Source organism: Chelmon rostratus, chromosome 8, assembly GCF_017976325.1.
Source record: "Chelmon rostratus isolate fCheRos1 chromosome 8, fCheRos1.pri, whole genome shotgun sequence".
NCBI classification, from domain to species: Eukaryota; Metazoa; Chordata; class Actinopteri; order Chaetodontiformes; family Chaetodontidae; genus Chelmon; species Chelmon rostratus.
Window position 1 is genome coordinate 16,609,697 of NC_055665.1, and position 288,358 is coordinate 16,898,054.

Sequence of the window (288,358 nt, forward strand, 5' to 3'; positions counted from 1 at the left end):
AAAAGTGAGAAATGTGGAATTCACTGTTGTCCCTGACCTGATCCAGGAGATCAGCCACTTAATAAGAATTTAGGCGAGTTGATTAATGTTGACCTACACTGCACAGTTTTGTCATTTTGTAGTGATTTTTGCTCACAGCCCCCCCCCCCCATCTATCTATGTATCAATCTATCTGTCTCCCTCTTTTCCCTCCATCCTTTTATCCTCCAGAAAGACAAACAGAAACACTAACTAGAATAGGCCTTATCAGATGAGACCGTCGCCATCTTTCCTCCGCCTATCCATCCATTTATTCACCTGTCCTTGCATTCATGCATTCATTGATTGGCTCAGCAACCAACCTTCACATTGCCTCCATCCCATTCATCCATCTGTCTGTGTGTGTTTCAGCTCAGTATACAGAGTGACACACACACACACACACACACACACACAGAAACCTGATGGCGACAGCATGTTGGACACTTTTACTAGAGGCCAAGATCAACAGCATATAACATCTAAAACAATGATTCAGCTGAGAGGATTCAACTGATAGGAAATATGCTTATTTCACAGAATAAGTGCAAAGCAGCAGATAGTGCTTTGATGTGCATTTTGTTCTGAGTGTAGAAAAAACTTATATTTTTAATTCAGTTGTTCAAAGTTGTTGGCGTTGGAACAAATTTGTGTCAAACAGTACTGATGTTTTGGAGGAGTGGTGAGCATTTTTATGGCCGAATCCTGCTCTATTCATGGGCCCTTAGAGGGAAACGTGTTGATACAACGTGATGTAGCTCCGTGCATACATCACAGTCACACTGCCAACGTTACTGTAGGGTCCAATTCCAACTGGGGCCAACGCAGTGAAAATGTACACGCTCAGAGAAGCCTGGGATGAAAGCATTCACCAAGAAGCATATTTCATAAGATCATATTAAGGTTTGAAAAGCCCAGTTGGTCCAATTAAAGCAACACCAATGCAGGCAGCACAAGCCAAGCTCAAGTAATTAATACACATTAAAAAAAAAATCCTCTCATCGCAGTGACAGAAGGCCAAATAAGTGAGGGAAGGAGAAATATGAGGTACATTGGGAGCAGGTGGGTTTGGTTTCATTCGGAGTGTTAGAGAAGGACAAAGAAGACACAATTTCTCACTCATTTCTCTCCCGAACATCACATCACTGTTTCCCTGATTATGATTAAATGTGATGGAAACTCTCTCAGGACCAAACCAGATTTAAATAAGTGTGAATGTTATCAAGCTTTCAAACCTGCTTTGAAGTTTGACGAATGGCACGCAAATTCTAAAAAAAAAAAAAAAAAAAAAAAAAAAAAGGTGTTTTTTAATCTCCAGTGTGGTATTTTTTGTTGCAAAGCTCAGCTTTCTTCCAGGAGATTTTGATACAGATGTGAAATACAGCATGCTCTGCTTACATGCTTTGCTGCAAAGTGAACAGCACTTTATGGAGCCTTTATCCATCATTTTCCCAATGTACAGGGTGTCTACAGTCGTAGGGTACTTAAAGGTTATTACATGCAAATTAGTATAAAAAAATCTGCTGGGAAAAAATCTGTCAACATACACCTTACTTATCTCAATGCCAAGTGATATTAAATACATGGTTTCAGGCTATTATTGTATTTTATATCCTTTCTTTAATCATGTCATACATTACATTGCGGCAGAGCCAATAATGTACCAGAAGAATGAAATAAAATTCACTAGAACACAATATTCTTTAGAGTTTAATTAGCTTTTTGACACAAAGTGCCAATACGCGTGACTACTGCCTTGATTAAATAAAGGTTATCAGTGTTATCACATGTGGGAAATGTGGAGCTTTCTGAATATTACCCGGAAAAGAAAAGAAAAGGAAAGAAAAGAAAAGAAAAGAAACTTGTGTATCTGAAGAAAAGAAACCTTCCAGTGCCTACTCAGGCTGATGGACGGAGTGCCTTTGAGGCATGATTACAGTGTTTTCAAGTGAATTGTCTCCTGTCCTCTACTTCCCTCCCTACAGGCGAGGAGCTCAGGACAAGTCACAGCAAGCAGAAATGCTAGCCACCTGCCAAATGCTTCTCGGACTGTGGCTGCCAGCTCTGTGAATTTGGCTGGCTACTATGTCACCTTTTGTTCGACTACCATTTCCTTTTCAAAACTTTTTTTTTTTTTTTTTTTTTTTTTTTTTTTTTTTTTTAAAAAATAATTGGTGGATGTGCCAATCACAAAAAAAGAAAAAAAAATAAAGCCATGAAAGTCTGCACCAAATTTCAAGGCAATCCATCTGATAGTTGTTGAGATATGTCAGTCTGGACCAATTTGGTGGGCACAAACCGACGCGGGGCTAAAAATGGCAGATTAAAAAAAAAAACCGAAGTGTGTGCAACCTAGATGACTCAAAAGAACACGCTGTGCATGTTAAAGATACCTTTTGTCAGAAGTACTAAAACATCTTCCTGTGGCCTTGAATGAGTTTTTAAATAAATAAGAGTATATTCTTGAATAAATCACCTCTGTCCCTGTGCCCCACTGAAAAAAGTTGCATAATGTATTGTGACCTTAAGAGCTGTCAGGTTAACAGTGGTCTGGGAACAGCAGGCCTAGGACGAGATCACACGCCGACTAATAACTGTGACTACTTTGACTAATCAGTAGGCTGTGGTCACTTCAGTCTGCGGCTGCCTTCATATTAACCTTCTGCTTGTTATTAACACAGCCCTCAAGAGCAGTGTGTGTGTGTGTGTCTGTGTGTGTGTGTGTGTGAGTGTGTGTGTGTGTGTGTGTGCATGCGCGTGGCAAAAAAAAGGTTGAAAATTTACAACATGAGGTGTGAGGAGTTCATGTGTATGCATGTGTGTGCACACCCTTGAATGTGCCAACTCTATTTGAACTTGTCCAGCTCTTTTGCTTGAGCTTGCAAGACAAACATACCATGTTTCTTCTGCTGGTTTAAATACAGCTCTTTGTGTGTGTGTGCGTGTGTGTGTGTGTGTGTGTGTGTGTGTGTGTGTGAATGACACAGTGATCCTGGTTGTCTGTCACCGTGGTAGAGTGCTAAGCCCCGTGCCCTGAGTTATCTCTGCGTCTTAAAAATGTAGGGCAGGGGGCTGCAGGGGTGTGTGTGTGTTTGTGTGAAAGAGAAACAGCAAAAAGCATCAGCGTTTTTTGTTTAAAGGTAAAATTGATGCAGGCTCACTGTGCGTGTGTGACTGACTGGACAAACAGAATCAAATAAAAAGGTAAAATATGACTTTATTGAATGCTGCAGCTTCTGAACTGCAAGATGCTGCACTTGCAAGATACACAGCCTTTTCAAACTAATAACAGTAGCATGAGGGAATCTACTGCCCTCTTACTCTTGCTGATTGATACCTTGCAATCAATATTCATCTTTCACCCAGCTCCAGCTTAAACGTGTGCTTGTATAAACACAAATGAAGGGGTTCCTGTTTCCTGGGAGAAATCCTCTGCTGCTCAGGAAGTGATGCTCTCTGTGTTTGACCAAGCAACAATGGTGGCTTGTTTGTAATAATTACAGGAAGGTGGAGGAAATAAGAGAGACTGTGGTGGTTTTTATTATTACAATATGTCGGTGCGGTGCAAACACCAACGCTGCTTATCACAGACAAGACACCAAAATCAAGGAAACAGCTGTTTCGTGGATTATCATTTCAAAGGTTCCTGACTGAGGTGCTGCACAAAAACTGGAAAAAAGTTGCATCATGGTGGAAAGAGTATGTCTGAAAACTTCTGTGCATACAGTTTCATTTAAAAAAAGAAAGAATTTGTGTTTCCTCCCTAAACCTTCTCAGTGTCAGACTGAGTATAATTGGCTGTCAAAGTTTTAACTTTTTATCCATTACTGTCACTGTCACAGAGTCGTCCTGTGGTGAACCATCCAGGTTTTACAAATGTGAGATCTGCCACATTTCACCTGAATGCACACGCTGGGAGACAGCTGATCTAAACCGCACACATTTCTCTAATTCCTGAGGTTTACTGTATGTACCGTCGTCAAAGCTGAAAACGATGATCCTGAACGATGATATGGAATTCTGTCTGCACCAGTTCAGCATTAAATAGAAACAGGAATGCCGACAATTTCAGTCTAATCTGACCCCTTGGAAGGAAGAGCGCCCGCACTAAACAGATATTTGCTGCAGTGCAAGGACTTTGAAAACTTTATGAAGCTTCACAGTTGGACCATATGGCGCTGAGCTAAATGACCTGTGGATCAACCCTACCATGTGACTGATGCATTTATTCAACAGAGCCACAGCCGGGATGGACAGCGACGGCGGAAAGGTAGACAGAAGGAGGATGAACAGATTAGGAGTAGGGTGAAAAAGAGAGAGAGAGGGAGAGAACAAGAGGGAAAGTCAAGAAAAATGGAAGAGGAAAAGGCAGCAGATGAAGATGGGAACAGAGGGAAGACATCAAGAGAAATGATTAGATGCCAAAGGGGACATGCAGCGAGGACAGCAGCGCGGTTCACCCATCGGGCAGGTCTTTAGGTCTGTCGGCCTGTTTGTCCATAGAGACAAGCTGTCAATCAGAAACCACCTGGGACTGCCGCACCTGAGAATACAAAGTTAAACCAAAACTCATTACACATGATCTGAGATATAACTTGCAGGTTCAGAAAAGCACTTTCTAACTTGACTTTTTTTTTTTTCAAAAAGCACAAGGAGCTAAATTTAAATGATTTGAATCTAGTCTATTAAAGTCTATTTTAGTGAGTGAAACAGGTTTGTCATCTTTCTTCAGTGTCATATTATGCACAACAAATTTAAAACAGTTGTTCAGTCATTTTCCACACATTGTGCCATTGACTTGTCTCCAGAATGACACATCATCATGCTCTTTTATTTAATAATTTATTTCTTCATTTGTTCTAACAGACCTGAGAACACAGTCAACAGCATTACTCTGGAATCTTAAATGTGATGCATATAAAAACATTAGGACCCCATAGTTCTTTCCACCTGTTTTCAACAGGTGAACTGGAGCCATGACGTTTGCTTTAATCTATTAACATGCTGTTGGTGTGGCTGTATAAGAGTCTCCAGCCGTGCAGGTGGTTCTGTGAGGCTGTGTTATTAAACATTCGAAATTTAAATTCAGTTAAGGGATCACTAAAGTTATTACAATTAATCCTGAGGGGGGCTGAATGCATCAAATTTCATTTCACATATGTATTAATTGGTCCCGACGTGTCACTTGAAACCAGAGCTAGAGATCACCACACAGTTCTGCACCAATCCATATCGTATATGTGGACATTTTACAGCAGCCATGTCCAAACTATTCCATAAAGAGCCTTGTGGCTGCAGGTTTTCATTCCAACCAAGGAGGAGCACACCAGGCCAGCCAATCAACATTAAGGGATTAGCAGTTAGTTATCAGCTGAAGACTGAGATCAGCTGATTAATTGATTCCAGGGGTGTGCTCCTCCTTGGTTGGAATGAAAACCTGCAGCCACATGGCCCTTTATAGAATCAGTCTGACATGCCTGTTTTGCAGGATGAGTGAAAACTATGACCTTCTGGTTGCGCTGAAAGAAAAGACAGGCTTTCACAAAGTCACCAGGATTCATCCTCTGGGTGCCATGATTGTCTGTAACAAATTTCATGACAATCCGTCCTACAATTTTTAAAATATTTCACTAAAAAATGCCCAAATGTCTATAAACTGACAATAGCTGCACAACCAATGACAGATCTAATTAAACAGGATAAACATAATGAGAGAAGCCAAAAAGAAAGGAAATACATGAACTGATGTTTAGAAATATAATTCTATATCATTACCTCGCTATTGAGGCAGATGTAATGATCTATCTTGATATAGATTTTAGGTCATAACGTCTCGGTCTGATTGCACACGCGGTGCATTAGCATCTGCTGCGTTTGTTTGGCGTGTGGTCTGCTGCAAACGGGGCAACAGATGATCGGACGACAGACGGACAGGAAGGGAGGAAGAGGCCGGGGGAAGAAAGAGGAGGGAGGAGGACAGAATCCTTATCCACTTGATTATAGTGTTTATGGCATCTGGACAGTTGTTTGGCTAAGACGTGCGTGTGCGTGTGTTAAGAGCGGTTTTGAGTGTGTGTGTGTGTGTGTGTGTGTGTGTGTGTGTGTGTGTGTGTGTGTATGTGAGTGTGTGTAGTGCCCCAGGGACACACCTGGAGTGCAGCTATTCGGCGTTTCAACTCAGCCAGCCACTGGCACATTTCGCCAGCCTCTGTTTCCCATGACTCCCATTCTTCCCCCCTCAGGGCAAGTCACAAAGTCTCTTCAACAGCAGAGAGGCTGAATGTATAAAAGGATTATAAAGTGCACTCAAGTCTCTTTTCTCAGCCTGATAGAAAAAAGCACTGGTGTCGACCAATCCGCCGTAATGCCCGTGTTAACTAAGATAAGAAGAAAGAGTTTGGCATTTTGGGAAATGAGCTTACCGGCTTTCTTGTCGAGGGTTGCACGAGAAGATTGACACCATGCACATACTGGTCCACTGAATATGAAGCTACAGCCGGTTAGCTTAGCTTAGCATAAATACTGCAAAGGGGGAAACAAGTAGCTGACCTGGCTCACATCACCGATCTTGAAAACTTGTCACAATATTTCAATACAGATTAAACAAACAAGATAAAGATTTTGTGTTTAGAGGTTTTAGGTATATTTTTATTACTTTTGGACAGAGCCTGGCTAACTGTTTCCCCATTTTCAGTCTAAATGCTAAGCTAGTAGCATCGTGGCTGTAGCTTCAAATTAAAGGAACAGACACAGGAGTAGTATCAGTCTTCTCATCTAACGCTCAGCAAGAAAGCAAATAGAGTTTCCCAAAAATGTCAAACTATTCATTCCAAAATGTCAGCTGACTGATTTTATCTCTCCATGTGATTTGCTGCTTTAAAAGATAGAGTCACAGAAGCCCTGGTTTGAGCCATCTAGAATCTGAAAGTTTTTGGAAATATTTAATACATCCCAAGTTGCTGAAAATGCACTTTGAGGTGATGGCTGACCTGCGCTGCAGCAGCCATACTGATGGACAAACATCAGCCAGCAAACACAAGTTTAACTTCTGTCATGATAACATCTGCTAAATCGAAATGTTTGGTATTGGATCAGATTTCAAAGCTACAGTCCGACAGTTTCTATTGTAAATCTAACTTGGGAGCAGAGGTGAAAACCTGTGTCATTGTGCCTTTAACGGCAGAGCGGCATCGCAGCAGGGCATGGCCAGGCACCTGCTCCGAGCGCACCGAGCCATTTTCATACCGACTTTCTTTCCCCAAGTCAAACACACACACATACACGCAAAACGAGTTTGAGCAGTGATCGTGTGCTTGTCTAAAGCCCCTGAATCCGGACATGTCCCCACGACAAGTCCCGTCGTGACCGCGGAGGCGCGCATAAAGGGCCCCGAGGGGCTGGAGCCGGATGGAAACCTGCAGGTTGGCAGCGGAGGTTTTTGCGCAGCGGCACTGGGTCGCGTTATCTCTCTCTCTCTCTCTCTCTCTCTCTCTCTCTCTCTCTCTCTCTCTCTCTCTCTCAGATGAACCGGGGCGAAAAGGGTTGGGACAGGGAGGAATAACTGGAGGGGGGGATGGCTGAATAACGAGGAGAGAAACACCCACTCCGGACTGACCGAACTGTATCTGGAGAGACGGAGTGAGAGAAAGAGAGAGAAGGAGGGAAAGAGTAAGAAGAAAGAGGAACCCACAGGGAGGCAGCGGGCTTTGGTATTCAGAGGATTTTTTCCCTTTGGGGATAAAAGGACGCTTTGAATTGATGACTGGAGAGGTATGAAAGGCGATTTCATTCATTGTGCGCGCGTGTGTACTTCTCAGGTGTGCGGCGCTGGAGCGTTTGGACGCAGATTAGAATAAAATTAGAATAAATCTGATAGTTTGATGCAAATCCGGCCGAGAAACTCAATTTCAACCAGTCGGCAGCACTTTGAAATTATCATTGAAGACAAATCTTGGTTATAAGGTCGCTGATTCAAACTTGTGCAGTCTCGCAGGCAGGTGGAAAGATGGTTCAAAAAATTTAAAAAGACATTTCATTTTTTATGCCTTAAGACGGTTTTCTTAAAATAAAATACATTGCAGTTATTTCTTAGTCGCTAAAAATGTTTTGCGCTTTCACAACAGTCGTGGTTGATGCGCGCGCGGGGCTCGTCCACGGTCCTCTGCTGTGATGAATTTCGTTTGAGTGTGTGTGCAAACTGTCTTCCACACACAGCTTGAATGCACATTAAGCATATAGACTGCTTATATCTAACGAGGGCGACGCATTCCCCCTGCTTTTCATTGACCAATTAACCAGTTGCAAAGTTGCCCTTTGGATTGGAGAGAAGAAATTACGCAACCTGAAGAGAAGAGAAAAGTTTTTGGCTTATTGTGCTTCAGGTTCGGCTGTAATGTCCGTTTATGTTTCATTATTAGGACCGCATGAGTAAAGAGGGAGACATTGTTAATTGAACCTCACTCTGAGATGGTCTAATCTCAATTTAGTGTGATTAACACTCATTTGTGTTTGTGTGTGCGTGTGTGTGCGCGTGTGTTAGAGCGAGACTAACAGTGAATAATTTTCTGTCCTTTTCATTTCCCTCTTTGTGTTCTGAGGCTGATCTATGAAAAATCAATCCTATTTCCTGGAGTATTTTATGCCTATTAATATGCGCTGTCATTATTCTGGCCTTTTGACACTGTCTGAATTGAAGGAGCTGGCTGTTCTTCCAACACACGGGGCCACCTCCACATCAGAGAACGACTCCATCATGAAGCCACTTTCGTTGCATGTGCTGTTTAATTCATTCGACTGTCAGTGAGTTTCCCCCTAGGATGAGATACCTATCTGTGTCCATCCTCAGTGTGTAATAATGAGTGGCAGACTGGAGCGGTGGTGGAGGCGAAAGAGGAGAGGAGAGGAGGGGCAGGAGGAGAGAGAGGGGGGAGAATGTGGAGGAGACGGTGCAGTGAACAAAAAGTGAGGGGTGAGAGGAGGAGATGAGATGGGGAGGAAAGGAGCTGTTGTGTTTGCTCTTGTGGTCGGCCAACGGCGCTCATGACATGTTCCCTCTCTGGACTGTCAGTCAAGCTGCTCTCTCCCTGTCTGTCTGTCACTCAGTCTGTCCTCCATCCCTCTTCTGTCACTTCTTTTGTTCACGTCTTCTCTCCTCCTCTCTTCCCTCGAACAAAGTCCTCCACTGTCTCGCCCTCGGCCTGCTCTACGTGGGCGGGAGGCTCGACCGCTGCTCTGCGGTCAGTCTAGACTGTTAGACTACTGCTCTGTAATTGTATCAAAGTGGATATTAGGCTTGAGTAACTGATTCCAGATCAGCGACTTGGGGCTGCGTGGGCAAGGTGGGTCCTCTTGACCCTCACAGGCTCTCTGCAGCTGAATGGCATTCATGATGCTTCTGTCACTGAAATCCCCCTTTCTTTCTGTCTGTGGCTGCCTTTCTCTCGTGCTTTCTCCCTCTTTGCTTTCGCCTTTCCTCATCATAATCTTCCTCCTCTCTGTGCAGGTCTAGACTGCTGTTTATGAGGATGTTGTCAACGGGGCAGATTAGGTGGTGTCTGTGGGCTCCACTGGTGTTGCTGGCCATGGTTTCCCAAGTTCCCAGTAACGCACAGAGTCAAGGTAAGTACTTTTTCGTCTTCTCCAGTCATCTCTCCCACATCCATCCCCTCCATCTCTCTTCCCCTGCCTTCCAAGCAACAACCCCTCCCCCTTCAACTTCTTCTTTGCTTTTAAATCTTCATCCACTTCCCACCTTGACCACCCAAACTCTCCCCATCTGTTCCCTTCACTCAACTCTCCTTCCTTCTCTCAAGCCTCCCCTCACCTCTCTTCCCTCCTCTATCTCTCTTTGTGTCTTCTCCTCCCCATTCTCCACATCAGACCTCCCTCTGCCGTCTCTCTGTTCGATGTGCAGGCTCAGTCCACTCAGATTACATCAAGCTCATGATCATATCACCTTCATATTATCATGCCATTTCACTCCGGCAGCACGGCATGCTTGCAACCCTGCTGCTGATGCTGCCACGCTTCAGAGGGGTTTAATAAACGTGTTGTAACGGGGCGCTTCAAGCTGTGATGATTTGCTGCGCAATGTGCCGCACAGTATACGACGCTCCAGCGTGCTTCCCAATCAACCTCAACTCAGTAAACCTGATTTAATCAAGCTGAGTCTCATCAAAACGTGGGCTGTTGTCTGTTCTGTGCAATGTTGGTCATGGATGTTAAAAATCTGGATGCGCCCTTAACAAGAAACACACATCTGAGCTCCAGCTGAACATACTGTATGTTAATATGTCATTATGTGGCGTTATTAGCATGTCATGTGTTAAACAGATGTGTGTTTCTCTGGATGAGACTCAGATATTCTGACACACTTTCCAAGTCATTTTATTGGCGTTAGAACTAAAGCCAAGTTACCCTGCGATCTTTTCTTGTCATGTGATCAGGACCAGGAGGTCAGGTGATTCAGTGACAGATGTTGAATGTTATTATTACAACTGTAGGATGGAGAAATTTCAGTTCATTCCAGCAAACAGACCCAAGAGCTCTTTTCTAAGTCTTCTGACTGCGGTGTGTGTGTGTGGGCGTGTGTGTGTGTGCATGTGTGTGTAAAACTACAAGTGTGAGTGTGTGTTGTGCATAGTTTATGGGAGTCTGTATTTGCAACTGGCAGACTATGGAGTGCAGAGGGTCAGACCTACTGTAGTTATCTGGATAGAGATCATATGAAAATGACCCCAAGGGACACTTAAACATTCAGCTGACCCTGCTTTGTGTGTGTGTGTGTGTGTGTGTGTGTGTGGCTCACATTCCTTCCAAGACGTAGAGTTAGAGGAGCAGGGAAGCAGCAGCTCCTGTTTACAATAACACCACACACAGAAATCAAATAAAGATTTATTTTTCTCTCTGAAATTGTTTAAAATCAATAATCCACATGTGACACAAACCTTTTATTGATCTGCTTTTGTAGCTAAATATAAAAAAAAAGGATTTTCACCCTAAAAACGAATTATTTTATCACATTGGTCTTCTAGAGGTTAGTTTTTGTTTGGGTTCTGAATGGATCAGTGCGGGGCTGCTTTGTGTTTATGTACCAGAGGAAGTCCTCACTGAATAGTGATTGCTTTGAAATGAAAGTACCGATTTTCTGTTTTCTTCCGTCTTTCTCCTACACTCACTGAGTTCTCACTTTCCTTTCCTTTTCTTTTGTTTTCGCTCCCTCCATCCTTCTCGCTCTGTTTCCCTGCTTCACATTTTACACCAATTTTCATCAACAGTTCTGTAGGTCATGTTTTTCATTGCAGACACAGAAATGAGAGGTGAGGCACAAGTGTGACAGCATAAATTAGGCTCGGATTTAATCCCAGTGAATCGCAGCAGTGCATGGACGACCTCCCAGACACTGTGGGAGGGTGTCCTGCTCAATCCCTTCATTAGGGAGCATGTGATAGCCATTAATGTTTGCCTGGTCTGTCCCCTGTGAGCTGCAACATCTGGTCAGAGGGGATTTGAGCTTGAGGATTAGTGTGTGTTCTACCCATGGAGGATGTTTGTATATACAACACACATGTCTGGATATCATCAGGAACTCCCTCTATATCAAAGAGTGGGTCAGCCCATGCAGGGTTTTTCCTCTATAAGAGGACTAATGTAGCAAAACATCTTGCATTTACACCTAATTAGTCAGATTTGAGACAACATAAAGGTAAGGATTCACTGAATTGGTGCATAATTTCATCCTAATCAAGAAATCACACATTTTACTGAATTAAGCATTTGCTTTTTATATTAGTGAAGGAGTTACACTGTAATATTTGAAGAGAATTTTTGTAAAACCACTGAATTATTTGGCAGTGCTGAAATGGAAATAACATAAACTTAAGATGATAGTTTGCAACAGTTTCTCTCACAAAAAATATATTCATATAGTACAAATTACAAATTTACTTTGCATATTACTTTGAGAGGGAAATGTAATTAATACTTAAGTTTCCTTAATATCCAATTTATTTATTTATTTATTTTATTTTATTTTTTTACAATTTTCTGCTGGAAGTGTGACTTCCTGAAGTCAAAGTTTCACATCTCGTGCTTCAGGTCATAGATTAATTTTTCAATATTTGCATCTTTTCTTTATATGAACCATGTGCTTTGAGTTTTCTTCAACACGATCATAATTCATATGTTAATCTTGCATTAGGAGCAGATATTGGGGGAAAATAAATCCAATTTGTTGACAGTGAACATTTTACAGATATGCATGAACATTTACATGTACAAGAGCTGAGGGCGTTCTCAGACTGTACTTAGGCACTTTGTACTTTGAGCTAAATGCTAACATGTTTACAGTGACGTTGCTAACAGACTGTGACACTATTTTGCAGCTGAGACTGAGGGGAATGCATTTAGTTTTGTGGGTATTTGGTTTAAAAAAAACAAAATATCTTGAAGAGAAACTGTTCTGCATATATGTAGATACACATATACATCAATATGCATTTACATTAGAGAAAAGAAAAAACGAGTGAATGAATCAAATCTGTGTGATCCATCCATAAATCCTCCTCCCTCTCATGCCCTGTCCTTCTCCCATACAAAAATAAACACAAAGAGTTTTAAAGCAGTCTCATGTCAAGTACCCTGCTGTCATAAGAAACAGCCTCTTAACACAAATTCTTTCAGGTAAAAGTCTAAGAATGGAGGCCACATCCTAGTGCAGGACCTCTCATTAAGAAGCACTAATTTTCTCATGAGGGAGAGCCCTGAAGCTCTGCCTGTACCACTGTGTGGCTGTGGGTGGTTTGTCTTTAATCCAGTTGAGCAATATACATTTTCTGGCCAACAGTAGCAGTTTGTCACAGAGTGTGAAGTGTAGATGTGGTAATAATAGCTCCTTTGAAGGGAGACCAAGAATAAACAGACCAAGAGCCTCATTAATAAAGTTCTTCTTACATTTATACTTGAACTTAGTCTTACCATCATTTCCAACGGCGTTAATGGCACCTGCCTTGCGAGCTCCCCTTATATAATGGCAACTCAAACAAGGGTTTAGTCAGGAATAGCCATGGACCAAAAGACAAGATCAGGGTGTTGGTAGAGGAGATTAATGCCAAGCAACACACATTCAGTGGACTAGTGGGCTGTCAGAAAAGCCAAACACGCAGCTTGGCAGTGTGTTGCTGCTGCAGTGAACGAGGTGGGGTAGAGAGACAGAAATGGTATGTACTAAAAGTTCAAAACCTTGAAATAAATTGATATTATTTTGCAGGTATTTCTATTGGACAAACAGAAATTTTGATCTGTTGGTGCTAGAAGACAAGCCATATGATCAGCAAACTCATTTGAATTTATCTATCTCAAACTTAAATATCTGCAGAAAATTTGATGGCAGTCCATCAAATTGTCTTATTTCACTTAAGACCGAAAAAGTCAACCTCCTGGTGGCGCTACAGGAAATGTCAGGAGGTGAACAGTGAATGCGATTTGAAATGTCTGTACAAAATGTCATGGAAATACATCCAATTAGAAGTAGACAGACAGACATTGCATCCATAGCGCCTGGCTGCTAGCGTGGCAAAAACAAAAGTAAATCTCTGCAGCATTATATTTTGTACACATTGTCTGTGCTAATGCATATTCATTGTAGGACACAGCATGCAGCCTGTACTGCACATGAGGCTTCAGCTACACTAGATCTGTGCTCCTCTACCTGACCTGTGGGAACGGCTCTGATACTGTTCTTACAGCACAAATTGAGCAGCGTGCAACACAGTGCACTGTTGTTTGTTGTTGCTGTTCTCTGGCTCTTACTTTGGCCTTGAAAAGTAGCGAAGAGGGAAATGTAAATTCTGTTCTCTTCTCAGTCCTCAGAGGATGCAAGGAGTGACCTGGCACTTTGTCTTGCTGTTTCCAAAGCAGCAGTGACAGAAGCAGGAGAGATGGAGGAAAGATGCCTGATGGTGGAAGTCTGCCACTGTTACATCTGAACCCGAACAAACTGTAGTTTCATGCCTTATTGTTAATTAAGCATTTATTTTCATAGTCAGTCCTGTTCCCTGTGTAAGTCAGTCATTTGTAAAGATGCTGAATGTGTGTGGTGCCCGCGCTTGTGTGTGTGTGTGTGTGTGCTTACTGTGTGCATAGTTAATTACTGTAATTGATTTTGTTGATTGCCTGACAGCCCGGGTCAATACTGTGTTTCAGGACACATCACAACAGATTATGTGCTTGAGAACACATTTACGAAGATATTGCACTTCTGTTTTTGTGTGTGTGTGTGTGTGTGTGTGGTTAGAGGGCAGCCTCGTGAATTAGTATGAATGAAAGTGTTGGCCAGTAATTTCAGTTATAATGAACAGGGAGAGAAGCCAATGATGAGAAATCATTTATTCATAAACAAAAGAGAGGATGAGATGAAACAACCTGTTCTGAATTTAAAAACTGCTAAATTATCCGAACCCAGGCTGCTGTCACCTCACCACTCTGCTGCTGTTGATGGTAATCTAGCTTGTCATAGTCATCAGCCACTTTGGACTAAATGATGCATTGAATCATTGGAGCAATGAAGTGCAGGAGGCTCTCTAATTTTGCCCTGTTGTTATTGTCAGAGCGTGTAGAAAGTGCTCTTTGATTGCAAATAAACAAAATTTACAAAACTTTAATTAATGGGAACATGAGCTAACAATGATCTTGTGGGCTTTTTAGCAAGGACTGATACGGGGACAAACGGACTGCACAATGTATAATATCACTCAGGATGTCCAGTTCACTCTGCATTCAATATGCATGCATATTCCAAATGACACAGTATGGCTACCACAGTGTTGGAAGGAATAGTGTGTGCCAGGTGAAGTAGTTGCAGTCTGAAAAGCATGAAATAAGCTACAAGCATTTTGGAACGTAGACGTGCTTCCCAAAATCACAGAGTGGAATAGTGTGCAGGGCCTGAAGTGACTCAGGGCTGAGCAGATATTGTGGTAGTACAAGGGTATGAATCGGCTTCTTGGGGTTCTGGGTTTCTTGAAATAAATGAGAAAAGCTGTTACAGTGGTAAGAAAATGGCACTTTTTTCAAATGGAATTAAATCTTATGGCTGCAGTTTTCTATCAAGTAACCTGAGTTTATAACATATGTGGCGACCTACATGTCTTTCATATATGATCCAATATTTAAAGAAAACCCCTAATATGAGTGAAAGAAATAGAAAATAAATGAATGTTGACCCTGTTGGCTGTTTTGTCACTTTCAACAAGATCAGGATTTAAAGAATCCTTTTTTTCCCAACTGGGCAATAGTTTGTAGCTCTGGCCATCATTTCTATTGGTAATGATAAAATTGTCATGACCAAATGAATTGCTGAGGTCTGGTCAAGAAAGTCAGGAAGTCAAGAAACTAGGAGTGAGATGATCAGAGGTTAGATGAAAACCTCAGTGGAAACAAGCTGTAAAAACAACACTCTCATATTATCACCTTTTACGTTGATATGGCGAACATGTTAGCAAGCAGTTGTCTGTTTACACGTCCAGCAGTCACACAGCAACATCACTGTAAAAAACATAAATAAAACAGAATGTGATCATTTGCTAATCCTTTTTGACTTATGCTAAATTGAAAACAGCACTATATATATATATATATACATACATATATATGTATATATATATATAAACACACACACACACACACACATATATATATATATATTTAATGTTTTACTTCCTCAGCTTCATTGATTTTGCTTATTCTGAATGTGATGCAGCAACATGTTTCAAACAAGTCAGGACAGGAGCAACAAAACACTGGGAAAGTAACAGGTGATAGTATCATGATTGGGTATGAAAGGAGCATCCTGGAAACATCCTTGTGAAACTGTTGTTGGTTAACACTGTTTGCAAATGACCGCATTCTGTTTTCACTCATGATTTACAGAGCATCTCCTTTTTTTTTGGAATAGGGGCTGTATTAGTGTTCATCTGCTGAGTGAGAGTTCAGTATTAACTCTTAGCTCTGCTTTTGGTCTCCACCAACTCCTGAGGGAAATATTTGCTTATTTTGCTGCTAAATGTTGTACTATATTAACCAGCTCACTAACTGTGAACCAGAGTGAACCACAACAGTAACACTGCAGATAGTCATGTGCTTTGGACTTAACAAACAAATATTAATTATAGCAGATTTAAAGACTTTATTTGAAGGTAAAACCAAAAGTGAGCACAACTGAAATGTAATAATCCATCATTGCACAGCAAAACTGTGCGAGCAAGTAAATATAGACGGTCAAATTTAAACCAGGACGTCATCTGTAAACTATCATGGATTTTTAAGGACCGTTTGGGTTATAATTGTACTGTTTGATTTGTTTTCATTTAAAATGGATGGTTTAAAACTTGCAGAACTGTCTGACTGCTCGTGTTTCTTGCTAAAACGGATTTCATTGAAGCAATCTTGCAGCTGAATGCAAATATTGTATTTCATTTTGTTGCATAAAATATTGATAATCATAATAATGACCACAGTTATAATACATTATCCTTTTAATGATCCCGTAAAGACTAAATGGAACACTTAATTGCTTGTCAGTGTATGATTTGTATTATACTCAGTAGTGACCTAGACCTGGAAATGCTCTTAGAATAGCAGGCTCTTGAATTTAGTATTTCATTCTTGCTTTGTGTCAATCATCTCCTGCAGAATTAACCCAGTTGAGTAATTTGTGGTGACATTTATTTCACCATTTGTTGGTAGGCATATGGAGTATTATTGCTTCCTTCACCAGACTGCACATGGGGACGGATCATCCAACAGACTCTCAATATTCAGTCAGTCCTTCAGAGAGATTTCAAACACACTGTGCACACACATACTCTGCACAGACATTGCAGCACAGAGATAAGTGTTGAGGGAAAAAGGCATCACTTACACAGGTGAAGCGATGAAAGAGAGAAAAAGGGCGTTAAGCCACTAAAGGAGTGGCGTGCAGGTGGCGCAGAGGAGGAGAAGATCGGATAAAAGAGCAGAGGAGAAGACAAGGGGAAGAGGAGGAGAGGCAGAAGAGAGTTTAAACCCCAGGATGAGAAGAAGAGATGAGATAAAAGAGTGAAGTGTTCCATGAGAGCAGCAGAGGAGATAAAAAGAGCGAAGAGGAGGAAAGAAAAAGCCAGAGTGGATTTGAGTTAAGTGCTATCTCGGTGAGCAGAGTAGTTCTTGTACCGACAAGATGCCGGCCACATCAAACGACGTGTGCTGCAGCTGGATTGACACTAAACACACACACTCATACACACACTTCCCTCATCTCCCTCGCGTACAGTACAGTAGCTATCTTGTGGTGACAGTGCAAGCCAGCAGTTGTCATCCATAAATCCTGCGTATTAGTGAAGCTACTGTAGCCTGAATACTCACTGTGGAGTCGGTAGGAGGCTAATCTGGAGAGAGGAGGAGGAAAACAGGGAATTAAAGGATGGGAAAATGAAGGGGTAGGAGAGAAGATGAGGGAAAGAGAAGAGGAGAGAGAGGAAGAATCAATGGTATGGTGACAGTGGAGGAGAAAAAATGGAAAAGGAATGACGAAAAAAGACAATCAGACAGAAAAAAGAGGATGTGGAGATGAGGAGGATAGAGAGAAATAAGAAGGGGGGGGGGGGGGGGGGGGGGGGCAACTGAAAGGAGGGATTGAGAAAAGCCAGGGAAGACAATGGAAGGACATGAGGCGCAACAGAGCAAAAAAAGAGAGTTGAGTGGAAGTTGGATTGAGTGAGGAAAGTGAGAGGAAGGGAGGAAGGAGAAGAGAAGGGATAAGCGAGCATGGCAGGATGAAAAGAAGCCAACACAGAGCAGGATGCTGAGCCAAATCAGGAGATGGGAAGAAACTTGCAGAAGAAGTCGAAACAGAGACAAGGAAGGAGGGGAGGCACGAGGAGAGGAGAAGAAGTGAAGCAGAGGATTGGACGGCGAACATTTACTCATCTACCAGGAGTCCCTGCTAGCTTTCACCGCTGCTAATCCTGGGAAGAGTCATCCCTTCTCAAACTGGGGCGTCAAGCTGCGCCTGTATCGCTGTAACCCAGATAATTCCAGTTCATACTGGGCCTCCAGTTAAAAGACTTTTCTCGTTCACGCTCCCTGCAGAGTCGGGAGATTACACAAATTCATACTTCAAATTAGACCCTTTTTAAAGCATCTTTGAGTTAAGCAGCATGAGGTGAGAACATGTTAGATATCATTTTTGCAGGGATTTCTATAATTTTCTGGCACTGGCGCTTTTTTTTTTCACTGAGGCTTCAGTGACTCAGACTATTTTCCGCGGCTAAATTTCGTTGCTAAGTTGTAGTCGCCAAAGTTCTGCCAAATGGCTGGACTTGCATTTACTACCTGGCAAGAAGCTTATGCGAGGAGCTGTTGGGGGCTTGCTGACTCCTGTGGTGTAACTCTCCTAGATGAATGGCTCTGGTTTGTGTGATATACAGTCGCACTATATGTGGATATATGCTGTGTAAGTTTGGGGGGAGAGTTAAAGCCAGGGTTTCTACAATATTTATGGAAAGTATCTTATTGTGAGATCTAGAGAGGACGTCTAATGCGTTTCACAAAAGCATGTTGGCACTTAGATTCAGAGAGAGAGTGTGAAATGTTGTGCTCTTGGATGATATTTATGGCGGTATGGTGGTAAACAAGAACAGACGTGGCGGTTCGTGAAGGGTAATTTATATCAGAGACCCTCATGTTCTGTCAGCATCCACAGCTATTGGAGCTATTATGTCCATATTCATTAATCATAGTTGCTGTCTCTGGAATAGCCTCCAATTTGTAGACCTTGACATGCATTCACAGGAGGAAAGAGGGTCATAGCTGGCTCATTCATTTTTTACATAAGTTTTTTGTTGTAATTCAGGTGTGTGTGTGTGTGTGTGTGTGTGTGTGTATGCTCATTAACATGCAAAGCAAAGATCAAGGTATTCAAGGCAATTTTCACCCAGTTATTAGTACCCCGTCTGCCAACTCAATTCGCCTACTATCAAGCACACATGAAATGACACCAGAGTAATAATCTACCAGCTCTGTCACAGACTTAAATTATTCATAGATTCGTATTGTGTGGTGTAATTATAGCGTTTCATCCTATGCATTCTGAGTATCTGATTGGTGGCGTGGTGATTACTTTAGGAGTGAGCAAAATGTAAAACTGTGAAGTGCTGAATGGTGCCTCTCTGCAGAATGATCAAACAGCATCATAAGATCTGGTGATGAAAAGTTCAAGAAGTTGTCCTTTTTTAACAAGTTGAGACTGGATTCTGTAATTTTGGCCTCTGGGACTTGACATTAACTTGTGAGGTAATAACACAACTAAAATCTTAAGGGTGTGTATCAAGAAAGTGACTGAATTTATTCTTTTTTAAAACTTTCTCTTTTACCTCACCCTACCTTTAGATAGTTTAAAAAGTATAAAATCTGTATTCTGTACACTATATATATATACTGTATGTCTCAGATCATAAACATACCAGCATATTCAACATAGTAAAAGAAAACTAAATCTACAATCTATTGCTATTTTCTTTACCCGACTTGATCCATTTTGTCCCACCTTTCATGAAAAGGTAAAGTTGACCAACTCTAACTTTTCTGCCTACAACATAACAATACAATAATGCAATTTGGGAAACACAATGCTCTCTGATATATGGCCTGAATGGGATTTTCCAATTGAGAAAGATGGAGGTCTGTTCTCATCATGGAGTGAAAATCCTGCACAGTACTGCTCAAGGTTTGTCTTCATCATATCACCCATTTTTTTTCTCTACACAGTTTCCTCTGAATGGCTGATGTACTGTCTTTACATGCCAGCACTCTATAAACGTTCATCACCTGCCAGCAATTAGCACATCAGCATCAATTTCAGGTTGTCAGATCACTAATGTGGGTCAGCAGTTAAGGTGAGGGGTCCTTCCACGTTCATCAAAGCTCAAAGGGATTCTTTGACATTTGAAATTGTAGTTCATTAATATTACTCCCTGGATGCCTCCAGGCACAGAGTGGTTAGAGATTGTGCTCTGGTTCTTTATTCATATAGACTGCTGCAAAGTTAGCTAGCTGACGGACATGCATGCAGAGAAAACTGTCTCTGTGTCACAAAATTCTCCTGACATTACAAGACTGTCACGTTGAATTTGAGTCAGAAATACTCTACATTTTCATTTTTAAAAACATGGATTGGACTCTAAATGATTACAAAGAACTTGTGATTTACTATTTTAAACCCTTTTCAGTTTATTTTCTGTTATCAAAGTGCTAAAAAAAATCATGTATCAGTCTCATTAATTAAGTTATCCTGATCTCACAGTTAGTTCACTGGTCTAGAAGTCTGGACACACTGGACAACATGTTTAGCTTTCATCCTTTTAAAGAGAGCTGGCAGGTAAAGTGGCTTTACATTAGCAGTGTCATCTGGTTCATGGATGACTGTCTACTCATTTATAGAAACTTTGTAGAAGCACATTAAAAATCTGTGTTTTTTGGTGAAAGCTTTGTATGGAAACATGCTGTTTCCATACAAACACTGAATAATCGTTGAAATGGTGATATGTGTCGTGGACATAAAGGTCATGTCAGCGACTTGTGTTTTCATCTGAGGTGAATTTCTAGTATTTCATAATACTACATTACTGTGTCGCTGCTCTCTGGTCGTTTCTTTAGCTGTCTGTCTCTGTGTCTGTAGATCAAAACCAGTCAAATTCTCTTCTGCTTCACTTCTCTTCCACCTTTTGATTGTAGAAAATATGCTGTCTAAGTGGAAGAAGCCACAGACTGCACACGCACACACACACACACACACACACACACACACACACACACACACACACTCACACACACACACATACACACACAGAGAATGGCTGCTGTCACCATTTTTAACAGGCCACTGCAGTTTTCATTGACAGAGGGCTGCAAAGTACAGCGAGCTGCTGAGGATGCTGCTGTGAACCATCATTTCCCCGTGTTATTGTATAGATGACAAATGAACACTGGTTCACTGACACAGGACAGACATCAGTTTGTTTGTTTGTTTGTTAATCTCTCTTTAGCGGTCTGTAGCAGAAATTGAAACCATCCCTCCTCATATCACTTTTTCATGGAATGTATCTTATATGGAGAACTTGACTGGAAATAGTTTCCTCTAAATCTATCTTTTTAAACCTTTTTCATGCTGTTTTAGGCTGAAGCAAACTGAAGCTTAGCTGTATGCCATGCTGACTCGCTTTATGTGTTGCTCTCATGGATACAGGAACTTCAAAATTGAAATTCACTCAGCCCTTTCTCAGCCCTTCGGTCCATCCATTTATTCACTTCCTCTTTGAGTCCTTTTCATTTGTGGGTTTTTTGGACAGATTTTGTGGTGTTTCTGGGTTTAACCACTGACTTATTGTCATGTTAACACATGTTGATTGGTGGCTGGGAGCTCTTTAATTAACATCAAAAACATTCCTCAACATATTGTTTATTTCCAATCATTCTCTCGCTTTAGTGAAGCTGATTTTAATGTGGTTTATTGTTTTTCAGTTCCAGCTCCGAGGAGGCTGCGTTTCAAAGTGCTGAGCTCAAGCAACCTTCTTGTTTCATGGAAGGAACCCAAAGGAGACTTTGACAGCTATCTGTTCCTCTACAACAGTATACCAGGTAGGATCATTTGGCTGAATAGACACATGTAGAGAAAACACTTCTGTGCCAAAGATCAGTGGGACACTGACTTTGAAATTTTGGGGGAAGGATAACATTATGACTTGGATTTTCTGTCTGTCAGGACGGATTATGTAATTTCCTTCTTATCAAAGCTCCTTTGAAGGGGTCACACTCTTCAGAGATGTGGAGGACACAAAGATTGTCCTGCGCCTCGGCCAAGTTTGAGACAAAGGAGTGTTTTCGCTGCGTACATGGTGCCTGTCAGCAGTTTTGAAAATGGGACACAATACAGTATAACCTACACAACTCATGATGGAGTTCAGCCCAGGACAGATGAAGAACAGCGACAGCCATAAGCAGCCATTCATTCAGCATTAAAGTGCATTATCACTGTGCGGCTGTGTGGGCATGATGGACGTCTGACATCCTGCTTTTATCCTGCGTCTGTCAGTGGTCGATCATTGTACCGACACGGGGCATGACCTCGTCTCTTTCTGGGCATGCAGAGTGTACTCAGTAATCACCCTAATTCCCACTGACGTCTCCTTCATCATGTAATCACAGTACACCTACTTTCACAGCCATACTTCTCCTTCACATCAATTCCTTATCTACTGCTGCTCCACTGCCTGCATTTGGTCCGTATTAATGCTGTGCTGAACACTGCAGACAATTCTTTCACAGCCGTTGTAAAAATGAATAAGTAGGACTGAATAAGTGCTCTGTAACATAAAACTTCCTCACAAACAACCCATCCCGAGAAACGCCTCGTCTGACAATTTCTTGCTGCGTCCGACAGCTGAAAACAGAACAAAAACTGAAATTTATGGCCGCTTCCTCTCAGGGAGGAGTGCGGCAGTTGCTCCCTGCATTCAACAAAAGCAGTAAAAAAAAATTGTCCTGTATACTATGCGGTGAGCAAAGCCTTCTTTGATAATAGGAAGGCATGAGGATGCAGATACCTGTCCTGTGTCCCGATGTCCAGTCTCTTCTGCCTGTTAGTCCGTGTGAGTCAGATGAGGTGAACAACACCCACGGTGAAGCTTGTTAACACTGGCTGAAGTCCTTTTGTTGAGAATAAAACACCATTTTAGATCACAAAAGGAGCTGTCAGAGTGGCAGCTAAGCTATCAGCTCAACACAATATCCTTCTTTTTTCTTGAGAGCTTTTCTAAAAGGGAACAACTGAAGTGCAACTGGATAAGGATTCAGGTTTTTAGGTCAAAGCAGATGACTCATTTTTGCCAACAGAAATGACAAACTGTTTTTTTTCTCAGTGCTTATATTCTTTCAAACATTGTCCCATGTCATTTCCCCCCATTATTAGCTTGTATCCTCGTGGATAATATAACCTATGTCTTAATGCATAAAAAAGTGTTTCACTTCAGCCTGTAATTCTCTGTCCAGCGGCTTTATTCCCTGTTCTATGACAGTGCATGAATTACACTAAAACAAGCACTTATTGGAAATCTGTTCAATAGCCTGCCAACAAATCTGAATTTCAAATAGTGTGGGCTGTGTCTGTGTGTACTTGCATATCTGTGTTATTTATCAGTGCCAGATGTCTATATTTACTCTCTCAAATCTCAGCGGAGATGAAGCCAAACCCTGCAGAAAAAAGTTCAGTTTTTACTGTATGCGACTGCAACTTATTGTTACACTGCTGCTGCAGCCAATTAGAGGAATAAACTGGGTATTGGAAAGTGCGTTCGCTTTTCAAGCACTGGAAGGTACAAGAAGTGATGCAGAACCCAGCTTAGGTTTAAAATAGGTTGTGGTATTTATGGCAGCAGTACAGAAGAATGTACATATTTACTGCGGTGCTGATGCATTACACTGTGGAAGCACATTGATGTAGTTTTGCGCAGTCTCGATCAGTTGCTCCTCATCCTTCAGGTCTCTCTGCTTATAGAATCAAAAATACTGTTTGAAAACACTTCATAGAAAGGATAAATATCACCTTTCTGTGGCCTGTCCAATTAAGTTTTATAATATCGCGTCTTCTTCGCCTCACTGTGGTGCGCTAAACCGGAATGAGCTCTTCACTGCCCCCTGATGCCGGAGAGCTGAAGCACCCACAGGTACTTGGCAGTAGGTGTTTTTCCCCAAACAGCCACAAGGGGCGACAACGAGCCCATTCCACTCTAGAAAACAAAGTTGGGACAAGCAATGCGAAGGTGAGGCTTATGTTTTGCTTGAAGTGTTTTCAAAAAGCATTGTTTGGTTCCACAAGAGAAAAGACCTCAGGGATGAAGACTGTCAGGTTGTTTTGGCAAATGTACATCTGCCCCTCACAACCGCCCCACCTCCACTGAGGAGCAGCACGACAGGTGCTTCACTCTCAGATGCTAATGCTACCTGTAAATCGATGCTAAAAATGCTAATGCTACAGTTGAATTGGCCCCCTGCGAGGACGCTTTAGGAGCATTTAGAGATTATGCTAGCAAAGTATATCACATTTTGAAACGTTTCATGAGGGCAAAGCTGATGTCATTAAATATCAGTTAGTGTTTGACTCCAAAGAGTGAAAGTAAACAGGGACCGATTGAGGAGTGTAACTTAAACCATGATATTTGACAGACATTTTCATCAAGACAAAAAGGCGGAGACTGGGTAGTGTTATGATGGGGTTGACAGACAGGTTTTTATCATTACTCTTTGTCTTTGTATTCTAGTATTTGTTGTGTAATTGAACAGACTAGTGAAACCACACTGTTCTTGTGTGTGTTATAGCTTAATGTCTTTGTCTCGTTTTAACTTGTGGTGCTTTTATATACAGTATCTTTTGCTGTTGCCTTAAATGCATTTCTGGGCCACTACAAAGAAAATCAACATGACTGCATGCGCTTTATTATAATTGTACTGGGCCTGTTTTGCATTTGTGATTAAGCATTCTTATTAAGTAGAATGCAATGAAATTCCAGCCAAAGTTTTATATTTATTCTGGTTTAAAATGAATGTGAAAACAAGTCAGGCATCAGTTGTTTGCCATCTTTTTCCAAAATCTTGTTAATTAAACTTAATATGGAGAGATGATGATTTTTAATGAGTTTTCCACAGTTGAGTCATCCCACAAACGGCAAGCTGTTTTGGATATCATGGATCAACTTTTGACTTTCACAAACTTAAAGGAACAGTTCAGCATGTTGGGAAATATGCTAATTTGTTTTCTTGTCAATAGTAAGTTAGAGTCGATAACTCTGACTCTGTCCAAAGCTTACCTCTGAAGCTCACCAACTAACATATTGTATCTCATTTATTTCATCTGTATGCAAACAGAAATGTAAAAATGGCAATTTGTGGTTTTATGGGGAGTTTTTTTAACAGCCTCTTGGCCCGGTGCAGTGACATCTCAGCATTTTGTTGTCACTGCAAGTTCTCCTGGCAACCAGTGATGCTGCGTGTGTGTGCTGAACTAATAAGTCCTTCTAAAATGACAAATAGCCATTTTTGCATTTTTTGCAAGTTTTATAAGGAATAACTTTTAATACTTACCTTTTTAAGGGTGCTGGTAGGGGTGTTTTTGATCTTTGGAGACAGTGAAGAAGTGTTCATTTTGACAAGAATTTAAATTTAGTTTTTAGTCGCTTGCTGAAAATTGCAGTTGGTTTAAAGTCACATTTTAGTCTTTGTATTTTGTTTTGTTTAGTCAAGAGTTAGTAAGTGGAACTCAGTTTTAATTTTAGTCTAATTTTAATCAACGTTTTTGTCATAATTTTCTCAGACAGTTTACTGATACTGTAATGGATTTTGCTGGAGGATATTTCTCCTGGCTTCTCCGGGCAAAACAATCTCATCCGACATTATTGATGTTACAGATAATCAAATTATCAACCTGTGAAGGGCCCCTCTGTCACCTCACTGTGTGATGAATTCTGTGAATTCAAAGGTCTTGCCCCGCACACTTTTTTTTGTATATTACTACAAAAATCATCCATTGAGAAAGTTACAGAGAGCCAGTGAGAATATGAACGTGCAGATAATAACCAATGCTCTGAGATGGCAACTGTGATCTGACTTTGGGTGTCTGTCCAATCAGAGTCAACTACATTGTTTCGTCTGTACTCATTGGTGCATAATGAACACAGATTTCACTATAATTTGTGTTGCCAATATTGTTTTCATTTACGTTGTCGTTAAAATTTAGTCACGAATAAAAGGGCATGGAAAATTAACACTGGAGTGAAGCTAGCTGTTTCCCCTTGTTTCCACTCTTTATGCTAAGCTAAGCAAATTGCCTGCTGGCTGTAGCTTCATATCTAGCATACAGACGTTAAGAGTGGTATTGATCTTCTCATCTAACTCTTGGCAAGGAAGTGAATAAACGTGTTCTCCAAAATGTCAAACTATTTCTTTAAGTCTGAACATACTGTTTGTCAGCACTTTGAGCCTGAGACGGAAATGAGAGAGGAGGATTCATGCACCAAGTGCTGAAAATAATTAGACCCAGTTCTTTCCATTAAAAAGACTAAACAGGTAATTCCAGGTAAATCCCCTGCTGTTGTCACCTAATAAATCCATTTCAGTCATGAAGAAGAGATTTGTGTAGGCAAGAAAAGGCAATATGTAAGAATTTTAGTTTAAAACATTCAAAAAAATAACTTGGAGTATGAATAGGAAAGGTGGTCAGTTTATATATATTGCACATTTTAAAGTAGGTTGTTTAGCCCTGAGAAAACAGACATGTACTCTCAGTGCAGCAGTTGTCATATGGTGTCACAGTGAATGCCTACCCTTCAACTCAAGCCCAGATATTTGTTTGGTCGACAGTAGTTTGGTTCCACTGCACAGACTAAGGTTCCTGTTTTGGTGCGAACACTGATTCATGCAGTCACCTCAACTGACCTGCCGTCCTCTTTAGTAGGATTTATCTTCCTTCCCCTAAAGGCGTCATTAGTCATCACTGCAGGCACAGGAGACAGAAGAGCTGAGGAAGCACACACACAGACACACATACCTTTATTGATGGCCGAATTGATTGCAGGGTCAAAATTGAAATGGGGTGATAATGTGACCTGTTGGCCTGATGGGGATTAACTGCTAAGGAGAGGACAGAAGCGCACACGCACTTGTTTCTTGGTGAGGAGTTGACAATTTATTTCAGGGACAAATTGTTTTTTCCTAAGCTCAAACCTAAAATTGACTCTTATTCTTTTCTAAGCTAAAAATTGAAATAACTATGGACCCACAATGTCTAGGTTTTGGATTTTTTTGTTATTTTTTTTGTGATTTCAGTATGTTTGTGAAGGTATATACTCCGCTATCAAATCCTCGATAAAATAAAATATTTCAACCTTGATCATAATGTTTGCCTGCCTTCAGAATGGAGAATGTTAATCAGCTCCTCTGCTGAATTAACTTCATATTGGCTCGGTCATGAGAATACTAATATTTTGCTTCCAAGCAACTGACTGTAGCAACAACTAATGAAAAACACTGAATCAAAACCTCCTTGAGTGTAACCTTTGCCCCTCGGCCTGTTATTCTTCTCTCTCTCTCTCTCTCTCTCTCTCTGTCAGGTGGTCAGCAGAGGGAGATCATAGTGTCTAAATCTGACACTAACGTGATGATAACAGACTACAACCCCGTGAAGGCCTACACTGTCAGTGTCATCGCTGTTAGTGGCATTGAGCAGAGCAGACCACTTCAGGGCAGACATAAAGGTGTGTTCATGCGTTTTTTTTTGCTTCTATTCTGTTCTATTGATGGCCTCTAATGTGTTGTTTCCACATACCCTGGTCTGCACCACTGTTTTATATTCTTCTTCTCTATTGGCATGTACATTGATGGGCTCTTCATCACTCTACTCTACCCCTCTGTTTTACTTGATACTACACCAAATCTTACCTCTTGTTCTCTGTTTTCTCCCATTTCCTTTCCTTTCCCCCTGTTTCCTCTTGCTTTCTCCTATTTCCTCTCCTCTTTTCCCCCGTCCCCCATCTCGTAGCCTATTATCTGCTTTTTCTCCTCCTTTCTACTCTCATTGCCTTTCCTTTCCATCTCCTGTCATATCCTCTTCTCTCATCTGTGGTTCTGTACTCAAATCTGTTCTGACGTACTCTACTCCACCTCAGTCATTTCCACTCAGTTCTCTACTGTAATCTCTCAATATCAATATATGTGCTTTCCTTATCGGCATATGTACAGTATGTAGAGAAGGGACTCTGAATTAGCATTTTATTTTAATGTATTCTGCTAATTTGTGATTAATCTGTTTCCTGTGCTGCAGCTGAAAGAGGTGAGGGTGATGGAGGAGACAAGACTGAGCCCAAAAGGCTGACTGATTCAGTTGTATCTCCCGAGGATGCCAACGAGATCTCTGGAGGTAGGACAAACGCACACAGACACTGTTTCCTGGAGAGGAGGCCGTATACAAACGCCGTGCTCGCATGAACGTATAAATAAAACGAATTGCTCTGAATAGGACTCTGCTTTAAGAGTCCTCCAGTCAGTTGCTATAGTGATGTTTGGAGGTAGGAAAAACAGCCATTTGTGTGGTCTTTCACACCAGCTCCATAGATTGGAAAGCCAAAAATATGAATCCATGTCCAGTTGGATCCGCTTGTGAAGCGTTTCCCCCCATGCAGAGTTTGTGTGCAACTGGTTACAGCAAAATCCAGACATCGGGTCCACTTACCCACCGAGTGAGCAAAGATGCCAAAACGGTCTATGCTTCAATGGGGAATCATTCACAGTGGTGCTTTGTGGAAACTCTTCAGCATGTGCAATGCTGAGTGATATTAGGTGACTGTGACTCCTGATATTAGGTGATGAGTGACCCCACAATGTTCACTTGTGTCTGTGCGGTTGCCTGTTAATTCGAGCTCTTCTCCCCAACAAGACCGTCTGGCTCTCTGTTTGTTATTGTAACCAAGATGTTCTTTCAGTTGGCAGCATTAATGTCCTCATATTTAAATGCCCAATATTTCACCCTCGACTGAAATGCGAGAGAAGACAAGAATGCATTCATTTTAGTGTATGTCTCTGCTTACATAGAAACTGTCCTCTGCTGATTTCTTTACCATAACTGTGAGTTCAGCAGGAAATCTTTATGAGTATAGAACCACTGATCGTTTATAATATGGTTTTTTGAGCATTCTTATGTGCATATTAGAAAAAGATGAAGCCGGTAACTTGCAGGGACGGGCATTTCAAGCAAAAATAGCATTTCATATACTCTGGGAATATGAAATGCTATGCTACGCGCACACACACACACACACACACACACAGAAAGAGAGAGTGACAGAGCTTTACTCTCAAATGACTGTACATAGTTATTGTAGACATGTGATATACTAGCAGCTAGCTTTACCTGTCTCCTTGACCAGTCTTACCGTAGTTGGGGGGTGCCCTGGTTTCTTCATCCTCGCTGATGACTAGTAACTAGTTGGAGTAGAGAGTGGAGCTAGTAACTAGCAGAGTAGAGTGGTCCAGACCAGACCGAACCGCTCTGCTGACGATAGCAAGGAGTTCTGGTGGCGTTCTTAAACAGGAACTTTATTTCCTTTGCAGCAGAGAACACACAGCCTTCTAACACGATTAGAGCTTATATGGACACACAAGGTTAAAAACAAGGGATTTTTTTATTCATGGCAAGATATTAGTTGCATAAACTATTTATTTCGTCATACTTTAATGACTGTGAAAATTTGAAAATCGTGACCCATCCCTAGTAATTTACAGACTCAGACATGAGCAACGTTTCTGGCTGAATTTGAGTCCCTCCTAACTGCTGCTGATGTGTGATTGTTGTTGCTTATATGTGTTTGTGTGCAGGGTGATCATTTACCAGAGGGCACTACAAGAAAGATATTCAGGAAGTTGCGATTATTGAATATGGTTTGAAAAAGTCTAGCCTCCAATTTACTGTACACTACGTGTCATAATTTTTATCGACTGTAACCCGAGATATTATTTTCGCAATATAATTTTACTCTGGAATGCTATATGTGCACTTGCTATATTTGCTGATGGAGCAAGAGAGGGACATACACACTCACACACTTACACAGAGAGAAAGAGAGAGAGCAATTAACCATGTTATAAAGCTTATTTATGGACACTTTGCATCCGTGAATACGCAATTAATTGGCTCTTGGGTGGTGGAGCACATTGATTGTAAATCAAAACGGTGTATTTTTATGTACTTTATAATGTATTACCCTCCAAGAACTGGATTCACAATAAATGTGTGATTGTCATACCTAGATTCTGTTCTGAAGATACAATATGTTTAGATTCTTCATGTGACCAACTTTTCCTCTCTGGAAAATTCTGTCACCCTTCACGATGCCATCTTAACAGAAAGTGTTAAACAAGAAGTCAAACACACTAAAAACCAAAAAACTTTTTGTGAAATTATAAAATAAGTTTTGTTGTTTTACCATTGATGGGAGTTTGAATGCAATTTTTTCAGCTCCCACTGATTTATTTTAGTGGCTCATCAAGAAAATTAAAATCAGGTCTCATCTCATTTTGTTTTCCGGTTTCAAATTTTCATTTGTGCATGTCTCAACTATAGAGAACAATATGGTGCAGAATCGAGGCTGTGATTGTTCTGGTAAAAATAACAGCCGTTCCCCTGGTCCAAAAATCTTTTATGTGAGCTCATGGGGTGAACCTGCCTGCGGTGCGTTTATTCAGTAAAACAGAAACAGAAATTGCCATTAAACCCACACTGAAACTACAACTTAATAAAAATAAAAACTAATGAAAGTCCATTCAACTGTAATGACTCTCTTGCTCAAACACACACGTGCAGAGGTTTAGATCTTTGATGTTCTTTTCTTGCTCTCCTCTTCCGTTTCTTCCTGTCAGTAGGTAGATTAAAAGCAGGATTTCCTTCAGTCTGCTGTTATCAGAAGCCCTCACCATTCACTGCAGCAGAGGTGACCTTGATTGGTCTTCTGCCTCAAACCTGTTGGGGATTATGATAATATCCTGCTGTGCTTCAATAGAATTTGTGAATTTACTGTATGTGTGTGTGTGTGTGTGTGGTGGGTTTGTGTGTGTGTAGCTTTGTGTGCTGTAGTAATGCTCTTTTATGTTGTACTGTAAGGTGTGACTGCTTCTCTTTCCCACCATCTCTATCATGCCCAGTGTGTGACATTTATGTTCCACAGTAATAATAATAATACCAATATCCCACAGTGCTCCAATGAGAAGGTGTTGTATGAAGTCTTCCTCTGTGCGTGCGTGCGTGCGTGCGTGTGTGTGTGTGTGTGTGTGTGTGTGTGTGTGTATGCGTATTTGTGTGTGTATTATCAATGCTAAGCCAGTCCATCACCGCTTTTGTTCCAGAGTAGTAATCAGCTCGCTTTTATGTCAGGATGGGTTGTTCACAGAACCTTTCATTAACAGCTGGCTCATGGTCTCATCTCCTCTCTGATGTGTGTGTGTCTGTGTGTGTGTATGGGCGCATGTGTGTGTTGCAGACATCAGACAAGTCAGTTATCTTTTTGCGCTCGAGCCAGCCGTGTGCACCTGTTATATGTGTGGGTTCCACCTCTGTCATGAAGTACTTGCAAAGAAATTGCAGTTTTTTTTTTCACTCTCTCAAGCAGATTTATTACAATGACAAATTGCTTTGGATGGATTGTAAATAAAAGCTGATAATAAAACTGTAATATTAAATTGTCCTCCATGAAATAAATTCAAAACTGTTTTGCATGTCAACTTGGCAAGTTAAGATAAAAGAAAATACAGACAACCTAAGAAAGACAGAAAAATATGCAGAAAGCTTGTTATCTTTGGCTGCTTATATCAATAACATCCTGGCTTGTGTGTGTGTGTGTCTCTGTATGTGTGCATGGATGTTTGTAAGCATCTAAGCAGGCTGGTTTGAAGTTGCTTGGATGTGTTGAAAAGGGGTGAAGAGCCATTAGCTGAAGGAAGTGCCTTGAAACTTGCTCCGCTCTCAGTAAAATAACTACCTTAGCCGCCCACTTTTGTTCTAAAGATACCCTACAAATTACTAAACCGTATCTTGCAAAACATAAGCACAGGCTGCTCTGAACTAAATACAGACTCTCCATTCCAGGAGCTTTAAATGAAACTAATTTTCTGTCTGCTCTTGGGGTGTCATTGACTGAGCCTGGCTCTGAACAAACAGGGAGGATTTTAAAGGGATACTTTACCTTGGTAAAAGTTCCCCGTATTGATGTCAGTCATTTGTAGGTCTGCACCCTAAAAGTCGATGATTCGAATCACCGGTCAGGGACTCCTGAGTCGATCTCAGTTTTGAGACGACTGAAGCATTTTTCTGCAGCTTCTAAATCAATCAATGATCTGTGCACCGGATTCAGCTGCTCACTGCTGGAAGATGTGAAGAGAATTCCTTTTCTCCTTGAATATCAGTGTCTGAGTTGAAGCGTCTGACTTTTTTTTCTTTTTGCTGTGTCATTGTCTGCAGAGAAAAGCAGGATAAATACCTAGGCATGCGCCAATGATTCAAAAAACCCAGACTACTGTGCACTGTAGGGGCACCACTCAAACTGTGGAAGACAAAAACTGCAAATCAGAACCATCTTGGAGATGGTCAGATTGAGCCGTAGTCATATATTACTATTACAGTGCTTTATCGTTCTGTCTCTTATCAGACAAAAATCATTACTGGGAAACATAATTGCCTCATCTTTATCCTTTGCTAACCAACCTTTAGTAATTACTATACTACATTTCCTTTTACAAGTTGAATTAAATGATTTTTTTTCTTCCCACGAATCAAAAAGAAGATGAATCTGAAGACAGGAAAAGAGGTGGGAGAGAGAGACATACTGGGTGAATCATAAAGCAACAGAGATGGAGGCAGTTAGAAAATATCAGTGTCCCCTGTGAAATTGTTTATGTGTATGAATCATTCATACAGTAGGTCTATAATGATATCTCAGCAGGTTAGAGACTGAAAAAGACATGTTGCTTCATTGAGAGCACTCTGTGTGTGTGTGTGCAGTAAGGTTTCACTAATCTAGTTTTAAATATTCAGTTTTTGCTGATAAAACTAGTGTATTTGTTATATCTTGAAAGTTGTGGCTGCAGAAATACAGGATTTAACTACTACAACTTTTCTTCTGATAAAACAAAAACAAACTGTAGAGCCACATTTATCTTGGGAATATTACTTCATTTCTGGATGTTTTCATAAATCTCCTCGTGATAAAATCAGGGCAGATCTATTCATCTATTCTAAACTAGAAGAACAAAGACATGTAGAACAAAGACAGAGCCCTGTAATGACTTAATTATGAAAATAAACTAAAAAAATGAGCTTCTTGCCAGCTGGAGTGGCAGAAAAGTTTTTCTTATGTTCATTTTCCACTTGTTGCTGATCTTTGCCAACAAAAGGCTCTCTCTGCGCTCCTTAATCAACTGGCTGCATTGAAACATGGAGGTTTCACTGCTTGGCATCTGTACTTTATTCTCACAGTCTAAAGTGTCAAAACATAAAAATCTACTCTTTCCAGTTTGGACCGAGACAATACTGTGTAATACTATTATATGACGTCAGTTTAGGAGGTTGCAACATTAGTTTGCTTGATTCACTGGTTCCATTTTGGTTAATTGGCTACAGAAAAAAGCATCTTTCCCCTCTCTCTGTCCTCTCCCTCGTTAGTATCTATATATTATTGTTACAAATGGCTTTTAAATGGATATTGATCATAAAATGTTTTTTTGGCCATGCTATCATCATGGCTTTAGAGGTGGTCATGTTGTTTGGTTGGTCCATCCACCACTTTCGTTCAGACTGAAATATCTCTGCAACTGTTGGATGGATTGTCGTGAAATTCTGTACAAATGTTGTCAGCATGCTAGCACGCTAAACAAAGATTGTTGAACTTGGTAAACATTGTCATGTTAGCATTGTCATTGTGAGCCTTTAAGTGTGTTGCCATTAGCATGTAGCTCAAAGCACAGAGTTTCTAGCATGGCTGCAGACTCACTTGCCTTTTCTCGTGTCTCCATGATGAATATAATTTGACTATGATTTCCTGCTATTTTAGTTACATCCAGTATTGTTTTATTGGGCAGCCTTTGACTCAGCTGTCTTAACATGCGTTGGGTACATGTAGATAATTATTAGTGTGTTAATTATTCTAGATAATTCAATGTCTTTGATTCTTGTGGACTGTAAAGTTGATCTTTGGGTCCTTTTAACCATGATGATAATCTTTCTCCAATCACTTGTACTTTTTGTAAAGGGCATTTGGAAGGCAGTGAAAAACAACATGTTTTGTCATTTAGGTCGATGGACTTGTATTTGCACGTCATTCCACTTTCTTTCTCTTTGCTATTCTTCACTATAATGTGTCCAATAAAAACGATATTTGGCAAATTATCTTTTGCCCTTCCCATAATTTGTTTAAAAGCCATTGATTTTTGTTCCATTATCTGCCGTATTAACAGTTATCCACTGCTGCTGGTTTCATCCATGTTTCATCCAAAGTAAAGTCAGTAAGGAATTCTGCAGCCAATAACAATAAATATTTGTGTTTTGCTTATAAAAGCAAGAACAAATCCATTAGTGGTCCCATGTGCAAGACGGCAATATATTTTTATTGGAAATTGGCCCTAAACAATGTTTCCTCAAAAATAATAGCTATTTGGACAGCTGCGTGATATTAGATCAGAGAACATCTGTGTGTGTTAGTGTGTGTGTGTGCGTGTGTGTGTGTGTCCTGTAGGTGTGTCCATGGCTGTATTTATTACAAATGTGGGTCAGTAGCTCCAGTAGTAAAACAGATGCTTGTCGCCCTGCAGACCAGGAAGATCTAACGAATACTGAGAGTCAGCGCTGGTTTCTCTGATCAAAGATTAATGCTGCATTCTTGGGTGAACACACACAGATTGACAAAAAAACGGCTTTGTTATAACAGCAAATTCGTATTTTCCCGCCATTGACAATGAGTTATCACCTGGCCCACTTTTGAAGAAGCTAGGTTTCATCTTAACTTTGCCAGTTTAGCAATTCCACTCTGTTTTCATATTTCATTCCCCTTATTACTTGCCTTCACTTAAATTAAGGTTGGAGATATCGATGAAAAAGCACTGATGCCTTTCAGAACTTTTCTGTTATGTAGCTCGACAGACTTTGATATTGATACGAATTCGCTCATTAAATGGTTGACTTGCTTTGTTTTAGCTTTTGTGCATAGAAGCATTCAGGCCAGCAGCATACCCAAACAAGTGGAAGTCATCAAGCAATAAAGGGTAAAAGCCCCTCCTTCCCTCCATGCTATGGTGCCTTTTTCTATACATATTACCTAACAGGATGTGAGGGGAGCGTTGCCTTCCACACTCCCTGACTGAAGCTTCAAACCAGCGCTCACACAGACAGACACACACACAGGTTGAACCCAAGGGGACAGACGTAGTTAAAGTTGAACTGGAGGCCAATGAGATTCTGTTGACATTCACCACTTGGATAGTGAAAGCGAGGGAAAGAGTCCTCTAGTATCCATCACATTTGTAGAGCGTAACAGACACACACCTGGAGAGCGAGGTTTTTTATATTTATAGCCAACCTTAATTCCTAACATTATCATTTACTTCAGCTTTGGCACTCTCTAGCGAGGTGTGTGTATGTGTGTGTGTTCATCTCGCTATATTTATCACCGTGTTAATTCCCAGCTTTAGCATTCATTTAGTCTAAATCTCTCCATCTCTTTATGCCTGTGTGCTATGTGTGCATATCTGTATGAATGCCTATGTGTCTAGCTTAATTTATTGCCCTATTAGTTTCCAGAATTACCAGTTAGGCACTTCCTTTGTCATCATGCATTCTGCCCTGTATTTAATTTCATTCCCTTTTATTCACAAAATGTCAAAGGTCTGTGGTCATGAGATGTGAATAGCTAAAGAAACTGAATGAGGAGGTCAAAACCGATACCACAAATGATAGGAGACGAATACAGTGAATACATGTGATCTGTTTAAATATGTGCATGCTACAACCCAACTGGTGAGCGATGCTATCAGTTCCTTTGAACGCCTCTTAACATTACCTCATTTCTTTCCATTGGAGAGCAAAAGAGCCAAATACGTATGTCATGGCTATGAAAGGCTTCACGAAATTTCAAATGGATGATGTCGATGTGATTCACAAACGACGTGGAAATGCACAGTTTCAGTATGAGCAGCCGTGCAGTGTGAAGGGCAAAATAAGGAGACTGTTCAGGAAAACTATTTAAAGAGAAATTATTAAAATAAGCCAGAATGAAAAGTAAGGGGACAAAGTGTGAAGCCAGGTCAACGTCCTCCAGAAATGCACATTTCGTCTCCATTTGTCTCGTCTCACTTAACACTTTTTCCATCATCGCGAGTTGTGTTTTACATTTTGTTTTGGACATTTGCCAAGGACTGAATTATTCCTGTTGAGAGGAACTAAAGAAGTGTCATCCTCGCACACATTGGATGCGTGCTCAGAGACCTGGGAGTAGATCAGCCATTGCTCACTTGGATGTGTGTCTCTTTGTGGTCTCTGTGGTAGCCATACGTCTGTCCTTGTCCTTGACAAAGTGAGGGGGTTCATGGCTGAGTTGAGCTAAGTGTATGACATTGGTTAACAAGTGCACGAGTGTGTGGATGAGCTAATGGCGTTTTTGCCATCGGTGGCAAGGACTCTTTAAGTGCAGAGGTCTATTGGAAAATTAGAATAATTAGCGTACACTTCCTCCTTGATTTTCCCCAGCTTTAACTTCTTTTCCCTCCCTCTTCATCGGCACAAATAGTGCTGTCCTGCACTCTATTTTCTGCACTCACGTTTTCTAGCTCTGCACTTCCTCCTGCTTTATATGACACATTTATTGCTCTTTGCCTCCTCTCCTTTATACCCCTTCATTCATTTTCCCCCTTCTTCCTTCACCCCCTCTTTATGCCCTTTTACCCCCCCACTTTTTTTTATATCTCTCCACTTTGTTTTATTTCCTGACCTTTCTTAACCTCTCTTGTCCCTTTAAGCTCTCTTTCCTATCCTGTCAGTCCTGTCCTCCATTTTTCCCAAATCTTACCCCTCTTGTGAGCGCAGTGGTTTTCCCTTTGCGGTTGACAAAGCTCATCAGACTATGAACTGTTGTTTGAAATGACACCAAATACTCCTCTAGGTTGATAAGATTAACCACATCCCCCCATTTTGTAGAGAGGCTTATTCATCGCTCAGCAGATCATGGTTGAAAAGCTGATATTGCATCATTTGTGGAATATGGGCAAATCATAGCTCTGTTTTGCATAAATTTTGATTTTTCAGTGGTTCATAATAACTGGTTTAGCTGCAGTAAATTCTCCTTACACAGTTTCATGACTGCGCCACGGAAGTGCTTACAGTTACTGTTCCTTCCCGCGAGTGATGGATATACATCTTTCTAACAAATTGTTTCTTGTGCCTGACTAAGACAAGCTAATGCCTAGTCCACAGGAACACTGGTATTTTTTTAAAACTGAGTTTTTCTTCTTTCATTCTCTAAAAAAAATCCCATCCACAAAAGCTCTGTTTTAGACAAAGTCTCCGCCCAGTCAAGCTGACAGACAGCGACCCTAACTCTAAAGCTATGCTGACTAATCAGAAGCCTGAAAGGAGCCAGTAGGCAACCTGCAACTAGAGCTCTGACTGTGTGTCATCCAATGACTGTATGTAAAGATGGCTGAAGCCAAAGCATCTCTATCGCCACCTCGTAGCTGGCTGCACTATAAATTATAAACCCCACCCCCTCCAATTTAAGGGATGGCACATTGGCCAAACTGAAAATCTGAGTTTCCCAAAGATGGTTTGTGGCATATTAGGTTGTTCTTACCATGATGTTGTGAGTTAAAAATGTCAGTTCTCTAATAAGTTTGCTTTTAATCATTTATTTATTTATTTAAATTATCATGATTGACAGCTAACCCTAACCCGTAATATGGAATATTTCGGCTTCATTTTTGTACAGTGGGAGGAGGTAGAGACGCATTGTCTATCAATAATTTATGTCACTGGTCTCATCCAAAACCAGTGATGCTGGTGGCGGTGTCTGTCTGGTGGGATTAGCAGTGATCTCTGTAGCACATTCTGAGGCCTCTGTTCCCTTGTAAAAGTGAAAGGGCAACAAACCATTTTTGTGTAAACATGCAGAAAGTCCTGTTAGCAGGGTGGAAACCAGCACTATTTTGACCACGTCCACAACTGCACGAAATGTCACCTGATGTAAACACAGGGAAAACCTCTGTTTTTCCTGTCTGTACCTTAACACTGAAAACAGAGTTTCTGGACATCTTCAGACTGCAAGGACTTTTACAAAAGGTCTGTTTTCATTGACCCAAAACGTAGTTTGTATCTGGATGAAAGGCCAAAACACAACACAAAAAATCTACAAAAACCTGTGTATGTAGAGACTAAGCATAAAAGAGGAGTAGAAGGATAAAAGGGGGTAGGCTGGCAGGCAAACTGCAGAATTAATAAGTAAGCCAGTATTGTATTGTGACACATACACAAAAAAAACGTGTTTGTGAGCTGCACCCATCTCTAAGGTTCGTACAATGTATGCATGGGGCTAAAAAATAACTAGTCAGACTGATAAGATGGACTTAACGCTCGCAACAGAAACCCACACAGTTCAACAAGTGTGTGTGTGTGAGTGTGTACTAGATGGAGAGATTAGAGGAAGACAAACAGAAGGAAAAGAGCAAGGCAGAGATGGAGCGACAGACTCCTAGAGATAGGCCATGTGTTGATTTCAGCATACGCACAGTGTCTGTTTTGTCAGTTTGTCTGTACATTCAGCGATGTGGAACAGAACAAGACAACGGATTAAAGATCAGGAGGCCAAGTAGAGAAAGGTCTCTGTTGGAACGACACAAATGTCTAAAAACAGCTGTCGGATTACACCTCAAAGCCCACTGGATCACACACTACTCACACACACATACACACTCTCTTTCTCTCTCACACACGCGCTCACGCAGGCCCACAGGTCTCACCGATGAATATGAATGTTTGTGCCTGGCTGAGTTTGTCTGTTGCTCTGAGGGCTGCTGAGCAAACGACAGGTGTATCAATCTGCTGCCTGTCTCACTTGATTGAATAAACAAGCCAATAAAACAAAGAAAATCTTGTTTTTTGAGCTTTTCTGCACCACCAGTGCTTTTTGGAAGAAACAAGCTGCTGTAGGCAGGTTAGAAGAGCTCCCTGGGCTGATGCTCAGGCAGTTTCTTTTTTTTTTGTAACCACTGCAGATACTACAGTTTTATTTCTTTAAAAATGTTTGTTTCCAAGCAGTATGCAGCAGTGGGGTCTTTGTTTTCCTGCCTGGTGTTTTGATTCTTTTCAATGTCATGCTTTTAGCTGATGAGCTGGTAAACAACTAACACGATTTAGACAAAGGCAGTCTTCCCTTGAGGATAGTTTAGTAGCTGTTCTTGAAATTTCATTCATATCACATGAACATCATCAACAGCTAGGCAACAGCTTTTCCTTGCTGTCATGGAATTGTTGATTAAATTTCCATTCTACTTCGTCTTTTTGTCGATTTGACTTTATGATTGAGCCTTGACGTTCATTCTTGCCTTTGGAAACTGTATTTGAGAAACCACCTGACCTCTTGCAATCTCAAGGTCCATTAAGTAGCTAATTTGGAGTTTTGGATCATATCACATTACCTCCATCAACAGTGATGACTCACAAGTTGATAATAATCGTCCAAACTTGACGTCATGGCGGCATGAGGTAATGTTCTTACTCAAAGGAACCATAACCAAACCAATTTATTGAGAAAAATAATGAAAATAAAAAATACAGATGTGAATGGACTGTCGTAGCACAAAGACAGCCAGTGGGTGCAAAAGGAAAAAGCTAGTCTTCAACTAGTCCTCCAGATGACTTCAAAGCTAATAATAACTAACTAATAACCTGTTAGTGAGGCATCAATGTATACAAACCTAATTCCAAAAATGTTGGACTGTTGTGTAAATGTAAATAAAAAACAGAATGCAGTCATTTGCAAGCAAACTGTGTTCACTGACAACAATTTTACAAAGTTTTCCTGAATCCATGTAGTAACATCCTCTATGCAATCATGTGTTTTACAAAGTGGTGAACCTCGCTTCATCCCTGCTTCAGGATGCTCCTTTCCTACCCAATGACACTATCACCTGTTACCAATCAACCTGTTTACCTGTGGAATGTTCCAAACAGGTGTTTTTTGGAGCGTTCCACAACTTTCCCAGTGTTTTGTTGCTCCTTTGTTGCTCCCCAACTTGTTTGAAACGTGTTGCTGCATCAAATTCAGAATAAACGTGTAAAGTTATGAGTAACACCTGTGCTTTCCTACTATGACCAGTCAAAAGTTCTGCTGTGAAGAAGGTAAATGTACAGATAGTGTCCAATTAAAGTAGCATATTCATGGTGTTTTGTTTCTATAATTTGATGTAAGTCATGTGACTTGTCTAATTTTTTTAATTAATTTTTTTGGGGAGGGGATAAATGCCCCACCACTGTATCATTGATGTGATTTTTCCATTGGTTGTAATTTTTAACCAAAAGCAACCTCTGCAGGTGAAGAACATCTTTGGCACAAGTGGTTAAACAGGTGTACAGGCTGTGATATGGAAAACTGGCCAATAAGGCTAGTTTTTCATTGCATTATGCCTTCATTGTGGCTGTCTCTTTAAATTCTATCCACATTTTCATCTCTGTTTGGTAGAGCGCTTAGCAAGCACACCTACACATACACAGATGAGGTGGGAAGGACCAGACTGTATTGATTTAAAGTGAGCATTTTCTCCACAACATACAGGGAGCTGCTTATATTGAAACATTAGGTTCTACATGATAAACAGCAGGCAGGAGAAGTGGCTCTTATTACTATTCATCCTGAAATGATATATTGAGAAAACATCTCTCAGGGGTGACTATAAAAGAGGAAGTTCACCAATTGTACAATATTATTTCCATTTCAGCATTTCACTGAACTGTATTTTAACACCTAGTGGATTAACACATCAAAATCAAACATATTAACCTGTGTGAAACTCTTTTGGAATCAACGTCTAATTGTTTTTGTAATCAGTTAGCTGTATCTTGGAGCTGAAGTGCCCTTCTAAAAGCAGGTTCAGAGAATGAGGGAAATGTTCTCACTGATGTGGAGACTGCCGCTGCTGCTCTCCATCTATCTGCATGTCTGTCACTGTTCTCAATGTTAATTCCAGACACTGAAACACAATCACAGTGGCAGGGGAAATAAAACTTAACTAGAGAGAGATTGAAATGACAGCACACTCCACTGATCCCTGGCTAAATAGAGGTCAGCAATAAATCAAGGCCGGCTGGGAAGAGCTACTGTTAATGAGAACAGAGAGAGCGACAAAGAGAAGGAAGAAACGGAGGGTGGAAAGTTTTCTGAACTAGATAAGTGTGTGTTTTTGAAGATGTGCTGTGTGAGTCTCTGTGGTTACTTGTTTGCGTATCGTGCATACATTACTCTCCAAACTACATCCTTATGTTTGAGTGTGTGTGTTAGCTCCTGGGAGTAGGAGATTACAAAGCAATCTGCTTTGCTTTAATTACTCTGGTCTGCTTTGCGGATAACATGTAGCCTATACGTGTATGTGTTTAAACCTCTATGCGCTTTATTTGTGTGTTTGTGTACTACTACCACTACTAACTGCTATTTATACTACTTGTCTATCACATTTCTCGCTTCTAGTTCCCGGCTCTGTTCCCCATCTTCGTTGCTGTCTTCATCGCAAGTCTGTCTTTGCCCTGCTAGAAGTTGCAGCCAGTCAACAGTGGCTTCCATTGTTGCACTCACATTTTTAATACCCATTTCTCCACCCCCACACAAGTTAATTCAATTGTCAAGGAGCCACATAATTTTTCCCACAGCACTGCAGACTGCACTGTGGGCTGAGTTGTAAATTGTGGTCGCTCGCTCTCTGTCATGGACACCAGGTGGACGGTATGTTAATCACATGCTCGCATGCCAGTTACAATTGGTGTTTGTCCAATTTTGCGGTTGCATGTAAATAGGTTCAGTGATGGCAGCGCCTTTGCTAATCATGTCCTTCTATGCAAATGAGGTTCAGCCATAGTTCAGCCAACCTCTTGGTTCACAGTCAGTGAATGTAGAGATAGGGACACAAATTCAGCTTTATGACATAAAATGTTTGAGCAGTTGCTGCTTTGGTTTCACACTCCTGGTATTCTACATGTTGGCTCACTTTTACACTGTCATAGCTTACTGACCCTAAATCTCTTATGTCTGCAACTTACATACCTGTATATACTATATGTACAAAGACGATTGCACATATGAAAAATGGCTGCATTTGTAAAACAGCTCTTGAAATATAAAGAGCATATTTACTGTGCTACTGTCACAAGCTACGGTTAGCAAGCATTTTAACATTTCAGGCCATATACCAGCACACGTTTTGACACACAAACATTTGCTCAATAGACATCTGCTCGTGTTAGTGCTGGTTGTATTATTGCTTGATGTTTGAACAGTGGCTGAATGAAGCCACTGAAACGTTTCCCATGACTTTCTTAAATAAACTCTTCGTTTACTTGAAAGTGAAACTCAATGTGATATGGTAGGCAAGAAAAGCTCAAATACTTGGTTCCTGTCATGCATACCAAGAAGTTATTTTGGTGGGCTGAAATGTGGATTTCGGCTCCAATAGCTGCCACTCTCCAGCAGACAGAAGAAAACTAGCCAAACTCTACCGCAGTAGTACTTCTGCCATACATGACGTTACAGACTGTCAGTGGACTTTGGATCTAAAAGGGTTGTTTAATATAATACAGATACAGAGATTTGGCGAATTATTCAGGCACAGATATGTCATCCCTTGACTAATACGTAACGTGCAAATAGGTTTAAACTTTGGCAACTCCTCACTTCATCCTAGCATCAAATCTGACCGTAACTGTGACTCATACCAGTAAAGGACCTGTTCAGAAATTGTGTCAAACTATGAATGTATCAGCTCTTGAAAAGATTTGCCAAATTTTCCTACCCGCATATGAACATTTGGTCCCCATGCGAATAGAAATGCAAGAACACACGCATATTATAAGGAGAGATTGACGTGTCTTGTGCTCTGCCATAGCAGTTTGTTTTAGTTACGGAGTGTTTAAGAAAGGTTTTGGTGCCAGACAAAGCCTGTCTCTTATTAGGGTAGCCACAGAGATGGACAGAGTGAGATAGGAGAGGAGAGAGGCAGAGAAGATCAGGAGTGACCGTGGACTTGCACAATGGAAGACTTGGCACCGCACAATCTGTCAGTATATCTGCGGAAGTTCATCAAACCAAAACACAGCGTTTTGCCTTCTCGCCATTTTTCTCTCTTCCTGCTTCACTCCCTTTCACACTCCTTTCTCCCTCATGCAAGCACACAGACACAGTCCCCCACTGTTCCCCAGTACTCTGACCTGCAGCAAAGGCGTTAGATGGAGAGAGAAAGGGGGGGAAAGAGGTAGAGAAGGGGAGAAGAAGAAGAAGGGCAGATGGAGCTTAGAAGAAGCAGAGGGGCCTCTGACAAGCCTGCTATTGTCTGGCACTCAGGCAGAGAGGGATTCAATAGCAACTGCAGTATTAAGATACTGGAAGCATTCTGTCTGACACCCATTGTTGGGAGGACTGTATTGTTCATATTTATGTGTATGACCATGTATTGTATGCATGCATTTTTATTTCCTATTCCTCTGTCTCCCTTAGCTGTGTTCTTTGTGTATACGTGTCTGTTTAATGCACAACTTGATTGCGGAAGTAATTCTGACATGATTGTGGATTGTTTCCCAAATTGCTGAGGAAATTTCATTCAAAAATTGCTGGTTGATTACATATTAGCTTGTAGTCTGTACCCCCATAAAGTGTGCAAACAAGAGCCTGATTGGGTTGCATCAGCTGTTTGTATGCTGGGTGTGGCTTTGCTTTATTCATGTAACGTGTGAATACCTAGAGAACTCTACGTTACAAGAGTTACAGTAGGAGGAACTGCTCAGATTAAGATAATCTAACTCAGGCTGTGTTTATTGGTGAAGTGTTAGTGGCACAACTTTTTGTAATTTGAGCTGTTTTGTTTTTCTTGTGAAATGCAGCTTAAAGTGTTTACAGTTTACTCCCTTTCACACATCATTAATAAATGGCATTTTTTAGCACATCAGATGAGTTGAATTCATATTCCAGATGAATATAAAGCTTTTATTAGTTCTGTCAGTGAGTAAGTGCATTTAGCTAACAGTATGTAAAACCTGGCATTTAATGTGTGTAAATTTTAGTCACAATTAATCTGTAAACAGTACCTACTTTGTGTGGAGCAGCTTGTTATAATTTAGTCATGTATAAATTTCCACTTTGTAAAATATATAAGAAAAATATGTGTAATATATGTCAAATATATTTTATTAGATGACTTAAATGAAAACATGTACAGTAAAGTCCTCCTGTTTTCAGGAATTCAGGTCTTGATTAAGAATACTGTACTTCAGTGGAACAGTTGCCTGCTCTTGGAGCATTTAGACTCACATCCCCTCGACAGCAGGCAACACTACCCGATAAAGTTAGCAAAGCATGCAATCTGAATGTAATTAGATTTGTTTGTCTTTCATTACTTAACACAAACCTCCATTAAAGCTACTGTTGCTTGAAATCAACTGCTACCCAGTTAACAAAGACCTGCAAAAAACACAGTCAACTTTGTAAGGTTTGCAGAGACTTCTATTCCCCCGTCCTGTCGGATGACTGACAGAAAAGTGAGCACAGTATAATGCACACGCTGATATGAAAACACAGGTTTCAATCAAGTTTTCATGTTTACTGAGATGGATTATCCAACTTTGACAATTATGGAAGCTGTTTCTCAAAATATATTATAATGAATGGCAGCAAATTATTTATTCTAGGAAAAAAATGTGCCTTTATGTTCAGCTAAACTGTTTACAGCCGGGATAATGTGAAGGAGAGGGGCGACCTTGATTATTGGTTCAGATGTAAAACACTGGTGTCATGCCTAGTTGAAGGACATTCTCACCACCCTGCCAACAGTAGGCTAGGGAATGGTCAGCGAGCTGTAATTAACTATAATTACGACCCTCTAATCCTCTGTTTACCATCTCCTTCGTCTGTCTTGATGGTGTTTCACATTGCACAGTACCCCGCTCTCCCTCTCTGACTCGTTCTTTCTTAAACAAGAAGTCCCTCATCTCTCTATTTATCCACAGTGTCAACAGCAGTTACTATAGACACTAACACCCCTCTAAATGTCTCTCACTTTTATTATAGAATAGCTCCTCAGTTGATCTGTGTCTTTGTGTGAATCTTCTATCTTTAAAGAAGCCTCTCTGGTGCTTAGTTATGGTTCCTTCCTTCCTTTCCTTCCTTTAACCTTAGATTTTCTTTAAAGGCCATGCTTGTTTGTTTTCTAAGTAGGGAAACTCTATAAAGAACCATCTTTTCACTCTTTGGCCTCTCAGCCTATTGCCATTTTGTGACTTCTCTTTTCAACAGGGTAGTAGAATAGTTCAAATTATACGCTAGGCCACTCTATAAGGTATCATATACAGTAGGTTGTTTAAAACAGCCCCTTTAAAAATTGGGACATTTGGCAAAATGAACGTGAAAACTGAGGATATTTATAATCTTCTTGGCTTTTTCAAAACACTACCTGAAGATTTTTTATAATGGCACCTCAGACTTATACTGTATGTCATTCATTTGCAAACCAAAGATTGTCATAAGCTGTTTCTCGACCTTGTTGTCCTCTCTTCTCTCCTCCGTCTGCCGTCTGCAGCAGATGGACGGTTCAAACAGTCAGACAGACACAGACAGCAGACAGAAGGCTCTGTCTGAAAAATCACTTCTTGAAACGAATACCTGCGTGTCTTATCGTTACACAATGTCTTTTACGAATTTCGATCTTGAGATTGTGTTTGCCTGAGATCGAAGCACAAATAGCACAGGTGCTACAGTAAATGCTACATATATTGTATATATTGCAGATTTTAGTAAATCACTTCCCAAAATACAGGAAAATTTCCTTTTGCTGGCAAATAGCAACTTATCTTATTTTGCGTTATTTTATCGTAGATAGTTGACTGTGTACAGCGAGGGAAACACAAGGAAACACAATTATAACAAAGGTCTTGGAACAAACCCAGATCATTGCAATTAGCCAGTCTCCACCTGAGCCACCAAACTAGCATCTGTTCTTAGAGCCTAGTGAGTGATTTAACCCTTTACTCTGCTGTCTAATGGAGATGTCAAAAAAACAGTCCCTGTTGTGCTTAGTTTGGATTGATTGATGTACATATTAACCAGCAGTGGTTGAATTATGTATCTTCATTGACTTGTGGACTCACTCCACTCTGCAATCTTTATCTGAACCTTTTAAATGTACAAAAATGCAAAGTAATAATTCACATTTCCTGTAGTCAGCACTCTCTTTTGCTGCTTTTCTTCATTTAGACACAAACGTCCAACCTTATCAGCATGTATGGGGTTATTCACCATTACTTTTGTAGACACATACAGGATTTATGATGCAACATAAAGTGGATGTACTCATTTATAGGGTATGATTCAGGATAGGATGGCAAGATAAACTGTTATGGTTAAGTGGTAGATGAATGAACTAACAAAATGTGTGTCTGAGTCTGTGCGTGTGTTACTTTTAGGTGGGAGGTTTTATTTGTGAGCTTTTCCTTTAAAACTGTCTTTCAAATGAAGAGTGAGTCAGTTTTTGAATGTTTTGTTTAGAGAGTGATTCCAAGAAGAGAAGCTTCGGAGAGATGCCGGGGAAAAAAATACCACAGAATTCAAAGGAGGCTCTCAAGATACAATTTTTATAACATGTGTTGTACATGCTTGTACTATGTGTACTGAGAAGGCTCTCTGCCTATTTGACACGTTTTCTGATTTTTCTGAGTTTCTGTCTGTTTGTGTGTTTGTGTGTTTGTGTGTGTGTGTGTGTGTGTGTGTGTGTGTGTGTGTGTGTTTTGTACAATAAAGACAACCTGAAAGGTGCAGACTTGAGGTGTGGATTTATTGTGTTTTCTCAGTTTTGGCTGAAAAACCTGCATATCAAAGTAAAAACGTAATGTATTCAGTTATCTTTTCAGTTACCTGTGTATTCTGCGTGGTTGTCCCTGGCTGTGGCTGTGGCTAGTTTGAATTTAAGTCTTTTTGTCTTCTGTCCTCTCCTTCTTTTAGCCGATCAGTTTGTGTGCCACACTGAGGCCATTGCAGATATCGTGATCCTGGTGGACGGGTCCTGGAGTATTGGTCGGCTCAACTTCCGGCTGGTCCGCATGTTCTTGGAAAACCTTGTCAATGCATTTGATGTTGGCATCGATAAGACGAGGATAGGTGGGTCCCTGCATCTTTCCTTCTTGAACAAATGGGAGCACCATAGGACCAATATGGTATTCAGATGTTTGTGTGAATGTTTTAATTGCCTTAATACATATTTTTTTCTCATATCTGTAAGGAAATATTGGCGTGTTTTTTGTGTGTGTGAATAATACAAGCAAATGACAAGTTGTATTTGTGTGTATGTGTTTCTAGGTCTGGCTCAGTACAGTGGTGATCCCAGGATAGAGTGGCATCTAAATGCTTTCTCCACTAAAGATGCCGTCATTGATGCCGTCAAGAACCTGCCCTACAAAGGAGGAAACACTCTCACAGGTGCTGGATTCCGCTGATACTACTTCTCTTTTTTACTGTTAACCTATACTTGATAGCAGTTTGACTTGTTACGTATTTGTAAAATTTACAGTAAATGGCTACTACTTCCCCATTCTTCTCCTATTCCTCTTCTGCAACACTTGCTTTTCATTATCCTTTAATCTACCCTGCTCCCTCTCCCTTTGTCTCCTTTCCCCACCCCACTCCTCATTCTCTCTCCTTTTTCTCCAGGTCTGGCGTTGACTTATATTTTGGAGAATTGTTTCAAGCCTGAATCTGGTTCACGGGTCGGTATACCCAAGATTGGGATCCTTATCACTGATGGGAAGTCCCAAGATGATGTCATACCGCCTGCCGAGAGCCTGCGAAATGCCGGTGTTGAGCTGTTCGCTATTGGTGAGAATGGACACAAACACAGAAGAGAGCAAGTCTTAGGAAGAGTCCCATCTCTACCAGTTGTCCTATTCTGCTAATATATATTGAGAATGTTTTTTAATACTGGTGTTGCCTCTAAATGTTATGCTAACAATCACACATTTGCGTTTACCTTCCCAGGTGTGAAGAATGCTGATGAGAACGAGTTGCTGTCCATCGCCTCAGAGCCGGACAACACTCACGTCTACAACGTGGCTGACTTCAACATCATGAGCTCCATAGTGGAGGGACTGACCAGAACAGTGTGCGAACAAGTGGAGCAGCAAGACAAGGAGATCAAGCAAAGTAAGGAGACAATGGGACAGAGAGTGAGAGAGAGAGACTGTGCTGTGGTCGTGCATACATAATATCTCAGATAAGCATTTTATGTACTTGCATACAAACTAGAGCAGTAACTCCACTCTGCAATATCATCTACCCAAAGCAAGGCAAGCTGGTGGTTGCTAATCCAGTCAACATTGATTAGTTTAGCTGTTCCTGTCCTTAATAGCTGAATAAAAAAAGTCACGTTGAAATGAAAGGTTGAACAGTGGTGTGAATCAAGCTCTATTTATTTAGATAAAGCTTGAGTGGCCAGTGATTTAATTCACAGTTTCTCGGCTGGGTGAGCGGTGTCATGTAGCAGCCAAATAGAAATGATATCCTGCTATAAAATGGTGATGGTTTTCGGACTCGTCTACTTTCTTCATCCTGCTCCTATTTCTCAGTCTTTCCCCTAATAAGTTGGCATGTCTGTGGATATAAAGAGGCAGGATGGAAGGACAAGGAACAGGATATTTGCAAAGGGACACCATAAATCCAGTCAAATGTGTTTTGATTATATTTCAACACTGTCCCCTCTTACTCTCACCCTCTATGCATGTGAGTTTTTCTACTTAAATGTCCCTCTCTGGGAGTAATTTATTGGAATCTGAAGCAATCTGCCTTCCTTTTCTTTCTTCAGAACAGACACCAGAGGTGATGGGGGCTCCACTTGACCTGGTGACATCAGAAGTGACAGCCCGAAGCTTTCGGGTTTCATGGAGCCACGCCCCTGGAAGCATAGAGAAATACAGAGTGGTTTATTACCCTGCTCAGGGAGGAGAACCACAGGAGGTATAATATGTGTTTTTTTTTTTTGCCAAGAACACCACTACATTTAATGAATTGAAAAGGTGTTTTTACCAAGTTTAATTAGAAATAGCTGAGGGAGTAAACAACCACTACAAACAAATTTATCACTGTATAAAATACCCATGTCATTGCAAGCAGTGTCTCTGTGCAGGAGGAGCGCAGCGAGGTGGGTTTACGCCAGGTTATGCTCTCTTTTTCCATCATATTTACTACACCGATGGGAGTCACTATATCCGAGGTCACTGTTCTGAGGGCACGTGTATGGATTGAGCTCAGTTTTTCCCTGACACACTGGTGGTATCATTCATCCATACCTCACGCTCTCATCCCTCCATTCATAACTACCCTGAACATCCATGCAGGTAATGAAGGTTCACTAAAAATGATACTCTGGCTGATCCAGGCACCTGCCTGATTTTTCCAGAACATTTGACCACAGAAACCATTAAATCTTTTGCTTAGCCGGGTTTACAGGGACCAGATGGTCTGGAGCCGCATGTGAGGAGACCTTTCCAGCTGGCTCGGCCCAGACCTAATCTGTATCACAACTGTCATCCATTCAGATCAGAATGAAAAAATATTATTTTGTTTTAGACGTTTGTGCTCTATCCCATTCAATAAATCGATTGTGTTTTTCCCTTTCTCTACCATTCTCTTTCGATCTCTCTTTCCTGCCCTGCGTTCCTCTCTCATTCCACTCTTCCATTTGTCATTTTCATCCTCCCCCATTTATTGCCCCACTTTCCATTTTCCCTGCCATTCTTTGTCCCCCTACCCCTCCCTCCTTCCTCTCCCATCCTTTTCTGCACCCTATTTCTTCTTTTTTTGTCTGTCCCTTCCATCCATCTTTCACATTCTCCCTCCCACTCACGCTCCTGCACCCCAGGCGGTAGTGGACGGTAGTGAGACTTCAGTGGTGTTACAGCATCTCAGCTCTCTCACGGAGTACCAGCTGGCTGTGTTTGCTGTGTACGCAAACGAGGCAAGTGAAGCTCTGAGAGGATCAGAAACAACCCGTAAGTTTATTCTTACACACACACACACAGATATGTACTTACAAAAACCTCACGCCAGTGCTTCAGTCAACATCTGAGATCACAGGTTAATAACAATGGCTTGAGAGTTTGACAGCCATGGAAGCCAGACATATTGAAAATAATTCAGTCATAATACAGAAAGATTAGGTTTTTGACACTTCCAGTCAAGTCCTTGATTGAACTGTGTGTATGTGCGTGCGTGCGTGCGTGCGTGCGTGCGTGTGTTTGTGTGTGTAGTGGCCCTCCCCACTGTGACGGGCCTCGAGCTGTCAGACGTGACTCACAGCACCATGAAAGCAAGATGGGACAGTGTGGATGGAGTCTCTGGCTACATGCTCCTGTATGCACCACTTACAGATGGTGGAGACTTGGATGAGAAGGAGGTATTGAAAGAAAGAAAAAGACAGTAAAAGAGAAAAAAAGCATATATTGAATAGATAAATTCTTATTCAATTCATAGTTTTAAGCAGTGACTTGGCAGCTGAAAGTCCAAAGTTTTGTAATAAATGATGTGTTTGTGCACATTTGTCTCCAGGTCAAGTTGTCAGATTTAGTGACAGAGCTGGAGCTGGATGGGTTGATGCCTCACACTGAGTACACCGTCACTGTTTATGCCATGTATGGTGAGGAAGCTGGTGACCCTATTACAAACCAGCAAACTACATGTGAGTAATGCACATGCACGCACATGCATTTTTTAAACTGCTGTCCTCATTCTGAGCCTTTATTCCAACGTTAGCCCACATTCGATTCTAATTTACACTGTAAAAACAGTGTTAGTCCTCAAACAGCCATTTGGAGAGGTGAGAATCGTCCTCTCTTTCCAAACATTTCCTCACTTGCAAAGTATAACACTCAAGCTGGTTCTGCGAGAGCATACAACAACATCAAACAGTTGTCCTCTCTCTCTCGCCTTAGTACCGCTGAGTGCTCCCAGCAACCTCCAGTTCTCCGACATCACTCACAACTCTGCCCACATCAGCTGGGACCCCGCGCCCAGGGGAGTTAAAGGTTACCGCATCATGTGGGTCAAAACAGACGGACTGGTCACGGAGGAGGTGTGTATGGCAGGCGTGGCTTTTATGTCTTTAAGACTTAATTCTTAAGTGTAATTGTATTTGACGGTATTTTTCATCTGTGAGCATCTGTGTGGGGATCAGAAGAAAAAAAGTGAAAAAAGTAAGAACAAAGAGGAGATTAATTGTGAGGATTGTTCTTCTCAGTATGAAAAGGTCAGACTAGAATGATAATTGAGTCCTGATATAAATCATCTTGGAAAATGAACAGCTATTGCAATTACGCACGAGTGATTTGTGTGAGTGTGTGATAGTTGGATAAACTCCTAAAACTTGCAAATGTGGTAGAAATTAGTTCCTGTGTCCAGTGTGTTCAATGCATGTCACTCCTGAAGTTTAACCTCTGGGAAGGCTGGTCAGCTTCTAATTGTTAACAACAAAAATAGAGAAAATCTTTGCAAATAACACATTTTAGGGGAATTGTGGTCTTTTCAGCTGACTGATTGAACTGTTGTTTTTTATAAAGGCATACTGTAAATGTGGGTTTTTATGTGAGCATGTCATGTGTCTGTCTGTGTTATGCAGGTGGACGTGGGTGTTGGGACCTCCTACGACCTCAGTGATTTGACATCTCTGATGGAGTACTCAGTGGCCATCTTTGCCCTGTACAACGAGGGCCAATCAGAGCCACTCACAGACGGATTCACTACCAGTAAGAAACTGTTGCTTTTTGACTCTAAGGGTACATTAGAAGATACAGTAGTTCATTAGTTAGTTAGCTGGACTCATTACAAACGCTGAACTCAAATATTTTTATCAGGTACTTTATTCGTTGTTTTTTTTTTTTTTTTTATTATAGTCCAGTTTGTCGTCCACATCGGTGTTAATCCATTTCCCTATCACCATATCTGCCTCGGGCATTTATGTCTCAATTTCTCGAAAATAGCTGTATCAATACCATGAGAAGGCAAACTGTTTCTCTCTTCGTGCCAAAGCGTGTTGAATTTTATTACTCCTACTGGTCCTTCTGCTATTTTGGCAGTCTGCCCATCTCATTTACACCTTGGCATAATAGCCCAGTCACATTAAAAGGTCATTTCACTGTCCCATACTATTCTGTCACACTTACAGATATTGATTCGTAGGAATATCCCTTTAAGCAACAAGCAGTTGGGCTCCAGTGCTGAGTCAGCTGAAAGAAATGTATTTTTGGCAAGCAGCTATTAAACCACTCACTCTTAAGGGCTGCTTTGATTTTTATTTATCTCTTGCCAAACTTTGTTCAGTGGAGCAGGTTTAAGTAAGAGAACTTCATGAACGTACACAAATGTGTTAGGACTTCTAAGGTTCTTGAGTGGAGGAGTGGGAAATAGTGGGAACCTGCATGATTAGCATTTACACCACAATGTGTTGTTTGAAGTTAAATAATTTCTCAACTAACAGTTTAAACTTAAAAATAGCTAAGCCTCTGCAGTCAGTAAAGCAGCAGTTTATTTTCAGGTCAGTGATTTTACCGAAACTGTTCCCTAACTGAAACTAATGCAACTAATACCGTGCTACTTGCTGCATAGTGGTGCACAGGGTATTTTAACTGTCACATGCAACCAGAGTGGATGCTCAGCTGTAGGTATTTGGGGAAGCAATTTTTTGCAGAAAATTCACAGTTATGTTTGTATTAGCATTTGAAACAATCAGGATACATGTTGTAACATTACAACATTAAATGTTTTGTGCAACATGTCCATGAAAGTTGCATCATGCAGTGCAGTTGTACTGTCGGCCAAGCGGCTTTTCGTCAGTTCTCTTTCTATTGTCTACTAATCCAGGGTATTTGCTTAGCAAGAGTCATCAAGAGAAAAAAGCAGTGCAGAACACTTTGTAAATATATAAATTTGTGGGAAAGTCAACATTATTTAAAAATGTGCAACATGCAAATGACAATTAAGTTAAAAGAAAGCTAAATAATAAAATGCAAAAGTGTAAACTCTCTCTCTGCTTCTCAGCTCCAGTTCCTGGTCCTTTGAATGTGCGCTCCAGTGATGTCAGCACAGACAGTTTCCAGGTCAGCTGGGATCACTCAGCCAGTGATATTGTCCTCTACAGGCTCTCCTGGGCACCGTTCACAGGTGGCGATACAAAGGAGGTCAGTGCCGATAAAATACGGTGTGTAAAAGTTTTTGTTTTAGACACAGGTTTCTTGAAGATGTTTTTTTCACCAACAAGAAATGAAATATGACAGTGAAGAGAGATCATCATAGATCATGTTGGCTACACTATAGGCATGAAATGAGAAATGTGACAAACAATACAATTTATAACTTGCATCATAAGATGAATAACCTTAGTGGATTCAGATTTTTTTTCATTCAGCCAGGGGCCCACTTATTATCTCTATCTCCAGAAAAAGAAGTGGCTGGACTCCATGTGACCAGATAGACTTGCATATAAGCGTAACTACACTAGTGGTAGCTGGTAAAACCCCTGGCATGGCTGAGTATAAATAAAAGCTGAATAAATCTAGAAATTAATGGCTTGGGTGTTTTATTACCATGATCTGGGGTTTAGAGACAGCTGGGCGGCAGCGATAGAGCCCTGGGGTATGTTAGAGTGTGTGTGTGTGTGTGTGTGTGTGTGTGTGTGGATGTGTATTACTCACATTGTGGGGACATAAATCTGTTCCCACAGTCACATTGCGGGGACTCACTTTACTTATGGGACTAATGCAAGTCTCGATAACATATATCAGGAAAGTTTTGGGTAAAGGTCGGATTTAGGTTAAACTTAAGGTTAGTGCAAGGGTTAGGCAAATAGTGATTATGGTTATGGTAAGTCTGCAGGATGTAAATGTAAGTCTATGCAATGTCCCCAAAGTGATGGAAACGCAACTGTGTGTGTGTGTGTGTGTGTGTGTGTGTGTGTGTGTGTTTGTTTGTGTGTTTTGCTGAGAGTCATCAGAGCTGAAAATAACACTCTGGGGAGTTGGAGAGGTGGGCTGGTTATTCCGCCAGCATAGAAAAAGGGATACATGCAGCTTTTCTCTGTCTTTCACCCACATACTCTACACATATCTACACACACACACACACACACACACACACACACACACACACACACACAACCAACTGCTCTGTGTTGTTATATCTGAGAGGAGATTAAACATAGTACAATCAAACAGCGACGCAGGCACAGATACACAAACAGAGTGAAAGATAGCCCGGATTAAAACTTCATATGATAATGTCGAGATCCATGAGAAGAGTAAATTACATCATTGTTGATCCTTTTGGTGCGTCACGCTGTTTTTTTTGGATTCACTTGTTATACCAGCATCCTGATACCTTTTTTGAAAGCAGGTTTTTGGTCTTTTTGTGCTCTTGGTTAATGACAAAAATACATGACTTTACTCTGTAATCAAGGCAAATACGACGCAGTGCGGTGCTATGAAATATTGAAATTTATCTGACTAAATGCAAGGAAAAGCGCAAAGAAAAGAGAATGAAGCGCTAAAGATGCACTTGCTCCACCGAATGCTCAAATGGTCGGCCCTGCTGGTGAAATTTGCATGTAACTGTGCCTCAAAGGGCTCTGCAAAGAAACAAATTCCTGCACATAATATGGTTATTGAGTCATCTACAGTAAATTCCAATTTCAGTGTTGCTCTCCGCGGATACAAGCTGTACTTTTGATGACCTCTTTGTATTACCTTGGGGTCTGATTTGTTTCTGTGTCGTACAAATTATAGTGGTCGTTTGGAGTTCTGCAGCAGCAGTTGGTCCAACTGGCTTTGCTGTAGTATTCAGGGGAAAGCACACATTTCTGAATTAGCAATGTTGTGATGATCATCTCTGACAATAGCCTTATACAAATAGTATTGTTGTTGTCATCTTGATGATTAAATTAATTTCTACACAGTATTACTACATAGTATTATAACTAATCCTCATACAGTTTGTTTGCATACACTCATGCCACCATTTCCTGCTGTTTTCATGACTCAAATTACGAGCACTGAGGCACTTTCTATTTTATGTTTTTAGCAGCTTTCTCTACTTAAACTCAGTGATGACCTTGGTTTTGAAAGTCTGGTGTTGCACTTAGGGTATAAATAATCTTGTCAGACTGTTGGTTATTGCCCAAAATTTTATCACATCTTGAGGCGAGCTTAGGAAACTCTTCGTGTTTATTTTCTTCGAACGAATATAGTAGGAGAAGAAGGTGACCTAAAATGTTCGGAGAATGTTGTGAAACACAACATGACAAAATCTAAATATGGAAGCCACTTTATACTTTTTCAAGACAGGTACAGTTGGCAATACAAAGACATTTACTTGCAATATTTTCATTGTTCAAAGCTCCAATCCAAAGTCTGGATGCAAGTGTGACATAATAAAGATTAACTGACGACTGTCCCACAAAGTGAACCGTTGGAAATAAGTTATAAAACAGCAGAAGCACATGCTTGACGTCTTTGAAAATATCAGCCAACATTCTTGAGAAGTTTATTTTTTTGGAAAAACAATATTGTTGAAGGTCGTATCAGACTAAGACTGTGTGTGTGTGTTTCTCTTCTGTAGGTGGTCTTGAGTGGAAGTGATAACAGGTACACCTTGATCGGTCTGAGTCCGTCTACTGAGTACGAAGCTATGTTGACGGCCGTATTCAAAGATGATTCAGAGAGCGACACTGTCTCAGTTATAGAGACCACGTGTAAGTGACATTAGACTGTTTTGCTGGGAACAAGCATGGCTGTTGTGTTGTGTGTGTTACTAACTCAGTTGCACTATTTTGATTTATCTTATGAAAAGAAAACTTGAAAAAAGTCAGAATCTGATAACTTTTCCAGAGATCAGATTTAATTTCAGATCCCTTTGGGTGCACTGATGTGAAATTAGCCTGAGACCTAACTAACCCTCTTCACCAAAGTGCCACTGTCTGCTGAGAATAACAGACCAATCACATACGCCTTTTAGGATCATAAAATTAGCATCTCTGAGTTCAAAGCGGAGCTCTGCATGAGTCCATTTGCATTGATTTGTTTGTCACATCTTATCTCAGAAGAACAAAATCTATTTTCCCATCAATTGTTTGTTATGTATTTCTGTCTAATTACCTTAGCTATTGATACAGAGAGTTGTTGATGAGAGTTTCTATCCAATTATCTGATTAATGCATTCTGTATTTCCCCAGTGGCTGAGACAACAACGATTGCTACCACAACCACAGGTAAGAAGTGCTCAAATTGCTTTTGTGTAGCAGCACACTCTCAGTATTGCTATTGCTATTGTTGTTAACAGTTTAATAGCTGAATTTTGTCTTTATGGTAAATGAATGTAAAGCAATCCGTCTCTGTTGTAAAGCAACATTGTCATTGTATAATATAATATAATAGAGAGTCAAACACATGCACACACACACACACACACACACAGGTAATAGCATTCACATGACAACAGGGTTGAGGTTTGTAATTTTTAAAAAACAGAGATCATATTGAATAACCGTAACAGGATTGGTTTGACTATTTTTCAATGAGAAAAAATAGTCAGTGATTTGGGTTTCCAGCCAGTGAAGTCAGGAGAGATCTTAGTGAACAGAAAAAAAGATGTGTTTTCAGCCTGGATTGAAAGTATCAACAGAGCCTGCCTCCTGCATGTGCAGTGATAGATTATTCCAGAGAAGTGGAACTCGATGGGCAAAGGCTCAACCACCAAAAGAGTTCTTTTAAACCGGAGAAATAGTTAATCAACTGGCATCAAGGGAACTTAAAGGACATGATGGAGTATTTTAAAAAATAAGGCAGAGATATACGAGGGAGCCTGACCATTTATAGGTACGATTTTGAAAGATTTTGGAGGATTTTGAAGTCAGCTCTTGTGCAAACCAGTTGCCAATGCAGAGACATCAGTACTAGTGTTATATGATCCAAATGCTTAGATCTTGCAAGGACTCTGACCAGCAAAGCACTAACCTGAAAAGATGTGATACGATTGGATTAAAACTGCCTCATCAAATGTGTTTATTCATAATGTTAAAACCCTTAAGAGTGTTGCTTTTTCTTGCATGTGTCCAGTGGGCCGCAGACTAAGCTGAAGCTGTACTTGCTTTAAAAAACTATCCTGGCGGAAAGACTGGCCAAATTTAGATCATGATTCAAGCCAAAGCATCTGTCTAGAAAGTCTACGGCCATTGAAATGTGAAAAGCTCTACTAGTCGCCAGTGCGTGCTGATGTTGCCAGAGTGCAACCACAGTTCTAGCAAGTTCCTGTTGCAGAGTTTTGGTCTTTGTTGCTCATTTGGTTTCAAGAAGCAAAACCAGATTTATTGAGCATTTAGAAAAGCACCGCAGTCTGCTCTGACTAAGGTTGATGTATGCAAAACTGAAACAGAAGGATGCACCTCATGAAAAATGTTTGGAAGATCTTTTGTGTTTTTATAAGTGTGTTTACCAAGTTGGCTACACCCAGAGACTGTAGTTCAAACTTCATTATCTCAGAGGCGACCCGCAGGCCATCTGGATTGTGTTTTGTATGAGGAGCAGGCTACAGCTAATCGAGTCAGAGCACTTTCCCCACTCACGGCTCTCAAAACTTAAAAAGTAACACGTCTCCTTTGCTTAAGTCCCTGCTCGCTATCCGAGAAACTTTAAAACAGCACATCTGCTTTGCTTAAAACTTTTAAGTGCTCCTGTGAAAATCACAACTCGTGGTTTCACAGGAGTGGCCGAGTGAAAGACAGCAAATTGCCTCTGCTTTTAAAAATCAAGGCTCGTAGTTTAAGGCTGTGTTATGTATGGAGGCCCTCACACTGATTTTCATCCACTTGGGACAGCGTTGACTTTAAAACGTGCCTGCTTGGTTCAACGCCATTATCAAGACTGATGAAATGGAAGACAAACAAAAACACTTTGCTTTGTTTCAAACTCCCAAGTAGTGACCTAGTAGAGAAAAAAATGCTCCAGATTTTACTGCAGCTTTATCATCCAGCACATCACAGCCGTCAGAGCATGTTGGCACTTTGACAGTAGCCGTTATGATTTTATTTCAGCATACTGACATTTTGATTGACGTTCTCCTAATCCAACGTTTACCCAACTCCACTTTAAAAGTGTGAACAAAACGCAGCTTTAGCCAAGATGTTGCGTCAGTTTTTGGTACATAAATCCTACAGTAACTCGGTAACAGTAACTGTTGTCTGTGATGTGGTGTGACAGTGGCGCGTCAGGCTGTGAGGAACCTTCAGCTGAGTGACGAGACCACCCAGAGCTTAGAGGCATCATGGGAGATGGACGACCCCCACGTGCAGAGCTACAGGGTCACATACGCCGGCCTCAGGGGCGACCACAAAGAGGAGTCTGTGAGTTGATCAAGTTGTACAAATTTGTCTTTTCTGAGAGCTATTTTTAGATCCCTATTAGAGGCCTGTAGTGTCGAAAGCCTCCCTCCTTGTAGTCCTCTGCCACTTTGGGCATTATAGCTCTCAAACACACGAGTAGTGAACACTGATTATATTGAATAGACAAAACTCGAGCTGTGTTTGGAGGAAGGTCCTTGTTATTTTATACCTCCAGCCAACTGGATGGCATTGCAGCGGTCAGTGTCGGGTCAACTGCTCCAATCAAAAAACTGATTACACTTTTAGTCCCGGTCCACTCGGCCTCTCCTGCCTGATTCCTCTATCTATGGTAAGAGCCCTTGAGTTCAGTGCCATGTGCTGACCCTGATCGCTGATGCACACAAACAGACACACACACACACACACACACACAGCCCCTCCTTCCCACCCATCTGCCCCTGCGTCTCTCTGTTTTTCTCTGTCTTCCACTCCCTCTTGTCTTCTCTCTCGCCTCCTCCCCTTACTTTCCTCCTCTCTCCCTCCCCTCCTGTTTTAATTTCCCAATGTGGTGTCAGAGCCGTAGAAGATGGAGAGGCCAGGCCAAGCCAGAAGACATTCCATTATCTTTTCAGCAGCCATTTACCTCACTGGGAGCAGAGATGGAGGGCAGCAGAGAAAAGAGCAAAAGAAACAAAGAGAGGTGGAAAAAGAAACAACAGCTAAACAGAATGGGAGAAGGGCTTACGGCTGTCCGCCGGCTGATAGATAAGGGTTGTCTGAGGTCGTGCCTCTTTCTCAAAGTTTGCTGTTTTGATGTGAATGCGTGTAAAAGACAGATAGAGGGCAAGAGAGACACCATGGACGGGTCTGTGTGTTTCATAAGGTGATGTGTAGATGTGTTCATTTATGTACTTAAAAATGTTTGCGCTTGTGTGTGTGTGTGTGTGTGTGTGTGTGTGTGTGTGTGTGTGTGTGTGTGAGAATGTGTGCACCTTCCTGCTCTGACGCTGGCAGGTGTTTCAGCACCACAGTCAGAGCGGACTGCCCCTCCTCCCATCTTATTGGCTGTGACATTACCTGGAGTGCCTGAATGCACCTCTCTCTCTCTCTGTCTATATCTCTTTCTCTCTCTCTCTCTCTAAAACACACACACACGCAGGCTTACATTTGGCTGAGGATCAGTGCTCTTAGCACAGTAAAGACAAGTTAATCTCTTTGCTGTTGTTTATGTTAGTAAACAATAATAAGTCTTGTTTGGCAAGCAGACACTTAAAGAACAGACAGAAGAACATTAGAAGCCTTTCTGGTGTGCGTACCGAGTCATATTTTGGTTTACGAATGAGAAAGTTCAGGAGCAGGAGCTTGTGTGAGAGTTTCTGAAGAAAGTCATCAGTTTCATAGTTATTTTGTCAAGTTTTTACTTAAAACTCTAAATCATAATTTTATTGCAAATATCTTTAGCTAGTTGACAAATCTGCCTCATCTCGAGGTCCACTTGCTCATTGTGGAGCTTTCAGTCGCATCATAAAAGCTTTATCACTTTGCTCAGATGTGACAGAACTTCAGACATTCAAACTTTCCATTGTTCTGAGCACTTTCGGAGGAATGAACTTGTGAAGCTCAGTGTTAGAGCCAAGATGCACTCATTTCTCAAAATTCCCAGAACAATGGACATCTAACGAATAACAAACATCTACAGTTCCCTGGCAAACGAGCCTCATCTGCAAACAGGTGCTTGAAAGCAGCAGAGCGAACTATAAAGTTTTGTCTGTTCTTCCGTTTCCAAGGTTGGGAACGAATTGTAAAGCTCACCTGTTGCAAGTATCCAGTTGGATATCATCTGGATTTATTCATACTATAAAATGGTGACGTCAGGTTTAGCGGTTGTCTTTTTGTTTTGTTTCTTGTTGACGTTTTTGTATGGCAGTTTGATTGATTAATTGATTTGATAAATAAGTTCCTCATTTATACTAATACTAAAAACTTAAACGAAGGTGAAGAGAAAGAGAGAAAGAGAAAGAACAGCACTGATAAATGCAAACATTCTACAGCAGTAATGCGTATTTCTGAGGTCTTTTGTCCCTCTTCATTGGCCTCAACTGACTTTATTGACCAGACTGAAGTGAGCGGAATTCTTGAGCTGTTGTGGTTCAAGTCTCTTTAGGTGTACGTAGCATTTTGCAAGAACTTTCTGTTTTACCAAATTAAGCCTGGCCTAAATGTTTGCCTCCAAATGTCACTATAAGCTAATAGAGAAGAACAACAGATACTGTATGTACCTGCTGTACGATGCATGTGTCCTGTGTGTGTGTGTGTGTGTGTGTGTGTGCGTGTGTGTGTGTGTGTGTGTGTGTGTGTGCGTGCGTGTGCGTGTGCGTGTGTGTATATGTGGGCCTGCATGCGTGCGTGTGTAAGTCTGATTTGCATAATTTTTTTTTTTTTGCAGGTTAGTCCCAAGTAAGCAGAAGTCATTACTGCTTTAAAACTCCCTGCAGTCTCTTACTCCTTCAAATGTGCCCTGAATGTGTGTGTATGTGTGTGTGTGTGTGTGTGTGTGCATGTGTGTGTGCGTGTGTGTCTGTGTAGGTGTTACTTCCTGGTGGTCAGAGGAGAACAGTGATCGAACCTTTGCTGTCAGACACCCAGTACAAAGTGACAGTCACACCGGTGTACACCGACGGACAGGACGGCGTCAGCGTCTCTGCCCTGGGTGCCACATGTAAGCCAACACACACACACATACTTTCCACTGAATTATTCACTATCGGGGTCAACTCTCGGTTTCTCAATTTTCATTATACAAAGATGCAGCTCCCGGTTTAGGAGAACACATCTGACAAAACTGAAAGCTAATGAAAATGGATTTAATTGCAGCGAGCAAAATGTTCATTTGCATTGCATTAACTTCATGTTCATTTATGTTCCTGAAGGAGAATGTAAATTAAAGTGATGACAAATACTGATGTGTTCTTAATTGTCTTAATGAAGGCCGTTCATAATTACAGCGGCTCCTTCATTAATGAGAGGATTAAATTATTTTGGTCGGCTCTAATTGATTTTCCCAACCATTCTCTTGATTACCTCTTATGAGCAGCAGTGATTGCCTCCTTGTTGTACAGAGAATTGAAATGTCAGATGAAATATGTCATCTTTTTAGATGAAGGCTCGCCATATTGAAAATAAAACCTCTTCTCAGCTTGGAAAGCCGCATAGTGATAAATCAGAGCCCTGGCATGCTTGATATGATGACATGATTTTGATTTTTTCAGGCTCTGTAGGAATTTACAGCCTTGTGATGACTCAAATTCAACCAATCCTGCCACTGAAAAACCCTCCAGTTTTGCAGGGTTACCATAATTTATATTTCACTGTTTATTGAAAAGGATATAATTAAGCCGTAACTCAACAAACTATATAGAGTGCTGTGCTTAGTCTTTTTTGGTTTGTGAACAACAACCAAGAACATAATTCATTTTAAGGTTGGGTATCAAAAATCAATACTTTTATTGTACTGCAACGATTAGTTAATAGAAAATTTTGATGATTAATTAATTGTTTAAATAATTTTTACTTTCTGGTTTCAGCTTCTTACTTGTGAGGACTTCCTAAATTTCTTTGTTTTATTACTGTGATGAAATATCTTTTGATCAAACAAAATAAGGAATTTGAAAATATCACCTTGCATGACATTTTATCGACCAAACTATTTATTGATTAATCAAAAAGAATAATCCACTGATTATAAGATAATTCAGTCCTGCTCTTCTTAACTGATACGAGACAGTCTGTTATCTAAAACATCATTTTCCCAATTTTAGACTAGCTTGTTTTAAATGAAAAAAAAAAAAAATCTGTAGAATACCAGTTTTATATTCTTTAAAAACAAGGTGTTGAAAATGGTGTGGATGTGTGCAACTGTGTGCAGTTTGGGTGGCTCTCAGTGAAGCTTGCTTAGTAAAAAAAAAAAGCAGTTTTGCTTTGGTATTGGTACCAAAGCTCAAGTATTGTCTCAACACCAGTATTCGAAACTTACAGTATCCATCCAGTCAGAACACCTGACCTCCATATATAAAGAATTTGATTCATTATACACAACTGTCATTTCCCAATGTTTTGCTGTGCATTTCTTAAAAATAAGTCAAGGTTTCTCTGTGGAGTTTTTGATGTCTGTCTATACCTACTGGGGTATATACAGAAGCACCCACATGCTAACATGTGGCTGTCACAATACACGTAAGACGCAAAGATATGTTGCAATTGGGCAGCAAAGGCAGTGAAGAAGAAGACTGCAAGCTAGTAAACATGGCTGTAAATAATGTAGGATTTACTGAAGGAAATACTTAAAAAATCGGCTTTGCAGTTGTTTGATGAGGAAGGAAATGCGCTCGACATGTTTGTTAGACCTCGAGGATACACACAGTGTGTTTTAGTGAGTAACACTGAATTTCAACATAACTTTTGTTTGTTTACAAGAAAGCTCCACAGGGCCTCTTTCCCCTTGGGGGTAAATTAAATTTTTTCACTCCATTGTTATTATTGTACAACACAAACAGATAGGCCAGAAATACACACATGCACACACAGGACCCATAGACATGCAGTTATTGGGAGAGATGTTAGAGTGATGGGGCTGCTGCAAAGACAGGCACCTTGGTAGCGCCCAGCAAGTGAACTTTTACCTCTCCAGTGCTCCCATTCAAAGTGGACTTCAACTACTCTCGTGTTGAAGTTCTGAAAAGCATTTCTATATACTATGCTTTATTCTGTGTTTTGGCAGTGCCCCTCTTGTCTCCTGGAAACCTACGTGTGTCAGAAGAGTGGTACAACCGCTTCAGGGTCACCTGGGATCCACCTCCATCTCCTACAGTGGGTTACAGGATCGTCTACCAGCCCATCTACGGTACACACGTGCGCGCGCACACACACACACACACACACACACACACACACACACACACACAGAGAGAAAGTAATGCTAATCCTAGCATTATTAGTCCCTTGGAGATGAACTGGAGAAAAAAATGTGAAGATTTGCCTCAGTCTTTTTTGGGTTTTGTAAGTGTAGAGACACAAAAACAGACACATTTATTCAATACTGTGTTTTCACCCCAGTGCACAACTACACCTTCATGAGAACCGTAGCGTACACACACACACACACACACACACACACACACACACACACACACACACACACACACACATATGTTGACACGCTGTTAGACAAATGTTGCCATGTGTTGTCAAGCACAAGCTATTTTTTTTTTTAATTTGGTGTGTGCTTTGCCCTGGGACACAGAATTGTCCAAAAATACTAATCCGCTTGTTATGGGAGGACCCAAAAGTAACAAAAGGCACAGAGTAGCTGAAAAACAAACTGCTCTCAGGTTGTTTTGGCTTTCCTGATAGTGACTTCTTTTTAACAAGCTTGAGGCTTCAAGGAAAGCGTCAGCTATCCAGAGCTGAAATAAAACATTACCCTTTCTCATTTATTTATTTTCTTGAAGCATCATCAAAAGCCCATTTTCGCTGTTCTGCTGCTTCTCTAGTGCTAATTATTTCATCCTTCCAAGACAAGGCTCCAGTCTTTATAGTTTCCATGTCTGTTTTTAGTCATCTAAACACAATTACTGTGTCTCTGAGGATCCAGCTTCAAGCAGACAGGCTACATTAATCTGATTTAAGGAAATAAATTTCATCAGGCTGCTGTTTTCATTGTGAGAATCTTGGTACGTGGATGGAAGAAAAGAGCGGGCAAATGCCTTTACACACACATGCGTGCGCACACGCACGCACACACAGATATAGCTACAGTATGTTTAATGTAAACTTAGAGCCACTTAACGTCGCGAGAAGAGGTGAAATGCATACATAACTCCACACACACACACACACACACACACACACACACAAATATACACTCAGTCTGTTTCCTATTAAGCACTGTTCCAGTGGGTGGTGTGTTGTAAACATAATTGCTGCTCCTCCTTTATTTATCTGTTTTTTATTTTCGTCCCTATACTAGCTTTGTTTCTTTTTTTGATTTATAAAAAAATGAAATTTGTTATTATTGTATTTTTGTTGTATTTTAGTGGCCTAGAGGAGTGTGTGCGCGCGTGTGTGTGTGTGCGTTTGTGTGTGCATACACTCCTTGATCTTTGTTTAGTCCAGCCAGCTCCTGTTTACAGCAGGGGTGAAAACACTGCTATACTGTAGTTCCGTAAGGTTCTGTGTATGAGTGTGTGCATGCATTTGTGCACTTCTGTGTCTGTATGAGAAGATGTAGTTTACAGTGATAATGTTGGCAAATTAACCACTTGAAGTTCTTAGAAATTTTTGAAACAATGGTTCCTTGATTTTAGACAGAGGTAGACAAAAGCTGCTTCTCATTTCTAGCATGGCAACTGTTGATTCTGACGGCTGAAATGAATAGCTAATTAAGCCAGCGTTAATGTTAGCTCTGTGAGTTGGCTGAAAACAGTCTCTGGCTGACTTTTTAATGTTTCCAGCTGACTTGTTAAAACAAAGGTCCTTTAAAAAGGCTTTACAATATGCACTATACAGTATGAAGGGAATGTTTTATACACATTAAGATATATTTAAGCACTCGTCCCATGGGCTACCAAGCCCCTAGATTTGGTGGTACATTTTTTGGTTGCCCAAATGTAAACGGTTAAAGTACAGAAAAGGCAGTGTTACGCATCTTAACACAGTCATACTTAACTGTTACACTTCAATATAGTAGAAGACAGTAAAAGAGTTAAAGTGTATTATTATTTATTTAAACTGAAAAATCAGAGAGACCTGATAAAACTTGGTGGCCACAGAGTGAGATTTGGAGGATCAGACTCTTAAGTCAGACCATCCTTTTTGGCTGAATGGTTTTCATACTTATTATTGTATTTGTGTTTTCACATTCAACTTTAGCTACATGGGAAAAAAAGCTTTTAGGATGATAACGATGTATTTGGAAAACATAAAGCTTGGTGCAGGTTGTAGGAATACAACAACTCTTCTCATCTTCCTCTGTCCTTTCTGTCTCTGTATCTTCCTCAGTTCCAGGACCAGTTTTGGAGACAGCGGTGGGTGAAAATGTGAACTCCATGCTCCTCCTGAATCTACTAAGTGGGACGGAGTACAGTGTTCAAGTGACGGCTTCCTACCCTACTGGACAAAGTGAACCACTGCTATTGACTGCCAAGACAAGTAAGCCTTCTCATCACACCCCTGCAAAGACCCCTCACACTTCCTTGTAAGAGTAGGTATTAAATGGTGGTTGGGATATCTGATTCTTATTGGCATGGCTGTGAACAGAAGAGGATATCTCACTCCTTGTTTGCTGAGACAAATTTACTGAGCTAATGAAAGTTAGGTTTGTGAAAGTATGACATAAACATAATTCAATTCAGCTTCATTGATGATGGTGACCTGGTTTACTTTTGGAGGGTCATGCCAACTTTTCAAAATTTAGTCATTCCAAAGATTTTCTGTCTGTCTGTGGCAAAGGACAGTGAGGCCATTAGAAGGACTAGTTTGTGGAAAGTGGGAAACATGCATGTTAACAGCCTGCTGATATCATAAACTCTTCCACTGAGACTTCAGCAAACAGACAGATAGACAGACAGATATTAACATTTCCCGGTCAGCCAGTGAGAACAATCCTTTTTGCATATAGTGGTATCAGTAGGTGCAGTAAGGTCTAATGCAAATGTTAACGTTCTTTCATCTAAAATAAATAGACAATGTCAGAGAGGGCGGAAGTGAGAGAGAGAGAGAGTGAGAGGAACTGTGGAGAGAGAAAAAAAACTGTATGTACTGTGGCTATATGTGTGCATGCATCTGTTTGCACATTCTTTCTTTAAAGCCGTCCTCGGCATGGTGCTGTGTCACAAACATTTATGTTGTCCTTTTGGCTTACTGCCTTTCTCTGCATGTGTGCGTGCGGTTCGTTCAGAAAACTGCTGCATCATCCCTTGCTTTAAAATCTACTGTTGTCTTTCGGGCTTACTGTCTGATTGGCCAGAAGGGACTCACCAAATGGCGGAGCATTGAATGAGATGAAAACAAACATATTCTCAATTTAATAGCTCATGAATTTCTCGTGCATGTTAACGCACACAGCAAAACGAGATTTTCAGCTATTTGCTTTAACTTTAGAGGAAAATGTAGGGAGATAAAACGTATATGTGGAATGGTTAATGGATTTAAACATGGTCATCAATTAAAGGAGATTGCTTTTGATAAACAGATTATTTATCAATCTGTGCTGCAGTGATGTGCCATCCTTCATCTCTTCTTTAATCATACCCCTGTTGGATGAGTGACAACTCCCTCACGCCTTCCTGTCTCTATAAAGCTCTCATAATGAGAGATGCATTCATAAAATGAGAAAGATTAAATATGAGGCACTGACATGCAGATTTTTCAGCCTTCCATATTTAAACTTTACTCTCTGTCCCTGGTGTGGCACTCGATGATGGTGCCTCTGCTGCCCACATGAACAAATTTAACAGGACTTTCTTTGCTCTTCATAAGCCCCCATTTCTATGCATGCAGTACAAAAGAATATGAAATATTTGATATTTTGGGATTTAGACACTTTTCTAGTCTTATTTGTGCATATTATATGTCACATTTTATGTATATTTATTGGCAAGGGGACCTAAAAAATGACTCATCACAGCAGAGCACTTTCTGTATCAGACACAAGCAATTCACAGTGCACTGATCCATTTTCAGATGTCTCACATTTTCCCATATTACACAGGACATAGTTAGATTCATTGTCCACATTTGTATTCTGCAGTGCAGGAACTATGATTTATTAAGGTGGATACGTTCAGTCATTTGTCATTCTAATAAGGGAGATACAGTAACTTATTTCCCTGGATACACTGCATTCAATGTAGCCTTACCATGGGAGCCAACTGGCGTGTTTGCACCAATAAATTACGCATGCTAGCATGTATCATAAAAAAGTAATTATTGGTACCTTGAGGACCATTGAATGAAATGAAACTGTTTCCCCCCAAATGAAGTTTTATGTAGTTTGTATTGAGTTGCTGGCACTTCAGCTGCACAGTAAAAAATCAGTTATGTTAAAAAGTCAGTCTGGTCTCAAGAAATTTGTAAAATTAGCACATTCTCGTAAAATGTAAATCTGTTTTTTTTTTTAACGGAAAGTGAGAGCAGTTTCAAAGGATTACATGACAAGAGGCAAGCAGAAGTAGGAAGAAGAAGTAGTGTAGTGGAAACTAACTGAGGGTGGAGGAGGTTGGGAAGGCAGATGGCTGCAAATATTTGGCTTCAAGTCTGGCAACCTCAGCTCTCTCACACACACTCTCTCTCTTTCTCTCTCTCTCACACACACAGAAGTATTTTCTGACTAACTGCAGCATCTCCATATGGTGCACCATAGTTTATATCCATAGTGCTCATTTTATTTTGACCTTTGGATGATTAAAATGTCCACCACATCCCTAGGTCCCTCTTCTTTTTTGCACATTTTGTCTTTTACTCTCCCTTCTTTCCACCTTCTTCTTCCTATCTTTACCTGTCTGGTTTTACATATTTCCACGTAAGCCTGGTAGTATAATTCATCACACCAAAAGCCCTCTTAGCCTTGTGCTGATTATTGCTGAAGACAAAAGAGGGCGCGGATGTTTGTCATACGTCCCTCAAAACAACAGCAACAACCACGTTATTCTAAAACAAATAAAACTGTGTGGAATAAAACAAAAACATGCCGCCTGAAACCAACATTGTTGACCAGTTGCAGTCAACAGTATATTTGGGAGCAGTACATGAGGTGCAAACATTTCACCAGTTTGGATGATCACTCTGATTGAGGCCAAATGCAGAGCTTCATGTTGGTCGTGAACCTGCCATTTTCCTGTGCAAACATGCCAATCGATTTTGTTTGGCGTAAACTGCCAGCCTGGCACAGTTTCTTGTTGTATGTACACGTGTACACACACATATGCACCTACACACTATTTCGGATGTCCGTATTCATGCGTTGACCTGTACGTCTGTGCATGTTAGTGTGCATTGTGCACACAGAGTGAGTTTGTGTGCATCTTTGAATGGAATGACGGTTGTCATATGCATTATTCACTAGTATTTAAAATAAGGCACCTGCCATATGGTCCCAGCATAAAATATCCCTTTAGTGGCGTAAGAGCCAAGTTTATTTTATGCCATCAGCAAATTCTGCTGTTAACAAGGGGAGAAAGAGAGAGAGAAAGAGACAGAGAGGCTCCTTGGAGGTTTGCCTATGGTACAGTGAAATCTAACTACCAAACAAGCTTCAGATTTTTTTAATTGCTTCTGGTGTTTTGCATTTTGCTGCATCATGCCTCATTGTTTCTCCACAAGACCGTTTAACAGCAAGGCTGACTAATTTTGTTACTTTATGATTTGCTCAAACATCTACAGAACTAAATCTTGTAAGTGGAACTGACAGTTTAGACACATTACCACCATTTAATCTTTGTATGGGTGGTACACAGTTAATTTTTCAGCTATCAGAAAACAGAAAAGTGCTGTTTTAACCTAAACCCAATCCTAATACTGACTGCTCACTCTGAGGGCTCTGCAGTTACTTTTCACACTATTGCCAGCCAGTCAGTCAAAGTTTTAGTGACACAGAATGTACATGATGGGAAGTATGGGCATTTTACTCTCTGAATAACCAAACTGACCACATTTCTGTCAAAGTATTTTAGTCCAGATTCAACTAAGAGAGACTTGGCAGCACCATGAATAAGATGCAAAATATCCATAATGAATATGGTTTGGTGAAGAGTTAGAAGCCCACATGGTCCATAGCTGGATCCAGCATGTGTGTGTATGTGTGTGTACATGTGTGTGTGTGTGTGTCTGTGTGTCAGAGACAGTTTGGAAAAAGGACAAGTTTATGGGTAGAAAATTTGAAAAGGTGCAACAGTGTGTCAGAAACCATTTTTTTCAATACCGTTAAGCATCAGTTATAACTTACATTATAGTGTGCATCCCTGCAAGCCATTTGAAAGGATAATAAAAAGAGATCAATTCTACAGACTTTAACTTTGATGTTCTGCTTCGTCTTTGATTTGGTTCTGACTACTGTGAAATATCCTCATAAAGTGTGTGACTGTTGATTATAGTGCCACTGACTGAGTGTTCATGTGTCATTTGATGGCTTTAGTAGTTAAATGTACAGTACAGTGATTTGCAACAAACAGACAAGAGCGTGTTTCTTCACTGACTCTTAATTTAAAAAAAAGATGCTAAATTGATCTTTCTGACATTTTCCCATCTGTATGTCTCTCTTATCTCCAGTGTTCCTTGGTGTCTCTGGCTTGTCAACCTACCAGATTCGCCCGAACAGCATGTGTGTCCAGTGGCAGCCTCTTCTACAGGCCACATTGTACAGAGTCTCCATACAGTCTCCACTCAGTAAGTTCATTTGCTGTTAATGAGAGTGTATTTGGGATTATTATTTTTCCTGATTCTGTCAATGAGACAGAACAGAGGCACACTATCCTTGGAATCCTGGGGACGGCGCTTGTTTTAAAGATGTCACCTCAGCCTCAGGCAAAACACATGCCTCGGATTTCAAGCAACACTAAATGTAACAAGGAGAAATATGCATAAACCTATGGGTTCAAATGTGTATTGGAATTGGGAAAAAAATCCTGAGGTTTTAATGTGTAAATTAATATTTGATTGTGGATAAAAGGAGCATCACCATGGCAGCTGCTGTCAATACGCTGAATGACGGACAGGATTAAAAAAAACAGAGCTTTTGTAATTACCGTTTTTTTACCGGGAAATCTGTTTAAGTCGAACATATTTTAATCTCTCCTGTCACAATATCTAGTGAAATAGATTTCAGCAAATGATTCAACAAGAAGATACAGGACATTATTTCATTTTGTAATGTGTAGTTATAAAGATCTTTTAAAAGACTTGTTTGTGTCTCTCGTATTGGTTTTCCCTCTTACGGCCTTAATGCGCAAAAATACATATTTGAATGGTCCAAACCTATGTGTGTATCAAACATAATTTTTACAGGCCTTACGTGCTCCCAACCTAATCACTTTGTATTATTGTATTATTTGGTGTTACTAACAATTATCAAGCCAAAAGAATGCCACTTATGTTAGTCCACATTAGAATGAATAAAATATAAACTTTTCATGCAGCTGAACTTTGTTATAGCTGCGAGGAATATGAAATGACAAGTTCATTGCCTGTGATCTGTCTGCAGAGAACAGCCTCATGGAAGTGATAATTAACAATTCCACATTGTATAAACAAGCGACATTCATTAGAACAAGTAACTTGGCATTTCAGAGTCATTCTATTAAGCTGAGATGGATTCTGTATTCTGGCACGAGGCTTCGGTTGCCAAGCAGTGTTAGACATAATAAAGGTTCTGTTTGTCATTCCTCAGTGCTGCTCTGAGTGCTGCCACTTTTCGCCATATTGTTAAATGTGTTCATGAATTACAATAAGCTTAAAATGTGTTCCACCTGCACACACACATTGTATATATTTTAAGGAAGTTGTAGGACTAAATATTTTCTAAATATATTTTAACATGGTCTAAATGAAGAAAAAAAGAAGATGAAGAAGACGCATTTTGCCTGTGATTGTACTTCCTGGGAAAGGGAAAATTGTTTGGATGGATATTCCCTTGGATCCTGTTTTCTGGGATTAAACCCTAGAGTGTATGACTGTGTATATATTTCTCCGTTTGTATGTGTGTCCTCACCTCTTTCTCAAAGGTGGTGAATAAGTGAGTTCTTTTCTTGATTTATTGCTTTCATTAGTTTTGCTTTTGACACCAGACAAGCATCTCGTTCCAAGCAGCAACTTGATTGACTTATCTGCTCCGAATTTAAATCAAGTGTAACACTGAGCTGTGGTCTAAATCACACATTTTAACAGCAGTTTTAAAAAAAAAGCTAAACATCTCCAGATGAACATTGAATTCAGATAAAGTTTTTGGAAAACCAGCACTAGAGTAGAACACGTGCACAGTATGAACAGTTAACTGTCCTCACCAACATTTCCGTGTGCACCTTCAGTCATCCCAACATGTTTGAGTGTTCCACGTTGTGAGAAACAAGGCTTTTGCCAGCTAAGTGACTGGAATATTGTTCAGTCAGTAAATCAAAAGTTTTACTAGAGTTGTGATATTTGGTGAGGTGGCTGGATTGAACTCCAAATTCTGAATATGTTTCCTTATAGATTTACAGTCTGTCCTTGTGCAAATGTCTCCTCTGCTCATTATGAACACAAAGACAAGTCATCTTAGGACTTTCTCAGCGGGTGTGTGTGATGGTTACATGTGTGTCGGTTACATACACCTTTCACAATCATCTGGTCTCATATCGATACAAGCCTCTGAGGAAATAAGCGTTATATATATCTGTCATTTTCACATGGAAGTGGTTTACTTTGTAAAGGATATTCATAAATCTCTCTGTTTGCAGAAAGGAAGGGAGATATAGCACACTATCTTTCCCCAATAAACAACGTGGGAGGGAGACGCTTCGAGAGTTTCTCATGTCGTCACATCAGAAATAAAATGGATTAAGACAGAGTTTGACTGAAAGAAGCTATTTAATGCACATTTACCAAGTTCGTGAAAGGGAGACAGAGGAGGAAAAGAAGGAGGGAACAAAGGATGAAGAAAGACATTTGCAGAAATATCTACCAAAATCTATTTTAATCAGATCATTCAGCAAAATGAAGACAAATCGATCTCAAGCCCTTTACTTTCCCATTGAAAAATATAAGAACCTTCATTAAACCACTGCACCACTTGTTCTGTTGATTGGAGAGTATTTTGGAGCTGGTCCACTCACAGTGAGCAACTTGAAATTCTAGTTTTATTTGTATTTGTCCTCAGAGGGCTGTTGGTTGTTCAGCACAGGTTCGCATAAAAATTCTACAGTAAAAAAAAGAATAGCGACAGCATTCTTCATTCTTCAGAGAAATAGAGACGTTTTTCTTCACAGCTGTCCTTCACTGTTTGTTTGCGTTATGCAATTGCCCATACTAAGAATGGAGATTCCTGGTTGTCTCTAGCAAACTAAGGTTTTACATTGCAAATGAACCTGTTGACAACTGGACTTTAATTATTTATCTGCCCATGAGAAAACCTGTGTCTGAGTTTACTTTTTAACTGTCAGCATGTGCTAAAAGATCACATATAAAGCAGAGACAGATGCAGTGGTGATGGGTTTTCTCTTACACAAATACCGCAGAGATGATAATGAGAAAAGCAGCATGGTTGTCAATACAGAGTCTTTTGCTGTTAGTTCATATCAAAAATTACACTACTTGCATCGGTGTTTAATGGATGAGGTTTTCACAATCATAGCTCTGTGGCAAAAAATGTGGCCATCCTCATTCATTTCACAGAGGCCAAACAGAGTCATAAAGATGGTTTGGTCCTACTTTTTGTCTGGTATAATAAATTGTTATTCATTGTACTTCTTAATGTGCATATCTGAAAGTTACAAATCGTGGTTAAGATAACCAGCTCCATCTCTCAGTAAAAGAGCTTTCTTGTAATCCTCCTGTTGCCCCCAATTTAAGTGGGGAAAATTAAAGTTTCATGCCGAGAGTACTGGAAGATCAATACCACTCTTATGTCTCTAGGCTAACATAAACTATAAAGCAGGTACAGGTAAGAGTCGATTAGCTTAGCTTACTTTAGGAAGTTTTTGTAGCCAGCCATGAAAAAATTACAGCACTTTACTGCCCATAAAGAAGTTTTCTAAGTAAGATTAAGAGGTAGACGTTCTTGCTCTATTTTCTTTTTGGAGATTGCCAGTCTAGCTATTTCCCATTGCAGTGCCTATGCTAAGCTAAGATAAGAGACTGAGAAGATAATATTCATAATTTGATAACCCGTTCATAATTTAATATCTCTTTTGCTTCTGTCTGTGTAAACTTACTGGACAATAACCAAGACATGAAAGTCTCAGACATTTTGATTTGTCGCTGCAGAAAAAACAGGTGTGAGCAATAACATTAACAATCGCCCTGTTCCACTTAGGCGTGTCAGTGAGGCAGCATGCACAGTATTAGGAAAATGAGAGTGCCACACCTGATTTGAAAGTAGCTTTTAATGGATTTTCGTGACAGGCTTCCAGTAGATGGTTGGAGGTTAGTGTCGATTGAATTAATTGGAAACATTTGCTGGTTAACGTAGAGATTTGAGACGTGAACAGTAAGTGAAGTTGATGCACCTTTTACTGTCAGAACACAGACAGCAGAAAGAAGAAGGAAGATGTCTCTTTTCCATCTTCCTCCCATCCCATACTTCTCTGTTTATCTCTGCCCACCCCTCCCTCCTGCCTAAGCAGCGACTGGATATTCTAGCTGGAGTTTACAGATTTGGTTTAATTCACGCAGAGTCAACCGGGCCGCTTAAACACCTTCTCCGATGGAAAAGTGCAGCCTCTCGGTGACAGCTGTTTCCCTAAGCTTTATTATGTATGGCTGTTTCCTGTGCTGAGGAGGAGCTAATTTGTCACTCTCTGAGATGAGAGACACGTTAGGAAATAGTATTAGACTAATGAAACTGACAAATGGCAGCTATTAGTGAATGTGTATGTGCACCTCCAGTTTCCGGTTCATCCCTTTTCTTGACTGCCAACATAATTTCTCATTCATTTTTTTTCCCTGTGGCGCTTTCCCTCTAAGGCTTTTTAAAATAAACACTAAATAGAAGTGCTTGCAGTCTGCAAAAAAATGAAATTGGAAAGAGATGATAAAGGAAATCAATAGTGTGATTCTTTTCATTTTCTGGTGGATATAATGATGCACAATTGTTTAGTTACCTTACGTTCAGACTCAGTAAGCTAAGCTGCTGAAAAAGGTAATATTTGCCCTAAATACTACTGCCCTAAAGTAAAGCATTAATATTACTATTGTTCATATTGATAATGTTCAATGTAGATGGAAGATCTTCACATCAAATTTAAATTTCCAGATGACCTGAGCTCTTCTGGAGGTTTGTGAAGTGGTGCTGCTTCTGTGCTTCAGCAGCTAACCTTTAATGTGCTCTGGAGCAAGGCACTTTGCTGCCTGACTGCTCCAATAAAACTGATTGGTATCCAACTGTGTGAGAGTGAAGCTCCCAGGCTTGAATGTGGTGCAGAACATGGCTGAAAAACATTAAGTGTGCTGTGCTAAGATGTAAATGCAGTTGATTTGAAACAGCAGCTATTGAGGGATTTGAGCTCGTTTGGGTGATATTACTGATGATCAGAGCATCAGTCATTGTATGTCATTTTTTGTTTTGTCATTCACTCGCAGATGGTCAGAAACAGGAAGTGAGCCTGGGAGGTGGTGCTTCCCGACAGTGCTTCTATGACCTCACTCCCAGCAGCCAATACCAGATCAGCGTTCACACCCAGATGCAGGAAATGGAGGGACCTTCTGTCTCCATCACTGACATGACGCGTATGTTGCAGATGTTTTATTTATTTATATTGTATAAACATGTATGATTATATTCCAATGTGTATGTTTCAGTTTCTTTGAGTTTCATTCCATTTATTTCCCATTTTAGTTTTCATCAACGTGTTTAACTCACACCCAATCCTTTTATCTTCATTTTAGTCTCTCACTTTCTGTCTTCTCTCTCTCTCTCTCTCTCTCTTTCTTTCTCTCTCTCTCTCTCTCTCTCTCTCTCTCTCTCTCTCTCTGACAACTCCTTTCTCTCTGTCTGAGAGGATAGAGGCTGCTGTTGCAGTTCATTGGTCAGCTGAGGAGCTGAGGTGAACTGCACAGCTCCAGGCACCAGGAGGGCTCAGCTCACAACCAGGGTTATAGATAGATGGATAGATATGGTCTCAGACACACACACACACAGGCACACACACACACACACACACACACACACACACACACACACACACACACAGAGTCATTTTCCCATGGTTTTTGGGGACACTACATAGACTTACATTCATTTCCTGGAGACTTAACCAAACCATAACCATTGCCACTACTTGTCTAACCCCAACCCTTACCCTAACCGAAACCTAGCTTTAACCCAAGCCTTCACCCTGAAATGTAATGATTTATGTTATGGGGACTTGTTTTGTCCCAATTGGAAGGCAAGTCCCCACTACGTGACTGTGCAAACATATTTATGTGTCCACAACATGAGAAATACATGGCCACATACACACAGATTCCCAGACTGTTGTTAATGATCCACAGATTTTGAGCAGACAGCTGATTACATTCATCAGGAAGCTCCATGACTCCTCAGACAAGTGAAGAAATGTTAAGATATTTAATCGTAAGGAAAACATACTTACTGTATGTATCAAAAGACAGAGAGAAGGACATCAGCAATTATAATGAGGTGGTTCTCTGACATGAACAACTCCTGAACTCCACAGTCTTGTTCAAGAGCATCTGCCACAATCTCACGCCAACGAAGATGCTCAAGAAGCAAAGTTCATGGTTGAATCATACACACTATTTACCAGTAATCTCTTCTGTCTCCATTAAGTTAATGTGGAAGCTGAAGAAACATATGTTGAGATTGTTTTATCTACTTTCATGAAGTATGATGGGCAGTCCGCTGTGTTTCCAAGATGATTTACTTGCTGTACCCTGGTTTGACAGACTTTCTGCAAAGTAATTGGCTTGCCACTGAGGCATATCTTAACCCCGAGCTGTTTCGACCCTAAAAACAACCTCTGGTCAGAATGATGCTAGACTGATGAAAATAGTACTTTTGCTGTCTCCAACTTAGGAGAGGGAAGAGCGATATAGAAAGAAAGGAGAAAGATAAAGTCTGATGTGATGGAAAGAAAGATAGACACAGCAGAACAGCAGCTGGATTGCTCATGTACACAGTTTGTAAATACAGATTGCACTAGAAATCTTTTCTCTGTAAAGGTCCAGAACTCAGCTGTCGGAGCAAGGAAGAGGATTAGGAAACTTTCATCTTAATAGAAACAGGCTTCTCCTGTCTCTGAATGTGCCAGCTTATTGCTTATGCGCGTGTATGTGCGTGTGCGTGCGGTCGGCAGATAAGCCCGATGACGGTGCCACTTGTCACTGCCATCATGATCGATGAACTTGTCTTGTTTCCCTCTGTGCGTGTTTGTGTCGGTGTGTGTGTCCAGTACCAGCGCCCACTCAAGCTCCAACTGAACCTCCGACCACTGAGCCCCCTCCAACCATCCCACCTGCTAAAGAAGGTGAGCAAGATGCCAACACAAAAAAACAAATACACACTCATATCATTCTTCTAGTCTTCATAGGGCTTTGATGACTTTTTCGTCATTAGTTCAAATTGTACAAAGCCAAGCAGGAAAACTGGTGAACCATTACACTCAGTATACACCTGCTCTCATAAACAGAAATTCTGCACAACGTACAGCAACAGATACATGCAGTGTTTGCAATGTTGGTATTTTATGAGCTTCTTTCCACATGACCACTAAGGCAACACTTATGAGTTACAAAAGTGAAATGTAATAGGATTTATTAACTTTGATGAGCTTGAAGGGTGTATAAAATATGGCTGTTTTTATCTGCAGATACATTCTTTCAGTTGTGACTGTGGATTATGGGATTTTCATCATGGGCCAAAAAAAATCTGATTGAGTTTTCCTTTTAAATGTAAAACAACGATTTAAATTGATGGCAACAGCACTCTTGCCAGGACCGGCCGCCATGCTGCTCTGGCATGATTTCTGAAACAGGAAATGAAAAAGTTAATGGTTTACTTTAAATAGAATAACATTGTTTTGTCACTCTGTACTCTTTACACAACTGTGAGCTGTGTTTAGTTATAAAATATTAGTAGTGACCTGGAAGGACATTTTGGGATTTGTGTTGGGTGGGGGGGGTTTAAGGTAAGAAAAAAGGAAGTCTACAAGACGTTTTCTATATTCCACAATGACTTAATTGTGTGAACTATAGGCAGTCTACTGTGGGCCACAGCCAAAATAAAGAAATGCTACCCTAATCCTGCTTTCTTATCTTATTACCTCAGGCTCAGCTCAACTACCATTCACAAACAGGGCACACTAGCTCCAACATACAGGGTACACCTGTGATTGACTCTTTATAACTAGAGTGTGTGCAAGTAGTCTTCCTAAACCTCAAGGAAGCTATAATGTTAACAAAAACACACTGTTTCCAATGTTTTCCACTAACCTGTAAAATTGTTTTTTCTTATAAATGTTGTGTAAATCACCTCCAAAGTAAAATAGCAAATCCGAACCTTGAGCATGACATCTTCATGCTTTAGGATTAACCTTTACTTTAAACCTTCAGTTCAAGCTGCAAACGGAAAATGTCTTATGAAAAAAGACCAAATAATCTCACTGTAGAGGATTCTTTCAAATGGCCTGACAAAACCAGAAAGTTTAGGGACAAAGGGGTGCAAGTTCACAGTCCGACCCTCCACCTCCCACTCAGACGATCCTCCTCCTCTGTTCCTGTCTGATGGGTTCAGGTAAAAGAGCACCGCAGACTCCACAGACATGAACCGACACACCTGCTGAGCCCATCTGTAAGCATCGCTGTCTAAGTTTCTGACCTTTGTCAGACCGCTGCCTCCATCTGTAATGACAGGCAACCTTTACTCAGGACGGAACCACAAAGACAAGGGAAAGAGAAGGCAAAGGTGCATGTTTGTCTGCAAGTCGAGGAGAGACAGAAAACAACAAGAGGAAGTGAATGAAACAAAGTGATGGGAGGATGCAAAAAACAGACAGAGACAGGGCTGCGGACAGAAAGCAGAGGGGGAGTAGAGACAAATGGGGAGAAAGACACAGTGATAGCAACAGACAGAAAGAAGTGAGGAAAAGACTTGCAGTATAAAAGCCAAGATAGGCAGAAAATGATGCCGATGAGTGTTCAAGACGATAACAAGCAGAGAGAGAATGAAAAGTCTCAGCAGTATTATCACAGCTTTTATCAGAGTCACTCACATAAATCCTTGTAATCAAAACGTTCTCCACCTGACCTTTAACTTGGCATTTCTGACAAGCGTGAGCGCTCCACTTGTGAAGTTTGTCTCTTAAGGAAAACATGAACACCAGTAGAGTAGATTTTTGTAATTTTCATTTCATCTTCTCTTCTCTTGCTTTTAGAATTACAACCACTTTTCCTCATAAACAGTGTAGTTATAGTGAAGGTTTTTCCGCAGCTTTTATGGAGGCTGACATGGTCATGAACGAGGTTTGGAATTTAGCGAAGAACTGCAGTTTGAGAACTTGTTAAAACCACAAAACAACTTAACGGCAGCAAAGATAAGGCTGCTGGGAGTCATTGAGAAACCTGAGAAGAATAAAAGAAGAGGGGAAAGAAAGTCACTGCTGGACCAGGAATATGAATGAGCAGCTTATGGAAGGACACGAATATGCGCAAACCCACTGGAAATAGCACATTTTTCTGTTCAGAAAAATCATTTTTAAAGTTGGAGAGTGTGCACTATACCTTTGATCTTATAAACTCTACAGTGTGAAAATTAATCTGAGGACGCAGCCTTTGCATATTTACCCTTTTGCAGCAGATGTATATTTGCAGTGCTTAATACTATGCATATTTACTCTTGAGTCTGAATATATTAGGTAGCCAGTTAACATTCAAGTTGTGCTTTGTCCTCCACTAACCTTCACTCTGTATGAAATTACTTTTCGCAGTGCAGAGACAGAATGATGTGCTGACTAAATCTATACATCTCTCTTGTCCCTCTCTGTCTTTCTGTCTGTCCGTCTAGTGTGTAAGGAGGCCAAGGCTGACCTGGCATTTCTGGTCGACGGTTCCTGGTCCATCGGAGACGACAACTTCATGAAGATCACACGTTTCCTCTACAGCACCATGGGATCGCTGGATCTGATCGGACCAGACGGCACCCAGGTCAGTCATGTGGCCACACCCACATCTGTGTAAATTTTACCTCAGGGAGTCTGATCTCTAAGGAAGAACTCAAGAACAGAAGAGGAATGAAAAAGTTTTACAGATATGCTTGGAGTGTACCTCAATTTTCCCGAATGCATCATTACAAGGGGGAAAGATTTCTGAATTAACATTTGTAGAATTTAGTCTTGACCGTCTAGGTCTCAATAATGCTGCAGTAAGTCCCCTTGGAGGGCTGGTGTTCACATTTATGACTGCTAGTGGTTCTTGTGTCGAGTCTAAATGTCTGTGTCGAGTGAAAATCACTGTATTGCCAGCTTGTACAGTATCATAAGTTAACCAACAGAAATACAAACGTGCCCAAGGCTTTTAATTTTTGCTCGCTGGCTTTGTAATTTATTGTCTTTGTAATAGCATTTTCCTTCTGAAAAATGCGTGCTCATGGGAGATGGGATGTAAAGCAGATGCTGGGGTTCGAGCCAAGCGTAGCCACACTGAAAACCATAAAAATGATGAAACAAAGGAATTACATATTATAGTGTAATCTGTGGGCAAAGAACCCATTCACAGCAGAGAGAATGTTGTGAAAATTATATATTTGTTCATTTTCAAATATATTTTTGTGGGTTACCTCCCCCAAGAAAAGAATTATTACATACCCCTGCAGACAGAGGTTTGCAGTCTTTCTAGCCATGGTGTTTTGCAAGCACAGCACAGTGACAAATGTACAGTTCAGATATCCAACAAACTATTGCCCTCGACTCATCTACTCCAGCCAGCTACCCCAACCTCTGGCCCCATCTTTTATTTATTTACTGCAGCCTGTTTCATCTGCCACTACTCTGCAAAAGAGGCTTTGATTCAGTAGATAATGGCATAATAGAGACAGGATGCTGTACAGTCAGAATAAAAAGGATGAATGGAGCTTTTACATCATGGCTGACTCTTAAGATCTGCAGCTTGCTTTCTGTAACCTGCTCACTATTCCTTCCTTCTTCCCTTTGTTTCAATCCGATTGTTACATTTCAGACAGAAATGGAAGTAATGGAAATGACAGACATTTGACCAAACAATGAATCTTTAACAGTCCAAGTTTACTCTTCGCCCTTTTGACCCATGTGGGCTTGGCTGGTTGCCGCTGTTGGTATTAATTGATCGTGGGGCTGAATTTTCTTTGGCTGTCCCCTGACAAATCAGCATGGCCACAGCCGTGTGTGTGTATAAAAGTTTGGGAAAGTAAGGAGTGACTTTAAAACCCCTAATGAATCTTTACTTTCTGGAAAAACTTTTTTTTTTTAGTTGCTGTGCAGCACTCGATTAACTCTGCTCATTTGCTGCCTCTGTGTTTTGTGCCAAAAAACATTACTTTTCTGGCAGGAATGGTGGTCTAAGTCTAGATGCATTAAAAGTTGGATCAGATGGTTCAAGCGCAGACTAATACACTATCAACTTGATTCTTCGTAGAAAATCCACCATGAGCAATACTTCTTACTGCAGTGAATGTCAGGCTCTAGCTTGGGGCAGTAGTTGTCTGTTGTGAGCTAATTTCTTTGTGCTTCTTGCCCGCATGGACCCCCCACTATGTCAGCAGAGCTCAGCAGGTTCATTTGTCACACTGTAGAGGTGCTTGCTAAACCTTTTTCTTTCATTTGTGTACTGTCTGCTGTTAAGCAGTGTGCTACCTTCACTGTGCCCCATAACCCTTTGGCAGTGGGCTACTGAGAGCAAAACACTGGCTGTAATGTGAGAGAGTTGGCTGTACAGTAAAGAGAGAGTTGGCTGGTAAATGTAGGCCGCCCTGAGCCAACAACAGCACCATTAGCAGTCTGGAGGTAATGATAGTTGTTCACCCCTCTTAGGGTAAGCCAATTAGATTGATTATAGCTCCGATTTGGGAGTTTGGATAGATATATATTTCAGTGAATTTTCACCTAGAGACTTGCAAAAAATAGGGCTGTAATATTCCAGTTTGACGTCATGAACTTTTACCTCATGTGCTCAGTGTGAAAAATATTAAGACCACCAGCACTTGACCAGGTGATAGAAGGTGAATTCTGTGACCTGTTACTGCTTTCACACATTAAAAGTTACAATTAAACTATAAAAATGTCACATTGTGTCTTTTCGTGAGTCATGTACTGTTCAACTTGTACAGTATTCGCTCTGTGGGGCTGTTTAAGCACACCCAATTTGTATAATTACCGTTTTTCTTTTAGTGGATGAAGGCAGCATCTGTTTGATACTGTTGCTGCTGTTCAGAATAAATGCAGAAATTTGATTTGAACTTATTTCACTTATCTTTCTGTCTGTCGGTCTCTGCCTCTCTACAGGTGGCCATTGCTCAGTTCAGTGATGATGCTCGGACAGAATTCCAGCTGAGTTCCCATGGCAACAAGGAAGCGCTGCTGGAAGCTATTCAGAGGATCAGATACAAAGGAGGAAACACCAAGACAGGTCCGAACAGTGTGTTAGTGGGATTAACGTGCTTAGTTCATGCAGTACAGCAAGAGAGGTAAATTTATATCAGTTAGAGGTGCCATATGTAACCTTCAACATGATTGACAAAAGGTTAAAAGTTTTCGTCCTGTCATGTTAGACTGAGGGCATACCGGATGCTACAGTCACTTACTATTGCCTCTTGAGGTACAAAGTAGTATTACAGGACAGGATGGGCCAGGCTAGTTGGCTAGCATGCTTACTTCAGTAGATATCCCTGCTGGTTTCTTCACATTCTGTTAATAGTTTTGTGAATTTTTTAATGTTCCTAACCCTAATTCTGACATATTGCTCCTTTAACACCTTAGTCAAAATTTACTTTGCCCTGTTGAAAAAACAATCTTATTATTAAGTTGCTGTTGTGGAGCTTTCGATCGTATCACACAATCTTCTTCAGCAGATAGAGTTCACCTATTGGCCATTTTTAGGGTACTTTATGGACTTCTCATTTATGCTGGCTTGAGATTTAAAGATCATCCTTGATTTTGTAAGCTACAGTTGACAAAAAATCTCTCCACAAGGTCCATTTGTAGCTTTTTGACCATTTGTGCAAATTGTCAACATCTAAAATTTTTTAACAACTGGGAAAACCCCATTTGTTGATGAAGATCACATGACACACTATAAACTCCAGGTCAGTTGCTAATGGACCACGTGATGAGATTGTTATGTCAGCTGCTATTTATTTTAGGACAAGAATGAGATTTAAACCTCAACTTGCCAGAACCAGTCTTAATGAGTATGTTATTTAGAGTATCAGTTTCGGGGACTTGTTGAAACTATCACATACTGCAGGGAGGATACATTACAAGCTGTTTGGGATTGTGAAATCTGTTGTGCTAGTACTCACAAGGTGAATGTCAGCCTCAGTGTCTTTATGTAGCTTTACAGGTAATGCTGGTTGCTGGGACTCTCCTCAAGTCTAGCTGGCTAAAGCTCTGTGTGTGGTCAGTGTAATTGTGTCCCTGAGCTTTCCTATCAGCTGCCGGCTGATCGCGCTATCATCTCCACACTTATCCCCTCCTCCCCCGTCTTAACTCCTCTTTCCTCCCCTCTCTCTCCTCTGCTGCCTTGCCTACCCCTCACTGTGCTCTCCTCCCTCACTTTGCTGCTTCTTAAGTTTTGCGTAAAGCTTCCTGTCTTCTTCTCCCTTTCCATTATTTCTCCTCTCTTCTTCTCAGCATTCCTCCTGTTTTGTCCCCAGTTTTTCATCCTCATCCTCTCATTTTCTTCGACATTTTCAGCTTCTTTCCAGCTGTTGCAATACTCTCTCTCTCCCTTCTTTCTTATACCATTTTCCTATGCCCCTTATACACCTACAGTGACTGGACTGTCTCATACTTTAATACAGCACAACAGGTGGCAATTTAGCTGACAGAGCTGTGCGTGCGTGCGTGCATGCGTGCGTGTGTCTGTGTGTCTGTGTCTGTCTGTCTGTCTGTGTGTCTGTCTGTCTGTCTGTCTGTGTGTCTGTCTGTCTGTCTGTGGTTGGTGGGGTCTACAGCAGAACAGAAAATAAACCATGAAATTTCATCTTCTCCACACAAAGAGAAACGGGAGGCAGGCAGCTCTCACAAGGTTAGGCTAATGCTCACAGATGGTTTCTCTGCCTCCCTCTCCCCCTACCTCTTTGTCTCACCCACACACATGCACACAAACAGTATCTCAGCGTAGAATTAATCTTCTTCAGTGGCTCAAACATAATGCCTATTCTTTAGGCAGTCCTTATATCCACCAGAGAAACCCACACAGCTTATTGTATATTTATATTCTAGGATCCTGTTTTAGTTTATGCGATAGTTACTTTCATTTTACATATTTATTACAATAAATAATAAAATGTATATTATTTATTTATATAGAAGTCAGCGCCTTTCACCGATACCTTCTTACAGTTCTCCCTGTTCTGTGCAAAGAGGTTTTCATGCTTTAGTTTTGATATTTTCCCCACTTACCTGCTGAACTGTACAAACATCATACTGTTTAAATCCACATAGACTGAGCTGTATGCTGGAGCTTGTACCTCAACCTCCTTACTTACATCTTACTCCTCTTGTCCATTTACAGATAGATCTGACGTTCAGGACTGAAGCTTGCATTACAACCCCTAAGTTTTGGGGGATTTTTTTGCTCTCCAAACCCACATGCCCTTTTTTCATTGTTAAACCTCAACCTTTCCTCAGAGACCCGATCAGGGCCCCTCGCTGTGTCTAAATCCCCCAAAGCCCTCAAAGAAAAGACTGTAGCTTTCTCCCTCTTTAACCCTGAGCCTCTGGCAGATATCTGTGTTCATGCAAGTGATAGCCAACAAGAAACCCTACAGCTTTAATGCCGCTTTCATGTTTTTACTGTAAATAGCTAGCTCACTTTATATCCTCTGTCCTATAACCCGTAGGTCAAGCAAATACATGAAAATACGTTTTAGAATGTGCTTAAAATGATGCATTGATTCACAGTAAAGTTACAGAGCTTGTGTCCGCTCCAGGATTTTCCCGCCAGTAGATTCAGTTTCTTAACCATGTTCAGCAGTTCTGACAAATTCTGTTTAAACCTGAGTATGTTAGGAAGTTAAGTGCATCACATTTGCTCACCTTGTCTCACCTGGAAACTGCTCACTAACCCCCCACCTCTGTTGGCAGCAGGGTGCTACTTCTGTAGCTACCGGGGATGAGCACTGCGGAGGTTCAAGGAGGGGGAACAGCTACTTATTCAACTTTGTGAGCCAGTTTGTAGTCACAAGCATTTTCTATATATCAATTTTATTAGCAGTGTGTAAATGATGCTGCCTTCTTGAAGACTTAACATTGTGTTTTTTTTTCATCGTTGGTACCCGCTCATATAAGTGTGAAGGAAGAGCATGTTGAGGATTCAGAGTGTTGAAGCTGATATTCTGGGACTTGGCTTTTCACTATGTATTTATTCATTAAGGTATTAGTGAGCCTCTGATTGGCTTGGTGAGTGACTGATTTAATGTAGCTGCAGCTATGATAGTCTTTATCCCTGTACATGTACTGTAGTGTATATATATGTATGTATGAGTGTGTGTGTGTGTGTGTGTGTGTGTCTTATGAGATTGATTTTCATGCTCTACATGAATAATTGTGCTAATCCCTGGCTTGGATTGTACTGTATATTCAGATTGAGCAACTGTGAATAAAAGTGTGTCTGCGTATCTGTGTGTGTGTTGAGATGACTGACTTCCAGTATGTAATGTTACTTTTAATCCTTAATTGTACAGTAACATATTCACACATTCGATTAGTCAAGTTGTGATTGGCCCTTTTCTATTATTTTACTTTAACAGCCTGTCTGACTTCTTTAGCTGTAGTAATGCAATTGTGTGATCCCCTTACTCAATTTTCAGGGTTTATGAGCCTTTAATGAACTCTGGAAGGAATGTATGAATGGCCTATGAATGAGTTTCACTGGCGTTTATAGTTAGTCAGCCCATTCAGAATCCATTGTACATTTTCAATAATGCATGTGATTATCCAATTAAAAAAAGCTCACTGTAACTTTTCAAAGATTAGAGGATTTTATATCACTTGCTGTTCATAATGGCCTAGAGACAGTGTTACCATTTTTTTAGATTTCACCTGCAGCCAAAGAACAGGGAGAAATGTCTCCTTCATTATATTTCACCAGGACTTTGGATGCTAAAACAGGAGAGATGATTTGAACTATTTTTATTCTATCTTATTGTTTCCCTCCGTAAGTCCCAGCAAGAAAACTGGTAAACTTTTGTGAGATGGGAGACCAAATCCAAACTGACATGCATTATTTGACACGCACAAAGCGATGGATCACTGGTTGCCGATGGACTTTTGAACCCAAGATCCACTGACATGTTTTGTTTTCCTTTTTTCCTCTTGTTCTTTTTGTGCCTTCTCTTCCACATCTGACTGTCCCTCTCCCGCCCGTCTCACTGGCCTCTTGCCTGCCCTCCACTGTCATCTTCCACCACCCGCCCGCCCCCTCCTCTATCTCGACCCCCCTCTCTTCTGCTCTGTCTTGTGTCTCACTTCATGCCTGACTAGCTGCTGTAATTCCAGTCTTGCCCAGTGTGATCAGAGGACAGTGTAGAAACAGATGTATCACTGGTAGATATCTGACAACACAACACTTTACAGGCCAAGCACTCTATCGTTTGTCATCACTGACAGCTCAGTGTAAAAAAAAACACAATAAAAACAGGAGGAGGAGACAGGGATGTGGTCTGAGGGTTTATGTTTGGTCAGAAATTGGCAGAGAGAGACACCATACACATATAGAGCTATTTATTCCACACACTCTTTACTTTTTTGGCCAACTTAAAGGACCATTTAGTGCTTCTTATGGTTTTGTTTTAATTGCAAAGTTTCCAGATACCCGATACTCTTTGTATCTCAGACAACTTCTTGAAAACGCTAGAGGAGTGAGCGAAGAAAGTTTAAAAGGACAGGGAGTGTTAAGAGGATTAATGACAGCGATTGTCCATTTAATTATAAAAAGGTCACCTACAGATGAGTGGATGAGATTTATGAAGTATTAATGCGAATCATGATGGACAGTATGCAAAAATTGGCATGAAATACAAATGACCTACCTCTATCAGGGGATTGTGCTCATTGTTTCCTATGGCAAGTCATTGTCTCCTGTTATTTCAGGGACTATACCTTGCACTTTGTTTTTTGGCTGTGAATGACAATAACAACCATCTTTTATATATTCATGTTCATGAGTTCACATTTCAACATTCGTAAAGTTCACTTTACTCCTCAGTGGATAGATCAATAGAAATATAGTACAACTGCAGTATAATAGAGCATAGTGCTGTTGATTTCACCTTGCTGATGATGTGACTGCCTCTTATACCTTCATTTTTTTGATGGGCGTGAAGCATGATGATACAAAGGGCATTCCTAAATTCACTGACACGTATGCATTGCAACCACCTTGGTTGCCTTGTTGTGGGCGGTCTTGAAACCTTTCAAAGCTGTCTAGACAGATTTGATTGACTGATTAAATCCATTAGCAGGTGACCTGCACACTGTCAAATGTTCATCGAATTTTTACTTTTTGACAGACTGGATTGTGACATTTCCATCTTAGTTAGTTTTTTAGTGTTTCTAATTGAAAGACGTGAGACATTGTCTGTTTTCGTTGTACATGCTAATGGAACCACAGCCTGAATCCGGTTTCAGGAGCTTTAAGGTCACTTTTTGTCATGTAATAGTTATTGGCTCAAAAATGAATTTTATTATTGTCAGTGGAAGAATAAAGAATATGTGTTTTTCAAATTAGCAAGTACATTAAAATTGCAGCGAAGGTCGTTCACAGCCATGCCAGAGGTGGGGAAGAGGATTCTTTTAGATTGTTAATGAGGACCGAACTCTTGGTTTTGCATTTTAAGCCTTTTTACTCAGAATGTATATATTATATCACTGCTGGCCATGTTCCCACGTATTCTGTTCTGTTTCATTTTTTTTATTGGCAGCCATAATGGGTTAACATTCATTTCACAGCAACGTGAAAATAATCTTGCACAGACTTGTGCAAATGGTTTGAGTTAGATAATCACAGTAAACATCTCAGCAGCTTTTCTTTTTCTCAGCTGTTGCTGCTGTAGTTCAGTCAGAGACATGTCAAGGAATTGACCATTTATAGCAAATCTTACACAGTAAGAGTTGGCAGAAAAGGCGTTGCTGTCAAGCTCTCAAACAATCTGAGCAGCAAGCAGAATTCTGAACACACATGAACATTAAATATTAGTTAAATCAACTATACGAAACATTGCGTAAGGAGCTGCGTCAGCAAGTGATGTTCGCCTGACCGTATTCAGCAGAGTAACAGTGATAAGTGTCAGGTTTTAATGCCCCTGCTGTGCACCTGCGTGAATATGTTTGGATGTTACTCGGCACACAGTTGTGAATGAGCCAGTTATTGTGAAGTCTATTGGAAACAGATATTAGATGAGACAGATTAGATAATGAAAGTGCAGCTTCAAGCGCTGCTTTGCCTGGACTAACGCTAAGTGGTTTCTTTTTGTCTTCTGTCAGGTCGGGCCATCAAACATGTGAAAGAGTCTATTTTCACCCCAGAGGCTGGAGCTAGAAGGGGTGTTCCTAAGGTCCTGGTTGTTCTCACTGATGGACGTTCACAAGATGATGTCAACAAAGTATCCAAGGAGATGCAGATGGATGGTGGGTGTTTTATAGACCAAAGACAGAAATTAAGTCTCTTGTAGTTGTTAAAGTTCTCATAAAATCATAATTTATTGACTGTGTATGTACAGTATGTGATTCCCTGTCACTGATAAAGTAAGTTGTGTGTGTTGGTACAATGCTGGCACGATGAAAGACTGATCCCCCTCTCATTTCTTGGATGCTTTATGTACTGTATGCCACACTTCACTGTTCTGTTATACCAGACTCCTCAGCCATTGGTTTGAAACCAATAACTCTAACAATGTGTTACGTCACTCTGCTTAATCTTTTCCATCGCCTTTAAAACCTGTAATGAATTGTCTCGTTAAATTCCATTTTCAGGCTACATCATCTTTGCCATTGGCTTTGCGGACGCAGACTACGGGGAGCTGGTGAATATCGCCAGTAAGCCCAGCGACAGACACGTCTTCTTTGTGGACGATTTGGATGCTGTGAAGAAAATAGAAGAGCAGCTCATTACTTTTGTCTGTGAGGCTGCCACTGCTAGTGAGTAACACCACCTTATGTTTAAAACAGAGAGAGGGGAAGAGACCAGGAGGGGAAAGAGTTCAGAAAAGTCAGACAGGGATGGAGGCGGAGTGAAAGAGGCAGAAAGAAGACTGAGAGAGGGCTCTTGATTGTGGAGAGACGCAGAGAGTGAGTGGAGAAAAGATGGTTGAGAATTTCAAATATCAAGGATGAACTAACAGACTCTTTTCTCTCTTTCAGCTTGTCCATCTGTTTTGATGAGTGGTAACACAATGGCAGGTAAGAGCTGCAAATTAATGAATACATACAGTCGCACAAGTCCAACAACTGGTTCAAACCTGCATAGAAAGCTAGTGATGCCGATGGCAAGGATGCTCATCGTGAAGAAGATGAAGGTAGTGATGGTTTGTCTCTCGCAGGTTTCCGCATGATGGAGAAGTTTGGCCTAGTAGAGAAGGAGTACAGCACCATACCTGGAGTTTCTCTGGAGCCTGGTTCATTCAACAGCTTCCCCTGTTACAGATTACACCGTGACGCCCTGGTGTCACAGCCCACCAAGTGAGTAAGAGCATGTCTGCACTAAGGAGGAGACATCTGAAAACACACAGCTTACAGTGTGTGATAAAATGACTTCTGTTTACAAAAGCAAGCAAAAAAAAAACTGTGCATCATACCTGTCGTCTGATAATGACTTGGATTTGCCTGGTTTACTGTGCCTGATTAAACCTCCTACTCTCCATCACTTACGTTGTGTTCTGTTGTAGCTGAACACACAATTTAGCTCTTCTCATTTATGTATTTTTCTCATGAATGCAACCTGTTAACCAGCGCTAACAGGAGGCATTGCCTGACAGCTTGGGCATGAATACACATCAACCTGCACCATGTGATCGACTATATTAGCAAAGACAGCGGTTAGAGGCAGAGGCGACAGTTTGTTCTGTGACCGTTTCATTTGTTCAAGTGCCGCTGAGGTCAAGATCTCTTTCGCAAGACACAAGAGAACAAAATACTAATACAGAGGGTTTGATTTGATTGAGGTTGATTTGGTCTCACAGAAGATTCATAATGACAGACACATTAATTAATAAATCACAAATATAGTCAGCAATATCTGCATGTTGAAACGCTCCTCTGAGGAATGAGCATCGCTCAATTGTGTGTAAATCAGTCCAGTTGTATGAATAGGACCAAAAGCACCTAGTCATCATATTTCTGTTTTAAACACAGCACATGCTGTTGAATCCAGCTCACTCTTATTTAACTGTAGGTTTCTTCTGTGTTTCATCGTTATTTTTATCCTACTCAACTGTTTAGCCATCTATGTTTGCTTGCTGAGTGACTCTCCCTCCCTCTCTCAGATATTGGGAGTGGTGACTGTCAGTGGTCAGCGGGACACAAACATCAGAAGACTTTGAATTGTTTGCCAACAGTTCACTCAGGGTCCTAGAACTATTGAACAGTTCTGCCAATGAAAATGACCCAACTTTCTGGCTAATAGCAAACCACTGGGAACTGAGATGAAAGCCAACATTTGTTTGGATTATCTTTTAGGACACAACGGTGCAAGTCCCACTCCTCACACCTGGCTTCTGTTACACTTTCTATCCCACAATCAGTACTTGACCCCGATGCTAACAGCCACAAATAGTGATCTTGAAGGTTGTTGGGCCCTTTAGTGCTAGAATTATGTTAAAGCAAGACAGATGGCGTAGTTCTGATTAATTAATGTATTCTCACAGAGAATGCAGTTTTGACAAACCGTGGATTTTCTGAGAAATTTGCTGAAAGCGCTGAGCAGAAGCAGATTATTGCAGCAATATATTAAGCATGCAGTTTCCACTAATCCCTGCAATTCCTTCTACCAATTAACACAAACCACAAATTGACATTTTCAGGTGGGTCTGTCTTTGGGCCTCAGAGCTAAATTATAAATGTTTGCTAAATGCTTTTCCAAAATAATCAAAAAATTGCACCTCTCATGTCATGTATGGAAGCTGTCATATTCACGAACAACTAGTGCGGTCTATAGTATATACAAAAGGCAAAACAAATTCTGTAGATATGTACACTAATGAATGCTCACTTACTTATTTACTAATTATTTTCATTAGAGACCAGCATAGCAATGGACAAATATAGTCTATGATCACCACAAGTCTTAGCCAGGCAAAAGAAGTCATCATTATAAAGGAGGATGGGTTAAAAGAAGGTAGAGAAAGTGGTGTGTGACTGTCAAATTAGGGGAGGGTTTTTCATCTTTTAAAGTAGGATATCATATGAGCCCAAATTCAATGAAATGTTTTGAACCGCCAGTGGAATGGATGATCTTTTCCACCTTGAGGAATAATATCAAGTCACTAAGCCAAATAAAGCTTTAGGTGCTTTAGCACAGAAGTTTTCAAACTTTCTGTACCCTGTTATAGTTCAGTTCCAGTCCTATTCATAACTACAAAAAGAAGGACAACACAAATGTCCGCTCCTGGTTTTTACTCTCCAACTGGGAAATTCACACATCCACCAGATTATTCCTCTTCCTGAAACAGACTCAAGAGACAAGGCTTATGTTTTACTACGAGTTGTATATTGCAATAATAGTGTATGGTTGTCACAAGGTCTCACCATTTGGGAAGCACCGGTTTTGCAGATTTCCACTCCAGCGGGATCCTTTTCCTTGCTATGAGGGAAGCAAAAGCAACTCGATCTTTTTTGCTATTTGTCAAAGATATCTTATTACCCGGTACCCCAAAGATGGCTGTCTCGACTTTAGGTCGGAAACCAGTAAACCAGGGTTTCAGACAGGGTTTCAAAAATAGCCCAGAGCCCTGCTAGTTTAGAGCAGTACCAGAACATGTGAGCTGAGTCTGGCTGCTGTGTGACATAAGTCATGTATAGCAGGATAACTTTAGGAGCTATTATCACATCTACTTTGATAAGACCATTCCACATCTGTAATGAATTAACCATCAAAAGATTAAAGGTGTCCAGGTCATGTCATCAGGTTTTATTATTGTGTATTTTAAGTCTGTCTCAAACTGCAGACCATGACCACCAGTACAACATCCATCAAAAGAAATTGGGACACTGTGTAAAACAGCCATAAAGCAGAATGTGACCATTTCATAATCCTTTTGAACACATACTCAGTTGAAAACAGTACAAAGACACCATGTTTAATATTTTGCCTCTTCATTCATTGATTTTTGTAAATATCTGCTTATTCTGAATTTGATGCAAGCAGCACTTTTCAAACAAGTTGGGACAGGAGCAACAAAACACTGGGAAAGTTGTGGAATCCTCCAAAAACTCCTGTGTGGATCATTCCACAGGTAAACAGGTTGATTGGTAACAGGTGATAGTGCCAGGGTTGGATATGAAAGGAGCATCCTGGAAAGGCTCAGTTGTTCACAAGCAAGGATGAAGCGAGGTTCACCACTTTGTGAACACGTGATTGTATAAAGCATGTTACTACATTGGCAACTGAACACTTCATACAGTTAATTTGCAAGTGGTTGCATTCTGTTTTTTATTTGTTTTGCACAGTGTCCCAACTTATTTGGAATTTTGATGTAATTAAGAGGCTTTAGTGCATTAAGACATGCTGAAAACAAATGACAAAATCTCTGAAATGCTTGCAGGCAGAGGTGAGAAGCGTTAAACTTTACCTAGTACAATACCACAGGGAAATATTAAAGTGTAAAACTCATGCATACAAACATTTAACAGGAACATTCAGTGGCTTCAAATGTGCTCCCATTATGCCTGCCTGTCTCTGATGTTGTCATTTTGGAGCTTTTTTCAACCAGCTTTAACTGTAGCTTCTTGTTCTGTGATTGCTCAGTTTGTGAAAAGTGACATTGACGAGCTCTCAAAAAAGTTGAAGCTGAGATAATTTGAACCTGAAGTGCTCGAAGGCAGCTACCCAAAAAAGGCGAGGCTCTGTGATCAAAAAAGAAGCTGGTTCTCAAAGACAGTCTCAGGCAGCCGAAAGCACTCTAAAAGCATTCGCACAAGCTGAAAAGAGACAGTGGCACTTTGAAAAAGACACCTAGTGGATACATGCCTTCAGGGCACAGATAAGCTCACTATCTGCCTCTGTGTGTATGTGTGTGTGTGTGTTTTCCTGTTCTTTCATGTGTGTACCAGGTACCTTCACCCTGAAGGTTTACCCTCTGACTATACCATTTCTATGATGCTCCGCCTACTTCCTGAGACCCCGCAGGAGCCCTTTGCATTGTGGGAAATCCTCAACAAGGACAACGAGCCATTGGTGGGACTGATTCTAGACAGTACGTTTGCTTCTCTAACTTTACTTTGTGCCACTTCCATCATAACACATCACAGTTTGACAGGAGACAGGAGAGAAATCGCTAATTACAGCTTGGGTTCAACTGTGTTTTTGATCCAATGTGATGCATGTTTAAATGAGCAAAGTTTTCATCTTGCCTTGTGCAGAGATAGCTGAGCTCGTTGTGGATGGAAGGCCTCCCTTATTTGCCCCACCCTGAATGAAACACACCATTAGTGTGGGGAAAGCACCGTGAGACTTACAAGTGCTTGATGTTTGTTGCTGGAGATCACAGTTCGATATGTAGCCTTTTTTTAAGCCATAGCAGGTGGGGTGGCGATAATGATTGGCCATCATGCAGTGCTTGTGTTTGTATCAAGCAGTTCAGTAATGTCACATATATACTGCACGCTAGGTGAAGTGTTTTGGACACCACTGACTCGGAGGAGAGCCAAGGCAGACCCCTGACCTGCTGCAGAGATTGTATTACCAGCTGACCTGTCGTTTTGACAGCCATGTCAGAACAATCCGTAACTTCCATAACAATCTGTAAAGGGCTGAAATTAAAAACAAAAGCAAGGACAGAAGTTGATTATGGCAGAGTGATGAAAATAGCCATTACTGTCATCTTGACTACAATACATTGGTCCAGAGGTTTAAAACAAGCTTACAGTTTTTTAGCAAATGAGTTTTCATTGTCATTGTACAAACTCATAGTTCGCACCGCACTCATATCTCATATATTATTAGAATAATGGCAAGGGTGTTTTAATGTTGCCCTCTCTCAGTCCAGTGCTTGGTGAAAGACTTTTCAATAAGGAACTTCATACAAAATGATATTACAGGGTTTTACAAATTTGAAATGACAGGGAGTTCATGCATATATTACAATGAAATTAAATCAGTACGTTTATACCTCAAAATGACATATGATGAGGATAATACTTTTATAATAGTAAAATTGATCTTAATGAATTGTTGTTTGTTGTTAATATTGATGAGCCTGTGTAGGTCACTGTTGTTGCAAACCAGATCTTCGTTGCAGTCAAATAGTGGGAGACAGAGACAATAGTGTGTGCAAGTCAAGTTTGAATCTTCCTTCACCATCAGCTGTGTTCCCCCACAGACTCTGGAAAGACCTTGACATTCTTCAACAATGACTACAAAGGAGACTTCCAGACCGTCACCTTTGAAGGAAATGAAATAAAAAAAATCTTCCATGGCAGCTTCCACAAGGTTAGTCTTTAATATATGTATGCTAAAGTTCATCCTAATGTACTTGTACTTTCTTCTGTTTTGTATCATTGTAATAAGGTGAGAGCTGCTGGTCAGAATATTTAAGCCATTTGAAAGAAATAAAATAGCAGTGTGATGTGTTCACATCCAGTTTGCATTAAATATCAGGTTCTCACTGACAAATCACCATTACAGCTTTTAGGTGGTAGGTTTTCTGATAAATATTCACATCTGCCGCACTGAAACTCTGCAGAGTAGAAAGGGATGGAGGGGGCAAGAGGCTTTGTGGCAAACCTTTGAGAGAGAGAGAGAGAAATAAGGAAAATTGACTGTATTTTGATGGTTTTTAAGTTGTTGAGCTTGTTGGATGGTTTTCCAGTGGCTCTTGGGCTGGATTTTTTTTCTCTTGACCTGTCAACACTGCTTGGGTGAGTGTGTGTGCAGGTGATGATAGCCCTCCTCCCTTTTCTGTCTCTGCCTCCTACTCACCACCGCTTTTTTATACACCCATGTTATTTTTTTAAACTAGTGGAGTGTATGGAGTGGGAGTGACTGGAGGTTTCATCACCCTTTCAGACCTCTGTGTGGTCTCCCACAGTGAACATATGTCATTGTATTTGACATTTATAGACCAAATAGTTAAAAAATCTGTAGATGAATCAATAATCCCACAGCCATTTTGCCAAACGTGTAATCAGTGCCACATATATGACATGAATATAATACCTCCAACAAAGATGTGTACACAATATTGACCAGGTCCTTCTGCAAACACATTGTATAAACATCATCATAAAAAGGAATCTGTGGTTGTTGTACTATTTTCCATGATTTTGTTGCTCTTGCATTTCCCTGGTGAGTTCAGGCGGAACCAGCAGAGACGATATTACTTTGTCCTCCCAAATGATTCTCTGACAAAGACATTTCGTGTGTACCTCAATCACTGGGATTCTTGCCAAATATTTTGATGTAAATTATGTTGTATCAAATTAGCCAGACAGAATGTGAACGAATGCTCACTTTAGAAGAGAAAGTGAAGAGAAAATAAATTGTGGAACAAATAGTAATGCAGATGCCTCCACTGAATAAATAATGGCTGTGGTTTGGCCTCAACAGGCCCAGTTGACCCAAAGACAAATGCACATTGCAAAACACTTTGGCATGAAGTGTCAACGCCATTAGCTGAAGCAAAATAATAATAATAACAGCTTGCTGAATGATCAGCAATTCTTTTGTTCTTTGAATCAACCTCACTGTTCAGGAGGTGTGTTTACTTCAGCAGGCCTGATGGAAATGGACATCTGCATGTATTGTTGTGTTACATTTTAAAAGAGTGGTTAAGTCTTTATAGAAATAATTGTTTTGTGCTATAGAGCTGCTGTTGTGTACTTTCTTTCCTGAGACTCTGTGGATTTGTGCTGAAAGCAAACCTACACCAGCCCACCAACTCTGTCTGTCTTTCTTTATCTCAATGCTCAAAATGTCAGGGAGTTGCTGTCCATCATTCTCTTTCTCCCTTTTGTCTTCTCCATTGTTTCGTGTTTTTCTGTTGGAGAACATGACAGTGTTGAGAGAGGGAACAGATGCAGGAGACTGTCTGGCAAGAGGAAGTGTTCGTCTCCGTTTAGACAGGATGACAAGTGAATAAGAGGAATGTCCGTGTGAGTGTGCATGTTTGTGTGTTGGTTATAGAGGGATTACCATATGAAGACGCCTCATGTGAAAGCAGGCATACCTGGCAGGATCTGTCACTGCTCAGTGATGCACACACACACACCCAGACTGAGGGGAACACAGAAAACAGAAACAGGTGATAGAGGGAGAAAGGAGAGCAGAGGAAGAAAGAGGTATGACAGTGAACTTGACACACAGAGAGAAATAGGGACAGAAAAATAAAGAGACAAACGGAGAGACATGCAGAAAGGAGAAGTGAGTTATCTGTAGGATAACTTACATATTGCTCAGAGCCATATTATACTCCAGAAGTGTATGAACAGTTTTTCTGTAACTCCAAAAATGATTAAATGCCTCACATGAAAAATCTTAGAGAGCACTTAAAGTTGTCCTTGTACGCTGTAAAAATGTACACTCAGGAAATAATTTGCACCAGTGATTTTGGAGCTTTCTAGCATAGAGTAGTCCACAATATTTCACAGAGTGAAATTCAAAATTCACCGTTAATTCATTCGCTCATAAATGATTATTAGAAAACTGTTTCTATAAATGTTCGTATCTTCTTGGCAAGAAGAAGAACTGATAATGGGGAAACAGAAGCAAGCAGCTAGGAAGAAATGCATTGTGTCTGTTGGAAGGACTCATCTGGGATGAGTGAAGCCGTGTTTGTTTGTGGAAAGAAGAGGCAGTGTTACACTAAGTGGCTGACAAAGCAGTGCAGTTGTTGGATCAATTCTCCTGACAATTAACAATCTGATGATTAATCACTATCAGTCACTGTCTCTGCAGCTTTTCAAATGTTCTTTCCCAGAAGTTTGTTTTCAGCTGCAGGCCTACAGTACTTATTTGTTATGATAGAGTAAGAAAGTGTGGGAAACTTGTCCAGTTTGTCTGGAAGTACAGTATTACTACCATATACATATAAACAACAGGCATTTATAAATCAGGAGTGTTACATGGGTACAACTTTCTCTCAAAGCAAGAGAGAGTAACCTGAAGCAACACCTGGAATATTTTAGTCGCTACTATTTAAGATAATTGAGTTTGTGGTCTTGAGCATACTGTACATTTCAATACCAAAAAGAGCAGCCTGTTGTTATTGTCAGCCTAAGATTAGATTAGATTAGCCTTTATTGTCTATTTTTATGTTTTGGGCATCTGAGAGAAGCAGTCGACATAGCAGCACACGTGTGCAGTCAAACTTCAGTCAATCACATCCATTCATATATAAAAGCACACTGTGTGCACGCACACGCACAGACACAAATCAAACATGCACGAGTGAGCACGTGCATTTTAAAGTGCAGGTCAGAGACAGCTGAGTCAGCAGACACACTGACAGCCTCATCTTCTTTAACTCACATTATCTCATGCAGCATGTTTAAAAACTGCCATATCCATTTAGAGAGAAAGAGAGAAGAGGGTGAGGGAAGGGGTGGGTTTGGGTGGGTGTGTTTGTCCGCGCACCAATTTTCCAGCTCCATCATTTTATCAGAGATATATTGCATTTTGTGTTTAGAAGTTACCAAGAGGTGAGATAAAATGAAATTGCTCATGCTGCCTCTCCTCTTTCACCTCTCATCTCTATCCCTCTTTATCCATTTCTTTTCAACTGCTTCTTCTTTCATACTTTTTGTTAAGATGGTAATCCTTCGAATACTCTGGTATAAACTACTGTAAAATATCCTTTCAAAACCTCTAGTTTTCACTTGCTAATGACATGAAGTCATTCTGCATTGAGCGATAAATACACCCAGAGCATAACCCGATTAAAAAAGTCCAAGCTATCTAGAACACTTTTCCCTTCACGTTGAGTTTTCCATGTTGTCCAGTTATATTCAGTTCCAGCTTTTGCTATCAAAGTACAACAGAGTTGTTATTCAATTGGCAAGATTCCTACAAAGTCACATTAGAAATATAATGTAGTGCTGTCAGTGGTTTAGAAAATAAAAGTAATTTTTCTTATGTCTGAAAAATGATAAGGAAAGGAATTCTGATAAAGACAAACATAAAACCATCTGCTGACAGAGACGCAAACAAATGAGCTGCTTCATATTAAAGAAAGATACTGTTGATGTGTAAGACAGCAGTCGCATTAGAAAATACAAGATTGTGTGTGTCTGAGAGGCTCATTCATCTTGTGCCGGCAGTAGCATTAGCTGTGGATCCAGCCCGTCATCTGACCCGCCAGCAGCAGTGCAGACTCAAGAACATTATGCTACTGATATTTTGTTGTATTCTGTGACCTCTATTCTCTTCTATCCTCATTTATCGTGGTCAAGGCATTCTTTTCTATGTTGTGTATTTAAAACTGATCCCAATGCCACAACCTGTAAATGTCCATATAACTGGAAATATGGTGGAAGAATATTTCATGTGATGATTTCAAAATGCAAGTCTTCAACAGTAACGAACATTTATTTTTTTATGTTCCCAAATGTTAGTCATTATATGCCTATTATGTTAACTTTATAACAGAACATAGACCACAAAAAGCAGTTGCTCAAAAATAAGCAGCTCATTTTCTGATGCTTGCTACTGTTGGCCAGGTGTTTCAGATTCCATACGGCTCAAGTCTAAGAACAGAGGAATAGTTCAAGTAGTCAATTTTCAGGAATAAACTTCCTCCAGACTGAAACTGAGCCTGAGTCACTGTAGGAGTAAATATAGGAACCAGCCAGCCTGAAGCACAGTTACACACACATGCGCGTGCGCACACACACGCACAGAAAAACGTATACATTTACATACCTTAGACATTTCAGTGCCCTATATTCATTGCCTAACCACTAAATTTAACCTTAACTGAAACCACTAAATGCCACAAAATACCAGGAAAATGGCTGCACCGTAGAGGGTTTTCTTCGTTTTTATATCACGCTTGCGCGCACACACACGTGGGCACACACATGTGGGCACACACACACACACACACACACACATGCACGCCATGCCCAGTGAAGTGTGCAGAACGGGAGGATGAGAACAGAAAGTCATTATAAAACAGCCGTCCAGATGTCAGTCAAGGATTGGGTTCTGACACTCGAATATGAACTTTGTCTAACTCCACATTAGCTTCACATTGTTACTGTGTGTGTGTGTGCGTGCGTGTATAGAGGTGTATGTGCTGCTCACATGCATTCATGTTCCAATGACTTACAGTGCATTTTTATTGAAGGTGTGAAAGAGAGTAATAGTAAAGCTCCCATAATGGTGGAACATGGAGGTGCTGATAGTGTAGTTTATTAGCAGGTTGCAGCCCTTTTTGCTCATTAACCATGTGACCAATTGAATTTCACAGTTCATGGCACTAGCATTGGTTTCCTCTAAGGAAGCAGTTTGAGCTCACATGCACTCTTGACTGGACGGACCAATTACTGTGCTTAGATGCCTCTAGTCTGCATTTACGAAAACCTCACATAAGCAAAGGAACTCATACACACAGTATGTGCACCACCAACAATTGGCCACCTCTTAGGAGGTAGACTAAAGTTTTGTGTTCTGCCTAATCACAGACGCAAGACCTGTGAAAATGCTGCCCTTAAAATGATTTTATAGCTCTGTTTTATAGACTCAGTCTATTCAGTTGTTTGTGTTTATGACTGGTTATACATTTAAGACAATAATTATGGGTAATGCAGACTAAACAATGATTGAGTATTGAGACAAAATTCTTGCTTAAGTACCACAGACAGCCCATCTGTATCTCCTTAACTGTTGCTGTTTTATCTTAATCTCAAGATATTTGGGTCAGAACACATTTTCACATCTTATCTACTCCACAGCTGTTAGATGTAGCTGTACTATGTGAAATACCCCAAGGTCTGTCTTACGCTCCTTATCCTCTTTCTCCCATACAGCTCCATGTAACCATCAGCAAGACATCTGTGAAGGTGGTGTTAGATTGCTCCGTGGTTGGGGAGAAATCCATCAACGCTGCTGGGAACATTACCACCGATGGAGTGGAGATCCTCGGGAGGATGGTTCGGTCCAGAGGCAGACGGGACGTCTCTGCTCCAGTCAGTATGAATTTCTGTCTGCATCGCTGTTAACTGCACTCTTAGTAGAGGGTGATTGGATACATGTTGGGGTTCCCTCTAGTCATGAACATGTGATGGCTGTCCTTCAGACAGGAAGTATCAGAAGGTTATCAAGGCAGTAGAATATGGCAGGGTCGGTAAAATCAGGATCTGTTTCACATATTCATTCAAATAATGAATGAATATGTGAAACAGATCACACACACACACAACAGGCCTGATTGAATGGTGTTAACCACTGAAAGAATAAAGGGAGTTCTACTTTAATCAAGTGATAATCATTTGGCTGATATAATTGTCCCTTGCACATTGATTGCAATGATCAATCAGCAAGGTGTGTGTGTGTGTGTGTTTGTGCGTGCGTGCGTGCGTGTGTGTGTGTGTGTGTGTGTGTGTGTGTGTGTGTGTGTGTGTGAACAATTATGGCCTATAAAATGGCAACCATTAATATCCAAAACCATCAGTGAGTCACTCAGTGGGAGTTCATTTTATATAGTGCAAGTGAAAATGCACAAAGTGCTTTACATAAAACGTTTGGCACACACAGGCAAGGAAGAAGGTGAGATATCCTGTGCGCTGCTATTAGCAAATGTATACTTCTTAGCTGTTCCAAAGAAAATGATGTGTTAAGAGGTTTTTATGAAGGAAAATTAATAAAATGTGACATTTTCTCCACTTACCACCAGATTGCCATTTACTGTCCATTAAAGAGGATTGTTGTTGATTCAAATATATGTTAGGTCTGTCATGTGCAGAAAGTCATGTGTCCTGCAGGGAAATCGACTGTATGGAGCTCCAGCTCCAGCTTACATTAACTGCGTGAGGCTGGGGCTGGGTTGAATGCTCAGTGAGTTTGGGTCAGGTTCGATTTCTACTGTCTTGGACTCTGATCGGGTTCGGGCAGAAACATGCAGCCCAAGCCACACTGTAGTTTGTGCTTTCAGTAGAGTAGAGAGTTGAGTAAAGCTTTATGTCCCCGTGGAGCAATTTGGCTTGCAGACAGCAGCAAATGGTAGATATAACAGGGCAGACAACAACGATCCACTGAAGGAAACTGAGATGGTTCTCCTATCTCAGAAGGAGACAAACCATTTAGGTGGGGAGCCTGAAATGCCCAACCAGTGCTCCAGGCACTCTTGGTCTGTGGAGTCAAAGGCAGCACTGGGATCTTTAATATTAATGTTGTCCACAATCTTTAGCATCTGCAGACAACAGCAGGTCTATAATTATTTCGATCAGTTAGGTGAGGATTTTTGATGAGTGTCTGCATGAAGGCATGTTTAAAAAAACTTGGTACTTGACTGGAATCAAGAGAGCTACTGATAATGGAGGGACCTACGATGTCAGATCCCTCTTTCAGGACCCAGCAAAGAATAGGGTCGTGGTTAAGAGTTTGAAGTTAGAGGCAACTTGGCTCAGTTGAGAGAGGAAGATGTGTATCATTTATTTAGGGAGGAAATTACTACATGACACCATTGGAACATGCAAGAGCTTGGATAGCAAATATTTTGCTGACAATGAGAAGAAGAGAAAAGAAAAGGGAAAAGGGGCACCGTATCACATCTAGTCACAGGCCAAATCACATTTGTTTAAAAAGCCAACAGCAGAAGGAATGGAAGAACTAGTGTATCTGTTTGCACCTCCAGGGTGGTAGAACCCTAGCAGTTGTCCAAAAGTGAACTCTTAACTCTTACTTTGTTTCAGGCTCCACAACAAGCAGCATTTATTATCTAGAGACTCTTAAATTGGGAGTGTTGTTCCTATTCATAATGACAGCTGAGCCTGTGGATATTCAGGTCATGAGTTCCTTTAGGGACTTACAAAAGTGACAGTATATCAGCATGAATAAATGAAATCACATAATGACAAGTGTGACATTTCTCTCAAAGTTTCAATCAGCCAGCCCAGCATTTTTGTGAATCTGGGTCAAAAGCCCCCCAAACTGATCACAGTAAGGCTGTATCTTTTGAGTCTCAATGTTAGCTCCAGTTTGACTGAGACTGGCCGGCTCTTTTAAGTCCAAGACCTCCTGTGGTGCTGTAATAGAGGCACTATAATTACTAGGATAAGACTGTTCCGCACGAGCTGCAGGGCAGGCCTTACTTTTTAGTAATTAAAAACATTTGAGTCAAATTTAAATTTATTGTCATACCTTCTTCTATTAAATTGGACTATTGATGGTATTTTGCATATGACATTTGACAGAGATGAGTGGTCTGGCTGCTTTAAACCCATCAGGGCTCTCCTGAAATAATACATTGGACACTATGTAAACATTAACCATGTATAAAACCTTTCCAAATTAGGTACAATATTTCCATATAAAAGACTTCTGTTTCGAAAAGTAATGAAGATTGTAATTGTGTGACTATAGCAGAGAGAAAAATGAACAGTTATCGCCCTGTTTTCCATTAAGAATCTCATCCAAGTCTGCACTCTGTGTTTGTGTCTGTATGTGTTTATATTCTGAGATAAAACAGTTTCACGGTCATTAAGTCAAAGTGGGGGTTTTCCATAGTTTAAAGTTGCGTCTGTGATATATATATACATGTAGTTAGTTTGATATAGCTCTTTGTTGAAGCTCAGGGTGATGAAACATAGAAATGTAGATACAAGAAACAGCCCTTCTAATGAAATAAACAGTATATGTCAGCCGGCTGTTTCTTCAGTCCTGATGATAAACTTTAGAAATGACTCAGACACAAGCCCATAACCTAATTTATAGCCTGGGCTATAGTTTAAGGCTAGTAGAGCCTCCAGACGTCAGCCAGACTTCATGAATCTATCTCCCAACACTTTTCAGCTCCTCATTTGAGCTTGTGAGCAGCCAAACTGTCTCTGGTCTTGCTTTTTATCAACACAGAAACACCACAAAACCACACCATTACAAAATACCAGGCTTGATATATTCCATTTGTAATGTTGCCTCTGTTTCACTTCTGCATTTTGAAATGTGTTAACTGATAATATCGTAATTGCAGTACTGATGGAATTGGTTTGTGTGTTTGATTAAGTGTAAGCGTACTCATGCGTGTGTGTGTTTACAGTTCCAGCTCCAGATGTTTGACATCATCTGCAGCACATCCTGGGCCAGCAGAGATAAGTGCTGCGAGCTGCCAGCATTGGTAAGAAACTAACACATGCATATACTCTCTGACACACACATGTTCTCACTCTTTGATACATACTTTTCTTCCTCTCTGGTGTGAATGTGCAGTAGCTAGGGCTCTGACTTTTACAGCCTTGGATAATTAGAGTGATGATTGTAATTACAATGGAATTGAGTTATGATGAAACCAGAACGATAAAATCAGAATTAAAGCACAAATTACTTGGAATCTCTGAATGGCTGTTAGCACTGGCAAAGAATTGCCACTGCTAATAGTTCCTGCAGTCAAGGGGGTGATTTCATTTATGTGATAGACATGCACCTAATGAGCACCTCAAGAATGACCAATTTTGTCTTTGTCGCACGTGCAGCCCTGATTTGTTTTCCAATGATTGCATTCTGTTTTTATTTACACTTTGCACAGCGTCACAACTCTTTTGAAATCGGGGTTGTATACAAGTCAAGTCTGAGCATGCCTGTAAAACCAATCCGATGGAATACAAGAAAGTGATATTTTTTGTGATACTTATAATATTTAGCTTTTGTTTGACAGAAAGGTCAGAAAAAATTAGATTCAACACATACATCAGGGCACAGTATGTGAGAAATAACTGTTGTTTTGATAAAGTAGTGTATCAGTAGTCAAGGGGACCAAGCAAACACAAATTGTTTTGTACCACAAGTTTAATACCTCAAGCAGCTTAGACAGATGGGAGTCAAAGACCTGATCCAGAGACCTGAGACAAGTTGGAGAGCGATGATCATTTTTTACTCTTGTTATCTTGCTTGCTGGCAGGCTCCAGGTATACGTGGGTGAAGTTTTCTTGCCTGAATGCAGACAAAGTGCACTGGACACTCATTGTATTTGTGTGTGTTTTCAGAGGGTTGAGGAGCAGTGCCCTTCCATGCCTCATGCATGTACCTGCTCCCAGGACAGCAAAGGACCTCCAGGACCTTCCGGGCCCCCTGTAAGAGCTCACTGATTCTTACATTCCATCATTTATTCTTTAGTTTAATTGCTTTCCCAGACTTTTGTGCTCAATCCGGTATGAGGAAGCATCTTTTTTACTGTATTTCCGACTTTTACTTATGTGTCTTTTCCACAGACCTGCTTTTTTTGTTTTTCCCCTCTGTCTCTTTTATATACTGTTTATTAACATTATTTATCTTCTCCTCTAAAATCAGTTTTCACTCTTTCACTTGGCTATCTAGACCCTCATTATAAAGTTTGTATTTATTCCCCCAAAAAAGTGTTTGGACCCTTAATAATGGGCACTGCTGGTATATTTCAAGCAGCCACTCTGACAGCTAAGTAAAGAAAGGTAATTTCCTGCTGTGGAATTTACAATTGAGGGTTAAGAAAAGAAATCAGTGTAATCTAGCTCAATTTAATGATTAAATTCTTCCCTCAAGCGGCAAATCGAGGTAAACTGTTCCACAAACATAAAAACTACCATACACACACACAAACACAATGTAAGATACTAAATATGTTAGTGTTATGATTTTTTGCTAAGTTGAAAGACACAAAATTGTGTTTATCACTCTATACACAAAATATTTTGTATCATACACATTTACTCTCTTGATAGTTATATCCAATTACAGTTTTTCTTAAAGTTGATGTTTTTCAAAGAGACCTGTGAAATGCAGACCTACAAATCTTTTCGTTGAAGTCGCAGTGTGTTAGAGAGAGAAGCTTGTGCAGGAACTGTATTCCTGTCACGCAGCAGCAGGTAAAACCTGATAGAGGCTGAGAGATGAGAGCCAGTAAATGAGCTCATTTACAGCCTGAGACTTTTGTCTAAATTCTCTCTGCTTTTTCTCTTTCTTCTTTCTCTCTCTATCTCACGGTACGTTTTTCATTCCCCCTCCGCCCATCTCTGTATCTCTTTCCTTTTCTCTTTCTTTGTCTCCACTCTTTGGTGCTGAGGGCATCAGGGTTGTGTGGATCAACACCGGTATATTTGAGAAAGTAATTATATGGCTATTCCATTTATCACAGCCGATTACAATCCCCCTAGTTTTCATCCCTGTCCGACGAGCCAAATCCACTTCCTCATCTGTGGGGTTATGCCCACAGGCCACAGCCCTCCTTTCCTGTTTTCTACGTCTCTTTGTTTTTGTCTCTGTCCATCTTTAACTTTCAACATTTCATCCTTACACCAGAAACATATACTATAGGCAGATGTCAGCTAAACCATGAAAAATGTTTCAACCAAACCTTCACGTATATCCACTATAAGATTAGAAGATTTTTTCTCTCTCTCTCCATTTACTTTCGCCTCCATCGCTTTTCTCCTTTTTTTTCTTGAATTCTCTCTCTCCAAACCAGAGATCAATAGCAGTGCTGTATAGCTTTCAATCTTTCATTGTCTTTCTGTTTCTTCTTTTCGCCCTTTTCTCGTTTACCTCCACTTCATCCACACGCCTGAGGCTCTTCTTCTCTCTCTTTCTCTCTCTCTTTTTTTTATCACTTAATGCCTCTCCGTGCCTTCGTCTGTCTCTATATCTGTGCCTGTTTCTCTCTCCAGCAATGAATGGGCTTCGTAAATCACATTTTAACTGTGGCATATGGGCATAGATGAATGTTTTAATGGAGAAATCATAGCCACTTTCCTCCTGAAACTGCCACACTACAGTCAGTGGGATTTTGAGGAAGGGAGAAAAGGCAGTGCCTCTCCCCCTGTTAACACAGTTGTTGTTAACACAATGAATGTATTGTATCCCCTGTGGAAGACAAGCATCCTACAGACAGGAAAACTTTTTAAAATCCTAACAGACTGTGAAACATAGAGTTTCACTGCAAACAATGTTTTGTTGTGCTGCTGTGACTCTGCTCAGGAGTGTGAAGAAAGCTAAATGAATACCTGGATCTATGGGGATACCTGATGCATCGTCTAAACACGCAAAAACTGCCAGGAAAAGAGGAAGAGGAAAGACAATGAGCAAACAGCAAAGAATTATTTTAAAAAAAAATCCTGTTAAAACTAATGAAGTAAAATGCTTGGTATTGAACAGAATATACATACTCTTGTCTATAATAAATCTACACAGAGTTAGTATTTTGGCAGTCTGATTTATGATTGCTCTGCACTTGCTGCCATCATTCGACAAACTGTGCTTTTCTTCCTAAAAGTAATTTCCTTGTTTGTGTTCGCTGTCAGACACACGTATGCCTTTTCCTGTCTCGCACAGCAGCAGGCCTCTTCAGCTCTGTAAATCTTTGAGTCATGATTGAAATAATATTGATTGCCCCAACTGAATTCCAATCTTTACTGCCTGATTCGGCAGAGACCCAGCTCAATGCCAAACATCAGTCAGCAATCAATCTGACATTAAGGAAAACATGCGCTGCCTGCCATCTCCGTTTGTTAAAATTGAATTGTGCCCATGCTGTTTGAGATCCAAGTGTTGTTTAAAAAATGTAAATTTGCCGTCGGCATCAAATTGCTCTGTTGATAATAGTGGTGGTGAACTTTTTTCTATCACCATTAAAGGTCCATGAAAAATCCAAACACAATTATTTGCACTGTAGCTGTTGGAAGCTAATTTCAGTTTCTCTGCAGGTTTTTGCTTGACCTCAGACAAGTCATGGGCTCACATTGTTTGCGAAAATCCATTAAGAGACAAATTGCTGAATTAATGAACATAATCAATCATTTTAAATAACACATGTATTTTTTCAAACATGAATTTACAATAGCACAATTGTTTCATTTTAAGTACATTTAAAGTACCGCAGTTGCATTCCTTTGCCAAAGTTAAATGTTGTCTCCTCGCTGCCAAAAGGAGAATTTAAAGGATGAGTTTGACCTTTTATAAGTCTACCTTAGTTCACTTCTCTCATACCGTACATATTTGAGAGAGTTATTGGTTGCTGTAGTCCTTCCTCCTCTCCATGCTGGCCGTTAAACCATCCTTTCCCAGCACCACTCCACTGTTGATGGACGCTGAAGGGGGATAAAATCCACTCTTTGTTTGCGACAATGCATTTCAGTTCAGCTGAAGCTTATATAAGGCTTCAGTATTCTGAGTCCTGGCTGTCACCTGTACGTTTATTGTGGGCAACAAACCTTTGTCCCTCTAACACAAACCATTCCTCCACAGGAAGGAAGCACTGTCCAGGAAAATACGAAGAGGGAATTTTGTACTAAAAAGTCAAAGATACCTTCTTGACTTGCCTGACTCAGACAGCTGAAGCCTCATGATGGCTTTGGCTGAACTTTATAGAACATTGTAGCACAGAAAGAGAAGGGCAGATTTTCCCAACCTCTCCTTTAATAGTATGCGTGGTGGCAGATGTGGAAACAGGCCTCCTATACATAATGTTTAGCTGCCTAACAAATTCATGTTTGTAATAAATACCGATACATGTTCTCTTTAAAGAGATATACATCAGTCAGTGCAGCAGATTCTCTCTGTAAGCTGTTTAAATAGGTCTTGTAAAACAGCAGGATTGAGGTACTCCTGACAAACTTGTCATTGGTTATCTAATAAGATGTAGAACCTAATATAGAGACTGGTAGAAAGAAGCATATGATGATTCCATTAGGACCGACCTCTTGCTTTCACCACATCTGTGTGTCTCCTCTCATATTCCTCCCCTGTCTTGCAACCATCCCTCCTGTTCCCTCTGGCTAATTTCTGTAGGAACTACCTAGTCCCCCCCCCTCGTTCCCAAGGGAGACCTATTTAAGCAAACACAGGAAGAGGATGTATCCCAAATCGGCCAATGATTAGCAGATGTGTGTAGTTTGTCCCCGGATAAACCTTGGGGCTACAGGGGTCAGCCCAAGGTTTATAGCTCCAGACTCCTGCTGTTACTTGCAGATGCAGCGTAATGAAGTGCTGAGCTCAGAGGGACAGTTTACAGCACAGAACAGTATTGGCTTCTGTCCATCAAATTCATAATCCATTCATATCAAAGAACCGTGCACTTCCAGTTTTATTGGATTTTTAAAATTGAACTGAGTCTGATGGATACGTGTTATTGCAGAGGTGTGTTTCTTAGTAATTACTCTCTTTGAAGGCGCGCAGTTTGCAAACACTGATTATGTGCTATTTTTACGGTGTGTGTTTGGTTTGTGTTTCAGGGCGGCCCAGGCATAAGGGGAGCCAGAGGAGACAGAGGAGAGCCAGGAGTGACGGTCCGTAAAATGCACTTGATTTCAGACACCGTTTATTCCTCATCAAAACCTTCAGAGCATAAGAAGTCTCAAACAGTGTCTATCTGGCATCTTTCATGTGGTTGATTCACTTGCTCCCAACTGGGAAAGAAGAAGCACCCCAGTACTTAACAGTCATGAGCTGGTCGGACTGGATGGTGTTTAGCCGGGACCGGAAATATCATGGGCATGGGTGTAAGCATACACTGCAGGAGTTAGCATAATTTCCATAGTTTTATGGATGAATAAATTGACCTTGAACATTGAAAAATCTGTATTTCTTGAATGAGAGCTTAATCCAACCCCCCTCTCTCAAACTGATGATGTCACGTTCAATCTGATTGAACCCTACGTGAGGTGAAAGAGGCGGGGTCAGTTTGCACCTCACCCGCCCTGCCCTAACAAGACGAGGCAAGATTCTAATTTGTAATACATTTTACTCATAATCAGAACAGGCTGGTCCATACCTCTGCCTTCAGGGACTTAACACCTCCCTTCCTGATTAGAAGATAAAGAGAAAGAAATTAAGCATGTGCAGTAATGCCCCCGACTCACAAACTGAGAGCCTGCTCAACAGCAGCCCACTCAATCCTCCAGACGAGATGTGAAGCACCCTTGGGCTGAGTGGTCATTTTGGAAAAGCCTTTATCAGACTTGGCCTTGGTCTTAAAGCAGGCTCTTATCGTCGCTGTTACTATCCTGTCTTTAACAGACACAGTTCCAACAAATTCTGTCCTGGACTATTAATGAATGATTTACTGTAGAGTTTGCATCTGCTTTAGTTTTGCTATGGCATTCTCTTCCAGACTGTTACAAACCATACAGCTGTGGCAGTCAGTACAAGGGCTTACGCTGTTGAAAGTTTCTCAATACCAATACCCAGTCCCCATGATTGTAATTGAAACTCAGATATAGAGAAACGTGTTTTGAAGATTTTGTTCTTTGAAAGAGGCAGCGGGGGTTCTGCCACGCAGGGCTGTCAGTCAGTAAAACAAGGTTGATTATCTCAACCATATGTCTCACTCTGACTTTTTGATTGACAGCGTATCGAGTGCAGTCCGTGCAGTGGCCCACCCAGAACTTGCTAGAAATTCCCAAGAATGAAACCAAGACGGGATCGAACTCATGCGAGTCTTTTTCAATAAAGCCCATGTGTGTTATATTTGATGGATGTAATTGTGTTAGTTTTGGTGTGAGATGTGGTTTCCCGTCCTGCTGGCACACACTTGCTGTACAGTACACAGTTCTATATAAATACATGCCTGGCAGATCACTCTTCAGCAGCATTTTTACCTCTGCAGCTGCAGCCAAGTTTATTTGAATAGCTGGATTATTCTGCTGTATACCAGCTCCTCCATGAATCCTTATTCAGTCTTATTCACCAGTTCGGCACCGATAAATAGGAAAAAAAAATGTGTACTTATTAAAATAAGCCTTCAAGTTATTTAAATATCAGTCATCTACAAATGGATTCATCTCTTCTGGTGTTTTGGCACCACATTTAATTGACATTTATCATTTAGTTAAACATGAAATAACACATTTCAGTACTCCATTTGAGTATATCTGATCCAAAGTTTCTTTTGATTGTTTGCATGGATAGGAAAGACGGGAAGCCGGTAACTGTAAGGTTGAACAGTAAAACGATATATACAGCCAGAGTGAAGATTACTTTGGCTACTGCTGCTACTGAGCCGACAAGCTACGAATGCTGAGAATCAGTGCCGGTTTGCAGGAATTCCACTTTTCTGATTCCTTCTGCAGGAACTCTGACTGCAGCTTGTACACATACATCAAATAAGTCATCACACTGGCACAACCTGATTGTAGAGGGATAGAGGAGTGTCTAAATCTGGTTCCTGTAGTAGATGTCATAATAGAAGCAGCCAATGGTGTCATGTACTGTACATCTAATTTGTGTAGATGTCACATTTTCTAGCTCTCGGTATGTCATTTGAGGTGCTACTTAAGTTCCACGTAGCTGTTACTGAAGAGTAGATGGATTAAGGATTTGTACAGTGGTTAAAATGCATTAGATGCATTTCCAGCAGCTCAAAAGACTCCTCACTAAATGATCTGCCGTGCTGACAAAACCTTCTCACATTCAGGTCCATTTAGTAACTGTTCTGGAGTTTTTGATCCCATCACATGATCCTCATTCTTTTTCAGTTGTCATTGAATTAAAGATGTCATTTCTGGTTCCATGTTGATTAAAGATGTCAGTTCAAATTAACTTTGAAATACTGAATTCCATTGTGTTGTGTTCAAAGGGACCTCAAGGGCCAGTGGGAGAGATTGGCCCTCCTGGACCCTCTGGACCACCTGGTCCTCAGGGACCCAGTGGTCTCTCCATTCAGGGACCCCCGGTAAGACTTTGATTTGTGTGTGTTTGTGTGTGCATATGGAAAGGCAGCATAATGTCATATTTTCAAGAGTGCTGCACCACATCTTGGAAATTTCCATAATTACTTGATAATTTCAACATTAAAATACTGTAAGCATAATTTAGCTCTTTAAGTGCTGTTTAACTCTCCCTCTCAAAATAATCAACTGTGGGTCTAATGTTTAGCTGAAATGTATTGGATAAAATGTTTTAGAAATTAAACTGGTAAGGAGCAAAAATCACTGCTACATTAGATTACAATGGAAGCATAGTCACAAAAAGTGTGCTGTTTGCTATTTCATCCCCGCCTGTCTCCACTAAGGTCACAAACTGCGTGCAATTAGAAACCGACTTAGTATTGAGCTGTCAACCACCTGCTGCTATAAACTGACAAATGTTGACGTATGCCTCAAATAGACTTCCAGACACTTGAAGGATCTTGTCCAAAGCATGCTGAAGCTGTTCCGGGGACTTGTGGTGGCACAGCATCTTATTAAGACAACTGATGTTGTTTTTTCCAGTCCTTTGGTAGCTATTGGTGTGACCCCTGGTCCAACTGAGATCTAATGTCATGGTTTGCTTTACAGGGTGCGGCTGGAGAGAAGGGAGAGAGAGGAGCAATTGGTCCAGCTGGACAAATGGTAAGGCAACATATCCCAACAAATGGACATTACAGGTAGATACAGACGTGAAGTGTGTGTTAGGGGTGTTGATATGATTCCCAGCATCACGAAGGAGAACCCAGAGGGGCAACTATTTTCCAATCTGCCTGATGTGCAGTGATTTCCCCCTGTGTTTTTGTAAGGGAAGTATTTGGTTATAACAAACCCAGCTCTGCGTGCGTGTGTGTGTATGTCTGTGTGCACGTGCACGTACGTGCGTAGGCGGGTGTGTGTGCGTGAGAGCGAGAGATAGACTATGTTTATAAATTGTTCTTCTGTGTATGTGTGTGTGGAGAATACAAATGAGTCTTACAGCCATTATCACTGAGGTGACATAGACCCTGCAGGCTCACAGAAATTAGACTTGTTGCCCTATGAAGGCATATTTCTGTAACTTGAACTCATTTTTCATTGTCATTTGACACTTCTCTAGTGCCTTATATTACACAATACACACACACACACACACACACACACACACACACATATATATTAGATTAGACTAGATGTACTACATTTTGAGGTGGACAAAGTGTGGAAATGTAAAAACGTTGTTATTAAGGCCATATTACATAGTCTTAGTAATTTTTCTTTTATGTATTATTCCATCAACCTGCCCAGGGACTACAGGTGGAAATTAGCAATTTGCTATAACCTGGCACAATGCATATTCTCTTGTTGTACAGGATTAATGTTTTATTGTGCGCTGTCCCTGTTTAAATAAATAAATTGCATTACATTACATTGCAAGGATTAAAACTGCTGCAGCTAGCTGGGCGTCAGACATATACGTTTGTTTGTTGGCTTGTTTATAAATAATGAATATGTGTGGGTGCCGTAGAATGACAGATTCATTCATTTATTCATTTGCACTGTCCTAAAGGCAGAGAGCAGAATCAACAATACAGAAGCAGTACAGTTAAGAATAAAGGTTTGGGCATTTTCAGTATGGCAGACAGAAAGCTGCTTTCAGGCTAATTATTTTGCCCAAAAAAATCCTTTCCATAGCCCCTACATATAATACCTAAAACATGGACAAAACAAACAAAACTGTACTATGACTCTGGGTAATCTTCAGGAAAAGCAAGAGGGAGTATCTACAAACAGAATATGTACTTTCATCTTTCTCTTCCATTTTAAAATTTTATTTATGATAATAAACTTAAATGTTCATAATTTATAGGGATTCAATCTGTCTATCCAATTTTCCTAATTCCTTTAAATATGTGCTTTAAAAGTAACTTAACCAAACCTATTACTATGAATTAAGTCCAAGTGAAAAGCTGGGATGGCAGTTAATGATACTCTATTAAGTCACTCTCATTAGCTTTAGCTGGGGGGGTTGTCCGTTGTAATTGGATTTAGCTACTGCCTCTTGGAAATTAACAAACTGAATTACCAAGATGTCACCTCATCAAAATAATATTTATTCAAAGATGACATCTATGGAAAAATCAGTAAGTAGGCCTAAATTTAGCTACAGTTTAAGCGAGGCTAGGCTGTTATGGCTATCTCAACAGCTCAAGTGCAACAAAGGCTGAAATTCAACATATTAGGGCTTGATAGTTTTTTGTCTGTTAAGAAAGATACTGGATAGTCATAGGCTATTTGAAACCAAATATGTAGTTATTGATTTTGGTTTTGTATTACTGTGCATCACAGTTGTAATTATCCAAAGAAAACAGAAATGTTTTCGACTGCACTTCTTTTTCTTTTTGTTTTCCTGTTTGTCGTCATGGTGAGGTCCTGTGAATTTTTACATGCAGCTAAAATGTTGTATGGGGTCATGTCTGTGTGAACGGTGTTTGCGACAGCTTGGATTTGTTGTACTTTTATGAAAGTGTGAGAATCCAGGGGCGAGTGGAGAAATGGGGAATATGAAGATAAAGCTTTTAGTAGCACTTTGTGTGTGTGTGTGTGTGTGTGTGTGTGTGTGTGTGTGTGTGTGTGTGTGTGTGTGTGTGTGTGTGTGCACGCATGTGTACATACGTGTGTGCGTGGGCTGTTTTGTTGCTGGCACGCACGTGTATGTGGAGACAGACACAGAGCTGTCTTAATGGAATCATCGAGATGTGAATTATCATTACCAGTGTCTCCATTATTGGGCAGTGAACCAATCAGAGGTAATACTGAATTCATTTACTGGTGCTCTACTGGGAGCCCTGGACATCTGCAAGGACAGAGTCAATGTTCTTGTAACTGTGAACCAGGAGAAACATGTGCTTATAATTGTGCTGACAGACATTTAATTCTGCAGGGATTTTTTAATACATATCTGTGAAAACATCTCTCTTGACACGTTGCACTGCTTGCAAAACACACTTTTTCCTGTAACAAACAGTAGCTCTGCTCTGCCTCATGACGCACACCCTCGCATCTGTTAGTTATTCTGCTAAATTACACATCTGCTTGGGCTGAAGTTGGGTAGAGCTAGGAATGCTGGAAATTATGTAACATCAACCCACCAATTTCTGCAAGCTGTCCCACCTTTACAGGTGCAACAAGAGGGTCAGTCAAGCTCAGTCTACACACACACACACACACACACAGAGAGAGAGAGAGAGAGAGAGACCTGATAAGAGATCTAATCAGGCTAATTAAGTGAAAACGCATATGAAGGTGTCCCATGTTTTGGGCCTTGAATCTGTACTGCTCTATGCCCAGTAGGCTGGTGATTTACAAATTAAAGGCATCATTGAGGCAACATAACAAGATGTGATGATGTAAAAAAGCTATAGCAGTTCACAGGGGGCTAGATGACGCACAGCAAAAGTCATTTTACTATGAATTGTTAATGTTCATTATAGTGATTTATTGCGGTGTGGACTAGTAAAGGATAGATCTGTGAAGACTGTATCTCATAGGCAGTCTAGTTTTTAACCGCACTAGCACATGAAATAAGCCTCTGTTTTACTGTCTTGGCCCATTAGCTCATTATCACCACATTTGGTCATCAAAATGTCTTTTAGTGCTTAAATCAAGTGTGCGAAAACACATATTGTGCACACGTTTCTGTTAAGCATACAACTTTGTTGTGAGTTGTTGTAGATGTAGGACATTTATTTCGCTGAATTTACTTTATTCAAATCGTTAGTGGACAATGTGGGAGCCAACATCTCTTGCCGCTCCCTCTCAGTCACTCACTGAGTCAAAATAGATCCTGATGCAGCACTGTCTGACTGTTGCAGAGATGTGCAGGTCTTTCCAGCAAATACACCTGCTTTCATCAAGCTTATGCACCGGGATAGTCTCCTTGGCTAGTTTTGTCTGTGTTGTCTGATGACCAGGATGAATGAAATAAGATGGTGGATTTTGTTATGGCTCTGAGCTCAGATTCAGTAGAGGATGTCACAGAGGTGCAAACCAGTTTGATTTACAGCTCGTGGTCTAAATTATTTAATATGTACTCATTTGGCAGGCAGTGCACATGCGTTGTGTTAAACTCATAGTTTAGAAGGTTCTGATCTTTTTTGTAAGAATTTTGGGCCCTGTTTTGTGTCTGTCCTGTGATAACAACCTGTTAAAAATATGATTTCTGTGTCCTGGGACAAGCTACAACAGTGGTTTGTATAGGGATAACAAGTTTCAGAGGATGAGTGGATAACCACATTTTAAATTCATTACAAGCAAATTTAGCTGCAGTCAAGCTCTCCATGTGGAGCTGACATTGCAAAAGTTTTGATTTTGCGAGACAGCACCCGCAGACAGCTTAAAGGAACGCCATTATTTTCTTTTCCAATCCAGAGCACAAGTTGTTACAGACGCTGCTCCCATCTGCCGATCACAGATCAAGCCAAACTGATACATTGATCAGCTGTCAGAGCACACTGTACTGTGATGGGGAGGTTTCCTTTAATGACCCCCCAATTTCATACTGCAGGATGGTGCTGCAGGATATCTTTATTCATTTTCTTTATGTCTGCCAAGTGTAAGGCTGGAGGGGGATCATGTGTTTCACCGTGTGTGCCCATCTATGTGTATCTGTCCGCAGCTAATCTCACATACTACTGGACCCATCAGCCTGATCCTGTTTGTGCACCTTTATCACTGTATGCTCTAGGGCCTCGCATGGTTATCCGTAGAAACATTTGGTCTTATCTTGGACCACAGCATCTGCAGATTAATTCGATATGTTATGATCCACTAAAGTTAGGCAAGCTAAGAGATGAATAAATCTCTGTGTTTGTTATCTTTGCCGCTATCTTGACTGTAAGCCTGGCGGAGATCTGCACGTTACTGAGTGCACTCTTCTTGTATTTAAGAGTAAATTTAATGGCTGGGTAGCTGATTAATTACTTAAATTGTTCAGGAAGTCTTTGGCATTAACAGAGTTTATAAGGCTAAATTTTACAATAATGATGATGATGATAATTTATACTATATTGAACAGCTGTAGTGCTGATGCAGATAAACATAACAGTTTTTGGCAGAGGCAGCCGTGAAGACAATTTGTTGCTATTTTGATGCTAATAATCATGTGCATGATGATTATTTAGTTCTTTCAGGATTTTTATCTATGTGTATCTTGTGCAGTCTGGCTCATCAAATGGTTTGAATCAGACTCTTGTGTTGAGACTTTTGTGAGTTAACGTTGTTAGTGTGGTTGAAACATGTCAGTCACATCCACGTGAAATAAAAGTTTGTCTTTTGGTTTTGCCGTGTCTCATCAGGCCTCATGAGCTTGACTCGTTAAATGCACACTGCTTGCACACCATTAGCTTGAATATTTACATTACAGCAGAAAGCAGGTGTAGTAGCAGTTTTGAAGCATGACATACTGTTTGTATATGTTGTTAAACTTATTAGCATTAGTACAACAGACATGTCAGCATGGTTCTCTGATGTACTGACTTCAGACCAGCGTTCATAACTGGAGCCCACTGCACTGTGTGCCGTTAATCCATCTATAAATATTTTGTTTGAAAGCCATACACCTGCTGTAACTTCAGCCATTACGCTGCTTTGAAGAGTGCTATGTGGAGAAGTGGCTCCGGCAGGATTACAGCGCACCAGCAAACCTCGGACCAGCTGACCACCCCCTTCTTCACGAATGTGCATGAACACATAAAATAATAAATAAATAAAAGTAGCGCTGCCAGCAGACACTTGAAGAATAGAACAGATGTTTTATCTGAAGTTTCATATATAAAATATATACACAGTAGGATCTGATGTAGAATTACTGAGGTCTGGACTGCCTACAGCCATGCTTCTCATGAGGGGAGAAGGACCAGCTCGCCGAGAGCTGCAACACTTCCTGATGCAGCACTATCTAACTCTCCCTCTGCCTGCATAGTCCTATTAATAAAAGCTGGCAGTGCTGCCCTGTGCCGCACTATGTTACCTGGTAATAATGTGTTTTGTCAGAGAGAGGAATATGAATGGGTGTGAGTGTTTGTGTGTGTGTGTGTGTGTGTGTGTGTGTGTGTGTGTGTGTGTGTGTGTGTGTGTGTGTGTGTGTGTGTGTGTGTGTGCGTGCTTGTGTGTGTGGCTCAGTGGGGGAATATTGTAGCTTCCAGGGCCCTGTTGTAATATACGAGGGACCACAGAGAATATCACAACTCTAAAACATCAATTACCTCTCTTGCTCTCTTTTTCCCTTTTCCTTTCCCCTTTCCCTCTCTCTCTCGCTTTCTCTTTCTCATTTTCTCTCTCTCTCGCTCTCTCTTTCTCTCTCTCTCTCCCTCGCCGTCTCTCACTGCAGTAAATACTGTGTAACCTTGTCATCAGTGTCCCCCCCACCTCTGTTTCAATTTGACAATGAAAAATGCAGCTGCAATGAATAGCAACGAGTGTGTGTTTGTGTTCATGTGTGTTTGTCCATCTTTCTCACCTCTCTCACTTTCATTCTGTTTATCAGTGTGCGTGTGTGGGGGTGTTACCAAGTAATTTTTGTTTCGTCTCAGAGAGGAATATTCTCTGTGTGTGTGTGTGTGGCCATAATTTAAGATTGGTCTCCTTCTAGATCTTCTGCAGATGTGTGTGTGCGTGTGCATGTGTGTGTGTTCTGCGGTAAAGCAATCCTAAAGCTAATGAGTTGAATCAGAGTCACACTTGGGTTCTGTTAAAACGTTAAAATGAAGTGTTACCCAAAAACCTCCTCATCATTTTTATCCAGTCATTTTAGCGTGTTGATTCATTTTAAATGTTTTGGTTAAAGGAAGAAACAACAATTGAAAAATACCCTTCAACTGCAGCTGCACTGGCTTGCTTCCCTGCTCCTTGTTTGTGTGTGTGTTGGAGTTTGTAGATGCGTGTGTGAAAGCGGCAGTGGAGAGATTATTGCCAGTGTCTTGGGAGAATGCACATCAGCCAACATCTAAACAACGGTACATCATTAATCATACCAGGCCTGTCCCCGGCGACCCTGCCCTGTAATTTGTTGTACCTTTAACAGTGTTAACTGTCCTGTTTTATGAGCTCTCCACTAATACTGAAGTGCAGAGATAAATCACCTCAACACTTAATCCATGACTGTATTTTGGAATTGGTCGTGTGCATTGACCTGCGGAGAGGTGGATGAAGGGGAAATGGGGCAGGAGATGGAGCGCAGCAGGGTGGCCTGCTGGTTCTCGACACTGTTCTGTACCCTGAGGGTTCTTTCCACCAATCATATTTATGTCTGCTGCTGTCAAAGCATCACTGAACAAGACAGGAAACCCTTTTCTGATTTGACCTTTGGTTGAAGGTGCATGTGCATTTCAATTATTGTAAGAAAAAAGACATTTATTTAGTTTGACACCCTGATCTGAAGGAATAGCAGCTTGTCATGACTGAAAGACAAATGAAAGTCCACAATAGCAGTTTAAATGCTGATTTTCTTCATTTTATATCTTATATCTTGATAACTAAATGTGCGGTGACATGCTGTATTGTATGTGAACTAGTTGAGATAGTGAATCAAACCTGATCGTTTGCGTTTTGTTTAGGGTGTTCCTGGAAGCCCGGGCTCCAATGGCAGAGACGGCCCCCCAGGAGTAAGGGTAAGATATAGCACTGACATTACCTCCATGGGTTACTGTCACATAGTGTGATTCAGTGGTTCTTGGGATGTACTGTATAGTATGATTTTGCAATGTAGTCTATTACAAAAGGACAATTCAAAAGTTACAAAAAAACACACAATGGTTGTTCAAGTCTCTTGTGAATATATTTGTGGTCCTTTTTCCAGCTGTGTACTGTATCTGAATGTACAGCTGTGTTTGTCTGTTTGGTTTTATGTCTCTTCATAAAACCACACAAGTCTTCCTTGAACTTTTGAACACAACACTCACAATAGATAAGATCCCATTCATAAAGGCTCTGTGATACCAGCTGGCTGCAGTTGATGCTGACAGAGGAATCAGACCTTACAATACCCAACTGGGCTGTAAATACCAGAACAGTAACACAGCCAGAGCGTAATGTGTCAGCAGGCTGAAAGAGGAGGTTTTATCCAAATACGTAATATGATAACAGAGGAGTTTTGTGCTGGCCTGGCTCCTGGTGAGGTGAAAGACTCTACACATAATCCATCTGCTGTCTGTTTGTTGGCTGACAGGAATCCAGAGCTCATCCCCTCAGTGTTCAGAAGAAGTTGTGTAGTTTTCAGGCTTGTCACGCCGTTTCCTTCAGGACACTTGTATGTTGGCTGGAGTTTCTTCTCACAGTGCCTGAGATAGGTTTGAGATAGGAGTTCATGAACTTTAAAAAGCATCAACTCATATTCAGTTTTGGTTTAATTTAGGGTGCCATTAACAGCCAGAACAATGTGAAATTACATCTGTGGCAAATGATTTAATCTGCTTTGTTAGCAACTTTATTTTGTATCTTCCTTTTTCTGGTTTTTTTTTTTTTTTTTTTGTTGCTTTGAGGCAGCAGTGTGCTAGAGATTTCTGACTATAATCATCTTTCACAAACAGATGTATTGGGGTCTCTCCAATGGGCCCAAGGATGTCACTGAACTAGTCACCAGTCGCCATCTTCCATTGTCAGTAATGCACATGCAGTAATTGGCAACAGCATGAATGCTGAAACCAATGCAGTGCACACCTCAGGATGTAGTTTCTCTCATGAATGCTAGAGAGCCTAAAGAACATTGTATTGGATTGTCCAGAAAAGGTCACAGGATCACTCAAATCAGTGGTTTGACCTCTGAATTATGCAAGTGGTTAGTTAGACTCTTTTCTGGCTACATCTTACAGTGATTTGAGGTATGAGATATTACTAAAAGGTGCTGGGTTAACAAGGAAACAGTGTACTGTGTCTAATGTCTTCATCAGACGGCTTATCTTCATTCAGAATATTAATATTTTATTCAAGCATTTCTTTTAATTACTGGGCCCTTTATTATTGAGCTGTTATGTGAGCTTCAGTAGTTGTAAATGGGGTTTTCTAGTTCTAAGACTCTTCAGTTGTATTAGGTAAACACCATCTGTCAATCCCTGCTCATTCAGTCCAGTTAGCCATTGCAAAAAGTGTCCACCAATTGGAAAATGTAAAGACAAAAAAAACTTGATTGTAAATTTAAAACACTTCACAGCTTGAGTCTTTTATGGCACAATTTACAAACCCCTGTTCAGCAGTTTACTGAATCGAGTCCTCAGATTTTCACATTGTAACACACCCACGCTCGCAGAACACAGTGCATGTTTACTAATGTAATTATTGAGTGTAATCATGTTGAATTACTAATCAGGGAGCAATTTTAGCTGCTATAAACTGGGAAAGACATCCCCCTTTGCAGCACTGATTATGACAGGCCTCCCACATCCCTACTGTATTTCATCAGAATGCTACGGATCTGTTGTGTATTTTATATTTGTGCGTGTTGTCAAGAGAACTACAAAGCAAACTCCACAGTGGGTTTGTTTGTGGAATCACAAGGAGCTAATTAGAATTTCGTTTCCATACACGACAGGAAACATCTCGAGTTAGAGCTTTTATTCTGCAGCGTCACACTCTGATGTCTCCAGCAGCGTGCTCAGGCTGAACTCCCTCTAAATGTTTTTTTTTTTCTAGAGGATGCATTGGAAGCAGTAAGAAAGGGGACGAGGTGAATACTAATAAGAATCAATTCATAAGAGGTTATCAGCGAACTCTGCTATCACTGTTCATTTGACAGCGATATAGAAAGTAAAATATACCCAAGTGCACAGTAATTATGAGCAAGAAGCAACTTTAAAATATGAACATTCGTTCACATTGCCTGTGTTTGTGAGTTTTTGGGGTTATTCCAATAACTAAAGTCTGCATCATCCAATGTGTACAAAGCAGAACAGGGAGAGCAGATAGTCCTTTGTTGATTCACAGTATAAAAATTATCAACATCACACCAGTCCACTGGGAACACACACACTGTACAGAACTTTTTGTGAGGTGAATAAAAGCCAAAAAAAACCTGCCTCAGAGTAAAAAAGAAGTCTGGCAGCCAGTTACATCAGTTGAAACAATAGCAACTGTCTCCTGGGTACTTTATTTGTCCGTATCACAGTGAGATGGGTCAAGGAGAGCTATAAATTTTTATTTTGTCATCGATGCTTACATTCCACAACTTTTTTTTCTTTTTTCTATTTTTTAGGCTCTTTTCCCCAAGATACAGGTTCATAAAAACATGCTGGCATTCCAGACTGAAAAAATACATGTCCATCACTGTGGCTCACAGTTTTATTATTTAAGATATACTGATGACTTGTAAACTATCGTGGAGGAGGTGCAGATCTTTTATTTGCGCGTCCCAGCTCACCTCGTAGCCCCTTGCAAAGAAAGTTTCATGAAAATGAAAAGCTTGAGCTTATTGGTAGAGATTGCAAAGAGGAACCTGCACTTTGTTGGGGGTGTTTCAGCAGACATGCAAAAATCTGAATTCGATTAGCCTCACCCCACTTTCTTAGACAATAGGTCAGACCGTAAACCTGTTGCAGCTGGGCTCTGAAAATATAACAGCAGTGATACATTTTCATGAGCTTGACTCCTGTGAAAGAAGGCAGGAGGCTGAATTTCTTATATGGACCTCGGGTAGAAAAAGTTTGATAATATCTGGATTATAGTCAAGCCAGTAATGCGAGTGTTTATAGTGTGACACCAGGCTGACTCTTGTCCCCGTGTCACATCTAATGCTTGTTTGCTCCGCAGCAGGAAATTCTGTAACTTTTTTGTCTTTAGATGGTGATTCTTCTTGTTCCAGTTGTGTTTCTGCTCAATTTGAAAGGATTTCAAAGTCAAAAGTGTGTAACTCTGTGAGACTTGAATACTGGGAGGAACTAAAGCCTCCTCCAGAGTCCCATTAGTGGGTTTGCCAGGGCGAGTGTTTACTGTGTGACACCAGAGTGACTCTCACAGAGGAGCTGCTGATGTCACATTCTGGCTCTGCCTTTTAGAGAAGCAGAACAACACTTGGTTTTGGTATATGTGTTTGGAAATAAAGATCACCATGAGAATTTAACTACGCTCGAAGCTTTAGCTGTTGTAGCGAGCTTTTAGGATTTAACTCCACACGGGAATTTCCTGTTCCAACATGTGCTGTCCCTCTTTGTCTTACCAAATGGGATTCGCAAAACGGTGCACGCAAGTCAAACACATGTCCGGAATACATCTTTAGAAATATTTAGCAAACTGTATTGCTTTTAATTCATGACTTGTACCCTCACACATGTTAAAATGAGTGCTACATGTGTAGAGTGTCCATGTTGAAAGGGCATCAGGCTCAGTGTGTGACCACAAAGTAACTTCAGACTTCCAAGCTAAAATGAGATGATTAGCTGAACTCAGGCTAAGCTTTTTTCCAGGAGTTCAGCTTCCAAAACATGTATTAATAGCACTGAATTTGTTCAATTTGAATGAGCCATAAATACTGAGCTACAACAAAGCACTTGTTGTCATTACATATCAGGTTATTATACGTATGTCATACATTAACAAAAACAGACCCGCAGAATTGTCACTCAGTAGGTATGAACGTGTTCTGTTCAAACCACATGAAGACATTCAGTGAGAAGGCTTTAAACATCTTGAGGCGACAGACACAGATTGTGAATAACCCAGAAGTCAGGAAGAAAGCACCTGTGGTTTGTAGAAGCTGTATGAAAGGAAAACCAAACGTAAAGGTTTGGTTGGAGGCAGTTTCTTGCAGACTATAGGATGAACAGCTGCCAGTAGGAACAGCAGATGCAACAGCTACTGAGTGTGGTTTCCATCAGTAGTTAGTATGTTAATTGCATGAGAAAATAAAAGTGTTACTGTCGGGTTAGTCTTGAGACTTTCAGGAAATTCCTGGTGGCATTTCGAAAGGGCTTGTGCAAAACAAAGTTCAACCCACAATTATGAAAGTGCACTTAATATTTAGTACAGTAAGCGTTCATCTGTGTCTCTCAGGGTCTGCCGGGTAACGTTGGACCACAGGGACGACAAGGACCCCCTGGACCAGTTGTAAGGCTTTTTTCTTATTGTTCTCAGCATTTTGTCTGTCAGATCACTCTGATACATCGGCCGACTGATCCCTCTGCTTCCTGTGACCTTCTTTCTCCATCGTGCTCTCTTATTGCCTGTCTTTCTCTCAGGGGTCCCCGGGAGCACCAGGAGCTCCAGGACCTGGTGGCTCATCAGGGTCCCAAGGAGATCAAGGACTTCCAGTGAGTGAAAACATTTTATTTTGTTAAAACTTGTGTGGAGAAATGGCTGAAGTTCAGTGATACTGAATAGTATTCACTGTGTAGACAGGGGAGATATTTTTCTTTGTGGTTTAGTGACACAGTGATTACGGTACTGTGACCTGACCTGAACCTCATTAACTCTCATAGAAACCCAAGCAAGGTTAAGAAACTTTAAATGCATGTTTGGTTTGCCCAGTTACAGTTGTCAGCTGTTAACTAGTCTCATACATATTATCCCTCTACTCAGGAGAAACAGACACAACTCATCCAATTTAATGAAACAAGGAGGACATGACCTCTCCACTAGGTTCTCCTCCTTTTCCTTCTCCGATTTCTTCTTTGTCAACGCTTTCCTCCCATCATGCCTCCCTGCATTTACCGGGGAACAATAATATCAGAGCTGCAACACATAAAGTTACAGATTTGTTCAAGCATAAATAAACTTGTAGTTCGTTTCCAGCGCTGACAAGGAGCTATGCTTCACAGATTGTTCTCCTTTTTGCCCTGATCCACTTTCTGATCTCTCTTCTGCTAACCGGAAACAGCCTGCTAGTATTGGACACAGGCCTCATTGCAACAAATGTATCATTCAGTTCTCAGCTATCTTTGCTAACACGGTGATCTGTTTATAATATCCAAAAGACAAATCCTGTTACACTAATCTCCTGAGGCGAGTTTTAAGGAATAATAAATATGGAACTGAGACAGATTTTGTTAAGCCCTGCAGAAGAAGAAGAAAGATGTGCAAGTGACACAACACAACCACAGAAAAGGATGCAGAGGAGAAGATACTGGGTTCCAAACTTTGTGTAATGCTAACAGGAACAGATGATACTGTGATGTCGGTGACAGCTAATCTAGTCTCGGGTCAGCTCTGCAGGCCAGCAGCAAAGTTTGGCTCAGAGAGGGAGTGCTATAAATCACTTACTGACACGCTCTCCCCCTCACACACACACACAGATACACACAAACAGTGAGAGATCACATCTGCCTCATCTCGCTCTCGAAGAAGACACAAACACCCAATATGAATGTATGCATGCACGAACGGGGACAGAAAAGAAAATCAGATCTCGATGTCCTGAGCCATAATCTCTTAAACATCTAAAACTTTTAGTTTCAAACTTCAGCTCAACCTTATATTGTGGATTCAGTCCCTGCTCTGCCCCCTGCAACCCTTCACCATGTTTCTCCTGCAAGAGAAAATTCTTCCCCTTAAACAAGTGGCTTTTATCCGAAATAGCAGCCATTTAAATCTGCAGGAAACTTTCTGCTCCGCGTGTCACACCTGACCTTAAGACATGGAAGTCCAACCAGTTTGACTGAGGTGGACACAAAAGTGCAGCACATCTGTCCCACTGCAGTGAGAATTTTGTTGAGGGACAGCGGATTCACACCATTGAAGATGCAGAGTAGCAGGACTTAAAGCTCTTTCTACAATTCCTTGAGTTTATGTCCAAGCATCTAATACGAAACACAAAACTCCTGTTTTAGGAATGATGTGATTCATCTGGAAATGTTTTGCTCCGTCTTTCAAAATCAATATTCATGAAACTTCATAACACGGACCAGAGCAAAGCATATTTGTGGCTTATTGTGAGGCCTTTGCAAAGTGCACGACTATTTGAGAATGCTGATGTGGTCCAAGTTGTCAGTTTCGAGGAGGCAGAAAGTGACAAGTGTCCCTTGTCAGTAAGAGCAGAATCCACCTCGATTAGACATTTGGATTGTTGAAATCTGGTTTACTGTTTCATCACCAGTTTGACATACCTCTGTGTTTGACCTCACAGATCTATCCAGTTGTTTGTGATGATGTCCTGAGTGTGTGTCAGTGAGTCAAAGCGTGTGTGTCTGACCTGTACAAAATACTGTTTCAGAATGTGGTTTCCAGTGACTCAACCACCTGAGGATTTTTTTTAATTTATCTTGCTTGACTTGGTAGCAAGCCGCTTTATGTTTGCCAGTTGCAAAAGAAAAAAACAGCAATCTTCTTGTGACTGTTTTATCAGTCCACATAGAAGTGCTTTGCAAGAGGAAATAAACGCACTTCCCTCTGCGGATGAATTGTAAAACATTTTGAGTGAAAAAACATAGACTGTACTTTGGACAGACTCTGCATATGCAGGGCACTATGGGAAGAAAGTTGTGACAAAATAATTTTTAAAAATCAGATTTTTATGAGACACACTCCGTCGTTTATAAGCTCAGATGCTTGTTTTGGCTCCCACACAGTTTGATTTGGTCTTCCAATGTCACCCTGATAAGACGGTAGACATTTATGTGCCCAGGAAGACTCAGGAGATCCAGAAAGACACACAGAGGTGGTCCAGGACAAGTCTTTATTGTGTTTTTTGTCTTTCAGTGGCTGTCAAATGTTGGCGCAGGCTTTCTATCATGTAATATAATACACATATGATATGCCAGGCTTGCACACCCATTCTTGATCCTTTCTTATCCACCAACCCACTCGCACGCAAGCACACATCCCGCCAGTCAGTTGGTGGTCAAGGACATGTTTCCCCCAAGATAAACAAGCCTTTATTCAAAAGCTGTAACAGCCTCAAACTGATATTCATCATATCAGCACATGGTTCTGTGGCCAGGAAATATTTGTCTTTTATTTGCCTCTGGATTACAATGCGTTAAACTGTGATATGCATTCACAGGCTTTATGTGCTTGGCAGGTTTTTGTGTGCATGTGTGTGTCGTGATCAGATATGCATCTGTGTGCTTCGCAGCGTTGGCAAAAGCAGAAAGCAAGTCCATCCAAGGCACAGAAATAGCTCTCTGTTTGTGGGCAACCAAGCTTCGGGACTTCTGTTTGTGTTGCCTTTAGGACACAAGGAACCTGGACGCACTGTCAGGATTCAAATGCATTTAGTTATACCAGCTGTTAGTGTTTGTGTGCATTGAAGAGGCATAAAGAGAAGGAGAGCGATGGAGAGTAATGGGGTGAGGACATTAAAGGCGAGAGGGAAAAGAGAGATGAGCATGGCTGTTTCTGAGTGCACATCCCGGTCGAATGTTTATTTTCCTCCTGTGCTTTTATGTTCCAGGGTCCTGCTGGTGCCAAAGGCGATAAGGGAGAAAGAGTAAGTCACTACACTCACACACTTCAACCACTGTTTAGAGCGAATCGGGTTTTACTGCGTCATTTTGCAGTGGAAATATTGTTATTTTGCTGAAATAAAACTGGGACAGTCACTCACTAATGCTTCACGGCCTTGTTCCGAAGAAGCAGATTTATTCTCCAGCACACATTCGCTGTTTCATGTTCGTCTTTTGCACAAACATTCACTTTATTTCTCCCTTTCGCTCCCTCAGCCTCGTTTAGAGCAAACCAAATCAAATCAGTGTTCATGGTTCAAATGTGCAGCAGAGCAGGGTCTGTATTTTTGCTGACACAGTTGCCAGGCCATCACTGCCGAGGGCTTGAGAGACACGGGTCTTAGCAACTTGAATCCAACCTGTAATTCCTGTTTCTGCCCCATTTTACCAACTGTTAGGGGCATTTGTACCTCAGTGCAGTTCATTTCCACTCGAGTTACTTTAAAAAAAAAAAAAAAACACTTTCTCCTCTGTGTGGTGCATTTTGTGGGTCGACCCAGTTGTGAATAACGTTGGTTAGAATCATGTTAGAATTTTGTAATGTGCATCTACTCTCTTTCTTCCCTGATGTAGCTTTTAGAGATGCAGTCACATGTCACATCAAATGATTGTATGATAATAATGATGGTTAGTAAACGGCAGCTGTTGAACTCATTATAAACATGAGTTAAGCAGAGACATCATTTTGATTTAAGAGGTATGTATGGCTTTTGAATGTCACTATGCGTTTATATTAGAGTGACTCTGTTGCACTCAGCCTGTAAGGGACCAGTGCCAACTAAACAAATCAAAATCGATATCTTTTGAATAATATTTTGGTAGTGGTATGCCAGTGACTCAAATTCAAAGCCTCAATATCCTGACTTTTCTTCCCTAAATTGGGGTCAAGGTTCTGAAGCACCATTCATTAGACACTCGTCCTGTCTCCTTAGCATCCACTTCCTTCAAGCTTTTTGTACTTTGTCGGTAAATCTCCAGTAAAAATGTGACCACAGACCCACTTCTGTCTCACACACAGTGTAGTCTAAACAAATACAGACACCCATGAAGCCATTTAGGCCACTAGACGGAAAGAGTCTTAACATTGTATCCTAATAAAGACACAGATGGTTCAGTTTCATACAATTCAAGTTGCTAATTCGAGTTATCAGCTGCAATAAAAGCACAAGATTGATGTGACAGTGTATGTTATTCTGCATATTATCAGTTCAGTAGAAGTACAGTCAGGGCCAACAAAGTGATGCCCGAATGTTTTAAAGAATTACATTTTGATGTCTATTTTATAGTGTAATTTACAAACCCTCTCTAGTTTGCTCTTGTGAGTGTGCGATCTGTTCAGGCCAATATCAATATAAAGGGGCTTCAGCGTGTGGAATAAAGGTGGAGTACACTCATTAAAACACCCACAAAACAGCCGCCCACCAATTTATCAACCGCTGGTCTGGGCGTTTGTGTCCCTGTGGTTGCTCAAATAGAAAAGTGGTGTGTCAGTCTACTGTGTGGTCGTGTAATATCAGACCGTAAGAGCTCTGTGTCTGCTCTTCAGGGCGATGTGCAGTCCCAAGCTGCCGTGCGTGCCATCGCACGGCAAGTGTGTGAACAGCTCATCCAGAGTGAGTAGCCAGTGGTATTTACACATTAACACCGGCATGTCATTAAGTGCTAAAAATGTTTTTTCTGACCTCCACTCCCTTCATCTCTCTTTTCTTCTATTCTCTTCTCTTTGATTTGTAGTAAAACATCATGATAATGAAACAAAAACCAATAAAAACATTCAAAAACAAAATGTCAGAAAACTAAACCTGTCTCCTCCACTTCGTCCTGCAGACCACTTGTCTCGCTATAACTCCATACTGAACCAGATCCCCGTCCAGTCTGCGGTGTCAGTCCGAACAGTGCCCGGACCGCCCGGAGAGCCGGGTAGGAGAGGCCCCCCGGGACCTCCGGGAGAGCAAGGCCCATCCGGCAGGCCAGGCTTCCCTGGTACCAATGGCCAGAGTGGGCGACCAGGAGAGAGAGGTGAGAGAGGGAAATGTTTAAAGATGTGTTTAGACTTAAAGACAGCTATTTACATGATGCACAACACATAGACAGACAGACAGACAGACAGACAGAGGAAAAATATAGTCGCCAGTTTTCGTGCATGTGTCTCTTAATCTCTCTGTAAAAAACAGAATGATTTCAATCAATCATCAGTCCTTCGCTGTTTGGGTTGTGTCTAGACACTCTAACTGCGTGCAATTGTTTATAATAGCATCGCAAAAAGTGAACAAACATCTGAGTGTTTATTAGACTGCCCTTGCTGCAGCGAGAAGGTGATAGTCCAAACTGGAAAATCTGACAAAATGTGGAAAAAAAAAAAAAAGATATGCAGAGAAAATAATTGAAAAGTATGCAGGATGGTTTAGAAAAACACTGATGATGTGAAGCCTTCAGGTTTGCTTTTATTTAATGTTCTTTTGGCCATTTGTTAAAGAGCTGGCAGAAAATGAGGGGAGAGACAGAGATGGGGAATGCCCTGCAACAGAAAGGTCCAGAGCTGGACTCGAACCGGTGACATTGTGGCTTAGGGTCAGAGAGACGAGAGCACCCCGACCTTTGTTTTTTCTCTCATAGCTTACAAATAACAAAGGGGTCACTGGTTTGGAAGTAGACATCTTGTTCTATTTGTAGTTATAGAGAAAGTGCAGAAATTTTGCACATCAGAGTCTGTTTACAGGTCATCGAGAGCACTCCTGCACATGAGAACAACGTAGTATAAACCTGTTTGTGGCCCCAGAGGGAGAGCTGCAAAATCTGATACACTGACTCAGGTGATGTCACTTGAGTCGGTGTTAGTTGGGGCTGAAGTCTACCAGTGAGCTTTCTAGACTTCTGTAGCCCACTCCTCATCTATGCTCGAGGCTAGCGACTCGAGGCTACATTAGCTGCTACAAGCAAAACACACGAACCAAACTGTTAGCAGTTGAGTTGAATTGTGGGTAATGTACGTAGGTGCCAGATTTGACGTGGAATAAGAAAGATGATATTTCATGTTCTGCTGCATTCATTTTATAAATGTCAAACATGAGTCCTGCCGCTTTAAAGAAGCTAAATCATAGTACTCATTTATGCATCTGTCTTAATAATTGTAGATAGAGGTGTGCCAATACTTTCAGTATTTAATAGCATACTAAACCTCATGAATTTCTATATCATCTCTATAAATAAACTCAAAAATACTTTTTTTTTCAAATAAATGTGGAGTACGTGAAAGTATGTGTTCTGGTCATTCTAAAAGCTATTTTAATACAATGCAAAGCAAAATAACATGAGGGAGAATAGAAACGTGTCCTTTACAAAAAAGTAGGTCAAGCACGTTGTAGATGAAGTCTGTATTTCATCTTCACTTTCATTTCTGCTTTTCCTGTTGTGTCTTCTGACTGACAGAGCCAGTTATCTGGATAAACATGGCTATTGTGTTGTGACTGTCTAAACCGCTGGTGTTATAATACAGGTTTATGTATAACAGGAGTGTCCAGCTGTTGGGAGCAGTGTGGATGTACAATAATCACACACATTATTGCATGTAAAGTGATGCATTTTGCTTGTCAGCAATGGCCAGGGGCTTTGTCTGTGAGAAGAGCAGAAAAACGAAAGCAGAAAGTCTGGAGTTGGAGCTTCAACCTGCTTGTTTGCTGCTTTCCGTCTGGCCTCTCTCTGACTCACAGCGAGGGTCAGAGCCCCGGCGAGATTCAATCCAGGCCAGAAGACAGTAACTCCAGTATCCATGAGGTCATTCCCCTGCCACGAGCCCTCAGAGGAGAAACAGCCTTTATGAGCCTCCGTCTTCATCACTGAAACACGCAACCCACACCAGAGAGCCACATACCGAATGAGCCCCGTGCACACAGAGGCTTAGGAAAGCTGAGAGCAGTCAGAGAGCTGTCAGGAAATGTCCAGCATGCTTACCTCCTCCTCTGTGGTTCAGACCTTTGATTCTCCCCCATAACATTTATGATCTGCAGCCACTGCTCTACCACACACACGCACACACACACATACTTTTTTTTGTTTTATAGGCTGAAACAAGAGTAGACCAAATATTATAAAAGATGTATGGCTTACTTAAGATCACCAGACGTGTTATTATTTAGTCAGATGCTCCATGTAGGGCTGATACCAGAACGAGGAACAAAGCTGTGCTCAGGCTCAACAGATGAAACCAGTTATATCCCACATACGGTATTGTGCCGAGCACAGAGAGCCAGCGGGTCAGCAAGCCGCCACTATAAAGAGAGAATATCACACGACGAGGCCGCCAGTGTAGGGAATAAATTTTTATTTGAGCTAACGTAAAATGTTTTCTCCTCAGCCTCACTGTGCTGTACTTCCTCTTTACCAATGCAGTTGATTAAGACAGTCGTAAAAGCAGCAGGACAGAAAATCTGCAGATCACCGGTTTTATGTGGTTCTCTAATATTAGAGCGTACGAAAAATATTCCATTAGGTCATTCAGACAGCTGCACCACTGGACAGCAGCGCAGAGCTGACTCTGGGTCGATCATACATTTTATTAGACTGATCATCCAGCCATAATTTATTCTGAACATTTTTGCCAAAAATTTGCAATGTAATACCGACGTGGGAATAGAAAGTGGTGGAAGATTTAATAGAGATAATACTCCATAACAAGTAAACATCCTGCAATCAAATTATGTGCACAAGTATCAAAAGTAAAAGTGCTCATTCTGGCAAAAAAGTAGCCAGTCTGTGGTAAATTGACGTGATTCAATCGTTAATACTGATGCAGCAATGTGTAAGCAGTGTTTGCTGTCGCAGCTGGTGAAGCTCGGGGTTGAGCCCAGTCCAAAGGGTCACAAGATAAATCTGAGGGGTCCAGAGATGATTATTGAGGTCTGGAAACAAGAAAAAACAAAGTTGTGCTTCACAAATCTGTATTCATTCTTTTTGACTTTTCTCTAATCTTTGATTTTGTGCAAAATAATGGCTAAATTGACCTCTTTGAGCCTCAAACCGCTATTTAAATGAAACCATGTGAGACGTTTAGAGGGGAAATCTCTCTGATGGAGCTGCTAATAACTCACGGACATCTGAAGGCTGGGAACCGCTGGTTTAATCTTTAGAAAGGCCTTGTCTTTAATAAGCTTATTATAATCTATAACTATAGCTGTAGCATAAATGTAGCAGAGGAAAAAGTGCATTATTCCCCTCTGAAATGTAGTGGTGTTGAAGTATAAAGTAGTATGTAGTATAAATACACAAAACTGTACTTGTAGCTGTAAACATACTCTGTTGCTTTCCAGTCAATATTTTAAGCCCTTAATAAACCCTGAAGGAGGTGTGTGTGTGTGTGTGTGTGCACCAAACAGGGCAAAAGTGAGGATGTTGAGTTTAATGTGGATTTCTATGAACTGTGTGTTTCCAGGCCTGTCGGGAGAGAAGGGAGAGCGGGGGAGTCCAGGGGTTGGGACTCAGGGACCACGAGGACCACCCGGACCTCCAGGTAAGATACAGACAAACATGCACAGTCCTGAGGGCTCTAGATTAGCCAAAACAACTGAATCCACTCTCTCCAGTCTCAGTGCTCAGATAATATTTGGAGCTGCTGCAGCATTTAGCATTATCCTGTTCCTGAACATTTGTTTTTGGCGTTTTCCTACTGCGACCCGGCTGGATCTATGTATGTGGAATCTTTTCCGTTGCGCTTCCTCTGAACAAAACCAAATAGAATAGCACAGGGACTTAATGTGTTTTGGATCGGCTTTTCTCTCTGTTAAATCTCTCTCTGAGAAAAGCAAGCAGACGTTTTGGACCATGAATATAATTCTCTGTATTGATTTCCCTGCACGCCGTGTGGAGTTTGAGGTTTGTGTTATGAAAATATGTCAGTGCTGGGATTTTCTGTTTACTGTTGCGCGATCAATACCCACAGAACAAGCTGACAAAACTCCTCTGAAACTTCTCTGCGATCAGATAACTTTCAAATAAAATCTGAAAACTTTGGTATTTGCAAAGGGAAGTCTGGTGTGAGAGAAAGGTAAAGGGGAGAGCAGTCTGCCTTCATCCACTGTGCTTTTCTGGAATGTTTGTGGGATGATAATTTTAGCACTTGGCACATGGCATTCCCCCTCAAAATATTGATTTCATATTTCTCCTGACTGCTGAAGTGAGTCCTGATGGGGCTGTTTCTCCTCTGTAAACAGAAAACAGAAGCCTCTGGCTACATTTCAGCTAAGAACTGTGTTATTCCTGCTCCAGCGCTCAGGACATTCTCTATCAGCTCCTTCATCCAGAAATCACAGTCGTCGTGTTGTCACGGCAGCAGAGAGAGGGATTTAGAGACTGATAGCGCGGTGACAGGTGTACCCTGGATCACACACTTTCAGTTTTCCTCCTCTCTCACCAGGCATCGCACTGCTGGACTCCTTTTATCCAATGTTTATTGATGGCTGGCTTTGTGTACTCACCCGCCTTTAACACAGACTCTTCCTCCATCCACAGGCCTGCCGGGTGAAGGGCGGACAGGCAGCCCGGGCTCCCCTGGCCGGCCTGGTAACCCGGGGACATCAGGGAGGCCGGGTAATCCGGGTACCACGGGACCAGCTGGCCCACCAGGATACTGTGACCAGAACTCTTGTATGGGGTACAACGTCGGAGGTAAACATCATTCAGCTGCTGTTTAAGCACTGCTAACACCTTACGCCTTAACGCCTCCTATTTAACTTTTATAAGCCTTAAACGTTCATTTAATAAATTGTTTATAACACACTAGCAGTTGTAAGCAGATATCAAGACATTCAGTGTTAATGTACAGTACGTGTGTGTTATTAATCATTTATTAAATGTTTAAAAACTGCTTATAAATCCAAAATAGGCTGGCTTAAAGTGTTGTTGATACTCAAACACGTGAAACATGAGTGTAGCCACACACACACCCACACACACACACATCACACACTCCCAGGTAAGTGCCAAGAGATTCCTTCATCATACTGGAGACCAGTGGTTCCCAAACTGGGAGGGAACAGAGGCATTACAGAGAGGTTTGCCTTACCGGGAGGGGAGTGAAACAAAGGTTTGGTGATACTAGCAGACAATCATGATACATGTCAAGTACACGATGGACAGGTCAGAAAAAGAGGCGATGGTCATCAAACAACACAGCTCAGAATATCCTGTCAGCAGAGCAGGAGAGCTTACTGTGTTTGTGTCTAAAACTCGGGCAGTTTAGAGGAGCCATCTTTCATTCACACAACAGAAAAGAATGAAAAACATGCTTCTGGTAATCGTTTGTTTTTTTCAGCTCCCAAAAGGGGACATGACCAAAAGAGTGAAGGAACCTCGGCTGTAGACAAATGAGCACACAAGCACACGTGTACAGCAGGTCGGGGTCTGGCAATCGAGACAAAAATAACATTTTGATTGGAATATTTTCCCAACGTAGCCAAAAAGCAAAATATCCAGACTTTACAAAAACATTCTCTGCTGTTTGTTTAGACTTGATTTGCCCTGATTTGTTTGAAACCGAGCATTAACGTTATTCCGCCGTTTCACCCTTTCAGAAGAGCGACCGTCAGTGTTACTGCTCAAGCTTTAATTCAGACATTTGTTTTATTTTTAATACCTGCTAATTTACTGACATAAACATCGTGAACAGTCTAACCGTGCCGAGTCTTTCCACCTTATAAACTATCTTTTTTTTTTTTTTTTAATGTCTGAAGCACTGAAATATTGTTTTCACAGTGACAGCCGGCTCTGAGATAGTTATTGTTCTCATAAAGCTCTCAGAGAATTGGAGAGTAATCTGGCTTTTATGGTTGTTCCACTGTGAAGTTTATACATTCATGTCCACACTGATGGATTAAGAAGTTAACTGTGTCACTGACCAGAGCTGTTTTTCTGTCTTGAGATCTAATAAAAAATGCTGTTACACACACATTCAAACACACACACACACATACACACACACACAGGATGACTTTGAATATCCACACTGATGAGGACTGTACGAGGCTTAATGGCTCCATTGTCCCAGCTCGGACATCCAACACTCACATCTAACAGCTTCTGACGAGTCGCCTTAATGAAATATCATCTGCGAAAAGTCCCTGATGGATGAGACGTTACTTCATCCATCACACCAGATTTATTTTATGTGAAAGGATTCCAGTCAGAAAGTTTTTTTTAATTTTATGACTTAGAAGAGTCTTGCCTGTTATTCTCGACCATGCAAGGATTAAATGCTGCCTCCCTGACCACTGAGAAGGAAAATGATGTTATAAAATACAGTATGTGGAGTTGTATGTCCCTTTCAGAGCAGCTAGTTTTTTTAAAGTTGTGACTTTCAACAGGATAGTTCAGTTTACTACTGTTTTCCTACTAACCCAAACCCATTGTTCCTTTTGTTTTAAATTAATGTTTCTGTATGCAGTTCAAAGCTGTGTGAACAATGAGGGTATCCTGTTGTAGCTCAGTTCCCATTATTCATTTACTCACGAGTTCATACAAAATCTCTGAAAAGTTGAAATATTTTTTTTACAAAAAATATATCTATAATTTCACTTATTCTATAGTTATTTTTTAAGTTGTGTAATTTACTGCATGTACTTCTCAAAGACAGCTGGCAGCTGAGCTAAGCGAGGTTAGACTCAGCATTAAGCACGTCTTGGAACTGTATGCAGATAACAAAGAACTGGCATCTATGATCAGAGATCGTTAGCTGAACTTTAATGTGTCAGGTTTTGCTCTTCAAAGCAGTAGTTTCCATTCTTATGATTCATTCATTAAATATAAGCCTACAGTCAGCAGCCGCTTAGCTTTGCTTAGCATAAAGACGATGGATAAGAGCAGCTGGCCTCGCTCCTGCCAAGAAACAGTCCAGCATGTAACCTCCTCCGAAAAATCATTTTTCACACTTTTCTGTACAGATCAAACAACCAAGATACAGCATGTTGCTTAGAAAGCTCAAGAGATGTTGGTAGGCAGGTTTTTTAATGTTTGGACAGAGTCAGGATAGCTGTTTTCACCTGTTTCCAGTCTTTATGCTAAACTGAGCTAATTGTAGCTTCATGTTAAACAATTAGGCATGATTGACATGTGTTAGTCCTCTATTTGCTAAAGTGTCCAACTTTTAGACATATCATAGAACTGCATGTGTAGGAACATAAAAATGGCCCCTATGAAGTTATCCTTAGAAATCTTATTTCTTAAATATAATTCACTGAAAGTGATACTTCAGTGTAGAGTAATATGTGGTGAAATTCTGCAGTTGTGGTGTGCAGCTGCAGAAACATGTCGGACCTCACAGTGTTGGATTCAGTGTTACTCACACTGCATGTTCTTCTCAGTGCACTTGTGCTGTTCTCCTGATTTCTGTGTTACAGATCTTTATTCGCACTTTCTCGTGTACAGAAAGAGAAATAGAGATCTGACACATTTTCCCTCTTTCCAAACATTTTATATGGATGTCTTAAAATGTATTTGAGGTACATTTATTGTAAGAAGTACTTGGGTTGTGGGTATTTAACATCTCTAAGAGGGAAGAAACAGATACCAGCACTAATTTTTTCTACCTCAAAACCACAACCCAACAGCTGGGCAAGTTGTGTCAGTGGCGTTTTAGAGGTTTAAGTCTTTGGTGTCGTTGGGTTTTCCTGCTGATGAGAGGTAACATCTTCTCTCCTCCCTGTGCTCCCCTCCCTCTGTCTCCTCCTGTTTCTGACTGAAGTTCAACAGGACTATGGGAATGAATACTGAAGAGCATTCTCCAACCGTCCTCCTCTCCTCCTCCTCCTGTGCTCGCCTCCCTCCATCCCTCCCTTTGTGCCCTGTACATAAGACTAGAAACTGAGGAAAAATTGATCAATTATTCCTTCAGCGCCTCCATATTTCTTGGGATGGATAATTACTTCTGACCCCGGTGTTTAACCTCTAATCCCTGCAGCAGCGGTTTTTAAATTCTGTCGTCAGAGACCTTCTTTCTCCAAATTACTCTTGCAACCAACAGTTCATTTTTGCAGGATGTTCGGTAAAGTTATCAGGATTTTTAAGGCAATGAGTCGAACAGCCATTCAAATCTTTATTCACTTTATTTAAATTAAAAGCAAGGTGGCTCCGTAATAGAACGAGGGATTTATGGCAACATTGCGCTCTCATTTTGGCCTGGTTTAAGAACACCAGATTTTCAGTCTTTAAGCACACGATGCTGTGATTCCTTATTACCTAATTTCTATCCGTTAACCCTCTTGATAGAATTGGGTATTTAATCTGGTCATGATTTGACAGCCTCAGAGACAAAAATGGATTAGCTCACCTTCCCACAAGACCAAACAAAACCCGTAACACTGCTGCGATGATCGCCACCACTGATCCTGGCGCCATCTGTCAATAAACACTAGTGTGCACAATGCTTTGCTGCAGCAGCTTCCGCTTCAAGCTCAAATCTCTTCAAAGCTAATCTCATCTTTCAAAGCATGATGAATCAGCTAAACAGTGAGGAATTGTGAACTGTGACTTACTGAACAACCCCTCTATCTGTACATCTCATATCCTGTAAATTGGGCAGAAAATCTTAATTTTACCCCTAATGTGACCCAGATGTGATCTTTTTATTTCTGTAAAAATGATCAGATCTGGGAATGCGGGGTTGAAACTGGATTTTTTTTCTTTCAGTTTTATTAACCCACTTCCTCATTAACTCAGCACACTGCCTCCTTCTTGCCTTTAAGTGGTGGTGGCGGCATTTAAGGTGGTTGTAGTCCCAAAGTCAGCCTTAACTTTGCTCCATATGGTGGTGGTGATGATTTTATGTTAGCTGCGATGATCCCATAACATTCAGACTGACCCTAAATATTCCCACCACCCCAGTCCAACCCCTGCCTCATGGTGGCTACCAGCCCTACAACCAGCCCTACAACCAGCCATACAACCCTGCTGCAGTGGCTTACAACAACGACCAAGGAGGAGAAGACGAGGAGGAGGAGGAGGGAGAGGAAGAGCAGGACCCCTATTATCGTGGTTACCCCCCTCAGTACTACCCCCAACGGCCCTCCCAACTGTCCCACGGTTACCGCTCGAGCCCCACCCACTCTGAGGACATGGAGCTGAGGTCGCCGGGCGTCGCCAGGAGGTTCCCGCGTTACGTCGTCATGGAGGAGAGCGAGGAGGGAGGACCTTAGAGGAAGGACGGACTCACCTAAAGTGCTTGAGCCCTGCAAGCCACAACACACACACACACACACACACACACACACACACATATTCACACGTGGAAACAAATCAGACACAGACACACACACATCTGAAACTGTGGTGAGAACCCCCTCCCCTCCCTCTGTATCCAGTGGTTTTCTCCACCAGTGTAAATAGCTCTGTGGACTCTTGTACGATATCTCTGTAAAAGGGGGTCCGAAAAGTGCCTGATCTATGTTAGCATCGTCCAGTGGTTAATGTAAAGGTAAGACCTGTCTCTCCCCATCTCACAGCTGAGTTCAGGACTCAACCCTTCTGTTTGTGTGAAGCTGCATGTCTCCTTGGAGCCAACCATTGAGTGTGTAACTGGACATGTGCATCTTGTTTTGGTTGTGTGTAACTAGCTAGATTATTTTCCAATTCAAATCGAGGACGATGAGCCGGCAACATTTGTACAGGCTGCTTTTTATAACGATGAGTCACGATTCCCTCGCCCTTATTTTTTACGCTTTTTTTTTTTTTTAAGTCATTTTCCCCCTGCAGTATTGTGTTGACTTTGCTTCTTCTTCTTTTTTTTTTTTTTTATCAACTAGTTTTAGTTATTGACTGTTGAAGGAGATGCATCAGATTGCCGTTCAGTTTAATTTTACCTTAACACTGTGGAAAACAATCAAATTGTTTATATTCAGAGAAAATCTGGCTGCCATGACAGTTTGTCCTGAGATATTTCATTCTGTTGCTCCAAAGGTGGAGCAGGTCTGGTCTGGGTTTCAATACTCAAGACTTCTGGTCAAATCTGTGTCGTTTGCACTTTGTGTTGCTCCCCAAGTTAGCTTCATTTATCGTCCTTATGCAAAGTCGGGCCTGCTCACTGTGGAAGCGGTTTGCTCTCTGGTTGACCTCTGACCTCTTGCTGGAATGAGACCTGGATCCAGTTATTACTCCAGCAAGTCAGTCGCTTCTCGGTGAAACCAGCAAGGACTGAACCACGAGAGCCGACTTCTCCCCTCCTGCACTGCAGTCAGAAAAAAAACAAGCACTAACATAACTACAAGTTAAGCTGTGAGCGGGCCCTGGTTTGACATTTAAACTTGAAGAGTCTTAATAAGGAATGTGTCTCTCCACCACGCCCCTTAGTACAATATGAACTTATTTATTTTATATTTTGTTTGCTTTTATAACCAATAAATCTGTAATGAGACTATAAAATTGTGTTTTAGGTCATTTGTTGAGCTTTTATGACGCAAAAAGGTCAAACTTTGACTTGATTTTACAACAATTATATAAAAAAACACTACTTGACAAGCAGAGGTTTATTAAATTGTTTATTAGCCTATTTTACAATGGAACAGAATTGATTTATACTTTAACAACACTATGGAAATTTGTAGCACTCTGACAAGACAAAGAGGCTCCGGATTTCCTGACCAAAGTTACCATTTTCTACTAAAACCACACGGACGGCCTGAATGTTGTCATAGAAACACATTAATTGGTTTCGCTGTGAACCCACAAACCTTCAAAGGCAGGATCAGCTCTAACAGATGTCACTTTTTATGGGCCAGATCTGATCATTTCATGGTTGTGTAATCAGAGGGAAACCCACAGAACCTGATTTGCTCTGATCAGAGCTGAGCCCCATGGTGATACTCAGGCTGCTTCTGGATAATTCAGGTCTGCTGTCTAGGGTAATACAGCTGACAGGGAGGTGTGTTGTGTGTAGAGTAGCACAGCATTTGTGTTGATGATGTTGGCATCCAGGTTATGACTCCAGTCCAGCCTTGATGCCACTGCTGTTTCCTGGAATCTGATGTTTCATCCGAACAGAGAACATCAGGGTTGTGTGTTTAAGGCCAGCTGACATCCTGGATCAAATCCTACAAAACGCCTCTGATTTTTTTTTTTTTATTTTACAATACTTCTCTGATACTTGTCAGGTATCATAATATAATGGAGGAATATGTTGCTTTCAGTGTAGCGTTGAAGTGAATTTTCTGAATCTTTGGTCACATCGGGCAGCCTTGATTTCATTTCGTCTTGTAGTCTTCAGGTCTGTGGAGAATACACAAAACACATTAGTATGGGGAGGCTTAAAAGTCTGGAAAAAGAACCCATTATAAGGAAAAACGAGCAGGAGACGAGAAAGATGACAGATGAGAAACCAGAAAGATCTTATCTTTCTTTTTTCTTTTCAAAATGAGACCAGACACTGCATCCGCTTTTTGTGTTTTTTCTCTGTTTCATTTTGAGTGGATTGCAGCAGACAGATAGTATCTGGCCGTGCTGTATTGGGTTTGATACAAAATACAAAAAATGTTATCATCAGTTGTAATAGCTCTGCTATCAACTACAGCAATATGTTTATGTTGTTGATTTTCTGTCTGAGCACTGTGTGTGTGTGTGTGTATGGGGGGAGGGAGGAGGGGGCCGCATTTCCAATAATAATCTTTGCCTCTGCTCCAAGGTTTTCTGAGAGAATATTAACTATGTGTTTAATAAAGGGCAATGATTGAATCGCCCTCGATGACCTCAACCCCATCTCCCCTGACAAACACACACACACACACACACGTATATTTGATCAGCAAAATGAGTAAGACAGAGTGTGAGTGCATATTAACTAGGCTAAGGCCCATCGCTTAAGCAAACCAGGCTTGGTTTGACCTTGACGACCACCACATGACGACAGGCCTGAGCACACACGCTGACTGACTGAGGAGATTGGACCAGTAAACAATAAGAAGTGGCTCATTTATCACCATGCGCGCACTCTGACAGCAATGCAGAATGTTATACAGACATGTACGTGTGTGTGTGTGTGTACGAGGCACACACACCCACACACAGCGGACAGTAACTGAATGAAAATGGTCTTTGGATCTGAGCCCTCGATGTAGATTCATGGCTTTCACTTAATATATTCAAACCAAATGTGTCTCAAGTACCAGATGGAGGGTTTGCCACATCAGAGTCACTGAAATGTTTCTGGATTGTTGTTAAGTACTATTTGTAGTTTTAAAGCGTCAGTCCACCCAATTTACAACTAAACATTTTCTCAATTGCCTCTTGAGCTAGTCTCGCAGATTTGGTTTTAGTTGCCCGGGTTGTCTGAGATTTCTGCCGCTCCTCCAATAGAATGGAGGTGAATGGGATTTTGTTGTGCTCCACAGCAGTGAAATATTACTTTAGAAAAGTTCAATAGCAGCTTTTTTTTAAGACTAACTGGTCTAACTGGTTGTATAACTCTAGAGGTTAAAAAACAAGTTAATAGGATGTTTTTTTAGCCATTTGGGTGAACTGACTCTTCATTAGCTTGATTAATAGTGCTGTGATGATCATTTTAAGCCAAGAATTGTTTGCATAACAGTACTCAGCCCTGCACTGCTCGTACATCATGCTATTGACAATGTAAAGAAACTCATAAAAGTTGCATGAATACTTGTCACAGTAGTCTTGTTAACTGTGTGAAATACAAATATTTACAGCAACGTGGGGGAAATATAGTGACTGCAGTAACAACAGTGTTACTGTGTATTAAACTGTGAAGCAGCTAAACGTTGAACCATTGTTCAGGCTCGCCAACTATCACAACAAAGACAACCAGTGAACTTGAGCCACTGCTCCTACAGATGACGAGGAGCAACCCTGGCCCAGTGCTGAGCAGGTGGAAGAGAGGATGCTCTCAGTTAACCTCTCAGAATGATGTTTGCTACAGGCGAAGCCAGAGAAATGCAAAAGGACGGCATTATCATGACGACAAACCACGGGGTCACAGTGTCAGTCTAATCTCCAACCGGAAAATAGTTTACAGAAAAAGCCATGAATATGATTATGCTGAGTAACAGATGCTCCCTCACACACCCCACCGAGAAACCTTGTATGTCCCAAACTGTCAGGAGGTGGTGGAAAACAGCTGACTTTCCACACGTTTGTGATATTTGAACATTTATATTCAAATGTTTTGCACAACACTGAGGCCAGGAAACAAACTGTAATATTTGAAACACAAGGTTTCTGTTCAAAAATACAACTGCCGACACATCTACAGAGTGCGAGCTGAGCGGCCTGTTATACTGCAGTGCCCTTCAGTGTTATGTTGTTTGATAGTAGCATAATTTGCAATGGCCTTAAATTCTAAAGCTTTCCGGGGAAGCTCTGTAGGCACTCTAGCATGTAACCACCAGAGCAAAACACAGCAAACGCCACACTAAACTTTAATATACAGTAAATAAAAATGTCAACTCAGGGAGCTAAAGGCCATATATTTATGTACTGGAGCTGTAAACTAGTTCCTCTAACTGAACCCACAGTGGAGCAGCATCATGTGTTTCTAACCTTAGAGAGTCTGTCTCGATGAGTCGAGCTGCTCGTGCGACAGCCGCTCCTTGTTCTCTGTGCATCACGTCACACACCGACAGCTCTTTGTTGGCTGACAATCATTCACACCACGACCACACGTGTTTGTAGTTACCATGAAAAATGTTACATCTTATTTGTTCCTGCGCGAGTGAAAAGTGTCAGAGTCAAACTGGTCACAAGAAAGAGAGGGGGGTGGTTTGGCAAGCTTTTCAATTGGATCCACCCGTGCATACGTTGCTCAGTGAGAGCATGAAAATAACGCAGAACTGTGGAAAAGCGCCTGCGCTGTTAACTGCGGACACAGGCTGAGCAGCACGAGGCAACATGAGAGTACTCAGTGCCCCGTCCTCCTCAGCATGAAGGCCGTACTGCGCTGTGCTTTTCCTCTAATGTTCACCATCTTATTGGCACCTTCACCATCTACCATAGAGTTTTAAACCTTTTCTCCGGAAATTTCGTATGTGTATCTCCGACAGCTCTCTGCAGACATTTTAGAGATACAACTGCAATATCCCAAACAACCGAAGGACATCACCCTAATGAGACTTCACAACAACTACTGCATCAGGGAGGCAGGGTGGTTGGGTAAAAGAGGGTGTGAGAAGCAGCTATGTGAGGTGGTGCTCAGATCAACATCACCCCCCTCTGGCACTTCCTCATCAGTACAAGACACATAAATACAACTGCGTGTATGTGCGTGCGTGTGCGTATTAGTGTGTTAGTGTTAGTCATTATGGTGAAAAGGTCCTCAAAGGACAAAAAGATGAGGAAATGATTCCCAAGTGAGGTACTTTAAAAGTTTGTCAGGCAATTACAAAGAAGCCATCTGAAGGTAGAAGCTAAGGGGTGGGTCAAATCTGTCATTTTCTGTTGAGTTCAGTCAACTGAATACAGGTCATTTATGTATATTTTCCCTGCATGAGATTCATTACGTTACATGTCGCCTTGTAGCGACTGAACCACAAAATACTGAAAAGTGAAAAAAACGACTGTAAAAAACGCTTTTCCAGCAGAGCTCAGCGCTAAATCTGATCTAATCTGATAACAGCTCCCTTAAACATGAGATGTTACGATTTCTCGTTCCTTTCCAATGACAGTGATTTAATTTAGCTTACAAGCAAGACGATGTTCAGTGAGTTTTGAGACTGAATTAAATGACTGAAGCCATTACTCATTTCCTGCGGAAATCCTTATATGACTGTGTACCAATCCACACAAGCACAAGAAGAATGAATAAGAATAAAGAGTGAGTCAACGATCCTGTTAATCTTGTGAGTACTGAGCTTATTAGACACTGCTTTCATCTCCCGCCTGTATTTGTGTTTATATGCAGTGACTCTGACGTGTGTGCGCTGTGTGTATAGACGGTGTCTATACACACTGACTGTATGTGCTTCTACATACGGTGTCCACAGCTTGGGGAAGGCGTCGATCTCCTCCTGCGTGTACTCGCTGAGTTTTCTGGGGATTTGTCTGGGCTGAGGCAGCTCCTCCGTCAGGTTGGCTCGGATGTCGTCTGGCAGCTCCTAGTGAGGGGTGGACAGAGGAGACATTGAAAGTGAGAGATGTAGGCAGGAGAAGAAATTCAACAAGAAAAGAAAGACATGAGAGCGAAGAGAGAATTGAAAGGATGTGACATGAGAAAGAAGGTGAGAATAAAGAAGAAGGAGCCATTTAGACCACAAAAGCAGTTGAGATATTCTGCTCAAAGACTTCACTCTCCAGCACTGACAATGAGTCTCATTAATATTCATTACAGGTGTGTGTGGACCTACAGATTCATTTAAAACAGCGGGCATACAGTTCAGACTAAGAAAGCAAAGCAGTGATAAAAAAAAAACACCAAACTTTCCAAAATACTCTGTTCTGAATTGCAGATGGGACTGCAGACATTCACAAGGCTCAGGAAGCCCATCTGCTTGTAATTAGAGATGCACACTGCACAGCATCAATTCTGCTGGTGGATGTAAGTCAGGAGCAAAACAAACAACAGGTATCTGACTTTCCTCACACCAAACCCCTCCTGCGTTACTCTACACTTAAAAACTCAAATATCAGGCTTTCTTCCATTGTCACACATTCCTGCAATTAATGATGGTGTTCTGTTGCGTGGATAAAAATTACATCCAGTTAATGTTTGGGCAGGACGCCCGGGTCAATTAACACCCCGTCGAGTACTTTTTTTGTTGTTTCAGTTCATTTCAGAAGCTGTGATGTGTGACGCTGGTGGTTCTCGCCAACATCGTTTTAACACTATCACAATTTAATGCGACCAAATGCCAAATGTGCTCACTGCAACAATAACACGATGCAAGTTTTCTCTGTTGAATCAAGGAGTAAGAGGGGACAGGTTGATACGCTGATTACTAAGTGGAAACATATTAGGCACCCACTGTTACAGTGCAATCAAAGCAATATTCTTTAACTTCTTTAAGCCACCTAGAGGCAACTGAACAAGCTGCATTGTTAAACATAATGCAGAGAACACAGAGCACAACACTGACGTCTCATTTCCACATCCGGCAGACAGAAAGCAAAATATACATTCATTGAGTTGCGTTTCTGGCCAGTGAGTGAATGAAAGTCCTATATTTACTTTCTTTTAGCTGTGTAATTGTTCTCTACCACCTCCAGAGGGAAATATCTGGCTCTTTAGGTGCTTAATGTGACGCTATGCTCACCAGCTGGTTGCAAACCATGTCTGTCTGTTGCTTGGTGCACAACACAGTCATTCGACCTAGTGTTAATACAAAAATACTCACTAATACGGCTTAAAGTTCCGCAAGACTGAGAAGGAGGAAATGTGCTGCTGAAGCAAGCTCACAACCAGTGGGAAATAGTAAGATACCATCTCACTGTCCGGCACGTCAAGCACACAAACCAGCTGAGAGTTAATTTAAATACAAGATACTTGTGCTCAAAAAGAGGATTCATTCTCAGTGAAGAACCTTGGAGCTCAAATCTGCCTCTATACATGCCAAAGAGCGGTGATTCCTAACACGTCTCTGAGGGTCATCAGGTGGCTACCTCCCTTCAACAGTCTTTCGCCTACTTAGTCCCACTACACCTCCAGGAGGCTAGGTGGTGAACTCCGGTGTCCCAGAGTCAGTTTCAAAGTAATTAATTGATGTTAGTTGTAAAAGTGACCTGGATGAAGGATGAGTTAAAAACTCGTTCTTTTGTGTCAGAATCTGCACAATGATATCAGTGCACGCCTTCTAATGATGTGCCCTCTCTTTGCGCCTGTCCTTAATAAGCCTGGATGATTAAGGTGTAAGAGTGTGTGTGACAGATGAGAAGAGGCTTGACTTACGTCATCAGGAAAGATGTGTAATCGCTGCATCATGGTGCGTCTGAGCAGGTTCCTCGGGAGCATGCCGTAAACAGCTAACTTCACGATCTGGTGGGAAGAAGCACATTGAAAAGATGAACTAAATGTTTCTCATTTAAAAAAAAAGCCGGTATCTATAGCAACCTTATGTACTTTTTCCCCATATTTTTAAAACTGTGTTTCTCATTGTGAGGCTGGTTGCACAAATGTGAATTCGACTTGGAGAGAGTTACTGGACTGAGACATTGGACAGAAATATTGGAGAGAGATGTTGGACAGAGGCAGTGCTGACAAATCATTCATCTGGTCAACTCTATTTCTCCCTCTTCGCTCGCCAACCCTCAAAACCTCATTTTAACTACACCACCATCAGGACACACGTCTGTGGTCACCGGCTGGACTAAAGCCTGCATCAGCAACGAGCCAACCGCGGAGTAAATGTCTCTCCTGGTTTTGTAAACTACAGATTAGAAACCAGTGCAGGTCATCCACCTACATGACAAGAGCAGTTTGAGGGTATTTTTATTAGCCTACATGAGCCACACGCGGAAAAAGTCTAATAACCCTCGCTCTATTGCTGTCGTGTTAAATGATTCTGACAAACGCTGTTGCTATTGTGCAACATTGAATTACTCCTGACCCGTAAAGCTCAGTATTCAGGTTAAACACTCCCTGAGTTCCTCTGATTGGTTTGAACAGGATGCTTGCATGTTTAACGGTGTGGAACGAGCTGGGGGAAATAAAGAAATAGACAATAACCTGAAGTAACGATAAACAAATATGATTTCAGCACAATGTGATCATGGTGGCCTTTCCTATGTCCTATCTGTTGGAAAAAGACAAACCAATCACGCTGCTACGCGTTCGTGGATATGAGCCACAAGAGCAGCACCTTGAGTCCACCGCGAGATGTCAATCAAAATATTTAAAGATACAAAAACTGACTGACACCAACACTTACTTGAGTTTAAAGGATGCCGCTGGTGTTCTTTGATATATTTGTCAAGGTCAAGAAATCTCATGAAAAAAGCAAAACCAACAATGTGTTTGTCCAGCAAGTCCTACGCCTAACGTTACTCCAACAGGAGCAAACAGTGCATTTGTTTGGGACCATTTTCACGTGCAGATTAATACTCATCTGGTGTCCTTGTAGTGTTTATGCATGTGGAACTGAGTAAAAAATAAACTACAGTGTCTGTATTCATCATACTGGAGGAACACGATACTGGCCAGTTAACAAACAGTTTGATGACAATAATGAAAGACGATGGCACAGAGCAATAAGATACATCAGGCTTTGGAAAGATGGGTAATACTTGTTAGTGTTATCAGGTGATTGTTGGTTCCAGCCACTTCATGGGACTTTATGACAATAAGCAAAACACACACTATCTCCAGACTTATCACTTAAGCTCACTACTTGTTGTTTCTCTCTTTTGTCTGACGTGTTTTGTGCCACAGAAGTCAATTGCCAGTGGCTTGTCAAGTACAGTATGTAGGTCACATCAAGTTCTGAATGTAATTATCACACTGTGTATGTGTGTGTGTGTGTGTGTGCGAGAGGAGACACACAGTGAAGAGTGTGTAACCCTGAAACGATGAATATGCAACACGACCAATACCCCAGGAATTATCCTTGAACTGACATTCTCATGCTGAGTGTCAGAAGGCAACAAACAGCACCATCACCAGCACAAATCCACCGCTGGTTAATCCCTGCTCTCTGCACTTCACATTAACACGCACTAGCAGCACATATGAAAAGAGGGGATAAATGTCAAAACATGAAACACCTACTCTGTGGCAGACAGAAATTAGACTCATCTCCAAGAGCGTGGTTAAATCATACATATAGTATATAATAATAAGAATCCATGGTGTGAGGTGTGTGGCTGCGGCATATCTGTGGTTTTAGAATTCTCTCTAAATAATGAGAAAAAAACGCACACGGACAGATGACACTCACAGCTTTTGGGTCTTTGTGGTGCAGCTGGGCAGCTGTGACTTGTTTGAATCCACCTGGATACCTTTGGGAGAAAAAACATAAGCCAAGTCAGTCCTCGTGTTGTATTTTGGCCTACTAACATTCTTCAGATGATACGAGACCACACTGAGCTTTAACATGCCTGAAACCTCTCTTTGTATTCCATTTACAGCTATTAAATATATCTAAAAATCAAAGTATGCATATACCAGGCATGACAAAGAGTAATATCTTCTACTAAACACAACTGATGAGTACATTAACCAGTGTTTGGTTTTTGAATCTGCACTTCTAATCTAATATTTTTTTTCTTTTGAACAAAGGAAACACATTAGCTACTTGTAGGAAATGAGGGTACATTTTAAAGGCTTTTCATCAATCATGGGATATTGGCGTATCTAATGCGGACCTATCAGTGTGCCCCTTCAATGTGCTGGATTACAAGCAAACCTTAGAGAAATAAATAGTAAGTCTGCACTTACCCCGTGTGTGATGAGTAGACTTTCTGCTCCCATTTGTTTCCAGAAAAAGCTATGTGTCTGGTGTTTATTACTACTACGTGGTCTCCACAGTCACCTGCAAAGATGTTCAAGATGTTTGTTTTTAGCTTATTGTGATGTTAAAAATTACAAAAAGAAATACTTGATTTTAACAGAGACAGACGAATACAGACACAGCTTGTATGCCAAAGACAATACCAAACACAGCAGCTGGTTCACTTGACTAACAAAGACCATAAGGTATTATTAAAAAAAGAAAGAAGTATATATATAAGGTCATACTGCCACCACATGGCAGTTCCATGCCACAGCAACCTTAAAACTGAGGACAGGTTATGGTTTCATAATGCAACCTCGTTTCTGAAAAAGTTGGAACTCTGTGTAAAACATAAATAAAACAGAGGGTGAAAACTTGCTTATCTTTATTGACAGAAACTCAATTAAAAACAGTACAAAGACAATATATTTAATGTTTTACTTCAATCAACTTCATTGACTTTTCTAAATATATGCTTATTTAAAATATACAACAGCGTGGCCTGGCAGTGAAACAGTGAGGGTACTAGACTGGCCTGCCTGCCTGCAGTCCAGACCATTTTAAAATGTGTGGCGCATTGTGAGGGTCAAAATACAGGAAAGAACTGAATTAGTGTCCTCAATTTCCAAACAGTTACTGAGTGTTGTTAAAAGAAAAGATGATGTAACACTGTAGTAAACATACCCTGTCCCAACTTTTTTGGAATGTGTTGCAGGCATCCAATTCAGAATGAGTGTATATTTATGAAAAAAACAATAAAGCTTATGAGTTTGAGCATTAAATATTTTGTCTTTGTATTGTACTCAATTGAATATAGATCAAAAAGGATTTACAAATCACTGCATTCTGGTCTTTTCTATGTTTTACACAGCGTCCAAACTGTTTTGGACTCAGGGATGTAGAAGAAAATTAAACAGCAATTTCATATGAAGTGTAAGAGTTGTGTTAAAGCTAGAAAGTTAGCCATGACTTCATGTGTGAGTAATGTGACATATTTTACTCACTGAGTGCATGGTAGATAGGCTTGTGTTTCCCCTGTAATCTAACAGAACACATGGTCGCAAGCTTCCCGGGAGGCTGCATCCTGGCATCGATCAGGAACCAGGAACGAGCGAAGGTTGCCCATTGCTGAAAGAGAGAAAGATCGGGTTAAATAATCTTAGTGACAGAAGACTATCACAGGTTCAATGATATGAGAAACCAAAGAGACATACATGTTGTGCGCCAGCGGGCCTTTTTCACAGAAGATACTGTATTTTGACATGTCACAGTTGGAAACACACAAATGGATATACTGAGAATGACAAACGACCAAATTCCACTTAGCTGCCTCAGACTGAGTGGGAATTTGCTTTTAGTTTGAAGCTTTTCATTAGACAGACAGAGCAGTCCCATTAAAAATATAAATAAATTAACTTGTAATTTGTTAATGTTACATATTCTTTGTTTTGTTTTTTTATTTGTTTGTTGTTGTTTTTTTGTTTTTGAAGAAATTGAAGACTCCATGACATTGAAACTATTAATATGCAACTAAATCCAACACCCAACCAAATAAAGCACAAACGCACCAACATCACCATTACCAACAAACATCGCCACCACCAACAAACATCATTACCAGCAGGTAAATCCAAGTTCTCTGCAATTTACTTTAACTACATATTGAAAAAAAGAAATGAGAGCAAACAGTTCCTCTGTGCAGCATGTCGCAGAGATGACGCTCACATAGAGTATAACAGATACAGCAATCCCAACAATATGCTTCACTGTAGCATAATCTGGCAGGCTGATGTTCAGACATTGTGTGAAATTTTCCAGGAGCTGACAAGAACTAACAACGAATTTAAGGTTAGAACAACAACTTTGGCTCGTGTGTATTTCTCTAGTTGCAGCCCACTTGTTATTTTACTTACAAATCATTTAAATAATATCCACAAGCATATCACACACACCGCGGCTAAAATTAGCTCGTTGACAACGCTCGTCCACTAACGTCGACCCTGCATTAATCCAAATCAAATAACCGTCAATTGTGAGATAAAAAAAAAAGACACTGTACGTTACAATGTGTATGGTTACCTGAGCAGATCTAGAGAAACTTGACATTTCGAAGACACTACTAGCACATCATCTAAACATTTGACCCTCAACGTGAGTGACGGTCCGCTTGGTAATTTTACTCGGTTGAAACAAGATTCGACACTTCATTGTTCCTATGTCACAAGTTTGTCTATATTTAGGTGATGTAGCAAAATATACCGTTATTTTATGACTGTGCCCACGTTACTTATAAGCACATCTCAATGACAGCCTTGATAAAAATCGAGGATAATTATTTTAGCAAGTTATCCGTCGAGTATTTTTTTCTACACGGTCATATTTTGACGTTGCACATCAACGTCGTTACCACACTTCCTTCCCTCGGCAGAAAGAGAGCGGGGAAATTTGACAGTCACCGACTGTTGCTATAAAGAAACATTAGTTTGGACTTTTTTTACCCGTTAGAAGAAGAGTAGTGTTTGACAGTTTGTTTCGCCAGTCAACAAGGGCTTATTCATCGAAGCATTATCGACCAAACCTGCCGTCTGACCCAAAATGAGAACTTTAGAAGAGGTTCAGGCCACTCTGCAGATTGCCAAGCTGAAAGAGGAAGATCTACAGAAAACAATCCACTGTCTGTCTTTCGGAGAAAACGTTTCATCTTCGGACTACTGCCTGATGGAGCTGGACGACACACTCTGCAAACACATAGAAGCTGGGCAAAGGTATTGATTATGTGAATGAATGTGTCTACGGAGGCTGCGTATGTGGTGAAACACCTACAATAAGGTGACATCATTGCTTGGTGTGTTTGTGTTCTGCGTTATTCTGTTCTGTCATAAAATCAGTTATCACTAGTTTATAGATTAAAGGTTTAATCTCGTTAAATGTCAAAAATAATGAAAAATGTCAGTCACATCAAAGGTTATTTTGTTAACAGTGATGTAAAACAAGGAAAAACAATTATTTTCATTTGAGAGGATGGAACCAGTGAATCGTTTGTATTTAATTAACTCAAATGAATAAACTTTCAAAATTGTTTATTTTGTGTAGTTTGATGAATCAATTAATAAGCAAGCTCATCATCTAAACCACTGTCTTTCCTTTCTTCGTTTTAATGATCGTTAAAGCTGATCTGCAGTGTAGTGGAACTGGATGCATGATCCGGATGAACGCACATCAGTACAAATGATTTTCTTCTCTTTTTCCAGTCTAGTGATTCGAGGGGATAAGGATGAGCGGGCAGTTCTCTGCAGCGGTGACAAGACGTATGATCTAAAAATAGCCGACACGTCCAACCTGCTGCTGTTTGCACCAGGATGCAGAACATCTGATCAACTCACTAACAGCCAGGACAGCTCTCATGTGGTGCACACTCAGGTATAGAAATCACACACACACACACAGAGATACCTGCTTGCTATAAGCTACATCCACACAAACAGACACATCCTGCTGGGTACATATGTTGCATTTATGACATGCATGCACTAACTACATCCTGCTTGTGTTGTAGATCTGGGGATTTTGTAACAGCTACTGGGAACTGAGGAGACAGCGTCCTAAACTGAAGAAACTGAAGAAGCTTTTAATGGAGAATCCTTATGAAGGACCCGCTTTAGGTGGGCAGGAGGAGAATACAGAGAACAGGGTAAAAGTGAATTAATTGTCATTAATCATAATATCCTATAGGACTGTGTACACAGGTATAGGGCATGTATGGGCTTTACTCTTTCAATAGCATTCATCTGTCACCATGTAGGCTGTCTGCCAGGGAGACAGCCACAGTAGCCTTGGTAAAAGTGATTATCTACCATCCATCCTGTAGTAGCAGCTTCAATGCCTGGTTTTCCCTCAAACACCAGCTTTCCTCAACAATGTCACTGTATATACATGGTTTGTCCTTTCCTTATTGGAAGTGACTTTTAAAGTATAGCTACCTAAGATGACTGCTAGATTTTGAATGTTTCACTGTTAAGTGTTCCCCTCTTTTGAATGTTATTGTAGCTGTTAGTAAGTGATTTGCTGTGTTCCTCTGTTACCAGTACACTATGCAGGATCTGTTGGAGAGGATCCAGGCCAGTGAAGAGGAGACCAAGACCCACTTAAAGACCATACATGCCTGTCAAATAGACGGTAAGCAGTCACATTATTTGAATTGTAGCCACTTGCACATCTCTAATCCTAGTTATACTTAGCATAACAGATACCCACCAGATGCTTACAGAGTATTTTTCCTGTCTTCCAGGCTACTGGCGCATGCTGGACTTTGACTACGAGATGAAGCTGCTGGGCCACGTGACTCAGCTGGTGGACTCTGAGTCATGGTCCTTCAACAAGGTTCCCCTTCAGACCAGTCTAATAGAGTTAGCTCCACTGGAGCCCAAGTAAGCTCATGCGCATGCAACAAGTAAAGCAAAATATTGCCACTTTAAACCAGAGTTTATTTTTAGTGGTGTGGTGGCTTACGCAACAGAAATCTCCCCAAATAACATAATTAATGAGGTTACACTGACTCTCTGAGCATCTATCAAAAGGCTAGATGCTCTGCAAGGATCCATTAACTTATCTTCACTCCTTCACAGGGAGATGATCGAGCACTGTTTGAACTGCTATGGGAAACGCTATACTGAAAACGGTAAGGAAAAACAATCTCTGAAGCCTCAAAACACCCCATTGGTAGTAGAATCCACCACAACCTGAAACTGCAGGGTACTAGCATCTCTGTGTCCTCCTCCTCTATAAAGACGAAGTTTTTTATGCACTACATGAGGATAAAGTGTGTCGGGGCGTGGCGCTACTGCTGCTGCAGAATGCTGTCAAGTTCAACCTGAGGGAGTTTCAGGAAGTCTGGCAGCAGAGCGTCCCAGAGGGCATGAGCACAAGACTGGACCAGCTAAAGGTTAGCCTGTACCTTCTTAATCAAGAGTCCACTACCAGTGTGCATGTCACTGTTTCTGACCTAAGCTGAGTCATTGTGAGCTGTAGCCTCAAACCAGCCTCATGTAATCATGCTCTTGTAATGAAAGCACCACTTGCTGCAGCTGTTTCTCTCTGCTCGTTCCTACTGACTTCTCTTGAGAAACTGAATGCAGTGCTGCTGTGCTGGAAATCTTTCAGAGCGTCGCCCTGGTGGACCGCACCTCCCGTCCAGAGACCATCTCCCTGCTGCGGGTGGAGGATCTCCCAGAGGACACGCTGGAGCGCTTCAACCACCTGTTCACACTCAGAGAGAAGTGGACAGAAGATGACATCACGCCTTACATACAGTAGGTGTCATCCGTTTATGAGATTATTATAATTATCGGAAACTCAAGGTACATGAATTTGTCTTGTTGGCATTAATGCAGAAAGGAATCACAAGTGATTTCTTAATGCTTCCTTGCTCTTCTCCTCGTTCAGGGACCTGTGTGGAGAGAAACAGACCACCGGAGCTCTCCTCACCAAATATGCTCGATCTTCAATGCAAAATGGCATCAAGGTCTTCAACTCCAGAAGGCCTGTGGCTACATGAACATGCCCGATGTCAAGTTATGAATTTAGATTTGAAAAATAATGAGGCTGTGTTTATTCCCAGAGTGACTTTTGGAACTGTCAGAATTATTTTACTCATTAAGTAAAATTGCCTCATTAGCATTGCAGATATTTACCAGTCAAGTATCTTCACTTGCCAGCTTTGTTATTTCAGCCATGATTTTGTCTGTAAAAGAAGCTACAGGTTGATAATTAAATAAGTTTTCATATTGTCAAAATAAACAAATAAACACCTTTTAATTTTCAACAAGAAAATGGACATACAGTACAAACAACTGGAACTTACTAGGTGCTGCACTGGACGTCCTCCACAAGGTGGCAGCCTATGCTGATAAATTCAGTTTAAAAAAATACACTTTCAGCTTCTAAAATGTAAATATTTCCTTGTTTTCTCTGTCTTCTGTGTCCCAAAAAGCTGGGACACTGTGTAAAACGTAGATAAAACAGAATGTAATAACTTGCTGATCATTTGCTAATCCATTTTGACAGACTCAATTGAAACCAGGACAAAGACAATATATTTAATATTTTACCTCATCAACCTCATTGATACTTGTAAATATATACTTTTTCTGAATTTGATGCAGCAAAACATTTCAAACAAGTCGAGACAGGAGCAACAAAACACTGGGAAAGTTGTTGAATCCTCCAAAAACACCTGTTTGGATCATTTCACAGGTAAACAGGTTGATTGGTAACAGGTGATAGTAGCATGATTGGGTATGAAAGGAGCATCCTGGAAAGGCTCAGTCGTTTACAAGCGAGGACGGAGCGAGGCTCACCACTTTGTGAACACATGATTGTATAAAAGATTGTGTTATCCTCCACCTTCTTCCCTCAACTACGCCATTCTCACTCCTGAGCTCTCACACTTGGCCAAACAGGTGGTATACTGCAGACAGTATGAACAAATCAAGGATATTTTTCATGCAACAATTCATTTATTTGCAGAATCTCTACAGTCTGGAGAGTATGAAAGGGATCACCGCAGTGATTGATATAGGGAGCCAATGTGTTCCTGCTATATAATAAAATGTTCAGTTAAATTGTCATACAGCACATTTAGAGATCATCAAAGAAACCTGGTCTCATTTTAACACATTTAAATGTCATTTCAAGCAGTCCTGCCTGTCAGACATCTGTCTAATGCTGATGTGAGCATGTGGTTTTCTACAGATCATGTCAGCGGTGCGTGAGTGTGACTCAGTGAGCGTTAAACATGCATAGACTGTGTTTCTTCCCTAACACAACAGTCTGTGTGTGAATCAGTGTTACTGGCACATCAGGAAGAGTCCAACTGGCTAAAAGCTCCACAGCTTTGTTTCAACACAGACACACACCTACACATCTGAGTTTCCAACATGACTTTATCTGTACTGGCTGGCTGACTAATCCTGACATCACCCCTCAGGAGTGCTGACCCCAGCTGTGTGTGTGTGTGTGTGTGTGTTTTATCTGTTGCAATGGTTGTCACTACGCATGTAAAATGATGAATTCACTTCTCCTCCTCCTCCTCTGTATGATCTCTTCACCCCACGTCACCTCCTGCCTCTCCTTCCTCCGTCCTCTCTTTCTCCTTTCTGTGGACTACTTGTCTCTTTGTTGTCATCGTCACTCATCTTCCTCTTTCTTCTGTCACAGAAACTGCACAATCGGCAAAATTCAGAGGATTACAGCAGAAGTGGGAGTAATGATGTAAAGCCATGATTAACACTTTATCGGTTATATTACAACACTGAATTGATATTTTTGGTGTAAAATCTTACAAAACATCCCATGATTGTGGCCCCAGTTTAGCAGAATGCAGGCAGGAATTATAATGCTTCAAACATTAACCACAATGATCTCAAACAGATTAAAAACATGGAAAATAATAACTTGTAAAGAGAGGTTGTTGTTTTTGATGACACTGGGAAACATTGGGAGTTTGGAAAACTACAGATTCTCAACACACTACCTCTTTTCATGAATTTGAAGTGAATTCCCCCAGTGTGGGATCAATGAAGTCTTATCTTTATTATTCTTAAAAATACTTAAAAAATATTAATATAAATATCAAAAAAACAGTTTACACATTTTCTTTACAAATTTGATTTTCACTTCTTTGTAACGTTTAAGCAGCAGAGTGGCAATGGACACGGACATTTGTATAAATGTTTTAATTAAAGAAATACACATTCAAAATAACTTAATGTTTGCCACAGGGTGCCACAAGCTAGCACAAAATCTTTTTCCAAAAATCTGGAAAAAATAAAATTTTAGCCTTGACAGTGAGTGAAGGGCACATTTGTGTTCCAGTTGATTTTGGATTGATGGCAAAGGGAGACTGAAAACACAAGGTAAGTTTAAAATAGGCCAACAGTTGGTGTATATCAGTAAACTGCTGTGGGAACAGTGGGTGCTGTGTGATGATGCTGCAGGAGTGCTATGTGATGGAGCATCAGTGATGCTGCAGGTCAGGATAAACAAATAAGCCAGTGAAATACAACTGGCTACAATTAATATCAACCCAGTAGTTAAATGGTCTCTTGCTCTTCCTTTGAGTAGTGCAGCGTCTGAGAGGGGATTCTTACATCTCGGCAGAATAAAAGCCAAGTACAGATCTCATCTGTCTTATGTTCGTCTCTCAGCCCTGATGCACATTCACCTGTCAAACTTGAACACAGAGACATTTGACCTAAAGCCAGCTGCTGACCTGTGAATGGAGACAGGTAATCTGTTTCCTGAACTGGACACAGTTTAAAGCTGGATTTTCGTCACGGTTGGTCCTGAGGGACGGGGGCAGTGCCCACCTGTTCAATGTCACCACCTGTAAGTGTGCCTTATTAGTTGTGCATTTTGATCTTGAGCCACAGATGCTAAAGGATAAGTAAGATAATTATTGTCAACAATAATCTTATCAAATGAGGGAATAGTTCCTATATAAGTTGACGATACAAGGATGGTTAGGCATATTGAATAAATCTGGCACAGTTCACCTGTTTCGCTAAACTCACTTCTCTCATGTCATGTGTTCTGTTTAACCATACAGACTAACTGGGTGTTGCAGCTGGTGTGATCCCAAAAAGGGAATCTCAGTACTTTTTTTTCTTCAGGCTAAGGTGAGCTCACTTGTCCACTTACTAGAGTAATTCACTTTACTTTAGATAAAAGCTTAAAACACCCATCCACTTTCTAAACATCTCACAGTTTTGATTGAGATTCATCAGAAATACAGTTATCAGAATCACAGACACACCACTTCCACAAAGGAAGCTTGAGTTTAAGACTCAAATAAAAGGTCATATACACAAAGTGTGGCTGACAAGAATACTGGCAATATAGTAAAACAGGAAGGCATAGGCATGTTTTTACAGGATGAATACTGGTCAGGAACTGGGAGGAAGACATCGTCATTACTCGTTTGAGTCAAGGACATCAATAGATCAATTTATAAAACAGGTGAACACCCAACTGGAGTATGTACACTATAATCAGCCAAAATCCACTGAGCATGTGCAACTAAAGCATCACTTAACAACCCTAAACATTCAAAAATCCTGGGAAGGGATAACAGAAAATATTTCAGAATTTAATTAAACATTTAAAAGAAACATGTTTACTTCTTATGCTTCAACATGTTACCTGACAAGCTGCCTGTTTCATTAGCAATCCCTCCTCACCTGGAAGTAAAGCTTCATTCACACCGATATAATTATCAGGAATAAATCTTTATGTTGTCCTTCATGGTTCTAAAGAGACACTGTCAGTATTTGTCTATTTTTGATTGGAGTGACCTTAAACTATCCTGTAAGCTTTTTATCACAAAACAACTTCCCCATTCCCTTCCAATCATATAGTTATTCAATCAAAGCCATCCCATCTGCACCAATCCAACTTATTAAGAGTCATTTCTTCAATCTTCAAGGCTTTGGCATAAACACACAGTATATCATAAGTAGCTTATGCTTATAGTTGCTTATTAAAAAAACATTACATACACGACTCTATCCTGATAACTCCTGTTCTGTTTTGAAACATGAACCATCGATGCATTTATTATTTGTTACTCACCACTTTATCCTTGAAGATATCTGTGACTATGACAATGTGAGTAAGACGTCTCTAGAACACTTCATTTTTAATTTTCTTAATTAAAGGGTGAAAATTCTATTTACTAAAACAGAAGTTTTTTTTTTTTTAATTCAAATGACTTCAGTCAGTTTACTTAGTGCAGTCTGACTAATTAGCTAATCAGGTATGAAAGCCACACACACATACACACCACGCACATACTAAGGTGCCTGTCTGGTAAACTGTAACTCCCACATAAACAGATACAATCTATTGCATATATATGCACATAAGAACAGACAGACAGGACGGTAAAAACATTATAGAGTGAAGCCAATAATGATAATATCCTGTAGGACTGTGTATACAGTTCGAGGGCATGAATGTTACGTCTTTACTCTTTCAATAGCAGCCCTCGTATAAGTCTGTCACCATGTTGGTTGTCTGCCTGGGAGAAGAACTATAGTGGTAGCCTTGGTAAAAGTGACCATCCACTTTTCCCTCAAATGCTTTGGTTACTAAAATATTTGGCATCCTTAAAACATCTGACTATTACAAATGATGTCTGTCAGATGAAGTATCTCCCCAAATAACATAACTGATAAAGTTATACTGACTCTGAGCATTGATCATATGGCTAGATGACTCTTATAATAGATGCTCAGCCAGGTTTCAATAACTTCTGTCTTTCACAGAGAAGATTGAGCACTGTTTGAACTACGACAGGAAACACTACGAACTTTGTTATTTTGCTTTTATTTTGTCTGTAAAACATGCTACATGTTGGAAATGATAAAACAAACATAAATTAACAAATAAGCACCTTTTTTATTTCTAACTGAAAAGTGAACACCTACAACTGAACTTTCCGGGTGCTGTGCTGGAAGTTGTTCACAAGGTGGCAGCCTATGTTGATAAATTCAGTGTAAGCGCCACACACACACTGTCTGTACAGTTTGCGCGACCTGATATCCAGTGGTTTGTTGTGTGCTGCATTGAAATGACAATATACAAGATATATAACAAAAAATCATAAATGACTTATGGCATTGCTTTGATTTACTGACCTGCTTAATGTCCTGAGTTGTTGAAAACCATCAGGTTTCTGCAGACAGGATCCCACTCTATCACACAAAGACCTGAAATTATGAGTTGATAGACAAAAAAGTAATAGCCAATTATTTTAGACATCGGTTATTGGTTGAAGTAATCTTTTCAGTAAAAATCTACCTTACAACTTCTAAAATGTGAATGTTTTCTTGTGTTGTCTGTCCTGTGTTCTAGTTAACTATCTTTACTTTCATTAGACTTAACAACTGACTGAGGAAATAATCAGTAGATTAATTGATAATAAAAACAATCATTAGTCATATTCAGCTTGTGAGGCCAAAAAGCCAAAAAAACAACAACAAAAAAAATAATCCTCCTTCCTCTTCACTTGACTAACTCAACTAGAGCACTCCTGAGCTCTCACACTAGGCTGAACAGGTGGTATACTGCAGCTATTATGTACAAATCAAGGATATTTTTTTTCAAACTTTCTCACACAACAATTCATTTATTTGCACAATCTCTGCAGTCTAGAGAGTATAAAAGGGATCACCACAGTGGTTGAGCATGTGGTTTTCTACAGATCATGTCGGCGGTGCGTGAGTGTTAAACATCCATAGACTGTGTTTCTTCCCTAACACAACAGTCTGTGTGTGAATCAGTGTTACTGGCACATCAGGAAGAGTCCAACTGGCTAAAAGCTCCACAGCTTTGTTTCAACACAGACACACACCTACACATCTGAGTTTCCAACATGACTTTATCTGTACTGGCTGGCTGACTAATCCTGACATCACCCCTCAGGAGTGCTGACCCGAGCTCTGTGTGTGTGTGTGTGTGTGTGTTTTATCTGTTGCATTGGTTGTCACGGCGCCTGTAAAATGATGAATTTTCTTCACTTCTCCTCCTCTTCACCCCACGTGCCCTCCTGCTTCTCCTTCCTCCGTCCTCTCTTTCTCCTTTTTTAGGACTACTTGTCTCTTTGTCGTCATCTTCACTCATCTTCCTCTTTCTTCTGTCACAGAAACGGCACGATCGGCAAACTTACAGTATTACAGCAGTAGAGCAAATGGGAGTAATGATGTAAAGCCATGATTAACACTTTATTGGTTATATTACAACACTGAAATGATATTTTTGGTGTAAAATCTTACAAAACATCCTGTAATTGTGGCCCCAGTTCAGCAGAATGCAGGCAGGAATTATAATACTTCAAACATCAACCACAATGATCTAAAACAGATTAAATAACATAAAAATAATAACTTGTAAAGAGAGGTTGTTGTTTTTGATGGCACTGGGACTGACAGAAACATTGGGAATTGGGATAACTCTGTACAGTTTCTCAACACACTTTCTTATCAATGAGCTTACTGCTGCTGCTTGTTTGACATGTTTGACTATAGTCCAACATTACAAGAAGCTCTACTTTCTAATGCTTTAATTAACCTAAAAAAAATCCTACTTTCATCATTTCATTTTTTTTGCAGCACATTACATTTAGGCATGAAGACAAGTACAGTACCTGAGAAAGAAATTCTAATTTTCTTGGTCTTGTCTCAGTCAGTAAACCAGCATTTGAAAATCAACTTGGAACTTGGAAAAAGAGGTAATTTCTCCCCTCATTCTTACCATAACATGTTCTTCTCTGCTGAAATGACCACATAAACATCTATTATGTGGCTTTTTCAATAAAACATGTTGTACTGGACTTCAAGTGGTTATTTAATACTTTAACTGATTCACTTATTTATCCAAGGATAATTCACATATAATTCGTAACAAACATTTCTTAACTCAGTCCGATCATTCTCAAGTCTTTTCTAAAAACAAAGCTGGATTTGGCCGCATGCTTTGGAATAAGCCGGAACAGCTGTGGTTCACAGGGGTCAACCTGTCCTCCTGTTCACCGGAGGCTCAGCATCCTGTGTGCCAACTGGCTACCTGGGAAGCATGTCTTCTAGGTCTGCCACGACGTAGGCAACCACGGCCCACAATGCTGAGCAGAGGTTCATGTCTTGAGGGTCCTGAACCGTCATGGTGTCACCTTCACTGTGGTGGAACCAAAAGTATCGACTGTCTGCCACATGGAGGCTAGCACCTGGACGAGAGATAGAGAAGAAGATTGGAAAAAAAACCCCAAAACTATTCAACTAAATGTTACATGTTGAACAGTCAGCTGTTCAAACAATCCTGGAATCAAAGCCATGTTGAACCTGAAAAGAATAATCATGATTGTATCTTGTTTGATGCTCCAGGGACATTTCTGTGAAAGTGGACAATGGATCTGAGGTGTGGTTCAATTTCTTTTAAACATAAGTCATCAAAGCTGCTGGCTTAGTCTGACCCTAGCATGAGGAAACAACTAAGCCACTAAACATTCAGAAATTGGTGGAGAGTGAAGGAAGAAAACCAGTTAGTGGTCGGTATCAAAAAAACAAATTTCAGTTCTCATTGTGGTGACCTTTTGATTTCAACCTGCTATTGACTTGTTGCTGAGACTGTCAGGCCTGCTTTGGTCTTCTGATGTTTTTGAAATGAATCATTCTTTCATAACAATGTGTTGGCAGAAAATGGTCTTTTTATTATTTTAATCTCTGGCATGTGCTTAAATACTGGGAGCTTTAGTTTCTAACCAAATTGAACAATCTATTTGTTTGAGATAGCAAATCACATTGACTACAGTCACTTCATTATACTACCAAGTGGTTGTAGTTCCAATCTACAGTGTTCACAGCAATAGCAATTGTCTTAATATTAACGGTGGAAAGGACAATGGAGATGTGGACACTGACCTTGGACTGTTCCAAAAAACCACTACAATGCCAAGAATGAACCTTCATTTTTAACATTTAAACCAACAGAGAGAAGTCCTAATTGATACAGATGCAATCTCAGCGCTAACTGACAAATAAACCAGAAAAGGCTGGTAAGACAAAGGCTTTTGTCATTATTGCCCGTCAAACACCCTCCAGTGCAGTAGGTGGCGGTAAATTAAAAACAATTCTCTTGCCAGCCGCCAATTAATCGAAAGACAGAAGAAGTAGAAGTTTGTTTTTAGCTTGGTTAGCTATCCTTGAGGACTGGCGTCAAGTCAGCCGTCAACCATGGGACGAAAATGCTCATACCCCGAGTGCAAAAACACAGAGGGACTGCACTCTCTGCCGTCCAACAGAGAGATGGCACACCGGTGGCTGCACGCCTTGGGCCGGGTCGACATGCCTTCAGCCTCTGTTTACGTGTGCAATCTGCACTTTACGCGCGAGTGTTTCTCCAACTATGCAGAGGTGGAAATGGGATTCAGAAAGCAGTTTCAGCTCAATCCTGATGCTGTCCCCACCCCTGTGACAAGGGTGAGTAAGGTCTCCAACCCGGAAAATGTCTCATAAGAACATCCCGGCTTCTGACGGTGGTACTTCCATTTCTTATGATTTACAAGCCACTCTGGTTTGGAGCCCTCTTATAAAAATAATGTTTCCTGTAGTATCAGAACTACCACATTCCCTTAACATAATGTGGTTGCGTGTTTTCCTTCATCCCCCAGTCCTCCAGCCTAAAGTTTTAAGACACAGATGGTAAAGGATAAGTGTGGTGATATTATATATTGTTTCTTATTGTCAACAAACCCCTGAAAAGAGCAAAGCCAGCAATTCATTGTTTGTATTAACTATTGTCTGTGGAGCCAAATGCTTATTTCTCTGTTCCACAGAGCACCATTGTCCAAAAGCTACCAAAAACCCATCAGTTCCTTAATGAAAATGGGCACTGTAGTTTATTTTGAATCAATCCTTCACATACTTTCTTGCTGCTGGAAATATATTCTATGTTTATGGAGCCTATTTTGTGTTTTTTTCTTATTTATACAGACAAAATGTATTTTACTGTTCACCTTCACTGCCCAACAAACACTTAGTCGAACATTCATGTCAGCCCCACAGTTTTTCTTGTGTTCAAAATTTGTCGTTTTAAATGATATTTGTGATGACGGAGGCATAAAGTTTCCCTGTGTTGTTGTTTAGGGCACCGCTCGCAGCGCTTGTGGAATTTTGCCTGCTGTACGACACGTAGCCTCCCAGACTGACCCCCCAGAGAGAAAATCTGTGGGCACACAACTATCCACCAAAAGTCTGCAGAATCACTTCCGAAGTACAGGTTTGTAGTACAAAATCTAAGACTTACTACAATATATGCTTATTGATATTGCAACTGTAGACATCACTGACAGATTACTGATTTCTTTGTGTGTGCATTGAAGCGACCCAGGCGAGAGTGCCCAGCAGAGACTGCGGCGTGTGCACCCTCACCTTCCCCTTGGACAGTCCATTACTGTTCCTACAACCAACAACAGTAAAGAGACCTCGACTCAGCTTTACAGAGGAGGAGGAAGGCCCTTCAGAATGCAGCTTGTCTATGGTGGTTCATGAACCAGAGGATTCAACATGACTCTGTGGACTCTGTGACTGTCGTGGGTTAGCAGCTGTGTCTTTTTGGTTTAACCTTAATATTCCTGAATCACCAGAACAGAGAAAGTACACAAAAAAAGATGTCGAGACAACTGCCTTCAATGTGCCTTTGAGCCAGGCACAGAGCCCTCAGCAGCTCCTGTGGAACAGTTTAGTCATATATACAGTGACTTTCACTGGAAATCTCCAGGCTGCTAGTTTTGCTGTTGGGTTAATTCTTTAAAAAAGGGAGTGTGTTTGTGGTTTGACTGGCTGAAGGTTCAATGTTTTTGTGTTTTTTTTTGTTTTCAGTTCCTCTTCTAGAAGTTATACCACAATGTCTTTCTGAGTAAATGTGATTTCACTACTCCTCAAACTAGACAGAGGCGGAGATGTTCAGGCCATTTAATCTCTACCAAAACTACAAAGACTGAAAGAAAGAAATACCGATTTTCACTCGCAAAAATCCAGTGACTAATTTGACAGTAGAGTTTAAGCTCGACAGGTGTCTCTTCTACAGCACTGAGTTGGTTCAATGACTTTATTTCATGTCAAAGGTGTAAAAGAATTTGTAACACAAAAATGAAAAGAAAGCTCCACACAGACTTTAATGTAGCTTTTGTATGGAGCTATTGGTAATGTGTCAGAATGTTGACTGAATGAAAACTCTGATGTCACTATCAACTGGTAAACTCTCAGCAGCCTTTATAAAGCTGGAACCTGGAATATGGGTTTCATTATATGCACTGAGGACAGCTGCAACAGTGCGGCTGGCATTGTTTTCACCTTGTGAGTCTGTGTGTGTGTCTGTTTGTGATCATGGCAAAATGTGGTCTTGGAGACACATATTGTAGCCGGAACTACCACAGAAGTGGTCTTGAGTTCTTTGCCAGGTGTTTATGTGTTTGTCTGTCAATGAAATAATGTCACAGCTGTGCAAGATGCAGTCACAAAGCTTTACAGGTGTGCAGTTGAGATCAAAATGAAGACCAAGTTTGAAGATGGGTGGTGTGGTCCAAGCTAGGGCGTCGGAAGTGGAGGGTGGGTATATTCATAACTAGCCATTCCTTGTTTATTATTGCACTGTCCTCTTTGCTGCTGGAACACTGCAAATGTCCCCATTGTGGGGATAATAAAGAGCTATCTTATTCGATGAGAAAGTCTCAGGGCTCTTTTTTCTTCAGGCTTAAATGAACTCACTAAGTACAGTAATCCACTTAACTTACAATTTATTAAAAACTTAAAATACCCATCCACTTTCTAAACATCTCACAGTTTTGATTGAGATTTATCAGAAATACTAATCACAGACACACCACTTCCACAAAGGAAGCTTGAGTTTAAGACTCAAATAAAAGGTCATATACACAAAGTGTGGCTGACAAGAATACTGGGATGATAATAAAACAGGAAGGCATAGGCATGTTTTTACAGGATGAATACTGGTCAGGAACTGGGAGGAAGACATCTTCATTACTCGTTTGAGTCAAGGATATCGATAGATCAATTTATAAAACAGGTGAACACCCAACTGGAGTATGTACACTATAATCAGCCAAAATCCCCTGAGCATGTGCAACTAAAGCATCACTTAACAACCCTAAACATTCATTCACACCGATATTACTATCAGGAATAAATCTTTATGTTGTCCTTCATTGTTCTAAAGAGACACTGTCAGTATTTGTCTTTTTTTTTTTTTTGGCGTGACCTTAAACTATCCTGTAAGCTTTTTATCACAAAACGTCCCCATTCCCTTCAAATCATATAGTTATTCACAGCCATCTCATCTGCACCAATTCAACTTATTGAGAGTCACTACGTTTTGGAAGAGGTGAGGCTTTTGGCATAAACACACAGTATAACGACAGTAATGCACTAGTGCATATATTTGTCAATCCTCTAAAGACAAATGGCTTCTTCAGGTAAATTAAATTGAAGCTCACAATTGGAAGAAAAAAATAAGAAATTATCCTTCATTTTGTTTAATTATAAACATTTTTACATTTTCATGTGTAATACGTTGTCATTATCTGTTCATTAGTTTGAATAGCTAAAAAAAAAACAAAACTCCGACCATCCATGAACCAATCACTACTGAGTGACGTACCATCCCCTAACGTCATTTCCAGGCGACGGAGCTGTGCTCGCGGTTGCTAAGGGAAGCAGCTCAAGAAACGTTTGATATGACGGTGGAAGAAACATGTCGGTTATGCCAGAACAATTTGATGGCTAAAGAAGTGAAAACAAACTCAAGAAACCTCTTCTCTGTAAAACACAAAGGAAAACTGTTACACCAGCGGTTCCGAGATGTGGGAGTCATCTTTCAAAAAAGACCCGGGGTGTACTCTTGCAGGATTTGTGTCAAATGTTACCGAAAGTTTGTCAAGGTAGAAGAAGCTTTGAGAATTTTGAAAATATGGCAAGTGTATCAACAGACAACGGAAACACAGAGGGCCAAAGAACTGGACTTACAGACAGCGACACAACCCCGTCTGCCCCCGTCTCATCATCTGTATGAACGATCAAGAAACCCCCCTGACAATTCCATCAATCACACATCAGACTACCACAGTTTTATGTCTTGTTATGTTACATGACAGTCGTGATAATGGATGCATTGCATTAATTGTCACTATCCACTGTGTTTAGGAGCATGAGGGCAGCACATCTCATTTGCCTATTTTAAGACATGTGGCCTCTCAAACCGACCCTGCAGGGAGAAGATCAGTAGGCACACAGCAGAAAAGCGTCAGAAGTACAGTTTTGTAGTCACATATGACTAATTGTGCCAGAATTGTTTTCACTTACTTTATTTGTTGCTGCTCCATTTAATTAAAATTGCTCATTCATACTACCACATGAGACACCACTGACAGATTACTGATTTCTTTGTGTGTGCATTGAAGCGACCCAGGCGAGAGTGCCCAGCAGTGATTGCGGCATGTGCACCCTCACCTTCCCTTGGACAGTCCATTACTGTTCCTACAACCAACAATAGTAAAGAGACCATCCGAGAGACCTCGACTCAGCTTTACAGAGGAGGAGAAAGGCCCAGAATTTAGCTTGTCTATGATGGTTCATGAACCAGAGGATTCAACATGACTCTGTGGACTCTGTGACTGTTGTGGATTGGCAGCTTTGTCTTTTTTTTGTTTACCTATTTGGAAACTTCTTCATGGAGAGAAGTTGGTGACTGACAGATTAGTGAATGAAACAATTAAGACTGCAGAAAACGTGGATTTCTATGGTATAAACTGGTAAGTAAAGGTGTCTGTACGGTAAATTAATCAACTTGTGTAATGGGCTCAACAGTTCTGTACAATTCATATGGTACTATTTGCTGCTGATGTGGGTTTTATTTCACACTCCCTCTGACACGTATTAGAATGCAGACATTCATAACGAACACAATAAAAGCCCTTAAAGATGGAGAAGCAGAACTTCAAAAACATCCCTGAATGGCAGAACAGGCAAGTGCTGCAGAAGCCCTACTAACTGCAAAGTACCCTTGAGCAAGGCATCAAGCCCTCAGCTGCTCCACTGGAACTGTTTAATGTTTATGGAAGACTGCCACTGTAGCCACATAGCACACACTCCTCCTTCAATAAACTCTCATTGCTTTAAAGCAGGAACATTTGTGGTGTATTGTGTGTGGAAGTGGCAGGGGGTCTCAGTTCCTCATCGAACAGTTATACATGTCTTTCTGTGTGCATTGTAATCTCACTTCTACAAAAAACTAGACAGAGGCAGAGAGGATGTTCAGACCACTAAATCTGTAGCAAAGCCACAAAGATAGAAACACACTGTCAGATATAAGATAAGTACAGCATTGTTGAGGATTCAATCTGTTATCAGCATCAGTAATTCAGGAAAGCCAAAATTATTCAAAATGTAACCATGTTCCTGTGGCTTTGTACGGTCTCTCACTCTTACTGGTAAACTAGGGTTTTACAATCAGCTACAGTGAAATCTACTACTCTAAAAATGTGTTATTTAACAGAAAAGGTGACAGAGCAGGTCTGTATGAAAACTGTAAAAATAAACTGTCCGCAGCCTTTGTAAAGCCTGATCTTATCATTTATTCTTTCATTAGGTTTCGTTTTTTATATGCCTTCTGTACCCATCATTCAAAAAATCTTGGTACATTTGGTCACATTAAGTCAGCAGTCTGGCTGAAAGATTTGGCTCGAAACTCTGACTTCACTGACAACTTCCCACTCATACTTAAGACATCACAAGTTTCAATTCAGATTTTTAAGAAATCCCACTGAAGTGAATATCTGTCCCTACTTCCCAGTACTGTATAGAGTACTATGTATATAGTTCATCAATGAGGATGTGATTCTGTATACACAGCACTTTCAGGAGACAAGAGTGGTTATTAATACAGAACTACAGAATTTAGTTAAAGTTTATGGGTTTATCACAGACACATAAAGGCGTGCTACATCATGTTTAGCATATTTTCTTAAATGTTATGATATGAATTTCCTCTGGGCTCAATTATCCCATCATGATCATTCACTGATTGTTGCAGATAGACAGACACATTAATTCAGCTGACCTGGTACTCCTGCCTGCATCCAGGGTGAGATGTCTGTCCCTTCTCCGTGCCTCTCCAGTTTGGTCGTATTAATGGGAGCCAACAGTTTCACCACTTCTTCCATCACCTGTTGATACAGACACAGCAACTCATCACACAGTCTGCTATATGCCAGCACTTTTCAAACATTTTCCAACATTAAAAATCTACTAATGTAAGATTCATTGTCTTGTTTTTACATTACATGGGCACTGTAATTCAGACACAAGGCAATAAACCCATAGTAAATGTTCTGTGAATATGTAACTAGATCTTACTGTGTCACATGCACATAACATGGATTTTTTGCATTTACTACTGTGGTTCCTGCAATTTAGTCTAAACAGACACTACACCGAGGCTAAATGGGAAGTTCAATGTTGGGACTACTAAAGAAGTCCAATTTAGGAAGCAATAGTCTAAAGTGAAGTAGGGAGTTGATGGAGGAATAGATGCTAATTTATGCCACTTTGCAGAATTCAGACTTTTAAGCCTGAATAAATATTGATAATTGTGTAACAGGGTTGTGTTCTCAAGTCTACCTTTCGTGCTGCATCACTGCCAGTAAACTGCAGAGCCAACGGGGTAAATGTCCCCAAGTCAGATTCCATGACCAGGTCAAAGTTGGACATGTTAACCTGGGTGGAGAGAGGAAGAGACAAAGCAGATAGAAGAGGTGAAAGACCGAGAGAAGTCAAGGACATGGACACATCAAAAACATAAAAACAATACAAGCAGTACAGTAGAAATGGCTATAGTAGCTACAGTATAATAGCTACTCAGTAATGTAGATATGAGAATCAGAAGGTGAAGTTATCTTTTAAATCAGCATAAACACTCAACCAACCTCTGGTAGTTGCTAAAACAGCTGTTTACATTATACATTTACATTCTAACTGTATATCAAATGCAAGAACTAGACAGTCCACTGTGGAATTATGGTACACTTTTTCTTAATGAGAGTGTAGTTTATTATGGGTCAAAGCCTGGTCGGCGACCAAAGCTCTAAAGAAGGAAACTGTAAGTCAGTTCCCCGGAAGTCCATTTCTATACTCATAGAGTCTACACTCTATACTTCCACAATGTGGTCCTGAGCCTTCCTGCTTCTTAGTTACTCAAAACAGCATTTGCTTCACTGCTGTTACACTGCAGTAGCAGCAGACAGTACCTTATGTAGATGAAAGTACTGCTGCGCTCCCACCCCGCCCTGCTCCTCGGCTGTCCACAGCACTGTTCGTAGGGTCCTCCTTGGACGCAAACCTGGAAACAGATCAAGACTGGAATAAACACACAAAGCAACAGAAATGCAAATATACAGAGAAAGAAAAAAGCTCAAATTAACAAATGACATAATTGCCACATACAGTGATGAAAATACTGTAGCTTGTCTTTACAACGTGTAATACACACCGAGGTTTACTATATTCCAGACCACAAAGCTTTTCATCGCTGGACGTTATACTCTCTGAACCTGTGCCAGTATAAGCTTATTCAGTTGCATTCTTTTGTCCATAAGAATATGGTACTGTATATCCGAGTCTGTTTCCTAATTATGAGTGTTCTTGTTCCTCTACAAACAGTTGGAGGAAATTACTGTTTACAGTTTGAGAAATTGTTTCATAATTTGTCCCTAAGTTTAGACCTGGATACCCTGCTCGCTCTTCACAGTATTCACTAACTGGCCGTTGGAGTTTATTAAGGAACAATATAGAAAATTTTGTTTTGCTGCCTCGTTCATGGAGCTTTACTATATTTTGCTTTGTACATTGTGCTACCAACTGTTGTTTTAGAGTTGTGCTTTCTTTCATACTGTTGATCTCAACAGGACAAACAGATTGCATAAAGCCAAATAATAAAGTAAATCATTGACTTTACTTTGTTTGCAGCTGTCTATAGATTTTTTGCATCTCTACAGAATGGAAATATGTCTTTCTGTGGAAGTTTATCTGTGTGGCACCATGTACTGTATTTGTATATGTCTATACGATAAGTCAGTCTCTCCTACCTAAATCCTTGATGAGTGACAGGGCCTCCCAGGAAATCATGGCTCCACCTCCATCATCCATGGCGCCTTGGCCCACATCCCAACTGTCCAAATGGCCGCTAAGTAAGACGACCTACCAGATTGGACAGATACAGAGACACAGACGTAAACATGGGAGCAAGAGAGTGAGTGAGCGTAGTGGTACAGTTTTGCCTGGTGCGTATCCATGGCAACTTGACCACTGACCATCTGATCTTAATCAGACAAGTGCGAGAGGATAGGCTCAAATAATCCTATCTGGCCCATATCCTGTCTACATTTTACTGAAGCACACACAAACGATATGGCTCAAATTTGACTCAGTATTTCTAATAAAAAATGTTTTTTATCAGAAAGGACAGGACAGACTCATAAAAACAGGAAATCAAAGACTGAAACACAGTTCAGAGTGATATGCCCATTTCCAGGAATTTTAAGGGGTGGGATTCCTGTCAGTGGGACGCTCCTGACCTGATGTTCCAGGTTACAAAACATTTTCTGGCCTGAGCGAAACTGGTTTGGACAATGACCCAGAGGCCACAAATTCCACCACAATCTTACATAAACAGAAATGCTAATGTGTTTTTTTTAGCCATGCAAGTAGCATGGCCCTAGGCTCGCAATGTTCGTCTGTTGTTCAGTCAGTCCACCACTTTGGTCCAGACTGAAATATCTCAACAACTATTGGATTAATTGCCATGAAATTTTGTGCAGACATTCATGATGACCAGAGGACGAAATCCCAGACTTTTCCATTTGCACCACCATCAGGAACACCACCAAAGTGTTCACTTATCCAGTGAAATATTGCAGCATCTTACTGATGGATTGCCATGACATTTTCAAAAGATGACCCTCTCGGGATGAATTTCATTTTCGTGATCCCTTAATTTTTTCTCTAATACTACCATCAGGTCAAAAATTAAATCCATTTTATGACCAAATACCTGCAAGTGACATTCCCATCAGCCTCAACTGTACTTTGTGTTTAGTGTTAATTGGCCTGTTAGCATGCTAAGACACTAAACTAAGATAGTAAACATGGTAAACATTCTACTTTCTTACAATCAGCTGTTAGCGTGCAGAAATTAGCAATTACTTTAAAGCACTGCTGTACACCATGAAAGAACCGTAGCATGGCTGTAGACTCTTTCCATAAATATTGTTATTTGCTTAGATCTAGCAGCTCTACTAATATACCTAAAAATCATTTTAATGGTATTAACATTGGTGTAAACGTGTAGTCTACACACTTAAATTCTTTTAACATAACATAGGAATATGTCAGACAGGAATATAAGACATACAGAGATGGTGCTGTGTGTAAGATCCATGAATCACTGAAGTGGTTTTTGCAATACAATAACTGTGTACCTCAAAATCCATTTCCTCTAACATGTAAGTTTTCTAAGCAAGGGTGTATCTCAGGTTACAGCACACATCAGGGATTTTACAGTCCCGTCTTTGAGTCTGAACTTGCTCATGAACACACTGAACTAGCTCGGAAACACCAGCAGTGTTAAAATATCAGGACATTCACATATATCTAAACCTAATGTGGACATGTTTTCTGTTAGATTATAATTCTTGCATTGGTTAACCTCAAAAAGAACCTTTGTTGACTTCATATTGTTACATTGTTCCTCTTACCACTGAGGGGTATAGCTTTCTGACTAGTGTTGCTATCAGTCTGTTTATTGCTGCTTTTTACAACATGTTGACAGTGGAGACAACTAAATACATTATAGTTAACATAGTTTAAATCATGAGACACCAACAAAGTATGATAAATATGTTTAGACATAGTTCAGTGACGTGTAGTTTAGGTGGGAATAAAAACTTTTTTCCAACCAAAACACGCTGACATTTATGATCAATACTCATCCCAATCACAGTCCAACAACATGATGTGCATTTTAGGCATAATTACAAGCAGAAAGCATACACATCAGGACATTGTGGGTTTTAAAAGGTCAAACTCTACAAATTAAGCAGATGGAAAAAATTCAAGCAACTCATCACTCTCAGATGACTATGACTGGCACTGAAAGGCTAAACTGTGGAAGCGACTCACTAAACCTCAAATGTACATCTCTCTATGAACGTGTACACACACGTGCACACACACATGCACGCACGCACACACACACCACAACTGCTGCTACTGCCAGCAGGAGCACAAAGTCAGAAAGCCAGAAATGATGTTTACCATGCCATGTGTTTCATTTCCCTTTTCTATAATGAGCAACCATGCGTTGGTTCCCAGATCAAAATAGTAACAGATTACATCAGCGATGTTCCTCTAAACCAAGTCTTCTGACAGATTTTTCAGTTAGCTCCAGAATACTTAAATATTCTGTATATAATAGTGTACAAACTACATTTGAGTTGTCTGTTAGCAATCAAAGTCAGGAATCTTGTGTTTGGGCATCTTGGACTATAATATTAGGATGTGATGTTTTGCAGTTGTTGAATCAGCAGGCTTTGTACATGTAGGCGCAAGAGGCTCTGAGGGCGTAAAGGCCCACAAACATACAGCTCATGGTCAAACTCCTGGGAAATTCCCAGTGCAAACACAATCTATCTTCATTGGCCAAATATCTTTTCAGATATTACATGGTGCAGAGAAGCCTCTAGCCCAAATGCAATACACACTTCTTTAACAATTAAAACACCCATGCTCCAGGCAACCTCCACCTACATATACAAAAACACACCATGATTCACGAATGACACTCTGGAAATGTCACACAAGCCTTAAGTGTGGGATACATAGAAATGGAAAATGTTAATTCAGTGTGGTTAAGTCTTCTCCACCAGTTTCCTGACATGCTGCAGTTCTGTTTTATACAGGTTTTACCACACACCTTCACAAATCAGTGCACTAAAATTTACATAACCTGCTCAGCTAGTTAGGACATGCTAGTTCAACAGAACTGGGGTGTAACTGTCAATGGGAAATGTTGATCCTGATTCTCAACCACTTTTGTTTAGACACAACAACGCTGAGCAGACAGTACAAGAGTTCTGCACAGTTTCTTCCAAGAACTCCAAGTTAAATCTGCCCCACTAGTCCTAGCTGTGTACCCACATTGGGCCACATGTGCCTTGATGCTGAACATGCCACTTCTGGTATCCCGCACCCACAGTGCACCTTCAGCCCTGTCCACTGAATGACAGAAGAATTAGTGGGATTTTTTCCATTGGCTCTCTCTCCTGCAAACACTGTTACTGTATGCATTTGAAGATTTGTATAGCAGCACCTTATCAACTTATCAGGTTATACCTGCTAAACGTGTCTGGGTCCTTACCCACAAACACACTAAGGACCCATAGGCCATTGTGTGATACTGCACTGCATAGCTGCAAGTTGCTTTTGACACAGGGCATTTTTTGCCATGTTAATCGATGATTGAGGAGTCTAATAGTGAAAGAAGTGGTAACTATATGTTGCACCCAGCTGGCTGTCTATGTCTATGTGTTCACCTCGCCCTGCACAGACTAACTACCATGCACAACACCTTTGGCAGAATGCATGCTGGAATCAGATTATTTTATCCTCTTGCCAGGTCAATGTCCATGCTAAGCAACACTGTCCATGCCCACTGACTCAGATGTTTCATACACAGTGTATTAGTCATACTTGACCAAGTTTGTAAATGAAAAGCAAATACTAAGAAGAATAGCAGCCTCCAGTATTACAGTATAGGAAAGTCCACCCAAAAGTAGACTGAAATCATCTTTCTGTGTTTACATTAACATGTTTTCACAAATCACAACTCTGCTCAATCCATAAAGGGATATGTTAATTTCAGCCGGTCTGTAAGTCAAGTTGAGATGTTTAGATTCACCAATAGAAAAAAAAAATGCAGTAAGGTCTGGTTTGTTGTAATTTATAGAAATAACTTCACATGGTCAGAGTTGGAGGATTCATGAAAATAGGACAGCAATGCGGGGACATTTCTAAGGAATTTTCAGAAGAAGTTGAAAGCTTGTAATTCCTATGAAAACCCAAATTTTCAATCCAAAAAAAAAAAACCAAAACATAATTAACAGCTGAATAGTTTGTTTACACTGTGTTCCCATCTGACTGACTCAAAGTGATATTCCTCAGCATTTCCAACTGAGCTGAGCCTCAGCACTTCTCTGGAAAGATTATCTCACACTCACACACACACACACACACACACACACACACACACACAGACACAGACACACACACACACACACACACACACACCAGAGCCAGACTAAACAGCTGTGGGAATATCTGGAGTCAGCAAATGACGTTACACCATTCTTTCCTCGTCCCGCCAAACCAAGGGAAAGACAGAGAGAAAAACTAATTAAGAGAGAGACACCAACATAATAATAGAGAATTTCCTCAGGACAGGCCATCTGTTTCCCATACTGTTAACTTGGAAGGTTCACCCAAATAGATTTTGAATAAGGCCATAGCATGACAAGATACAAGGATAAACAAGTCAGACAGGCTGGTGTCTGTGATTGGAAAGTGAGTTCTACCTGCTCAGGGTGCTGCCAGCCTGTTATCTCCACCACTGTGTTGAAGGAGTCGGCATCCGGCAGAGTTTTTGCTCCCATTGTGAGTCTCACCACGATCCTCTGCCCCCTCTGTGCCATACGCCACATCAGCTCAGCATCCTCCACAGTGATACAGGCAGTGGGGATGCGCTCCACTCCATCTTGATAGTCCTGCCAACCTGTGTGGGGACTAGTGAGGGAGCGACAAAGACAGAGGCATATGACTCTTCTGGTTAAGCTGTAATTACACCTGAGAGGTTGAGGATCAAATGCCAGACTAATCTGCCTTTCAGCAGTATTTCAAAGTAATTTTCATAAATGTTCCTCGTAGATAGATATATGGATAGATACCTGTTAATAGAGAACGGTGTAATTGATCGAATGAGTGTGGCCACAGCTCCCACTTTGGCTGCCTCAGAGGCACCATAAGCACGGTAAGCCACTGTCTCCCCATAGCTGACAAATGGCTGGTTAAAGACCACAATCCTCCCTACGGCCTCACCGGCTCTGCGCTTCAGTTCCTCAAAAGACTCAACCACCAACACCTCTGCCTTGATGCCTGAAGAGATACGAGTGAGACAGTGAGGAGTAAAAGGGAGGTGGATGACAGATGACAGCAATGATTGCATTCACATCAATCTTTACCTTCAGGTGGTGTCCCTACACTGCTACCCAGTCCCAGTATAGCCAGACTTTTGGCCCTGGGCACAATCATTTCTGCACTCTCGCTCCCTCTCACCCAGTGTGGGATTTTGACTGGCTCTGGAGAAGAAAAGGGCGAAATAAAAGTACTGGTGACATTCAAAAGAGGGCAAGCCATTGCTGACAGAAATCTCTTAATTTGTGAAATGTGTGTCTGCAATTTATCCTCACTGCACATTATTCACATCCTTCATCCAACAAGATAGATAACAAGGTACACTCACCTAGATGTACATCCAAGCCGTCTTGTGTCAGTGCATCATACATGTATTTGATACCCATCTCCAGGTTGTGTGAGCCACTGACACGGTTCCCTATGGTGTCGGTGAAGTCGGCCAGCCGTCTGTAAGAGCGGTTCTGTGCAGCTCCAAACAGAGCCAGGTCAATAATCTGTTTGGCCACATCCACATAGCCTGCTACCTCTGCAGCTATGTCTGCAGTCAAATACAAACACAAAAAAAGAAAGTTTTGTATCCAAATCTTTTTAACCTTTCAAAAGAGCTTTTCAGCCAAAAGCTCAAAAGAAGTGAATAGAGTGTCCGTGTCACTTAAGTGAATATATTATTTTTGTAATTCTTTATTCATAGACAATTTAAAGCTTGTACAAAGACCTGCCCCAAAAATTGTATGTATGATAGGTCAAGGTAGCAAAATAAACATACAGTGACTACCTTACACAGTATAAGACAGCTATAATTAAACTGTGTGTCATGTCTATATCTAGTATAAATCTACAACTGGTGGGTACGACTGGTATGTTTACGTTTTCTAATATATCCCAAAAGAGAGAAGTGAGAATCACATGATAGGAATTTAGCATTTATGTGTAACACTGGATTCCTGCAAACGATCTTAAAGCCCCTTCACACACATAGTCCACTTCAACCCTGACCTTCATACACAGGCCTCAATCCTTTACTACATATCTGATGGCAGGAAGGTGTGGGTTACCCCTCCTTGCAGTATGATTGGAGGAAGGTGTGGGTTACCTTTCCTTGCAGTATGATTGGACACCGCCCCAGCTGTAGCCAGTGATCTCATGGACCAAGGAGGATGAGGGTGGCAGTCACACACAGATGACAGCAAGGAAAGAAGCGTGAAGAGGGAGAGGAGGAAGGGCAGCGCACCTTTTCGAGCCATCTGCAGACAGAGAAAAACATCAGAATAAAAATCTGACAGTCACATGGATTAATAGTTGCTTAATCAACCTCTAACAGGGAAATTCCAGACAACCACCAGCACATCACTGATGATCAGTGATTAATCATACTTTGCTTCAAGTTCATACTGACAAGAACAGATAACACAGTATTTGTGAAATCACTTCAATGTTCACCTGTTAGTGTTACCTACAGCACTGGTGTGTAACCCAACAGACATGGTTCCAAACTTTAAGATTTAAGTTAATACGGCAGTTATATGCACATACAACTACATTAGCATTGGTATGTAGGCTATACATAGCTATGCGTGGTTACATGTTAGCTAGTTTCTTGCCGTTCACTGTGTTAAACGTCAGAGGCACTGAGAGCAGGGTAAGGTTAGCTAACATTACAGCTTTTACTTTTGCATTCAGCCGACCTGGCAACGTTAGTGAGTTAGCCATTCAAATACAGCGGCAATATCAAAGCTGTACCGCAACAACAGAGTTAAATTCACTGGGCTTCATCTTTTATCAGCAACCAAACGCTAAACTGGACAGAATCAGATCTTAATACACACGAACTGAGAATGGAGACACGTTACGACAGTTGAAAGTTTTTATAGTAACAGTGAGCATAAAACTTGATTTGAAACCTCCATGAAACAATAACACAAACCCTTCAGGCCAAGTAAGTGACGCTGCAAGACTTCATACAGTTTTAAGAGAACTCTATCAGGCGACATGAACACCGGAATATAAACACTGCTTCCGCGCTCGTGATTTCAGCATGCATATCAACGAAAGTGAACTTCCGGTGCGACAGTTTTCATAATAAAAGCACAATTTCTACAAATCTATACAGCAGTAAAATAATATATTTTTTATTTCCACAGAAATACATCACTGAAAATAAAAAAATATGCAAGAGCTGTAAATTAATATATTCAGCAGTTCAATTCAATAACAGCTTGGTATAAATACTGAAAAGTTTTATATAGTGAAATCAATGCTATTTGATTTGTCTAAATTACCTACAAATAAGTACCAAAGTCTATTCAGAGTTTGCATTTAGCAAAACACACAATGATTTAGGCAGTTTAGGGAAAGGAAAACTAGCACTTCAACACTGACATTAATCATTAAATAGTTAGGATCAGAGTGATCAGTGGATTTATGTTCATACCTGACACTTTGTTCAGCTTCATTGATCGATAGTTCTTACCTTTGACTAAACTGCAGACAAAACCCAATATACCGTTCCAAATGTAATCCACCATAAATCAAGTGCTTGAGTTTTTACTGGCTACTTTGTTTAAAAAGTGACTCTTTTGACACCAGGTCATGCTCCAGTTCGCAAAGATAGTATTCGGTGAAGATGTGATTTGAAGAATGCTCTATCCACTTTTCAAACCCTTTTTTAAGAAAGTGCAGCTGCAGAGCAAGATATATGAACTCTAGTGTTTGCACTTTGACAGTGAAATTGGAGACATTAACTATATACTATTAAGCAGAAACCAAATTCTAAAGTGTTTGATGAGACAGTTATATATGTCGTCTTCTGACACTTCCATTATCTCTTTGTCAACCATGTTAGTTCCCAAAAAGATGTCCAGTGCTTGGAATGTAATGTATCCACACTGCAGGAGACACTTGCCCACATTCCAATCTGCGGTTTTCGTCCTCCATCCTTCTCTACCACTAATCCTCTGTGCTCCTCTGCAGTCATTGGCCTTCACTGTAAACTTAGCGCAGTCTGAGAAAGGTGAGAAAAATACTTAAACTTTTCTTACATTCTAGTATGTAACTGTACTTATAGAATAATGTGAATTTATGTACATTATGAGTTCTACTTCTGCACACTTTTAGAATTTGAAGATAATAGTATAAGACATTCAGCATTCCTGTATTTAAACAGCTTCTTTTCCCACTGTTTTCTCTGCCATTTGACTTTTTTTCTCTGGATCATCAGGTTTTGGAAAACATGTGACCGTTTGGCTCCATTCACATGCTGCTGGCTTGGTTTAACACAGCGGTCTGAAAACCTTTTTTTTTTCCTGGCACTTACATTTGTTAGAGGATGTTTCTTGAGGTTGGGAGGAAATGTTTTTCTGTGCTACTGTGCAAGAGCACAGTGGAACAAAGGCAACAACTCAGTGCATTTACCTACAGCTGACCTCTCAGTGCAAGCACATTTAACATGTCCAGGGTCCAGTCAGAGCTTTCATCTATCGACCCTGTGAATTTCTGTAGAATGATTACAGGACTTGTTAAAAGAATCTGCTCATAGTTTTGCCTTTTTTTTCACATAGTGAATACACAACACTAGCAACAAAACACAAGTTTATGGTAACACAGAGGTTCTAAAATACTATGTGGAAACATAGAATTAATGCCTGAGTGGTCAATAAGCACACAGTGTGTGTGTGTGTGTGTGTGTGTGTGTGTGTCAGAGAAAGACAGAAAAGAGCGATGACAGGAGAAAAAGGTCAGTAAAAGGGTAATGTGGTTGAACATTTGCATGCATGCTGTTGAGTGAATACGTCTGTCTTGTGCTGGCTGTGGATGTGTGTGTATGAGAGTGAAGAAGGAATGTGTGCACTTATATTTAGACCAATCCCAAAAGCCAAAAAATGACAAACAGCCAGTTTTTGAATCGCTTTAAAGCCATATCTTTTATTCAGTAGTGAACCTCATAAGATACACTATTTCAGCAACACAGTTCTCTCTTGGTTACCTTGTGTGCTTATGTCACCATTTTATCACTAATTTGAATTTTGATTGCTCCATTGTGTCTGTGTTTTTTTGTTAAAATAAAGGCTTCAGTCAATTCATATTCAACTTTGATTAACATTAAAAAATTAAAGCTGCAACATATTTACAAAGAACTGACTACTTAATCCTTTATTAAATGCATTCATGTGAAAAAAGGCATTTAAAAAAGCGACAACTGATAATGAAATTGAATTGAACCAAGGCTTGTCAAACACGCTAAAATCATAAATATATAACAAATTGAGCAGTAGGCACAAAGAGGCTTTGACCATGAGTAAATACTGACAATACCAATTTATCACTGACATATTAACCTGGATTATAGTCTAAGCAAGTATAAATTAATGCACATAAATTATTGTATCATCAACATACTGTATAAACTTACAGAGATCCTAGAAGAGAAAGGTTATTGTGTGTCATCACCTGCTGGATTGCCAGCAAGTGCTAACCCGTTGTCTTAACCCTCTATGGGTATGGTTTATGTCAGACAATTCTCAGACATTTCCACTAGTATGGACAACAGAAATGTGAGTTTTTCCCAGTTGCAGTTCTGTACAACATGAAGGTCAATTCATGACACTAATCCTGTAAAAGTGCTGTAAATGAATGTATACCATGTATCGTGAGGCACTGAGGATTTAAGTGTCCAACAAATATCACGTTACCAACAGTAAATCACAGTGGGTTAGAGATAAAATAGTCCTGTTTATTCCAGCCATAGTGAATAGGTAGTTTGCATTTCATTTATTCAGATAAAATAGAAAAGCTTTGAAACAGTCTTTTCCACTTTGGCAAAGGAATTTATATCATGTAAACTCCATTAAGTAGCCTCAACTAAAGGGCAAAGATAAACATCGGCTCATGCATCAGTGACATCATATGGCCTCATGAAGGGAATCAAACTGTTAACAGACACAAAATCTCCTGCTACAAATGTTGCAACAGATACGGGCAGTGACCCATGACACAGGATTATCTAAAAACAAACAAATACAGCCATTTTCAATCCTATGAGTAAAAGTCTATACCAATTTAACATTTGTTGTGTGACATTAAACTCAAAGTCACAAGTCAGAGCAACAGAACTAAATCAGAAACCAATTTCAATAAGAGTGTGTGGGTAGAATGCAGGTCTACTCTCAGTTTAACCACCTCTCTTTGTATATCCACTATTGATCCATCTGCTGGTTTAAAAAAAAAAGTATCTGACCTTTTCATAAAGACTGTAAAGTCAACAATAGAGTTGGTAGAGTTGGTTCAAGACATATCTCCAATTTCAATAAGAGGCTGATGTGAAAAATATTGTTCTTTGACACATAATAAGCATTAGGCAGCTGGTTAAAACTCATCAGAGACTAGACATAGGGCAAATACCCCAAATATTCACTAAAATATATATATATATATATATTTAACAGGGTGTATACAAGTGAAATAATGCACAATCGAAAGGGAATACCAGCCTGTCGTTGTTGCTGTTAACTGCATCCTCTAAAAGTCTCTAAAAAGGTCTAATGCTTCTTTGGTTGGCTGGTTGAGGTAAAGACTGCTTATGAGGAAACATGTTTACAACCTGACATGCTTACACTCAGATGAACATTGTAATTAATTAAAAACAACGTGAGAAAATTCTATATTTGGGATAATCTAGTCAGTAACATGGCTTATCACAGTTGAGACAGTTGCATTTTTAATTCTCTAACCCTGCTGTGTGAATAAGCCCTGACTTTATGAATTGTCAGAAACACGAAATGCTGTCACTGTCCCTTTAAGGTCAAACCTGCTATTGTAGTCGTATACAGTTGACAGTTAGAAAGGAATGTTCTTTGGCTGTCGTCAGAAAGCCTTGGTCACTTCTACGGTTTCTGAATTATAGTCATTAGCCTTGGCTCTACCTTAGCAATCCTGTCCCACATGCTTGCTGCACTCAGTCACCGAATAAAAAAGCCCTGAAAATATTACTAATGTTGGACTGATGCAAGGTTGAGGATGTTTCACCTACTGAAGGCTACCACTGTACGAATACAATGACTGAATTTTCCTTTAAAAAATGGCTTATGGAAATATAATCTCTAAACATCAAAACACAATGAAAATGCTACTAAAATAACTTTTCCAAAAGACAAATAAAGCACATTTATATTTGGTCAGTTCTATAAGTGTAAAATATCTATGAGAAAACAACAAAAAATATGTACCTGCAGAGTTACAAAATCTTTCATATCAATACTGGACAGCATATGAAAATATATTCATTCCTCACAACAACAAAAAAAGTCTTCAATTCAGCAAAGAAAGCGCACAGAAAATGAAATGTAACAATGAAAAACAAACAGATCAAATTTGACCTCAAACAAAGGCAAAAGAGTTAAAATTTTTGTAGGTCTTTTGTAATACTAATCCCATATGTGGTACCGTTTCTATTAACAGCATTCAAAATGTGTGTGAACTTCTCTGATGTTGTTCAGCTGAGCTGGGACAGTTTAGGCAGTAGCTCTGCTAAATGGGACAATCGATTTGTCTGTAACGAAGAACAAAGTCCAGCCCAGTGTGGTTCAGCTTAGATGTGGGTCTAAAGGCACAGTGTTCTTTGAAGCTGACTGCTTTCTAGACTAGTTCTAGACCAGTTGTGATCCATCATAATACTCTAGAAACGATTCCACCCTTAAAACTAAGATGTGTATTTATCGCCCTCACTAGAACAGAATGATAGGAATGTATTCTAATAGTCTTATTTGTTCTCTTATGACCTTGTCTTCAGAACACTGAACATATATAGAGATGTGAGAGGGTGGCAGAGGAAGAAGGTAGGAAAAGGTAAAAGAAAAGCTGGAAGGAGCACTGCAGGAAAACAGAGGTGCTTGACTTCAAACTTCACACTCAAAGAGGAATCGTCTTTAGTTGTTTGTAGATCCATTCTCAATCCTGACTGGGAGGAGACAGATTCCATTTAAAGTCCCTATTGCTCAGTTTAGGCATAGAACTCCTTGGTAGGCGCTTTGTGATAAGCTGTTGTGGAAAGTTTGGTGTCTCCCAGGTCATAGCTACCTTCGTCCTTCTTCTTCATACGGTAGGCGAGGAGGAGGAGGAGGAAAACAGCGCATAGAAATCCAACCACTCCACATGCTATCACGGCTGGAGAGGGCATAAGGAAACATTAAAATGCATATTGTGTCCCACACTTCCTCCAAATGCATTCATCATTAAAAAAATCTAAATCTTGATATTCTAACATTGTAAAACAACCTGTTTGCAAATTGTACAACTCAAAAAATGTATGCCTTATCACAAAAACTGTTTAGTCGTCATGCTGTTAATTGTCAAAATCTCAGTGAATTACCCACTAAATCAGCCACGTGAAGACAATAAAGATGCAGTAAAGCCTAGTGGAAATCTGTCCTTACCTGCCAGCACTTCCGTCCTCTCCCACAAGTTCTCAGAGGTCACCTCTTCGGGAGGGTCGATCTCATATCGTCTGCTGCCTCGGCCATCTTTGGCGAGAATTTCATTTTCAGCCTCCTTCATCTGGACTTCTTCTTCAGGCTGTTTGGGTGTCGACACGTCCCACCTATCCAGACTGTTGTCCTTGTTGGTATCTTTGGTCACGCTGATGTCTACACCGAATGTGGTTGTGGTAGTTTCACTGGGAGGCGCGCTGGTGGAGCTGAGAGTGGTGCTCGGTGTGAACGAATCAGTTTTACCTGGTACCTGGAGGAATAAATGCATTAGTTAAGCTCTTCTCAAAGTTTTATGATCACATGTTGCAGAAGTAAGAACACATATTTCCTTGCAGTCTCACTTTATAACAACTCTCACTTCACTATACGTCGAAATGCATATAACAGATGTTCTTGAGGGTTTTGGTTCATACAGAAGATGCTGGAAATCATAAGTGGAATTGGATGCAAGTCTGTAAATCATGTCCAAAGAAATTTCTTGACAGTATACGAACCGTTATCGTATGCATCATATGTATATATGCATATATATATGCATTTGTAATATGTGCTTGGACAGTATATTACTAGTTGTTTATCTTGGGACCTAAGTCATAAAGATTTTCTTACTCTGAGATCAGGGTTTGTATAAAAGGAAAAGCAATATTCTACCTCCTTATCCCTGCTGTCCCCATCAGAGAATATGAATGGAGTTTTCTTGGTGTCCTTCACTGTGGTTGGTGGAGCCTGGCTGGTTGCTGCTGTGGTTGGTGGGTTGTGAGGAGAGTCTGCTGTTGGCTGTGGTTGATTTGGAACCATTTCTTTGGAGACTGTGGTCCTGGAGAAGTTGAGGAACCTCAGGAGTCTCTCCTCTTGATCTGTCAAGTCGGTGAAAGCTGAGACAGAGGAAACAATCACCACAAGTTTTGACTGATTTCTGACAGAAACGGTTCACAAATGATCAGAAATCGTGATGATTTTGGACACAGTTTTGGCACTGAGTCCTTGTGTGCAAAGAAAACCTACTATCTCCAGTTTTATTGATGTTGATTTTTTTCAGGCAAACTGAAGGATTAAATGTTTACGTGAGTTTATGGGTTAAGGAAATTCTCCTCGTTAAATAAATTATTTAGATATCTATCGTTACAAAGCTAAAAAGTGGGCAGCCTTCTCATCTCACAAAAAGTCAACATTCTTGGGAGATACATGGTTTTTGTAGGACAGTGATGTAATGGTAAATGCGCTCTCGGGGAGTTGCTGTAATTAACAAGTTCTTTTAACATGCAGGAGGAACGCAATCTGTGACTTTTATGACTTACTGGAATTTACAGAACCACATTTGAGTTTATATTGGGATCCCACTCAATGTTCTGACTGAACTAAATGTTTCAACACATTACTCACTGTGGGCATGAGGGTGAGTCACAGAAAATGAAGGCAGGGAGTAATCTGACATCTGTGCGCCTCCAATAAAACCTCACCTGGTTAACTCCATGTCACCTCAGGACAAACATCTGGCACACTGTGAGTGAGTGCTTCTGTGTCTGAACATACGAGCACGTGCGTCGACAGTACGTCTATGACTCATTTGCCTGACATGCATAACTGAGGGGATAGGTAGTAGAGTAGGAAAGAAACCCTGAGGTGAGGACACCGTTCGTAAAACTAACTGCCTTTAAGGGCTGTTGAAGGTATTGATCAGAAAAATAAAAATGAAAAAGTGCAGAAGATTCATTAAAAGTTGTATCCATTTTACTCAACAAAAATCACAATGTATTTGTGAACCCTACATTTATGTATTTTCTAAAACTGCTAAAACAAAGAATGTGAAGTCCAACAAAATGTCTTAATCTGTATTTTTGTCGTTTTCTTTATTATTCATTTACTTTTTCTTTTTATTTCTTTTTAGTTTTACTATAATCTATCTTAATGTATTTACTATATTCAACTTTCAGTGTATAAATGTTTGTGTCTAACAATAACAATATTAATAATAATAATATTAATAATAATAATAATAATAATAATAATGTGACGCTGCAGCCAAAATTATTTCCATTAAATACACATCATAAAGCAAAACAATTACAAAACAAAGACAGCGGTCTCCTTACCATAGTCTCCAGATCCAGAGCCTGAGCCGCCCTCTTCTCCATCTTCATCATCTATAGGGAGGTCACCTGATGTTTGTCCCTCTAGGTACAGGTCATCTGCCATGGAAGAGACAAAAAGCTGGAAGAGAAAAAAACACAGATGATATTATCATTCAAGCAGGAGATAAATGCTAACAAATATAGAAACAGAGGCATATAAATCTCCTTTGTTCACACTTGTAGCATTCCTTCCACTAATCAAAAACATGTGAACATCTCTACAGTTTGGGAGTAAGACAATACCTCTCAACACCAATGACCTACGCTGGCCAAATACGAGTGTTCACTGGTGTCTGTGGGTTTGAGTACAGTGTGTACTGCATCCATACTGTAGCATGAACAGTAAATGGATGCTGATTTCTTGTTCATTCCATATGCTCCACAGAGCCAGACAGCAGCGATCTAGTGTGTTTATGAGGAAGAGGGAGAGATACAGCAGCTTCAAAGACAAGCGGACACACACAAACTGTGTTTCATATTATATAAGATTGTAGCTCAGGAAAACCTCCCACTAACTCAAGACAAAACGCAAGGGAGTGTGATGAAAAGCAAAACCCTACTTTGTCTGATCATCGGAAGCTCAGTCTGACAACAGTAACAAGGCTTCAGCCAAAGAGATGAGGTACTTAAATAGATTCTAATGAATGTTATTCATTAGTTTGTTGAAATATGACTGGCTCTACGGTATGTTCAAAACAGAATAAAACATATTATGGTAATGTAAAAAAAAAAGGCAGACTAGAAAAACAGATGAATCAAAGACAGCGACCTGACAATGAGTCTGAAATTCATAAAGAGAGGAAAAGCTCAGCAGATGTTGGTAGTATGAAAGCGAGACAGACACACACACACAGACATGGATGAATATGGCCCATTGAGACCTGAAGTATGTCTGGTATGTATACTATGCTTCTGCTAACACAGGTGCTGAGAGAGGGAGAAAGGAGAGAGACTGCAGAAAGGAAGGCAAGGAGAGACAGGGACAGTACTGTATGTTTCCCATAAAACAGGTGCTGGTGACATAGGAGAAGATGGGTGAGGAGGTGCATCGCTCGAACTTTTAGTGCAATAATTATTCACGCTTGAAGGAAGTAAAGGTATAAGCCCTTTCTTAAGGCGTGGGTCTTCTCATGCCAATACCAGCCTTTCCTTTGGCAGTATAATGGCAATGATGCAACAAGTCGTGTTGATGGTAACTGCTTCGTATTTGTGTATTCATTCTATAACTGCAGACGAACGCACTCATTTCCTTCGTGACTTCTGAGATATTTGATTTTTATTGGAGCTGACTGAGATGTGACAAGAGGAAAACCAGATGTTGTGTTCGCATTATGGTCAAAATGGCCAAAGAGAAAACCGTTAACATCCATTTCAAAAGACAGCAGAGTCTCATAATGCCAGGGCTGACTAAAATAGCAGAAGGGGCTCTCGCATTCTTGCTGTCTTCAACCAGGGATTACAAAAGCAGATGGTGTGCTTGTCAAAATGGAACACATGGAGACACTTAGCATGCGTACAAATGTGATGTTCATAATATCTTGCCAGTATGTTTTGCTCATACACTGTCTAAACTTTTTTGTGTGGATGACCAGGGAGTTTAAAGCTGAGAGCTCACAGCTCCAGGTTGGACATCACTGATGTTGCTTGTCTGGACTCTTTGATAGCTTTGAAACAGAGCAGCTCGTGCTCATGTCTAGAGCTCCAATGATAAATCCATTATTTGTCAACTATTAAATTCATCGCCAACTATTTGGATAACTGATTAATCGGTTTGAGTTATTTTCTAAGAATAAACCTAAATGTGAATATTTTCTGGTTTCATGCCTCCTCTGTGACGGCAAACTGAATATGTTTGGGTTGTGGATAAAAACAAGACATTTGAGGACGTAATTTTAGGCGCTGTGAAATACTCATTAACATTTCTTACAATTTTCTGACATTAAATAGACCAAACAACTAATCGATGAATAGAGAAAATAATTGACAAATGAGTCATCAATGAAAAGAAGCGTTAGTTGCAACCCTACTCATGACTATACTGATGAAAGTGTCCCAGTGAAGGGGGCACACACAATTTCCATATTGGAAAATGAGCTGGATTCCCTTTTAAGACCACAACAACTACTGTGACCTCCAGAACACACCCAACCTCCCCCATGTATATCTGCTTTAAACAAAATCCCTCACAGTGAGGTCGGGCTTGGCTATATGGTTAAAATCATTATCTCCATCAATAAGGATATTCCGACATCAGTAAATATGACAATATGGCAGACATATGCACAATCGCACAACAGTCACACATAGGTTTTCATGATAGTCTCAAAGTCTATAATGATCATATTGATGCTAATTGGATTACTGCCATAGCCATACTGTGATATAAGCATGCGTAGAAGGGCTGCAGCTAACAATTATTTTTGTATTGATTCATCCTATGATTTTTTTTATTTCTAATTAATCACTTAGTTAATAAAATGACGTGAAATGGTGACAAATACCCAGGTGATGTCTCCAAATTTCTTGCCATGTCTAACAGTCCAGGACTCAAACACATTCAACTGATTATTTGACTGAATGTTTCAACTCAAGCGTTCTCAAAGACATGTTCAGACAATGTAACGTGCAAAATGAAACACAAAGACATTATATGAGAGAGAGATATATCACTTTCTCTGTCCATCCCCCCTGCTGGGAAGAAGTTATGCATTAGTGTTTACTGAAAGACTTGAATTGAGTCACTTAGAGGTTACATACATCTGGAAAACATACATATGTACATAGCTCTCTCACACACACATGCACACAGGCTGTATATAACCATCTGGTATCCTGGTGCTTTGTCCAAGTGAAGACAGTTTTCTGGAAACAGCCCGATCGCAGTGATAAAACACTACAGACATGCGACAGGGAAGCTGCATGAGTGCATTATCAAACCTTGTAATGAACAAACACGTATTTTTTTTTGTGTCCGCTGGATTGAAAGTTATTACAGTGAAATATTTCCCTGATGAGCTGGAAGTCAATGATAATGAGAGAGCAGTTGGGCCAAGAGGAAGGTTGTGTAACAGCCACATGTACACAGCAGAGCTGTCATCACCATCTAAACAGCAGCAGCACACAACGCTGCGTTCGAGGGGGTGTCTGTTTGACCAAGGCTACGAGTCATAAAATGTCTGACCCCTCAATGTCAGATGTGTCCGTTTAGTTGTCTAACAGCAGTTACAGTCTCCAAAGGCTTCACAAAGCCTATATTATTTGACAATAAAAGAAACAGGAAAACTGGGGTACATTGGAGTAGTTTTGAACAGACTTTGGTAGGATTGTATACAAAGATTGTTTTTCCCAAATTCCTAAGTGGGACATCAGGGACACAATACCTTCTTTTGTCCTAGCCATTGATGATGACACCATTAAGTGAGATATGTATCAAAGTTATTTGAAGCTGCTGACCCCAAACTAAAGGCTCACAGCATTTGGCTAAAGATAAGATTTTTATCAGTTAAGAGGCTTAAAATGTTAGAGCTCTGTGGTAGAGCAAAGAGCTGTATGAGAGAGAGTCCCCTCACCACCAATGTGTGGTGAAAACCTCACTGGTATTTCAGAGTGGGAAAAAAAGTTAGCTCTGGTTTTCCAGGTCTAGTTGGACATATTTGACAAAGGTTTAAAAATCCCTCAATGACATGAGAGTCAGATATACAGTCTTTCTTTCATATACAGAACTACTTTGTGACCAATACCACGCTACTGTTAAACTGAGAGCACATGAGACCTCAGGAAGAGCCCACTGTACACCAATTCTCCACAGCTAATGATTTCAAACTACTATTTTTCCATTTATGGATTATCATTTCATATGTTCCTTTTGTTTTATCAATCTTTTTCAGAAGCACTGTGAACATAATCATTAACAATAATGAGAGCAGGTGCCTCAAACTCGTCCTCCTACCTACTCTGGAAAACTGTGTGTATCCCACGCAGTTCCGTGCTTGTCTGGACTGGCCCAGCAGGACTCACTCTGAGTCATCCACCCAGAGAATGACACCACTACCGGCTCACAAAGTGTCACAGGAGAGAGAGCCTGTTTCAACGTTCATTTTCAGATGAACATCACTCACTGACTAACCAGCAATTCTATAGCCACACTCAGAGAAAGAGACAGTTTCGATATAAGTCGTAAACCAATACGCCCAGCAATTTAGGACTGGAGTCTGTAGATTAGTGGCATGAAGTCAAGGGGAATCAAAGCATGTGTAGAGCAGAGTATGACACGCATTACAAGATGATAAAACAGCAAGTTTAGCGGATAAAAAGCAGTTTTCCAGTAATCACATGATGTTCTCAGATTAAAACTCAAGGGGCCTTAAGTGGGAAAGAAATTACATTAAACTGTAATCACTTCCTCTCCATCTCCACAACTCTTCCAATATTTGGCCAATGTTTACTGCCTTGTCAGTTCCTGCTACACATATCCAGAACGATAGTCTCGGGTTTCTGCTCTCTCCCTTTCACAATATACAGTCCATAAATCACGACTATCATGCATTTCTGGAGAGGTGGTGAAGTTCGCTGGCCTAGCGTTTGGGACTATTACAATAAATCATACAACAGGGTTATTTTTGCCCTTGTGACAATGTACAGAGCTCTGCTTAAGCCTGTCATTTCCAGGTGTTTTCCATCTTTACAACACACACACACACACACACACACACACACACACACACACACACACAGTGTGATGTTTAGGGAGAGAGTTGTCAGGTTTGTTACCTGTCAAGTCAGGCAGAAGGACGTTGCCCTTCTGAGCATTTTATCCCACTTAAATGTTCTTCAATTAAATTCTTTAATTTAATTAATTTCTCATTTCTCATGACATTTTGAGACCTGACCTCCAGCCCTGTGTGGGTGAGATACGAAGGTCAATGGTTACATGTCAACGCTGTGAGCTAACGTTGGAGGCTGAACAGACTTCGGCCCTGTGTGAACTTGACACCAAGTGGACGCCTGAACTTGGCTCGAAAACGCAGTCTGTGGGTGAATATCAGTAAAGCAGCATTAGCCAACACAATAACTTATCTCCAAAGTAAATACTGTTGGTTCCGGGAAGATAACGTTGGCTTATGCTAAACAAACAGCCGTGCTTATTTTCATGTTGATAATTTTTAACACAGACTTTACATAAAATGTCCAGGTGGACTAATTGGGGGAAGTGTGCTAACAAAGCAAACATAGTGAAAAGCTGGGACATGACATGTAGGGCATTTAAAACTGGGATTTTAAACGGAGGCTGGATGGGAAACACAAACCGAAAAAAACTGAAGAAAGTCAAACGTTATGGAATGTTGCCTTTTCTAAACGTCTAATCTTAACGGCTAATAAGTACCCTTTCTCGGGGGAAAATAGAGACACAAAAGTCGACATTATCGATTCAAATAAGATTTAGGCTTCATAAACCGTTCGATATTTTACATGAAAGAGCAATTAAAGATACTCACTTTTTCACTGATAATCCCAGTCGCCAGCCCGACGAGGAACAACAACCGCAGATTCCTCATCTTAACTTCCAGAAAGAAACGGCAGTTGTAAAGAAAAATAGAAATGTATTGAGAAAAATAAAGTCAACTCTATGTACTCAAAAGCAAAATTGTGTTGTTCCGCTTATTCCTCGACACGTTTTAGGCTACTTTGTTAAATCTCAGCACTTCTGTGGTCGGCTCCTGGTCGCGTTGTGATGTGGAGTTCCTCTGGAAAAGTTGTTTGGACGGGCTATAGCGTGGCTCCGCCGTGACGCCAGCACGCCGTGACGTTCGCTGACGGAAGTAAATGGCTGGCAGCACGTCTCCATGGAGACACACATACAGTGGCACGCACTGTACAGTGGGAGAGCTGCGTATGAAGAAACAGAGATGGACTAATTTTAGTAATTTAAAGGCACAATTTATTCTTTGGTCAAATCAAATAATGAGCAGGTGAACTAAACCCTTAAAAGCAGCTCTTTACTTGCCTATTACCGTAGGTCGGTAAGTAAGCACATTGGGAATTCCCATCAAGTTGTTGGATTATTGTAGGCTGCATGAAAAATATCAGCCAACACTGCTCTGAAAATGATGGTGTCAATTCTCATTTTGGTGGCTAAACATACTATTTTATGGACACCTCTGTGATGAGGAAACAAAAACTAACCCTGCTGTACCACAAGTTACAACAACTTCTCTAAAAGAAACAATACAGCTTCCCGGAACACCAAAGAAACCTGTTAAACGAGTCCATTTTGATAAAATACGCAAAGTACTGTAATAGCTCAGGTAGACATCATGCCGTTTCTACATACAAACGGCATTTAATTTGTTTTCTTAAATAAAGAGAAATAAATATTTTGGTTTCCTATACTGCTTGTACTGTACTTACGTTATAAGTGACATGAGCTGCCACTAAAGCGTCAGTTAATTAACTGAATTCTTAACTGTAGTTGTGACACCCTCTAGTGGACGAGAATGGTTATGACAGGATGACAGTCAGACCTGACACATGGAACTGAAATATTAAAAACAAGAAATCGTTCAACTTTTTTGATATATTTGCATCAAAATGATTTATCATGAAGACGGCTCCCGCTCTCTTCAAGGACTTTTGGGCACAAAATATTCCACATCTAGCAGATAAATTGGCACTTTGCTTTGCCGTTTTTGCTGTCTTCTCGAAACTTCCATCAAGGCAGTCAGCACAACAGGCCATTTTTAGGAATTTCTCATGATGAATCAATAAGGAAATAATGGCTGCTAGGGCATTACAGTAATCATCATGGTAATATTTCATATTTATCTAGTTAAACCTGGCTCAGCAAAATAAGGCAATTAAGGGTCTTATTCAAAAGATTTCCATACTATGAAACTGTTTTCTACACACTGATGATCTGGAATCTGAAATCCGTCACCATTTAGGCTCTAACAGTCTTGGTTAGTTTTTATTTACAATTTTTCATTGGATGAAATAAGGGATTTTTGACACTTATAATTTCTTTACCTATCAAAATTCTAACAACCGCCAAATGTTCCTTAAATGGGTGTGAAGAGTGGTGGTTCAGTGTCAGAAAAGGCACATTTTATCAAAAAAAAAAAAAAAAAAAAAAATACAGGAAGGCTGAATATCTTTTTATAGGCATTAAATAAGACAGGGATTCAACAGTCAAAAAAATGGAAGGATTTGGAAAAATACAGTTCTGTTAAGGCAGTGTTTTCCAACATGTTTGGCTTGTGACCCCTGAAAATGAAGCCAAATCTAATGGTGATCCCTTGTCACCTGCTGCATATGTCAGTTTTGACCAATTCCGGCAAAGATGTAAAATTATCAAATTGCTGTTAATCACCTCAAGAACCCGCTAAATTATAAGGCCTCTTGAGGCTACCCTGAAACCCAGGTTGGAAACCACTGCTGTAAGGCATGGGTGTGTAATATGTAGCTATACAACACTGACAAAACTTTCCTTTGGTATGAGGTTTTTACATAGTTTCATCAAGGATCCACCTTTAACATGTAGAATACTAATACGCTTCCATGCAAACAGGAACACGACAAAGTCAATAACAGCTTTAAAGGGAAAAGTTCCTCATGTATCATGACCCTTTAATTTTTGGACAAATGTCAATTCCAGACACTCACGGTAACAAAGTGAGACACACTATCAAACCAAACTAAACTGGCAAAACCATTTTTTAACACTGAGGGAAAATGGCAGATGCAGCTCTACCATCGTTCCTTCAGAGTCACTTTAAATCAGTTGTGTTAACAGATTCCACATTGTTTTCTAATAAATGCCTCTTTTTCAGAACAGTTAATGTTTCAGGAATTTAAAAAGGCCTTTTTTGACTAACTAATGGCAACTACTCATCTTAACAAATGCAAAGTCTGACTTACATACAGATGATAAGGGAAATAACACATTTTTAAACCTTAACAATAGACTTTACACATTCATTTGGTTCACATCTATTTAAATTAACAGGATTTAGTCCATTTAACACAGTTTTCACCTATGAAGTGAGGGAACCTACAATTGCATGTAGGTGGCATGTAGATTCAGTTCCAGTACTGCCACTCGCCCACACATCTGTCCGCTGCTCAAAAACCTGTGATGGCAGAGCATAAATGAAGATATCTAGCCAAGTGTCTGGGATAACTCCAACATAGTACGAGAAGTACAATGATGGGGAAACAGAAGCACACATGGAGTCTCTTGACATTTGGATGGAGCCTTAAACTCTGCTGTAGGCACGGGGGAGTAAAACAACGAGGTGTGTCAAGAAATAAAATAATCTCCAGGCTTTAAAGAGAATTCAGGAGGTCCAGGGTGCGAAAAACAATCGCCATTGAAGCTGCAGAGTCTGTGGGAGGTCTGTGGCATTTTACAGAGCGGAGGTAGAACATCATCTGACTCCTGCCTTGATGTCTGATGTTTTCTGATTTCTCTTCCAAACTGGAGGGATCTGTGTCACAAAAAGGAGGATGACAGTCAGGGCGTGATCTTTAACCCCTCTTTCACATGCCATACATACAAAATGATGATGATATTACTAGTGGGGGTATTGAAGGCTCCAGATGTCGCCCCAGAAAAGACAGCAGGCGTCTCCATATCAGCCCACTGCCCAAGAACATGAAGCCTGTTACCAGCCAGAAAATACGAGGGTCCTGGTGATAAACAAGTAAACACGTAAGTATATGTGGGTATAAACATACAAAATGTACAATATGCACATAAAGAAACTTATTTTCAAATAAAACAAACAACTTTTTAAAACAGACAATTTTTGGGCAGGAAGCTGTCTCACTTCTTCGAAGGACGACGTCAAATTCATTCCAAAGGCCACTCCAATCAGACCAAATAAGGAGAGGGAGAAGGAACCCATCGTCAGCTGCAGGTTCAGGCGCATCATCACGTTACGATGGCTGGAATGAAACAGACAGCACATGCAGCTTTTAAGAGGACATAAAATACAAATTTTATCTTAAAGACACTGAAAACATTAAAGGAGGTTTTGACAGCTCCACTTACAGGCCTTACAATCTGCCACAAACACATATTGCATGTATACATGCTGTGTACCCTTTGTGTGTGGGTTTTTGTATGTGTGTTTACCTGTCCAGATTGATGAAGATGACGCTCTCTGAGTCGTCTATGAGTCCTTTCAGCTCTCTGGCCTTGTTCCCCAGCTCCTCAGCCTGTATGAAGCAGTTCACACTCACCGTATGAACACTTGACATTGTGTGCCAGCACTTTTGATGATAAACAAAGTAAGAGGAGCACATGGATAGGGTCGACACCACAATAAAAAGGTACAACTAGGACAAGTGTCGAGATGAACAAGGTGTAACATTAATGTTTTCAGGCTAGTTTGAAATAGTCCTTCAGCTGTAATTCTACTTCAGGAGAGTTAGTGGAAATGTCAATATAAAGTTACATTAATTAAATGTCGAGTATACATTACTTTCAGGAATTTATTTCAATCATTTAAATTATTTCAGAGCAATGGGGAAAAGTGAAATATTTTATACCTGTTTGTTAATTAGATAAGTAGTACTACCTGCATGTAGTAATTCTCCAGTAACAGTTCCATCTCCTCAGCGTGGTCAATACCCAAACTGCTCTCCTCACTAGAAACACAGACAGACAGACAGCCACGTGTCCATACACACACATAAATACAAAAAACAAAAAAATACTGTTTTTAGAAAAGGCCTGGTAGTTACCACAACTTTCAGCGATTAGTATGAAATTGTGAATTAATAAAAATTGCTAGTATAATATGGAATTGCTCAATATCATTTTAATGTAAAACTTTTTTTTATCATAAAAACGGGCAATGCAACAACAGTTTCATGCATAGCAAAATGGCATATGTTGGACATTTTAATACCTAATAATAATAAAGCTTTAGTTGTTACAAAGAATCAATCCTACTCTTACGTAGACAGACAATAAATGTCACAGTGAACAAAATCCCAAATTTCTTCCTCTGAGGTTTGCGCGTATTTTTTTTTTTTTTTTACGTCGGATTCCTCGAACTCTCTTCAAAGCTCAACGAAGTTGTCAGTTGATTGTTACCTAATTAACCACGTGTTCACAGGTACGCGCACATCCATGAGATTTGATCAATAGTAAAATCGGCACCGGCAAAAATGGCAAATTGAATTCACAAAAACCCAATTTCTAACGGAGGAGTGTTTCACACCGCAGAGTTCAAAGTAGGAAACAGACATAAGTATGGTCTGTCAGCTATTCTCCGTTCAGACGTCAGGAGAAGTCCCCATCCGACCGCGTGGCCTAATGGATAAGGCGTCTGACTTCGGATCAGAAGATTGAGGGTTCGAGTCCCTTCGTGGTCGACAGTTTTGATCTAGGCTTAAAGCATCAAAAGACTAACCTGTCTCTCACCTTAACGTTTGCAGTCCAGAAGATAAACTCCACACTGTTTTAACATCTGCATGACTTCTCCACATTGAATTCCTTATCAACATAATTGGGAACTTATGACATGTTTCAAATCTGCTACAGAAAATTATGAATATGCTCTTTGTCTTGAATGACTTTTCGAAATGAAAATACATTTGTTCATACATATAACAAATATAATATTTCCTTGTTTGGTGTGGAATCAGTTCTTCATGGTCATCACCATCATCATCGAATGTTCTAGTTTAGTTTTAGAAGTTTCATTCTTTGCCACAATATAGTTTTAACAACAAAAAGCAAAAAAAATGGGATTTTGAAAATCAGTGTAAATGTTACCTAGCCTTAACCAGTTACTGCAGTGATGCCTAACATACCCTAACCTAAGCCCTAATCCCAACCAGTCCACTTGAGGACATGGTACAGATAAACACTATTTGAAGAGTTGAACAAACACGAAACTAAACACTTTGACACATTTGACACACGTCTTATACATTCTCATATTTTCCTGCATCCACTGGCCGAGAGCTTTAAAGGACCTTTTAAGAGAACTGCGTTTAGCATTCATGTAAGTGTATGTGAGTGCACATGCAACGTACAAAACTCTTGGATCTGTCCACTTGGTCAGACAAAATTCTTCAATGATCTCATCCTCATCCAAAATCTTCAGCAAGGAATCCTTAAAAACTTTGATGTCCGTCTCCAACTCTGATAAGCTGTTGGAGGCACAAAAGAGGGGAACTGAGAGACAGACAAAACAAAACATATGAACGTGCACTGTCAATGTTTAGGTCTAACAGTGCTATGTTGAGCCTGAGCCCTGAGACATGTGATCACTGAAGCTTTACACAACTACACGTTAAACACGCGGGGCTGTTTTGATTGACTGATGAAAACTAGTTCAGTCCCAGGTTTGCAGACAAAGTTCTTCATATCCATAATACAGCAATGCATTGCAATACTGATGCTATCTCAGCTGATTTATAAAAGCTTTTACAAACCATGTTGATGTATATGGTTGGGTACTTTACCTCTTGCTGTTCTGCAGCAGTATATGTAGTTTACTTCTGTCAGCAGAGAGGATTTTTGGATCTACAAGGGATTCCAATGTGTCCAGTATTACTGGTTCGACATCATTCAGCCGAGCTTGTAGATTATTAACCTATTGACACAGACACATTAATACTGAAGACACGTATGCAAAGACGCACACTTCACTTTATCTCAGAGCAGAGGCAGGCTTTATTTAGGTCAGACTCTTAAATAGACAGTGTTTCTCTCATTTGTCTCACCCTGTGCTGCAGTATGGCCTCTAGTGCTCTGAACTCAAAGGGCAGAGAGTGTGTCTGCGCTGCTAGCTGAGAGGCCAGGTCCAGTACCAACCAACGTTCCAACCCAAGACCACGAAAATCCAAAACCAACAGGGACTGCAGGGTCACGATGGCTTTCAAAGACTGTGGAGAAACAGAGGGATGGGAAGGTTGGCTGCTTAAGAAAGCACTGAAACATGTACTCTGATCCCCCATCCATAAATGATTCGAGAATTTAACATCTTCTTTCAAAAGTTCCTGCAGCATTTTGTGCATGCACAACTATATTTGGATGGCTGGAGTTCTAATAGTTGACTCTGATCTGTAAATATTTGCAGTGAGAGCTGACCAACATAAAACTCTTGTTGTGAAATCGAGTGTGCTGAAGTACACTTGTGTGTTTGTTTTCTAAAGCCATAGTTAGATAACCAAAACAGCCACACCAATCAGGGTCAGTGATCAGTTTCAAGCATCCTGGGACTCATAACCAGCCAGCCTATGACTGAGGCTTGTCAGTGTGTCACATTGCACACAGGCAGATATTCCCCAAGACGCAGCTGCGGCACATAAAGCTTCCAATACTTCAGGTAACGTACCGGCACTGCTCTGTATCTGTGGCTTAGATTACTGAGCACAATTTCAATTGCAGAGGAAGAGAAATATGAAGCATGCTGTTAGAATAAGCAGAGTCAAAGCAAACAGGTATATCCGGTTGCTTGTTATTAATCACAGTCCTGTTGGGGTGTTTGTTTGTCTCTCCAGCACTAAAATTGTTTTATCAATTTTAGACACAAGTATAGTTTCTATGGCTTCTATCCTTGTCAGGAAAGACATATAACATATAATATAGTGCATTTAAGTGTTTGCAGTAAATTCCTAGATTACAAAAAGATGCAAAATCTCATACTGCTTTAAAAATGTAATGAAACACAAACAGGCCTGACTCATCTTCACAATTTAGCATCTAATAAAGTAAAGAGACTTGTGTTACTGTAACACCATGTTCTTGTTTTTGTTTTCATTTCAATACTAAATTGAGAAGACTAGTTAAAATATAGGTAACAAGGGACAGGAAAAGAAAAAAAAAGACAGAAAAAGATTCATGTTAGTGAGCTAGCTGACTAAAAGGTGCCTATTCATCATACACAAATGTATCTTTTTTTAAACTTTTTTAATTGATAACTGATGACTAAATTAGCATTTTGAAGAACATCATTCGAGAGCTTTACTCTAACTGCAGGATGGCTGTGAAGCTGCTCCGCCTCTGCCTGCTGCTGGTGCTGCTGTGTTACAGCCGGGCCGAACAGCAAACCTGCCTCACATCGGCCTCCAACTGCGACAAGTGCATCCAGTCTGGCCCCCAGTGTGCCTGGTGCAACAATCCTTACTCTGACATCCACTGTAATACCCTGAGGGAGCTCCTGAGTGCAGGCTGTCATAAACATCATGTGTTTAACCCTCAGGGTGGGGTGCTGGTGGTCAAGAATGACAGCAGGTAAGTGTCCTGGTTTAAAGATCCACTATCAAATTATTTACGCTTGGCTAGCCTGTTAGATAAAACACACACTGTCGTATCATCTTAAATCACTAACAGGAAGTGCAACACAGACATGCATCAAATTACTCCAAACTGATATGACACTGCTGCTAGATTACAACGCCATTATTGACTTCTAAGGTACTGATCTTCTTGCTGCCAACTACTGAACTTTTGCAGCACCGAGCCAGAGAATGCAAAGGCGATGTTCCTCCAGCCGCAGGAGGTTTCCCTCCATTTGAGGCCGGGTGTGAGCCAGTCCTTCCCTATCACTATCACCATCCCTACAGACCAGCAGCCAATCACAGAGCTGAACATGGACACCAGCCCTGTGCCAGCGGGAGTCAACATCACGTTCAGTAGCATCACGGGTGGAAACCGTCTGGTCGTACAGGTCAGCAAAATTAAGACGGATATATTTTACGGGACATTCGGAAATAGTTGTTAGAATTATAAACTGTCTTTTGTCTAGGTGAATGCTGAGGCTGCCTGGTGTCTCAGTGAGAGTGATGACTCGAACCAGATGCAGAACAGGACTGGGCCCTGGTCTGTTTACATCACACCCAGAGGCTTTTCACTGAGTGTGAAGTTGGAGATAGCGCCGGCGTGTGAGTACAACTCAGACCCATGCTAGAGTCAATATACAAAAAGCTGAGCAGCTGAAAACTGGACAATGAGATAAAATGAGACTTAAATAGTCTGTGACTACTTAAATAAAAAGCACACATTTGTCTCTATACCATGAAAAATAAAATCAAACTTGTTTCCTCAGGTAAATGCGACTGCATGAATGACCGTGAGGAAAACAGCCCCAGCTGCAGTGGCCACGGGGCTCTGGTGTGTGCCCAGTGTGAGTGCTACAAGCCTTACGTTGGACAACAGTGCCAGAGGAAGGCCGGTTCATTTTTTTCACCGAATGAAGACCTCTGTCGCTCAGGCCCGGATGCCCCTGTGTGCAGCGGTAGAGGGAGGTGCGTGGAGGGCTTCTGCGAGTGTGAGAAACGAGTAAATCCAAAAGAAATGTACAGCGGAGCCTTCTGCCAGTGCAGCAACTTTGACTGTCTGTACCACAACAACAGGTACAGAATGTGAGGATTAGGAAGCACTTCCTGCTCAAGAACACCGTCTGTGCTTTTAATTTGACTTAATTACAGAATAGACTTGCAATCAAAAGACTAAACGTTTTTTCTAACAGCATATGCGGAGGCAATGGGAGGTGTGAGTGTGGAGAATGCGTCTGTGATAAAGACTGGACTGGTGAAGACTGCAGCTGCACCATGGAAACTGCTTCCTGTATGGCAAACAACCAGCAGCTGTGTAACGGCAGAGGGACGTGTTGGTGTGGAGCATGTGTATGTCATTCAGAATATTCAGGCCCGACCTGTGAGGACTGCATTCGTTGTTCGAGCTCATGTGTGAACCACGTGGAGTGTGTGGAGTGTCTGTCGTTTGGGACAGGACCGAAGAAGGACAGGTGAGTACCAGCTGCTTTTGATTCAAGGCGTTGGGATACAATCTAATGAGACTCTTCAGCTACGTTGAGGACACTTTTAGGATTAAAAGGCATCCATTCAAGTTATAAACTCAATCTCAAATTAGAGGAAAAAGTGCTTTCTGGAGCACTGTTAACATTTTCTGACACCCATAATAGGGTGGCAATTATAGGCAGTTTTTCCTCAGATACTTAATGTTTTGTCATATTTTTAAATTTTAAACTCATGCGTGCTATCATGGAATGTTCAAAGTAGTTTTTTCTTCACAATATATATTTATTTAGATTTTTTTAAGTTTCAGGGAAATATTATATATCTTGAATTGCCCCATGTTCTCTCACCCATTGGCAGATGTGACCAGGAGTGTGGCTACCTCAACGTGACTTTGGTGGAGAGCCCAGATGATTTGCCTCAACATGAAGAAGTTGATGTATTCTGTAGAATGAGAACCTATGAAGGCTATTGCATCTTTTACTACACCCTCTCCAGAACACCCTCCGGAAGAGATTCGATCGTGGTGCGACCTAAAGGATGTTCTCGCAAATAAATCCAGTTTCTTCAGTGACTTTCATGTAACTAATGCTCCCAGTCTGCTTCATGCATTGAGTTTAAGTTTACTGAACATTCACTTCTAATGCTTTTTTTTAAACCCCCAAAAGGGCCTTGAAAGTCTATAAATCATGATTTTACGTTTTCCTCTTGGCGGCATGTCTTATTTACCAAGAGGCTGGTTCAAAATGGAGATGTAATAAGTGCTGCAAAACCCGAAAAACTTATTCAAGTGTTATGAAGAACTATAAGCATGTTTGTGGCCATGAAAGAAAAGCTGTTATTATAATTAATGGTTTAGACTTGTGGTCACAAAATGTTTCCTAATCAACAGACAGATCAGAGAGCATACCTCCATTCGTATGATAATGCAGTTGTTTCTCGCAGTGAGGCTGGTGCTGTGCTGAAAGCGAAGGTCTCGGGCCTGAAGACTTAGCTCCTGGCACAGCTCTGTTTTCTTCTTCTCTGAGAGGGAAAAATAATCACACCGGTAAGAGGAGCAGAGGCACAGTACATCATAGAGGGCATCCTATTACATATATTTTTAACTTCATCTGTAATGGGACACTAACAACAGGTTATAACATATCTTATTTACTGCTTTCAGCATTTTCTTCATGAACAGCAATCATCAGTCTCCACAACAACCATGATGTTGTTCCTCTAATTAGAAAGGGGCAGGCAACCAAAAATGAAGCAGATTCATTTTCCAAAACTTACCAAATGATGTTACATTTCCTTCTTGGTCAAACTTCATCTGTGAAAGAAATAAACAAGAAACGTATTACCTGCCTCGAGCAATCGCAGTTATTCAAACCAACACTTTTATTTAATATTTCAATACATAAAACGTTTGACAGCAGATTGGTAGATGTTTCATAAGACATGTGGGAAATCCGGGTTAAATCTAGCTACTGTTCAGTAACCTCTGAAATGCTTTTGGATGACCTTGGTGCGTCTCTTACCACTACAAAAGCTGGAGGCACACTGGAAACAGTGGCATCTGTCCCTCTGCGGCGGACAAAGCACACTGTTCAAAGAAAAGACAAATTTAAACCACATAATTATTTCACTCAAAAAGCCGGACAACTCCAACTACTGTGTTTTAAGCACAGCAAAAAGGTACTACAGCTATAAAGAGCATTAACATATGAGCATACTGTGCTCTATAACTGTTGGAAAAACAACTGTGTTGTTTAAGTGGCTTGATACTCATCATTTTAGAAGTGGGACAACTATAAATACTACAAATAGTCCAGAGGTTCCCGTGAAGAAAACATTATTTCAGTGATGTTTTAGTCTCTGTTGGACAAATTATGAATGAATAAGACGTTTCTCGATGACCTCCAACACACTGGCATCTGTCCACAGCAAAATCTAGTTACTTATCCACAAGAAAAATGTGCCAATATCATATATGTGTGACATTGGTTGATAACACTGGCATGCCAGTTTGTCAGACAGGCTATAGTGTAACGACATATGAAGTCCATATCAGCGTCAAATCACCTGTTGTCAGCATGCACGCTGAGTATCTCTCATTCTTACCAGGCCATGTTGCAGCTCCTGACAGCAGGTTCTCCTTTCTCTCTGCAGCAGACTGAGACCTTCTGTGCTGACATCTTGACACAGGCGCTGTTTGACTGCAGAGTGCTCTTGAACCATCATTACAGCTCCTGCTGCACAGTCCAAGTTTTCTATTTCCCAGTGGCACAGTGTACTTCGGTGGGCAGAGTACTGTACGAGCAGTACAAATGATGAGGGTTCGAGTCCCACCCACTCTTGCGGAGAAAGGACTTAGAAGCCGCTTTGAATAAATGTTCCCACTACTTGGCAGATACATCCTTGTGCAGCTCATACAGCCAGCCAGCAGCACCCTGTGTAGTTTCACCGCCATACTGACTTTAAAGGGCTGATATCCACCACTGCTGCAGAAAGGAGATCATAAAACATACAAGACCAGAGAATGGCGGTGGAGAATAGGAAGGCAAGCTTTAGCCTCCATAAGAGAAAAACGAATGGAATATAGGAGTGGCATGAGAAGGTGAAAATCTGTTCAATCCTTTAGTAGTCCCCCGGTGCCCTCGAGCTGTTCGTCTGTTTGTTTGCGAGATGAGACAGTCCAGATGCGCAGGTACAACAGGAATAACAACACATACATAACATTTGCAGTATGAGCACATACTGGTTGACGTGGTGCACTGTAATGCCAGTCATGTGTCGGCTTAGCTCGGCTACTTAATAACTTTCTTCATAATGTCTTCAAGAGTGCTGTGTGCATGTTTGCTAGTTATCTTAGCCGCTAGTTATCCGGGACAGCTTGTGCTCTCGGTAATTATCCATTAAAATAGGAGGTGACAGTGAACGAAAACACAAGTAACACAAATCTGTTACCTGTCGCTGGCTAGAGACTCTCCTGAATCAACACATTAACCTGTGTTTTAGTCCGAAAACAGGTTGTTAGCGTTCAGGATTGCATGTTGGAAGGACCTAGCTAACAGGATGACAGAAGAGAGTGCGCTGCTCCTGACCACAATGCACCGCGGTGACAAGGACCGGCCGTCAAAGATCGTCTCCAGTACAGATGATCACTCGGACTTTTTCACTAGGGATTTTTTTGCGCAAGCGAAGCCGTAACCAGGACAGTTATTTTATGGACATTTCTTAAGAACTCAGCTGACTATAAACTCAACACAAAAGTCGAGCCGCCTTTCCCTGTAATAATTCAACAACTTAAATTGTTATTTCAGGAGGTATGGTCTGAATTTATTAGGGAATTATGGGAGCAATCTGGCCTCGCGAGATGTGGACAAAGGGTTGGTACAGGGTTGGTACAGACGCTGCAGGAGCGGCCGCTGAGCTGCTGTCAGCATCAGCATCTCTGGATGCAGAAAACCGGAAGGATGCTGTGGCGCGGAGGAAGCGTGGGGATTTCACTGTGTTGACGCTGCATCCGATCATCAGCAGCTTCGTCCTCAAACCGGACCACGTCCATTTTTTTGTGTGCGTTATTTAGTCGTTGTTAATCTTGTTCTTCAGTAGCTGTCATGTTCCCATCGTGTTACTCTAAGCCCGCGGACAGCGGCGCTAAAAGGAGCTCCATCGCTAAGCTGCTGCTCGGGGTCTTCGTGGTTTATATGCTCCACACCGTGTGGCTGCTGTGCGGCTTCCTCAACACTAAACCCTGCGATGGAGGCAGAGGAGAGCACTGCATCGCCTCCTACCTGGCGTCAAGACCCAGACTGCAGGTTAGCACAGGCCGCTGTTTCTTCTTCCTCACTCATCACCGCCAACAGACACATCAGGGACACCAGATCTCCATGTCTGTGTGATCCAGCTCAAGACTGTCCTGCATGGACCCGGTCACTCAGCTGACAATAAGTAAACAGACTACTATCAGCCAGCACTGCTCAGCATGGCACATCATGTGTTGTCTACAACACAGATGATTTATTTTTTCAGATGAAGATGTTTTGTGCTCATTTTCTTAAATACAAAGACATCAGGTGTTTGTAAAACACACATTAATGATCATCAAGTTGTGTGTTTCTGCCTCTGCAGCTGTGTTTGAGGTCACTTCAATCACCCAGAGAAACATAACACACATTTTTTTAACATAAAGTCCGGTTTTCTGTTGTTCTGTCACATTTCATCTCGTTTTACACCTGAACTCGAAGGTTTACTACAAAGACTGCTTTGATACTCTTCCTCTCTTTTCTTTAATGCAGCTGAGTGTCTTCACCTGCCTCGTGCCAGACAACAGCCAACTCAACCTTGCTGTGAAAGTAGACCCATTTGACCCACACTCTACATTTGAGAGGTGGGTTTGACACGTTAATACAACACGGTACCATGAACAGAGTGTGTGTCTCTTACGTTGTAGATACAGAGATTTAAATAAATGCAATAACACGAACAGCATAAGAATTATTTATTAAGAGCAAATACGCTTATTGGTACATGAGACTGGCTGTTTTAATTTACTCTCTCTCAATCTATAGGCAGGTGAATGTCTCTCTGCCACAGGAGACCCGGGCTAATGGCACTCTGTATGCAGTCGTGTATGTTCATAAAGCCAGTGTTTCACCTCTGGAGGACAGCAGAGAAGTCCACTACGCAGCTCAGCTCACAACTTACATCACTCCCACACACACCGAGGGCCAGAGAGACATGCTGAAGGTAAACTGTACTTCACGATCTGTTGTAGTATTGCATTTACCCATTCTCCACATGTGGCCCTGCAGCAAATAAGTGTTTTTTGTGGCTCCGGCAGAGATCAGAGAATCCTGTATCCCACTGGAGACCCCACCTGTCAATCACAATGATGTCAGAGGACTTCACCTTCAACAAGGCGGGGCTTCCTAGTGACGTGCGGCGCTACATGAGAGTGTAAGTGACAGGGAGCTTTGGAGGTCAGAGCTAAGCGATCAGTCACAGCGCTGCTGACTTCTGCTCTACTGCTGCGTCTCTTCAGCGCCTGAGTGGCTGCAGCGTGGGCGGAAATCCAATAAACGCTCATTCAGTTTATCAAACACGCAAAATAAAACATGAAACTCTTATGTGATATGAACAATGATGCACAATGTATAACAGGAAAGAGGCTCCAATCTGTGCAGTGAGACATGGCTGTGTTTGAATGACTCTTTCTCTCCCGGCAGCTCTCAGGACGGCAGGCAGATGATCTACCTCCCTCTGCTGCTGGTGAACGAGCTCAGCTTCAGAGTCAGAGACCTCGTGGTAGGATGATTTTACACTCAGTGTCTAATAAACGCCGGGGGTGTCAGTGGAATGACCCTGCATCTATCTGTCCGTACACTCACAGGAGATCAGCAGCAGCACTACTCACCTCCCTCTGACTGTGTCCTATGAGGGGATCTCTTTAAGGGGGTTCAGGTTCTGGGTGCATCTACAGGATGTGGTTTACTCACTGCGACAGTTTGGTGAGATGATAAAATATGAGATATAAAAGACACGTAATGATCTGGAGAGTCAGGATTTTAAAGGGCAGGACGTGGTCTCCAGTCTGCAACCTTTTGGTGTTTGTTTAATAAATCCTTTGATACTGCGTCTTTGTGTTCGTCTAGGCTTCACAGAGGAGAACATAGATGAGATTAAAGAAACTTTGGTGAGCTCCAACCTCTACCTGTTAGTGTTGACTGCACTCATCACAGCTCTACAGGTAAGATCATACAACACCACGAAAAATACCACACCGTGCACATTGGAGTCCACAGTCTCTCTATATGCAGCACAGTGTGCCTGCAGGGCACGTGGCGACTCAGGCGTGCTGCAAACGAAGCATTGCGAAATGAAATGTTTTTTCTCCTCCGCACGTGTGGTTTTCTGCAGCTCATCTGTGAATTCCTGGCTCTTAAAAATGACATCAGCTCATGGCTAAAAAAGAAGAGCATGGCGGGAATGTCCAGGAAGTCTGGTGAGAAAATCAGCAAATCACGCAAGCTTGACTTCTTAAACTAGTTTGCAATACTAAACGCTTTGCTGCGGAAGCCTTACAAGCAATCATGAGCAACATTACAATACAGCTTTGCTGCAAATGATCTGCCACACTAAGGCAGTGCCTGGAAAATGGCTCACTTTAAGGCCAAACTGTCTCCCCCCTGTCTATCTGCAGTTCTGTGGCGTTGTCTCAGCACTTTGCTGATTTTCCTCCACCTGCTGGAGGAGACCAGTCTGCTGGTGCTGCTTCCTGTCGGACTGGGAGCGTGTGTAGAGGTATTTGGTATAATCAGTCTCCTCCAACAGAAAGTGTCAAATAAAGATCAAGCTGAAACAAACGAAGCTGATCTGTCATCCCGGCAGGTGTGGAAGGTGTTTAAAGTGTTTAACATCCAGTGGCTGTCGAAAAGCTCCAAAGTCCATGTGAGTATGGTGCCATTCAGCCGTCTGCTCACAGTAGTTTTAACATTTTATATTAAGTATATATATTCACCATTAACTGGTTGCTCCTTAATATGCATATTAGCAGCATTTTGGCTCTTTTTTTAGTTAATTTAAAGCACTTATTGATGCTTTGTTCTGCACGAGCATGTGTGCAGCCATAATGCAGATAATCAATACGTTTTTTTCTAAGACTGCCACCTGCTTTACTGTGCAGGTAAATAAGCTGGACGAAGAAGAAAGAAGGACAGTGGAGTATGACACACAGGTATCAGTATGTTTCTGTGTTCCCCTGTTGTTGTTACACCCCTGATTTTATATTCTTGTGTATTTTATGTCTGTGGTTTTCTCTCCAGGCGTCCAGATACTTGTCCTACTTGGTCTATCCTCTGTGCATCAGTGGGGCTATTTTCTCGCTGGCCTACTTGCGTCAAAAGAGGTGAGCTGATCGCTATCGTCAGTCTTCTGGTTTAAATGTCGTCTTGGGACACTGCCAAATGCCCCACACTCATTTGTGTGGTCTACATTTCAAGACAAACACTTTCTGCTACACATATATTAAAAAGCTAGAACATGTTTATGCATGTCTGATGTTTATGCTAACATGAAATTGTATTTAATGTTTTCTGACAGCTACTATTCCTGGTTGATCAACAGCCTGGTGACTGGTGAGTCGACCTAACACCCATTTGAGTTCATTTGTCAACTTTTTCAGTGAACTTCAGTTAATTCTTGCCAGTTTGTCTTCTTACAGTGAGCTGATGCCTTTACTTTTATACTGACCACCAGTGTGCCGCACTGACACTTACGCTCTCCTCCTCTCAGGAGTCTATGCCTTTGGCTTCCTGTCTATGGCCCCGCAGCTCTTCATCAATCACAAGGTCTGTCATGCACCTAATGCAAAATAATTCAAATCCTGTAAATTGCTGTATGAACGCTGCCTCTGACTCTTCCTCTCTGTCTTTCTGCACTCGGATCAGTTGAGGTCCGTGAGCCACCTGCAGGGGACAGTGTTGATGTACAGAGTGAGTGTGACTCTGCCTCTCTGGCTCATTCACAAACAGTAGCGGTGACGTACTTTGTGCAGCCAAGAGCAGATGACCTTTGTGTTTTTGTTGCAAACTTTTCGTGATAACTTTGCATTAAAATGCTTCCACTTCGACTGTTTTGTCCTCCTCTGTTTTACAGTAGTTTACTGTTGTCAGATAACAGCTGGAAAAGCATTTTAAATCAACTTTAACTTGAGTGAGTTCATTTTTCTCTCCTTCCTCTCCTCTCCACATCAGGGGGTGAACACGCTGATCTCAGATCTGTGCTCCTGTGCCTCCTTTTTCTCCTCCTCTGGGTCCTTCTCCTCCTCTCATCAGCTTTCCTGCTTCAGAGATGAGCTGCTCTTCTTCCTCTACCTCTACCAGCGAAGGTAGGACGTACATTTACACAGAGCACATAAACACAGTACCCACCAGTGTTTGATTTCATGTTGTACACAAAGTGAAACTGGGTAGCAGACATATGTCGAGTAGAATTTTGCTTTCTCATGTTCAAATAACTGTATACAAAGAGGTTTCACAACAACTTTTAGCCTTTTGTTGCTGCTGCTTTTCTATTCACCATCCATCTGAACGACTTTTGTCTGGATTTTTGTGTTCATAGCTGAAATAACAACAATAAAATCCTGCCTCCATCTCATATCTCTACCAGGCGTTACGCCCCCAAGGCCAGAAGGCGAGAGTCTGGGACCCACAGCAAGAAACTAAAGACTCAGTGAGGAGGAGTCAAGTTCTTCTCCTTCTTTTTTTTCCATAAAACGAATGCACAAACACACAAAAGCTCATCTTTGAAAATCAAACAGAGGTTGATCTGCGGTGAAAATGTGAAACGGAGGCTCAGGCAGGACAATCGGCCATCTGTGCCACGGCGGCTTCAGACTGACCCGAGACGAGCTGCTGTGCTTTACACTCGTGGTGCTGCAGCCTTTCGCTTGCCGTCAGTGAAGCTTCCCCTTCACGGCGACAGTGACTGAACTCATTCATCTCCAGGCGCTGTCTGCTGCACATGCTGGGTTACCCTTTAAGAAGAATACCCGCAGCATCGTATCACCAGTCATAGCGTGCATGTGTGCTTAATTCTGGTCTTAATGCACACATGAGGGGGTTACGTTTGCAGACCTGGGCTATAAGCTTGAATCATGACTCTCCCTTTAAATTTTGCTCTGAGGAAAAAATAATAACATGTTTTCTGTACAGATTTATACACATATAGTGTCAATCTGTACTATATGCTTGTTGTAGCATTTTACGTAAGATGGGGTCGCTCCTAATAATGGATATTTAGGACTAAAAAGCACTTCACTGAAGCTATATGAAGCTTAAAGAAACTGAAATATTCAAACCCATGACAATATCACTTTTTATGGTTGCATCATCATATGTAATGAAAATGATTTTGCACATTTGCCCTCAGCACACTCAGCACAACATAGTTTGTGCTTTTTTAAACTTTGTGATGACGGGGCAGGTGGGTCCTGCAGGTTCGCAGATAAGCAGCATGAGAGCAGTAACATAAAGCACTTTTTACTCTTTAATCAGTTTGAGCTACCTGACGTGTAGATTTGATGTGAGCCTTGTATGTCTGAAACGTCATTACATAAGGTCTTTTTTGTATTTTGTCACCCTTCATGTTCCCCCTCATGTGCTACATACAGTTATCTCCACTGCAACACACAACTCTATTAAAAAGACTGACCTTGCGACGTTAACACATAAGAAGAGGCTGCAAAGCCAGCAGTTTGACCACAGATATCCTGGCGGCATGTGTCTGTGAAATCCCTGCAACACGTTTTGGCCTACGACACACAGCAGAGCCGCTTCATTGAACTATGAATCTGTTCCCTTTTGCTCAGAGCACAAATGCATCACAGCGGAGGAGACGCATTTATCTACAGAAGGCATGAACTCACTGTAAATGAACTATCTAGATTTTATCAAGCTGTTTCTGGTGATCGTTTTACGCTGATCTCTGAGCTAATTTCTGCTTCTTTGCTTGAGCTGGAGAATAATTTACAAAGTATAAGTCAGTTCTTTATTGTTTTAGTAGTCAGTTTCATTGTTTGGGCAATGCATCCTGCTTGTTACATTTTTTTTATGATATGGAATAAAGGTTTATGCAAATTGGAATAAGCCCACTACTGTGATGTGTGTGTGTGTCAGTGTGTCTATCAACACGTGCAATCGTGTAGACCGGTAATTATGGCAGCAGCTTGACTGGTTTCTGTTAAGGGAGTTTCATACTCTGCTCACATGCATTGTGTTTGTGTGTGTTTGTTTGTGTTGTCTTGATTCTTGAGGCGTGAATAAATATCCTCGCCGTGTTCCAGTAAGATTTGGGTTGGGCCAGGTCAGGAGATAAAGCTTAATAAACAGAGAATCCTAAATGTTTGTGCATGTGTGCGACAGTGGGTGTGTATGGGGTGTGTGTGTGTGTGTGTGCTGGGCGTGTGCCAGTGCATTCCTCTGTCAACACTGGACAGATGTGATAGGACAGATATGAGGATGACGTCAGTCATTCTGAGAACACCTTCAACTCATGAATATTTTGAAGCTGCACATTTTGAAATTAAATACATGCTGTTTTTGTGTCTTTTATTCGCAGTAACTGGGACCACAGTCCATACTGACTGTTAGTCAGGGCTGGTGTGATGTTATTGGCCAGGTCCAGTAAGTTTTTGCCTCTCCTACACAGTGAAAATCTTGTAGAACAAAATGAGTCTATAATTTAATTTGACGGATGACGGATCAATAAATACTTGGTTTCAATGTACTCACACTTTTAGTGACTTATGATTTAGATTTATGATTTGTGTCATATAGGTAAATACAGGGGGAAAAATACATATAAAGAAAATAGAGCAAATGTATTGAAAGATAAACATAAGAACAAATATATATATAAATATCTAATCACACATAATCAAACAGAGGTATCAGGGAAAATATTCTAACAATTATTCAAAAGTTTATTGCATTTTTTAAATTATTCAGTAGGTTTCAATGTGGATTCAAGCAGTGGCCTCAAATCCAGGAGAAAAGGTGAAAACTGTTTGGCCGAAAGTCATGACATAACACTTGTTTCCTCAGCCCGCAGGGACACAGGCAGTGTTTCAGTTAACGGCAGCTTCAGCTCAATAAGCCACATTGTGCCTGTGACTGACAGTAGATAAATAAAGGACAAGTATCTGTGAAACCATAGCAAGGTCTAGGAATGTCCTGCACACACAGCGAGACGGCATTTATGAGATGCTTTCAGTGCCGATGATGATGATGTGGGTGGAACCGCTGGGATCAAGTGCTCCTGTAAAACAAGCAATAGAAACCACACACACACACACACACACACACACACACACACACACACACACACACACACACACACACACACACAGAGCAGGGTGCCAGGTTTGACAGCAGACAGCGCAGGCTCGGGTGGTGAACACAAACACACACACACACCTGTAACGAAGATGCTGCTCAGGCTCATGCTCCTCTGCCTCCTCGTCTCTCCAGGTATGTCAGGTTAACCTCAGACTCCTCACAGCGCAGGTCAAAGAGACTTTTTTCAGGCTTTTGGCTTTAATGTGCAGGCACAGTGGTCAGGGGCTCAACTCAGAGGCAGTGACATTATGTAGAAATCTTCTCATGGATCCAGGGAGGTCATTAGGTCCTAAAAAAATCACAGTTAAGACTAAATTCTCCTAAAAATCAGTGCTCCCTAAAAAGCCTGTTTTAGCTGCGATCAAACAAACAGTCTGCTTTAGAAGGATGAAAGTTAGGCTTTAATCAAACTGACTATTGTACAAACTGAATTATCAGGTCTTTCTGGTGGCAATTTGAAGACTTAGGTTTTACATCTCACTCACAGTTGCTCTTGAACGTATACAGACTTGCTGTTGTTACTGCATAATAGTAAATTCACAGATTGATCAATAATAATAACGAATGAACAAAAAGCAAGGGTGGTCTGATCATCAGGGTGTTGCTGAGGAAAATGTTGCATTTATCAATTATTAAGATATAATGCTGCTCATTCTTTATCTTGATAAATATTTAATCTGTGTTAGAGGTGAACACATGTTTTTAAGACCTTCTGTGTCTTTGCCGTTTGCTTCAGTGGCTCCAGGGTGAACGTAGTAATACAGGAAACAAGTTTCATTGAAGATTTGCAACTTCAGGCGTGTGTTTATGTTCATCATTAGCTCGTTGACATAAGAGGGGAGAACAATAAACTGTGAATGGGAGGGACAGCATGCAGCCTCCTTTTCAATACTCGCTGCTTCTTCTAATTAAAGGAGCAAGCCTGACAAGTTTTGACAATGCTGTCTTTCATTTTCGTTTTTTTTTTCATGGGACTTTATTGTGCATCATAAAGGTTTCTCTAGTTCTGTCATGTTCTTCCTCTATAGTCAGACTGAAAATATCTACATTTACATCCAGTCTGCCGAGGTGAAAACAGAAATTTTAATTTTGGGTGTAGTTGGTTTTAACGCAGGAGCAGACAATCAGGAGCCTGATCTTGATTCTTAATGCTCGCTCTGTTAGATAAGAAACAAGCATGTGTGCATCGTCTGTGCGTCGCTCTCAGAAACGTCTTGATTCCTGTCACAGAGACAGCAAAGACTTCCAGATCCCATTCTAGTACGGTCGATTCTACAATAGCCTGTTAGGATTTTTAAAAAATAGTTGCTCAAGTCAACTCGGTAAGAGGTCAGAGTCGGACTCTGAACATGACCAAATGTTTTGTTTTGGTTGTTTTTTTTCCCACTGAGCTTTTATCAATGGACTGGCCTTCATGGCATCTTGAATTTTTTAATCCCACTTCAAGTCACGTGTCGGTGTGTTTACCTTTGTCCTCGTGCTGCAGTGCTGTCGTTGGACTGCTACGTGTGCAGCTCTTCTGCCACCAATGAAGAATGCAACAAGAACACTCAGGAGTGCCGGGCGCCGCTGGACACCTGCATGACTGCCGTCGACATTTTAGGTAACAATGAAAACACAACTTCAGATCCCGGGCCGAGGTTCTAAAGAAGTGCAGATTTTTAGGATCCAAACATCTTATTGCACTGAAACCAGTTTCTTCAGTTTCTTTATGTGGTAGATATGTTTTCTTATTAACGGGAACTTTGATGGAGGCAATTCTGATGAAAGCTTTTGGCCATATCTGGCAATATTGTGCAACCTCTGAAAATGTGGGAAAACATGGGCTTTCACTCCAGAATATATAGAATCCTGTGTATGTGTGTGTGTGTTGTTCAGGCTCTACGAAAGCCATAGTGAAGCAGTGTGCCAGCTGGGCCACATGCAGTGGAGCTGCCTCGTCTGCCTCAGTCGACTCGAACGGAAACGGAAACACAGTCAACTGCTGCAACAGTTTCAACTTGTGTAACTTCAGTGGAGCCGAGTCCACTCACACACACACAGCACTGCTGCTTTTGACTGCAGGTGTGTTATTCCTGCTGTCACACTGAGCTCAGTGGGAAAAACAATGCAGTGAAAAGCAGAGTTACCCTGCTGCTCTGCTCAGAAATGTGTTGGGATGAATAATATATAAAATGATGTATCATAATTTATCATGTAAAGACTGTTAAGCTCTGTAATTCAGTTGAAGATTGTGCTTTAAATGTGGCTGCTGTATGTGAATGCTAATGTAGTCATAGCCACTGAACACAGGTTTTTAAGCATTGTTGGAGCACTTATATTTGCTTTAAAATCTCATGTGAATACTACCTTTAACTCTCAAATTAATTGTGGACTGTGCTTGTTTATTCCAATGCATGAGCCATCTCCAGTCTGAAACCACTTCAGAGGGTCATAGCATATACAGAGGCATGACATGGCTCTACATTTGTCCATTTGCTGAATTTTGGTTCTGTTAATTAAACCCTACACAGACACAAACACGGGACAATCAAAATCACTCAAGTGTCACTTTTGGCTTAAAGCCTTCAAATAATTTATTTTCCAGATGCAACGCCGTGACTTTGAAACCGGGAAAATCTAAATCAAACTTAAAAGATGCTAGAGATAAAAAAAAACCCTGAAATGCATTGCTTCCAAATAAATCTCTCTCACGGAGAAGGATGTAGACAGTGTGATTTCCATTTCATCGTTATTTTATTTCATTGTTTTTTTCCCTCCTATTTGACAAGATGGCTGATTTAGCCCAGAAGACAAAATAAAAACCAGTGTTTACTAGTACGAGTTCTGTACAATTCACCAGTGACACACACCAGTATAGCTTACAATATACCAACATGAGCAGATTTACGCAACAACAAGAGATAAAATAGACTGTTTTTTTGACCTTTTTTATCCCCATAAAACCCAGATATTTGGTAGTGTCATTGCTGGCTGAACATGGATCCAATCTGGGTAAAATAGGGTTAAAAAAAGGTAGGGTTTTTTTTTTTTTTTTTTGGTGCTGTGCAAATATGCTCCTCTCCATACCAGTATATCATGCTATACCAGTACAGCCGCCAGTATATTTCATATAGCAGTAATCATACTCCATGTGGGGTCAGTATTAACAAAGACACGTGTGATCTGCTGTATTTTCAGTTCAGTGTTTTGTGTCTGCAAGACAAGTTCCAGTCATGTGGCTCCATTTCATGTTTGTTTGCTTCCCTGTTGTTAAGAGGGACATATTTAAAGAGTAAGACCTGACAGAAACCGGGAATCAAAGCACGAAGGTTCCAGTTACTTGTGAGGTTTGTTTGTGTCCCCTGGTAAATTCACTTTGTGACAACAGTGGGTGAGGGGACAGTTAAAGGTGTGGCACCAGTCTTACATGAGGAACAGCGGAACGATACTGAGACTGCAGGTGAGGGGAAAGAAAGAAGAGGAGACGGTGTCCTCACAGAAACATGTTACGTCCAGCTCAGTGACCAGTCTGAGACACGAAGTCCTCCTCTTCCTCCTCCATAAACAGGACGTGTCCACTCAGTCGGACTGATTCCTCAACATCCACCTTCTGTTCATTTTATTTTATTTTTTCATTTTTGCTCATCAGAGTCAGTGCTGGGATTGAATATCAGAACACAGGAAGAAGACTGCGACTGCTGAAAACAACACACAAAACATGGAGCCAGCCAATAAAAAGAGTAGAATAAAGTGAGTGCGAGTGGGGAGTTTCCTGTCTGCAGCGTTTACCCAGACAGAGTTGGATTCTTCACATTTGGAGTCTTTAAAACCTGCTCAGAGGAGCTGAGGAAGACTTTGGGAAGGAGAGGGACAGAGAGGACAAAAGGAAAGAGCAGTGAGTGGAATAGAGAGGAAAGAGGAGAAAAGTGGGCCTCTTCTTCAGGCAGCAGACCTGCGATCGACTATCCTCAAGTTTTAACACGCTCTTCCCGTCTCTCCCTCCGTCTCCTCCTCTGCAACTTCTGAGTCTATAAATAAAACCTGGTGAGGGAGGACGGGAATGCATGGAAGAGAGAAATGGGAGGGGCGATGGAGGGGTGGGAGGCTGCTTCTCCAACCAAACCGAGACCGTCTTTACTGGGAATCTCCTCATTGAAGCATTCGCTCAAAGCACCGCAGCTGAACAGAAAACATCTGATTTGATCTGCCTGCTCAAAAGAGTCCATGGTGATGTGGAGGTATTTCAGCTGAGGAAAGGGTTCACAACAAGGGGTCAAAACAGATGATATCAACAAATGTACCGGCACGGCTGCTGGCTGACGTCTAAGTCCATTCCTGCGGTGAAGTTTCATGCAGATATGTTGCAGATCAAACACGGTCCGATCAGGTTCTGATGGCTTGCTTGAGAGTTGTATCCCACTATGACTAATCCACCCGACGTCAAGTCCAGATCCAATCGCTCCCATTATAGTTTTTCCAGTCCAGACCCATAGACACCCATAGTCATCACTCTTCCTCATCATTATATTCCAGTCCCAACAGTGAAGCTGCCAAGTCCCTGATTCAGGAGGTGTTTTTGCTCTGTTCTTGTATTAAGAAAGTCACAGTGGTGGAGAGTTTTATCCCAGATGAACAGACAACCGCAGCTCACACAGGATTCAACATCTAATGATCCTTCACGGACTGCTGTCAAAGCATCAGAGCCGCAGTCATGTAAAGCAGTTGGCTCCAGCAGCTCTCACATATCATGATTGACGTCATTAATCCAGGAGTCTTTAGTCCTCCTCTGCTAACAGTAACCATAGTGATGCAGACCAGCTCCTGTTGGTCAGCTCAAGCTGAGGTGGGGCTAGTGCGGGCGGGAGTGTGCCATCATCTTGAGCCGTGATTGGTCGATGACGTCCAGCAGGTTCTTGGCATCGACTGCAAGAGCATGAGCCGCTGTCAACATCTGCTTCTTATAGTCCTGCTGGAGACTAAGACAGAGCAAACATATGCACACATACGTTACTAGTACACAGAAAGTAAAGACAGCTGATATCCTTTGGTGGAAATGTTACTCTGTCTCTGACTGTTTGGACATTTTTCCAGACACTGACCACATATTATTTCTTAGTCTTTTCCTGAATGTATTAACAACATTAAATTCCCTTTTTTTGACTGCTTACAAGAAACTTTCATAAAATGCAGATAAAAAAGGTAGGTGTCTATCACCTGGAAATATCAGGATGCCTCCCAACTTTAACCACTGGAATGACAGTATGCTTCAACCTACCTGGTCATCACATATTGTTGGGCTAACTTCATCTTCCCAATGAGCTCTGCCAAGTCAGAGTTCAGAAGTTTCTGTGCCATCTCGATCTGTTGAAGAAAAACATCAAATATGTTACCAAGTGCCACCAGAAGAAAATGTAAGTGATTCCACAAAGCTTCAGATAAACCACAAGAGCGTGTGTGTGTGTGTGTCTACCTCTCTGTGTGTACTGGCTGGAAGTTGTGGCAGAGTCTCATCCACTGTTGCCAATAATGTCCTCAATGCCAGACCCACATCCTGAAACACACAGACAAAATTATACAAACAGAGAGAAAATTACGAGAGGAATTTACATGGCCTTTAAAAGCTAGAATTAACACTTTGTGGTTGGATGCCTTCACCAACCACTCAAGATGCATTTACATACAAGCTGACCTTTGACCTTGTGGATATAAAACATCATCACCTCGTCATTACATTCAAACCAAAATTAAAATTCAACCATCTGAAGAGCTGTGCAGTCATTTCTTTAAAACAGGGTTACACGGTGGTGAAGGGAAGAAGACATTAAACTGTACATCAGAACATCTCTATCCTTTGTTTTCAGTTTTAAGGTCAAAGATTGCAGCTCGAGAGGGAAAAAATGAAAATCCAACGGCCCCTGAGAAACACTGATGAATTTAGAAGCTGCACTGAGAGCCTCGGTTACCTTGACCATGGGAACGTATTCCTCTGGAGGAGCTGGCTGAATCTTGCTCGACATCTCGATCACAGCTTTGACCAGTCCTGTCACGTTCTCGTACACCTTGTCATTGGAGCGGTCCAGGTTGGCGGTGGGGGGCGGGCTTATCTCTTGGGGCTGCAGCTGAACCGTGAGAGCACAAGAAGCAATGAGTGACAGGCTGAAAGAACGAACAAAGACCTGCAGGTCTGTGAGGGGACAGTGAGAATGACAGAAAATAAGTTGAGACAATGCAGATGAAAAATATGAGTCTCCTAATGTCAAAACAGTCATCATTATTGTAAATAGCTGAATTTGGTAGAATAGTGGCGGAAAGTGAAATCATTTCAATTTACACACAACTGCTTTTTAAATAGTAAGAGAGGAAGAAAAGAGGCCACAACTGCTGAGTGTTGTAACCTTACAGAACAATTCAAGTCAGTGATTAATGATTAATAAGTGAGTATGAGAATGAATGAAAGTAAGTTGGTTATTTAGATCAATGACAGGTTTTGAACACAACAAAACTTAAAAGGCTGTTACTTGTACTTCTCTATTCTGCCACTAGATGGCTGTAACACACCGATACAACCAGCTGATACAGCAGAGCTCAGACATCAAAAACTGATTTATCCTAAAAGGACCCTCTTGTTCATCTCACAGGACATTTCTCAAGTCACTAATCCTGTGTACCTAACTACATGCTTTCCTACATACTTTTAGCTTTGTCTGTCAAAACACTGGAGCTCTGAACCTTGTACGCATTCTGGCCTGCGACAACTGTGTCAAAAGCTTCTCTAAAAAAACAAAACAGACTGGAGGCAGAATGTGTTTTACAAGGAAAATGCTAGAGCAAGTCAAATTGAGTTTGTATAGTATATGTATAGTCAAGTCAAAAATCACAAATTACAAATTTGCCTCAAAGGAGAAAGACATCAGACACCTTCTGTCATGACGATCAACGGAGGAGGGACCCCTCTTCCATTGATAAAACATATATTGCACTTGATCTCTGATCATATTAAGAAGAACAGATAAACCCGGCCTCACGTTCTTCACTCTAGTCTAGACAACCACAAGATTAGTGCACAATTAGCTGCATCAATGTTTTCTAATGTGATTAAAGTAAAATAATTCTGAAGAATTTCTAGTGTAAGAACTAACACAACTATGTAGACTTGGATGTTAGTTTGGAGGGGAAAAGACAGTAGAAACCTGACTCGTATCTACACAACAAAGGGAACTGCAGGATAAAAGTTTGGATCTGGATTTGGATTATAGGTTGACACTACAGGTGATTTGATTTGTTGGGCAGAGAAGTCAAAGAAGTGGTTGAAGAAAGGACCAAATGAATCTCAGAATGATCGGCAGACAGGACGCACAGTAAACACACACAGACAGTGTGCTGCTTACCCGCCAGGGCTAGGGGTCAACAGTAGGGCAGAGTGCAGGAGGAGGGGGAGGAAGAGGAGGGGAGGGAGAGAGGGAGCAGCCACAAGAAAAGAAGAAAATATTAATGCTTGAAGCATTAAGAAACATGCAACCTATACTTGGTGAATCTATGTCAATAGGATGTTTCTGTATTTTTTTAAGTGCTTTTATTTTATTAGCATGTGTCTATGCATGTTTGTGTGCAAGTATTTTTGCTTTGGGTTATTGTGTTTTACTGTATGTGTGTATGTGTGTGTACCTTGACTCCATCGTTGTAACTGTCTCCAGTATTTAGACAGGCCAGACTGCCCACTTGGCTCTGGGCCCCCGGTCGAGGGGGTTTCTTTGGGGGAGCTGCATGCTCTGCAGGAAACAGCATATAAAAGTTAAAAAATATTTCTCCTCACAGCTTTACAGTCTCATACACGTTTTGGACATTTACATTCATCAGCAGCTCTCGCTGAGGTGGCAGTTCAACATCAACATCGCTGGAGGGTTGCAGCTAAAGAGGATTTCCATTACTGATTAATCATTTAGTCCATGAAAAAAAGGTGATGTAATTACAGTCTTGTTTTTGTGAAAAACATGAAATAAACCACAAAAAATGGCATTTTTGCTTGATTAAACATGTGACACTACTCCATTATCAAAAATTATCTCTAGACTGACTAATCAACTAATTGTTTCAGCTCTAGATGAGAATAATTAATCCAATAATGAAAACGGTAGGAAAAATAGTTTTGAATATGCTGGCAAAAAAACTGCTATATCATATATATATAGAAAATATATATAAAAAACTGTCCTTCTAAATCTCCAAACTGCTAACTATTTCAAGCTGAATGTTTTTATATTTTCTCTGTATGTGGCTGCTTGCAGGGTGGGTACATTCATGCACCGAGCACACAACATATTGAGCTCGACACGCTGTCTGAGTCCATATAAACAGAGGTTGGTTAGCTCGCAAGCCGGCCAACAGGCTGCAGAGTTCACAATCAGATCTGTCATATTGTGGCAGCAGACTGTAAACTGTGCAAGCAGACAATGACACACACAGACTGAGACTATCTGCTGGTGGTGGGAGATACAGGATCTGTACACAGAGGGTGAGTTAGAGCTATACAGAGCTATGTCAGGCTATATGTGTGAACTACATGCTTTGGGAGGTGAAGAAACAGAAGGAGGAGAGAATAAAACAATACATCACTGTAATTACAGACTGTTACAGGCCTGTCTATTACCTGGTTTTCCAACGGGCTGATATATGTGCTGGTTTCCTGTCTGCACAAACAAACAAACACAATAACAGCAGTGGGTTAGCATATGCTCAGTCACACATAATCAGAAGCTCCACAGGAAATTAGAACTTCACAAGCAAAAACCGCCAGCTGGTTCTGAAACATTTAGAAAGTCCAATTTAATTTTCTTGTCACACGACACAGCCTCTCAATTTGTTCTCGTAAAAAACAGCGAGCTCTCAGTTGAGGAACTGTTCCACTTTTCAGTGGTGTGTGGTCTGTGTTACTTATGTTAACAAAAAGATTCTGTCTGGCTGCACAGGGATAACAAAAATGGGTTTCCCTTGTTAGTGCTACCCTTTCTAAAGCAGAAAAAAAATCCTGCAGCATGTCTTTATGATTTGGTGGTTGTGAGCATAAACGCTGCCACAAAAGTGTCTCGTGGTGCCAGGCATGTTATATATTTACTTTGTTGTATCATGGCTGAATCTTTGTTGTTTTCTCTGTGTGAGAAAACAGTACAGAGGGCTTCCAAAGCCTCTGTACCATCAGAGTGTTGTGGTCTGACAACCACTGACACCCAAAAATACTCTACTACAGCATTTTACACACACACACACACACACACACACACACACACACACACACACACACACACACACACACACACACACACACACACAGAGAGAGAGAGAGAGAGAGAGAGAGAGAGAGAGAGAGAGAGAGAGAGAGAGAGAGAGAGAGAGAGAGAGAGAGAGAGAGAGATTTTCCCACCACAAACCACAGCCATTCAAATGGGAGGAGCAGGACAAGCATAGAGATGAATTACAGAGACAGAAATATCTGGCCATGGCAACTTCAGACTGCTGCAACAACTCACTTCTGCTGGCATCAGCGACATAACAGAAGTCAACATGCAACTCCAACTTCCAACTTTTGGGATAAAGTTGCACTAAAGCTCTGATTGACAACATTATCTCGTTTGAGGAGATGAAACTTTATCACAGACAAGAAAAACACAAACAACACAAAGCAAACCTGAAGTATTACCTGTGTCAAATGAAATATGCTGGAGGTGCCGACAGCATATAATCTTCATGTTTGCTAAGTGAAAATGTGTGTCTGTCACTGTGGAACTCACCACAGAGCTCAGTAAAAAAATATGTGGTTAACTCTCTTAGGTGATCACAAATATGAAAGCCAAGAAAGGAAGTCTTGTTTCACAAAGACTGATATTGTAGCATGTATGCATATATCCATGTGTCTAGGACTGCAACTAATGATTATTTCCACTATTGATCAATCTGCTGATTAATTGCTCCATGAAACAATCAACTGTGCAGTCTCTAAAATGTCAGAAGATGCTGGAAAATGCCTGTAACAATGTCCTAAAACCCAAGGTGAAGCTTCACATTGCTTGTTTTGTCTGATGGACACTACCAGCAAGCCGAGTTACTGCGTGCAACACTGGAGCAGAGAGATGAGGAAAGACGGCTACTTACATTCTTGCAACAGTGTTCTATTAATAACAGCAGATGTTGTGGGAATCCATTGACCCCTCATTGCTGACCCCACCCCCTAACAGGTCACTTCCTGTCTCTGGATCAATCCTCTAAGCTCTAATCAAAACAAACACACGCTCTGGCCAATTGCAGGGAGTCCAACCAGAGCGTGGACTTCTGTCAACGTTTGTCTTCGGCGGACATCCTCCGCTTTTAAAAACACAGAAAGCTCAGAAAAATAACTTCCCCTCTTTATGTGGTGAAAGTGGCAAATGGTCATGATTCTGAAAATCAAACAGAGGCCATGTGAATTAGTTTGTTCAAGAGAAATCCACCGAGGACGGTTCAGCCACACCAACTCACAGTGACATGGATGGAAACAGAAAACAGCTAGTGATGAAAAGAAGTATCTTACCGGTGGTTGGAGACCCCCGTCTTCTCTGTCCAGACTTCCTCTAGAACTTCTAGAGTCTGGTTTCTAAACACACACACATACAAATGATATCTCCACACATCAACACTATTTAAACTGGTTTCATTTCAATTTGCTGCCAACTAGAGATTCACAGAGACAAAAGTTCTGCATTGACAGTCATGTCAAATCATCATTCTGACTGTTTTTCTTATGAACAGTGAGCCACATTGCTTGTCTGTTGGTGACTTTACAAGCAGTAATGGATTTTGATTCCTGGGATAATCTCTGAGACAAATAGCCCTTTAAGGAAAACCATCAGCTCTGCAGTATATCCCATGCTGGTCTCAGACACCAGCCTGCATTATATGGTGCAAGCATGGTCACTTAAACCCGCAGATTTACTGATTGGCTAAAGATTTTTTTATCAATATTTCACCATTAAATAACTACCATATGCAGCCATTTTAGTAATATGCGTCAATAAGCACCATATAATTCGTAAAATATTGACAATTTGTTTAAGGTGGAAGTGAATAGGACCAATCCAAGTTTAATCTTAAATCTGACAATGATTATGTGAATGAGGAAATGAATAAGTGATTCACAGTGAAGCTCACACTAAAATAAAACCTCACTAGCGAATGCATCCAAACATCTGAATCAAATGCAAACACGCTGCACAAAGCTGCAAGACTCAGAAGATCCAAAGACGGACTTCTCCTACACACAAACAAACGTTTTCCAACTGAAACACAACTTTTCGATTTGACACTACAAGGTCAAGATGAAGCCACATACAAACACCTCTACACACACACACACACACACACACACACACACACACACACACACACACACACACACACACACACAATTACTGCTGCCTACCAGTTTTCCAAGACAGGACTTGAAGACCAGCATTGCCACTGAGTTCATCAAAGTTGTCTGATGAAGCGTTTGTGTCCAAGATGTTTGAGGTGTTGTGTCTGTGATGCTATCGGGTTCTGATCTTATTGTATCTCTCTCTGTACCGCTGTCTGGGTGTTTTCCTGTCAGTCTACTAGCCCGTATCCTCGTCTGTGCCAGCAGCTTCATAAAGACAAGAGTTCAGATTCAACTCCAGCTTCCTGCCTCCAACACACTTATATCTGACTCTGACGCACAGAGAGAGGGAAGGAGAGGAGGAGGACGGGGGAGAAGGAGGGATGGAGCTGCTGCCAACGAGCCGTCAGTGTTGCAAGCATGTCTGCCCTTTTTTCCCAAACCATTCTTCCTTTCTCCTCCCTTTCTCTCGCCCCTCCCTGAAGTGACAGTGTTATACACACACACACGCACACGCACACGCGCACACGCACACGCACACACGCACGCACACACACACACACACACACACACACACACACACACACACACACACACACACACACACACACACACACACACACAGCTTTTGAGTAATCTTGTGTGTTGTCAGTTAGTGGTTGTGGGTCAAAGACAGACTGTTGACTGGGCTGTCAGACTCTCTAAGCCTATCATTAGCCTGGAATTCACACAGGCCACACCTGCCTACTAACTCACACACACACAAACGTGCACACACACTAGTGTGCACAATAAAATTCTTGAACAAAAACCCCTGACAGCTCCTTCAATCAGCGTTCACAGAAATATGCATCCTACATAAAACGTTCCTCCCTTTCTCCTCCCTGTCTTCATGTTAGAGGGTCTCCTCATCAGCAGTAACACCTTTCACACTGCACAGCAACAGCACTGCCTTCATTCATCTTTGAGTGTGTGTGGAAGTTTTCCCGGAATAGTAAGTCAGTCATAATGAATTTACTGTCCAATAACTCACAACCATTTGGCACTCCACTGCTAACATGAACCAGGGAGATGGCGATGGTCGTAAGCAAATCGCTAACAGGATAACAGGATGTATGAAATTTTCTTGGTACATTATCAAAAAAAAAGTATTTTTGCCCACAAGATTGGTGACTGAGCCACAAAAAACTTAATTTGTCCTTAGTACATGTGTATGCTGCATATACTACATTTAATTGTCACTAGTCAATGCCATCCAGAGCTCAGTTCAAATGTGTTTACAATCATTCATCCTGTTCTTGTAACCAACTGTAGTTGATCTCTAATTACAATAATTCAAAAAGCTGTCAACCTCTGTTGGAAATACTCTAACTAGTATTCTCAACCATGTGATTAACTTCCGAACAACGTGCATCTTGACTGGTCCCAGAAAATCCTGCTTTTAATTTGACTCATCATTTAGGGTAACGCTTTAGTATCTTGGCTCTAGAACTACATCGTCAGGCTCGCTGAGCTTTGAGTTTTTACATTTATTATAATCATGATTTGTGATGAATTTCAGAGAGTCCGTAAACAAATTTACAAAACAGGACAACATGCACCACAGAGCTTAGAAAAAAAAAATCCTCAACAACACAACTGACGGAAAAGACAGCTTTGCATTACAGGTAACGATAACACACTTTACCATGCACAACAACATCAACTCTGTATTCTACTTCCTGTAGTGAAATGTTCCTGGTTATCAGGAAACCTTTGTTCACTTGCCTCTCAAATACAAAAAGGTTTTCATGGTGTGTAAATAATTGCCCATAATACAGCAGCTAAATGATACAGGTCAGTCAAATGTACTATTATGGCCTTAGTGTTGTGTTTGTATTAACTGTGTCTGTCAGTGCATTCTCCAATGTGTGCGCTGTGTGTGTTACCAGCAGCCTTTCCTCCTGCTCCAGCCACCTCTGGTCCTCCTCCATCTGCTGTTGTTGTATCATCAGCTGTTCCTCCATTAACAGGCACTGCTGGCCTACACACTGCTGCATGTCTACTGCCCTGTCCTACACACACACACACGCACGCACACACAAATACAAACATGCAACAGAAGACAAACACAGCAACAGGCATGCACACCAACACAGGGACACACACACACACACAGAGTCACAGATGAAAAGAAACATGCACACACACACAGGACAGACACATACACCAGACTGATGAGAGGCTGAACTGATGGACACACAAACTAAAGATAATGGGTGTCAATGGGATGTTCATTTGTATCTCAGTATTTGAATAGTAAACTTGTGGACTGGACTCATTATGCAGGCGGTACATTTTCCAGTGATGTTTGATTTGATGATCCTATCATGACTTACCCAAGTGTGCATGTGTGTGTGTGTGTGTGTACGTGTGTGTGTGTGTACGTGTGTGTGTATGTGTGCGTGTGTGTGTAGGTGCGTGTGTATGTACACACGAGTGTAAAACCGGTCTCCTACCTCCATCGCAGAGCCCCACAGTGCCATGTCGTGTCCATGTGGCTGGGGAAGGTGCTGTGCGTGTGAGTGTGTGTGGACGTGGTGGCGGGGGTGTGTGTGCGCATGGTGTGTGTCCAGCATCGCAGCCTGCGGGGGGTAGAGGGCGCTGGGCACCGAGGGGAGGGTGTGAGGGCCGGGGTACCCTGCCATCTGAGCCAGGGAGGGAGGAGAGAGACAAAGACACACTGTTAGTCTGTTATCAGTTCTCTTTTGATCAATACTCTTACATCCTCATGTAACTTTTTTTAATTTATTTCAGTTTTTATTCTTTTAATTTATCTTAAAATGGTTTCTATCCTTTTGACTTAGATTTTCATATTTAATCTCTTATTTAATGTTTAAGATACTTTATTTAAAGCACTCTGAATCACGTTTGTGAATGTTACAGACTAGACTGTTACAGTTAGAGTAATGCAACTATATACCAAGCACAACAGTAGCCAAATAGGATTTAGTCTTGTGCAGTCTGTGTACCTGATAGTGTCCAGGATGTTGGGAACTGGGGTAAAAACCTTCACTGGAGCGAGGACTGGGATAGCCTGGTCTACTAGGCTACAGACAATGAGAGAGAGACAGAGAGAGAAAAAAATAATACAGTTACAATGCTTGTCCATCTTTTTCCCCAAACTGAACATTCGAAGACGGGACACTGGGTCATTCAGACAATCAACACACAAACCTCCAGGAGCTGTTTGTGTGGCTGGGTTAGCTGTCAATCAAAACAGGGAACACCCACTGGGCTGCAAGTCCAGCAAGCTGTTAGTTGAGCTAACTACTGTCCCTATGTTACAAACATCAACAAACACGGATGAGCGGTATGAACTATGTTATAGTTGGGGAGTATCGACCGGCAGTATCTCTGGTTAGATGTTATGCAGGTGTGTATCAAGTGTTATGGCTGCACGTTCACCAAAGACCTCTCTTTAAAGCACTGGCTTCTTCTGATTTGGAAAAAAAAAGGTTTAAAGAAGAAAGTGCGGCGTAAAATATTTTCATTCTGCATAACAACCCATGAGAAATGTTTAATCTAAGTTGCTGCAGAACGCTGCTGGCTAAAGGAACAGAGGAGAGTGAGTCTGCTACCCGTCTCTATTCTTTTCTAGGCCTTTGCTGAGCACCAGTAGCTAAAAACAGAAGTGCTTGGTGAACCCACAGCCTTGTTTCTTCTCTTGGCTTCTGGTGATTTGTTGAGATGAGGCTGTTCAAAGTTGATGAAGAATTTCCCCTCTTAGGATGACTGGAGACATTTTTTCTTGATGATTTAAGCTTGTCTAACACAGCTCATTTCTAGCACAGCAGTGTTGCAACCTCTACCTTCCACATCCTCTCATAGTAGCTTTCTCTGGACCACACCTCGGACAGCAAGACGGACACAGAGACACACAGGGAGGGAAACAGAAAAGAAAGACAGTGGGGACGGATGGAGGGAGGGACAAAGAAGGAAAAGAAAAAAGTAGGAAGGACAAAGAGAAGCAGACAAGACAAAGAAACTGAGGACGAGACAAACGGGAGCTTAAAAACTCTCAGAGAGGGAAACGTACAGCATGTTGTGAACATGCTCACCCGTGAACCGACAAAAGGTTCCTTAACAAGAAGAAAATTATATCTTGGAGGTTTAAATCTGGCCCAACAGGATCACTGGGAATACCCAGTCTAAAACTAGACAGGTAAACACAGTGACAACAGACAGACAGACTGACAGACTGGAAGGTGAAGTTAATGAGACGAGATAGTCACACCAGGGTAAGACAGAAACTGGTAACAATCTGGACACTAATGGATGAATAATTGAATGTAAGAATGAATGGCCCAGCATTTATCATCCAATTGCAGACCTGCAGTGCCAGATGTTTCCTCTCCAGCTGCACCATTTATTGGCAAAACACATGAAAGCGTCACCAGTTTACACCAGTAGCTGCGCCATTGTGCGCCATCTACTGGCAAAAAAAATAAGCTGAAGCAATCGTGACACTTGTGCCACCTGCAGGCTACAAGCTTCATAGATGTTTCTGCATATTTTTTATAGATCTGTTTAGGCTAGAGAATGTGCAGCCTGTTCAAAATAAATGTTCCAAACCGAATAACCTCCTTTCATGAGCTGCTTTGTATGAGATAAAAAGGAATGGCTATGTGTTGTTAGCAAAACATTCTCAAGCCACAGATATGTTGGCAGAGTAGAGTGCCTTAGACTAGCAGATTTATGTTGGGTCAAGGTAAGAGAGTGAGTGAGAGCATGCCAAATTTCTTTTGGGTTGTAAGAGAAACATGGAGCTTGACAAACCCTGTAGCCAAATTAAGTTGTAATTTGATATCTGATAGTCATTTTTCATAACCTTTAGGGTCAAACAGATGCAATTTAAGAACGCAACCTTTTCAGGGCAGCACATTTTGGATACACAGTAATTGGGGTTCTTTATTAAAATTAACCTGTTGTTGTGCACGGCATTACTCATAACATAAGAATTTTAGGAATGTTGAGTAGCACGGTGTAATTAAGATTTTCTTTTTACTTCATCTATCACACTCGGGGGCACAAGTCACCGACTCCCACACACACAGCTGACACCATAAGGGCAACAGTGCAGTGAAAAATGCTCTACACCTGGAATGTCTTCAGCTGGGTTGAAACGTGTCGCTGCATCAAATTTAGAATAAGCACATATTTACAAAAATCAAGTTGAGAAGGTCAAACATTTAATATATTTGTACTGTTTTCAGTTGAGTTTATGTTAAAAACCAACACATTCTGTTTTATTTATCTACACAGCGTCCTGACTTTTTTGGAGTCGGGGTTGTGGCCTGGCATGTGTGCCACTACTGGCCAGCACCCAACAGCTAGGTCAAGGTGACAGAAAGCCAGCTCTGTATAAACAGGCTTCAGCAGAGACAGACCTTTACGCTACCGCTTTATGTATTTATAGTAACTGTCTCAATCCTAGGCTTTACACATTCTTATAAGCTTCAGTGTGAGAGATTTCAGCACAGAGTGCAGACCCATAGCATTATGAGACCTGGAGCTGGGCAGTGGAAAAGTTGTTGCATTACACGGCATTAGCTCCGGACTTTGGGTTCCACCTAGTGAAAAAATGTTTGAAATTGCAGTGCACCGTAAAGCTGATCACAAGATTTTTTTTGCCTATTCTGTGAATATTTGCTTTTTCTTGTTTTCCACGTGTGTTAGATTGGACAGATGACAGGCATCCTGAACAGACTAGAAATAGGGTGCATTCATCTGAGAACACATCAACACAATGCATGACGCAAACACATGTATATCTGCATTCAGTCACGACAGAGGACATTCAACAGCATGTGCAGCATACCGCAGATGAGCATGCCACCAGTCGAAGCATAGACAGACCAGCTTACAGTCACTGGTGTTAACAAGCACTGCATCAAAAATCACTGCAATCTGCTATGATTAATGAATCAAAGATTGAGTTTAGTCCGACATGATATTAAAGCCGTACATAAAAAAAAATGTTGCAACATTGTTTTCTGAGCTAGTAAGAAAAGCTAGAAATGAAATGCATTTAGAAAAGCTATTTCTGTTTCCTGTCCATGCTGTAATGTCTGTGCTCACACAGATTTAAATTCGGCAGGACCCAATAAAAACTTGATGACTGCCAGGCCACTGTCAATCAAAACTCATCAACTCCCACCTACACCGTCCTGATGAAACAGATTAGAGGTAATCTCTTCATAAATAAAATCAAATAATATTTTTTTCTTTGAATTTTAATTTTACTGGATCATTTTAGAAAAAAAACAGGAGCTTTAAGGAAATACCTTATAGCTTCATTTTTTTTGTTCCCAGTAATTGTCTGCCGCCATGATTGGGCAAATGCAGACAACATGAGGACAAAATAAAAAATTATTAAGTGGAAAACCTTTTATTTTAAAAGATAAAAGCGGGATTTGGTGTCAGCTCCTCAGAATCAAAATCAAAACAAGTTAGAATCACTACTAACTAACAATCATATATCGTAGGTACAAAAGAGGCAGACATACACCAGTAGCCTCAATAGATCAAAATTCAATATCATTTTATTTTTCTTTCAAGAGGCTTGACTGACCTGACCCTACACATTTATGCTTCAAGAATGTTGCAACTTTTTTTTGACAAAGACACACAGCTTTGTTTACGTTGTTAAAAACTGCTTTGGTGCAGTTTTAACAGTACACCACCTGCCTTCAAGGGTGTGGACATGGGTCTTTCAGAGCAGGGGATGGGAAAAGGTGGATGGGTAGTAACAGGGAAGCTTGGCATACGACTGGGTGGGTGGTGGTGAGTGGAAGACAGAGTAGAGGCAAAGGGGACTGGCAGGACTCTCTCTGTGTGTGAAAGAGTGAGGGGGGCTGGAGAGACCAGTGTAGGCCTCCCACATGACTGCACAGCAGGGAGTTGGTGCCGGGGGTCAGAGTCAGGTTGTCGTAGGGTATTGGGATTAGTCTGGCAGCCAGGGTGAAAGCTGGGCAACAGCAGGGTTTTAAGATTAGAATTCGACTTGTGCTGGATGCTTTGGAGGGCGTGGGGACAAACATTGCTGCAGGGCAGGGAGTTTAGGTTAGGACCAGACTGGGAAAGGAGCGGGGAGAAGTGCCAGGCATGGGAGTGTGAGTTGTTTGACTTTGTCTGGGATGAACAGGGCAGGTGGCCGTTTGTGGGGGGGGTTGTCTTGTGGGGGCAGCTGCCACTCGACAGGCTGTCTGAACTGCCATGAGGTGGAGAACAGAAGTTAGCATGAGGCTGTAGGGACAAGCTGGGATGAGCTTTGGATTCAGGATTCAACTCGGCGTTGTGCTGACAGTGGTGAGTGGTGTTTTGAAGAGGAGGTGATTGAGGCTGAGGATTGAGAGACGAGGAAAAGTGATGGGGAAATTGCAGAGATGATGAGTAGAGTGGAGGAGTGGGTAGGTGAGAAGAGGCGTAGGGAGACGAAGGGTGAGGGTTTCCAAGGCAGAGGGAAAGCTGTGAGGCAAAGCGCTGGTTTGGATGGCAATGGTGGTGAGGAGAAGGAGCAGACAGACAATCCAAACTGAAGGTGGGCTGCAGGGAGGGACGGCGGCTGGGCTGCAAACAGAAACACAAAGGGAGTGGAAGGAGAAACGGAAATAAAGAAGGTATCATAAGAGAGAGATACGGACAGACAGGTCAGAGAGACAGGGATAAGCCACAGCACAGACAGAAACACGCACAATAGTAACCAAAGCCATACAGTGACTGTGTCTCTCGTGTTTGTCTCTCTGTGTCTCGATTAGATGACTAGTGGATTTAAAGTCGCCACCAGAGATACTAGTCAGTTATTATTTTATAAATGCACACATTTAAATTACAGGATCATGTGTTTTAAAGCACGGCAGGGTTTCTGTTATCCGGTACTTACTGTAACCCCTTTACCAGAAAAAATCAATTGAACTCCGACATGTTGAAATGTCTCTGGTCATAGTGTCCAGAATTAGACGTGAAAATAATCTTTCCATAACGTCGTCAGACACTTAACCGTTGACCAAATGACCGTTTTCAAAAACTGGTGTCGCCATTAGTCACTTACATACAAAAACGATTAAAAAACTTTAAACGATGTATATTAAATTACACTGAATATTGACTACTTTCTGAGTGCCTTCTTACGTTAGGACTAGGGGACTAGTCTAACTTAAACTTCTGTTTAATTGTTGGTGAAATTAGTCCTTTTGAACATCCCTTGTTTAGAGCAGGGAAAAGCCAACTGCATCACTGAAGATTTAAAAATATCTCTCGTATCTTATAACTACTGTTCAATACTTATTGCTTTAGCTGTAACCCAGAGAAGCGGTTAACAGATGCTAACAGCAGGGGCATGGGGGCAGTAAATGAGGGTGAAGCAGCCAGCAGCTGGGGCAACAAGCTGTGAGGTGGGATGGTACGAGTGGAGATGGGGGTGGGGGTGGGGGTGGGGGTGGGGTTTATGGACTTGCAAGAAAAACAATTTAAAAAGTAATGTCATATTTGTAAAAGCTTATTATTCACAAAGTTCACCTTGTTCGCACATTTGAAGGAAGCAGTTTAAGTTGTACGAAGAATGTGGGAAATAAAACTGTTCAAATTCTTGTTTATTTTCCATAGTATGTGTAAAAGAGTTTCATGGTGGTCCAGGTTTTGCATAAGTATATTACACTAACCAGGTAAGTCTCCTTTGCTCTAATCTATGAGAATGTAATATCAACCTAAACCTGTCCACCAAAGGGTGATTATCATAAAGAAATATAAGACAAAATGCCTGCTCACTGACAAAAACAAGCTGCTTTCAGATGCAAAAAGGAATTAATTTATGAAAGAATGGTGATGCAGCACATTAGACAACAGAAAATACATCACTAACCCCACATTAAAGCATATCACAGAGGCCATAGTCACTAACTAAAGAGTGCATAGGACTTGCAATGATCAGGGTGTCTCACACCAAACAGCACAAACACAACAGATACTCCTCGTTACTGCACCTGTTGCAGTCACACAAACACACACAAGCAGACAGACAGAGACACACATGTGGTGTAGTAGCATCTTACTTTTGGTGGTGCTTCATCAGACCCTCCAGAGTCCCAAGAAACAGTGACCTGTCTCCTCATCTCCATCCTGTTCCTCTCCTTCTGCTGGAGCTTCTCCTCCTCTAATATAGTGCTGGAAACAAGGACAGGAAACAAGACCATGTGACACAAAAAAAAATGGTGCCAGTATTTTTGTTTTATCCGCTGAACTGTTCATTTAATTCAGCACTGGAAAGAACGGCAGACACACCGAATATTATCTCATATTCCACTGCTGTTAGTTAACAACATCCCTTGCATAAATAAACATGTGGTGTTAAACACATTAGACTTCAGTTATCATTACATACAGTACTGGGGTGCAGCAATTCCTGGTATGTTGTTAGGCAGGAAATGGCTAATTATGCAAAATATCCCTTAACAAATGAGAGTTAAGACAGAGGAAACTACTGAAAGGTACTAAAACACATGCTGGTGAACTCATACAAACTCATGCACCTACACATGCGACGCCCATCACATAGTACAGGGTTTTCTGCAAGAGTAAAGTCGTTTTAAAGCAAACTGTAAGCTTTAGCGGTTTTCTCCCTCCTGATGGAAATATGAAAACTCAGCAACAACCCATAAACACACACACAGACACACACACACACATAAAACATTCCTCACGCTGTTTGTACAGAGTCAAACACAAACTAAGTCACAGGAAAAACAAAGTCCATGTTGTTATGAAACGTCTTACAGCTCAGGCTCTTACAACTGCTACACTTCATCCCAGAATGCTCAAGCAACTCCCGATGATATTCAGAGAGCAGGTACACTAACACACACAACACCAAAAACAATTCAAGCCAGTGCCAACAGTTTGGGCTTCAGGTGCTTGGAAAACCAAATCAGCTGTTATGACACGAACTTAACTTTAATTTCAATAGTATGTTTTAGAAAAGGTAAAAATTCAGTTAAAAATTTACCATTAACTGTGTACTGATAGTGCTGATGCCATGTCTTTGCTGTGACAGGCAAAACAAAGCAGTAAATCTTTGGGTGATATTGCTTAAGAACAAATTGACTTGCAGGCTAAGCATCATCCCACGCCCCAAACCCAACATTTTTAGGTCTAATGTAGCCCAACATACCACACTAAAATTATCCTTACTGACCTGTTCCCTGGGAAAACTGCTGCTAAACCAAACCCAGATTCCCAGAGGAACGAGCTGCTGCTGCTGCTGAGGAGTGGACGGCTCCACAAAACAATCCAACACACACACTCACTCCTTTCCTCAACAAGGATAAGGGCTATTTCTAGAAACATCCCTCCTGTTCTGTTGTCTCCTGCCGTGTGCATATGTGCGTGTGTGTGTGTGTGTGTGTGTGTGTGTGTGTGTGTGTGAGCGTGTGTGTGTCCGCCCCCCCACCTGTCAAAATCAGTCTCGTGTCAGGTCTTGTCCTTTTTTCCATGACAACAGACATTTGTACGACAATATGAGCACAGAAAGGACAGTTTTCCACTAAAATATCAAGCTGTCAAGCTGTATAAACAGTGAACACTGCATATACTTATCTGCATCACAGAAGACAGTCTTTCAATTAACAATAATGTGAATTATTATTTTAAAAATAATTAATTTAATTTGTTTGGCTTTGAGATGAACGTTAATTTTCGCTAAATTTTAAAAGAATTTGGCTGTTTTACTTGTATTTAGTTCATTTTTCTTATGCTTGAATTACTCTGTAGGAAAAGAATCAATTTTATGTTCATATCAATATAAGTTGTCTGGATGCAGTTCATTTGTGGTAGAGCCACTCTGATTTTTAGTTTACTCAGCCTGACAATGATTATAAAAAAGTCAGTCATACAGATTTTATTGCAATATCAGCTTTGAAGCTTAATTTACTCTTACTTTCAGATTTGTAACACAATTCTTTCGCTTTAATTTTTTCGCCCACTTAGTTTAACTGCTTGTAAATGCTTTTTCCCTATGTTTTTAAATATCATAGCTGCATTGCAACTATGTGTCCCTCACCTTTTTATTTAATGTGTATTTAACAAGGCAAGTCATTAGAAATGGTCCGAATCTAAGCAGCCATGAATGAATTTGCCAACCTTGCATCACAGTTTAACTGTAAATGACATCATGTATGAATATGTGTGATGACAATCAGCACCTGGCAACAAGGTCTCTGACTGTCTCTTCCCCCACCTACACTACACCACCACCTGGAACAACAAGGCCTGTTTAATCTATTTACTCAGGCTGGGCTGACTGCACAATCTTGGACTTTTCAACAAAGCCCTGCCTTACTCGCACGTATGTCTCACCTGTGAAGCCCCTACTGATGGAAACTGAGCATTAGGTGTCTGGGTTCAAGTGCACTGAGATGCAAACCAGACACCATGGAGCAACTGCTTTTTCTTGTGTGTGGGAAGGGCAGGTTCACACATGAAGTATATGAATATAAACAAAACAACACAACGGTTTCATCAAAATCTGACCACTAGGTGGAAAGATCACACAAAGGCTGATTTCTAGCCCATCATCTGATTTCATCAAGTTTACATAAACATGTAGAAAGATTAATCACTAGTTTGATTTCCAACAGGATGTACAAAAATAGAATTTTCACTCCTCCACATTCATGAAATAATGTATTGGTAGCTGAAATGAATGTATCCATGTCTTGTCTTATCTTATCTTAAATAAAAATGTCCTACCTAAAATACGTTTAAAAGCAACTGAAATACTGATTTCACATTTTATGTTGACAGCATTGCTAATGAAAGGGCAGACCTTCAGGATTTAAATCAGGCTGAAGCTAATGGCAGCAAGCAGCTAACCTGCCGATGGGCTCTTGAGCACGATAATAAATTCCTCGCAGTACAGCATATACAGCATATACAGCATGTACAGTGTACATGCTGTATATGCTGTACATTGTACAGCATGTGCTATTCTGTGCTGCAATACAAGCCTCGGGCATCCTTGTTGCAGGATAAAGGATTCCCTCAGTGTGCTACTATCCCACAACTGCTGCAAGGAAACTCTGTCTGCAAAAACAAACCGCTGTAACTTAAGAAGATCTCCTGCTGAAGCCTCATTTTTAGCTTCAGCTAAACGTCAGAACCCATTTTGCCACGGAATGAGGACTGTGGATTTTGTTCTCGATCACACAGAAATCACACAGAAATGTATGGACAGGAGGAAAAAATACAGCGGCCAGCAACTGTTTCACTGACTGTTTGAATAAGACAGACATGATCAAATGTGAACCTTTTCTTTAGTTAGGACATGCGAAGGCACTAAGCTCTTCCAGAGGACCAGTGGAGGACAGTCACACAATCAACTATGAATCATGTTTAAGTGGCGTTCAAAATGGCTGCTCCAACACAGCTTTCCTGTAGCATCCACTGAATCCAACACACTCAGACACATAAACAGAGGTGAAGCTGTGCAAAAGGAAAATAAAATATTCATTCTATCATGGGCTGACATTTGAAAAGCCTGAAGAGACAAAACATTACCTTAAGAACAGGCCAATCCGATGTGTCCGGTGTGTATCCAGCCAAGCCCTTTTAGCCACTAAAATGATGATGAGCTGGTGGCACTCAGCACTGATGCTGCTACTGGGTCAACTTGAATAACTACAGAAGATCCCAGCAACGCTACAAGCATAAAGCCCACAACTCCTGGCAGGATGATTCAAATATGCTCTGCTGCAGCTGAAAAAAGCCCCACTAGACTATGAGCTCCAGTCCCTCACCACACGCAGACTTCACTACCTGGATAATGGGCTCTGAGAGCCGGTCCGCTGGCTCTAACCCAGGGAGTAGAGCGCTGCAGTAGTTCTGCTTGCATTTTCCCTTCCTTCTTTCATTCTCTCTATTTTCTCTCTCACTCTCTCTGTTCTTTGCAAAGCTGTAGCTCCTGGCAGCTGCCCACTGTGTAAACACACACACACTCTCTCTCTCTCTCTCTCTTACTCACACACACACACACACACACATATACACACAAACACACACTCATGTTGCTCCAACGTCTAGGAAAACTGTAGTAGTAGCTGAGATCTGCATATTTGGCAGTAGAGACCTATAATTGATATTATGATATAAAAGCCGGCCAGACCGAAAGTAAACCAAATTGTATAACCTTATACGGCATGACTTTCCCCTATTAATAGCCAGTGACCACGGCTAACATGGTCAATATTGACTTGGTTTCCAAGACACTGGATGAGGCACATTGAGGGTTCCTCATCATTTTTTCATGCAGACATAACATAGCCAATTAAAATAAAGGTTCTTCATTTTCACATGCACTTTTCCACACTGGATTGTCAGCCCATTAAAACATATGACCACAAACATACTGTACATGTGTCTGATTAATGAGCGGACCTCCATGATGTGGAGGTCAGTGCTCATTTGGAGCCAAAATAAGTGAGTGAGATCTGGAGGGCAAGATGGAAGGGTGAGGGAGGTCCGGATGAGAGGGTGAAGAAAAAGCAGTAGAGTGAGAGGAAAAGAGAGTGTAAGAGGAGTAGAATGAGGAGCTGACACTGAGAGAATTGGAAGTGTAATCGTGGTGGAATTTAAGGTGTGAGTCATGCTGGTTTTAAGCAAACTCATAAAACCACAGGAGTTAAATACATGCTCTTATTTTCCTGTTCCTGTGTGTGTGAGAGAGAAAGGGAGCAGACAGAGAGAGAATGTGCATGTCGAAGGAAACAATGATGGGATCTTGCTGTGCTGCTTGTGTTTGTGAGCAGAAAATGATTCCAGCCTCAACAAAAAATGCACAAATTACATAAATTAGATTGCTTTCTCCAGGTCAATTCAGTTTTAAATGTTCGGAAAAAATGATGCAAAAACATAACTGTGGAAATATTCTCTCATTTTAACTCCTGCAACTCACCGATATGCTAATCTTCTGAGGCGAGTGCACTCAGATGGAAAAAGTGGTATGTCTAGATGACATGACTGATAGCAGTACAAACATTGCAAATTTCTATAACCAGCTCAAAACTATGTTAAAACTTCCAATAGGTGGATAATATAAAGAAGCAGATCACAATAATAAAAGGGGCTAACATCTTTGCATTAATCTGCACTCAGTCTGCAGAATGTATTGTGGCCAGTAGTTAACTTAATGAAATTTAACTGTTCTGTGGGTAAACGTGAGACCGCTAACATCTGGAATGACAGTCATGTTAAAGAAATAAAAGAGCAAGCAAATGTGGTGCATGAGGTTCAGACCCTGACATTACTTAAATTAATGTGAAATCAAGAACAACCTGTACTAGTAACAAGCGTCCCCAACTCTCCCAGTTTCAGTTTGCACTCTGCTAGTTTTACAGCAGCCATCTAAAACTTTCGTGCTCTTGTTAACAACCAGCACTACTCATGTTACTATGAGCCAACTTGCCATCAGAAGTGATGCTCAAACATCACTTCCAAAAAACTACAGGTCTATTCATGTCTGACTGATTATGAATGGTTCAGTCATGGTGGCTGGGAAACGCTCTACTCCTACTGTTCCTCTACTGTACACCACAAGAGAGAATGAAACTGTCAGTGAGCCTTGACGTAAAACAAATAGTGCTTACTCTCGTTCAATTCTGTCTTTGAGAAATTTCAAATATTACTTTACCCGCTTTTGTTGTTTGAAGGTGGGTCTTAAATTTAAGATAATACTGTATCAGAGCACTTTTAAAGCTAAATTTAACTTGTTGGCGTGCCTGTTTTTGTGAATGTATGCATGCTGGGACAAAATCACGATACCTGAGAGCTGGTAATGGCATTTTGGCTGTTAGCATCCTATGATCAGCATGAATTCTAATCACATACTGTAACCCAACACTGGCTGACATAAATCAATTAACATGTCAGGTTTATGAAGTCAGTCTCTTTCTTTACCTGCTTAGTGATATATAATATTTTTCCCTCTCCTCTTGGCACTTGGTGATGACTGACTACAACATTCTTGTGATTTAAAATTTTGTTAGTTTATATATAGGTTCTGTCTAACGTAAGAGTGCAGTACCTTTGATAAAACATTTTATATATGATTCATTGTCTTGACCAGATATTATTGTGACATTAAATGACTCATGATTAGGAAGGACCCATCCCGTTTAAAGGGGAATACTGCAATGATGATTTACTCTAGGGCTTACTCAGAAAGTACAGTGTTGTCTGAGCTCTGCCTTATCTGATTACAACATGCCCAGCATATTGTCTCTTGATGGATAAGGTCTCTCTCTTTGCAAATCTGTCTCCGAGCTGGTAACAAGGCAGCGATGTATCACTTAACAAGAAGACAAGGCGTGACTGGGATATCTCATTTAATCTATCGCTGTCATCATCACATCCGTGTTACCATGTCAACTAAAACACCATTAGCCCAAACAGGATGTGAAGTGCAGTCTGTCAAGTATTTGGACAGTTTTGTTTTGGCTCTGTACTCCCACACATTAAAAAAAATCACTCTATAAGGGTTGACTTCAGGGTTAAATCTGAGGCTGTTCAACCACATAAGTGTTTGTATACATACTCTACAAGGGTAAAAATGTTCTAGGAATCCTATACTAAAAAACACTCTCCCAATTAGTTGAGGGCTGTACTGTATAGGGCACTGCTGCAGAGAATATATAGCTTCACATTGCTGATAATTAGAATATATATAGTTAGTCCTAGGATTGAGTGGCATTAACACAATATCTATGGTATGTATTCTCCCCTCCACACGTAGGTTCTGCAGAGGAGATGATTTTCCCACTGCCTCCAGGTCAGTTATTAAAAATGAAAAATTAGTATTTAAAACAGGATTAAATCAGAGCAAAACAAAAAGCACCTTCCTGCCAAAGTGAAACGATCCACCTTCCCACCTCAATGAAAGTAAGAGGGCGTCTTCTCAGCAGGATAAAAACTGTCTTTCTGATTACCAGCCTGTATTTCACAGGCTGCTCACAGAAATTTAATCCTCCTGTCTGGTCAGTCCATCTTTATTGGTTCATTCTGGTCAGATGTTAAACCAGCATCCAACGTTTGTTGTTCAATTTTAAATGTACAATTGTTGCTGTATTAACCATGATTATCTACCAAGATGAGCGGAGCAGACAGACAGTGACACCTGCTGTTAGGAAGGTGTAAGGAAATACTTCTGGAATATAAATTACTGTGGCACTTTATCTAAACTGCTACTGGGAAAACAGCAAATAATAACATACAAATATGATAGCTTCTCTTTAAAAAGACAGACAGAGCGTAACATTTGAAAAGTTGAAACTAGAATTTTGGTTAAGCAGATATCAAGATGGGCTTTGTTGATGGGGTGATTTACTGAGAGGTTGTGATTAAAACAAACATTTTCAATTTTACTGAGCAGGGGCATCATGCAAGCCAAAATTCTGGGGAGTTGGGTACAATTAGAGCAGGGGATATTCCACCTTCCCAGAAAGAAATAAATAATGCAATTTTATATAATCTGACACATAAATTCAGATTGAACAGATTCAGATTGTACTGATAGCAGTACAAACATTGCAAATTTCTATAACCAGCTCAAAACAATGTTAAAACTTCAAATAGGTGGATAATATAAAGGGGCAGATCACAATGAAAATAAATAATGCAAATTTATATTATTTGACATATATATTCACATTTAAATGACTGATAGCGTCACAAACACTGACATATAAATTCAGATTTTCGTGTCAATTATTTGTGCTGTCATGGTTAGTGAAAAAAACACTATTCACTCACTTCTACACAAGCTTCTATGGTGCTGCCACTATTCTTGAAAAAGAGTTCAAGGGAGACCATAGATAATAAAATCACAAATGACGGAGCCTGCCAGCTTGGTATTGTCAAACACAATGCATAGGAAGCAGCATGAGTACAGATGAGACTGTGCAAACATCACGTAGCACTGTTCGCTCCATTGCCAAGATAAGCTCAGGCTGAGCAGTAGCAACCTATTTCCCACAACTACTCAGTCTCCTTGAAAAATCCATCATCACTACTGGCTTAAGTACATATAACCTTTAACCACACACTGATATAACTAGAGAGAGAGAGAGAGAGTGGAGGCAATAATAGCAAAGTGCAGGACTTTCATGTCTACCTTAACGTCTGTCTGCAAGACCCCAAAAAGAATCCTAACCCTCTCAAAGTTCACTTCCTGGTTCCTTCCTTCCATCTATCATAAGTCACAACAAGCTGGCCAAACAGTTAAATTGATGTCTACTCTACTTTAGCTGGTACTAGCCAAACTATCCAGCAAAGCACTCTATGCCTATACTCCTCAAATGTAATTGAGTGTGTCTAACTAATCGTATTTTATTTTCACATGTTTGAAAAAGGGATTGGTGCTCAACTAGCCACTTCAGTAACATACTGCTGTAGCCTACATATCCTCCAGCACTGATGCACAACAGAGTGTTGCGTGTGTGCATTCCTGCTATTGTGAACCAATCCACCAACCTGTCCACATGTCAAAGCGTCCTTTAGCAAGACACTGAATCCCAAACGGCTCATACTTAAGACTTAAGACACACACACACACACAATCACACGCACACAAAAAAATGCACACTCTAAATACACTCTAGCCACACTCCATTAAGTACCTCAGTTGTGTTTTGAGTTCATTGAAGCGCGGCCTCTTGCTGGGATCGTACGACCAACACTTTGTCATCAAGCTGTAGAGAGTAGGAGGGCACTGCGGGGGCATAGCCAGTCGCTCGCCGTTCTCTATCCTGCCAATGACGTCGTTGTTCTTCACACCCTGGAAAGGCTTGATGCCGAACATTAGGATCTCCCACATACAGACGCCTGTGGAAAGACAGAAAAACATAAACACTTACTCACTACGAGGCAGCCATCTATTGGCTCTTTAATGCTGCAAAGGCAGAGAGAAAAGAGTAAAGTAGAAGCAAATTAAAACTTACTGCTCCAGCACAAAACATTAGGACAAAACTGACATATAAATGAAGAAAGAAAACTTAACTTACCAAACATCCAGACGTCACTGGCTGTGGTAAATCGTCTGAAGTTGATGGATTCTGGAGCCATCCATTTAATAGGAAGTTTACCTTTAGATGCTGGAAAACAGGGATCAGGAGAATGTATTACACTCAGTTGATGTCAGGCCCATGAATAATGATGGTGCCTTCCTCCATGTGTTATGACAGACCAAAGGAGGAGGAGACGGTGAAGTGAGCATTCATGGGAACCCTGTGCGTTTACAGAGGTGTTATGTTTACCTTTGTAATAAGAGCTATCTTCCATGTATCGTGACAACCCAAAGTCCCCCAGCTTCACGCAGTCGACTGTAGACACCAACACGTTCCGCGCTGCAATGTCCCTGTGGTGGACAAAAGCAAATGAGACGAAGTCTTGGACACTTATTCTGATAATTTATTCATTTATTCTGTGAAGCTCTTGACTGAACGCTTGTCACAGGAGGTAATAACTTAAATCTCTCATGTACTTTCCAGAAAAAAAAGCACGAAAACATGGATAGCATCCCTCATTAAGCCATTTGGATAAGTCAGCATGTTTATGTGAAGTTAGACATTTTTTTCTTTTATGTCTCCATTTTTTTAAGCAGGACATACACTTTTCATTATAATGCTTCAAGTAGATGGAAACACCAGGCTGTGGTTTACAGAAAAAAAACCTACTGAGAATAAAATTAATATTCTTTAATGTCCAACTGCCCCAGATAATTCTATGTGATAATTTGGTCACAATAATTATTTGGTCAATCAATCCACTAATTAATATTCATGTTATTTTGCTCTGGCCTATTCAGAACTGTATAATTTTCTTGTATTTTGGGGTTTTGGGAGACCCCAATGCATACCTGTGTACAAAGCGTTTGCTCTCCAGATATGCCAGTGCCGTGCTGAGCTGGTATGAATACAAGATGAGACTGGCCAAGTCTAGACTGTACTTCCTCACCTGGAGAAACGACCGTAACTATGGAGAACCGGGAGAAAAAAATCACAGAGAAAAAGGATATGAAGGAGAGAGCAACGATTTTAACCATGAAAAAACAAGGAGAGAAATGGTGAGAGAAGTCAGGAAAAGCGAGTGAGACAAGGAGAAAGTTATTTAAAAAGTTCAATAAAACAAACTGCCAGTCATCACAGCTGATGATGCTTCTCTAAAACAAAACGAGCTGCTGACTATGTGTCATAAACACTCAAAATTATTAAAAAAAAGAATGATTTGAAGATTTTTAAGTCAATTAAAAAAAAAGTACTTTACAAGAGTCTCTATTATAACTTGGACAAGGTTTTAAACACATACACACACCCATGTAAACTAACAGATACACTCTTATACTAATTCTGATCACCTCTCCCAGGGTGCAGAGCTCCATGATGATCCAGACTGGATTCTCAGTGATGACTCCCATCAGCTTCACTATGTGGGGGTGGTCGAACTGACGCATGGTCACTGCAGGGAAAGACAAGAGGGACGAAGGTCAGTTCGCAGGTTTTCCTTACAAAGGCTCATTCTGCAAATTCTTGAGAGTGGATGACTGAGTAACGAGAAACTTACATGCTTCTTGGAGAAACTTTTCCCTGACGCTGTCCGACGTTGAGTTCTTACACGTCTTCACTGCCACCGACAGGGCTGGGTTCTCCTGCAAGCGACAGATCCAAGCAAACAACATGATGAGCATCATAACGGAAACATCTACATTCAGCACGTTCACTGTCTGCTCGCAACTCAGGAAACTCAACGATTAAGATTTCTGACTTTGAATAAGAGCCTATTAAAAGTATACTTAGAATATGTTTGTGTACGACCTATTGAAATTAAATTATGAGCTGTATGTATATCATAGCTCTTGAGTGGCAAGCCCATCTCGTCATTTTCCTCTGTTACAACGGTACTGTATCTGTGCAGTTATTGTGATGTGAGCTCAAGTTCAGTTTATTGTTTTTCATCTAGCTTCAAAGTGACTTTGCAGAGAGACAAAAGAGGTGAGCAAGTGACTGCATTGATTACACACACAAGTATCTGCTAGACAGAAGTAGCAGAATTGTTTTTGCGTTTAAATGTAAGACAATGAGCCACATCTTGTATCTTTCATGTGTGTGAATGTGTAAAAGCTGCAATATTAGCATGGATGTGAATTTCTTCCACCTGTCAACCCTTTTACATGTAAAGAATCGTCTGGAGTAGGATATTTTAATCCAATTATTCACACCTAAAGCTACTTTAAATCGACAGCTACAGAGGTTAAACACTTAGGTGTGAGACAGAGACTGCATACCGGGCTGATATAGACTCCTTGGTGGACGTCTCCGAACTGACCCTCACCGATGCAGCGTCCCAACTCAATGCGATCCCGCTGAATCTCATAGTCCCGTGCTGGATAAACAATATGCATATACATGAAAGCACACACATGCACACACACATACACAGAGAGACCCACACAAGTGACGACAAACAGAGTAGAGCTTCAGATCAAAAACACATATTACTGCCCACACATACAATTCTTTAGTCAGGCATTTACCAAGCTTGTCAGAGTGCTTCACAGTGTGCAGGGTTTGGTTCAATCTGACATTAATGTTAGAAAATGTACAACTGATTCTGTGCATTATCAACTTTTGAAAAAAAATTCTAGAAAATGTATACAAACAAGACATAATTACTATTTAAAGGAGATGCAACAAACATTTCAGACCCAACTACACACAGCGAAACTTAATTTCACATGTGCAACATCATGTGTTGCCACCTTTGGTCAGAGATATCTGAAACAGTATAATTTCAATTTAATTATGCTGAATTTCCATATTAAAATAATTAAACCACCTTCCTACTCTGACAAGCTCAGCTTTGTAGCAATCAGCATAGCTCAATGTCAACAGCATGCAACAACAGCATCAGCAAACCACAGCCAGACATGCCATGTAACACAGACGAACAACAGCTAGTAGCACTCAATGCCTATATGAACATGAATTTCTACATTAAATCAAACGCAGTATGGATAAAGTCAGGTGGATTGTGGCAGGAATTCAAAGCTCACAAGATAAAGGACAAGCGTTTTTTCCTTGATTTTGTTATTATAGTCGGTCAATTGTCTTCGTCTGTGAAAAGCTGGCTGTTGACAGGCTCATAGTTTGCTTTGCCTGGCATGGCACTGTTGACCTGACTTTGTCCATGTAATGTAAACATATGAATATAGCATACAATGGTGCTATAAGTTTACAGGACAAATTTTCCTTTATACTGTTGTTACTGTGAAATCCTAAAATGTTAATAGCACATGCGCGACCTTTAGAGACAACTATTCTGGGCAACAAAATGCCTGTAGTGGGAATGGGACGAAATGTGGTTGCAACATACAGTCACAAAATGTATAGTTGGCCATGATTAATGCCTGCGCCCTCTGCCACTAAATGTCGCCCACGTAACCCAATCTTAAAAAAATCAATCATGGTTAACAATGGAATGGGACTACCCTGTTTGTTAGTGGTTTGGGTTAGTGAGTATATATATGTATCTATTTAAACCCTTCACTCTCATGGCACTTCCTCCTCCGGGCCAAAGTTGTAAATAAGTACATGCTGAGTCAACTTGCCTGGTTATAGGATATATAAAATCTTTTTTTACCATGTAGTTGTTACCCTGAACAGTAACATGGGTTTTAACAGCTTGCATTATGCATCAAGTCAAAAGGTATTGATCTTTACAATCGTGGAGCTGGATGCCTATTTTTTTTAACATTAAAGAACACTCCGAGATCCTTGTCCAACAACTGGGGCTCAGCTCTGAGGTGACATCAAGTCAGCCCCAAAACTGGCAGCACATCTCACATCAACAGAGGGGGGTCAAAACAACAGGGTACAGATACAGAAATAAATTCAGGATTTTATTTTACAGTTGCAAGCAAACGTAAAATAAGGGTCACAGCAACCACCAAATCAAATTGCCATCACAATACAACCAGACTCATGGGAGCCAGTCATTACCTTGATCTAGTCCATAGTATTCTGGGAAAATGGGTTAGTGATAGGAGACAGAAATAACTAGCTGTGAGTACAGAGATCCATAAATTGTTACTGCAGTTTTTATTATTATATATGTTACTTTAATTGGCATGATTGTTGGTATGACAGTGATGCAGTTAAGTTAGAGGTACTGTATGTCAGGGACGCTACAGGTATTACCAAGTGTCCCTTATCATATAAAATAAGGATATCTAAAGCTGCTCGCTGCTTTTTGTCTGATAAAGGTTCATTTTTGATTTGTAGACACAAAGAGACAAAGAAAGACACAATCACAAACACCTCTGGCTGGAAAATTCATAAAAAGTTTGTTTTATGACTCAACCTATGCAACAAAGGGACCTCTTTTAAACATGCTGTTTATTACAACCAAAACAGACACTAAAACACTCAACATACTAGTAATAGCTTGGATACAGTAATGACATACCTATCTATCTATTTCTGCTCACATTTGTCCACAGGACTATGTGGAAAGTTATCATTTATGGATGAATGGTTGAATGGAACAACATGTGGCAACATTTTAAGGCAGTTTAAATGAGTAGTTCTGTCAGTAAGATTCTTTTCACTTTACACCAGAGCTCTATTTCCCATTAAGGTGGCATCACCCATCTCCACTGCCTCTAAATGTTGCCTCTGTAGCATCACCACTTTGTGTTATAGTGAGCTTAATGTGAACAACAGTTGTAAGCCTGAACAGGCTCTACTCAGCAGCAACAGCAGCACAGCAGGCCCTCGTCATGTTTTCTCTTGCATTTAATTCCCATTTTCAGGTAATAATGCAGAGGCATCCTACAGTAGTCTTAAGGCCAGATAAACCTCTACATTGATGTAACTGTCAAGCTGAACATGCATCATCCTAATGATGATTATCGGGACACAGAGCCATTTGAAAAATGTTTAATGTAACGTAAACATCGCGGTGAGCTAATGTGTCAAAGCAGTCTGAGGAAGCTACGATTCTCATTCAACCTTGTGACATCTCACTAAAACAAATATAGACCTCAGGCCTATTAATATACAGACAGTAGGTGGTTTCCCCTTTTATACGAGATTGTGACCACGGAAAATGTAGATTCATTCAAACTTCTGTCATTATTTAGCTGGCTATTCTTTTACCAAGAAATCCAAAAACGGATTTATTCAAAGATGTAATCTGAACAGATCTTTAATCAAGCCTGATATAACATTAAATCCATCTGTACAGTGGAGTGTGTCTCATTTGCCACAAACAGATAAAATTTTTTTCACATTCCACTATACAATAATCGGGGTCTCACATGTCTAGTTAACAATGGCCATAAGTTAATTACATAATATACTGTCACACACACACACACACACACACACACACACACACACACACACACATCCACTAAAGACCTTTAATCTTCGCTCTATCATCCAACCAATACTTGCAAACACAGGTGCACAAAGACACCCATCACTCTGTCTCTCTACTGTCTCCAATAGCTGCCTACCACGTTTCTGTGCATGTGTGTGTCTCCTTACTTGAAGGCATGGTATAAGTATCCTCCTCGTCTATGATCTCAGCATAGTCATCTGTTTCTGTAGATGCAGAGCAAAGTGGGGAAAAAAGAGTAGAGAAATATTAAATCTCAGTTGACGACACCCAAATGAGAAAGTGTTGACAATAAGCTCACATTAAAAGCTCCACTTTGATAAAAGAAGCTGGACAGCATTCAAATTATTTAAGAGGTTAGCTTCTTTTACGTAACACAAACCGTTATCAATACAAAATGATTTGCATAATCTGGATTTAAAAGAAATGCTGAAATTATAACCCTTTTCATTGCAATAAAATCAGATCAAACACTTTGAGAATTAAACAAGTAAATTCACTGCATACAAGTCTAGAAGCTGAACACACCTTTACAGACAAAAAAGGGTGAAACTGCCAACAGCAACAACAGAAACACACCATCATCAGACAGAAGTACCTTTCCAAAAGACTGTCACCATACCCGAATCCAAACACATGCACGACAACTGAAATTTTCATGTACTATGAAACAGCTGCACACGAGGAATGTTAGACAGAAGAGACAATAGGGAGGTGGAGAGAGAGAGAGAGAGAGACAGAGAAACAGAGGAAGGGGAGGGATGGAAAGGTTCGTTCTTTCCACAGAAACAAGTTGAAGAAAAACAGGTTGAGTCATGGATAAGGCTGAAACAGTTACAGGCAGATACAGAGGGGGATACTGTGCGTGCATATGGATAAAAGTAGACACAGAGCAGGAATTCTACTCAGTTACTAATTCAGGACGGTTAATAGAAAGAATGTTGTTTACCATCGCCACTAGTGTGACCTGCAGAGCACATGCGGCATGAAACACACACAGAGTGGGACAGAGAGGGAAAGAGGCATTAGTTTTACTGGTACATACAGGAATAAGGGCACAGACATTGTTCAATGATACCACAGTATATTCAAGGTAATTCTCATTTAATACTGCATTAGTGCGAGTTAGTCAGAGGTCAGTAGACAGTCAGGGCAGAGGCAGAGTGACAGTGACTAAAGCTCTCCATGAGGACATCTGTCGAGACAAGGACTCTTCACTCAGCACACAGATGAGGCTTTATAGGGGAAACAGGGTACGCACACATATCTATGAGGCCTTTATCTAACTCTTAGCAGTCACTGTCGTCCATGACATTTAGAGCAGCAGGCAGACAGACAAACTGTATCAACGGGGGAGACACAGACCAACAGGCAAGGAGAAAAACGAGACAGTGATTCATACCTGAGACACAAACAGCTCTGGTCCGTACTCCGTCCATCCGTTTTTCCATCCGCCTCTCATGATTTGAAACTCTGGACGAGAGAAGAGAAAATCATGTTTCAAGCAAAGCATTTTTGGTTTCATTAACCTAAACTAGTGTGTTCTGAATGAGCTTCTAGTCACAGCTACGAAGATGGCAGTGCAACAAGAGGAATGGAGGATCCTTCCACATCCAGACATTATAAAATAAAGAACACAAAACACTGTTTTATAACCAACATTATAGTCACTGTATGGGCATTTGAAGGAATTTTGTCATCAAGTTTAAGACGATTCTCAGGATTTGAGCCATAGACTGAAAAACAGAGTACTATTGTTGGCACTGGATAAAAGCTGCTTTAGGTTGGCAGAATAAAAAGACAAAAACCACAAAATAACGACTGCTTAAGACAACAAAGTTGTGTTGGTAAAAGGAACCAAATTGGATGGTGTTTTTTTAATGCATGATGATACCTCTTATATGTCTTACAGGAAAAATGACACCTCATTTTTCCTTGATAACAAAACTGAGACAAACAGAGTTTGTAGACTTACTTGGGGATGGAAGGCAGAGCTCTGTCCCCCTCTGCAGAGACAAAATAAACACATGAATTAGTCGCAAAAGAGACTGGCCTCATGTTAAAGCTACAGGACTGTAACCATTTCTTTGTAACCATAGCTATTTTTAGAAAAGATTAACTAAACGCAGGCTTGTGATTCAAAGTGACAAAGCTTAGAGCCTCATCAGCCTCAATCAGACATGGCTGACAGCAATTTCAGGCCTGAATATTATTTGTAGTAAAAGTTAATGATGACTTCAATCATCATTTAGTGGTAAACAACTGCACAACAACTACTATAATGCTGCAAAAGACCCCAAAATTTTAACATTGAGTGTATACCGAAAACAAAATAAAGAGCAGTTGTGTGTCTTACCTTTGTGGACTCTGACAATAAAAGAGTGAGTAGCCGAGGAGACGAGCCGACAGTAGCCGTCAATCAAGTCAGCCATGTTTTCTGCTGTAGTCAGCAATGCCGTGGTGACTGTGAGGGGCTACACGCACACGAACACATGCACACACACACACAGACACACACACACAGAGATTAGTACAAGAGTGGGACAGAGAGTTTCTTCACAGTGACACAATGAGCGCTTTATTGCGGATAACGTCTTCTACTAGTGCACATGTGCGCACACGCACGCACACACACACACAGTAGTAGTGATGCACACATGCTTTTTTTTTCTTTTGTATGCAAACATACACCCACCCTCGACAGACACACTCACTCTGACACTCAAGTGCAGATGGCAACACCCACTTTTACCCTCCCATGTGCTGTTTCCCTCTTTCCCTACAGTCTTTTCTTGAAGATTGTGTGTTAATACATCTTAAAATACAATGTTTACTAAGCAGAAACTTTTTCCCGTGTGTTACACATGCAGACAATGTAACTGGGAAATAGGAGCAAAATAACAACTGGATGAAAGAATTTGTGCCTAATATAATTTCAAATTAATGTGTTTTGGATGGGATTACAGGCACTGAGTTGCATCTTAAACTTCCCTCAACTCTATGTCAATCAATGCTTGAGCAGTTATTTATGTTTTAAATAAGTAATGGTTCACTAAGACCACCTTACAATAGGAAAGCTAAGGGAATTGTATGAAAGGTGTGTGCGGGTTTTTTTTGTTTTGTTTTTTTTACCTCTGGAGCTCCTGCTACGTTGAGCTGCAGCATGCCTTTCCTGTCCTTCTCTTCCAAAGCAGAGTACTGAATGGACTGAACCTGGTTGAAGTTAGCTAAGTGTGTAGGCTGTAGAGACAAAAACAGACACGCAAAAATATTTAAAAAAACGTATAACATGGAAACGATCTTTACAACGAGCTGTAGTTTATTTGTCATGTCATCAGCTAGCCATGTACTTCTATTGTATTGTAACAGTAATTACAGTCTTTCCACACTGAACACTAGAAAAACATTGTCATCAAGAGTGAATTTTAATGTGGTTATATAGGCCCAACAGGACAAGCGCTGATACATTTTCATGCAATGATGAACTTATTAAATTAATTGCTGACATTTTGACAGGCAGTCTGTCCTCATTAAGTTGAAATTTGGTAACTCAATTTAAGCAGTTACAGGCATGCAGCTGTTTCCCATATTTTGAGTTGTCACTGCAGCAAGCAGCTGTGTAGATCTCCTAATCGCAGCACCTGGTGATCACACATACTGTATGGCTTTTTCTAGCTCATGTCTGTTGAAAATAGACGAGGTGAGAATATCTGTCCACCAGTAGAGGGCAGTATGGAGAACTGCCACTCTGGCCTTCCAGTTAAAAACATGAAGCATGTAGTTGTGTCTTCTTAATTCAAAAAAATATTGACTTGATCATTTTGAAACAGCCACACTTTCACTGACAACTAAGAGTGCAAAGTTAAACCTTGTGAGATGAGTTGTCTATGTGCATTACTCACCGTTGAGCCTTTATCTGTGAGGTAGCTGATCCCTTCCTCTGGTCCAATTGCTAACTCTACTGATATTACCCAACTAGACTAGAGAGGGAGACAGAAAGACAGCACGGCATTGAAATTGATGTCACATTTCATTATATCATCTGCTTTATAAACTAAACATAGTACTGGCAGAAATTCAATATTGATAGCATAAAACAATTTTAATGTTCTCATCTGTTTTCACTACTTTTGACATTACATGCCATCTAGAGCAGAGGAAGGTTTGCATTATTTAAGCTGATGACATTGATAATGCATTGCTGTAGAGAAAAGTATAACAACAGCAATGTATTCATAATAAGCAGGACAAATGTAAAAACTACAATTGCTAACCTTGCCTTGTATGGTTCTGGCAAGCCATTTAAATTAAATAATGACAGTTTTCTACACAAAGCACGCTAAATAGGCTAACAGCCCCCTGACTTAGTATGAATTGTCAGGTATGGAAAATGTATGAATGGACTTCTTGTCTTCATGACATGAGTGTTGTCCTACCCCCAAAGCACATTTGAAGCACTCTTTGTCGAAGCGGTAGATGGGAGAGAGTATCTCAAAGAACTTGTGGATGCTCTGCTCATCATTGAGGTTAGCAAACTGTTTAAAGGTCTGCTGGATCTGCTTACGAAGAGTCTTCGCCTGATACACAGGAGGTGGAGAGAAAAAAAAAAAGTTTCCAAGGGTTAAGTCTTTCTGGAAGACAGTTGGTTCAGAGCCAAGAAATGTGTAGGAGACAACTGACAAGGCACACTGTGAGTGACAACAGGAGGTTTAACTTCATTCCAGACAATCAGATTATCAGACATTCAGCCAGACATCCACTCAGTCATCAAGTTGGTCTCCCTGCCAGTCTGCCGCCTGCTCAGTCAAACAGCCATTAGCTCATACAGCAGACTAAGCGGGACTAGGACTCCCACAGATATTTCTGACACTCTCACTTCTGTTCTGGCGATGGATCTTAAATGGGAGAACCTGGCCTGTTAGCCGGGGAGATGAAAGGGGCTAACTTTGTTTCAGTGGTTAAGCCTCACCTTGAGGGAGTCCAGCAGGCTTTTGGGGAAGAACCTTCTCAAACCAACGTCTTTCCTGAGAATAACAACATCACAACATTTATCTTTGAATAGTTGATATATATTTGTTAAAAAACATTAGAGGCAATATGGTTTACAGTGTGGGCCAAATAACATCTTACTCTAGTAGTTCATAATTGGATTTCTTATCCAGGGCGTTTCCTGGCATCTCTCTGAAGAACCTCCTGTATAATTAAAAGAAAATATATACAGTTTGTTAACACAGAATTAAATGGTTATCGCTTAATATTGTGGAAAACTTCCTGATATAAGCAATCACTAACAGTCAAGAACCTGTTTGAGGCCATAAGTACAAATCATTGGCCCTGTTTATATTAACGTGCATCTTGGTGATCTAATCACAAGTGGACAGCTCTAAGTACGTCAGTTAGCGCCTTGCATGAGGAATATCTCCAAATACATTTCAGGTATCATCTGTGATTGAATCAAATAAACAAGTACCAAATGCGGACAAATAGACAAAAATGTTTTTTGTACAAAGAAAGAAAAAACGTCATGTTTAACATTTGCCAAATTTACAAGAAGGCCCAAATAATGAAGAATTTGTCAGAGGCAACATTTAATAAAGTTTATAAATATTTGTTTTTACTTGATTACCCACAAAATATTCACATACACAAAATAAAATAATGTGGATATATGCAGCCCAGACCACCTGAATGTTGTCTAAATAATCGCATCTCAGCACACCCTCAATGCATGTTGGGTGCATTCACGTTTGCACTTACAACCATCTACTAGTGATCAGATTATCCAAGGTGCATGTCTTACCAGGTGGAAACAGGGCCATTGCGGCATAATAACTAAAATGTGTGTGTGTTTCGCACCTAATTTCCAAACAGCCAAGCTTCAAAGCAACATCTTGATCCACCTGATCAGCTATATGTTGCATGTAGTCACTCTTGACCTGGAGAAACACAGTATGACAACACAGCTTTTATATAACAATATTACTGTAAAGTAACGTAAATGTGCAGGCTTATACAGCAGTCCAGCGAAGAGTAGAGTGAAGTCTGTCATACTTTTAATCATTTAAAACAAAAACACATTTTTCCATTTTGTACTTTTCTGTCTCCTATGGTTGTTGCCTCACCTGGTGATAGAGGTAGTTGAAAGAGGGTTTGTCTTCAGAAAAATGGCTGAGGTAACCTTTAGGAAGGTACCGCATCCGCAACTCATACCTGAGAATGACAGAGACAATTTGGTTAAATAATCATACAGTCAGTGCTCACACCCACACTGAGAAGAAAACAACCTGTAGCATCCAAATTCAAAGCCTGTCTGAGGCATAGAGACAGAAGGAGCATGCTTACTCATATATGTACAGCTGACGCGTTCACAGACCTCGATACATTTTAAAGCCTCCACTCTGGCCCAGTTTGGGGTATACAAGAAAATGAAAGGTAATCTCAATATCAAAAAATAGATGCTTTTACATAAAAATACAGTTTTCGTCTGAACACCTAGGACGCACATTTATATAAGTAATGGAGTGTTATTCGTAATATTTCAAAAAGTTGGATACAACTTTACAATATGACAGAAAATGCACATCATATTGAGTGATATGAAAAATAATTAGAATTACCACTCGTGGTTATATGCTTCCCACAACCCGTCCAGCTGCAGTTTACATGTCTGGCCACACTCAAATATCTGGTAAAAACTTTGAAGGAATTTAATAAAAACACTTTTTTGTATTTTTTGGCAAAATGGCAGTTATTCCTATATTGACATGTATTATTCCAGTAAATCATTCTCCGTGAGCAACATGCTGTCTGCACTTAGAGACTATTTTGCAGAGAAACACAGAGGACTGACAGAGAGCTTCATCACATGGTGCAACAACAATCACCTGAAGCTAAATTTCAGCTAAACCAATGTTTATATGGGTGCTGCTGTAAAGAAGCTACGAATTGTCAAATTTTGATGCTTCACACACGTCTTCGACCCGGCAGCACAGAAGATCTATATGATAACCACAGTTTCAAGGTGGACACCCAAGATTAGTGTCACCAATTCAGTCCATAGAACGGATGGACTGATGGAACCACAACATAATGCCTCTGGGTATGTCTGTTGCCGGCATAAAGTCATAAAGAAAAACTGGGGGAATTTCAATCAGGACCTATTCAAGACTTAAATACCAAACATTATGTTGTGTTAGTGAATACCACATAACACCAAAGTTAACTGAATCACAATTATGGTAGTGCACATAACATGTTCCTGGTTAGAAAAAAAAATTAATAATAATATGATGTAAAAAATAATGATGATGTTGAAAGATGAAGATGATGTTGGTGTATGTCTTCCAAAACCTTTATAAAAAATCTGGCTGTTTTTAATGTCATGACACAGCTCTACTACACATGAGTTTTGCTGCATGGAGCCAGAAACTGAGGAGTTTCTTGTGCTTGCTCATTCTTCTTGCTCTACCTTCACAGTAAGGTTAATATACATGTTAGCTACATCATAGCACCTTGGAGCAATAGATTCTATATCTTACTCAAAGACAGCTGAGCAGGTTGGCTTGAAACCAAGTCATGAATGTGGAAGATGTCCTTTCTACTCATATTGCTGTCTGATGGCACAGTAAGACGTGATTTCCTGTTTTGCTGACAGTGAACTTATGGAGAGTGATAACCTTGTAATACCGTACAGCATAATGACATCCCTGCTGTTACACTTGCAAGTTAACTGTGTCACAGATGTACCCAGATGGGCCATCATTGTTTACGGTGACATATTACTTTATGACTGACATACTGCAGTGACTACGGTGGAGCAGAAATGGGTCAGGAGAGTAGTGGGCTCCGAGCTGCTGTGATGCTACAGGCCTGTAGTTAGTTAACAAAGGAAATCAAGGCTGAAGACAAAATGAATAAAACATGCTTGTTCTATAATGAATGAACCAAAAAGGAGAGTGTGAGAAGAGAGAAAACGATGCGTCTTAGAGAGAAGAGAGAGCTGGATGAAACAGAAAGCACAGATGTAAGAGAAAGAGGGATGGAGAGAAAGATCAAAGTGAAAAAGAGCGACTTGGAGCGCACGAGACAGAATGCGAGAGAGCATGCGAGGGAGCAAGAGAAGAGTGAGGTAGAGTCAGTCCATCCCCTGGGCTACTTCTGCTGTTCTAACAATAGCTTGGCAGCAGCAGAAGCTCCTGTGGGCTTGCAGCTCTGTCGCCCTCCGAGGCAGAGCTGCAACAACTTGCAGAGCTGCTCTGGCTGCATGTTAGCAGCGTGAAAGACTCATTCATTTTGAAATCATTTCAATTTTAATGACTTTGGGTGCAAAACGTCAACTGCAGGACAATGGAGTGAATTGTAAGGAGAGCTGTTAACAGTATCAACTGCAGAATGCTATGTGCCAGCGCTGTTTAAATGTAGGTTGAAAACTTGCAGAGCTGCTTTCAAATCGAACAGATAAATAAGATAAATGCTTTCATCACACAGAGCAGATCATCCCTCATGGCTACTGCATCAAATAAAGGGGAAGAATAAGGCTCCATAAATTTTAGTTTAATAATGGGCAACAAATAATACCTGCAAGAACGACTCATTGCATGCTAGTCATGCACTTGTGCAATGAAGTCAAGTACGTAAATGCCAGACAGTAAACCTTTTTATTAATTTTGGCTATTAACTCCTCTGGATTCACAAGAGGCAGATATAGTATGGATGAATGAGGAAACGCGTTATATGGGGACTTTTAAATCTTAAGAAAATTAAGACAGGGACAGAGGCAAAAGGGATCAATATTAAATGCTTTGTAGTAATAGTTTTACCTCTTGTCTACTGTAGTTCACATAAGTATGTTTCAGGTCAGGTACTTTCAATGGGACCACACATCATGTAGCTGTAGCTTGTAAGGTAGGCTTAATAAAATACTGGTTTGTAGCTTTAACAAGTGTGGCATCTAAACAGTTTAACAGGGCATTTGTAAAGACGAAAAGTTTGGCATAAAGACTTGCCTCTTGTCCTCTTCTGAGGAGGATAAACCAATGTTATGTTACTGATCTGCTGTTTGAAAGCACAACATTAAGTAAAACCAGCATTATCAACCCACTGCTACCTAAACTACAGGTGGAGGCATTGTCGGCCGTAAGTGAGCACTGATGGTCACTGCTCTCTGATCTGAGCTCAGTGTCCATGTATACATTAATATTACTCTCGCTCATGGAAAACATGAAATAAGGGAAGACATGCGGAGTGGGAGCACACAAGTGAACATGAAATGTTGAATCTTGTTGCAATTCTACCTCCACTCCTCCTGGGGGTGCTGCTTCTCGTATTTCTCCCTGACGTGAGACACGCCCAAATCAGGGTGTAACCAATGGAGTGCATCAGAGTGCAGATGGGTCAGACGGAGGCCCAGCGAGGACACACAGCGCAATTTGTGGATCTCCGCTATCTTCTGGATAACACCCTGTTGAAACAAGTGGAGGGAAGAACAAAGAAAAAAAAGTGATAATCAGGGAAATTATGACAATGGAGGGCTTGAAATAAAAGGAATGTTTGTGTGTCTTACCCTGATGTCTGTAGCATCTCCGTGCCTGATGTTACTAGCCCAGGTGCATGGCTCGCTGTTTGTCTCGAAGTAATGGAAGATCTTCAAAACCCGGTCCATGGAGCCTGGGGGCCGCTCAAGGCCTCCAGCAGAGCCGCTGGTACCAACACCAGTACCACTGGGCATCCCAGAACGGGATTTAACCCCACAACCACTCGCTGCGGAGTGATTGTGGTTGGGTTCCAAGTAGGAAGACGATGCCATGCCTGACTCCGATGCTCCTGCTGGGGCTAACTGGGCGTCATATTCTAAAAAAGAGAGAGGGACAAAGAAAGAGGACAGAGCTCAATATGTGACTTCATAGTTTAAGCAACCTGGAATTGGCATGTCTTGTATCCTCCCAGGAAATATCTTTAATGACCTGATTTTGTGAAAGGAGCATTACACAGTGGAGGAGATAAAAATCAATGGGTTGGAAAAAGGCGATTAGGCAATGTAAATAAAACTGCTTCATCGACCCTTTTTAACACACTGCTGAAAGAACAGTTAAAATACCCACTCAAGCAATCTCTCAGTCACCACCAGTCTGTTGTTCAGACTACCCTTTATACACTTGTCATGACCCGAAACGCACTACATTAATAGTCATAAAAATATAGAGGAGAACTTGTGCAGGACTAACCCAGCAGATACAATAAAACTGTGATAATATCACAGCAGCACTGAGACAATCTACTGTAAACTGCAGAAAGAGATCAGGGAGATTTACATGTGCCTGTTTATGTATATAAAAAAGATCAATTCAAATAAATAAAAATCCCAGCTGCTGGGGAACACTGTGGTCAAATTGGACAGCCAACTGTTAAGTCAACCAGGCAGTCAGTCTATTCAAGCAGTTTAACAGTCAAACACCAGTCAGTCAGTCTTAATGACATTTTCTTAATGATGAGCTGACAGGAAAACATACAGAATCACAACAATGTCTAATGCGGAAAAGGACAAACGAATTCAGCCCACAGTTAAATTCTTACTCCTAGAAGAAACAACTACATCTTGCTTCACATTCACTCTATTACGACAGTACGAGGCTACAGCAGGAATTACACCGCAGCACTTAACAAAGCAGACATTTGCAATCTACCAGAACCGAGCAAACACAAGCACAAACCACTTTCACACGTTCTTCCTTTTTTTGTCTTTGACTCTCAATTTAACCTATTTTAGCCTTTTTAGGTTTGTTTCTTTGCCCCCACCTTTCTACTGTAGGTTCATCTTCAAGCATCTTATCCTTGTGTGAGACACACACTCTGCTGCTTCCTGCATCATGCTGTCACTTCCTGGTTATCCCTGCAGGGTTTGTTGAGTCATCATCACTGCAGTGACTGGTTTCAGCTGAATTCTGGCTATCATGTGGTGACAAAGGAGACGCAAATGACTGCAACAGAAGTGTAAGGGAGGACATCATGTATCTGATAACTTGACTCAGCATTCTCTTTTAAGAACTTGCTGTATCAATGGTGTGTCTATAGAGAGGCAATGCACCAGTTTTCCTTTTTGGGGTCTTTACTGTCATGACTGTTATAACACGAAAGCCTCTCACACATTCATATCACTATGATATAATACAAATAGATAATTATTATATTATCATGTTATTACACTTGTCTTGGTATTAATTAACTCTATATGAATCAACCATCTATTATTGCAGTCCTTCTACATACATGCTTTGTAGATTTTTTGTTACATTGTCTTGTAAATCAGATATTTTTTCTTTTTGTTTGGCTTCTAGAGCACAGGAAGATTCTCATTGGATTGAAGTACTGACTTGTTTTTAATGTTTTTGTGCCTTTTGTACCTTTTTTCACCTTTTTTCTCACCTGTTAAGTTTAAGAAACAGCAAAAATGAGATTAGTTGGGTTTTAGCTAAAATAAGGTGTATTCTGAAAAGAATGGAGGCAAAGAATTAATGTGTTTTTCTGGTTCAGCAGATGAAGTGTGAAAGAAGGGAGCTCAGACTGTAGCTGCGAGGAGTAGAGGTTCAGTGTATAATGGTCACAGACAGGGCCACATGCAGTCCATACTCAACAGACCCTAAAGGCTTTAATACAACAGATTAGCCAAGATCAGATTACAAATGTCCCTCTTACAGTATTACTATCATCATCCAATTAAAATGATACCACTGTGGCTATGATACTGCTGGATTATAAAGTGGCTTGTTACAATCCCTAAAAAGTGCTCTGCTGCTATAATTCCACTCTCTCATTGACACAATAACGATACCAGCTGCCTTGCTAAAAACTACCATCTCTGTCTATCTGCTAAAAATTAAATGAACACATTAAAAGCTACAACTTGTAATATTATACTGCATAAAAAACAAATGTATGAGTGAAGTTTATTTATTTATAACCACTGTTAATTTAATGGCTGCATAGGTTTAAAGCTATCTGAATAGGCAGAGACAGACTGGCTCTGTGTATTTCCTGAACTAGACTTCACATTTCTGACCATGTTTGTTGATATAGCATTATCTCCTGGCCCTGTTGTCATTTCAATTAACTGTTTACTGTGTGAGAGCAGACTTTGGTGGATACCAGAATCATGACATCGGAATATTTTGTTGTTTCTTCTAAATAGTGTAACAGAAAAAATGAACACATACTGTACACTAATGTGTTGCCTCAACAACAAATGTCATGGCATATTTTTTAGATCCAGTACACCAGTTTTTGCTGTACAACTGGGGGTGAATGATAACTTTTATTTCAGGAAAGAACATGCTATGTGGAAAACACTGTCCAGAATGTGAGTTGTGACACAGCTGCACAACATCCCCTCAGTTGTTAAAACAGCGCCTCCCTTTTATAATATCCAGCATTCATGCCTTGTCTCAGAGGGGCAAAATAAAAAATGTATTGGGGACATTATTTTGACTTCAACTCGTTTTTTAAAATAGAAGCCGTTGAACCAGAGGAGCTATAGAGTCACAAACCACAGTCAGCCATCTGCTGCTGCTCGCTCGCTCAGTCAGTAATCAGATTAGATATTAAGCACCAACATGTACCACTGCATACACTGACACAAAACACAATAGTGACACAGAATCTCACAAATGTATGCTTAACCTACATACGACATACTGTTTGATGAAATCCTATTAGAGAAGTAGGCATACCTATATTTCCATTGGCGCACGTATACAGCTACTTCATGCTACAAATACAGTTACATCACACAACAACACAACACTAGGAAAGGGGGTAGGTTAACCTGTTTTATAGTAGCATTTAAAGCTACCAACCAGTATGTGACTAAATCAAAAAATCCGTAATGCATTCAGGGTTATGCTGAAGAAAATACTCATGATAAATGAATAATAACTTAAGTCAGTTGCTTTTCTTATTTGTGTCTGACAGACAATTGGAAAGAGGCTATTTTGTGTGTGTGTGTGCCAGCAAAACACCTGAAATTGTTATAAATAGATGTCATTGACATGGTGGGCATATAGCTACTGGTCTAAGCAATTTGTGGTACAGATCAATGTTTTCGGCAATCGGATACTTTTCGGGTTTTCATATTATCCAGCATGGAAAAATCTGACACCTGGGACTTTTCAAGTTGGCTGACATAGCATTTTTTGTACATTATGCCATCAAAACAAACAATTACAAAGGCTGCAAAAGCCATTGTTCTTAGTCCAGGCTGTCCATTAGCTGTCTGACTGTATAACTTGCAACATTAGATCTGGGGTCCGACAAAATATAGAATTCATAGTACATAAATTATGATCTTAACATAGGTGCACTATACAAGCCTGGAAAAATGAAACCATTTCTCCCTGCACCAATTTCTACTCACCATAACTGCACTAAATCCCCACATTCATGCCCTCACACATTCAAATGGAGAAAAGGAATCAAATCAACTAGGCCATGCAGGCAGCCAGGAGGGGAGCAGGCGGCTGCCAGGCCCACCACCCCCTCTCTCAGTGGGGCTCCAGTGACTGACACTCAGCCTGTTAAACCACAGTAGGCTGGAGTTGAGCTCTGTCCCGTAGCAGCAGCAGAAGGATGGTTTATCTCCTCGTCTAACTAGTATCTGGGTTACTGGGGTTAGCACAATCCTCAGGGAGCCTAGGCCTCTCTGTCTTTTTTACTCTCCTTTCTCTTCCTATTTTCCTCAGTTGTTCATTCTTCACTTTTATCTCTGTCTCTATGTCTTTCTTTCCAAAGCCTTCATCTTTTCCTTTTCCTTTCAGCCAAATCTCCTGTATCCTCATTTCTCCATCCTCTCTCCCTCATCTACAACTGTTTTCTTCTCCCCCTCTCTTAATCTCCCTGTCGCTCATCTCACATACTCACAGTCCTTTTAGTTCCTGCCTTCACATCTCCATTTGATCCTCCTGTCCTATTGAACCACCTCTCTTCCTTCCACCCTCTCGTCTTTCTCTCATCCTCAAACAATTTCCTCTGCCCTCCCCCTCCCCCAGACCATATACCCTCTCTTCCATCTTCTGCCAAGGATGCGCATTATCTATACCAGGGGACAGGGAAGAAAAAGCTTGAAGTCTATGCATTGGTTGTATATTTAGTTAAATGTGTGACTGTCCACTACTGGTCTAAATGTAATTTCCATATAAACAAAACATTTTTCTATGGTGTGTCAAAACAAAAACCAGAACAGTGTGTGTGTGTGTGTGTGTGTGTGTGTGTGTGTGTGTTCTGTTTCAGTGACATCAGAGCTACCAGAGAAAACTTATAACCACCATCTCCCCACACACTCTTATTCATCACCCTAATTACAGCTCAGTACAACTGTAACCAAAATGGCTAATGAACTGATAACAATTCACAGCTGTAGTTCAATTACTTTTTCAGACAAAAGTGCGAACCAAAGCAAAAGCCTCAGATTCACACTGCCGTATTACATCAAAACAAGTGCTGCAAAAATGAAGCTACATGGACTAACAATTAACTCATTCATTGGTCTGCTACATGGACCTGTGACAGGTGGTCAAGCAGCCCTTTTTTCATTCTCCAGTGCTTACGAAGAGCTCACAGAAGCTGGTTATGAGGACAGAATTTAGGTGTCTTGTGACGTACTGTGATATTGTTACAATCTAAACCTCTCCCAAAGCCCAGAGTGATATGAAATACACAAATCTGTCTAAATCAGACTGCATGAGTCTATAAACATAGAACACGTAAAATGAAATCCAAGCAGCCTGATGAAATACTGAGTGTTAGTGCAGAACAAGAAGATGCTTTCAAGCAGAGTGAGAGATGGAAACGAGCATGCAATTCATGAGGATGAACTGACTAATATACATATATTTAATTGTAAATAATGATACCAAGGTGGGGAAAGATGCATGTTTATATTTGAAGAACAATGATATGGATTTAATACTACGCAGTTGTGAATCATAAGGCTTTAGTTAAATTCAGTGCTGATACTACACAAAAGCGCATCCAACTACACACTGTATTTGTGAGGACACACATCTGCAGTCAGTTTGTATGTGCTGTGGTTGCATCAATACACTTATTAGTACATACTTGGTAGGGGGTGCTGTGCATAGATGCAGGCCCCCTTGCTCCAGCAGAGAGGGATGCAGCCGCTGTTCTCCATTTGTTTCGAAGGGGGGCAATTTAAGGTCTGGCCACGGGGCCCAGATGAAACTGCTGGGCCCCAAAAACAGCATAGAGACGAGGACTACGACTGGCTCCTAACCTGGCTTTTCACAACTGTGAAACACTTCCTGGTGTATATAAATCTGAATAAGCCAAGCAAGGAAGCAAACAGAGATATCCTAAAATATCCTAAAAAGAGTGAAAAAATGAAGAAAAAAAACCAACTCGGCTTTCATTGGTTAAAGTGGTGATAATATCCATTGTGCAAGTTTTAGCCACCTCACAAGATAACTTCAGGAAACACAAAAGAAAAAAAAAATCAATCAAAACTGGTGTCCCAGGGCTGCCAGTAACTCCAGTAAAGCCGAGAGCCCAGCAAGCGGAAATAGAGGATGTCAAATATCCTATGTGCTGTAAAATCTGATGACAAAGCAAGTATCCTCACAGGAGGCAGAAAATATACCGGTGTGGGGCTATGCTCTAGCAGCCACCACACTCAACATCTATCATCAGGGTCCAAGTCCAGCTGACTGAGATGCCGTGAATAACACACATCCACAGTGACCGAGCACGAAAGAATCTATCCAAGTCAATGTTAATCTGGAAGTCGGACCTCTTTCTGCAACAAATGGAAGACGATTAAAACTGAGAAGTACAGCATCTGGTAAAAAATCCAAGCTTCTGATCACAAGACTGCGAGTCACTCTCCGAAAGCTTGCTGAAACATCATATTGCTTCAGGACTTAAGGGAGTGGCTTCGGTTCCAGGTCTCAGTAACCAGTCCGCCCAATGCATGTCATGACCTTTAACCCAGCAAAACCAAGTTTACCATTGTGCAATGTGGCATGTAATGATCCCCGTGAGGAACTTCATTTTTCGCTCCTTCAAGTCAGGGAGATAGAGCCCTTTTGGGTGGAGAGGATTCAGGAAGAAGCTTGAGGACACTTAAGCAGGGTGTTCACTTCCCAAAACAAACTTTCAAGCCTGGCTTCTTTGGTTGTGGGATGATTTCTCTACCCATTAGGCCATCCTGCGGTCCAATAAATCCTCACAAATGATAAAACTCAGGTCTTCGGTGCAGAGCTGCTGATCCAATTAATCAGCCCTTGATGTGAAATTCAAAGAAGGCGGCTTCCCTGCAGCCATAAATGTTAAGTCACAGGGTTTGGCAACGCATGTCAAACATCCAGGTTACAAAACAACACTGACATCCTTTGCTGGGAAAGTAACACTCCATATAATCACATCAAAGCATCATTCTCCAAGACAGGTGGTAGTTTTGTTCTGTAAATCCAGCAATGTTGTCCAGAGGAGATGGCAAGACAGATGAGAGAAGGAAGAAAAGAGAAACTGGCATCAGTGAAGAAGAGATGAAAATGTAGGGCAAAGCGGGACGTAGAGAAATGGAGCAGAGTGAGATAGAGGTAGATGAGAGTGACCGACACAGAAGGGAAAATGCAGAGCAAGACAGGGAAAGACAGAAGAAGAAAGAGGAAGAGACTAAAGTGAAGTTGAATAAGAACAGAATGACCAAAAGGAAAGACGGAATTAAAAGACAAAATGAATTAGAATGTGAAAGGGGAAGAAATACAGAGAGCGGGGTGAAGAGAAAAAGCAGAGGAACCCAAGGGAGAAGCCGAGCCTCACATCCTCCAAAGCTTTCCCACAATGCTCGGAGCCTGCAGAAGTTAATCAGGTCAAAGCAGGTGTCTGATGTCAGACACAGACATAAAGTGACAGAGACCTGAAGGGAAAGGTGGAGCTAAAAGTCAAGAACAATAAAAGTCAAGTGATGTGAAGCCAGGCAGGACGGGACGAGAGTAGGACCATGAAGAAAAAATGATGTTGCAGGAGTGGGTTGGAGGAAAAAAAATTGATGCAGTAAATCTGTTTTGAAGTCAGTCAGCTGTGTGGTGTTCAGTTTGGCTTCTGAAGGCTTTCCTCTGGAGCAGCGGAAGAGCAACTAGATCACAACATCATTACCAACCTTGCACACACACACACACACACACACACAGCCGCAGCCAAACACACGCGCAGAAACAGTATATCCAGCGCAATCCTTGAGCAGTCGAAATGAGTGCACCAAAGAGACTGTGGAGTGAGAGAGTATGTGTGGAAGCTAGAGAGGGTGTACGTATACAAGAGTGCATGCGGCTGAGCATGCGTGTGCCGAGTGTTTCTCCTCTGCTGTGTTTTCTGTATAGGCTGCTGTGAGCACGCTGTGAAAAAGCTGCTCCGCTCATTAACAGGCAGAGTCAGGGAGGGAGAGGGTGTGTGTGTGTGTGAGTGTGTGTGTGGGTGGGTGTGTGTGGGTGTGTGTGTAGGACAGAGAAGGAGAAAGACAGGAGGAGGAAGAAAGCGAAATATAAATATTGTAATTGAGACTTGATGCAGTGGAAAGTAGTCAAGTTGATTGCATGGTACTATAAATATTCTAATAGGGCCACAGTCTTAATCAACACTCTAAGTTTAATAAACAGACCCTCACATTAACACACAAACCCAACACAAACACACACAAAGTTTTACCAGGATTATAGCTTAGCCACTGAAAACATACATTCCACTCTTTGACCCATTACAAGAGTAGTTTCCCTCTGTATTTCTTCTCATTATCCGTCCCCCTCGTCTGTCTGTCTGTCTGTCTCTCTGTGCTGCCCTCAGCTGGTCTCTACTGCCCTCTGTCCTCACTCTGTCTCTCTTCCTCCCTAACATATTTCACCTGCTCCTGCCGCATGCCAGCTCTTCACTGGCAATAAAGCACTCTGACATTCAATCCCTCAAATGTGCCAAAGGTCTAGATGATCGTGAACACTTTTTTGCTAAGCATGCAGCTGCAAAAAACTGACAACAACCACATTGAAAGTATCTAATCTTTAATATAAAGACAACATGCCTGTCACAGAATGAAATGAATGACACATAGAAGCATTTTCTGATCTAAAGCGGCCATCAACAGGAAGATCATTTGTCAGTGTCTTTGAAACCTGTTACAAATCACTGTTGACAAATACACCAGTTTCATGATGTGACAAAGCTATGGCTAACATCACCTGACTTGCCCTTTTGCTGTGGTCATAATTACCACTAGAGGGCTTTGTTCATTGAACATAAACATGTCATTTTGGGCCATTTGCTGAAACAACTGACGCTGTTGTTCTTCAGTCTCGACAAGAAACATGTGTAACTAAATGCTAGGATGCATGATATAAACACAATTTACTGTTTCAACAACAAACAATGACCAATTTAATGTTTGTGTGCTGAACTCACTGCAAAGAAAATACATAATCAACACAGTTCTTATTTTCAATTGATTATACACACTGCCATATTCTGCCAATAGACCCCCTAAACCTTACACATCTTTTAATGCAAAACTACTGACAACAATTAACAGTGTTGTACGGCTAAAATTAAGACAAGAGCTAAAGCCTCAAGGTTGCATGCCACTGTCAACCAGTCAAGTTATTGCTATCTTGACATCTATGTTTCCAGAGAATAGTTTTCGGTAAGAAACATGCAAACTTCACTTAGAGACTATTTTTCCAGAGGAGTACAGAGGACTGATGGAGAGCTTCATCACATGGTGCAACAACAATCACCTAAAGCTCATCATCATCATCAGCAAAACAAATGAGCTTGTGGTGGACTACAATGCTTCAAATATGGATGTTGCTGAAAAGAAGCAACACATTGTAAGCACAGCACAGAATATCTATACAATCAGCACAGTTTCAAGGTGGACACACAAGATTAGTGTCACCAATTCAGTATCTGACCAAATGTGAAATATGGTCACAATCTCCCCTTCTGTTCCTGAGTTAGGGCGCTGAATAATGGCCAGAAAAGTGTTTCTGAGCATTATGATGTCACACTGAAGTTGACGTTTGACCTTTTGGATATAAAATCATCATTTTATCCTAGGAGACACTTGTGTGAAATGCTGTTATAATTAGCATATGAATTCTCGAGTTATGATCAAAAATGTGTTTTGTGAGGTCATAGTGACCTTTGAACACCAAACTCTAATTGATTCATCTTTAAGTTGGAGGGGACATTTGTGCCAGATGTAATGAAATTCCCTCCAGGTGTTCCTCAGATATCGTGTTCACAAGAACGGTGTGGACAGATCAGATGTACTGACAATGCAAAAGCATATCACCGCCAACATGGAGACATAAAACCTGTTTTAAAATGCAAGCTACCATGGAAAAATGAGATTGGTAACAAACTTAAAAGAAATTGTTTAAAAGCTGAGTGAAGATGGAGGTAAAGTAAACTCCAGATCTACGATAATATTTTGTGCCTTCACCTTTCAGAATAAAATAGGGCGCTGAGGAAATGCCAGACATGCTCACTTCTCTGAACTCATAAATAGGAACCAAAACAATCCTAGGTTCCTTTTAACGACTTCAGACTCTGATAAATCCTACTTCTTCATGCAACACTGATTTTTTTTCTCAGATACAAAGTGGAGCAAATTTTCAGCTTACTTCTGAGATAAGATATCAACAATGAATGAATATGAATGAATACTAATCAGACCAGGTTGTGTCATGACTTTGACAGCCTATAACACTTTCAATATACTTGGTCTCTGAGTTAAAAAACCTATACGAGCTTGCCCTATAACTATCTCGTTTTTTGAAACTGTTTTTACTTTGAGTCAGGTTTCAGAGCCCACCCAGCACAGAGACTGCATTGATTAAAGTGGTGAAATGACAAAAGAATTAATACAAACTAAAATAAGCTTTTGTCCTAGTTCTCCTAGACATCAGTGCGGCTTTTGATACCATCGACCATGATATCCTATTGCACAGACTTGAAAAGTGGGTTGCTCTCCCAGGAATGGTTCTAAGGTTCTTTGTCACCCTCGGTGACCTGTAATCAGAGACAAGAGATATAACCTATGGGGTCCCTCAAGGTTCTAGTTTAGGTCTTTTTTAGCCTCTATGTCAGTGATTGTCAGCTGCCAGCCCGTGGGCTACATTAGGCACACCAAAGCTTCCCATTTGGCTGGTCGAATATCTATGAAGTTCGAAAATGCGTGCATCTAATGTTTCTCACCAGTGGAGGAGGCCCAGTCCTGAGACTCAAAGTCGATTGCCTTACCAAACCCCTGTAAAAAGACAAAAACTTCCTAGTGCCCCCATTCTACAGAATAGGATTACTCTCCAACTCCATCCTCTCTACTCTCTGTGGACCCACCATCAAACCACTTGGCTCCCATAGAGGAGTTTTTTTTGTTGACATAAGGACTCATTCATTGGTAGTTAAGCAGTAGTAGTAAGCCTCTAGCCAATTGTGGCCCCCTTCTCTGGAACAGTCTGCATGTGGATCTGAGGAAGAAATGTTAAGATGTCTCTTTTTAGTCTGGTTTATATTTAAGGTGTCAGGCCATTTTCCGCCTTAGTTTTAAGTCTTAATCATTGAATCTATAATAATCTATAATTTTGTTTTTACTAATTGTGTATGCTGTTTTAATCTTGCTTTGTGAAGTACTTTGGGCTCCATGTTTTGTATGAAAGGTGCTATATAAATAATGTTGAGTTGAGGTGAGCCATATATTGGGCTCAGCACCAGTACAGCATGCACTCTATGACCAGGCGTCATAATACGTCTTCATGTTAAATGACAGAAAGAGCAACATAAAATGATCAGGACAAAATAAATTCAGTCTTTAGGTTATTTAGGAAATTGAGAATTCATATTGTGATTTGCTATTTTTTTTTTTTATCTTAGTTTTTATTTCAGTTGCATTCAGAATATATATACAAAATCACATACATCATATCTGCCATTTTTTCCCTTTTTTTTCCCCTCAAAATTTTACAACTTAGTGCTTATAGGGGCATGGTAACAATTCCGAAATAAAAATGAGGGCAGAGCTATAGTGACAGAATGAAAAAATAATACATGAAATAGAACAGAATGGGATAGACAAAATACAATAAAATAAAAATAGAATAAAAAAAATGATATATAGATATCAGATCAATAATATAGATCAAATGGGTTCCTCACTATAACAGTATACCCATTGCAGGGCTCCACCTTCTAGTGAATATATCTTCTTAAGTCTCAGGGAGTATGTTATTTGTTCCATTTGGTATACTTCCGTGTTTTAAACACTTCTTTCCAGAAACTTTCCAGTTTCAGACATAGCCAAAACATGTGAATCTGACTGCCAATATGTGGGCCACAGTTTCTGAAGCATTTGTTTGAATGTATATTGTCAAATTTGGCCATTATTTCAGGTGTCCTAAAGAACCTCATGATAATCTTCCATTTGAATTCCCTCCATACATTCGAATTAGTTACCAAATGTACACCAGTACATATTTCCTCCCACATATCGCATGACATGCTGGAATTAATATCAATTTCCCATCTTTCTTTGATCTGTGTAGTATTATTCAAATTCATGCCCAAGAATATTTGGTAGCAACAGCTTATTAGTTTCTTATCCCACTTTCCTATTTGTACTTTTATCAACAATTCTTCAATTAGCGTTGGCTTAACAACTTTAGCCCAATCCTTGTGTTTTAATAAGAAATCGTGATTTGCTATTTTTGAATCAGTTATGCCTTAGTCTTCATTGATTTACTACATTTTAAACCACATGCTTAAATGCCTCATTGAGCCATTAAGCCATCACCATTTAAAATTGTTGCGTTCCTTCCCACTGAAAATGAACCTGTGAGTATGAGTATTTCCCAGGCTGTTATTGGCCACAGACTTTCAGTTTATCCAGTCTGTACACCGTGTGCCATGCTGCTCTTACTTCCTAAACAAGTCAGAAAGCATTAACTCATTATGAGCACCACTTAACCCCAAACTCAACAAAATCCAAGTGGAAACTGGAGCCAAAGTTAAGGTCAAGAAATGTAAATTATGTTTCTAACCGTTCTCAGCTCCAAATATACAACATACTCCTTGAAAACTATAGGATCAACAGTTACCTAGCAACAGCCATGGAGAGAGACTGGAGCTAAGGATCATAAAATGTCTCATCTAAATCAATGAAATAATTCAGCTTTACCTTGATCTATCACATCAGCATCATCAGACCTCTTTAAGTCTGAGTCAAGACAAAGACCAAAGAACATTAAGCCTTGTGAAAAATAAAAAAGAAGAAAAGTGAATCTCTTTCAATTATCATGAAAAATCAAACTGAAAGGATGCAATCAACATTCATTAAATTTCTATAAAATAAGCCTAAAATGCTTTTCCAAGGCATACCCAACGCAAATGGAAAGCTGTTCTTGAACCATTTGGAGTACACAAACGGTTTTGGTCTCTTTGGAAAAGAAACAATCTGAAGTTTTATCCCTAGCAGTAAGAATCATTGTAAGTGCTACTGGCATTGAGTCATAGAAGTTTGAACAAATGGAAGGAGAAATTATTTATTTCGGCATGAGTAGTTTTTTGGACATAGACGCCTGCAGATGACAATAACTGGACCTTATTAACTTCACACATCTTCACACCCAGCAGCACGGATGATCACCACAATCACCACCATCATTAACCATTCTTGTCATTTTATTTTGCTAATTTAATCGTCTGTCTGTGAAGAGCAAGTAAGAGTTGCTGCTCAGCGGGGGACTCATGTTCAGTGAGCTAACCAAGCAGTTCAAAAAGGCCAATAATGGTAGAAAGAGGCAGCTGGGAAAACAGTGTAGAGCCAGTATACCTTCATAAATTAAGGGTTTATTTTGACCAAACAGAGTTGTTGATGGACAGTGAAAAGACTAACCATAACAGCTTTAGTGAGCTTTATTTTGTTTCTGAGTTTGAATTAAGTGCATTTTACAATGAGCTGACAAGTCAAAGGCTTGTCTTAGTTAGGTAAAAGTTAGAAAGTTGAATCTAGAAGGCGTACAGTTGTATATTTTCAGTTTAGTAAGGAAAATAGGTGAAAGAATATTTCCTTTCTTGAAATTTTGTGAGTTTATTTTGATTATGTATTAGAATAATAAACGAAGCAAACTCCCCGATGACACACATATTCCAGCTGAAACCATAATCACCGGTTGTTGAGCTGACAGTTTCGCCCAACCCCAGTTGAATAATGACCAGAAAAGTGTTTTGGAAGAACAGGATGATTTTACAGTGACATTCACCTTTGACCTTTGGCATATAAAATGTCATCACTTCATATTATCTTGAGACATTTGTTTGAAATTTTGTCATAATTCACATAGATATTCTTGAGGTATGGCCAAACGTATTTTGTGTGGTCACAACATACGTGCCAAATTTGAAGAAATTTCATTCCGGAAATATTGCGTTTACGAGAATGAGACGTACAATAACCCGAAAACATGATGCCTGCATAAAAAAAACTGTACTCACCAGTGTAGTATGATATCCTGGAAATATCTGGAAGAGAAAAGGGTAAGGGAGAAGAGAGAAAAACACAAGACTTTGATAAATTTGTGTATGTGACACTGTGTTATAGTGAATTATTCACAATCAGAGTATCTTCATATAATGGATTAAGTCATAGCATCAATGAGAGCAACAAATTTAGCACCGTTTGCATTTAATTTTCCATTAAACTGATTTCCAATCAAACACCTGATAGGAACAGATCAAATTAAAATGAGCTACTGCTTTTCATATTACTGTATTCTACATAACAGTTAAATTTCACGAGCTCCTCCTTATCCCTCGATAACACAACCGAGAGAGATGAAAAAAGGAGCGCAAATAAAGAGGTGTAGAAAGAGACAACGGCAGAGAAGAAGACAGGTTAAGTAAGCCAGAAAAGAGTATGATAATAAGACAGCAGAGGTAAACAAAGAAGTGAATCAAATCGTATGATCGGTAAGAAACGTAGCTGTTCAGAAGAAGAACACTGCCATTAAATTATTAACAGACTGGTAAGTAGCCAATTATCAAAATGAGCCTCAATCAAATCGAACCAAATGCTTTTAGCTCTATAACACGTCAAAGAGGACTTTCATCACTTGGAAAGTCCAACTGTTCAATCCAATTGATTACAATGCTTAGTTTATCTGCCTGACAGGAGCCAATTTCTAATCACACAAAGCACATCCACCGGTTTACATGTCAGTACTGACCAACCGGGGACTACGCAGCAGCTGTAATGGATCGGGAGGATTTAGTATGAGCTACATTCCAGACAGTCGGAGCAGACGAGAATCATGACTTGGCAGAACATATTCTGCTCTGTCATGCTGTTATAACCTCACCCACTGGTCCCATTCATCTCAAACTTGTCTCATAACCTCTCCACTCCTCTAGCCCATCTTTTCTTTCACTCTTTCCAACACTCTCATGTACAAATGACACCAAAATGAGCAAAATGATGAAACACTCTGAAGCTACGCTGACATCTGTTACTAAGCAACAGACACAAAGCAGCGCTGTCGTGCCAATTCAGATGCCAAGGCTTTGTCTTACTTTATATTTAAGATAAAAAGCTGTGTCCCAATTCCATCCAACCTACCAGGGATGCACTCATCCAATACTAATTTTAAAATATGGTCCAATACTCACTCAAATAGCTAGATCAGGTATCAGTGACAATGTGGCAGATCTTGGGGCCAATCTATTCAATTAAACTCTATGTTTATGTCTGTGTCTATTTGCACTAAATGTTTCCAAAAAAATTTGATTGCTGTTAATTTTGAATGTTTGTACTACTTCTGTGGAGTGTGATTTATCAAGTTTGTTTGCCCTAATTTACGACTTGTGATTCACCTACCACGTTGCCGGTGCACAATTATTATTATTTCAATATATAATAACAATTCAGTAAATGCATATAGTTTTTGTTACATTTTGTTTTACAAAGATAGTAATGTTAAACGCATTCGACAGTGAGGCATACAGCTTCTTAATTAAACACTGGTATTAGATCAGTACCTGGTATCGGCAGATATTCAAATTCAGGTATGAAAATGAGGTCGAAGCTGAAAAAAAGTGGATCGGTGAATCCCTACAACCTACTTCTACTGTACATTATGTGCGATATGCCAATGTTCATAGCACGCTCATTTTTACAGATAGTACACAATAAATTGTATGGTAAGAATACACACACAAAAAACTGCAACTTGAAAAGCTACGATCACCTAAAAGTCTTAAAAGTTGTTTTTTCAAGCTACAGCTGTGTGCTGATTCCATACTGCATACCAATTCTAAGCAGGCATCGAATGTGTCGTGTTTTACAGTGAAAAAGTGGGAAAAATTAACTACACAAAGAAGGCAGGCAGTATCTGTCTGAGGAGTGCTTCATGTTTTTGGTAACCGCACAAGGGAAATAGGGGAGGTGCTCACAGTTGGAAAATTTTAAACAAATTTTGGTTAGTGGTACAACAGCTTCACGAACACCCGAAAAAAAAATGAAAGTATTAAATATTCGGAAAAACATTTTGATGTCTATGTGTGAAGTTTAATTGGCAGTGATATTCCAAAGCAGCAGTTTGATGAGACAGCATTGGCATATGCATCATTTCCTGTAAGTAAGTGAAAAAGCATGTTGATATTTTGTACTAACTGAGAAAACAGTATACTGTAGTATACTGTATACCATTGGAATTAGTACTACATACTGTATACAATTAGTATGTAATTTGGAATTGGGACACTGTGTGAGTCTCTTTTTCATTTCCTTTCAGCAAATGTGGTCCATTAGCAGTATATTGTGAAATATAGTAAATTTAGTATCAATATTGATATCTTTGAGTCTAATACTTGTACTCACTTTTCACTTTTACTCATGTGATATTAAGTTATGACATTTTGGCTGTTATTTTGACTCAGACATTTTACTTGGTTGGATTCACTGCTGCTCAGTGTGCGTTCTGCTACTTCACATAATTTCCTCTAATCACATAATCCAATTTGTTCCTGGCAGAGACGTGTCCAAAATGTTGGCTACGTGTAGAATGCTGTTAACAAAAGCAACACAACACCAATCCTGGCATTATTCTCTCTCTCCGTCACTCGGAGTGTAAAAATCACGAGTGATAAATGTAACGTTTAAGGCAGTGATACACTAAGCAATTTTGAGCCAAAAGGAAGGCTTAAGCATGTATTGAAATGTTTCTTGATGTTAAAAATATAATTATGAAGAGAAAGCTAAAGCACTATTTGAAAGGTGCCCAAACATTTGCCCAATACAGCAGCCTTCTGATAATGGATTTACTATGTATGTGTGTATATATATATTTTTTTTAACAGATGCATGACAACATCTACCTCATCATGCATGCGTATTTTGTTTACTGGCATTTTCTGGTTGAACAACACTGGCTGAGATAATTTCTCAATGTCACCAGAAATGACCTGGCTTTAAACCCAACTTTAATCTTTCACATCCACAGATAATTACCCAGAAGAAGAACCTTTTATTAAAACAGGACTGAAGCACCCGTCATTGGAACTGCTTATGACATCTTTCACTTGCATAAACACTCCTCAGAGCTTCTCCCTCCTACTCTATCACATTTTCCCCCTCGCGCTCTCAGCCTTTTTCTTTGTCTCTCCCACTCAGTGTAGAAAACTATTGCCTCTGGCTGCAAACCACAGAGGCTACGCTACAGTTGACACCACGCTAAGGGCATTGCACAACTCCATTCTCATCAAGAAAACAACAACAGCCTTTTGCAGCTCCTCTGCACTGACGAGCCTGTCAGAAGAGAGTACAACAGAGCAGAGTGGCGCAGGACTGAGAGCGACATCAGAGGGAAGAATAAAGTCACCACAGTGGAAGATACAGCTTTAATGAGGTAGCTGTCATTGTAAGTAGCAGCTATAAAAACATTATTGTAGTAGTGGGACTACTGCAGAGATAGGGAAGTAAGACAGAATGGTCTTATTTACACCAGCGCTGTTTTTTACATTGTATTTGGCAGATGAAGCATTTACACAAGCTGACGTCACTAAAACAGTTTCATATGCATATGAAACACCTGTGTTAATAATCTTCACAGTCCAGCTACAGCGCATAACTCAGGAGAGGCCATCATGTAGGTTCCTTTGCTTGCTTACACACAATCAATTAACGTTGCACGCTCAATCGGTGTGCCAATAATGCTGGAACGTAAAGCACTACTACACTTTCCAGTGCACCCATATCAATTCAGAGTCCAGCAGTCCACAGACCAACTCCTTTATAACGTTTGTAACACCCCTTACGTCTTACTATTCATCAACAGCCATGCAGCCCATCATCACACACTGTTTGTCATTATCTTCTATCAACAAATACACTGAACATGCATGCTCCTCTTTTAATTGAACCTAGTTTGTCAGACTAAATTCAATTTTAATATTTCATATGCAATTTAAGGTGAGATTAATTAAACTAAATAAATGAAAAAATCTTAAGATTTAAGACCTAAAACTCAGACTGACATCCCACGAACATAAAATCAATTTGCCAGATAGATTATTTATTTGATATTTGCCTAAATTGCTACCTGAATGTTTTTTACATTGCTGTTTGCAAATAGAAAAGAAGGAAGATTCAACAGGGATGTATTAGGTACTAAACTTAACAATTGCAGGTATTTAACCAACTTGGGATCATCGGATCCAAATCCCATTATCTTCTTATTTTAAGTCATTCTTGGATTAACTTGTTTGAGTAAATTAAGTTGTTTAAGATTGGATAAGGTTCACCTGTTTACGAGGTGGTCAAATCAATTATGTGATACGACACAATGATTCACTTGTATGCCATTATTTGAAGAGCAAATGTTTTTGTTTTTATATGAAGTAAACAGTTTTACAATGCAGCTCGCACTCTCAGATCCTCCATTTATGCACTTCTATTCTCACTGCTTTTACCAGAATTCATGAATTTATCTGACAGTTTTTCTTTTCTTTGTTTCTTTTTCTTTTTTGTCTTTTTTGTTTACACAAACAAGGCTTTTTTTTTTTTTTTTTTTTTTTTTTTTTTTTTACAAGCCGTTTTATGGCTTTACCTCAGTGTGCAGTGCACTGCACCAAAGTTGATGTCACACAGACATTCACAAATACATTGATCCAAACCACCACATCTCCATGGTCCCACAGAAGCTTCACATCTCTAAATTCTTTCAGGAACTGAGGATAAAGGATTTTGCTATTAAGTACCCAAGGATTTTCATATCTTGCTGTACGTTTTTACTTCCTCTCAGTGTAAGCTACTTAGAAAAAATGTGTCTGCTGTCAGAAACAAAAAACAAATTGTGGTATGAAAAGAGAAAATATTCCAACAGGCGTGATATGACATTTTATAGTCAGAGCTGTCCAGCCATGGATAAATCTCTCTTTTCCTACTTTCAAAACACTTGAGGTGCAACATACATAAACAACCTAAAAAGCAGGTACATTAGTCAATTTATAAAAAGAATGCTGCTAATGTTTATCTGTACTGTAAATACACATTTGACAGTTTCTTCACTCCTCTACTCCTCTGGCAGCTGCTCCAATCCAGACTTTTAGATGCTTTTCTGCATAACATGCAAAGTAAAGAAAAATGCAAAGGAGAGACTGCCTGTCATTGCAAATTGTATTGTGGGAATTAGTTTCGAAATTGAATCATGATATGACTGCTAAGTCAGATTTCTCCCATAATGATTACTGAAATGCTCAGTTTGACTTCTCATTGCCATGCAGTCCAATGTGATGAATATCAGCAAGACAACATGACAGATGATTTTCCATACCCAAACAGATGTGGCACTGTATATTTTTCACCACATTTCCCAGTTTAAAGGTAATGTTAGACATGATAGACAAAAATGTCACAAAAAGGTGTTTAGTATAACACGAAATCGAACGAGAAACATAGACAGCAAATTCGTATCCTGAAGTTATTTCGCAACCACAGTATCTGACAGTGAGTGCTGACCACTTGGAATAAGTTCAACAAAACAGCGAGCTACAGATGCAAATAGGGGAAGACTACTGATGGCACACCAGGAGCACACATCTCCAGTCATTTTACAGGTCTTAACAGATAGCCAGCCTGCGGCTGTACTGTCCCAAAGTATGACACACACCGCTCCAACAAACAGAGACTCAACAGGCATAAATAAGTTCAAGCTTTAGCATTTTTTATGTCATTTGTAACATGCCAACTAATTGTTCCAGGAAAATTTAATGGGTGGAAGCTAAATTATTAAAGTGAAAGTGTAGCTGCATGAAGCAGCTCAGGCACTCATTTAGGTATTCACAGGATTCGACAATATATTCTTCTATACAGATGAGAAGAATATGACACAACTCATCGGGTATCCTAGCTATAGCTATTAGCGCAATGGCAGAAAACATGGCCCGGGGCACAGGGTGGGTGTTGGAGGTAGAAGTGTCCTGGAATTCAATACAGCACAATAAAGCAACCACAATTGCGGCAAGACATGAGACAACACAACTAAACTGACATCATAAGGCAGGGTTTTACATCCTTTAGATTAAGAGGGCATATGTTTTTATATACTAACTACCACAGACACAAACACACAATGTATATAAATACTCTATGTGGTAGCTAAAGAACAACAAGCTCTATACAACAAAAATAAAGCTTTTCTCTATTTGCTTTAACGTTTCTTATACTTCCTCTCAAGTGTGTATTGCTAGACATTTGAAGTTTGTTCTTTGACTTGTTCACTAACATCCACCCCATACGAGGCTGTCAGTCGCTCGCCTACGTTGAGCCCTGTGGACAGGAAAAGTGACACTTGATAGCTGTGGCCTGTGGTTTATTTAGCTGCATTTATACAGGAACAGAAATCTGATGTTGATCTGATGTTTAACTCTTCGTGGGGCAGGTCTGACCAGACATGGATGCCCCAAACAAGCCAAGAAGATCCTATTCCGGAAACATCAGCTGTGAGCAACATACCAGGCTTAAAAAATACACTTTTTTTGCTTGTGGGAACTGATATGGGCACAAAAAACCATAGCAGAAGCCTATGAGGGTGATAAATTCAAAGCTTGTCCCACCCACAGTTAAACTGACTCCTGAATGAATGAATAAGCCAGTTGTTAAATTACAGCTGCCAATCTTTTGTCTCGAGGTGTGACAGCACTTTTTGGGAACTGTAGTCACAGTGGCAGTGATAGTAACAGTAAGAACAGAGATGACAGTAACAGCTGGAGCAATAGTAATATGTGCAGTGGTAGCAGTGGTTGTTATATTCCATCTTTAGGTTTGTGGCGATGTAAATTGTTCACCGATCATACAATAGAAAAATAAAATGGCAGGTAATCAAGTAAAAATAAATTGTACTCCATATGGACAGGACAACACACATACACTCTGCTTCATGGAGGCAAGTCAAGCAGGCAAAATCCGACATGCAGGGCAACAGATACACACAATCACACAATTTGTGCCAATTTATTCATTTGTCAAATCTGTTGTCAGAAGCAACCAACCGGTTTTATCAAAGGAAAACAGAGCAGGCTGACGCTGCATCAGAGCCTTCAGCGGCTTTGTTTGTGCTCCACACTCTACCTGTCTGTGAGGTTTTCACATGCAACTGCTTGCACAGCGGTGAGCACCGCAAATTCCTTTCCAGCCCTCAGTCTGCCAGACCCTCTCTACCTGCCGAGCACAGAGCACCCATACGCCCAGTCCAATCACGGCTGAACACATTCCCCGAGCCATCAGTATGACTACACACGTTCATACCTCCATTGGTGCAGCCCAGGAGATCCCAGAACTGCATGCTGGCAGTTGGCTGACAGAGGACTGAACCCCTGCTAAATCACAGACGCCTGTATATGTTCCTGCTCTGTCTCTCCACTTCCTAGTTGTACTGTACGCTGTCACTTATAGGAGAGGGAAAACACCCGCCCACTGATTGTTTCTGACTGACACACCTGGGGGCTGAGTTTCATTTCCACACAGCTGCCTCCTTTTCTTCCTTCTCCCTTCGCTTGCCATCTTATCCGCTAGCCTGTCCCACGTCTTTATCTTATCCTGACCGTAAACAGACAGGTGTACAGATCGATCTAACATTGTCAATGTTGCTTTCCCCATCAGTGCCTCTTCAGATTAGTGGAGGTAATTGAAGAGGAGGCAAGGAGAGCGGACAGAAAGAGAAACAAAGCCCTCCTATTTCGATTTCTACCAACATACGCAATTTAAGTGATAGAGTTTCTTCATGTGTTCACAATAATGAGACATTTACATTGAAATTACTCATGTTAAAACAGATGGCAACAAATTACTGATATGCACAAGTCAGGTTTTTATATATATGTGTCTGCATACCTGTATACAACACCGGAAAAAAGCCATGATTAGCAGCACTGAGTGGACAAGCAATCTAGTAAACATTAACTAGACGTTCAACAGCATCTACACTGTACAGTTTCAGGTTGTGTTCATTTGTTGGAATTGAAGCAACTCCATGAAAATGAAAGGAAGAGAAACTTCTTGATAATTCACTTACAAGAAATGCTGTCATATCCCTTTTTCAGGAGCAGCTAGAAGTAGAGGCTTCATCATTAGTAAATCTGAATCACATTTTGAGGTTTATTCAGTGTCAAGTGACTTTTATTCAACAACAAAACACTGCGACCTATTCTCAGCTAGCTGTCATTCAACACTAAATGTTGGTGTTTGTACACGGGCATGTCAAAATATGTGAGAATAGACTTTGGGGTCCTGATCCTCCAGTTTGGCTGCTAAGGGATTTGTACTGGGAAGTAATCGGGGGTGACAGTCACATAAAGGCAGGAAGCAAGATGGGAAAAAGGCAGGAAAAGAGAAATCTGTAGGAGACATGACAGGGCAGCTTTGACTCCAAACACCCTGAAACCCCAGAGAAAAACTGACAAATCACATCCACTGGGCTGCTGGTCATCACCAGGCTGGGTAAAATCTTAGCATCACACCTATAATATTAGTTGAATCCCACCAAGCATGCAAGAGGAAGCATTTATGCTCGTAAACCAGGCCTGGTTCAAATATTAACACATTTCACTCGGCCCACCACAGCGATAAGTGTACAGTATTGTGGTTGACAAGGCAGCAAGCAACCCAAAACACTTGAGACGCACAGGTTAAGTAACAGCTGCCCCCTTTTGTCTCAAACCCGTTGTTTCCAACAATAAGCCTCAATCTGAGCAGGTCGTTATTCATCTAAACTCTGGTGTTTCTGCCACAGCGGTGTTGCTCTGCATGACAGAAATCCTCCTTGCCTTGGACCTTTGCACCTACCCGGAGAAACAGAGAGGGGTGGTTTCGGCCACTGCACCACTGTCTGTCTGTTAGGAATACAAATGACTTCTCGGTGTCAAAGTGACCGGTATTTAATACCCTTCAGCCCAGGACATGTTGCCACAAACCCTACTACCAGCTCCTAAAAACACCTCCTCGCGTATTGAATTTGCGTTAACCCCATTGTCTGTATGTGTTACCCCCTTTAATGCTAAGCTAGCTCGGCTAACGGTGGGCTATTCCCATTTAATCCGCCACCCAAATGGATCAATACTCACCCGCTTTAGCCCTGGAGCCCGGTCGCAACTACTCCCCGCAACCGGCCACCTTTTTCCAGCCAGTTAGTTTGAATTGTATAGACGTATACCCGCTGATATCAGAGCCGGCTTAGTGGCTGTATCCTCTCCGTTATGAGTCCCTCTCCCTGTCTGTTTTTGTCCACAACAGCGCCGTGCCCGGTAGTCGGTGTCCACTGACGCTAGCTGTTAGCACTGCTGCTGCTGCTGCTGCTGGAGCCTGAGCTTTTCCAACATGGCTGCAGCTGGCGGGGCTCAGTGACAGGAGGAGAGGGGCCCTACGTGTCCAGCACCACTGCAAGGGTCCCCCAAATGAGTCTTATGTAAGACCCCAATTTCACAACGTCCCCCGTTTGTCTTGTCATATGGATTTGCATGAAATGATGCCATGGAAGGTGAAGCTATTCAATCTCAGTTTACCTAAATTCCTTGCCTTTCAGTATAGATTGTGATCAAAATAATGATTGTGTGTAGGGTCTTTATACTGTTTATACTGGTTAAATGGGAATAATTTCCATAAGTATGAATATTAGTTGTTAGGTTGCAACAAGCCAGAAGATTGCTTAGATTGCTTTTTGTTAAAAAAAATGAATCCATTGCTATCAATTCTAACAATTCTAGGGGTTAAAAAAAATAGACCCAATAGCCAAAAATGTCTAGGTTTAATTTATTTGTTAATAAAATCCTGGTGTGCTCACATAATAATAAACCAAATAAACCACTGGCGATTACAGAAAAATAGAAACAAATGCCCATAAAACATAAATAAAACAATATAACAATATACTTTATTAATGTCAAAGCAAAGTCTTGTGCCAGATGTTGCTCTAACATTATAGTAACATGAGAATAAAAGCAATAGAGTAATACATCCAAAGTGCAAAAGGAGAAAATGAAAGCATCAGTGTGTATAGAATAACAGTAAAGTAGATTTGCCTCACTGGTGATGGAGTTGAATAAATAGTGTAAACTGAGTTGGAGTCAGAGAACAAAACTGCCTTGCTGTAGGTAAGGAGATGAAAGAAGTGGGGGGGTGTGGTGTGGGCACCAATGTCTTTGAACAAAATAGTCTTTATCTCACTGTGCAATATGTTCCTGAGTGAAGCTGAAATTAAATTGCTCTCCACTTTGTCAGCCCCACTTTGGGCGAGTAATCACTGTGCTGGCAGGGCAGCCATCACATTCACCTTGTAGGACAAATCACAGTTCTCTGCTGAAGTAGATGGAAATGTGCAGGATTTAATGTTTTTATGAGCAGCCTAATGCACCAAAGCCAAGTGAAATAATAGGAAGCAGAAGATACATTAAGAACCCACAGTCGTGCTAGAGCTGAAGTCTCATGTTTAAATGAAATCTTCAGAGATTTATGTCATCCATTATTCATCATAGTATCATAATGTAAGCCAAACAAAAGAAGCTTTGAAATAAAGCTACACCCCAAACACATGCAAACACGCACACACACAAACACAGTTGTTGTGACTTTGATGCTGACTGCCGTTATGCTGTCTCGAATATGTGTGTCTCCACTGTCTCGCAGTCACAGCCCAAAACAATCTACTGACGCACACAGTCCCACCTACACATACAGTACATTCATGCATGCAGCTGATATCCATACACACAAAAAATGCAGACACACACTCAGTACAGAGATGATTTTTATTGTGCTAATTGTGGTGCAAGGGTGGGTGACACTTAGGTGGATTAAAACTCAAGACGTCATAGTTGCATGATTTCTGCGGGGCCACCAGCGTACCCCACATTTACACATTTGGCAGTCACACAGCTTGGCAGCTTTTGGGAAAAACCTATTATGGTTGGTGTAAAATGAATCTGTCCTATGCAATTAAACATTATGGGAGAGAAAGGAAAAGGTAAATCAACCTTGAGCCAATTACAGATCACAAGCACTCTCAAACGCTACAGTGCACACGGCAAAACTCTCTGTAGGTATAGAAGGTGATGTATCGCACATATATTCATCACTGTGTCTGATGGCACTGCAGCCTTGCTAGATTGAATTTACTGGATTCACTTTTTAATACAGTCAAAATGCTGCAAAATGCGAAGCACATTTATTGTACTGAAGTCATCTGGAATCATTCGTTTTCAAGGATGATTTTTTTTTTCAACATTCATGCTTTTATTTGCCAAAGACTTGCAAATTTCATATTTTACTCCTCCTTGACCTGTTATTTTCGAATGTTTGGAACATAATTAGATGTGTTTCAAACAATGCAAAGTATTCAGATAGCTTAAACAGAGTCCAAATTAGCAAACAAACAAGCTCAATAAATAAATCTTTCTTGGTATATGAGTGTGCATGAGAAGGATTAAAGTTTGATTTGAAACAAACTATTATACAATGCACTTTAATCTAGCCCTCTGGGAAAGGACAAGGCTAAGAGATATTAAAATGATCTATAATGCTGTGCTAGAGGAGTGATATTAAAAACAGAGCCGATGCTGGACAGAATTTTAGCTCTCAAAAACAAGAAAAAAGATAATAAAATGGGGAAAATGTTACTGAATATAAGCAACATTATCTGCCAACAGAACAGGAGAACAAGTAAAAAAAAAACAAAAAAACAACAGTTATCTTAAAAGTGGGACCAGACTAAAAAAAAGTACATACAGTATGTCTGAAGCAGTTTTTCAATCATCATTACCATTCTGATCGAACATCTTTATAATTCTGGATGTTCTATTTTTTAAGCATTAAGTTACTCAGAACAGTAATAAAGGCTCAGTAGGAGGTTATAGTGTGTTATTCAGATTATTAAGACAACAAAGATTGAGACAAGTGAAACGCTCTCACATAAAAACCGCCTGGTAAGAAAATGCATCTTGTCAGACAAAAAAAACAAGCATACACTGCCTTTTAAAAAGATATTTAATCTCACCTAAATTTTACTTATTGCAATACAGTGGCGTGTGACTGCTGCTGGTACGCCACGAGGGAGAACAGAGGAGGTTATAGAGCTCCATCTAGCGGAAAAATTGGAGAGGTGCACTGTGATGTGTCCTGACACATGACCCCTGAGAAAATGTTTATAAATCAGCAAACACATGTCATCAGTTGTGATGACAAGGAAACCACAGAAAAGCCTTCTGTCATCTTGACTCTCAGGTGATTTTCTTATTACTGCAGCAGTTATTATCTGCAAGTGGTGGAATGAATCATGGAAAAGGGACAAACAATGTTGGACAACACTGACCTTTGGCATGATACATGTAAAGATTAATGTGACAACAGTTAGATGACACAAGTACTAAAAGTTCCAGGTACATTTGTACTTTAATGTGTAGGATTCCCGTTTAATATAACATTTGGAGCATGCTGGAGTAGAAGGCAGTCTGTCCCAAACTGATATAACTTACATAAACTTAAACAACTTACTTAAATAACAAACTTTATTTTTCTAAAAAAATTAAATGATCTTATGACTGATGATTCTGTGAACAACACAGAACTTAAAGCGATATTTTGTCAGAATTATGTTCCTGGGTGATGACAGTAATCGCAGTAAATGACGGAGAAGTCATATTGATCAGTTTTTTATCTGTAATTAGAATGAATGAGGGCCAACAAGATGACTATTTACAACAGAATGTTTAATCACTGATAGCACAGGAGATTCTTACATGATGTCACCTGTTTTAATGATTGAATAGAATGCAACATGTCTTTACAGTAATAATATGATTTTTAAAGCAATTCCAAGTTAAAACATTTTGTGATCTACATCTTTGTGTCCATAACACATCCTGCAGTTAATAACACACAGCTGTCACAGTCGCATACAATCAATACACATTCTGACTGTTATGAACAACCGGTTTTTACACTAGGAAGTAGTATCTTGATTACACTCATTATATATGAATACACATCTTTTACATAAACACATGACAGCTTAAGGACTTTTCAATAAATACATTTCAGCTTTCACAATTTCCTCATGCAGTGTATATCATGATACACATCAGAGCGTGAGGAAGCCTGCAGCAGCATCTCAGGTACCACGTTGGTGTCAGAAGGGAGAGAAGGAGAAGAAAAAAATAGAGGAAAGTAGACAAGGATATGAAAAAAACACATAAAGAAGGATGCAGAGGTACAGCAACAGTTCAGGGCAGGATGCAGACAGGTGGAGGCTGAGGTTGGAGCTGTTGACTAGGAAGGATGCCAAGGAGCAGATGCAGGAAAGGCTGGTTAAATTGATGAAGGAACAAGGAGAGACAGACGTCACGTGGAGGTGTGACCTGTGACTTTTCAGCTAGAGGTAGTGCAGATGAAAGGGCATGACAGATTGACAGATTGGGCATGACTGGGTAGATATAATGAGGTATGATTGGATGTTAAGTGCATGTGATATGGGACAGAGTGCACTCTAGCATGCCACTTCGGTGGACTTAGAGATGATCTGGTCCATGTTACTGTTAGAAATACTCTCCATGGAGACGTCAGTGTGCGAGCGCCCACGCTTCTCCTCGGCGCCGCGCGAGTGTGCTCGGCCACGCTGCAGGTCGTTGGTATGCGCGCGGCTCCGAGAGCCGTCGAAAGATGAGATGCTGGAGCTGGAGGTCGTCCGGGACCGAAGTCTGGTCATGCTGGCGCTGGACACTGGAGAAAGAGCAGAGCCCTTAATGGTCTGCAGGGTTTATTGTGGTGTTTTATGGTTATGCAATTTAGATTTCACATAAACCAATGTTTTGCTCGGTGATATAGCGCAATATTGATTCACCCTGCTGTAAATCCACTTACTGTGGAGTTCTAAACACCCGTGTGGGGTTACAGTAATCCTCTTATTTACAAGAAGTGATGTTTAGCAGTGGTTTGTCAGAAGTAAACAGAGGTAAAATTGAGTTATCATGAGTAGCTCCCATAACTGAACAAAGAGTGGCACCTCCAGAGACTCAGACATTTGATCTCTAAGATGAAATAGCTCTACTTCAGGGTTAAGTTAATAGTAACTTACAGTGTCCCATCCCCTGAATGAAATATTTGAAGGCTTCAATCACTTTGGCTGGCTGTGAAGAGAAAAATGAAAAGTATTAAATACATTTCCAATCAATCAGGAGCGCAGATTCTCTGTTATTGCCAGTGGAGTAGCCCATAAAACGCCACAGCCTACCTGATTCACCTGAGGAAGTCCTCCACAGTCTGCCATCTAGAAGAGCAAAATGCAAAGGTCAGGCCTTGGCTTCAGTCTGTCACATTAGAATTAGAATCACACCAATTCTTGCATTGAAATCTTTTATTTTTATAAATAATAATTAGGTTGTTTACTTTTTAATCAGTCAGTCATTACCTTGAGCAGTGTGGTCTTGGTGGGGTCGAGTTTAGAGTTGCAGTCGACCACGGCCTCCACAGCTGGAGAGTTATCTCCAACAACCAGCAGAGTGGAGCACCTGTGAACCAACAGACAGGCTGGTGAGCTGAGAGCCATCGTTAGGATTGACAGAACCTGCTGCAATGATGCAAAGAGCTGTAATCACAAACTGACTATACTAACTGAACTGACTTTTCATCAATTCAATCCAACTACAATTCAACTTTACAAAAGCAATCCTATTACTTCTTTTTGCCATGAACAAGGAGCATTGTAATATGTGAAAAAAGTCAGACTATTAGAGCCTGCTAATACACCCTGTTTAAAGGTCAAAAGTTGTACTAACTTGAGGGTCCTGACATTGATGTTTCCTCCAGGTGTAGGCCTCTCCACCTCCAGAGCGCCGCGGCTGTTGTAGGAGCGGAGGAACTGGCTCACGTTGGACTGGTTCATCGTCGTCGTGATGTGGTGACGGTACGTAGCTATGAGGTCGTGGTTGGTCTCGATCTCATCCTGAAAAAACAGAAAATAAGAGATATTCTTGTACTCTAGATGTAAAATGCTTAAAATTTGATGAGTTTTTTAAAGATGCATGTTTCGCCTTTGTTGCCATGGTAACTGAAGCCAGTCACTGCAGAGTAAGCTTACCCTTGAAAACAAGTGTGTGATGACTGTGTCCGGCAGAGTGTGGGTCCATTCAGTGATCTATAGCGCACACAGAACAAGCACAATCACATTCAGCTTCATTCAGATATGGGCCTACAATGCATTTACATTACAGACACTCTCACCACAACTCTCTTAGTAGAATTGGGACAAATGCTGTATCAATATCTATCTATCACTCACACACACACACACACACACACACACACACACACACACACTGCTGACCTTGTTTGCAACACTATCCATTAGTCCCTCAGCGCTGGGGTTGATGTTGATCAGAACTAATCCGTCCACCAGGTCAGGGTGATTGAGCTACATGCACGCACATGCGCACACACACAGACACACACATAGACACGCACACACGCACACACACACATGCAAACAGAAGACCAGTTAGTACTATGACTTGAACAGCTCATTTACAATTGTTAACATGTTTTTCAGCAGTTCTCGAGTCAATTGATTTTTCTTACATGTGTGAATTTGTTTATTGTCCTGTTCTTCTTTTCTACAGCCAGAGATTTTGATCCGTTTCTACCACTGACTATTCCATGGTTCCTGTTCAGAGTTTTTATGGATTACATGGCTGCAGCTGGAGACTGCGTTGGTCAGAGTTTGTCAGTGGCTGTTGTATAGGTGTGTCATCCCACCTCTGGGACTCTGGGACACATATTTAATTGTATTTGTGTAGCTTTGCATAGGAAAGATCTGCTCTAATCAATATCTCTGGTGTATATCTGATTTACATAATGCCTTTGTACACTTGGAGGTATCACCAAGTTAGAAAATGTGCTGTAAAAAGTAAAGATTTAAACTTGGCATTATCAAAGTAAGTGTTAAATTATGTCAAATTATTTGATGTCTGTCTCAAAAAAAGATTTGAACTCACAGCGAATTTAGCCAGGATGTAGGCTCCTGCGCCAACTCCCAGCCCGATCACACTGCGCAGCCTGCAGACCACAGAGAAAGGGCAAAACTGAGACGCTTCATCCTAGTACGCTGAATAAACGTGTTGAATATTCCTAACCTTTAATGAAAGGACAACTGAAAAGCATCGGGAAAGCATCAGATTAACTGTCTGTCTTACCCAAAGTGTTTGAGGACAGCGGGCAGTGCTTCGGACAGCTGGTCCATGGAAGGGTAGGTATACCTGAGGGGTCAACATAACCATCAGAAGGTGTCAACTAAGGGCATAATTACAGTATGAAATATCAATAAAAAAGAGACTGAGAGGAATAAAGACAGTGCACTGACGCAGTCGGCAGAGTTTTGGCTCCCTCGTGTTGTCCCGGTGCTTCAACGTGACAAATAGGCAAACGTCTGATGATTTCCTGCATGTCCTCGTGGTTGAACAGTGTCGAAAAACAGGACTTGTCTGCAAGAAGAAAAGACAAAAAGTAAAATCAATTCTGTTGAAGTGAGGTTGAAAGGTGATAGGAATAGAGAATTTAGAAAGTGTGGAATATGCATTTTCAATATGCAAAAACTGTTGTAAAAGCGGCTGTTGTTAAGAGGAAAATAGAATATTTATAAAAGGATGCTGTAATGCGTCCATGCAGACTATGGAGATAAGAGGTTTTACTTAGTGAAGTAATGAGCTGTGATTCTTTACATACACACCATAGGAAATCTAGTTTTGACTTTGCAGATGTAAACAAACTCATATTGCAAAGATAAATCAGATACCAGAGATATACCAATCTTAAATTGGATATCAGGGTATTTCTACAACTTATCCTGCATGCAGGATATTAACATAACAAACACCGCGCTACTGTAGGGCTTAGAGCTGGGACTTACGGTTCAGTCCAACATCATGAAATGTCAGTATGACAGGGCGGTTTGCCCTCGGAGTTCCAGTCATGACGCAGTGGACGTTCCCATACTGGGTCTCCACGTGCTCCTCCTAAAACAAACACACACATTCAGTCACACATTCAGATAAATAACACATGCTGCTGTTTGTGTGTGTGGCTGAAAAATAGAGATTTTTTTTTTTTTTGTCAAATTGGAGCAGCGTTCAAAAGCGTTTTAGGTATTTGAGGGGACAATTGATTGCAGTTCTCCATGAAATATGTCTTGGTCTCTGCATCCATATTAGTTGTTTTGTAATTTTGGTGTCAAACCCATTGTAGGCGATATCATAAACTACCTTTTTTTCAGGGCAAATTAACTTGCAGGCCAAAATTAATTTATTTCCTTTGGATATTTTAATTATCTCAAACAGATGAAGACAATTTTAACTGGAAACGTCACTCAGTGTAGACATGCAGAATAAAACTCTGTGATAAGTCATTTAACTCTGCACAAGGATTACAGCTGTAACATTGATTCTAGCCTCAAGATTAATTTAAGCTCTTTCTGACAGGATACTCACAGTGATCTGGGGCTCAAAGACAGAGTCGCACTCGTTGTCCTCCAGTACCATGGCTGCTGATGCAGAGTAGACCACCGCAGAAACAAAGGAGCTGTGTCGTAGATGCAGAGCAGATGTCCCGCTTGGAGTCTTTGATTCTTAACCTCTGCTTAATTTTGGAAGCAAGCTGAAGTGTATTTGCGCTGCTAGTCCTGCAGGAGGAAATGACCAGAGAGCAACAGCGCTGTATGTGTGTGACAAACCATTTGTTTGAGCTGGTTTATATATCCTCCAACACTGATCTGTCTCTAAGCCCTAACTCCAACCTGGCTCACACGTGGCCAACTGGCCCCTTCCTGTTTTAATCTGACCTCAGGCTGCTGCATTCCCACAGAGACAGCACTGGATTTCTAGAGGGAATTAAGCAGAACATCCTCACTGGAAGAACGTTTTCATGCATCTTAAGATACTTTGAGCCAAATATCCACATGTAAAGATAATTCTATCATTTCCCTTTGGGATTACTTGAGTTAGGATTCTGAAATTTGTTTCTAGGCATTTATTGAACTTCAGAGTTTTCTCAAAATCATCTTTGAATCATGCAGTTTTATCTCTCATGCAGAACATCTTAAACATTTTGAAACTAATCATCAATTTGAGCTGCAATGAGTTTGCTTGGTGGGAACTTACATTAACATCACAAGTAAAGCTTGTTATTTTTTGCTGTGAGGCGTCAGGGGAATCACACCTTCAGCCAAACCATGAGCAGGTCAGCTGTCTAATCTCAGCGTGCCATCTGTTCCTCACAGCAAAACACTCAGCTCCCTACACTTCAGTAACCTTGACCCTCCTGCTAACTTAGTGCAGTGTATTAACTTAATTTGGACAGTTCCTCTGAACTCCCCTGCTGCTCTTACTCAGCACTTGGATAAAATCAACTCAGATATTTCAAAGGTAAAGCCTAAAGCTGTAATGCATCAGGACATTAGGTTGGTCTAACGGTCAAAAAGCCATCACACTCTTTTACTCTTTTTTTGTTTGTTTTCTTTTAAAGTACCATAGATGGACGTGTGCTTTGTGTAACATTTAATGTCATAGTTGATACTCTGTGAAAACTTTCTATAAATTGAAATAACAAAACAAAAGAAATGGAGGTCATGTGGCCCTTTCAAGCCAGTGTCTGATTTAACTTTAAAACAGATTTAATTATCATTTTACTTGGCAGTGTAAGGCAATTATTCAACAGTTACAGAATGGGGAATAAATAACTTGATTTTCACATACACATTTTTTAAAGTTGAAAAAAAAACATCAAGGGCTGACCTCATTTAAAATGATGTCGAACAATAGTTTAAAAGATACAAAATAGAACAATTAATTAAAACATACAGTTCATAAAAGATACAAAAAGAACAAAAACAATTCAGTTAAAAAAGTACAAACAGAAGCTGAATGGTTTGTGATCATGGATTTAATTTCATCAAGGAGTATCAAAATATCCATTTTTAGGGTATTTCATAAAGAGCTGCAGGTTGTGGGGACATAAAAACAGATCTTCCAAGTTCAGTCCAAACTCGAGGGACTTGCAGTGAGAGCCAGTCATTAGACCAAATTTAATGTGGTCCAATCAAGCATAGCTGTGATATAAGATGGCAACTCCCCAAAAGGGTTCTTATAGATGAACAAATACATCTGCTGTCACATCTCAAAGACAGCGAAGACCACCCAACGCTTTCATACAAGGTGCAATGATGAGTGCTTTAAACATCACCAGTAATAAACCTAAGACAACGATCAACAGCATCCAAGGATTTAAGAGTAGAGGCAGAGGCAAGCTCATAAGTCATATTAACATAACAGAGAGAAAGTTAGTTCTATTTCTGTTTCTTAAAAAAGATTCTGTCCCAATTTGTTGAGAAAATTGTCTGTATGATATTTGAACCTGAACCTATCCAGTGCAGAGGTATTTATACTCTGTAACTCTCTCAATGTCGGATCTTTGTGCAGAGAAAATATCAAAGTTGATTGAGGATATAAAGCAAATGTTTGCACTGCAATGTGCTTTGGTGGCAATCCTTATAGTTATATGTATATATCTTTGTTTAGATTTAATATCTGAAGTCTTGACTTTCAGCTGTTTAAAAACAAAGCAAGTATTAAAAGCCAGATGTTAACTGGTTTTGATTATTTTTTACATCCTCTATTGCTTGTGTTGACAGATGAATGAACATAGAGTAGTCTCTTTAAACCTGGTTACACACACGTCTACAAATTGCATTACGGTAATTTAATTCTTCTTAAATGAAATGGTGTTCCTCTCATGATGACAGAATGTCAAAGGTTTATGGATGAGCTGCAGAAAATCCCAGTGGCTGAATGAATGAGTGTTCTCCTCTCAGCTATGCAGCCCTGAGCAAAACACAGAGTCCTGCAGCGGACTGACACTACATATACAACAGCAAGATATTCCCTGGATTGACAGATAAAAACACATGATAGAGGTCTAGACGGGTAGACTACGTCACAGACAGCAACAGCTGGCAGAGTGGAAACACAGCAGACCGCGCCGTGGCCACCTTCTTTAAGGCGTAATGCCTGGAAGAGAGCTGTGTGTGCTGCACGTTTAATCCGTTTAGTGGTGGCCGAAGAGCAGAGGGCAGCAGATGGGTCTTACTCAGCCTCACGTCAGTCTGAAGCCATTTTAACAACACACTAACCCTGACTAAGCTTTGGCCTGCTAGCCTATTTCGCCATTGACCACTGGCCCATATTTTGTTGCATATGTGGTGTGACTGACGCATCACTGAGTATAAGCAGAGACTTGCCAGTGCCAACGACATTAACCTATATTGTTTTCAACTGTGTGTTTGAGATTTAGAGTGACATTATGCATAATAACACTACTGCTGCCATTACTTTTAAATCACCCTGCTAGCAATGCATGCAACAATTATACATTAAATATTTAGTACATCTGCAGCCGCAATTTCTGCCAATTAATTTAAAATCTCACCTGCTGTGTGACTGAAGACATGCTGTCACCTGATCAAACAGCACATTAAGCTTATGATAGAGATTAAGAGGCACATTCAAGCCTGCATTTTGACCTTAGCCAACTGGGAAGTACTGGGAGTAAAGTGTGGCTAAATAATTTTCAACACTAAGAATTTAAGGCAACTGTCATATTTGATAGAAATTGCTGCAAAACCAACATTTCATTCCCAACTAAATACTGCTCTGAAGTCACCCCTCACTAGGTGGGAGG

At 40.7% G+C, this 288,358-nt stretch overlaps 11 protein-coding genes and 1 non-coding gene across 25 annotated transcripts; 6 read left to right on the forward strand and 6 right to left on the reverse strand.

The window, feature by feature from the left end:
- The first annotated feature begins 7,679 nt into the window (after positions 1-7,679).
- Positions 7,680-137,345, forward strand: col14a1a (collagen, type XIV, alpha 1a). The gene is made up of 48 exons (XM_041941655.1): positions 7,680-7,788; positions 9,521-9,636; positions 21,574-21,690; positions 27,213-27,356; positions 27,923-28,018; positions 46,875-47,030; positions 47,229-47,348; positions 47,580-47,744; positions 47,904-48,068; positions 48,727-48,878; positions 49,783-49,912; positions 50,171-50,316; positions 50,469-50,598; positions 50,852-50,991; positions 51,535-51,661; positions 52,953-53,092; positions 55,524-55,656; positions 56,137-56,172; positions 58,160-58,302; positions 60,868-61,000; positions 63,059-63,181; positions 65,338-65,487; positions 69,604-69,720; positions 74,605-74,751; positions 76,437-76,511; positions 79,046-79,185; positions 81,516-81,639; positions 87,720-87,863; positions 88,209-88,373; positions 88,596-88,634; positions 88,775-88,913; positions 92,502-92,644; positions 93,770-93,879; positions 99,414-99,572; positions 102,641-102,718; positions 103,584-103,670; positions 107,799-107,852; positions 110,141-110,236; positions 110,841-110,894; positions 117,845-117,898; positions 122,268-122,321; positions 122,453-122,524; positions 125,602-125,637; positions 127,200-127,266; positions 127,481-127,672; positions 131,082-131,159; positions 132,158-132,313; positions 136,523-137,345. Exons 2-48 carry the CDS (start codon positions 9,537-9,539, stop codon positions 136,831-136,833), a joined length of 5,637 nt encoding a protein of 1,878 aa, XP_041797589.1. The 5' UTR covers positions 7,680-7,788; positions 9,521-9,536; the 3' UTR covers positions 136,834-137,345.
- Positions 137,346-138,157: 812 nt separating this feature from the next.
- Positions 138,158-149,224, reverse strand: mrpl13 (mitochondrial ribosomal protein L13). Its single transcript, XM_041942673.1, has 7 exons — positions 149,137-149,224; positions 148,062-148,185; positions 147,003-147,096; positions 146,503-146,563; positions 144,519-144,605; positions 142,610-142,731; positions 138,158-138,898 (listed from the first exon to the last, which is right to left on the reverse strand). Exons 1-7 carry the CDS (start codon positions 149,161-149,163, stop codon positions 138,874-138,876), a joined length of 540 nt encoding a protein of 179 aa, XP_041798607.1. The 5' UTR covers positions 149,164-149,224; the 3' UTR covers positions 138,158-138,873.
- Positions 149,225-149,492: 268 nt separating this feature from the next.
- dscc1 (DNA replication and sister chromatid cohesion 1) lies at positions 149,493-152,944 on the forward strand. The gene is made up of 9 exons (XM_041943180.1): positions 149,493-149,822; positions 150,309-150,477; positions 150,614-150,748; positions 151,143-151,233; positions 151,346-151,484; positions 151,683-151,735; positions 151,845-151,999; positions 152,218-152,366; positions 152,500-152,944. The coding sequence occupies exons 1-9, from the start codon at positions 149,653-149,655 to the stop codon at positions 152,609-152,611; spliced, it is 1,173 nt and encodes a 390-aa protein (XP_041799114.1). The 5' UTR covers positions 149,493-149,652; the 3' UTR covers positions 152,612-152,944.
- Positions 152,945-158,824: 5,880 nt separating this feature from the next.
- LOC121610499 (carboxypeptidase Q-like) lies at positions 158,825-175,963 on the reverse strand. Its single transcript, XM_041942641.1, has 11 exons — positions 175,849-175,963; positions 175,018-175,168; positions 174,253-174,462; positions 173,972-174,088; positions 173,678-173,885; positions 173,309-173,516; positions 168,767-168,878; positions 167,930-168,021; positions 167,304-167,399; positions 166,744-166,849; positions 158,825-159,835 (listed from the first exon to the last, which is right to left on the reverse strand). The coding sequence occupies exons 2-11, from the start codon at positions 175,166-175,168 to the stop codon at positions 159,675-159,677; spliced, it is 1,461 nt and encodes a 486-aa protein (XP_041798575.1). The 5' UTR covers positions 175,849-175,963; the 3' UTR covers positions 158,825-159,674.
- A 2,095-nt stretch (positions 175,964-178,058) lies between these two features.
- Positions 178,059-189,268, reverse strand: LOC121610485 (syndecan-3-like). Its single transcript, XM_041942619.1, has 5 exons — positions 189,033-189,268; positions 183,499-183,616; positions 182,057-182,280; positions 181,352-181,655; positions 178,059-181,082 (listed from the first exon to the last, which is right to left on the reverse strand). Exons 1-5 carry the CDS (start codon positions 189,090-189,092, stop codon positions 180,919-180,921), a joined length of 870 nt encoding a protein of 289 aa, XP_041798553.1. The 5' UTR covers positions 189,093-189,268; the 3' UTR covers positions 178,059-180,918.
- Positions 189,269-190,680: 1,412 nt separating this feature from the next.
- Positions 190,681-201,380, reverse strand: mrs2 (magnesium transporter MRS2). Its single transcript, XM_041943319.1, has 13 exons — positions 201,268-201,380; positions 200,422-200,801; positions 199,839-199,903; positions 199,594-199,630; positions 199,226-199,338; positions 195,277-195,438; positions 195,016-195,146; positions 194,584-194,700; positions 193,116-193,185; positions 192,671-192,753; positions 192,363-192,480; positions 192,109-192,222; positions 190,681-192,020 (listed from the first exon to the last, which is right to left on the reverse strand). Exons 2-13 carry the CDS (start codon positions 200,768-200,770, stop codon positions 191,961-191,963), a joined length of 1,419 nt encoding a protein of 472 aa, XP_041799253.1. The 5' UTR covers positions 200,771-200,801; positions 201,268-201,380; the 3' UTR covers positions 190,681-191,960.
- On the forward strand, positions 193,845-193,917 carry trnar-ucg. Its single transcript has one exon. It is a non-coding gene; the product is annotated as a tRNA-Arg (tRNA).
- LOC121610974 (integrin beta-1-like) lies at positions 195,795-199,607 on the forward strand. Its single transcript, XM_041943320.1, has 7 exons — positions 195,795-195,881; positions 196,535-196,789; positions 197,012-197,225; positions 197,304-197,439; positions 197,604-197,910; positions 198,027-198,305; positions 198,676-199,607. Exons 2-7 carry the CDS (start codon positions 196,536-196,538, stop codon positions 198,869-198,871), a joined length of 1,386 nt encoding a protein of 461 aa, XP_041799254.1. The 5' UTR covers positions 195,795-195,881; position 196,535; the 3' UTR covers positions 198,872-199,607.
- A 540-nt stretch (positions 201,381-201,920) lies between the features above and the next one.
- On the forward strand, positions 201,921-206,539 carry LOC121610917 (cleft lip and palate transmembrane protein 1-like protein). Its single transcript, XM_041943238.1, has 17 exons — positions 201,921-202,121; positions 202,602-202,693; positions 202,875-203,052; positions 203,147-203,262; positions 203,532-203,610; positions 203,696-203,813; positions 203,958-204,052; positions 204,223-204,307; positions 204,506-204,606; positions 204,694-204,753; positions 204,989-205,039; positions 205,128-205,210; positions 205,405-205,439; positions 205,597-205,652; positions 205,752-205,796; positions 206,058-206,191; positions 206,473-206,539. Exons 1-17 carry the CDS (start codon positions 201,921-201,923, stop codon positions 206,537-206,539), a joined length of 1,596 nt encoding a protein of 531 aa, XP_041799172.1.
- Positions 206,540-209,187: 2,648 nt separating this feature from the next.
- Positions 209,188-212,016, forward strand: LOC121609973 (prostate stem cell antigen-like). Its single transcript, XM_041941829.1, has 3 exons — positions 209,188-209,333; positions 210,688-210,804; positions 211,080-212,016. Exons 1-3 carry the CDS (start codon positions 209,291-209,293, stop codon positions 211,289-211,291), a joined length of 372 nt encoding a protein of 123 aa, XP_041797763.1. The 5' UTR covers positions 209,188-209,290; the 3' UTR covers positions 211,292-212,016.
- A 157-nt stretch (positions 212,017-212,173) lies between these two features.
- On the reverse strand, positions 212,174-276,828 carry LOC121609972 (focal adhesion kinase 1-like). Of its 14 annotated transcripts, none has more exons than XM_041941821.1 (36): positions 276,712-276,828; positions 267,592-267,618; positions 253,610-253,896; positions 253,341-253,507; positions 250,170-250,257; positions 249,904-249,983; positions 249,178-249,240; positions 249,017-249,071; positions 248,484-248,624; positions 247,950-248,027; positions 247,180-247,287; positions 246,404-246,521; positions 246,023-246,053; positions 245,450-245,520; positions 244,997-245,014; positions 244,197-244,253; positions 242,646-242,666; positions 240,932-241,029; positions 240,211-240,295; positions 240,005-240,105; positions 239,507-239,622; positions 238,905-239,005; positions 238,653-238,742; positions 238,269-238,473; positions 229,659-229,770; positions 223,578-223,655; positions 223,065-223,253; positions 222,495-222,620; positions 219,745-219,807; positions 217,831-217,870; positions 216,849-216,952; positions 216,572-216,580; positions 215,147-215,302; positions 214,654-214,734; positions 214,459-214,544; positions 212,174-214,159 (listed from the first exon to the last, which is right to left on the reverse strand). In XM_041941821.1, exons 3-36 carry the CDS (start codon positions 253,850-253,852, stop codon positions 214,033-214,035), a joined length of 3,306 nt encoding a protein of 1,101 aa, XP_041797755.1. In that variant the 5' UTR covers positions 253,853-253,896; positions 267,592-267,618; positions 276,712-276,828; the 3' UTR covers positions 212,174-214,032. The 14 variants fall into 14 exon arrangements, with proteins under 14 accessions (XP_041797755.1, XP_041797748.1, XP_041797750.1 ...); XM_041941814.1 differs by lacking the exon at positions 276,712-276,828 and adding an exon at positions 274,898-275,000; XM_041941816.1 differs by lacking the exons at positions 244,997-245,014; positions 276,712-276,828 and adding an exon at positions 274,898-275,000.
- Positions 276,829-281,123: 4,295 nt separating this feature from the next.
- LOC121609896 (protein NDRG1-like) lies at positions 281,124-285,165 on the reverse strand. Its single transcript, XM_041941657.1, has 12 exons — positions 285,115-285,165; positions 284,538-284,643; positions 283,992-284,112; positions 283,825-283,887; positions 283,627-283,687; positions 282,960-283,046; positions 282,714-282,770; positions 282,412-282,578; positions 282,045-282,144; positions 281,868-281,903; positions 281,712-281,763; positions 281,124-281,356 (listed from the first exon to the last, which is right to left on the reverse strand). The coding sequence occupies exons 1-12, from the start codon at positions 285,163-285,165 to the stop codon at positions 281,124-281,126; spliced, it is 1,134 nt and encodes a 377-aa protein (XP_041797591.1).
- Positions 285,166-288,358: the final 3,193 nt, after the last annotated feature.

Excerpts from the sequence above, each read along its gene's own strand:
- col14a1a (XM_041941655.1), top strand. The coding sequence starts at position 9,537 with ATGAGGATGTTGTCAACGGGGCAGATTAGGTGGTGTCTGTGGGCTCCA. Across the intron at positions 47,349-47,579 it reads AGGAGGAAACACTCTCACAG|GTCTGGCGTTGACTTATATT; the intron begins GTGCTGGATTCC and ends CTTTTTCTCCAG. Across the intron at positions 107,853-110,140 it reads GAGGAGAGCCAGGAGTGACG|GGACCTCAAGGGCCAGTGGG; the intron begins GTCCGTAAAATG and ends TTGTGTTCAAAG.
- mrpl13 (XM_041942673.1), bottom strand. The coding sequence starts at position 149,163 with ATGTCAAGTTTCTCTAGATCTGCTCAG. Across the intron at positions 144,606-146,502 it reads ACCACAAAGACCCAAAAGCT|ATCGTGAAGTTAGCTGTTTA; the intron begins GTGAGTGTCATC and ends TCTTCCCACCAG. Across the intron at positions 138,899-142,609 it reads TTCCCCAAGCTGTGGACACC|ACCTGAAGACTACAAGACGA; the intron begins GTATGTAGAAGC and ends TATTCTCCACAG.
- dscc1 (XM_041943180.1), top strand. The coding sequence starts at position 149,653 with ATGAGAACTTTAGAAGAGGTTCAGGCCACTCTGCAGATTGCCAAGCTG. Across the intron at positions 151,234-151,345 it reads ACATGCCTGTCAAATAGACG|GCTACTGGCGCATGCTGGAC; the intron begins GTAAGCAGTCAC and ends CCTGTCTTCCAG. Across the intron at positions 151,485-151,682 it reads TTAGCTCCACTGGAGCCCAA|GGAGATGATCGAGCACTGTT; the intron begins GTAAGCTCATGC and ends ACTCCTTCACAG.
- LOC121610499 (XM_041942641.1), bottom strand. The coding sequence starts at position 175,168 with ATGGCTCGAAAAGGTGCGCTGCCCTTCCTCCTCTCCCTCTTCACGCTT. Across the intron at positions 174,463-175,017 it reads CAATCATACTGCAAGGAAAG|ACATAGCTGCAGAGGTAGCA; the intron begins GTAACCCACACC and ends ATTTGACTGCAG. Across the intron at positions 168,879-173,308 it reads GCTGGCAGCACCCTGAGCAG|GTCGTCTTACTTAGCGGCCA; the intron begins GTAGAACTCACT and ends CCAATCTGGTAG.
- LOC121610485 (XM_041942619.1), bottom strand. The coding sequence starts at position 189,092 with ATGAGGAATCTGCGGTTGTTGTTCCTCGTCGGGCTGGCGACTGGGATT. Across the intron at positions 182,281-183,498 it reads CTCTGGATCTGGAGACTATG|CTTTCACCGACTTGACAGAT; the intron begins GTAAGGAGACCG and ends CCTCTGTCTCAG. Across the intron at positions 181,656-182,056 it reads GGGACAGCAGGGATAAGGAG|GTACCAGGTAAAACTGATTC; the intron begins GTAGAATATTGC and ends TTATTCCTCCAG.
- LOC121610974 (XM_041943320.1), top strand. The coding sequence starts at position 196,536 with ATGGCTGTGAAGCTGCTCCGCCTCTGCCTGCTGCTGGTGCTGCTGTGT. Across the intron at positions 196,790-197,011 it reads GTGGTCAAGAATGACAGCAG|CACCGAGCCAGAGAATGCAA; the intron begins GTAAGTGTCCTG and ends GAACTTTTGCAG. Across the intron at positions 197,440-197,603 it reads GTTGGAGATAGCGCCGGCGT|GTAAATGCGACTGCATGAAT; the intron begins GTGAGTACAACT and ends TTGTTTCCTCAG.
- mrs2 (XM_041943319.1), bottom strand. The coding sequence starts at position 200,770 with ATGGCGGTGAAACTACACAGGGTGCTGCTGGCTGGCTGTATGAGCTGC. Across the intron at positions 192,481-192,670 it reads ATCTTCATCAATCTGGACAG|CCATCGTAACGTGATGATGC; the intron begins GTAAACACACAT and ends GTTTCATTCCAG. Across the intron at positions 192,223-192,362 it reads TGACGTCGTCCTTCGAAGAA|GACCCTCGTATTTTCTGGCT; the intron begins GTGAGACAGCTT and ends GTTTATCACCAG.
- LOC121610917 (XM_041943238.1), top strand. The coding sequence starts at position 201,921 with ATGTTCCCATCGTGTTACTCTAAGCCCGCGGACAGCGGCGCTAAAAGG. Across the intron at positions 204,607-204,693 it reads GACTGGGAGCGTGTGTAGAG|GTGTGGAAGGTGTTTAAAGT; the intron begins GTATTTGGTATA and ends TCATCCCGGCAG. Across the intron at positions 205,797-206,057 it reads GGACAGTGTTGATGTACAGA|GGGGTGAACACGCTGATCTC; the intron begins GTGAGTGTGACT and ends TCTCCACATCAG.
- LOC121609973 (XM_041941829.1), top strand. The coding sequence starts at position 209,291 with ATGCTGCTCAGGCTCATGCTCCTCTGCCTCCTCGTCTCTCCAG. Across the intron at positions 209,334-210,687 it reads CTGCCTCCTCGTCTCTCCAG|TGCTGTCGTTGGACTGCTAC; the intron begins GTATGTCAGGTT and ends CTCGTGCTGCAG. Across the intron at positions 210,805-211,079 it reads GACTGCCGTCGACATTTTAG|GCTCTACGAAAGCCATAGTG; the intron begins GTAACAATGAAA and ends TGTGTTGTTCAG.
- LOC121609972 (XM_041941814.1), bottom strand. The coding sequence starts at position 274,934 with ATGCAGTTCTGGGATCTCCTGGGCTGCACCAATGGAG. Across the intron at positions 247,288-247,949 it reads TCACAGATAAAGGCTCAACG|CCTACACACTTAGCTAACTT; the intron begins GTGAGTAATGCA and ends TTGTCTCTACAG. Across the intron at positions 229,771-238,268 it reads GAACTCAAAACACAACTGAG|CACTATATTAGAGGAGGAGA; the intron begins GTACTTAATGGA and ends CCTTGTTTCCAG.
- LOC121609896 (XM_041941657.1), bottom strand. The coding sequence starts at position 285,165 with ATGGTACTGGAGGACAACGAGTGCGACTCTGTCTTTGAGCCCCAGATC. Across the intron at positions 284,113-284,537 it reads TCATGATGTTGGACTGAACC|ACAAGTCCTGTTTTTCGACA; the intron begins GTAAGTCCCAGC and ends TTCTTCTTGCAG. Across the intron at positions 281,357-281,711 it reads CATTCAGGGGATGGGACACT|TGTCCAGCGCCAGCATGACC; the intron begins GTAAGTTACTAT and ends CTCTTTCTCCAG.